This window comes from Amia ocellicauda, chromosome 9 (genome assembly GCF_036373705.1).
Source record: "Amia ocellicauda isolate fAmiCal2 chromosome 9, fAmiCal2.hap1, whole genome shotgun sequence".
Classification (NCBI taxonomy): Eukaryota; Metazoa; Chordata; class Actinopteri; order Amiiformes; family Amiidae; genus Amia; species Amia ocellicauda.
The window spans coordinates 23,013,738-23,302,095 of NC_089858.1; the positions used below are offsets into that span (position 1 = coordinate 23,013,738).

The window sequence follows — 288,358 nt, forward strand, 5'->3', positions numbered from 1 at the left end:
GACAGCGCTCTCCACCACCACCTTCTAAACACCAAATGAGGGAATATCTTTGGAAGAATGGTGTTCATCCCTCCAGTAGAGTCCAGAGACTCATAGAATCTGTGCCAAGAGCATTGACACTGTTCTGGCGGCTTGTGGTGCCCAACACCTTACGGAGACACTTTGTTGGTTTTTCCTTTAATTGTTCACCCATCTGTATATCTTTTCTGTAGCTCATGGCTCATGCTATTGCAGTGGGTGGAGGAAAAGCTGAGGATCCAATGGAACTCATTATTACTGTATCTGATCAGAATGATAACAAACCTGAATTTATAAAGGACACCTTCTTGGGCAATGCTACTGAAGGATCACAACCAGGTAGGATTGGTTTTCAGTGACCGCAAATATTGTATTCTATATACCACACAGAAGGAATTTAGTGACAGATGGTTAGTGATAAAGGTGTTGACTTAAGTAACCGCATTTTCTACCTGACCAGTATTTGTCAAGCACTTTGTAACCGCTTAATAAAACAAGTATTTACTGAATTGTATTGTATCTGGTGCATTGCTATGTTAATAAATGACAGTCTGTTTATTAAAGGATTGTGTATAATCTTGCTTCATTTAGAGCAGTGCTTCTCAAAGCGTGGTCCATGATGGTCTTCCATTTTGTGTGTAATTCGTTTGTGTATCGCTTTCCTAAAATTTGATATCGGTTAGACTTAAACTGTAACTGATAACCAGTTTTGTTTTAAGGTGCTCAGTTTATGAAAGTACTGGCAATTGATAAAGATGATCCAGAGACGTACAATGGTGAGGTCGTGTATAGCATTGTCAGCCAGGATCCTAAATTGCCCAACGACAACATGTTTATGATCAACTCTCAGACTGGTGCGATTAGTGTGGCTTCACCTGGACTCGACAGAGAGGTATGTCCTCAGTCTTGCATTCTTACTGTTCTATAAATTTGTTAATATGATTACATCTGTTAGTGACAGGAACTGTTCTGTGAAAAATAGACCCCTGTTCTACAGTGATCATGCCAGTGTAATTTTTCTCTACTTAAACAAACAAATTCCCCGATATTGACGGATATTTTTTATATTTCAGAAATACCCAGAGTATAAACTGATCATCCAGGCTGCTGACACACAAGGACAAGGTCTATCCACCACCTGCACTGCTGTCATCACTGTAACAGACAGCAATGACAATGCACCACAGTTTGTGAAGGACTCTGTAAGTTTGATATTTTGTGGATTTTTATATTCAGATCTTACAACTTGGATCGGTGCACTTAGATTTCTAACAATTTCTGGATTATTTTGCCCTATAATTGTTAAACTTGACTACAGCATTCAAATTATAGTATGGAAAAATGCCAAAATCAGGTCTCCATTATGTCAGTTTGATTTTTATATATAACTAATATCATGGCAGAATTAACATAATTGTGATTTTTGTATTAATATTTAAAGTGTCCACTTTAATGGTGACTCCACCACACACTATACGAACAACCTATAGCTTGCGACCAAATCCTCAGATTGCCCTGTGTAATGACCACTGACAACGTCCTAACAACTCAAGCAAACCTATTCCATATCCAGTCAGCACTTATGTCACATGACTGTCTGCTCTAGTGAAATGATGGTTAAATGGACACTGACAGCCACTATAGTTCCTGTACTGTCTTTCTTAATTGTAATTTGTTTTGTACCAGTTTGTTTAAATCCATTTAGTTATTCCCCATGCCAAGAAAATGTATACATGATCAACTTATGATGTAAATTATGACTCTAATTGAACTTTCTGTACACTACAACTGTATGGTGTAGTGTTAACATTTTTGTGGCTAATGTAGGCTTGTGTGATGTATAGAGATATACACTGCTGTGTAAAAAATTGAGACCACTCCAAGTTCAGAAATCAATGTTAAGTGGTCTAAATGTTTCCCAGAGCTGTATATATAATTTGCTTGTTAACTTGCTACTGAGAGCAGCAACAGTCTCTGGTCCAAACAGTCGGGTGTGGATATGCTATTTAAACTATCCTTGCTCTATGGGTTGAATTATTTAAAACGGATTACAAAATGCATTAAAATGCTGTTGATGTTGGCTCGTACAGCTCAACTAAAATGCAGTATACAGACACTGTAACAACCTATCACTATAACAGTTTTGATAACCTACAACAGTGAACACTAAACTTGAGTAAATGTACATATAATAGGAAATTATGCCAACAACTTCCTCATAATAAAGCCTAGCTAAAAGGCAAAAAACAATATTAAATGATTTTTACACTTGTTTTCATATTCACTTGCTAGATAGTCTAAAAGATGCATTTATTTATTTTTTAGAAAACCAGGTGTGGTTTATGTGGCTAGCTATATATTAAAAATAGAACCTAAGTCTTGAAAATATGGAATTATCCTAGACACAGGGTTTATACACTTTCAGCATGAAAATGTCTTTCACAGTATGGTTTGTCCTTTTGAAGTACTGAAATTACCAGTTTTATATATTGTAAGGTCAGAAAATAAGTTGGCAACTTAGTTTGGTGCACATACTTTGATTTAAACAGTGAACTATTTGTGTGATGGTTTTGCCCTATAATTGTAAAACATTGCTTAGGATGATGATTTCCTTTGCAGTATGCTGTATCAGTCCCTGAAAATGAAGTGGGCTATGAAGTGGTGAAATTACCAGTGACTGATGATGATGAGCCACATACACCAGCCTGGAACACCAAATACACAATCATCAAAGGGAACGAAGGAGGCTTCTTCAATGTCAGCACTGCGCCTAACAAATTGGAGGGCATTATTACAACCGCTAAGGTAAACCTGCATATCCTATTATGTAGTTTGAAAATGCCATTACTGTTTTGTGTGTGTGCACATGTATAAAATATAGGAAGTTATTAATGTGCATACAGTAAAATTAGATTGAATATATAAACGTTCAGACTAACTTAATGTATTTGCTTTAGATTGCCACTATCAAGTATTGCAAATGTAATTTGCAATTGACAGGTGGGTAAAAAATGGTCTGGTCCTTACCTTGTATGAAAGCTGTGAATAATCCTCAATTGTGCTTTCAATCTTAGTGTACTACCTTCATTAAGACCTGTTATGTAAAATTGTTAATCATGAGACTTCTCAACCATATTTTCCTGATCTCTTTCAAGGCCCTGGATTTTGAGGGAAATGACAAGTATACTCTACTGGTCACTGTGGAAAATGACGTGCCGTTTGCAACTCGCTTGCCAACAGCCACTGCTACAGTTATTGTAAATGTGGTTGATGTTAATGAGGCTCCAGTTTTTAATCCAAGAGAGAAATCAGTTGTCATATCAGAGAACATACCTGTTAATAGTGAATTGACTACATATGCAGCTAAGGATCCAGACACCGCAAGAATGCAGACTGTATGGTAAGAACTTTGCTTTTTGTTAATTGTTTTTAGCTTTTACAGTGTTCCCTGGTTTATTTGTTGGACATAGAACTAACATCTGTCTTTGAACAAAATACTAAAGATAACTTGCCCTAGGTTGCAGATGTGTCATTGTGTATTAATACATTTAAACACAATGAGCAAACTAAGGGATGTGTAGATAGATATTTGTGTATTTGACTGTGAATTGATGGCTAACACTCTAGTGAAAATGTAATCAAAGTTGTAAAGGTAGTTATGGAATGGTCTTCTCTTGTTCTATCAGGTATCGGGTAGGAAGTGACCCTGCAGGGTGGCTGAATGTCAGTAAAGACACTGGGCTCATCAGAGTGAAGAGCCCCATGGACCGAGAGTCTAAATTTATGAAGGATGGCGTATACAAAGCTCTCATTTTAGCCATTGATAACGGTAACATTTGTTTCTAAAACTACAAAATGTATTGCTTTGTTTATTCACTGTGCCTTTCAAGTTATCTCAACGTGCGTATTTCATGTTGGACCCACAGATGAAGTTCCTGCAACTGGAACAGGAACCCTTCTAATTCGCCTTGAAGATGTCAATGACAATGCTCCAGCAATTGACCAGAGAGACGCAAGATTCTGTAATGAAGAGTCCGAGCCTATACTGCTGTCCATTACTGATGAGGATGGTCCTTCATTTAGTGGACCATTTAGTGTGGAGCTCCAAGGGGATTCCCGGAATAACTGGACTGCCACAATGAATGAAACCAGTAAGTGTTTTTGTTAAGGCAGGGTGTTGGGTGCTGTGTTAAGGTGGAAAATTAGTTTTCCAGTATACATAGTTTAATTTCTAAAGTCTCTATACCTTTTAAGCATTTGTGATAACTTTGATCTGTTGAAAATATGGTATTGTGTAATTTTGTGTGTAAATGTTGGCACATACCTGCAAAATGTTTATTGAATATTACATTTCTTTAATCTGTATCTCCTAGTAAGAATGTGTGAAAGGATGCATATTTGTGGGCACACTGCCACTTGATGGTAATACAAAGCAACTGCAGACTTCTGGCATATTAGCAATGTGCTTTCAGCTGATATCACTCAAATTATTCAGAACTGATTAAGAATATAGGTTGGTAGTGTATACCTCTAGTTACCATGCCATTAAAACTGTTGAACTTCTAATTGAGCAGTCTGTTTTACCTGAAAGAAATGTAGAAGGTATACTGACTTTTACTCCTCCTCCCCCTTTAGAAACTGGTATTCGACTGATGCTCAAGACCAAGTTGGAACAGGATTTCTATAATGTTGTCTTAAGAGTCTATGATGCTGAAGATCTTTACCAAGACAATATTGTAAAAGCAGAAGTTTGTAACTGTAAAGGCGCAGACATCATGTGCCAAAACACTCGAGTTGCAGGTGTTGGCTTGACTGGAGTTCTGGGTATTTTGGGAGCCATTCTGGGACTACTGCGTAAGTCTTGTTTACAGACCTATATTGATTTTATAGGCTTGTTTTTGAAGTGGGAAGGTGCTTCTATATTTTATAATGCAAATTGTTAGTACAAGATAGGTTAAATACATGCAAAAAAATCTGTTTGAGTGCTTCTGGTTCTCTGCAATGGCTTATGTGTACCTGTAACCAACAGTTCTGGTCCTGCTGCTGCTGATGTTCCTCAAAAGAAGGAGCAGTGTGAAGAAGGAGCCTCTCATTCCAGAGGATGACATCCGTGACAATGTCTACTATTATGATGAAGAGGGTGGTGGTGAGGAAGACCAGGTAGGTGTTAATAAATAGGACCTTAAGGAAATCTTGCTGTACTACAACTATAGGCACCATGTGATGGTCGAAGTTTCCTCTTGCCCATAGTCTTTTTGACTTTTTTTTGTTTTTGGTGTTTGGTCTGAAAAGAACATTCTGCTTGTTGGGATTTTCTGCCTTTTTCCTCCAAGTACATATTATAGTTACCCGTTTTTAATTCTAGTTAGTTTTGGTCTGCACTCCATAAAGCAAAATATTCACCTTATCTGAACTCCTGCCATGGTTACTCACTACCTGTACAATCCCTTTGCTTATCGGGCCTGTAGTTTTCCGATCACAACTTTGCTTGACTGACAATCTCGTCTCAAGTAAATCTGTGTTCAGATTTCTAACCTAGTGAAGTGAACACTTAATGACTGAGAACTGAAAAGGCTTCAAATGCAAAAAGGTTAATTTGGAAGCTGTCTTTGCGAACAGGATTATGATCTGAGCCAGCTGCACAGAGGTCTGGATAACCGCCCTGAAGTCTTCCGTAATGATGTGGCTCCCCCACTGATGTCTGCTCCACAGTACCGACCACGGCCAGCCAACCCTGAGGAAATTGGAAATTTCATTGACGATGTATGTTTTTTTTTTTTCTCTTCTTGTAACTTGCCTTTCTGTATCATTAACTTTTTATATATACATAAGTGCAGAAAGTGTGATTTTTAATTTTGGTATCTTTCTCTTGCCCCATCTTACACAGAACTTGAAGGCTGCTGACAATGACCCTACTGCTCCTCCCTATGACTCCCTCCTAGTGTTTGATTATGAAGGAGGCGGCTCAGAGGCCGGCTCTCTAAGCTCCCTCAACTCTTCCAGTTCAGGAGGTGACCAGGATTATGACTGCCTTAACCAGTGGGGTCCGCGGTTCAAGAAACTGGCTGACATGTACGGTGGTGGAGAAGACTGAAAACCCAATTGTTCACGTCCCGATTTTGAACTGACTATTGTGCTCCCATGCGGTTTATACTACATATTTGGGATTTTAAATGTATATTAAAAAATATGAAATGGTATAAAGTTCTGATCAGCCCTCAACCTTGAAAGGTAAATGCGGGGGGGGGAACTCTTGCTAAGGCACTGACACGGGTCTCAAAGGTGACATGCAGAGCAATGTATGCTTATTACCCTGTGATGTCTAGGACAAGCCAGTTTCAGTAACTTGTAAATATTACATTTTTTTTCTTAAGCATTGCTATGAATACATGTTGCATTTAAAAGCCAAATATTTGATCGGCATGAGAACTTTTGATCTACTTTAATGCTATTGTGAACACCTTTCAATATTGTATTTTCTAATTTCATTTATGATGGTCATATGTTATCCTTTAACCTCCCTTCTGAACATTTAAAGGAAGTATCTTGACAAACCAAAGAACTACTGTAACTTTCAAAATGTTTTATTTTTTAAAATGTTTAGAACTACCAGTTTTTGTTAATGCCTGCCGTTTTATTTTGGTTCATTTGTTTTTAAGTAAGAAGCAACTTTTGTATGCATTTTAATTAATGTTGGGCAGGGGGAAGTGTAACTTAGTTTGTTGCCTGTTGAGGATGGAAGTCGGAAAGGTAATTCAAATATTTTATTAAAGAAATCCTAAAATCAACCATTGTCTTTATTTATCTAAAATGAAACTGATTTGGCCTGTCTGTGTGCAAGGTAGATGTTTGGCAATATTTAGTTTCATGTTCTCTGAGGAATTGCTAGCTATTCTTGGTTGTCGGCAATTATTGGTACAGATTCAACTTCAGACCCATTTCCTCCAGTTTTGCACCTTGCAATTGTGAAGTGAATTTGGCAGGTGTTCTTTCACATACTTGGTGCATGTTTTTTTTTGTCTGCTTTTAAGTTTGGTATACTGACATTTATCTGTGAAAATAAAAACTAAAACATTGTCATTTGCCCTTAATTTTTTGAAAGCTGCAATAACACATTTTGTTCTGGGTTATAGTAGTATGTAAAGTCATTTGACAATGCTTTTCATGCTTAATTTGTAAACTCATAAGTAATTGTAATTCCCTTTTGAGTACCTTTTTGTTCAGAATCTTCGCTTGATATATTGAAATAAGATGAGGGTCTATTCCCCCCCACTTTCTCTCACTAGGTGGCAGTGCTTCTATACACTTTCAGGTTTGCTTTGCTTGTCAATACAGAAGATTTGAAAGACCTCTCCAGCTTCACAACTGAGGCAGTAATTGAAAACCTGAAGGAGATCCTAATTATGGATTCCATGAAAACAACTATTTGTACTAATAAAAAGAGCCTGAGGACATTTTGCAAACTCCTCAATGAAAGTATAATATTTTCTTTCTTACATTAAGCCATCTAACTTATTTTTAGATTGACTTCATTATTTGTTTTTCATGGTGGCATTTTTTAAATCTTTTTACAACCCTGTATTCAAAGCTGAGGAAGTGCTCACTGCTGTTGCAGAAAATGGCCTAGGAATGACCTGAAAGATGGGCTGTATTTTATTTTAGAACTACACAATTGTGTGTAACAAAATATGTAGTCTATTAAATTAATTTTACTTGCCAGTAACCCTATCATGCAGGTCATCAAAAAAATACATTCTTGTAGTGGTCTGTTAATGGTAGTATGTAGACATGTACAATATGCAAAATGCTAAACCATTAATCTGTATAAGTGCATTACAATTGAGAATCCATGTGGTCGTACTTTTACATAAATACTGTGGTTTGTATTCTTCAGCGTTTTGTGCTCAATTCAACTTCTGATGAGCCTTATTGAGGATTTGAAAGATGGATGCTTGATCTTATACACCCTTTAAATGCCTTTTATTAAGGCATTGTGCCTTCTATTGGTGTTTTTGATGTGTTCTACCAAACATCTTGATGTGGGCTTTCTAAAGTGTAGATTGGTATGGCCCCCATACTGTTGAAATGGCTTTCCTACAGAACTCTCAAGTCCTACATCCCCCCAAAGATCACTTGTATCTTATTAACAAGTACAGAATCAGAAAAGTTTATTACCTGCATTGTTGATTTTCAACATCCAGAGAGATCAGAGATGGTGCAATTTTGTGAATAATGTGCTGAAGACTCTTAGTCTAAGGAAAGGGAGTTGAAATCCATTTGCCTTTAGGAAGTACCCCTTTACTGGTTTGGTAGGTGTGGTTTGGAAAACCATCCTGCAGGTTGTAAATCTCCCCAAAATATATCTAAATAATTAATGGATTACTATAGTGTAGCCCTCATAGGTTGGCTGGCAAATCAATAGCTTTGGAGGAAGAAAGTTACCATAAGAAGACAGTCGGTACACACAATGCACGAGAGATGGTGTAAAAATTAAGAATCATATTTAGGCCAAGGGCATTGTTTGGGGGGTTGCAATATAAAATCAAGATTTAAAATCTGTTTTGTATAAATGCCTGCTTTAATCACAGATGCAGTATTTGCAGTCAAATATTCCAATTGCACTTGAACCCTTTTTTGACCAATGCATTTCATTGCACTTCTATATGGTGTTTAAAAATATAAAAAGAACATTAATTTCATATCAACTGAATCTTTAAGGGGAAACCTAACTGTAATAGTAGAGGCCACTGTTCGGATTCAGTCTTGCCCATGAAGAAAAGGGATGTTGCCCAGCATTGTGAGGAAATCCTTTTTTTCAGGGCTTTCAGGTTGTGTATTCAGATGTTAATGTGTCCGGTCAGAGTTTCTTGTTTTCCTAACACCCCCCCACTACCACCTCCCAACACCCGGCTTTACTCCTCAGGATAAAGCTGTCCTCTTTGAGCTGGGCCTTCTCAAAGGAACCCTCTAGTGTGGGATGGAATTGACCTGGAATGCTGTTTGTTTTCAAAGCTCTAAATGGGAGACATATGGAAAGAAACTGAGAAAAATAGAAGTAGGCCTTCTTCAGGATAGCCATTTTGTAAGACAGACAAGAGCACAGTTAACAGAATAGATTATCTTTTCATTCAGTTGATTCATTTGAGGTTTTTTTTTTTTTTTTTTTTTTTTTACTTGTTCTGTACCATGGATGTCTCTTTTTGTAGGGCTGTTGGAGTTCTGCAAGTACTATAAGCTTTATAGTTGTTGCAGCGTGTATTGTATGGCTTGTAAATCAAATGTATCCCCCAAATACTTGGCTTGTTTTGTTAAATAGGGAAAGCAACATTCTGCATTATAGACAGCCCCATGAGGATATTAGCAAAGCGGAAGGCATTTAGGCTGGAAAAGTGCAAATATTAACAATACTCATACATCTGTTCTTAGGTCTTCTATAACTATACGTTATGTAATGAATGCACGTACAGAATAAGCTACTTTTTTGGGGGGTATATTCCCGGATAACTGACACCACCACTGCCGTATAATAAAGCGCGATGCACCTGTTTTGTTGGGGTATGCTGAGAGACGCCTGGCGCCCCTCCCCTTGCACTTGTCCGTCCATTGCGATTGGCCCGTTGGTGCGTCTATGCTAATGCGCATGACCGGTGCACCTGACTGCCAGCGCCGCTGAAGAGTGCGGGACACGCAGCCTGCAGCGCCGCTATATTAAGCGCCTGCGCCGCCCATGTGCGCCCACACCGCCGCATCAGTACCAGCGCAAATACAATGCCAAGATCTTTCCTGGTCAAGAAACACCTGACTTATAAGAAGCCAAACTATGGTCAACTGGAATCACAGAAAAAAGGTAACCCTTAAACCATAGCTCGTTTTTGATTGACCTTAATAGCGTCTTTCATTGCATGTAGTTAGTCAGTTGATTAACTTATTTTAGTTGATGTGTCCATTTATTCATTCTTTTATACTTATTTTCATTGCATTCGTTTAGGAAACTTTTTTTTGTACTTTTTGTTTGCACTGTTGAATGAAAGTAGTAGACTAGTTTTAATCTGATTTTTCGAGACGTTTTCAATTAAACTGAATACGTTTGAATTAAAAAGAGGCATGTCAGTCTATCCATTTATAAATATATTTAAAACATGGAATATAGTTGTTTAAAGTACTTATGTATGTATGTATGTATGTATATATATATATATATATATATATATATATATATATAAAGCAGAAAAAAAACTTTCTGCCACGGATACTGCAAACGCTGCTGGGGTTTAGCAGGTGCAAAATGTCCCATACAAAAGAGCGGCTCATTGTTAGTGCCTCCTTTTGGGATCTGAAGGGTCCTATTAAGCGTGTTGAAGAGGCTAATCTAGGGCCCTTCCAGGCTCCTTTTACTCATAAATCCGGCTGAAATGCGGTTTTGTTCAAGTTCTGTCATTTATGCGAACCAATTCTTTATGCTTCATCCTGGTCCTCTTATTATTAATAATAATACTAACACCACTGCTACTGCTGATTTTGCTACTACTACTACTACTACTACTACTACTACTAATAATAATAATAATATTAAGGGCAACTTTGTATTGTATAACTACAGAATCCAGTGAAAGTCTTTACAGAGAATAGTTTTGCTCAGTATCCCAGTGGCTTAACTCTCCTTGGTATGGGTTTAGTAGTGCTAATTCATGTTTGACTGGGTAAAGGGGAACTCTGTTTATTTAAGCACATGGTTTTCTCAACACACTCCTTTTCCAACAGTCATACACCAAGCCTACAATAAAATCTATTCGTTCTGCTCTGAATACCTCTGGGATAATTAAGTTTAATCTCACTATGATGAATATGTACAAAACGTTCAGAAATAAATTCATTCTGTAAAACTACAAAGCACTCTTGAATCTGCAAGTTGTTTTATGGCATTTCTTATACAAGTGAGAATACATTTTTGGGATTTGTTTTCAGTTCCTGTAAAGATCAGAATGCATATGCTGTAATACTGCACTAACACAATATTATCAGTTGGTATTATTGGTAGTGTTATTGGTGTAAAACACATTCCTGATATGACATTTTCTACATTCTGGAAATAATATAATATTAAGATACAATGCATACAAGTGTTTTCTGATCAATTGAGATCAGAAAAGACAAATTGCAGTACAGCTTGATTCCTTAGGGTATGGTATGGCGACTTACAATATAAGTGCAATAATACTTAACTGTATTTTTCCACTTATGTTGTAAGTTGCCCTGGATAAGGGCGTCTGCCAAGAAATAAAAATAAAAATAATAATAATAATAATAATGGTCATTTCGAAATATTCTTCAAATGCTGACGAAAACACCTCTAGCAATTTCCTTCTTAAATGTATTTTAATAATTTAATTATATTAATTGTTTTTAACCTTTTTCTAGTTCTGTGTTAAATAATTATTGTGCAGTAAAATAAGACCCATTATTAAACCTTAAGACTCCAGTGTGACATATATGTTAGGTTAGTTTGGATTCCTTTGCATGATGACACGGTTTCATGCTTGATTTCTGATTTCCACACACGAGAAAGTGAACAAAAACAAACAATCTCCCTCTCTGTATGTATATGTAAACTATTTCTGTGTGCCTTTGCAGAAGGAGAGAGCTCTTCTTACCCTTTAGAAGACTCCATGATTGCTCACATTTCACAGCCTGAGTGTCTGTCACCTGCCACCTGTGAGCAGTCCCTGGGAATGTGGGCATGTAGACCCCTTATTGCTGGGACAACCCAGACATCCAGTTTTGATGAAGCTGATATCAGCCCGATTCCTCTGACTGACACACGGCCACAGTACACAGAGGCATCACAGAACAGCCTGGTTCAACAGACTGAATTAGCCATGAAGCTGGCAACGGCTACTCACAGAGACGCCTTCAGCGACCTGGAAACAAGTGCCTTCAAGCTTTCCACAGACTCCAGACTCTTGAAGGAGAATAGCTGTCTCTCGGGAATCCATCTGGGCCTTGCCCCCAGCACCCAGGAGAAGTTTGAATGTTTCGACTGTCACAAGGCCTATTACACATTCTCAGGGCTAGCCAAGCACAGGCAATTGCACTGTGAGTGGCAGTGTCACAAATACTTTAATTGCAAGTACTGCGACAAGGAGTATGTTAGCCTGGGCGCACTGAAGATGCACATCCGTACCCACACTCTGCCCTGCGTCTGCAAACTCTGTGGCAAGGCCTTCTCCAGGCCCTGGCTGCTGCAGGGACACATCCGCACACACACAGGTACCAAATCATTTCACACCTTTACCCCTGTATAATAAGTTGTATTAATAAAGATATCGGTTGATATTATAACATTAGCCTTTCAATTTTATATGTACTGTAAGTAGTGAGTGTTTCTAAAGGAGCAGCAGCAGTGTGGTGAATGCCACCATGATATGATGTATGACTGCTATCAGTTATAGGTGGTGTTACATTCAACAGCTGGATGTCCTTAGTAGTGATCCAATACTATATTTTGATTATACCTCCTGCCACAAACCTGTTGATTCTACAGATGTGCATGAAAGGCAGCAGGTTAGCATAGGACAACTGTATTAAGCTGCTTCATTTTAATTTTGGTGGCACTCATCCTGAAGTCGTGAATGCACACCTGTATTATTCCCGTGCCTATTCTTGGAGGAATGCTTAGCTGATTTTCGTGTAGCTGTGCACAGATGTGGTGCAAGATTCCAGTGAGCATACAGTGGATGTGACAGGTCTACCGGACTTATCATGCACCTGGTAGAGGTTTCTTAGTGCAGGTCGTTGACACATACCCTCTGTGTGTTGTTACAGGAGAGAAGCCCTTTTCTTGTCCTCACTGCAGCCGAGCATTCGCAGACCGGTCCAACCTGCGGGCTCACCTGCAGACACACTCAGATGTGAAGAAGTACCAGTGTAAGAGGTGTTCCAAGACCTTCTCAAGGATATCCCTGCTGTCTAAACATGAGGAGGCTGGCTGCTGCCCCCTCTCCTGACACCCAGATCTCCTCAGCAGAGCCAAGGAGTCCCCAGGGAGTAATTTTCCTTTCAATTATGAACTAACTAAACCAAATCAGTTAGGGCAAAACGAAAATGGCATTCTTTTCTTCTAATTTGTGACAGTTGAATATTACAGCTGTACAAATGGAGACTGCACACTAACCCCCACACCTATCCGTGTGCCCTCACCGAAGGTCAAAGTGCATAAGCATAAGTTTGTGAATGTTTTAAACTAGATGCACACAAATGTAATTTTTGGCCTTTTGTAGGTTTCTGAGGGGATAATATATGATTAGCTTGATGGGGTTATGAAATCATATTTGATTTTGAAGTGTGTTAAAGAAAGAAAACTAAAATAAAAAAGTGTTTTCACGCAAGAATATATTGAAGGATGATGCTCATCTAAGGGAGAGGCAAACATGTCACCTGATTGTCACAGACCTGCCCACCACTTGTTAATGTGATTTTATTACAGCTTCAGTTCGGTTTCCATGCACTTGTATTTTGATGTTTTTGTATGTGACAATGTACAATAAGTAAATAAATATTTTCATATTTTGTATCTTTCAAGTCTGTTGGGTTATTTGTCTCAATAGAGAGCATTGTAATGCAATGTTGGTCCATACTGACATTCCTGTCTCAATGCTCATTAGTGCACCAGGTCAAGCACAGGTGAGAAGATGCACAGCTGTGAATGTACTGGTAAAATGATCATTCCTGTAATAGTTCTCTGAAACAGTACTGGTATTGTTTCATCCCTGAATACAAACAATAAGCTTTATTTAACATAGAAGTCCCATGTTGTGGCTATTAAACAGCATGAGGAGAGTAAATAATTAGTTCTGTTAAGATATTTTATAGTGGATCCAGGAGACGCTATTACTAACCTGACTCTGAGATTGAGCCCTGTCATCTTTAAAACACTGGAATTTCTACTGAATTCAGCGATGCTCGATCAGTCACAAATCTGTCCAGTCTCAGGGGCCTGTCCTCCCCAAAACCCACTGCAAGACCCAGACTTACGGACTCTCGAGAGCTATCATTAGATGCTAATAATTCCCTAAAACTAAATTAAAACAGTAATAGAGGGTCACACTCAGGCACTTGCCTTATGATTTTCCCCCTGGTCCTGTTAGGGTACACACAGTGCAAGCAGCCATAAATCATGCATATAATTTCTCTTCAGCTAATGAATATGTCTTTGGAGGACAGCTGTGGGGGAGCAGTGAGGAGAGTTTTACGAGGCTAAATACAACCACGATGTTTCCCATTTGTAATAGTGCATGGAAAATTCTTATTATATATATGTGTTTATTGGCAGGTGGAGGGTGGCCAGCTGCACACCAGGGTGGCGCTGTGCCAGCTCTCCAACAGGCAGGAGGGAGGAAGGGGAGGGGGACTTTGCAGTTTCCAGTTGCTCAGCACAAGTGCAGCAGCTGAAAATGCGTCTGCATCCTTGTCTTCTTGCGGCTTGTGACCATGCTGACAACAGCAAAGAATGTGTTGCTTTTAAATATATTGAGTGTCTGAGGTACTCCCGTGATGTCTGGAATATGTGTGTATTAAATTTAGCTAATTTGATGGGAGAGCGTGGTAATGAAACATTATTGTAATTATTGGTCTTAAATATCTAATTTTTCCACAGTGCAGGTAGAGCACCCACACAATCTGATTAGAACCATCATTACATGTTAATTTTGTGGGAAATCCTATAGAAGGTGCTGCACTCCCAATTACTGCCCTAGGTTCTCAGCATTGCAAATTCACACTTCACAGAGTGTATTGCTTTTGTGCTGTGGGCTGGTACAGTAAAAACTATGACCATATCTATCCTGAGTAGTTCAACAATAAAAGAGATGAGTAAGTTTTTGTATGTAGCCTTGTTCAACAATCCCCCATGTAACTAGAGTAGGACTTGTTACAGGTGTGTTGATCCAGGCAGTGACAGGAAGTGTCACTTAATTAATTATATTGGGAAACCAATCATTAAATTTCCCCTGTACATACAGAGGCCTGGGTTTAAATCACAGTCAAGTACTCAAGTAAAAGGTTAGTCCACATCACTAAAACATACATACCTCAGGTGATGCCTGGACACCATTCAGCTGCTTTGGCAGTGTCTGCATTGGAGAGGCCTAGTACTGCCCAGCAGGGCACGTCACTGGGGTCTGTATCGTTGAAAGGAATTGGCAGAGTTACATCAGGAAACTTACGTAACAATAATTCCAATTTATATCTGACTGGAGGCAGTGTTGCTAACACTTCACCTTCCTTTTAAAAAACAATAATAATAATAATAATAATTACAGTGATGATGGGTAGCACAGAGGCACAAGGCTTGGTGCTGCTGCTTCACAGCTCTGGGGAACACAGTTCGATACCAGCTTTGAGTGGCTTTTGCATGTTGTCCCCGTGTCCGTGTGGGATTTCTCCCAGTGCTCCGGTATCCTCCCACATCCCAGAGACATGCTGCAATCCCAGGTTGACTGGCTCCTCTAAGAATTGCCCGGTATTCATGTGTGTGTGTTGCCCTGTGAATGTCTGGCGTCCCATCCAGGTTGTACCCTGCCTTGTGCCCTGTGCCCGCAGTGTTAGCCTCTGAAGCAATTATAGATAATGCATGAATGAATGGTGATGATGATGATAACATTTTCAGGGGTCAAATATTACCTCTGTCGTTGTACTCAATGATGCTTGTGTCAGCTGACCTGCTGGACCCTAACTATAGCTGTTGTGACTCTACAAAAGCCCCTTCCCTCTATAAATATCCTGTAGCCAGGGTGAGGGAGTCATGCAATTGCTCAGTTTACTGCTGCAGACATGTCAAAAATAGCGACAGAGAATCTATTTTGGACACAACACACAACACACAAGCTGGCCAGGTTGGCTGGGGCTCCCAGTATAGCGCTGGCAGGGAGCAGTGGAACCTCACAAGTTTCCGATACTCTAGGAGTGCAGCTTAGAAACGGGGTCCGGTTCCACGGAGAACACCTGCGTGTCTTCGTTTCTTAAATAGCAGGGGGCTGATATTCGTAAAGAGCATATTCAGCTGCCAGGGATATCACTCTCGGTGCGCTCAAGTCTTCTTATGAAGTTGATTTAGCCGTGAATTAGAGAACAAACTCAAATTTCTCACAGGGAGGTGTTTCGCACCAGTTCTGTCTGGGTGAAAATATGAGCTTACCAACTTCTTCAGAAGACGAAAAGGAAGCCATTATCAGGTATCATTGTGGCTGAAAGCCGGTTGCAAAGCGGACCCCAGACCTGTGACTTCCTGACCTGTCGCCTTCTCTGCATTTGAGAAACAGACAGAAACCACACTCCAATGCTGTACATAACCACTCACTGAACTTAACTGAACAAAAGTGTATTAATACAATTAGAATAACTGATGTCCTCCCCAAGATTTCTCCACATCTTTGTATTTCCTCATCCAAATCCATCCAGTAAACATCTTAAGTTCACCAAACATTGTAGTCATTTTATATCCAGTTCATTGGCCCAATGATGGTTCAGTCTTTTTGCTATGAATAGCACATCAAATATTTAAGTCCATAAATAGGCTAACATCTTGAAAATGGGAGAGTTTTAGAAGCTGTGTTGAATTAGGTGCTGACTGAATAAGGAAGCTAGACTGCGGGGAATCCCTAGCCTTGATATACAGTATATACTATGCATAACCACATTTAAAAGGAAGCCAAAAAATGATATATCAGCTTTTTTTATAACACATTCTATACTTTTTCCATTTTTCCCAGTCCCATTTCCCAGTTATTATATTTATCTATGAGTTTCATTAATCCTGGTTAATGTTGCCAATATAAGCACAGTATTTCATTGCTTTGGCTGACATAAAGTTCCTGATGGAACTCTGTCTAAGCTGACAGCGCAGACACGATTGGAAGTATTTGGCAGTAAATGCCTATGCATGTATCATATAGGAAATATAACAAAAATCACAGGACAGAAATCACTGTCTTGACAGGAGCAGCAAGAAGGAACGTGTATTCATATAAAAATAAATATGATTAACGGCTTCAGCCAGGTTTCAGAGGATAACCATCGGTTACTGTATGGATATTTATACAAACGTTTGGGTCTATATATAGAGAGATAAACTTGTTTATATAAAGCACACTTACTACTCCATTGCGTAGCGGTACAGTAATACAATACCAGCTGCTGTTTTTAGCCATTGTGAAGACAAAGTGTGCCTATTTATACCTGGGCAGTGGAGGCTATCTTGCCCGGCGGGATATTTTTATGAACGACCTCCGCGCAGCCTTGCACTGACTGAGATTTGCTGAATATTTTCCACAGTGTGTGTTGGGTGTATAAAAATACTGCGCTCCTACCGCTCACTGACACACAGCGTATGAACACTATGTGTGCACTTGTTACTCAAACCCCACCACTATGCAAGTGCAGAGCAGACTCGATATATCCGTCCACTTGTTGTGGAAAAACAGTGTTCCAGCCTCATAACAGGTGCCGGCTCTTAACATTTCAAAGTCTTTAGAAATCCATCAGTAACCTCAGATCCTGGCTTCACCTCCCATTTCTGTCTTGTTTTCATCTAACAACAGTGGGCCGTTTTAGGCTGTTGACTATTTTGTTTTCCCCATTCTGGTCAGGACAGACAAGACAAAGAGGAACAGGCAATGCAAAAACACTACGGGCCTCGTTCGACGCTTTTAACATTTGTCTCTCTCTTCTGGGGAGAAACTGGTCTTCTGAGTCCAGCATACTGATTCATACTGAGAGTGCAATAGGAGAAAACCTATAAAACAGATGTGCATGTGATGTATGTCAAAAACAATTATCCAGCCAATTCACAATGATAAACCAATATCCTTTTCCATTTTATTTTGTTTTCCATTTTCTTTCCATTCTGAGATTATCCATGGAGCTATTGTGTGTGTTTGTGTGTGTATATGGTATATATATATAGATGAAAAACATGTTTTTTTCTTGATAGAATAGATAGATCTTCTAACACAACTGCAACTGTTGTACTGCTTAATAATCAGAGCGAGATATAATTCTTACTTAACAGCAGCAACTACACCATCTAACAGAAAAGGAGGCATATAAAATTAAGGAACAAAAAGTTTTCTTTCGCATTCATAATTTCCCATTCTTTTTTTCCCTTTCATTATTGTATGTGTTTTGTTTTTCCTTGGCAACACCTGCTCTCTTCTGCATTCCTCTGAATAACTCCATCCACACTCATGTCTCCCTCTGCCGCTCATCTCACCACTTTCCCCTGATAATAATAGCTGGTGCCTTGTGCAGTTTATCAATCGTCACTCGAGGCAGTGTCCTAGTCCACTTTCCCAGGCTTGCTGGGGATGTGGGGTGGCAGGGGGGTCTGACCATGAAAGTGGGAGGTCATGCTCAAGTGCAGAAGTGTCCAGCTCCTCAAACACACAAGCAAGAGATGGACCAAGCTGCATCCTAAAAAGAGACGCTGTGGTTCGTGTTTTCACACAACGATGATCTCTGTAACTAAATAGACAAACGATGGTCCTATTTAGAAAATATTTTGCTTGCATTCCCCACCCCCCCAAAATCACATACTTTGTGGCACCTCAAATGGTATGCCTTTTCTGTTTCCAACCAAAAAAATGACAGTATACTGATATCAGATTGGATTTTTGATGTTTTGATTTTCCGAAATGCCCTCTGGAAGGACAACACTGCTCATCATAACTGACCCCAACCCACACTCCCGTACAGTCCAGGGTAACGAGGTCAGAGCCCAAGTAGCTCTTCACTCACTCAATGTGTTTACAAAGACAGAATATCTCTGTCTTTGGTTTTCTCTCAGGCCCATTGCTGGCTAGTATGCAACTTCCCCGGTCTAGCAAAAAACCCACCCCCTACTCCATACAACAAATACTTTCAGAAATGGTCCTCCTGAACACAGACCCTCTTCAGAAAATTCTTTCAGATGGTTGCTTTTTTAAATTCTAATGGTCTTTCTGTTCCACTTCTACAGATCTGTTAAATTTGTTTCTTTATAAAACAACACACAAAAGTATGATTTCAGTGACATTAAATTATACATGCACATATACACTCACCTAAAGGATTATTAGGAACACCTGTTCAATTTCTTATTAATGCAATTATCTAACCAACCAATCACATGGCAGTTGCTTCAATGCATTTAGGGGTGTGGTCCTGGTCAAGACAATCTCCTGAACTCCAAACTGAATGTCTGAATGGGAAAGAAAGGCGATTTAAGCAATTTTGAGCGTGGCATGGTTGTTGGTGCCAGACGGGCCGGTCTGAGTATTTCACAATCTGCTCAGTTACTGGGATTTTCACGCACAACCATTTCTAGGGTTTACAAAGAATGGTGTGAAAAGGGAAAAACATCCAGTATGCGGCAGTCCTGTGGGCGAAAATGCCTTGTTGATGCTAGAGGTCAGAGGAGAATGGGCCGACTGATTCAAGCTGATAGAAGAGCAACTTTGACTGAAATAACCACTCGTTACAACCGAGGTATGCAGCAAAGCATTTGTGAAGCCGTACAACCTTGAGGCGGATGGGCTACAACAGCAGAAGACCCCACCGGGTACCACTCATCTCCACTACAAATAGGAAAAAGAGGCTACAATTTGCACAAGCTCACCAAAATTGGACAGTTGAAGACTGGAAAAATGTTGCCTGGTCTGATGAGTCTCGATTTCTGTTGAGACATTCAGATGGTAGAGTCAGAATTTGGCGTAAACAGAATGAGAACATGGATCCATCATGCCTTGTTACCACTGTGCAGGCTGGTGGTGGTGGTGTAATGGTGTGGGGGATGTTTTCTTGGCACACTTTAGGCCCCTTAGTGCCAATTGGGCATCGTTTAAATGCCACGGCCTACCTGAGCATTGTTTCTGACCATGTCCATCCCTTTATGACCACCATGTACCCATCCTCTGATGGCTACTTCCAGCAGGATAATGCACCATCTCACAAAGGTCGAATCATTTCAAATTGGTTTCTTGAACATGACAATGAGTTCACTGTACTAAACTGGCCCCCACAGTCACCAGATCTCAACCCAATAGAGCATCTTTGGGATGTGGTGGAACGGGAGCTTCGTGCCCTGGATGTGCATCCCACAAATCTCCATCAACTGCAAGATGCTATCCTATCAATATGGGCCAACATTTCTAAAGAATGCTTTCAGCACCTTGTTGAATCAATGCCACGTAGAATTAAGGCAGTTCTGAAGGCGAAAGGGGGTCAAACACAGTATTAGTATGGTGTTCCTAATAATCCTTTAAGTGAGTGTATACCAACAAATTACACCGAGAAATTAATTACGGTTTTATCCAACAGTGATGTAAAACTTTCAGCTGGTGTTTTCCGGCCTGAAGACAATTTAGAATTATCCACACAGTACATTTACCTAGGACTTCTTACCTGGAGATGCGTGGTTCTGCCTCTGTGATACCCCGTGTAACTTACTTCACGTTTTTGCATTCGGTCTTCTGGACGATGTCATGCTAAAAGAGTCCTGAAACGGGTGATGTTAATAATTTAATAAATTATTCACCCCCATAGTCTCTTGTCCATTGCCTTGCATGAGAGTCTTCAGTTATAAAACAAACCTAATCGCAATTTAACAGCACTACAGCAGGAGGATTGCAATAGCCACTGATGAAAGTGTGTTATAATTAATATAGATAAAAAAAACTAACTTTAACAACGAGACATAAAAGACTCAAATGGTCCAGTGCTACTCTATAGGACAGTTCAGGAACTGTCTTTACTCTCCTCCACCTACCAATATGGCCTTTTTAAACAACAACAGGATTTCTATACTTTGACTTTGCAGGGCGATGGAGTTGCTGCAGTCTCAGTGTGTGAGCATGCAGGTGCTCCCAGTCCTGACTCGGTACAGGTCCCAGAGACTCTGCATGCTTTTCCACTGCTTGGCGTCACTATGGCATCCCTGCCTTGTCACGCCGAGTCCAGTCGGCTTCCAAACAGAGCACCTCGAATGGGAAACATCACCTTGGCAACAAGTGTTTATTTACAGGCTTCTCTGTCCCACAGTGGGCCCTTGGCGCCCCCCATTCTCAAATGAAAAGAAGCTCCCTTCCAGAAGAGACTACTGGGAGTCTATTCAGATGTGGTAATTAAGCTGTGTGCGTCCCCCCCCTCCACCTCCCCACCTCTCCACCCCACCCCCTAAATACACACTTCCCTCCTTTTCTCATTGCCTCCATCCCACTGCTCACCCCTTCCCTCTGCTTCTGACACCCTCACAATACCCCAGTCAGGCTCAATAAAGTACACATTTCTGTTCAGGAAAAGTGTAAGGAGAATGGGAGTCCTGAGCCCATTGTCTTGTCTAACTGAAGTAAAATCCGGCCCCTTCAGACAACCACCTTGACATTAGAATGTTTTTAATTCCCTCGCTATAATAACACCATTACCTCTGATAGCATTATTGCATAGAGAAATGTTCTTTAATCTACGGTAGCTATTCCACTGTCAACAGCAATGGCAAGGAAATGTGATGTAATTTGTAAAACATTCTCTTACAAAGGAATTACCGTGTTTTTTTATTTAGATAATTAAGGGCAATGTCAATAGTACCTGTGTTTCTTGTAGCTGTTTAAGTGCAATGACATACAATATTGTTAATACATTTTATTGAGGTGTTTATTGAATAATTTCTGAACGGAGAGATTTCGGGTACAAGTTGTATTTTTCCTGATCTTTATAAAGTGACCACTGAATGCAGGGCTTTGCATATGCCTTTTTCTGCTAAACAAAGCAATCTGTTTTAATAATCTCCCTCATATGGCAATTTCCCTCACTGACATGCTGAATTGATAGCCCGGTATACATGCTGTCCTAGCTGGCTTTTGTTAATGTTTACGAGCACATTTAAAAAAACTAGAAATTGACGTTGAATCCTAATTTCAAGCAAAGTTTAAGCCAGTTTAAGCTCAAGGTTATGATTAGACTTTAAAGCAATTATTCATTGTAATGTTAAAATTGAAATATTTTTACGAAGACAACAAAAAAACAGGTGGGATGAATCAAGTGTTTATTGAGAAAAAACCCAAACTGCTACAAATACAGAATAAAGGTATTTTTATTAAACCTCAAACAGTGTAACAACTTCAAAATGTTTCATTTTTTATAATATTATTGTATGCATAAATCACAGATAATGCACAGTCCCTACATTTGGAACTGCAGCCAGTGCCGTTTTCTTGGCCTAGAGAGGTCACACTCGACTCTGCTGGTTAACCTGACTGATTGCTGCATGTGGCCCTTATTCTCCCAAACTATTTTTACATTGCTGTGAAGCACAGTGTTGTGTTAAAATGCAGCTTCTGTAAGGGCTTTCGCAACAGGCAAGATCTGAATTCATTATAAGGTGCAGTATGCAAGTTACAAAATAAATAAATAAATACAAGGGGATGGAAAGGCATGGTAATGAAGACAGGTCAGTGAACGAGAGCGCAACAGTTGCAGGCAGCTTCTTAAATACAACACTGGGCTATGCTTTTACAGTTTACATTGACATCACTTTAGTCAAAGCGAGTATAGTATAGCCCTGGGAATATCTTCAGTGGACATAAAAGTAATGTGTGGGCAGTGAAGGTGACTCTTGACCTGGCCATATGCTTTCTGATTCTTTCAATAAATCCTGTTCAATGCATAAGCTCAGAGCCACTGTATCGATATCTTTATAAAATTGTCATGCGAAATGGGGCTTCACTACAGTGTCAGTGGTCTCCGTTTCCAGTGAGGTCAGGAGACTAGCACAGCCTACAGCTCAACACAGAAATGCTGTGCCCCCTTGTGGACATTCAGCTGCTGTAATGGCTAGGATACAATGTGAGTGACAGAGCAAAAGAAACCAAACAAAAACAAATGCAGGATACAAAAAATTACTGATAATTCAGTAAGTCAAAAATAAATAATAAAGAGTTGTGCACACGTTACTGAAAACAAATGTATATACAGTACACACACATATATAGTATATACATACAAACATACATACTTATATATGTATATATACATACAAAGAAATATATATGTATATATACACACCTACACTCAAAGGTGATCATGACATTTGAAGAATCTAATCAGAGGGGCATACAGCAGGTTTACAAAGTGTGAGACTGGGGAAAGATGCTCACTCTTACTGGTTATAAACTGCCCCCCCCATTCAATTTTCTACCACTACCTTAATAAAACAGACAGAAATTAGCTGCTATAACAATGAAAAAAAAAAAAACTACAAAAATAATTATATATAAATAAATTGTTAATACACGATTGATTTCGTATGTATTTCTGAATGTTTACTTGTTTTATAAGTCAAAGATATTGTACATCAAAGTACAGAAAATGTCTCACTTTAACTATTTGCTTTTATCCCCCCAAAACTTACTTTCACAGCACAGCAATAAAAAGCCAACAAGTACAATTCTTTTGTTCAAAACAACATAGCCCGACCTAAAGAATCACTTTGCTGAAATTGTAAATTGAGTTACATTTTGGTTTCCAAGTCTTCCATCTGTTTATCTGATGAAGCAGAATAATAATACATTTACAAATGACCTCATGTTAGTGATCTCTGATACAATGATATCTACCCTGGTAATAAGCAGTTCAGAATCTATTTGAGAATATTACCAAGCCCCACAATATGATATTTAAAAAAATACTTTCACATAATACTCCATTAGCCCAAAAAATTGAGAAAGGAAAAAAAAAAATGTTGAAGCAAATCTTTGATTCTGGTTAGTAGAGACCATTATCATAGGTATGCGATTCCTAAATTTAGTAATGAAAAAACGTGTCAAAAAGCGTTTTGACATTCATGTCTCTCCAGTTTCCTTCTTTTCTTTGTATTCTAGATTTAATTTGCTTAACATTTGAACATTTATCCGAATTTTGTAATCTTTAACACTTACTGCCTTTCAGTGATAGCAAACACAGAAATGCTGGTGTACTGATAATAAATTCATTTCTTAGGATAAAAGTGTGAGGATAGTTCAGATTCTTATTAACCTTGCCAGTTTACAATTTGAAATGAGAAACACATTTAAAGCCCTCAGTTTATCCTAGCTATAAAATGTACCTAATGATTCATATGTCTGCTCAATTCTGTATGGAGTAAAACAATGCCCCTTTAAAGGTGTTTTTTGAGCAGGTAATGAATCACAGTGGCCATGAAAGCTGCAAGCTTGACAGAGGGGCAATTGTCTGCATATGTTTGGCCATATTAACTAGGAAGTTGATGAACAGACTGTTTGGTAAGAAGCCAACACTGTTCCATCCAATGGAATCCTGTCTAAACATAAAACCATTTTATTTTAGCTATTGTAATAAAAGTTAAGAGGAAGACTTTAAACACAAATATTAATCAGTAGACATATTTCTTCCCTTTCTGTTACTAGCACGGACAAACTCGTGCACAAAGTACTAATACAATTTCAAACTTCCCTCTTTCAGATGCAAATATATTAAAATATTTGCTTGTTTACTTGACAAGGTTATTCTTGAAGTAACTCAAAGCCATATATTCACATGGTTTGTAAGTCCTCTCGGTGACTTACTGCTTCTTTAAAATAAATATATTCTTACAGTTCAAGCAGAACAAACCACTCTTCTACACGTATGGTTGATCAGCAAATAAATCTCAGCAAACCCCAGAACTGACATTAATTGCAAGCTATTAATACATGTTTCAACAGCATTTGCATTCAAGTAAATGCTCTCACTGAACAACTGACAAATAGTTGAACAGCATGCTCTGCACAAATTCAGAAGTCACACATATTTCAATTCAGTATTGAAATAAAATAAATCAAAAATGACTAATAAAAACCAGCCTCCTGGTATTTCCTGATATACAGTGTAACTGCAAATAGGAAAGTTATGAACTAATTTTTCACCTTCTCCGTTTGTTTTGCCTAATTAAGGAAGCGATATATTACATATTTTATCAAGGACAACAGAACTTTATTGATCTGAACTGGCTGTCATAGTCACGGCTGCTTTACACGTATTACATGAAGAGGTAATGAAAGACGGCGAGGTTATTGCTGGTTGCTTGGCAGCTGACGTGTTTGAACTGTTGGGACAGGATTCCATAGGCACTGGATCGCTAATGAAGTTCAGAAATAAACATTGTATCTGTGTATTTATGTTTGCTTAGGTGTGGAGCACCAGACTCACTATTTCAAACTGAAGCACACACAGCCCACAGCCATGTGGAAAGAGGAATGAGGGCAGCCAAGAGCTCTCCAAGCTAAGCCACCATCCACATCATCATTTGACCCAGATAACCCAACTGACACGTTTCAGAGCTATTGACCCCAGGAAGACAGAGATTAGCTTGGGCGAGCCACCTGGTCACTGAGGGCCTGCTCAGTAAAGACAACTGCTGCCCAATTTAGGTGAACTCACTCCAGACAACTTTCCTTGATTGAACCCTCTAGGATTGCGAAGGCCATCACGACACTTCCTCTGGTCTTACAGACGTGTGGTTCAAATCACAAGAAAATAAATTCCCCAGCAAGGATCCCAATAGTAGTGATGCACCTTACTTAATAAAAGTCTTTAAAAAAAAAAAAAAAAAGAGAGACCTTAGCAAAACACAAATAGAAAAGTCCCAGGGCTTTATAACAATAAGTATGTGTGTGTATTTTTAAAATTTGCAAACTTAAATAAATGGATTTAGGACAGACCCTGGTGCATGTAACTATTTCAGAAATACAGTACATTTGAGAATCCTCAGTAAAAAAAGGATGTTTTTTCACTAAGGTGGCCCTCTAGTGCCCGAGCCCTGTCATTACACACCACCTTGCTTACATATTAAGTATTTTTTTTAGGTTCACAAAGGTCTCTTAGCCATCCCACCAGGTGGAAAACTGCTTGATTGAGCAATACATTACCCAAGGTTATGTAAAAAGAATGTGAAATGATCAACGCCCCCTATTTGTTAAAGGCGTATGACTTGTTATTAGTGCACCATTTGAAACTGAAATGTTTTCAAAAATATAGTTTATCTGATGCTTTGTAAAAAATAGTATTGTAGCAAGTTAAACAGGTAACAGCAGTATGAAGAATAAATGCTTTGCTATTCATTTTGTTAGTTATAAAACAAGAAAAGTACTACACTTTGCTCATGTAGAAAATGCAGTTAAGTGCAATTATTCACAAGAACCCTTATAAAAAAGGGAAAAAAGAAAAAGAACAACAGGGAAAGTGAGAAGCGTATATATATCTAGGGATATTGATTTTCCTAAGATTTTGTTTGTTATTCACAACAAATTCCAATATTTGGCTTCCCTCTCTGTGCTCAGTATTGAATCCTAACAGCAGGAAGGTACAGATGAAGGCTGGAGTTTGATCACCACTTTTAAAGCATGCTATGCCCAATTCATGGATTTCGTAAACTGCAGTTTGGTCCAATTAGAGAAAAATCAAAGCAATCTGAGAAAACACCACATTCTGCGGAGTCATCGCCCACATCCAAACACTCACTCACCCCCAACTCTCATCTGAAAGTCTGATTTTTCAGAATTCAATTTCTGTACGTGAAACCAAATTACTACCTACATTTTATTAATGACATGGTGAATGCACCTATTACAGCGGTATGTAAATTAAAATATTTGGTATGTAAATATCCTTATTTTCACTTTTTGGCCCAAAGATATTTTCTCAACTAATTTCTATTTAATAGAACGAAAATTAAACATCCATCTGTATTGATTATAGTAAGTGAACTTACTCTATGTTGTGAATTCACACTGGATACTTTTTTTTTTTTTTTTTTTTTAAGAAAAGCGGTCTTACTTTACATGCATTAATTATGTGAAGTGCTTTGGATTACTTAAGCTTCTGTCTGTGCTCTGTTGTAGCCATGACTTTTATGCATGCCATCTGCAATCAATATTCATGTACTGTTAAATAAACTACAGTAAAAGAGCCATCTCGGCCTTGTCGGAGTCAACACCCAGACCCTACCTGTGGCTCATCACCCAGTGGACGTTGGCTCGGCAGAATCTCATCAATCACAAAATAAAATGACAAACAAAACTACCTGCAGGAGTGCAAGACCGGGGTACTTCAGTTAATGTACTGGTTATCTCTATTTCCATATAAATGTTTCAGTCCATCTTTGCATTGCTATATAACCCAGCCTTTGTCAATGGCTGCCTCCACTTCTTAGAGAGAAGGAAATAACAGAACTAATAATAATTCTAACTTGATTCATGAAGCTTCAGGGATGGAGGGGACAGATGGCTGTCTGGCCAAGGTGCATGGTGTGGAATGCAAAGAGGTGCTTGGCAGCAGTAAACGGGGGAGGGAGGTGCCCAGTGCAAAGGATGATGGACTCGGAGGGGATCAGGGCGGAGGGATCAGTGTGTTCAGTTCTCAGACAGGGAGAGTGCCAGGGCTGCCTGCAACGCTGCCTCCTCATCAATACTGTAATCCTACAAACAAACAAAAGGGTGCAATCAGCAAACAGGGCTGGAAGCCATGGTTTCCACTGGGTGGTACAGATTAAATAACTCACTCCATGTAAATAGTTGACAAGATAAAAATCACTTTCTCTATGCATTTATGTTCTGTTCTCATAGCATTCCAATACAATTCATTTCTTCTTTCCCTTTGCAGCTCCCTTAAAACCCCCACTATGTATTTAGAAACAGGCTGCTATTGGCTAGGGACATACATACACATGCAGTTAATAAAGAACAGTAACACAATTATAACCTTGCCCACCTTGTCTTAGAAGAATGAATTAAGTACAATTTGTCTTGCCTTCTTTTACTTTACTAGGACACTTGTGGGTCCACCTGTACCCTTGAGGAGGTAATTAAGAAAGTGTAAGCAAACGGATACAGTCTTCTCTTCCCTCACCACAAATGTGTCGTAGGAGAATTTGTGCCGGTGTAGAAGATGCTGCAAGAAGTTGGAGCTCTTGTAGCTGGGATCTCCCCAGGGCATGGCTGAGCATACAGGGCACACCTAGCAAAGTACACACAGACACACGCCTGGTCAAACATCCGATATAAACTTGCCTTCACCCATATTCAAGAATTTCTTCATCACCAACCAACAAATCCATACTTTATATTGCATGTACGTCTTGATATTCAGAGTGGATTTAACCAAAGCAAAGCTGGAAAACAGAATTCAGCAAAGAGGTCAAAATAACTTGAGTAAAAATCAAATATTTGTCACTATGATCTGTGAGGGAGTGCTGGTGTGTGGGACTCACCACTTTGTTGGGGTCATTGCGATGGTTCTCCATGCAATGCTTCACTAGCTCTTGCTGGTCCAGGTTTCTGGCCCCACAGTATGGACATACGAAGGTGGAGCGGTTTGGAATATTGCTACAAATGAGATGGGCAGGTTATGAAGAAAAGAACCTTATAAAGAACAATAGAGGAGTCAAAATACAACCAAACACTGACAGGGATACATGATGTGTAGCCCCAACCAAATGTATTGAAATGAAATAGCTACTTTAAAGCTGGGGTGTCATGATTTTTCACTTCAGAATTCACTTTTAAAGTACTCCTGGTAAGTCAAAACAACTATCTGTGTAGTTTTTATGTGTAGGTAAGTCTGAAGTTAACACCTCTGTGAAAAGTCCAGCTCACTCGAAATTGCGACTAATTTATGCACACCAGGACAAGCTCACAAGCTCTGCCGTTTTGTTGCAACAAAAACCTGTTACCAAACAACCGAGGGGTGAAATTCGGGAAGAAAACCAGGGATTGAGATGATTATAACTCAATTTCTTAGAAGACACCCTTATCCAGGGTGACTTCCAATTGTTACAAGACATCACATTATTTTTTACATTTTACCCATTTATACAGCTGGGCATTTACCGGAACAATCTAGGTAAAGTACCTTGCTCAAGGGTACAACAGCAGTGCCCCCACCTGGGATTGAGCCCAGGCCCCTGTGCTCCAGAGTCCAGAGCCCTCACCACTACCCCACCCTACTACCCATAACAGATACTACTGTATTTTTTTTCATTTTATAAGCAATGAATATGAATGAAACTTTCAGGACATATTTTGAAAGCATAGGTACACTCCTTAATGTATACATATAAAACAAATAAAATGACACCCCAGCTTTAAGTTTAAAAAAATGACTTTCTGCACACACATAAAGAAGCTCAATACATCTTTCTCAGTTTGAATTAAAAAGTAAAAACTACAAGAGTTGACTATATCTGTAAAAACAAATCTGTTTGAACCTGCCTGAAGTGAGCTGCACTCCAAGTTTATTTATGTATTTATAAATACTGCATTTACTCAGAAATGAGCTCAGAACACATTTATCCGCACACATTATACTGAAGATGAAACAATCTTGCTGCCTCTGTAACTTTCTCCTCAGACACTCGAGAACCAGACTCGCTCATTCCACCCGAATCCTCTTGCCGTGCCAAAGTCCTCTCCCTTAATATAATAACTCTTATGGTTAAAGGCTCTTTTTCTTAAAATACACCCCTATTTGGAATATTCTTCAACTCCCCAGAAGAACATTAACCACATTAAAAGCATTCAAAAGAACCCATGAAGAATTTATACGTGTGTTCTATCTTTAGCAGACGTTTGTGCTTTTACATATTCCTGCTTTCTCTTAATTCTTTTCTTTTGTAATTGGATTCCCTGCAGGACAGGACCCCACAGTAAAATCACCAATCCAGGCTGTCGGGCAAGGGTACTGTTGCATGCTTAATACCTGTGACTCTGAGACCCTCTCCTCCTGTAGAAAAAAAAGAAAAAAAAGGAAAAGACAAATCCTAGAGAGCACTGTGCAGTCTAGACCTCAGACACCCATGGGTGTGTGCAGCCATTTCATTTCATTGTCATTTGTAACAGGGAGCGTACATTTCACATGGATCTTAAAAACTGCCTTCTGGTACATCTCATCGTTCCATACTGTGGCACAGCGATAATTGCTGAGTGTTAATAGACTGCTTATGGCTGGCTCAGCGGTGACAAGTTAACTGTCAAATTAAAACGCAGATCTGGTGACAGTTAGCGCTGCAGGAATTATTCAACTTCCTTCCCTTTTCTCAGCTGAATCAACAAGGTAAACAGAATTTGGATGCTCTGCTCTACAGCGAGTGTGAGGTTACAGACTCATTTCTGCCATTCCAGAAATTCCTGCTGCCCCTACATGCTATGGAAACATATAAATATTAAATGTGCAAATGCATTTGAGTCATCAACACATCATCAAACTCAGAGGTTGTTCAGTAGATAATTGTGTGAATTTAGACCCTTGAGGTTTAATTCCTTCAGAGGCTGTGATTTTCAGGGATGCTGACAACCTTACATTTGCGAATTCTACACAACTATGGGCATCAGGAAAGACAGTGTGAGCTGGCTGTCAGGGCTACTCTGCGCTACACTCACATCACCACAAAAAGCGTTTACATTTCATTCCAAGACCGCCCGAGTCTGCTGCAAAATAATAATTTACAATTAAAAATGAAGAAAATCATAATGGAATGAGACAATGAAATCCAGATGGCAATATTCCATCTGTGCCTAGCTTGGGTGAGACAAATGATTTTAATATTCATTATCATGTCCAACTGATTTGCATTTGCTAAGTTTTATTTGTAATCAAAATGCTACTACTGAAAACCTGGCTGATACATAAATACAATGCAGATATGACTTAATTAGGAGCACACTCATTAATTCATTAGCAAATGCCTTAGAGTTTCTGTTTTTATTCTGCAAAAACAGGTATTAGAGAAGTGAGTGTTACTTCACAGTTTACACAGAAGTGACCTTTACTTGTTCTGCGTTTATCCAAAATATTTATCACACTGCAGTAATAACTTTTTACTCTAACGATTTCTAAAAAGAATGACCTCAGCACTGCTTTGGCTCAAAACTAATTATAGTAATCAAATACTTAAATCTGATTAAATATACATATTTAGAATAAAAAGTAGTACAGCTCTTTAAAATATAAATTGGATGAAAGAGACTGTTAGGAAACCACTTACCTGGGAATGGGCTGTGAGGTGGGTACAACAGGTACGAATTTTGGGCAATTCGCCATCTGTTCCTGAACCTTTGTGCAAGAGGAAATGTGTGACCGCATTTTCACCAGGGTCACCTAGAGCCAATGACCAAAAGAGAAAGTCATGAGAATGTGTGATCACACAAAATCTTCTGCCGAACACAGTAACTGTACTGTAATCCAGATAATAAAAAGGATTTTTGTTTTATATTTGTAACGCAGTCAGAGTTTTTGAAAATAAAAATAAATATCTATATTTTGCTTAATCATCCAATTAGTACTTTCTTAAATGAAGTGCAATTCTGATGGCAGCAGTGGCCTAGTTAAAGCCACAGTGTCTGGATCTTTTTCTATTTAGTTTAGTATTAATTGATCATTGAGAGACCTTGTCATGAAAGGCACTATGTAATACAAATGAATGTTGTGTGTCCAGCGTGACACTAGGGGTTTTGTAGCAGTCCAGATAAAAATTGAGCAAGTATCAAAAAGTCTCCTTCTGTAACTGTCCCCAGTGGAAGTTAATTTACAAGCACTACATTTGGTAATACAGACTAATTTTTAGGATCATGGGCATGCTATACAAGACAAAATAGATCTTTATTGAGAACTCTTTGGGAAAGATCATCAAAGGAGATGTGGCTGTGACTGTGAGACAGGTTTTTCACCTTTTTACTGCAGCCACGGCAGGGAGCCTTGTAAGAGGAGAGCTGCTTCTCCACGTTGGAGGACTTGTCCACCTTCTTTGGGTCGAAAGGCATGCGGCAGAGAGGACAAAGGGGCGAGGGCACCTGGAGGCATGGCTGCAGACACTCTCCACAGAACCTGCAACAGCCAACCACCACTTTAGACACTCAGACATAAAATGTGTCATTAAATGGAAAAAATGTAATGCATCTCCGAGGATGCAGTAGAAACTTTGTATTGCATGTATGTTGTAAGTCGCCCTAGATAAGGGCGTCTGCCAAGACATAAAAATAATAATAATAATAATGACAGCAAATCACTTCAGGAGACAGAAGCTGATATTGATGGAGCACATTTCAGTAGTTATCATCATGACTTGTGTCTGTGACTCCACACCGTCGAACAAATGTTAATATTTTGCCTGGTGTCTTCAAAAATGAATTGCTTGTTTGCCAGTTCAATGAGAGTTCATCTCATCTGTTGAGAAACTGTTGAATAAATAATGGAAAGCAATTACATCTTGGAGTGCTTGACTTTCAAACTGCATGGATCCTAACTGAGTGCTCCCTCTCCTGCCCAACCATGAAAGTTTGCTGAGCATTATATATTGCTTATGTTAATTACTTTAAAACGAAAAAGAACATTAAAAGCCTGTAACTTACTTTGTCTTAAAAAAGATTTGGGAAACCTTAAAACCATTCTGTTCCTCTTTAAAAAAAAAGGTACATAGCCCTAAAGCACCAATTGTGTGTCTTGCTGACAGGGCCCAATCTTGGCTGACAATTGGCCGTGAGTGCCCAGTCAGCATAGGTAACCGACTGTGATATAGAGGTCTCCATTAAAAAACAGGTCATAAATCAAAATACTATTTAATGTTCCCCTCTGTGGGACACTCACAAACTGCTATATTACAAAGACAAACTATACCTTTTGATAGGAATGATTTATTTTCTCTTATTGTCTCCCAAGGTAGTGTCCAGCTATTCTAGAATCAGATTAAAAACAGAACAGAAAGAAAGGCAATATATAACTTTTTTTTTCTGTTTGGCATTTTGATACAAACAAATATTGCAGTACAGACCTGAGGTTCGTGCCTTTAATACGACAAGCTGAAAGGGAGAAGAGTGAAAATACCTGACTGCCTCGGGGCTAACTGTCACTACCAATTTTACTTCCTGTCTTTTGAAATTACACCACTGCTTTGAGCCCCCACTCCTGCCCTCATTATTGCATGACTACAATTTAATTTGCTTTGTTATTTGTTGGAAGGAGAAGAAACCTAGTTAAGGAGTAACAGCACAGGTTCCAAAGGCATAGAGTGGAAAAGTTCTTCAATGTCTTCTACAAGACAGTAAATGAGCCAGGGCTCAAATGTGTCAGCTGTGGGTCATGTCGTCTCTGTAAGGTTAATATAATGGTTTTGTCTTGGAAAACAATGTACTTGCTCTGATTCAAAATCATATGAGGTAAATAAGCTGCTCCTGCTCCTGACAAGTATTTTTTTTCATAACTAGTTGATTTTACTTTGCTTTAGTCAGGTGACTGCACTCAATTGTTGCCAAGCCAAACTTGTGGGACTTCTGAGTTGGCCTTCCACATGTGTCAAACACAGGGCACAGATTAAAATGTTAGGGATGGGCATGAAAGAGGTATGTTTCAAGTAAATCGTAGGAGGCAGGCTTGACATAAACAGATCTTTAATTGGAATAATATGCTTAGAAAATTGTGCACATAAAACAATTTTAGCTTAATGGAAACATTGGCACATCTATCACAGATTTATCACAAATAAGCCTGGAATACTGATGTCCATTGTAATAAAATTTAACAGAAAATAAAGTAGAAAGTTTGTATAATGCAGTTTATATGAATGCCTGCTTACAGTTTATTGGATTATGTTTTCACTGTTATCATAATATACATTATGTATGACAAAGTTTGAAATATTTATTTTTAAGAAATATTTTCTATTATTTTGTTAGTGTTATCAGTTACCATCATCATTTTAGAACCCCGTACCATCACCAGACAACAATGAAGAGAGGGGAAGTTTCTGTTGTAATACAGAAATGAGCTGCATGTTGATTTGAATCTATCTATACTGGCTAATGCAGGCACAGGCTATACTTAAAATCAGGCAGTGTGCACACCTATTCTTAATGCCGATGGCCAAGCTTAAAACAAATGTATGTCTGCAAGTTCTACCGCATGCAAATCCCGATGACATTTTTAAATCGTTTGAAGAGGCATATTCCTTCAATGGGATTAAATTGTTACTTTCAGTGCCAATTGTATTGTGCAACGACAGAGGTGCAGGCAAAATGTAATGACCAAATAAGCTGCATTAGATGTACAGTGAGGGAAAAAAGTATTTGATCCTCTGCTGATTTTGTACGTTTGCCCACTGACAAAGAAATGATCAGTCTATAATTTGAATGGTAGGTGTATTTTAACAGTGAGAGACAGAATAACATCAAAAAAATCCAGAAAAACGCATTTCAAAAAAGTTAAACATTGATTTGCATGTTAATGAGGGAAATAAGTATTTGAACCGTTCGACTTAGTACTTGGTGGCAAAACCCTTGTTGGCAATCACAGAGGTCAGACGTTTCTTGTAGTTGGCCACCAGGTTTGCACACATCTCAGGAGGGATTTTATCCCACTCCTCTTTGCAGATCCTTTCCAAGTCATTAAGGTTTCGAGGCTGACGTTTGGCAACTCGAACCTTCAGCTCCCTCCACAGATTTTCTATGGGATTAAGGTCTGGAGACTGGCTAGGCCTCTCCAGGACCTTGATGTGCTTCTTCTTGAGCCACTCCTTTGTTGCCTTGGCTGTGTGTTTTGGGTCATTATCATGCTGGAATACCCATCCACGACCCATTTTCAATGCCCTGGCTGAGTGAAGGAGGTTCTCACCCAAGATTTGACGGTACATGGCCCCGTCCATCGTCCCTTTGATGCGGTGCAGTTGTCCTGTCCCCTTAGCAGAAAAACACCCCCAAAGCATAATGTTTCCACCTCCATGTTTGACGGTGGGGATGGTGTTCTTGGGGTCATTCCTCCTCCTCCAAACACGGCGAGTTGAGTTGATGCCAAAGACCTTGATTTTGGTCTCATCTGACCACAACACTTTCACCCAGTTCTCCTCTGCTGAATCATTCAGATGTTCATTGGCAAACTTCAGACGGGCCTGTACATGTGCTTTCTTGAGTAGGGGGACCTTGCGGGCGCTGCAGGATTTCAGTCCTTCACGGCGTAGTGTGTTACCAATTGTTTTCTTGGTGACTATGGTCCCAGCTGCTTTGAGATCATTAACAAGATCCTCCTGTGTAGTTCTGGGCTGATTCATCACCGTTCTCATGATCATTGAAACTCCACGAGGTGAGATCTTGCATGGAGCCCCAGACCGAGGGACACTGACAGTTATTTTGTGTTTCTTCCATTTGCCAATAATCGCACCAACTGTTGTCACCTTCTCACCAAGCTGCTTGGCGATGGTCTTGTAGCCCATTCCAGCCTTGTGTAGATCTACAATCTTGTCCCTGACATCGTTGGACAGCTCTTTGGTCTTGGCCATGGTGGAGAGTTTGGAATCTGATTGATTGATTGCTTCTGTGCACAGGTGTCTTTTATACAGGTAACGAGCTGAGATTAGGACCATTCCCTTTAAGAGAGTGCTCCTAATCTCAGCTCGTTAACTGTATAAAAGACACCTGGGAGTCAGAAATCTTGCTGATTGATAGGGGATCAACTACTTATTTCCCTCATTAACATGCAAATCAATTTATAACTTTTCTGAAATGCATTTTTCTGGATTTTTTTGTTGTTATTCTGTCTCTCACTGTTAAAATACACCTACCATTAAAATGATAGACTGATCATTTCTTTGTCAGTGGGCAAACGTACAAAATCAGCAGGGGATCAAATACTTTTTTCCCTCACTGTATGCCCCACAGGCTTGAGTATTATTGAGTGTTTCAAGTGTAGTATTAAACGTTTTGTTTGGTTTTAATTGGGAGCACTTATTTTGTTTGGCTGTTGTGTTCCTTCTTGGGTTTATTATTGTTTTTCTCAGGTAACATTAATTACTGGTACCTCAAAAGTCTGGCCAAAGAATGTATTATTTTAAATTAAAGATAGGCTTAATACATAATTATAAATTAAATATGAATCTATAAATTACTTTTCCTGATGTCTTTCCAGCTTATCAGATACAAAAGTCAGGTCAATTAAAGAATTTTGTACATTTTATATGATTACATTAATTGTATCAGTTTATTTTAATATAAGTAAAACAATACATTATTGAGTTAAAGCAAATTATTTTTTTGCCCCTACATTTTCATTTGGCAATTAAATCCTGATGTCTAGGAGCCAAATGCTTTTGAGGATTTTGGCCAACTTTGAGTCCTGTGATGAGCAGAGAGGAAAAAAATGATCCAACTTGTGGTCTCACAATAAGCAGGATCTCCATAACCTACGATACTCATCACAGAAAATGAGTAGGATCATTAAAAAACTACCTCTAAGCAATGCAATAAAAGACAGACCATATCAGAAAGCACTGATCACCTTGATCAGCTCAAACACTCAGACACTGATGTGTTGTAAAGCTGCCAATGCAAGAACAATTCAACATTACATTTTGTGTGTTTATTTTGTGGAGTGCTGCAATTTCACCATTACAATATGCAGGGTATTCTTCTATGAGCTTCAAAAACATTGCAAGGTCTCTGCACTAAAACATCCCCTGCTACATTTGGTATGCAGGACATACAGCTCCTCTTGGCCATTAGCAGGAGCAGGAGCAGAGATTACTTCTTGTTGCATGCTAAACAATCACGAACCTCTCATCGCAATGTGACTCAGTGGTGCAAGCCAACGGAGAATAGTGGCAGAAAACAAAGGACAGCAAATAAGAGGACAGAGTGATGCCATCAACTGATAGATGTGATCTCCTTGTTTTTTCAAGAGATAACTCAGATAGGAGTTTACAAAGCCTCAATACTGGTGTGAAAGAGAAATGAACAAGGTGCCAGGTTATTTCAGGACTGTGCAATGCAAGGTTCTCCCTGAAAACTAGTGGCAGCGGCAGGGATCCTATATGAAAATTCCAGGTGTAAAGAAATAAAAGCGCTTATAAATAAGTAAAATAATCCTACCTGTGGCCAACCTGAAAAATGGGAGGGGTCTTATAATGTGTAGTTACAGTGGAGCAGAGTCTGTATACCTAGCTCCTCAGAATCCAGGACTTAATTACACCCTCCAGGAGCAGAACTACTACACAAATCCCACTGGGCAGCCAGTGGTGAACAACGCTGGCCAGAAGCACTTCTGGACCACGGCTGGCAGGAGAAGCCGGCAATGGAAAGTCTGCCAGAGCATCTCATCCCTGGGCTGCAGCAGAGAGCAGGCCAGGCATCCTGGCACACAACCAGAGCGTGCTCGGGGGCTCATAGCGCCCCAGTCACCTGGCTGTAAGCTATGAATAAAGTTGCGTTTTTGTTTCCAAATCTTCAGCAGATATCCAAAAAATATAGTCACACCTCCCTTCGAGTAACAATGCATAAGAACACCGTTTACTTTCAAATGCAAACTGCACATGGTTAAAAACAAAGAAAAGCCCTACAGTAGGTTGGATAAGGGCAAGTTTAATGCAAAGCTGGTGTTGTGTTAAAATTTAAAGGTGAAGTAGAAACAAGCTAGGTTTTATGACAATTCACTGACAGTTACAATGCTTAAAATAGACATTTGTGAGAGACAGAAGGGAAGCAAGAGCTGATCTATTTTGTGTTGATACACTCTCAAGTTCAGATTCTTCAACTGTTTTACATATTGTAATCTCCTTTGACTTCATTTTGGGATTAGTCTGACACCTTAAATAATCTGCGCCTGTAGACAAAGCAGGAGACAAAGACAACACTGCATTACAAAGCTGAAATTGCAGGAAGAAGAAAACATGTTTAAAATAGCACTGTAAAAGACAGTCATTTATTACACAAAAGAAATTAACTTCAGGCCCACACATCATGTGCCAGCACTGAAAGTCTAAGTTATTTTTTTGTTTAAAGTTCAACAGTCACTGCCCGCCCTCCTCCAACTCACCAAATAAAACAAAACAAAAATCCTTACAGATCAAAACCTTTTTTTTAATATTTATTTATTATTGTTTTCCCCAGAACCACGCATTTTGTACACAGAGAATTCCACATTGTAGGGAGAAATTAGATACATCTGCAATTATATGCGAGAGGTTTGAAATTCTCTGAAACTATATATCTTCACTATCACCATTATCTCCCAAAAAAAAAAAACTATTGTCTGTGTACCAGGCGAAGGGGAAAGCAGCAGCTGCGGATTGCAGTATAATTAAGCTGACTCCACTATTGTCTATGCATTTTCTGGTGCTTTCTGAATACTACTTTTAAACAATAAACATGGCTTTACCTTCAGTGAATGTGCTCATCAACACAGTTTACCTTACGTTAAAAGCAAGCTCAAAACATTCTGTTCCTTACAGAAAAAACTGGGTCAAACTTTGTACTTCTCCAGAAAACAATTTAAATCAACTACAGGTATCTAGTTTTGCAAAATTTCTGGGGATGCATGATATGATTAATGTATTACTGACTTCTTTCTGCACACTTAATTGCATTTAAGTACATTTCCACAAATAGAGCATAAGTAACCATACCCTAATTTCAAAAGTGTTTAGTGATTACCACTTAGACCCATTGGCTTAAAAACATTTTTTCACATTTTACACAAAAGTCTTAAATATCTTCATGGATAAATTAAAGCAAAACATGATTAAACTAAAAAATATATATTAATTTTGCCTTTTTTTATACTGATGTTTCTAATTAATTTGTTTTAATGGAAAGTATTCAGTACATATTTTACATTGCGTGAGTTATATTAAACTTAATTTTAGAACTGACATTTAGCTTTTTAAATACAAGGCCACAAGAATATAGTATGCTCAGCCCAATGCCAGCAAAAAACACAGTGCATTAAACTGTTAGTGTTTCAATTAAACAATTCTATAATCCATGTCTTGGGAGATTCCATTAAATTAAACGAAAACACATTATACTCTGCCTATTCCTTATAGTACACCACGCACAATGTTAATTTGAAAATGCAATGTCCTAATTTCCTTAATTTGAGATGAATAAATAAATAAACAAAATAAATAAAACACAGCAGGATCAAAAGCATGTCTGTCAAGCTTAACACACAGTGAGAAAGATGATTAGGCAAACAACAAATAATCGTCAGCCGTATCATTTTTATACATCCGAGAACCTATTTTAGACTTTCATCTAAACTTTTCACCCAGTTTCAAATGTGTTTACATATTTGGATTGGCTATTCACGCTTTGACTTGGTTTCTGCGGCTAGAAGAATTGGAGCTTGCATATCTTTGTCCAACACTGGAGTCTCAGACTTGGTATATTTCTCGTGAACCTTATGAAAAGCTGTAGGCTTTGAATGAGCTGGGATCTTGCCTCCTCAGCAATGATAACTTTACTGCAACTCCAAAAAGCCATCAATCAGAAAGACTTTCACTATGTGATAGTCTTGGAGATCTGAAGGTTGACCACAGAAAAAGCATATAAAAAAGCATGTTCTGCTGGAAAACAGATGATCTCATGAGAGTAAAATGACACAGTACTTCTTGGCACTAGTTGATATTCAGCCTGCAAATCTCACATTTTAGTGAAGGTCTCCTCTTATCAGCATGTCTGGAAGATCTCTACAAGGTTATCGCGGTATCCTGTCACTTTTCACTAAAAGATGCCCAAGTGTAATACTCCTCTATCAGACACTTCAATCAAAGTAAAATCATGAATTATGCATCAGACACCATGGCTCTCTCCACAGGCAATCCAATACAGTTGCAGGGGCCCTGCTGCTAATACTACCTAATCCAACAAGATAGCTACAAGACCCTCAGTTATAAATCTCATCTGCATAATGTCCGGGCTGAACAACGTAGTATGATTTACAAACCGTAATCCGGCTCAACAGAGATCGTTTCTTGTGCTTGAGCATCCGTCTGGCCTTACACGATCAGCAGACAGGCTCTTCGGTCGAAATCCAAATCATGGGGCTAGACGGGATTGTTATGCATGCTTACAGAGCACACTTCATGATTTGCGAAGGAGTCCTGTGGCTGTAACACATACTAACTTCAACCAGGTTTTCCAGTGTGGCCAGGGTATATATGGCCATTAGACCATATATCCCGGTAATGGTCACACAATTACGGTTTTCAAGGTAACCTGGTGAGGTGCTGATGGTAATAAGTAAACTATTTGGTCAAAAGCCATGTAGGGGCCAAATAAAACACAGACTATACTGAACACAATTGTGCTTTTCTTAGCCATCCCCTTACCTGAAAGCATCACCCAAGATCCAAATGAAAATCCGGTGTCTGCTGAATGCCAATACATTCCCATTGTGGCAGGGCTATTGGTGAGAAAAGGTGGATGAATGCAGAACAGAAAACCAGATGATAAGAACAGCTTTTGGCTCACTACCCTAGTCTGAGCCTTTTCTGAACTTTAATCATAAATAAGGCTCTGGGAGAGACTTCAGAAAGAGGCGCTTGATAGAGCCATTCTAAAATTAAACTAATCTAATCACCATCATCAACAAGATAGCCTTAAACCTCCAGACACTGGCTACCAGCTGTAGGGTTATAAGTACAAATTAAGGCAGGTGCTACAGAAATGAAAAGCCTTAAGGAGATGTGCATACCAGCTGCATGTTACTGTTATTTCATTTATCACCTGTTCCATATTAATCTGCACACAACCACCGCAAAGGGATGTGTATTACGTTTTTTTACTTTAAGTTTTTTTGTTTATAGCACTTATAAAACTGAACGCAAAAGCCTTTCCCTGCACACTCATTTGTAAACACCCCACAATACTACACCGTAAGCAGAGTGGGGCATGCAGCTTTAGCAGAGGTGGTACAGAAACAGCTATGCCATCTAGAAAGTACACTTCAGTTGTTATTCTTGTAGACAGTCCTGGGCTGCAAATGAATTACATAAGAAATCTATGGTCTGGAAAAACACAATCTCAGACCACATTAATTTGGACCTACTTTAAGGTCACAATAAGACGCATCTACTAAAAATCAAAAATACCTTATTATGCTATTCAATATTTTACACCCTACTCCTAGTACTTTTCTTTTTGTGCTTTCTTTTTGTCATTAATTTATTTATTCTTAACTTATGACTTTCTTATTTTTCTTATTTAACTAAGGTTAATTCCCATCTCATCTCTCACTCAGAAAAACAGAGATGAACAGATTATATCACCAAGTCATCACAGCATAGCCTCTGGTTTCTTTGTTAATGCGTAAGGTCAATCTCCCCCACTTCCCCCAGACTCATTTTCTGAAGTCAATTTAGCTTTTTAACAAGGGGATTCTCCTTACCCATACAATTACATGTATGTAAAATAAAAATGTAATTCCACTGTACATTTCTGGACATGTTTTGGATGTCTGTTCAATTCCAGTTTTCTGGTAATACTGCATTCAGAAAGGAGTGTGTTGATTATTGTTTATTGACCTCACAATAAAAATTTCATTACACCATGGCCACGTCTTTGCAAAATCTAGCCTAATGTTGCAATAGGTTGACAAAATAAACTGATTGTAACCCTGCTTAAGCTCACAGACAAAAAAAAATATGCCCAAAAAACTATCTATTTTTTGTTTTGGTTTTAAAGACAAACCATCATTGAAATACTAAATACCTTTTAACCAATTAAAAATGGTTATTCTCTTACCCACATCCTCAAAAAATAATAATTATGGCATTGCATTAAATATTAAACATCACACTTCTATTTGTGGCGAGATCATCAAGCAATGGTTGCCAAACCAGCTCCTGCGGTTTTAATTCTGTAGAAACTGCAGGGACTCAGCAATACTTCATTAAGTAATGCCTTTCTTTTTCATTTTTCGAAGGCCATGAAACTTTGCAATTTCATTTTGCAGGAATAAATAATTTAAGAAGCACTGTACAGTCTCAGTAGTCTGCCCCACTTTGCTAAAAAACACAGGAGCTCAACTTTGAAGGCTTTATGAAAAATGCATCTTTAAACTTCCCCAGATGTTATTAAAGAACTAGACATAATTACTTACTATGTGTTATACGAATAGTATGTCTTTTAATACTTCAAATAATATGATAGGAAATATCTCTAAATCTTTTGTAGTACTATTTCTTTATTTTCAAATAAGCCACAAAAGTCTTGTTTTTTCCCTATTGTAAAGTACCTAGACTGGGGATTGCAACATACAAAATATTAGAATAATAAAATAACCATACTGTAAGTTATAGCTAATACAAGGCCCTGCTAATTTTCTTGGAGCAAGCTCAGACTCATATCTGTAGGTTTGTGTGGCTGATCTCGGCCTCAGACAATTCGGGACACACCGTCAGTGCACACAGGTATACAATAACCAAGACACTACTGCTAAACCGTGAACTTAACTGTATAGTTTTAAACAGACATATTTCTTCAACAGTTATAATGTATTACTGTGCTCAGTATAGTTCAATGTGTAACTAAACTAGATCACAACTAAATGCTGTAAATATCTAGTCACAATTTTGTGTGAAACAAATCTAATCTGCTTGGATGGCAGACATTCTGAGTAAAAGAGCTTGAACATGAAGTTTGATCTGATCAAGATTGACAAGCCTCTGTATGATTTGTAACCAGGTACCCCTGAAGACATGGAGCTTTGGATTCTCAAGGTGGCTACCACACATCTTACCATTATAGAATGGGGGGAGCTGAACATGGAAGAGACCTGGAGTATAAAAGGACCAGCAGATGGGAGTTGAGCTCTGTAGGATTAGGATTTACAGGTTTCAAAGATTAAAAAACAACAACACAAACTCTTATCACCCACACATACACACAAACTAAGCCATCAGTACACGACAACAAATCGTCTCTCTTTGCAAGACAGTGACATATTAAAATTATTTTAGTCAATGTCTGTAACAGCCTTCCCATAACCACTTGATATGGATAAACTGTCTCAATTTTAAATTTTACTTCCTCGGGCCTGCTTTGCACTGTTAGCCCGGCATAATGGCAGTGCAGACAATTTGCCACAGGGTACACTGTAATATGGCAAGAACACATAAGTGCAAGTACGATCTGTAATTATATCTCTGCTCTGTGATGAGAAACAGTGTTCATCTCAATGCTCATCCTCCTGCCTTATAGTGACAAAAGTGATGAATCAGACGTCAAAGCCCTGCCTTATTCTTACTTGGGAGTTTATGGCACACTTGGTTTTTCAACATTATTCTATCAAACTGTATCTCACCTTTATTTCTGCTCGAAAATAATATTATAATAATAGTATATTTCTGGATGTGTGGGCAGGTGGGGTGTGTGGGTAGACTGGAAATATCAAACAAAACAAATAGGCTACAGCTACTAGAAAGGATGCTATGAAAAAAAGACAGGACATAAAGGAGATCTGCAACTGACACATTTTTACTGAGTGTCTGTTTGGTTTCCTAGAGGTACAAAACATATATTTTTGCATTTACGGTTCAATGTACGTTATACAGAATTCACTTTTTCATTCTTATTTTTAAACAATGTGGGGTGTATTGGGTATTGGCATAGTATTGTAAGGGGTAAAACCCTGACTCCTGTAGTGACTCATTCTGCTGGATACTGCTTCACCAAACAACGAGAAAGCTAAGAAAGGCTACTTCAGAGCAGTGAATACTAGGGCAAAAAGCAGTTAAATGTGATTGCATCTGAAGCACAAAAGGCTCGCTTTACTTTGAGATGGGAGTTACAAGTCTGCTTCTAAATTTAAATGCTGAAGCACCACAGACATTTCTGAGTGTGACTGAAATTCTTTGCATTACATTTTTTTCTACACTTTTGCTCATTACATTGAACATCTGGCTAGAATGAATGTAAGTTGATTTTAGCATTTTGGATTTGGTGTCAAAGTCTGTTATGTTCCGTTTATGGGTATAGAGAGCAAGTCAAATTTTTGGTGATTAAGGACTTACACACCTGTATCATATAGTTGTTGGATGAATACATTAAAGGTGCAGAATACTTTTTTGGAGTATATAAATGCTGATAACAATGTTTCTTTAAAGTGCTTAAAACTAAACTTCACAATTGTAACCTCAAATGGGGAAATGCAAAAAAGGAACAATTTTTAATCATGTGTTTGTCTCCCTACTTCTCTCCATGTATGCATCTTCAGCAACAAACAGCTTCATTTCACAGAGGCACAGTGTCTACGCTGAGTGACACTCACTATGGATATGTGATGTGTGTGCCAGGCAAAACACTGATATTTCAGGCTCTAGTTTCCTGACTGCTTTTCGTGTCAGGTGGAACTAACAAACTCAGAAGCCACCCAAGGGAAAGGCTAGATGAAACAGAAATGTGGAACAATGTAAAACATTCCTCTCAACGCTTGTATGCCAGAGGAAGGGGAAAAGACGACTCGAGCACAGCACTGTAAAGAGCTGCACACCCCCGCAGTGCTTTCAGGTAATTAATTGTCAAGGCAAGAGACTCTAACACCATCTCATCTACGCTGACATTAAACCATGTCATCTGCTCTCAACCTGTGCTGTTGAAGTTGTGAAATGCACTAACTTCAAACACCCTATCATCAGGTCTGTGAGAAAAACAATCACAGAAGATTTGCACATTAAAAATAGAATATCTTCTGGAAAAGGGAGCTTCAATTGCTTGAGATTCCACACAAGCAAAGTGGTGTTTTGAAATGTGACATGAAAGCATTTGGCCCATATTATTTTCTTGCTTCATTTCATTGTAGAAACTCAGAGGTGCTCCTATCCATCAGGAAAAAATGGTCCTCGATTTTAAGCAGTATAGAAATCCATCACACCAGTCGGATAATATTAGCAGACACGGTTCAAGTGTTTCTTCTAAATTATGTAGCAAAGACAGATTTTGAAGAAGAAGAAAATATACTCCCGTAGATAGGTGGACTGGCCATCTGTAGAGATCCAGATGGCATATCGCCAACACCCCGCCCCAAACCACCCCTGGACCGCACTTCGTCTGCACCCAGAAGCGCACATCGCCAACACAACAACCCCCCACACACTTTTTTGGGTCCCAGACTTCACCAGCCGTCGCACCTCTGGGTAAAAGTCCAGGGCCATTCCTGCTGCCATTATTGGCAAACTTGATTGAATTGCCAATTATACTACTGCCAAGCAAGCAATCTCAACCTCCGAAAAGGAGAAAATTGTTAATGGAACTGAAGAGCCGGTATTAATGTGTTGTATAAACCGTATCATGTTTTATATTAATGTTTGAAATACTAATATGTCAACAGAGCCAATTGTAGTAATTGTCAAGCAAGCAAATGTTAGCAAGGCTGTTTTTGCGCATGCTGACGCTGCCCTCCCATCATTTGCTTCAAGGTTTTCTGTGGCTTATCTTAAGGCTGAAGAGGTCACATCATGGTTATTGATTAACAGTTGCTATGATGACCATGGGACCGGACCTCTCCCAGTATATCAAAGTAAGCCATCTGGTTTCCGCATCCCACACCTCCCTCCAGGAAGACAACCACGAACATTACAAGGGCCAGGAACCTGACCTCGAGGCAACACTTGGAAACATGTGACTGACCCTGCCCACAGAACCACATGTCATGCTTTCTATAAAAGCTGTAAATATCTTGCTGTTCAGAGAGACTCCGCTCAGGTGGAGAGCTTTCATGTCAGGGCCTCCCAGGCCGGGCATGTTAAATAAATATATTATCCTCTGTGCTTGAAGACTTCAATTCTTTACCTGGTTTCTACAGGGATTCTATTTAAATTAATTTCTATATTGCAGCACATGCACTTTTAAAATACTTTAAGCGGTTAGATGGTCTTGCTGACTGTGTCCAGGGGCTCTGAACGAGAAGGGAACACCACAAGCATGTTAATCCCCACGTTTTTGAAGACTCCCATGCTGTGTGCAGAAAAGTACTATTGATCTTATCATCAAAACATGTTAGAATATCTTTTAAATGAAAAGAATGTGTGTTAATTAGTTGTTAGTTTCCAATTCAAAAAACAAAATATCACCCAATGAAGCACATCTGCCCAATTTAATACAAGCCAATATTCCCATTATACGGTATATATTTTTAACGATCAAACATGAATACCAACTTTCATGTACTCTGAAAGCTCACTGACTATGATGCTTGATTTTTAGATCTGCATGGATACTACAGTTTTACATGTGGTACCTGAACCTATGGGATATACCGCTATAAAAGCTCCACACAGAATGGTACACACTGGTGCATAAATATTTAAACACAACATAACTGGCTAAGGACAAACAAATTCTGTACCAATGAAAACCCTTGGGCTCATTGATTAAAGTCTTCTCTATGGTGAATTTTCAGTCTAAGCACAACCAAGGACTGCTGCAGATAGTGAAGCAATTGTATTTTAACACTGCCCTGCATATCCACTCACATGCAAAACCCCTGATCTTAAACTCCCCTTTCCATTCAGAGTCTAAAATCTCATCTTAAATGCACTCAGTAAGCATGCTGTCAGTCACGAGATCCATGTGAAATCTGCGATCCATTCCAAGCACCCTGCAGAAGGAAGATGACGCTCCGACACCCGCCATAACAAAACTGTCAAAATGCACTCGAGCTTGGGATGGAATTGAAGTTTTCAAAGAGTTCCCTTGATCAGAAGTGTGAGCAATTGCAGGCACAGTCTCTCTCTCAATTGCACCTGCTATTCAGCACAACAATCTTCTGAGGGACACAAGTTCAGTTTAACCTTTATGAGCTTTAACAGAAAACTGGTTAAACTTATACCATGTAGTTTATTTGTTCACGGTCTAATATTTGTGCATATTACTGTACATTAAACAATAAGCATGGGAATAGTAAACTGTGTCATCAAAATGGACATACAGTATGGAACAAAAGCCAATTCCCAATCTACATTCATCAACATTTTCAATTGCACTGGACGGCTTATTTTCCATTATTTACCATCTAAATGACAACAAATTGAATCTTCCCAATTAGACTGGGGTAGAAATGAGTTGATGGGGTGGGAAAATAGGAAAAACAAGCTGCAGTACTGTATTTGTTATATAAAATGTAAACTACATTTTTTTCTTTTACATCTGACCTGAACCAGCACTAAGCCTACTAGCCTGCAGACTTAACCTGTAAATGTCACTCAATAGTACTAGTGCTCGCTTCTCTAAAGGGCAGAATGTGGTACTAATCCCGTTCAATAGTTCAGGAGACTGAAGGTCCTCTCCTTTTCATTCATGCAATGTTGGATCAGCCTGATACGAAACAAACGGCTTGTGCACTTTGCAGCTTTCATATCCCAGTAGTAGTTGGATGTGCAAAGTTGAATTACCTCCGCTGTTTCAGTTGACCTAGTCCTTTCCGAAAACAGAGACCCGTGACGTGCGTTATCATCGTGTCGCATGAATGACATGTTTTACATAAAGAGCAAATGTCGTGGACTGGTTGTTTAATATTTAGTTTCCGTGTCTGTTAACGTACGTGCCTTGACAGACCAGTTATCCAAAACTGAACGTAAATAATACATGCACATGATATTTCTAGCCGTACAGCCTCGGGATATAACCCAAAGTCCGACACATCTCGTTTCAAACAACATCTGTAACAACGGAGGGCTACCAGATGTGGAGAATGAATCTGAATCATATACGTCCACAGAAACAAATAATGCAATCGGTCTAGTGCCCCTACCCTGCGCTATGGGTAGCCAGTTCCTCTTTGCTTTTATGCTCGTTCTTCCATTTTATGATTTTGCTTTTGTCTCCTTTGTGTCTTTTTTGAACATGAACAAGCACTGCAATGCACATTACTGTTGTTGTTCTGTCCTCGTTGTGCCCGTTACCTTCACCACCACGACCTCTGTCACCTTTCTCGCTTTGTCTTTTCCATTACATTTATTTCCACTTGTGCACTTCTTTGCTCGGCCCCTCTGGCTAGTGCTGTCTAGTAAGAGCGATGTCCTATTTCTATCAAATAAATAGCATGTAAATGCACGTTTTAAAGGTCTCGATGAAGGTTGTAAGTGTGCAATTCTCGGAAACTGAGGAACCCACGATAAGATAAGACAACTCAGTTAAATACACACAAAATGCATGAAGCAATAGTCTACAACCAGTGCTATTTTACGTGTTATTTTACGAAGAAAACACTACCGTTAGCTGCACAAAGGACTGCCAAAACATCCTGCAGATGCATATATTTGTGCACTGAAATCAATTGCATGTAGATCATGTTGTGAACCTGCAAATGCTAGCATGTACAAGATGAATATATCATCGTATTGTGGAGCATCAAAAGGTGTCACGTCTGTTATAAATTATTTGAGCATGAATCGTGCGATCTGTGGCATCCATAAAATAGGTGACCTGTGTTCCCCCCACCTGCATTCTCAGTTGTATATGTCTGAATTGGTTTTAGACAACTCCTTTGCTGTTTGCATCCTTTCTCTTGGTCAACACCAGCTCTCTCTCCACCCCCTGCCGCCGCGATCATGTTTTGCAGTGCTGCCCCGGACAGGCGACTCACGTGTGGCCACAGCTGGCGATGCTGACGGGCTTGTGGTAGACCTCCAGGCAGATGGGGCAAGAGTACTGGCTCTCCAGGCTCTCCCCGGGGGCGGCCACCGCTGCCCCACTCTGCGGCGGCTGCTGCGGGTGATGTTGCTTGTGCTGGGTCCCCGACACAAAGCTGCGGAACATCGCCATCATGAACGCGGATCTCAGACAACAACACTTCTTCTGTTTCGATGTGTGTGTATGTGCGGCGAGAGGTAGTGGGGGGTGGTTAACATCACACACGGCATCAACCCCGCGACACTAGTGTAATGGTGGCGTTAAAGAAGACACGCCGTACACGAAAGAAGTAAACATTACAAGGTAAACCAAAACCCGAGCCCAGTCGCTGTTGGTCGAAGGCGTTGCTGGGTATTGAAGTTCCGTGGTAGAGTTCAAACGCACGAAATAGGTCTGTTTGAACTACACTACCCAGAAGCCCACCCTCCTAGGATACACACATAAGCGCTTGCTAGATGGCGCTGTTCGGGTGGTTACAAATGTAATTAACTAAATGGGAAGTCCAGCTTTTAGCGATGCCCTGCTTTTAGTTAAATCTCATATTACGCTGTAATGGAACATTTTTTCCCCCACGGTTCTCTACTCGGTTGCAATGGCTGTCTCTAAAAACTTCACGAAACAGTGCGCTTTAGGATTGCTCTGACGTCATCAAAAAGCGCGCCGTTGTCCACAGATTACTTCAATTCCACAATATTGTGTAGATTTCAAGCATGCACATGAGGTTAGGATAGTGATTACACTGTATTTCTATCTGAAATCGAGTGATTCTTATTTTATAACACATGCATGAGTTCTGAGCCAAATATTGATTCTACGAACTGCCAAAGCAGTCAGGTCTGTCAGATAGCTTTTTACGTTACAGAACAGGGTCCCAAAAACAAATCAAGCCATGTGTCAAGTGGACGAGGAATATAAAGATGATCAATTGAAAAACAGAACCGTTCTAAGGTAAAGGCAATATAATACTCTGATCTGTAGTTCATTTTCGTAAGGTATATTTGGAAGACTATGAAGTGACGTTATTAATTCTATACCTGTTATTTTAATTCTAGTGTTTCCCAGAAATGCGTGAAATGTAACGAGGTCTCGGCGGTGCTGATCATCCGAGCGGGAGATGGTTTTTGCAGGTACAGTGCAAGACTTTTTCAGACAAATAAAGAACTCATATGGTACCTATAACTTTATTTTACATGAAGTATATCACCTTCATTTGCCGTATGTCATCTGCTTCGTTTGAGGTTCTTTTTAATTAAATGTGCACAATATCACTTTATTTACAGCTCAATTAACTGTATTCTTTGTAATCCAGGGATTGCTTTAAAGAGTACTTTGTGCATAAATTCCGGGCCATGCTGGGGAAAAACCGTCTTATTTTTCCTGGAGAGAAGGTGAGCGGACGATATGTTTATTTGTTTTCCATCCCTGAATGTTTTTTACAGACACTGTTACTGATGCTTTTTCTTTGTGGACTAGGTTCTCCTGGCTTTGTCAGGTGGTCCTGCCTCCAGCTCCATGCTCTTCCAGGTTCAACAGGTAATACACTAGTGTTTTTGTTTTCAGGAGATTTGCACAGTATTTTGTGGGTACAGTCAGAACACCCTTTGCTCCAAAATTCCTTAACACCACTGTTGAATTCAATCAACTATTTGGTTATATTAATATCAGAGGATGATGTGTATATATAGTCAAACTATTTGTGATATTTAGCTCTATTAAAGAATAATGCCATTTACAAAAAAAAAGCATGTACGTTTATTTTTATTGAAAGTTTCTTAAACTAAAACATTTTGTTTTGTCAGGGTCTGAGTCGTGATGCACCAAAGAAATTAAGATTTACACCTGGAATAGTCTACATAGATGGTAATGTAATTAAATTAGTGTGTTTTCTCTAATAATGTTTTTTTTTTCATCCACATTTAATAATAATTTTACAGTGGGTTTGATGTTTTAGAAATGCAACATAGCCAGTGGAATTCTTCCACATTTATGGTATACACTTAGCCCAGAATTAAATTACAACCTCATTGGCAGTATCTTGTAAATTCCCACTTGTTACCCCAGGAATTAGAAATCTAATGCTTGCTTTTGAGTTTTGATTGGAAAGCTTCTGGTAAAACACAAACAAACACAAAAAACAGCTGTTATATTTTTTTTAGTTGAACATTGGTAATTGTCTGGCAATTGTAAACCATGGGGGACATTTTCCAACTTTCCTTTTGTATTTTACAGAAGGAGCTGCTACAGGTCAGAGCCCAGAAGAGAGAATTGGAAAGATATCCCAGCTGGAGTCCATATTCTCAGCCACAGGGTACCCTTTCTACATTGTACACCTGGAGGAGGTGAGCAGAGATGCTGGACCGGTATTTTAGGAATGTGTTTCCTGATAGGAACAATTTGCAGCCCTTCCCCCCCCCTTGTAATAGCTGTTTTGATGTTAAAACATTTAATATCTTTAATAGTTATTATAATTCCATTATCTTCTTATGGAACATGCACTTGATTAACTGCCTTGATTACTGAAATATAATATTTTGATCATTGCAGGTGTTATTTACAATATCTTGCAGTAGATCCTTCCCCGTGGAGCACACAATCTTGTATGATTCAGGACACAATTAAAAAAGCTGATGTGCTCTCTTTGGTGTCTGCCTTGTTTTCGTTCTAAGGTTAATAACTTCTACTTCTAGCATTTAAAACATGTTTTGTAATATGCACATTTTGCTTTCTTTGCTAGGTGTTTGGTCTGCCCAATTCTGTCCTGCAGTGTGTGCCCTCTGTCCCGGAGAGGATAGAGGGGTGTTATAAGGCTGCTGTGGAGAGGTTCATCCAGCACAGTACAAGCACACAAAGGGAGATGAGATGTATTTCTGAGGCCGAGGATCCTTCACTGATGGGAGCCCAGACCAGACTCTCTGAGCTGTCAGTCCAGGATGGAAGAGTTTCCGGTGGGAGACTTCCTGTCACTCCTGAGCAGACCCAGGCTGTAGAGAGACTGCTGGCCTCTGTTAGGACTCTGACAGCAAAGGAGGAGCTGCTGCAGACATTGAGGTGATTCAAGTCAACCAGCAAGTTTAGGGTCTGGAGTTTATAACTTTTAATGAAATAAAAACATATATTTATCTGAAAGCCTCATTTTATTTAGCATTTTTATGTTGAGATCCACACTGCCAGTGAGTGATTGCAACAGTATTCCACATTTAATTGCACAAGACCACTCAGTAATTGTAGCATGATTCAGTAGGGTGTGTGGGAAAGAAAAATGCTGGCTTACCACACCACATCTAAAGATATCATCATAAAGGCTGAAGCTGTCCTCCAATTACTGTTTTAAACAAGCATAGCTTCATCCGTCAGCGAGAGAATTGAATAGCCCATTTTGCAAGAGCTGTATAGCACTGGATAGATTATTTAATCCGGTTTCTGATTGTTGAATTCATGAAATTACATTTGCTGTGTCTGAACTGTATAGTGGGAAAACAAGATTACAGATTATGATGGTGTTATTGGGTGAGAAGACCTCATAAGTGGGATTTTTCTTGTAACCAGAACTATTAACCTCAGATCGGATTTCTTTTTATATCAGGCACCACCTGATCGTGCACACGGCGAGGGCACACGGTTACGCCAAGGTCATGATGGGAGACAGCTGCTCTCGCCTGGCTGTGAAGCTCCTAAGCAACATCTCCCTAGGCCGAGGGGCGTCTCTGGCCATGGACACGGTGAGGAGTAGAAATGGCCACAAGGGGGTGCTCTGTCAAAAGAGGCAGTAGAAAGGCCAGAAATACAGACAAAGCCTTTCTGTGAAAATTTAGAATCAGTCTAGAATTTAGAACCTCCAGAATTGATATGTTTTCTAAAATTTAAAAGATATGTGGCAGGGGGTGAGAGAATTTTTATCTTTTGTCATGAGACATTTTAAATTGAAAGGTTTCGGTAGATATTAGACGATGGGTGTAATGAGTATATTAAAGACTGTTTTATTTAATCTCTTTAAAGGGTTTCTCAGATCCCCGATATGGAGACATAGCCATAGTCCGGCCCATGAGGGAGTACTCTTCTAAGGAGATTGCATTCTACAATAAAATGTTTAAGGTCCCATCTGTTTTCATTCCTGGCCTAGACACTAAGGTAAGATCTCAAGGTGGTCTCTAGAGTTTGATTTGATGTTTACAATAGCATCGTGAATTAGCTCAAACCTCAATGCGAGTGAGAAAACCTGAAAATTGTGAACCAAAGATATATTTTCATATCATTTTATATCATGCAGCTATTATGGGTACATTTTAGTTGGCTGATTTAACAGACATATTCAGTTTCACCATCTTAACGTGTATGAATATTTTTATGAAACTACATCCTGTGTATGAACTAAGAGAATAAAAGGTAAGTGCTTGGAGGTTTGTAAATTCTTTATATAAAACTGTTAATTACATATATCTGTTTGATAAAATGCTCCCATTTCATGTGTTATGTTGTTGTTATATTCTGCAGTTTTCTTAAATGTCATGCCTTTAAAGATAATTTATTTTTCACATAATTTGCTTTTTAATCGTCTTTTTAACCCTTTTGTCCTTTTTTCAATTGCCCACAAGAAGAATAATGCACATTAAGTAAAATATCAGTACATGATACATTTGGAACAAATAAACAATTTACTCATTTGTGTAATTCATAAAAGTCATATTAAACAAAATATTCAAGAATCTTATTTTATTGTAATGATGACAATAATTCATATTTGAAATTTATAGTCTCAGAAGTATTTGTTTTTCAAAACCATTATTTTGAAACCATTATTATACACACACACACACACACACACACACACACACACACAGACACACACACACTGGTTCTTCCGGTAGATGGTTTTGAAAACAAGACACGAATACTCTCCTGCCTTCTCCACAACTGCCCTGGAGAGGGGAACCACAGAGCTGCCAGCTTCTGTTACTGTCACTGGTGCTCTCGCCTTCACAAGGCTCCGGTCAGAGGTTTAGGCCCGTGGGGAAAATCGCACTTAATCTCGGAAAGACTAATCCTCCACAGTGCTGTGTTTTTGCTATCACTCTGTGTGGCTCTCTGCCTCTCTCTTCTTTGCTCTCTTGTGCTGTCAGACATTTAATTCCTCTGTTTTTTTATAAAGCACTAAAAATAGTTGCTTCTTTTAACAGAGAAAGATAAAGTAATAGATCGAGTGGTTCCCAGTGTACACATACACCGTATAATCAACCTAATGAACAGTGAACTCCAGACATTGGGGCAGATATAGTTAAGCACCATCCCTTTGTTAAGAGTTTCAAAACATGTCACGAATTTCTTTGAAGTGAAATTGTGCCGCCGGTCTAAAATCACACTCTGTTAAGATTAAGATCTGGTTTGACATGTTGCAGTTGCTCTTTTCCCAGGCTCCCGAGAAAGCCAGCATTCAACGCCTGACTGAGAGCTTCGTCAATAAACTTCAAGCCGAGTTCCCCTCCACTGTCAGCACCATTTACAGGTAATTGCAGAGAATGAAGCAACTTTATCAGAAGACAGTCACCTGGTGTCGTGGCATTAGGAAGTGTAAAGAGAAATGATTTGATGGTGGAAAATCCTGGAAATGTCTTGCAAGTGGATTGCATGCTAGTGTAATGTACTATTCCTGTTCCGGGGTTATGTGTGCTTATTAAATACAATACTAGAAAATGGACTTGAGCCAACGATAGTGATTCTTCCTTTGGAGCTGAATTGTACAGATGTGATTTGACACCTCTGCTCTGGACACCTCTGTTGTCAGGACTAGCGAGAAGCTGATCACGGCCTGCCCACGAACGAGTGCTGACAAGGAGCAGACTGAGAAGTGCTTGCTGTGTCTCTGTACTCTGGACACAAGTGGAGGTAGGCGAGAGACCCTGAAGGATCAGGTTTGAATGAAACAAACAACAACCATAAGGGACAGTACAAGTTGTGTGTTACTCTTGTATTTCAAAACAACAAATGGAACGCAATATGGAGGGGCACTATAGTTCAACAATGTTTATGTATAACATGCTAACAAAATTAAGACCACCCATAGACATAGGATTACATTTCCTACACTGTACACAGCTGGTTCAGCACTCCATCTTGTTCTTGTTTGTTTCTGTGGTTGGAATGAGATGATCAACTGTGATTTACACACTCAAAGACTTCTTAATGTTCAAATCATTCCAGTTGTGTCCAGGTTGGCAATGCAAAAAAAAAAAAAAAATGCTTTTGATCTGATAACTCGCAACTATGAAATTATTGATTTTGTTGCACAGTGGTTTCCTCATGAAAACGTCTCATGTCTTTGTTTTGCAGAAGAGGCCTCTGCCTTCCACGCTACCTTGATCTCAGAGAAGCTCTCTCAGAAGAAGCCCCCTGAGCTGGGCCAAAGCCCCGTGTTGCCAGGTCAGCAGTGCTGTTGCACTGGAGGAGGGCAGGCTGACATCTGTGGGGCCACAGGCGGTGGCTGCTGCTCTGTGGACAGGTACCTTTGAGCTCCATTAATGGCTGCTGTTGGTTCCATAAAACAGTTTTACTACGTATCTTTGTAGAATACTAGATTCCAGTCAGCTTTTGGGTAGTCATCTTACCCCAGCTCTGAACTGCAAGGAAGCTTTCTCAAAATAATGTTGTGGCTCTGTGTTGAGGTTTTTTATGGGGGATGTTTGAACATTTGACTCCGTATACACTGGATATTGTACAGTGAAACGTTTCTATTGTGAAAAGATTTGTTACAGTAACTGAATTTCACAGATTTTTCATATTCGTCTTGTTTATCTGCTGTCATATATCACTAATGAAATCTGTGCTCAATTTCAGGACCCCCGTCACCCATGACCTTCAAAGCCTGCTGTGTTACAGCTGCAGACTGATCATCAAAGACATGGTGAGGGAAGAACAGGTGGACAGAGGACCTCAGTTGCCTCTTTTGATTGTAACATTTCAGAGTCTCAACACTCTGAGTAATAACTGTCAGTTTTTTTCAATCAACACCGGCTTCTTTTTGTATTCAACAGAGCTCTGTAAACGAACTACCTCAGTACATTGTATCGGAAGCTGATCGCAGGAGGAGGAGGTACTTTAGTTTATTTTTGGATGGGGGGGTGAACACTGTAAAGGAATTCAACTATACCCATGATAATTATAACAGTATTAATGAAGAACTAAGTAGGTCCCCACTTGACGTGTGCAGTGGGGTGCGGTAGCGCGCTGAGCCTCATGTGTTTTTGTGTCTAGGGCTCAGATGAAAGAGGAGATCAGCGAGTTCCTTCTGGACCCTGACGAGGATTGTGATGCTGCCTGAGGATCTCCAGCCGGACCGCTGACCAGTGTATAGATGGCGCTTGTTTAGACATCTGGATGACCTCTGTATTAACCTGAACCAGTATTTTTGGTTTTGCAGAGAGAAGGAGCTTTATATAAGTGATGGAACCACTGGGATGCAGCAACATTTTATTTCTCATGTCAGATGGATGTCTTCAAGCTTACCTGAATATTTAAGATCACAATATGCTCCAGTTAATTATAATTGCAAATATGTGACTTTTTAAAATGTTTCAATTTTGTATTTCCCCCTAAACCATCCTGCAGATTTTATTAAAAAACCAAAGGTGGGAAGAGATGGAAAATAACTCCTCTCCTCCAAACTCATTGTTTTCTATATTGTTGAATTTAATAAACATGTTTTTATTATGTTAAATTGTCTTAATCAGGCTTTTAAACACATGTAATTAAATACTATTTTATTTCTGTATTGTCTGCTATGTAGTGGTTAGGGTTAAAATATGCTCTAATAAAATATTGCAGGTAGAAGAGGACAAATGTAATTTATTAGCAAGGTCACTTCATTATAACTTAACACATTCAGCAAATCTTAGTTTGAAAGCCAGAGATACAGATGTACATGGTTTTAATTTATTTCTGAAAATAAACTATATAGTCATTCACTGATCTGAGATGTGGTTATTGAGAAATTAGGAATACCCTTGCATTTGAAACTTCACGCAGCTACCCATGTCCTTCTGCTGAAGTTACTCTCATTTATCTGAACATAACATGATTATAAAAAATATTCATATGTATTTGACTAGGTAAAAGACGAGCCATGTTGCGGCATGGTAAAAAATATACAAAACAATGGTACCAATGTAGTGGTACTGTGCTATCTCAAAGTATTGCTTTCTTGTTTATTACAATTTAAATAAAACTATTCCAGCATGTAAACATCCAAGGCCCATTCCACTAATGTGTCAACATTTCAATACCTTTCACATCCAATTACTGCTCTCCCACTGTTACCAAGTCTCACATGACCAAGTCTTGTGACATTTAGTTTTGCACTAAGGAATGGAGTTAAAAATAACCAATAAAAAAAATATATTGGTATGAGAGTCAGAAAAAAAAACATGTTTCTTCTAGACAGTCTATGTGAGAGTCCAACATGTATGTTTTGCATAGGTCTTTACAACAATTCAAGTCTTAAAAATCTCACTTTTGAGTCTCAATATCCGACATGCAACATTTTAATTTGAAGCTTTGAAGCTTTTTTTTTTTTTCCAGGGTGAACATTTTTTTATATTATGATAATAGAAAAAGGTCTTTGATTATAGTGTTAGAATAGCGAATAGCTAAGATGCTACTCTGTCGTCTGTGATCAGAATCAATCTTTTCAATACTTGTCCATTGTTATTATGAGCAGGCCTAAGAAAGACATGTCCAGACTGAGCATCCTCCAGCCCTGCCCAGCCCTTATTTCACTGTTTCCTATTCCATTATGTCAACAGCCCTACTGAACTGCCATAACTCCCCGTCAATAGAGATCAGAGCTGCGTTCCTCTAGGTCAGAGGTAAATTCCACTCAGGGCCTAAAGGTCATGTTTCAGAAATGGAGAAAAAAGGAAACAAAAGTTGGTCTCAACCAAGGAAAGCACCAAGCTGTTCTTTGTTATCATTGCCATGAAGTGTGAATTCTTGTGATCCCCACTCACTAACTAGTGTTGAGTGGCAGTCATCAATGATTTCTTTATATAAAACAATGATATTAAGCTATCTGTTCTCCAGCTGTCAGTATTTGTGAGCAGCACAGCAGAAGGCAGAAGGAGCCACTTGCACTGCTTTTACAGTTCTTGGCAGGAAGTTCAGGCCACGGCTCTTTTTTTAACAAACTGTGAGTGTCACAGCCTGCAACACTCCTCTGGTGAGGTGGGGGCAATAGGTTGGTTGGCCTGGGGGTTGTCCCGGGCCTAGTCCTTTTCCCGGGTCCACTTGATCATGGTTTCAGGTGAGCGGTACAGGAAGATGAGTTTGGAGTACAGCTCCTCCTCCAGCTCCAGCTCCCCGGTTTCCCGAACCAGGAAGATATCTGTGCACAGTTTGAGGATGCGGTCCACACTAGGCAGCTCCTCAAACATGATGGAGTGTGAGATCTCACTGAAGAAGCCGCGCACGAACTTCCCGATAACCAGCACCACTGACACATATAGCCCCATGATCCTAGAAACAGAAGAAGGAGTGTGAGCCATCTGCAAAGCCAGATGATGATCAGACAGTAAACACTGAACAGCACACAATCATAGCACTTGAAATGTCCTGTGATAGCTGATTTAGATTTTTTTCCATTTGATTAGGATTTTAACCCAAGGGCCAATCTTCCAAGAGTCCTTAAAAATGTTAAAAACATACAGAAAAAGCAAGTGAAAACACAAACACAATCCAATATGTTATTATTGGAGGAGAACTGGAGTGAAGTAAAGAGTTGCGTACCCGTATCCGGCCAGGAAGCCCAGACTGGGAGGGCTGACCTTGTCATTGAAGATGATCATGGGCAGAACCCCACAGTTCTCCTCAGAGGGGTTACAGTCAGCAATGTGAATATCCCACCACTCCAGCACTGTGCTGCCATTCAGAGTCAGGTTCACATCCAAGTAGCTAGACTCATCATCTGGCATCAACACCAAGGTTAAACACAACATCAGAACAACAATTGTGTCAGAGAACAGCACCAGTGCTATTAGTGCTATTAATGCATCATAAATAATGTACTCACATTACATAGAAAAAGTAGCCTTCACCCATGCATTTCTAGTATAAACATACACATCTATCAAATCTATCAAATAATCCACAATTATAATCAGGTATAATTCAATTAATTTGTCCCCCCCTCACTCCAGCCTGAGACAAAGCGTAGAAGGTAAAGGCTATTCTGAAGTACTGTAACTTTCTCCTTCACCTGGATACAGCTGACTGACAGGTTTGGCTTCTGCTCCATTTGGTGCCCTGATGTACTTTGGAAACATGTGCTGGACACGCCTGTAATACAAAACAAGTCACAAAAGGAACAGTGTCTTTTGGTTGCTGTTATCAAGAGGTTCAAAGTAAGAGTCACTAATATCTGCAGTACTAGCCTAATACAGTAGTCTCTTTTGCATGATATATACATTTGCATTTTTGTCTAGACTCACAGAGCTGACTGATATTCCATTTGCAAAGTTCAATAAGCATTCCACGTCACACTTGTTGGCTACGATCAGTAGTTACAGAGTGTATGTCTAGTACATTCTGTACAGTGAGTTTTAGCAGTTATCTTCATATCAGACATAATTACAGTATTCTACGCATGCTACACAAGAGTACTATATCTTCTATATGCAGTGCTGTTGTTCCAAGGAAGGCAATGGTCTTGCATGACGTACACAGGTTTAGTGCTGTTGCCCTGCAGCAGGGAGGCTAGGCCTGCTCGCACAGGGTCGTTGGGTTTCAAGTAGATGGAGTGCTTGTCAGAGGTGTGCTCCACTGTGCCACCCTTTCCCAGGTCCCTGCAGAGACATCACAGACACACTGATCATCTGCACAAAGGATCATATAATGATGCTCTTCAACCGTTTTACTTCATAATTTTTTTAGATTTGTATATTTGGTCTATTGATTGTACACAACTGAAGATTGTCCCTGGATAAAGACGTTCTACTTTAGTTAGTCAATAAATACATCACAGCTATATCAGTAACAAATCAATAACAATAGCAAGAGAAAACGACCTATTATATTAATGAATTGCCAAAGCTTAAGATCATTTCAAAACATCTTAAAAAAATGTAACCTTGATAGTGCACAATATGTCACACACAGGAGCTTAAGGTGTCAAACTGTTGTATAAAACAAACAGGAGAGGAACAGCACCAGTGACCTTCTCCACAAAGACTGACCTCTGAAAGTTCCAGGTGAAACGCAATGTCATGTCAACCAGACTGCTCAGCAGCTCTTTGATCAATTCCTGTCGGCTTGGGGGACTGATGCGCCACACAGACCCTGAGCTGCCCTCGATATTGGCTTTGACGATGTCCTCGTAGTTGTACAGAGTAATGAACTGCATCGCTACCTGCAAGAAAAAGAGAAATCTGTATACTTCTACTAAAAAAAAAAAAGTTTTTGTTCACAAAAAAAAACAATAAAATGTGTTCACTTTCCAAAAGAAACCTGTGGTCCTGTTTCAGAGCAGTTTGGCAGTGTGTTTCTATTACACCTGTCATTTGTTTTGTGAAAATACACATTATATTTTGAGAAAAACTGTTTTTTTGTCCCAATTCTGAATATGTATTGATATATTACTACTCTTACACTTTATAAAGTGTTCCTGAGGCTAGGTCTGTGGAGGGTGTCTGTACACTCACTGGTTCACGGCTGAATTTCTCTGTGAGCCTGGTGTAGTTCTCCTCAGTGAATGGCTGGATAGACTGCTGCTGCACACTCATGGTGAACAGGGGCTGAGGAGCAAGACAGAAAGGACATGTGAGTATCTGGGAACCCCTATGTATTATCATGAAACCTCCATTTCACTTAAAGTAGAAAGCCTAACAAACATCTGAATATAATAAGGTCATGTTTTGACAAGCATTCTGGAGAAATAAATGATATATTTTATGAAAGGAGGTGTTCTATTGCAGTAAAGGTAGGAATTAACTTGAATGCTGAATATGATCATACTGTAAAATGCTCGCTGCATGGAAGCAGTAAGAAATGTACATGATTTACCTCATAGCCCCCCAACTTGACAGTCACTGTGACATCAACAGGATGGTTTACCACACCCACTACAGATCTGACCAATGAGATGAACAGCAATGGGAACCAGATGATGCAGATGAGGAAGACAATGATGAGTCCACCCATCCCATACTTCACAATCTTCTTCTTCTTCTGTCCCTTGGGCTGGGGGTATTTCTGAGCAGAATAATAAAATATGCATATTTTTCCACATTCTTCAAAATAAGCCCAATCTTAAAGGATTTTGGGGGTATCTGAATCAAGCTACCTAACCTAGAAATCATAACAGATACATTTGTGGCTTTAAATTTAAATTTAACCTGAGGATAAAGGTACACAAATGGGGTTTACAGCATGCAGACAGGTCTGGGGGAGATTCACAGTTCGGTGTACCTTCTCAGTCTCGCGGCTGCACTTGATGATGAAGATATTGGCGTAGATGTCCTCAACACACATCCAGTTGGAGAGGGACAGAGTGGTGTCTGTCCACACCCAGTCCATCACAGCTCGCAGTTCCACCAGGAACGGCACCAAACGGAACCTGCAGCCACATAAGGAATGATCCCAAAAGACCTACAATTTGGGCGGACTCATAGCAGAATCTATAAGAACCAGTTTTTTACCAATAAGGAAAAAACATTGGAATATTGGATTGAATAATCCACAGATTACCTAGATATTAACATCCCAACACTCCTCTGTCCCTCTGTCACTTACAACAAAGCATGTTGCTACATTTCTAAAACCAAATCTTATATTCTTCATATTTCTTCACATCTAACCAGACAAGAGATTCAGAAAAGTCTCACCCCTGGAAGAGGAAGAGATTGAGATGGTTGTATTTCTTGGTGAGGAAGTTCCCCAGAATGCGAGTTGGATAGCCACAGCGTATCTGATAGGCAGAGAGGAAGAAGTAGATACATTTCACAAAGTACCAGAGCTGGGCCACTGGGTTCTGACTGAACATCCTGTGAAGAGAAGAAAGGGAAATATCCATTAGTAGCTGAAAATATTTAGGTTAGCAGTTACACAGCCATGGTGTTAGGCCCTTAACCATCTCTCCACCTGCAGTTCCAAAAAAACAAGTTGCGTTATCCACACCATGTTCTCCAGAAGGAGTGAGATAGCAATGAAAGTAATCAGGTTTCTGCTTGTCTGATCAGTGTCTCTCCTCACCTCTCTGTGACAGCTGGCAGGATGAAGAACATCCAGAGATGGATGCCGAAAACCAGTATGACCTGAAACACCAGTTTGCCCAGCACCGTCTTGCGTAGGTAGAGGGCACGGTCAATGACCATAGTGGTGAACTGAATGAGCAGCATCACCAGGAAGGCCTCAGGGACTTGGTCCTCCGACAGTGTGGAGGCAATGTCTGCAGCTGCTGAATGTTTCTGTCGAAGACACCAAGTCAAGAGACACAGATAAGGCTCATCACTGGAGATTGATATGGGTAAACCTAGTACTAGTTCATGTCTGTTGGAAAAAAAATCAGATTACATTTCTTATAACTACACCCCAGGTAAGATACTGTTCTGTCTGTATGAGATCCAATGAGCTTTCTGTTTATAGTTGTGATGGTAACGACTGACCCTTCATACACCCTGTCCAACATATTTAATGAACAAAGCCTATGATGGTGAAAGAGAAACCCTTTAGAAGACATTGTTGACTAGTAGGGTTGGTATTAAACTGATCAACAGATATGGTACTCACTCCAAATGCCCAGAAGCCAAAGACAATGATGATGAAGTCAATTACGTCTGTCAGGAACATCAGCGCATAAACATCCGTGGCTGCGCGGTACTCTGTGTGCAGGATGTCACTGAAGAAGCCATAGACTGGTCTGTAAACACTGCGTGTCCTGAAAGAGATTAATTGAAATAAATGACTGCAATTAGTGTTGAGTCTGATAAAACCATAGTTGTAGTTAAATTAGGCAGTGGAAATGTTCAGTCATGAGTCATTACAGAACAGCAGAGTGGACTGTGGCTTCCACAGTAAGAGTATCATTGTGAGCAATGCACTAATTGCATGACTTAAAATGGTTCACGGGTAAAAAAAGGGCAGTGTTGAGGGATTCACACAGCATGTTAAAATGCAGTTTATTTAATGATTTAATGATGCCAGCTTTCCAAATGCCCTTGATGATGTCAGTACTCACATCCTGAGGAGAAGCAGCTTCACCTTCTCGCCAAACATTCTCAGCCTTTTGCTTGCCAACTCCTTGCGGTTTCCTTTCAACTTTTTCTTTGACTTTGAACTCTCCTTCGGTTCTTTGGTGTCTAAATTTGAAAAAGAGAAGCATGTAAGCCTTCCATAATACAATAATTGGGCCTGTTATTGGCAATATAGAAAACAAACATTACTGGGTTTCCTTGCAGTGTGTGTGAAATATGCTGCTCCCGCTCACCCTTGGCCTGCTGTCTCTTCCTGCGGAAGCGCAGCACACTGCTCCTCTTCTTCTCCCCTCGCTCTGGTGGGACGGGGGGTTCCGGCCTGGGGGACAGATCTTGGCTCTGCTCTGGTTCTATGTTCTCATCCTGTCCTGCTTTGGCTTCCTCTAATTGACTGTGGCCAGGATCAGGATCCTCAGGGGCTCTTTCAATTTCCCCACTTGTCTCCAGGGGTTTCTTTTTTTTATCCTGCAGATTCCCATCACCATCCCACAGACCATAACGCTACATAGACAACATAGACAGAGATGCAATGACTAACAACAGACTTACTGTGGGCTTTGTTAGTGCAATTTAATTCAGCTTCACTCATGAAAACCTACTATAATGTTTCATAAATATATTAATAACCATGAATTTCAATCACAATAAGACAATTAAATCATCTACGGTGGCTTTAAAGTCTTGAAAAGGAATGATACAATAGGAATACATTGAGAAATAAGGACATCTATTAAACACTGTGAAAACTAATTTCTCTTCACCACTTCACCCTGGGTTCCCTGCTTCCTGTAATGATTTTCTTTGAGGCACATACCCGCAGCAGGGAGCGGTGGAAAAACAGTGCGAAGAGCTGGATCAGGTCATAACGGATATAGTTGTCGGTCTTCTCCAGCCCCAGGATGCGTGGTGGGAAGAAAGGCTTTCCCTCATTGATCGTAGTCTCTAGGTTGCTGTTCCAGGGGAAGAACCCAAACTGGAACAAGTACTTCACCACCACCATTACCTGTGCAAAGGTGGCGAGAGAGAGAGAGAGAGAGAGAGAGAGAGAGAGCAAGCGTGCAAAAGGGAAGAACCGAGAAACACAGGATTGAGAACTCGATTCCAAGTTTTAATCAGAAGCAAACACTTTCATCTACATTTTTTTGATGCAGTTCTAGTACTGATGGCAACTGACCTCAGTGTAGATGATAGCCGTCATCCAGAATGTCTTCCCTGGCCGCGGAACAGCCAGCATGGCCCACAGGAAGATCAGGATGGGCAGGACTAGCGAAATGACAGAGGCGGTCACCATGTTGTTGAGCACGATGATGAAGTAACACACCAGCTCAGAATTGGCAGCCAGGAGGTTATAGAGAGCAAAAAGCAGCTTAAGCGCCCGGTTTTGAGAGGAGTAAAACTGCTCAGAGTCTTGCAGCTCCTCCAGAAAGAACTGCCTGAAACACAAGGAAGAGGACACTGCAGCACTACAGGTGTTTGGACTGACAGGTGTGCTTCACGGGAACACAATATCTCTGTGTGCAATTTGGAGGGAAGCTGAAATTGAAATTAAACTAGACTATGCTTACCAGAGGTGAAGCCTTACATGAACCCCTGTCTGAGAGAGACTGTTGCTCCCAATGCTCTCTCTAGACTGCACTGTCCACCTTCTGTAATGGTACCTGTCAGTGAGAAGCTCGCTGGCTGTCCTGGTCCTGTGAGGGGGCAGACTTGGCTGGGGGTCTGGCTCCGGCTTCAGGTCAAGGGTGGGCTCTGAGCTCATGGATGTGGTACAGTAGTCTATGTTCTGAAGGGTGGTCTGCTCTGTGTCCATCAGCTCCTCCAAATCCCCACTGTGGAGAAAGAGCTGATTAGCATTGTTTACAACCAAATGGGAGAAATCTGATGTTATTGTTTGAGGGTTAGAAATCAGATCAGTGTGTTGGTTTCAGGATATGTATGTGCTGGAGTAACAGGCTTTGTGGTGCTTGCCCTGTGGCGCTGCTGCTCAGGATGTGGTCAGTGTCCAGCTCATCCAGACGCGTCTCCACTGTGGGACTCTCGCTGTTCTGGGAGCTGTGATCGTCCTCCCCCTGTGGCATCTGTTTCAAAAACAGAAAGTGAGTCAGGGAGGAGCCAGAGACAGGGAGAGAGCAGCACCTTGAAAATACAGGTAAGTGCAGGGAAACTTGCACGCTGGAAGAATTAACTTATAAACAGAAACAATCGTAATCATTGAGAGATGTGTTACAGTGTAACAACAAACAACACACCTCACAAAAAACATCACACATCCATTGAAATTCTGTCTTACACACCAAACTTATCAAGATTTTTCAGAGTTCATGGTTATACACTGGGTCACCTGGCTGATGTTGCGATTCATCAGATAACGTTCAATCCACAGCACAGTAGAGGTGTCCACATACTGCTTGGTCAGGGCATTGAGCCACTGCGTCATCCCATCTACCATGGCCAGGAAGAGCACCCACAGGAACTTGAGGATGTCCAGGATCCTCTGCACAATGTCACTCCTCTCTGGGGGTGGCAGGACAAGCAAGGGAGATTTCACTAAAGTTGCACTAAATGTTAATTATAAGGAGTATCTTTTTAATTTTGAGATCAAAATCTTTTATCTTTTTTTAATTGGCCTATGATGTCATCAGCTAATCAATAATTATAAAAATGTAACGTATATTTTAGGACACTTTCAGTAGTTACCTTCTTCCTCCCCTGGCCCCACCCCTTCCTGCTCTGTGCTTTCCCCAGCATCTGCTTCGCTCTCATTTCCTTCACCTGTGACATAAATTGCCAGTGAACAATTACAGTAAAGCCAATGTATGCAAAGACCAAAAGATAAACCATTCACAGATTATTCCAAATTTTTTTGGTCACTTATAACATGAAAAAAAACAAGTCTTTTCCATAAAACAGATAATGTATTTCAGTATTAAGAAAGCATGTGGGAAACTCTGGTTAGGACAAGTTGTGGAGTGTGTGTGTGTGTATATGTGTGTGTGTGTGTGTGTGTGTGTGTGAGAGAGAGTATGGGAAAGTGCTAACACAGTGAGAGTGTCAGTGTGTCTGTCAGCTGACCTGAGGTCTGAGAGCTGGCCTGTCTGCTGCTGCCTCTCTCCAGTTTGCGCAGCTCCCTCTGGTGCCGCTGTCTCTCCTTCAGAGCTAACTTGGCATTGGTCACCCAGGCCTGGTATGCCAGCTGTGAGTACAAAGAGCAATAGGGGGCGACTTCAGCAAGGTCATACTACAGAGAGCATGTTGTGCTCAGCATGTAGCAACAGTTTCTAACCTTTAATGGAAGATTCCAAGTGATTCATGCAATAAAATATTTAATTGCTATATTTCCAGGAAGGTTTATTGTTATTGAGTTAATGTACTTATACTGTAAGGCCCTTGCTCTGGGAGGGAAGAGGATGTCTCACCTGGAAGGCACTCTGTCTAGGGGGCTTCTCATCTACCAGCTGGTCCTCCTCCTCCTCGCTGTCTGACTCAAACAGGTAATACTCCCCTGAATGCAGCACTGCAGCCCCAAGGACACACACAACACACACATAGACAAGCACAGCACTTTGTTAGTCTCCATTGGCTCTTAAACACCATTGCAGAACCTGTACTTCACAGATGCTTCATGATGAGAAATCAAACCGAGAAATCTAAGAAATCACCAAGAAAAATTAGATAAAAATAGCCAAAGGCAAGATATAATTTTGAAGTTGAATCTGCTTTAAGCCTGTCACACACATCGTCCCAAGGACAATGAAGCTTTGGTTTGGCATTCAAATATCACAGTAACACTTCCTTGGCAGGGCCCAAGGACAAAGCTTGTAGCTGCAAAGAAAATGTACTGACACATCATCTGAAGCTCTGAAGATTCGGGAAAACAAGAAAACACTTTTGTCTATCTGTGGTAAAAATAATAAGAGAATATGCCTGCAAATCTACAGACAGTTTTAAAGGTTATTAAAATGAACTAGAATTACATGATACATATTGTTACATATTTATAAAGACTGAATGAAAGAGAAACTTTGGTAGTTATGATAGTAATACAGTAAAACCTTAAAATAGTAAGAATTAGAGGAGGAAGAACTGAATTGTTTTAATGATAGTTATGCCCAGTTTCATGTAATTATTGTTCTTAATTACATTTTGGCATGAAATTTTTTTAATTTTCATTGAGTTAATTAAGGTCACAAATAAAAAAAATAAAAAACATCAGGGAAAGTCCAAACACTTCCATTAAAAAAAAAAAAGTTAATCAACAGGAATCTCATTTCAAATCATTTTCAGGGCTCCTCAGGTCATGGTCTTAGGAATATGTAATTAGGGTGAGTAACTCACAGTGTGGCCTAAAATTAAACTGGAATGGGAGTCTTCGGACAACCTTAAACACACTCACACATTCACACAGCAGGGACAGTAACTCAGAAAGGGCACAAACAGGTAAAGAGATGCACCAAAACAATACTGAATAACACACACACACACACACACACACACAGGGTTGGGGAGTAACGGAATACAAGTAGCAGCGTTACGTAGTCAGATTACAGAATTTTGATACTTGTATTCCGGTTACAGTTACTCCTGTCAGACGAGTATTCTGATTACCGATACTTTTAAAAGAGTAAGAGATTAAAGAGATTATGGATTACTTTTAGGTCATTTATATGAAAGTGTACAAGTGTAAGGGAATCTGAAGGGGCTCACGTGTATTATTTTTCCAACATTGTTTTTATGCGCGCGTCCCTAGACAGAGGCAGTTCTACAACATTGTGGCAACACTGTGTGTTAGCAAGGATTTAACTCGAAGTACAGGCAATTGTTCACATTCAAAGGAAGAAAATTGAACAAATATTAAAGTGCAAGATGTGCCTACCATGGGACAATTACTGTCTGTTCTAAAGTACTCAACTTCAAATCTAAAAAAAACATCTGGAGGTAAGATTTAATTTTTTTAATGTGTGCAACTGTAATACAGTTATGCTTGACATGCGAGTAGAAAATATGCATTTTAATAAAAATGATAATAAATACGATTTAATAATTACATTTTATGAAAGCATAATAAGCAAAATGGCAGCACAGGCATAGTATAACCAAAAACGTTATAGATAGTTTGTATTTGCAGTAATAAGTTATCCTATCCAAGTTTTAGATAAATCCATGTAAACAAATAGCCCCTGTGCATCCTAGCTGGCTGTGTGACCTTAACAATTAAATACTTATACAATAAATAAATAATACCAAAATAACAACATACAACGTGTTCATAGTATAAAACAAAACAAATGACAAAAACTGAATAAACTAGTCAGTGCGGTGCTTTTTAACCAACTTTGTGTTCAGGATCTCCACGTCAAACCTTTACACATTTAGACACCGATAGATATCACTTAAAATAAGGTAAGACATCAATATGCATAAACTACTACAAAATGGAAAGTATAAATATGCAAGAAATTAAACTGATGCAAATCTTAATTACTGTGGGTAAAAATAAACAATTTCAATATGTCATCCATATTAGAATGTATATTTTGTTTCACTTCTTGAACTCAACTGCTTTTGTTTTTTAATAAGGGGAAAAAAGTATTCCAAAAGTAATTAAAAGTATTCTGATTATGTTACTGACTTGGAGTAATGTATTGGATTAGGTTACATATTATTTTCAAAATCAGTATTCTGTAACAGAATACTTTTTAAAAGTAACCCAACCCTACATACACATACACATACACATACACATACACATACAGGTATGAAACAGGCTGGGGCAGGAGCATATGAGGTGAGATCGCTGTCTCCTCAGCACAGTATACCTGTGGCATGGTCTAGCCAGGGACGCCACCACTTCTTTTTCTGCTTGGAGGCCTTTCTGTCCGACTCTTGCTCTGTCAAACAGGAGACAGGCCAGCTGCTTGCTCAGTGGTGAAAAAACACTCTGTCCTCTCTGGACACTTTTATAACACAACACAGCATATCTTGGAAAAAGCCTAGAGCTTGGCGGAGATTTATAATTAATGCGCGTACAAAGTTTCAGCTCGTAAGTTATGCGGATCGCAATATATTTTAGGTATGAGGTTATGCCAGGGGATGCTGGTAAAAATTAGGCACTTAAGTCCAAAAGGGCTCCACTGTAACCCGGCTTTTAGTTCTTAGACTACAAGATTCAACTTCTTTAGCAAAAGCTCTTGTTTTACAAATCTGATCTTTGTTTCCCTTAAGGATTTTAGTGTCTTAGTTACAGAAGTTAAGAAAGCAAGGGGTAAAATACAAAGTTGGAGACCTGAAGTAAACTCTACTCCAAACTGCAACTGAAAGCTCAAAACACTGAAGTGTTGTACTCTATGCCAGTGTAGCACACAATCTGGCCAGCATAGCACGCAATCTGCCGAATTAAGCATGCTGCTCCCCTTGCATGGCTTTTATATCTGGCAAAGGAAACTCAGACCAAAGCTGAAGGCTGGGTGTTGATGACTTTCTGCCACACACAAGTGAGCTGGCTGTTTAACACTGAGAAGGAAAAGTCTGCAGGTCCTGCACACTAGGCACAGCAAAGCTTCTAAAGCAAGGGTCAGTGTTAGTGATTAAAAGCAGGGGAGCATGGCCATTAGAAAACAAAAACATTGATTTGGCTGCAATGAAAGAAGTCAGAGGAAAATCAAGACATTAAATATAATTATTTCACAATACACTGATATATTCAGTAGTTTCTGTTGTTCTGTATCTGACATTTTAGATTTGAATGATAATGTAACTAGAAATCAAGACATTAACACAGCATATGGGCCCTCCCACTCACCTTTCGGAAACCACAGAACATTGTGCTGAATTTATTACCCAGTAGGACACACATGCTGCAGCACATCTGTTCCCAGATTCAGCACCGTTTCTCAGAAATGTTATAGCCAAGGGGCACTTAGCCCCTGTGAGATAGTTAAAATCGGCCGCTCCTAATTCAAAGGGATTCAGTGTCTGTACCTGGAGGCAGCTCTGCCTTGGTATCTGAAGAATGACTACCCTCCTTGTATTTCTGTTGCTTGCTCCGAATACGTTCCATTCTGCAGATAAATAAGCATTTTAGTTAAATTATACATATATTGTGCCTTAAAAAAGTCAGTTCTTGTATACCTTTACAGGATCATTCTTCTGTAATTATTATATGAGAAGAACTACACAAAAAAGCATTCGTATCACTACTGGCTGCTATTCCACTTGTACTCAAGCGAACTCCATCCTCAATCACTAAAGGGCTGTCAAAGCATAGATACAAATAGTGTCAGTTCCCAGAACGACTATTATTTATTATTTTAATGCCCAACTTACCACCTCACTGTCATCTTCATGATTCTAAGCAATATGATTTTTCATGAAGACAAAATACAAAAATATTGACATAAGACTTGGCCTGTAAACACTGCTGGAATTATTTCGGGTGGCACTCACTGTCTCTTCAACTGAGAAAGGGACTTCTGCTCAGTCTGGCGGTGGAAGTTCATGCTCTTTACAATGCTGTTTCTAAACAGCTCAAAGCCCCTGTGAGGAAAAGATCACACAACAGGGCAGGGCCTTAGCACCACAGCTCTCACTGAGAACACACAGATGTTTGCATTGATTACATAATATGGTACTCTACTGAAGCAGGGTTAGTAAAATACTGGCCATTAAAATCAATTCATTTGCACGGTTTTACCACACCCATTGTTTAGTTAATTGATCATCAATCTAATCATATAACTAAGCAGTTGTACGAAAGCTGCGCTGGAAAGGCTTAGAGCAGGGGTTCTTAACCAGTGGTATGAGGCGCTCTTTCTGTGGGTACGAGACATGGCAGATGTTTTTATAGAACAGTGCTTCTTAAACAGGAGTGCCCATCCATTTTGGTAGCAGCACCCCACCATTCAACACCTCAGCAGCAAACCACCCCCCACCCCTTGCCTGTAGATACCTTGACCTGATAGGGGTGTGGCATTACCATGGATCACTACAGGGGGTGCAAGCCTGCAAAAATGTAAAGGCTTATAGGGGCTGCTATTGTTCTGCCACTGTTCTATGGTTACAACAGGATGATGCAAATGCTTTCTAATGTGGGTGGTACCAGATTCCCCAACTGTGTTGGGAAGGGGGTGGGCAATTCACTCACCTGGATGCCTGTTGTGCCAAGGCCTGCTGGTCTGCTGTGATGTGCAGGAAGTAGTAGCTGAGGAACACTCTCCGTTGCAGCAGGAGGAAGAAGAAGCAGATGCTATCCCAGATGATGCCAGCCTCCTCCACTGGCAGCACGCAATCATCGTTCTTCTGCTCCTTTGCTGAACATGACAAAGACAACACAAACTTTTTTCTTTTTTTTCTTTAAAAAAAGGAACAACTCAAAAGTAGCTATGCATTCTCAACATGATTTTCAAGCAAACCTTGCCTCACAGAAACCACAGGGATAATCAGTCCATGCTGCCTTGTCTCTTATGTACTCACGGTTGTAGTAGCCCTTGACAGTGCATACCAGGCTGAAGAGCTGGATGACCCAGCAGAAGTTAGCCTGCATCTGCTCCACAAACACACAGGCCAGGAGCTGCAAGGAGAACACACAGATGCTTCATTAATCATGAAGTGCCACTTGTGGAATGCTACAAGCTGCAGCACCAGAGAGCAATCAGTAAGTCTGTTCGGTCCACCATTGGCAGCTTGATTCACCTCATTCTACTCACTTCAGGAGGATGGCACTAATTATGCATAAAACGTGGTTGGAAATATGTTACAATAAAATCAGTCTTCTTTAGATAGCAGTGGAGGAAAAAAAAATACATTAATTTCCACAAACCATTCTCAGATTGCTACCATATATTACATTTAAAGGCGGTCTGGAGTACAACTTTACAGGATGTTTGATTGAATGAAGTATGAATACAGTACATTGGTACTTCCCTCCAAAATGTGAACTGAGGCAGCTTAATTAAGAAAAGGAATCTCATACACGTTAAAATATAATTCACCCCGCTAAGCATTTTATATAAGGCAGTGTGCAGTTTAAAAGTGTGGTCCAATGTACTCACAGAGAGCATGTTCTTGGAGATGATGACGGCAACGTTATACATGATGAGGCAGTCCCACAGCACCAACCGTGTCTTGTTAGTCTTGAGAAGCAAATCAGTGCCAGACAGCAGGAAGTAGAAGCAGGCCAGGAGGTAGCCCAGGCCAAACATGCTGATGCGTGTGGCACCTGTCACAAACACCACAGCCAGCACAAACCAGAACATGTGGCGGAAAACAGCTACCTTCAGCATGTCCAAGTAAGACCTGACAAGACACACAAAAAAACACAGAACCTGTAACTACAGCTTTGCAGCATATGGTGGACAAGGAAGCATGCAGTCTTTTTCACAACGAGAAAGAAAGCTTAAATGACAACAAGCCCAACTAGCTTGGGATGAATGATTTTGTGAAAAGGATGTCTGCACTAACTTGAGGAGAGGTGGCCAAAGCATACCTGCAGTTGATGAAGTTGGGGACAGGGTTGATGTCCTTTTCCTTCATGGGGTTGATCTCATCCCGGTTCTCCCCAGCCAAAACAATCCACTCTTCCACCCGTTCATCCTCAAACACCTTCCACTGCTGAGAGGCACACATGAGCAGTAGGAAATCATCTGCAGGGACAGGAAGTGGGGCTTCACAACTGGGAAGGAGGCTTTGGATGTTGCTGAATGTAATTGCAGTTACCTCCCTTACTCATTTAAACATTCATGTAAGCAGTTGTTTTTAAATATGAAAAGGAAAATTAAGAAGAGGGTACCACAGACTCACAGATGAGGTTCTTAGAGTTGGGGATAGTGAAGAAATCCGGCAGATAAAACCACTTGATCAGGGCAGAATTGATGGTGACAGCACCTTTCCAACGCCAGGGGTAATCTACAGGAATCACATTCAACACAGACTTATTTTAGGATGTTGTTCATTTGTGAAGCAGATTGACAATTACAACAGGCATAATCAGAACTGACTGTAAATGACTGTACTGTTCCTACCTATGCAGAGTGCTGGTGGGATGCCCACACACAGCATGTACTGGTAGATCATGAAGAAGACCAAGAAAAGGCAGTATTTGGGCCAGATGTGAGCAATGGAGGTCCGCCGGCGCCTCGTCAGGATCACCACCAGCCAACAGCCATGCAGGATAACCAGAAAGTTCATACGTTGACCAATCACATTCACGGTCATCAGGAAACAGATCTAGGGGGTGGGAACAGGGGCTTCAGAACCACAAACTCCATGGAAGCAATGAAACAGCCTCAATAGTAGAAAATATAGAACTTTTCTTAACTTGATTTGTTTTCTAACTTCCACAAAATCACTGAAATGTACAGTTATAAATCATTCGTTTGGAGATCTCAAATTGTTGTTCTTTGTCTTTCTGTAGATGAATAGCTAAGCTGTTATGTTCTTTGTAGATACAAATAAAGAAAGTAAGAAACCAAAAAAACAAAGAAACAAAAGAAAGAGAAAAAGAAACAGTAAGTGTAATCGTTAGTGCTCATTGTTGGTCAGGCTGGCGCACCTCCAGGCCAAATTTGTAGAAGCAGCAGTTGAGGAAGTACTTGAGGCAACTCAGCAGCCCCTGGTCCAGGTTTTCTCGGGTGGCAAGTGGAAAGATGGCCTGGATGGTCGGAGGAGTAATCTGCTGTTGCTTGTAGTGGTGAGTCTGATGGCGGTACACTGTGGCCTCGAACACCAGCAACATCAGTATCAGGAGGTGGTTCTGCAGGACAAACACATAAAAAACGGCATACCATATATGAGGATTTTTCTGCCCTTAAAATAAATCTTCATGTTACTTAATTTAGTATCTAGAAATAAAATCTGGTTAAGATTAGCCAAGCTGTCCTATAAAAGGGGAACTTTCAAGTGATAAAAACGATTAACCATTTCCTATCTTCAGTGTTTCTGCCTTTTATCTGCTCAGAAAATTTGAGTAGAGAGTTAACCAGGAACCAGGCACCAGTCTGCTGAGCACAGGTGTAGAGCTTACCTTGATGTATCCTAGGACAGGGGTGTCTTTCTTGAACCCAAACCAGTTAGCCGGATCCACTTGATCCTTGTAAAGGGTGGAGTTCAGCATCTCATTCTCCTCCAGACTGGTTTTGTTGACATAAGGCTACAGGAAGAGAGAAAAACTATGAGTCCAGATTGCAGATATTGGACGGTGTTCAATACAATACAGTAAACTGGAAAAGTTGGTCATTTAAAATGACAAAATATAATTTAAATTCTGAATGGAAAAGCTGGGTGCCATATAACAAGTAGGTTCAATTTAGTCAGTAAACATACAGGACCTTTGGAAAATGGGGAAGTGTCACAAACGTTTCAGAGTGGTTATTAAAATGTTAATGATTATGATATCTTATATCTCCTAATTTCTGGATGCATGAACAAATAGACAAACATTATGGATGCCTTATTTTATGAAAAGTGTGTACTGATCATGCATGTCTGAGTGCAGCCTCACCCTGGTGCAGTTGCTGGAGTACTCTATGGGGTTGACAATGCTCAGCTGGTAGAGCATCTTGCAGACGATGATGATGCAAGCCCACACAGTGGACAGACAGGAGGCCATGTGACGGAAGCGGGAGAAGGGCATGGCAAAGGACCACAGAACCACCAGCACCAGGTTCATCACAGAGGGCTGAGCACAGGGAAACAGTTACACACAACATAATTTCCATAGCAATTTTCAATCTTAGCAGAACACTTCAGCATTGTTTTCAGGTTATTATTTTTCAATCTCAGGATGATGTATATGATTTGTGAGGGATATTCTCTTTTAGGGGGAAATTATCTGTGAAGTAAATAGAGATACAAGAATGACATCACTGTTGTCTTTGACACAAGGACTTTGCTGCTGATCTGCCCTGGAGAATCCCAGTTCAGTCTCACCTCTCCCAGAGCCACCCAGATGATGAAAAAAGCCACAATCTTGAGGATGTGCAGCTCCAGTGTCCTCCATATGAACACCTGCACCTGTCTCAGGATCTCTGAAAACTTCCTGAACAGAACCATCAACCGGTCCATAACCAGGCCCCATTTACTGGGCAGATCTGCCATGGAGACAAAAATGCTGGTCAGGTAGTGACTCACAGAGCTCAATCAAGGCACAATCACCTGAACTACCATGACAGTACATATATCTCTAACTTGAACAACAAGTATATACCGTATGTCTTCACCAATACATGAGAACTGACTGTACGTCAACATGCTGAGGAAGGAGCAGTGTGTTTTCATTGTTTTCAAACATTTGAAGTCCATTTGAAAAAAATATTTTCTGTGACATACACTTAACACTAGAAGCACAGAGCTTATGTAATAAACATCTCTACTGCGTTTTAACTGCATAAACACAAAAATAAATAAGTTATAAACACATTTACCTAGAATAGTCAAAATCAGGTTATTTTCACCGGTCATTAAAATACATAATAACTCAATATAACCCATAATGCTGCCTGCCTTTTACAATAGAGTCTACCTGTCTACAGTTTTTCATGTGCTTGAAAAACACGCATTGTACAGCATTATAGATGTTTTCTTACAACTGTTGTCAGATTGAGTGGATACAGTGATTACCCCACAAATAAACATGGATTGGAGACAGAGATTGAAGAGAGCTCGTTTTGGAAATGCCGTGTATGTGAACATGACTGATTCAAGGGAATCGGTGATACTGCGAATGGCGGATCATTTATGGGTTTGTGCCAGTGTTGTGAAAACACTGCGAGTGAAACGCCAGGTCCAAATGGCAGCGAGTGCTTTTACTCTACTGATCAATACGCGATTGCTACTGCACGTAATACAGAGTGCAATAGCGCAGCACATCGCACACAAAATAATGATGCATGGACATTATCAGCGGAGGAGTATTTATTGCAATGCTATATATTTGTGGAGTAAAAGTGTTCACCTGGAGAGGGCTGTCAAAATGCAGTGTGAGGTATGAGCTCATGCAGGGAAAGTGCAGAAACGTGTCCTGTGTGGACTGTCCCGAGCTGTCAGATATGCAGGCTATATATATAGTAAATAGTTTATTGAAATACACTGATTTTATTGACTGTAGCTTTGTATGTTGAAAAAGTTTACAGTGTTGAAAATGTTTACTTTAGTTTACAGTTATGTTTTGATAAATGCAACAGTTATTTTTGAACTATAAAATATTGCTTTTGAGCATTATTCCAATATTTACATTTACACTTGTTTCATTATCTTATTGTATGCTGTTTTTGAGCTTTTTGCTTATTGTAGGCTATATAGCTATTTATGTTTTGACTGCAGTGTGTGCGTTTAGAAAAAAAGTGATTTGTTCTTGCATTAGAATGTAAGTTTCATCTGTATTAATGTTTTGATGTAGGTGTATTAATTAAGGTTGTGGCCCATGAACACATTTGTGAACACTCGAATGGCCCTTGATAGGAAAAAGGTTCCCCACCCCTGCCCTACGCTCAGGAATCCAGAGCCCTGACCACTACACCACACTGCGGCCCAACAACAACAACAACAACAACAACAACAACAATTTAGTTTCAAATCCTTCCTTTCTTTGAGTTTTGTGATTTACTTCACCTTCATCCTGTGACTGGTCATCTCCCAACTCAGTTTCGGGATTTCCCTCTGGAAGTCCCTCCCCATCTATTCCCTCCAAGAGTCTTGATTCGCTGCCAGGTTTTTTCCTGTGTAAGAAACCAACCAGAGGTCCTGTTAAATACGTGGTGGAGAAACATGCCAAGGCAGACAAAAAGCAAATGCCATTACCAATACCAAGATTGCCATTACTGTGTCGAATCGTACACTGGACCAGAGGGGCATGCAGACTTGTAGAAACGCAAACAGAGAAACAGATATAGGGGCACTAACTGCTGATAGATAGATAGATTTGAATTATCATCCCGGAAGGATGGACAGATAGAAAGATACACAGGCAGGAAGCCAAGGGGATCTGTACCTGCAGAGTGGGGTCACGTGCTCCAGGTCAGTGATCCTCATGAAGGGCCTGTGGAAGTAGTGCAGCTGCAAGATGCAGGCCAGCAGGAAGAAGCCAGGGATGAGAATGCTGGTGAAGAGCTCTGACAGTTCGAACGTCTCCAGACCGATGTCAGACAGCCTGGGGAGAGCACAGCAGAGAGCATCATCAAGACAGTTCTTTATTTTTGGAGGCATCAAATCCAATCTAACTGAAACTGTGCGATTTTGTTGTTTTACATGTCTTTGAAGCTAAATGATATATAATAAATTATCACTGAATCTATCGGTCTATGTAATACATTTCACATACTGGTTTTCTGTGAATCCAGTGAAGTTTTTCCAGTAAACAGGGAAGTCCTCAAATTGGAAGGTGTAGATAGCGATGAGCACTAGCATGGTGTAGGCCACAACCAACCACCAAAAGGCTTTTAGCAGTCGCCTCCAGAGTGTGTAGTATATCTGTGGAAGAGCTCAGAATTAGGGTAAAGCACAGAGCAGAAGTGCGGGATTCCTGAGGTTATTTGCCTAAGGAGTTACCTGGTAGACGCAGAGGCAGAGCAGGAAGAGGAGCATATAGATGATCTTGTAGCCCACCAATTTTCCAGCAAAGCTGACCATAATAAACATGCCCCCACACACGTAAATCCAGTATTTGGCATAGCAGTCCATCACCCCGCCACCCAGGACCTTCAGCATAGACTCATTCCGCCCACTGCTCTCCGCAGCCACTGCAAAAGGAAATTACAATCTTCAATAAAATCAAATATCACACGACTGAACATGTACATTACAAGAGCCATTAAAAAAAAAAAAAAATGAATCAACATCTACATTGAGAGCTCACCAGCAACTCCCGTAGTGACCTCCAGTAATGGTACGGAGGCAGTCTTCTTCCTGGTAAACTTGTCCTTCACAGACTGATGCAGGAGAAGCCAGAAGGTCAGCGTGTAGAGCAGCTGTGTAGAAATAAATGCTACGTTAGTGACTGGGCACTTAATAAACAATCCTGAGACTCATCTCAGAGTAATGTACATCAATTACACAAAGTACCTTCTGGGTAGTTGGATAAAATATTTGGCATTTATGGAAATATTATCTGGCAAGATCTATATTCACATAAATAAAAGTTACACTGATGACAATTTTGAAAAGAGATTAGAAACACAGACTTGATTTTTCCTAGAATGAAATACTGATCTGGTGGTTTATGTTTATGTATTTGTAATGGTCTATAGAGAGTTCCTTACTTAGTGCTGACTGGAATGTTTTCCTTTTTGAAAAACAGTTTGGGTTTCCCAGTCCCATTGGTATTTTACCATTTTAGAACACTTGAGTGTCTCTCTGAGACAGCAGCAATTCCCTTACCATCGCTCCCAGGGGCAGACAGGCATATTTGGAGCGGTTCAGTCCTAGCTGTTTGAGGCTCATAGTTCCTACATTCTGGGGCAGTTCGTGTTCCAGGTCCATGGCCCAGACGTACTGCAAGCTACAGAGGGAGAGGCCGTAGAGCAAGATGAAGGGGGAGCACAGCATGGCGAAATGTCGTCTGGCACGTAGGATCCATATGACACAGGCCCACAGCAGGAGCACGAAGGTCAGCCAGCTATGATAGGTGATACTCCACACCTGCAGACAGACACAGACACAGGGGGCCATTGTGGTGCTGTTTGCTAAGATGGCACTGGTTGTGTTTGCGATTTTTAAAAATATTTTTTAGACAAGATGAGTAGTTGGCACATACATTACATTATTTGTCATTTAGCAGATGCTCTTATCAGTTACAGACTTACAGTTGTACCCATTTATACAGCTGGGCATTTTACTGCAGCAATCTAAGTTATGTACCTTGCTCAAGTGTACAACAGCACTGATCCACCTAGGATTTGAACCCACAACCTTGAACCACTACTCCACAGTGCTGCCAATGCAGAGACCTTAAGGCCCAACAAGACTGAATGAAATACAGGTTTTATTTCGATGTGTTACACAATTAAATTAAATATCAATGTGTGGTCACATCAACCAAAGCTTCCAAAGTAAATATAACATTTATTTTTCTTCAGCAGTCCTGTCATTTGAAAGTGCTTAAAACAATATGTAATGAGAGTATTTGAAATTATATGAATTACCATCATTGCAATGAGGGCACAGATATAGCTCTGTCGCAGGACCATCCTCCCCACAACTTGGAGAGGATGATCCCCATTGTATCCACCAGGGACATCACTGGGCCCTGAGGTACAAAACAAGGTGATACAGCTGTGGAAGACATTGATCAAACACATCACCCATAAAATAACACACTGAAGGGCTCACCCAGGTCCTGATGACTAGAGCTGTTGACAACTTGAGCACCAGAATCCTCTGTATCAGATCCTGGTGTTTCATTGGCTGACAGAAGCATTCGCTGAAATGAGCATGAAAATAAGAACAACTTCACTTATGAAATTTGAGTTACGTTATATAATTAATGAATTTTATTAATATATTAACACATTCGATTTCATCCAGTATTATGATCTATTTCTTTGCTGTCCTTAAAATAGGCTAGCAGTCTGTACATCACATGAAATAGTTTTGCGCTGTCTGTGATCTTTATGCCAGGCCTTGACTGTCTGCCAAAACACTACAACTCATATGCAAGGGTAGTCTTGAGAAAGTTTAAATTTAATTATTCAGTATTCCCATCATTTTATGGGTAGTAATATTAACCTTGCTTATCAGTTCAGTCCGCACTATTAAAGGTGCTGCCAGTCTTCTTTGCAGGAAATCAAACTCACCTCAGTCTCGTCTTCACTGATCTGCCGCTTTGACCCCCTTGACTTCAGCTCCATCTCTTCCCCCCTAGCCAGCTGTGGCACCCTGGCAGTCTCTGCTTCCAAGTTGGCCTTCTGGAAATGACAACATCCTCCTCAGTTCGTGGAGTGCAGCCCAGGCTTCCTGCCAAACTGAGGCATACTAACCAGAGCCTGCAACTGGTGACTGGGATTCTGGTTACACAATCCTGTACTTTTCTCATATATACAATCTTAAATTACATTTTGAAAGGTCAAAACAAAGCAGCAAACTCACATAATGATAAACAAATTCAATAATACCTCCTGTGTTATAAAAACACAGAACCACAAGCCCAGATCTTGGCACTGGAGCCCCATTCATCAACTCAACTATTATAAGATAAACATGGCCTGGTTATAGTGCCAGGGAAGGCAGACGCTGGGATACCTGCAATAAGATTTAGCTTTATCACATTAATGAACCTATTCCATGTCAGTGTGTGGAAATTATGAATCTGCATCTGAAAACTCATCATCAGAAGTGTGTGCTTCAGCCCTGGCAGATACGAAGATGGAAAGGAAGGGAAGGGTGGGAGTACCTTCTCACTGGAAACATGGCTTCCCATCTTCAGAAGGGTCGCAACAGTGATGTACAGGAGGAAGAGAATCCCAGGGTTGACATAAACTGGCCAGTCATGATCTTTGTTCAAGATTAGGTCATTGGAGGATGAGCAGTTGGTATACTTTATCATTTCCTTCAGCCCAAAGAGTCTGAGGGAAGAGACATTGTACACTTAATAGAAAGACTAGTTTATTACCCATACATGCATGTAAGATTGGCTGTTTATACCTACCAAACAGTGACACATCTTACTCATGTTTTCAAACTTCAGAACAGAGTTATTTTATGATATGGTGTGTGTATCATTATTTCCATCTGGAATGAACGGTTCTAGCTGTCTCTCCAAAAGGCTGTGAGATTATAAATGGTCACATGCAGGGAGTATAAAGTTCTGTGCATGGAGACGGAGGCCCTTCTGTTGATCACATCTGCAGGCCACGTTATCTGCAGCATGAGCCTGCCATGTTGGCAACAGATCTGTCGGGGCTTCCAGTGGGACTGCCTGAGGACAGTGCTGTGCCAATGGCAATGTGACAGGTGCCAGCCTTCCCTGGCATTCTAAAAAATCTGTATTCCAGAACACATTAAGCCAATAACATTCCACACATAGCTCTGCTTTTACACCATTTCTCTGCTCTCAGTATGGGTATGAGAACTTTTACTTGGTGACTCTGCCACCAGGGTTCATATTCAAGTTTACTAATGCCCAGAGATAAGCTATTGTCACCTGAAAAAAAAAAAATATATATTACTAAAGTGATGAATCTGCAAGGAAGAGTGCCCACCCCTGACTGACCTGGCCCAAAGGCTGGCTGGGGGAAAGATGTCCTGGGCGAAGGGGCTCTGGTACAGGTACAGACAGACTAGGTGTCCTGACGTAAAGAAGGCCACCATCACACACACGGTGTTGAAGCCCAGGGGGCTTATGGGGAAGTGGCAGGCCCACCAGGTGCACACCCCAATGAACAGCAGGAAGTAGATGGCGGAGAAGGCAGAGGGCAGTGTGATGCCTGAGGAACATAAGATCATGGCACACCATTAGATAGACTCCACTTCTATTTGTTTTAATTTGAATTCATGTAACGCACAAACCTCTCTTTCATGTACAATTTCAATTGTCCTGGTTTCTTTCCCTGAAGCATTTTCCCACAGACTCCCCATTTGAATTGTAAGTAAAATGTTGAATAGAAAGTAGAATAGAACAGAATAGAAAGTAAAATGTTGACAATGGCTCATTTGTTTGTTTCTGTTGTGTTTGTATGTGTGTTTTATTTAAATCAAAAGCACCAAAACACAATGGCACTATGTACTCACTGAGATAAAACACATTTCGTTCTGGTATTGCCCTAAGTACTGTGGTACATCATGAAACACGCGGTGTGTGTGTGGCTCTGACCTGCAAGTGCCAGCAGGGTGATTGCCAGGGCCTTGCCGAGGTCTCTCAGGAAGCTGTGGGCAGCGGCGCGGAGCCGAGCAGCAAGCAGGGTGGCACGCGTTGGGGAGGGCGGCTCCTCATCAACAAAGTTTTCATCCATCTCACTGGAGGAGGTCCTGCCTTCCTCATCACCCTCATCAACCCTCTCTCCTCCCTCCTCCTCCTCCTCCTCCTCCTCCTCCTGCTCTCCTTCTCTCCCTTCCCCCTGAAATACAGGCAAAGTCAACCTGCTTAGGAGTCAGGCCTAAAATACTACTGTAGCTTAAAGAATACAACTACTAAAAATAAGCTACAAATAAATACTGGTCATTCCATTTATTAATTTATATTACAGGATGTATTCTTATTTTTCAACTGACCTGAAAACAATGTATGCACTTATACAGAGACAAGACTGTAGATATCCCTTCTTCCACTAGAGGGAATCAGATGTTCGTTAACACTGCAGGCAGAAGTTTGAATTTTACTGGAGAAACCCTCTGACATAGCCATACCAGGTAACACTATACCATTGTCATTCTGCATGAAACCTCAGTCAATACAATTGGAGACGGAGGTTGGCTGTACTCTGGAGGCTGTAACTACAGTAGGGTAGAACCGATTTCTGAAGCAGTTCTGTCCTATAGACTGGCGTAGAGCTGTTGTTCTCCTAAACCTATACACCTAATCCCAACACCCTGAAATTAAGACAGCATAACCCAACCTCTAACCCGGAACCAGAGTAATAAAGAATTTCGCCTTTTGAACAGTTGGTTCTTTATTTACCAGCGCCAGAGCTGGGGGAGGGTGGCACGTTAATAAAGCGGGATGTGAAACAGCAGTGTGCAGCTGGAACTGGAGCCAACACAGGCCTGCCAGCGTGAGAGCAGGGAGTCCGTAAGACTGGCAGGGCAGTGACAGGTGGTGCACTGGGCTAAAATATGACCCAGCTCTGCTCCAGTCCATCTGCACGATCATTTGCTTCTTCCACACACAAACATGGCAGGCTGCCCACAGATCCTGAAAACTCTCTGTGAGTGTATTCATAGGGGTTTCACTAATTTCCACTCGTCAGAGGACTTCGCAAGCCTGACACAGCAGAACGTTGTGTGACGTTGCTCTTTTCACAGCTGCCGTCTTTTCTATGATCTCAACATATCCTCAAAATGTCTTCCCTCTGACTTACAAAAGTGGTCTTTCAATGTGGTGATGAGAAACCGTTATTTATGTTCCAAGCTTCTGTCAAAATGTTAAAAAATATATATCTAAAAATAAAATCACTGAACTCCCTTTGTTTCTGAGGAAGTGTATGCAGATCAAAAAGGCCTCAAAGGAGAAGAAGGGCGTAATCCTGCAAAGGCTTTTGAATGGGTCACATGATCTTGTCCCAATGGCCTGCTGGCCCCTTCCCCTTTGGGCTACTGACTACACTCCCAGCGACATAACGGCCTTCCACTGTTTGTCTTGGCTCCCTCCAGCCGGCGGTTCTTGATGATTTTTCCAGTGTCTGTGTCGGGCTGCCGTGTGGAATAACACACAGAAGCCTGTTTTTTGACAACAGACTCAGACTTACAGAGCCTCTGCTTAAGATATGCTTAACCCTTCAGCTAGCACGGATACTGTAGGTTTGCCCAGTAAAAAGGAAGACAGATTGAGAGCAAAAATAAGTGAAGCAAGTTCTTCAGAGTACACTTTACATTCTTATCCACAACTACACTATGGCTTATTTGCAGGAGTTTTGAAGGAGATGGCTTTCCTAAGGAGAAATGGTTCAGTGCAGCCATGCCACCGACTGCCGCACCCAATTTAACACAGAACGGAATAACTGCTCTTGGAAAGGAATGCTTATAATCCTGTTTTATGTGCCTGTGAGTCAGAACTGTTAAACCTGCTGCATGAGGAAAAAATGGTCTGTAAAGTGGGAGTGGGAAAGAGATAGCTTTAGCCGGTCTTTACAAATATCTTCACTGAACACTCCTAGTACGTAAAGACATTTGATTCACAAAATAATGACGCGTTGATTGATTTGATCCACACAGTTAGGCTCTGTGATGTGGCATTCAGCCAGGCTCAGATATTTCATTTCTACACAGTTATATTCCATTCTGTGGCAATTATTTTATTGTTACCAGTAGTATTCCTATAAATTTGAAATATTATGCCCCAACAGAATCATTCAGTCAGGTTTGTTACTGCTCTTGTTATTAATGTGTCACTATGGCAAAATGACTATAGTGAGGGGTTTCCAATACAGAGAACAGTGAACCTTCGGTTTAGCTAGAGCAATTCCTTAACCATGGTTTAAATTGGAATTAATTAACTTCAACAGAGCCATGAATCAGGTGTAACTGATGCTGGCGTAACTCCAGCATCCAGGAGAATCAACGCCTGCTCTAGAAAAGAACACCATACCCAGCGACAAAACACTTTCCAGTCCTGTATTCCTCAGGTATGCAGCCAAATTATCTTCGTCCAAATTGTTCTCAAATTGTCTCCTGAGCGGCACAAAGATATTCTAGTCAATGCGTGCTTTAAATTCCTTCACACCAGAGAGCGACTCCCTCCCTGTGATAGTATCTTGCCTCTCTCCCCAGAGACGTGCATCTTAAAACTAGCCTCCCAAGTCTCAGCAGTAATGCAATATGACTGATTGCACCCCACCCCCCTGCCCCCGTCTTGCTATATTAATGTGTTCATGGTCTTCCTGATATATCAGCCGTTTGATCATATTGAGTGCTACTAATTGCTATCTGCAGGGTTCTCATTAATATTGATTCCAACATTAACCTTTGGACATTCAGAATATCCATCAGACACGTCCCTCTCACTGACCCCCCGGGGGGCCGCATTTAACTCTGGCGTGCATTGCCTGTTCTGAAGCCTGTTGCAAAAAGTTTAATACTTTTCAGACTGATATGATATTACATATTTTTTTTGTTTATTGTTTAAATTATTCTAATGAAAGGTACAGTATACAGTGATCTAAAATTGAACTAATCCTGCAAACGTCCACACAGAAAAGACATGACCTGTCAGAGAAAAATATTACTGAGCTTTAGTACATCAAGGAGCTGGCAAACCGTACAATAACAGGAATGTAAGGAAGGATTAAAGGAGGTGAATGTTATCCATATAAATATACACTATGCTCTCAGTACCGGGTACTTTAGATATTAAATCCTTGACTTTTTTTCACCTCCTGTTGGATGTCATACAAATGAATAAATCTTTCTGGCGTAAGTTATTGAAACCTTTGCACAAAAGTATATATATATACACTCACCTAAAGGATTATTAGGAACACCATACTAATACTGTGTTTGACCCCCTTTCGCCTTCAGAACTGCCTTAATTCTACGTGGCATTGATTCAACAAGGTGCTGAAAGCATTCTTTAGAAATGTTGGCCCATATTGATAGGATAGCATCTTGCAGTTGATGGAGATTTGTGGGATGCACATCCAGGGCACTAAGCTCCCGTTCCACCACATCCCAAAGATGCTCTATTGGGTTGAGATCTGGTGACTGTGGGGGCCAGTTTAGTACAGTGAACTCATTGTCATGTTCAAGAAACCAATTTGAAATGATTCGACCTTTGTGACATGGTGCATTATCCTGCTGGAAGTAGCCATCAGAGGATGGGTACATGGTGGTCATAAAGGGATGGACATGGTCAGAAACAATGCTCAGGAAGGCCGTGGCATTTAAACGATGCCCAATTGGCACTAAGGGGCCTAAAGTGTGCCAAGAAAACATCCCCCACACCATTACACCACCACCACCAGCCTGCACAGTGGTAACAAGGCATGATGGATCCATGTTCTCATTCTGTTTACGCCAAATTCTGACTCTACCATCTGAATGTCTCAACAGAAATCGAGACTCATCAGACCAGGCAACATTTTTCCAGTCTTCAACTGTCCAATTTTGGTGAGCTTGTGCAAATTGTAGCCTCTTTTTCCTATTTGTAGTGGAGATGAGTGGTACCCGGTGGGGTCTTCTGCTGTTGTAGCCCATCCGCCTCAAGGTTGTACGTGTTGTGGCTTCACAAATGCTTTGCTGCATACCTCGGTTGTAACGAGTGCTTATTTCAGTCAAAGTTGATCTTCTATCAGCTTGAATCAGTCGGCCCATTCTCCTCTGACCTCTAGCATCAACAAGGCATTTTCGCCCACAGGACTGCCGCATACTGGATGTTTTTCCCTTTTCACACCATTCTTTGTAAACCCTAGAAATGGTTGTGCATGAAAATCCCAGTAACTGAGCAGATTGTGAAATACACAGACCGGCCCGTCTGGCACCAACAACCATGCCAGGCTCAAAATTGCTTAAATCACCTTTCTTTCCCATTCAGACATTCAGTTTGGAGTTCAGGAGATTGTCTTGACCAGGACCGCACCCCTAAATGCATTGAAGCAACTGCCATGTGATTGGTTGTTTAGATAATTGCATTAATGAGAAATTGAACAGGTGTTCCTAATAATCCTTTAGGTGAGTGTATATATCCTCACTAATAAAAAATAGATTTGTTAACAGTGATAATAGATCTTTGGAATATATAGTGCAATAATCCACATCTATAGATAAAATATATACAGACTTCTCTTTCTATTTTTACATTATTAAAGACAGAATAAAGCACAAATCATAAAACAAAGTATATAATATCTATCTATAGGGGCTCCTTATAAATGCACTTGGCTTGTCAAAATCTCACAAAACAGCAAGATCTCCTATTATTCTCTGTATGTCTAACTCAAACCACATTGTGCACCACCAATTGTGACGAAAGTGAAGAATAATCCTACGTAGAAACCCCTTTGTTAACACTTCATATTGCACACATGTACTGCCAATTTCAGTACATAAGGGAGATAATCAGAAACAGATGCAGGCAGCAGCTTCCACCATAATGTGTTCCCAGCATTGCTTTGCTCAGTTACACACTATCAGGTATCCCACAGTGAACTGGCTAAAGAATGAGGTCCAAATCAAAGCCCATCTACTAATTTCTCCCCCCCCAGGCTTCCAAGAACTGAACTAAGTCTCACAAATCAGGTCTGAATGCAACATATGTGGGAATACTTATGGGGTACAGAATGATATTGGAGTTTGTTCATTCATCCATTCTCACATGTTCGCATGCAACAACAGTTGGTTACAGATGTACAGATGTATACAAGAAGGCACTGGAGCAGGAATAGTGCTTTGCAAGCATATTGTGTGAAGAAACCGATCCTGAGAAGTCTTGTGCATCATTTGTTAATTAATCTATGAAAGGCCTTCCTTTTTATCATTACTAAAAATAATTAGAGGTGTGAGTTTGTTGGTGTGGCTGCTGGTTGCTACAGTAACTAAAAAGGAAAGAGTTGCATTTCTCAGCAGCTGTGTGCCGAGTGTGGTCCAAGACAGGAAAGGGCAGAGTGAAGAGGAGGGAGGGAGCAGCCAGGTTCTCAGTTGTACAACCACTTTGTTTAGAAAAGCAGGACAGCAGTAGAGAGGAAGGTGGCTGTATTGTGAACAGGCCCTTAAGAAAGCCTGAATCTGACAGAGACTGGCTAATGCATGACTTTGGGTACATCTTCCCTGGGGCTGTAATCTCAGACAGACCCTGTGATGCAGAGGACATAATCAGCATGACCTAGCAGTCACAGTCAGCCACCTCAGACCCACACAGTTCCCCGGCTTACATCACGCTATGGTGATGGTGAAGAAAAGGACCAAGGGCTACTTCATTCAGCTGGGGAAACGGAAAGATCGTGAGAGGCGGGCGAGATATTCCCATCTAAACGCCCGCCTCCAGCGCCTGAGTCTTTTACAGCTCAGAGTCTTCGACCTAGCTGAGGAGGTGGCTCGGGTCAAACTGAGTCTCTCCGCCCTCTATCGGGAGGAGCAAGAGAAGATCAAGGTCCATTCCAGGGTCCGCATCATGGAGGACGATGAGAAATGCAGCCGCTTCTTCTTCAAGAAAACGAAGGAGAGGCGGCCTGCAATGTCCTCCATGATCGACTCCTCGGGGCAAGAGGTGGAGGGCAGAGAGGCTGTTGAGACAGTGGTGCGGGATTTCTACAGGGAGTTGTACGATCAGAAGGTGGTGGATCAAAATCTGATCCATCACTTTCTGTCCCTGTTGGAGTCCCGCAATGAGGGGGACGAGGAGGAGGAGGAGGATCCAGAGATCACCACCACTGAACTCTCCCAGGTGATAAAGAGTCTTAACCCTGGAAGGACACCGGGTCCCGACGGGATCCCTGCTGAGTTCTATAAGATCTTTTGGGAGGTGCTTAAAGAAGATCTGGCCCAGGTCTTGGGGTCGATGTACAGAGAGGGCAGATTGGCCCCTTCTATGAAGAAGAGTATCCTCTCCCTTCTTCACAAGAAGGGAGACCAAAAAGATCTGAGGAACTGGCGGCCGGTCAGCCTCCTGTGCACCGACTACAAGATACTGGCCAAAGCACTGATGCTCCGGCTGCAGCGGCCACTCCCTCAAGTCGTGGGTCCCGACCAGGTCTGTGGTGCCCGGGGGAGATCGGCGGCCGACAACGCCATGCTGCTCAGGGATGTCGTGGCCTACTCGAACGAGAGAGGGCTTCCCCTGGTCCTAATCAGCTTGGACCAGGAGAAAGCCTTCGACAGAGTGGGCCACGAATACCTGCAGCTCGTCATGGAGAGGATGGGTCTCGCTCTTGGCCTGAGGAAGTGGGTTAAGATCATCTACAGCGGTCTAAGCAGCAGGGTCCTTGTGAACCGCCACCTGACTGAACCATTTCCAGTCAGGACGGGGGTCCGGCAGGGTTGTCCCCTGTCGGCCCTGCTGTACGTCCTCTGCTTGGAGCCGTTCATGCAGGCGATCCGCCGGGACGTCCGGGTGACAGGTTTCCATCTCCCGGGTTCCGGCGGAGAGCAACTGAAGGCCCTGGCCTATATGGACGACGTGGCCATGGTTTGCACGGATGCTCCGTCCGTGGCCAGGGTCGAGGAACTGCTGGACGGCTTCTGCAGGGCGACGGGGGCCGCTGTCAATAGGGCCAAGAGCGAGGTCTACCTCTCCAGAGCATGGCCTGTCGGCCGGGGCCCGCCGACCGTGTTCCCTGTGAAGCCGTTTATCAAGGTTCTGGGGATCACGATCGACGGGACCAACACGGGCACCCGGAGCTGGGAGGAGGCCATATTGAAGGTCCAAAAGAAGATCCACGGCTGGAGCACAAGGACCTTGACGATGGCTGGTAAGGTGCTGGTCGTAAAGGCCATCCTCTTCCCGATACTCCTCTACATAGGAATGATCATCCCCCCAGACAAGGTCATCGCAAAATTAGTGACCCGAATTATATTTCGGTTTGTCTGGGGGAGTAAAATGGAGAGGCTGAAAAGAGTGCAGATGGTGAAGGGTACCCTGGATGGAGGCAGGGGGGTCCCGGACGTTGTGCGGCTGATAAAGGCGCAGGGGCTGGCCTATGTGGTCAAGAACATCCAGGCTGCTGGCAAGAAGGTGAGTTTTATGAACCGCTTTTATTTTGCCAGCAGCCTGAGACATTCGGCCTCTGCGCCATGGATAACACCAGGCCGCACTCGTGGGATCCCCCGCCGTTCTACAGGGCGCTCCGAGCCTTTGCGCTCGAAGTAGGCCTCCATAAAGTCGTGCTGGCCTCCTGGGATTATAAGACCATCTGTAGCCAGATGAGATCTACCCAGGAGACCAGCCGGATAGAAGATTTCCCTCCCGAAACCTGCCGGTTTATCTGGGCTAACGCTACGCACGTTTGCCTCACGAATACGCAGAAAGATGTCTCCTGGATTGCTGTGAGTCGGTGTCTCCCCACCCGAGTGTTCATGCACAGAAGGGGCATAGCTCCTTATGACACCTGCCCCTATAAGGGTTGCCTGGGGAAGGAGACGGAGGCTCACATCTTTAGTGAGTGCCCCTCCGCCTACAGGGTCTGGCTCCTGTTTTCTCCGTTCCTCCACAGGTTTGCCGTTCCTGCGCGGGCGACTGCCCAGCAGATCTTGTACGGTCCTGCCAGGGGACTAACATCTTCCACCCTGAGGTGCTGGTGGCGTGTCGTCTGCGCAGTGAAGCAGGCACTGTGGGAGGGACGGAACATCTGTCTATTCAATAAGCAGGAGCTGGACCCGATTGTCATCGCGCGGAGGGGCATGGTGCTCGTGAGGGACTACGTCAATCTGGAGGTCCATCAGAGGGGCAAGGAGGAAGCCTATAAGAACTGGCATATACAAGATCTGGGGGAGCTCAGGATCCCATGATGGGACCCACCTCCGGGGACGGTCAGTTCCCCCTGCTGGAGCCCGAGTCCAAGATCTTTTAACCATTTTATGGATGATTGTTTTTAAAATGACTTTTAAAATGTTTCTTAACTGTTTTTAAAGATTTAGTTGTTTTTAAATAACTAATTGTTTAGGGGTTTTTTGGTTTAGTTTTGTTATATTTTTTTGTCAAATACATTGTCCGTTTTGGATTTAATTTTAAATGCATTGGACCTTTTTTGTTTGTTTTTTATTTTTACCTTTTTAATTGTTTCTTTATTTTGTCCAATGCATTTTCAGTTATTTTCAATGTATTTGACTTTTATGTTGGTGAGCAGTTTTGCTTTAATCACGTTTGTTTTGTTGTTTTGTGCACGTTTATTTGAAGTTAATTATTTTGTTTTTCGTTAAAATCACAAAGATTTTAAAAATTTTAAGTGATTTTAAGAATTGTATTTTAAAAGTTTTTAATCACAAGTATTAAAAATTTGAATAGTTTTTTTTTTTGTCATGTAAAATACTATACACAATAAAACAGTATTTACATCACTCTATGGTGTCTAGATAACATGCTCAACAAGCACGTGAATATAGTACTGCAGAATGTGAATGTAAATATTCTTGAGACAGGGTTCTTTAAAACATGCTGCCCTCTATCTGAAAAAAGGGGGGGTAAGTGGAATTAAAAGGACTTCCTGTTGGCTGTAAGAAGCTTGGCCCACAAAAATGATCTCTCTGAACCACTGTATAGTTTGCAAGCTTTGTTGAAACAGGATCTCCACATTATTTAAGAAAGGCATACTTTGCAGCCACATAATGCCGTAACATAAAATGTTGTGGCTTATCACAGTCTACGTAAATCCTTTTTTCACATATCCAGAATGACCTGTATCACTGCAAGATACTGGGTAACTTATTTGCGTTGTGTCTTTTACCAACATAATTCAATTATGTTAAATTAACCAAATTTGAATGCAATAAAGAGCATGGCTTGTAGCCAACTTTTTAATTAACTTAACTGGTTACTAATTTGTCAAGATGCAATGCAATGGAATGAATGCCTTCTAATTACAGCAAGTATTAAGTAATTCAAAAGTAGTCCTTAGTCACATGGAAACACATTATTAACTTACAGCTAATTTCAATAAACAATAAGCATAACTGAAATAATGGTAGACTTTTCATAAAATGGCAACATTCTGATACCTCTCCAAACTGATTCCATAGTAACCAGCAGAGATTCTACTGACACTTAACTGCAAATGCCTTTATTTTAAAATATAATTACATAATATTCTTATACAGTACCCTCTGAATTGGGCCTGAAAAGCAAGACATGAAAAAAAAACCTGATTCAAGACTGCATGAGTCATTAGGCATCAATGCAGAATGCAGTCAAAATACTGAGACAGACGAAACACAGACTCATTGAGGCAATCTAGGCAATAATGTGGTACATCTTTTGAGCAGAAGTAAAACAGTCTATTACAGCATTTTATTGGACAATTAAAACATGCAAACTTATTTGCAAGTTAAAAACCTTCAAACTCCCTTGAAAAATAAAAAAGGGTTACTTTCTGGATCTGAAAGAAATATATATATCAACCATAATCTGATAACTCACAATAATTAAGATTGCCTTCCTCTATTAAAGGGGCCCTATGACATATTTAAGGCAATTAAATGTGTTTTTATTTGTATGTTCAAATGTCATATTTTCAAATATATCTGTACATTTTTAAGCAAAACGTTCTCTTAAAATCCAAATCCGACAGTAATACAGGACCACGAATTAAGCACTCCTCCAAATGGTCACTGATGTCACAGATCATTGTAATGTATTAGAGTTAGTGTAGTTGATGTGTTCATTACTTTATTAGCCTCCCGATTACTTTTATTAATGCAGACCGACTGATATCTTTTGGATTGCACATCAAGTGAGTCAGTCTTTTTGGTTGCCATATGAATTGTGCAGGGCCCTCTTCTTTCACAACAAGAACAATCACTGAACCATCCAGATAGGAAACTAGAACCACAGTGCTCAGCTCTACAGCCGTGAGAGACAGAATGTGTAACTGCTGCCCAGAGGCTGTGTTACCTGGGGGCTGGAGTCGGGGTCCACTTTCTGCACATTCCTCTTCTTGCTCAGCAGCCTGTTACAAATCACCAGAGTGACCAGCGACACTGTGAAGATGCCCACATCTGGGGCCAGCAGCCGTGAAATGCTCCACAAGTCATCATGTGGAAGCCTGTGACAACACACACACACATCAGCGCTAAACCCAACCCACAGTTTTTAATGTGAGGCTGTTCAAGTCTCACCAAATGTGCAAAATGTACAAAATACCATATCAAACTATTATTCTAGGGGAGGGGGTCGGGGAAGGACATCTATGAAATTGCTTCCTGCTTTGATTGATAGGACCAAAAGCTTTGTGTTTATATTGCTAGGCTTCGTCCTGCTTATTTCCTTCGACTCTCTTCCTAATGGGAGTTATGTGCACCATTCAGGTGATGCAATCTAAAAAACAAATTCTCTAAAGATGATCTAATCATCCCAGTTTAATAAACAACCGCAGCTTGTCTCTGACATTCCTGCCATACCTGGAAACTCCAATGTGCCTTGACAGAGTCTCCCACGAGCTGCCTGCAATACAAAAACAAGTCAAAACCTTTCTAGAAACCACAAGATCACATGACCACCAGAGCCACACCACTGTGAAGAAAGATTATCAGGGTTCACTAAAAAAGGTTTGTGCCTGGGATCATTGTGAATCTGGTAATTTTCTGATTTGATTGCAGCACTATAATCGTAGAGATTGTACTGTAACGAAACTCTAGTTTTTTTCTAACTTGTGTGACAAATTCCATCTATGCATAGTTAAATACATTTGAAATATCTGATTTGTTCTCTACTTATTGAATTTTCATCTAAAAACTAAACACATTTTAAATCCAGTCCATCCATTCAACATGCCACTTTATCCCTTTCTGCCTGTAGCAGAAAACCCTGTAAGACGGCACTCACAGTTCCGCCCCAACTCATCATCCAGGCTGGGAACAGTGTACAGGCAGATCTGAAAGGTGACGTGAACCAACAGGAAGAGGAGGCTGGTGCCAAACAGAGCCTTGATAAAACGACCAGTGTGGCCTGAAAGAGAGTTAAAGAAAGAGGATATAATCAAGCATTTCAAAGACAGTCATCGTGTTAGAACATGTTTTAAAAAGTCCACACCTCATGGAAGAATTACTTAAGTTTGGGAACTGGACAGAACACAGCTGGTTTTTTTTTCTTATTTTTGCCAGTTGCTGTTACTTAAGACACTAAATATAATCAGAGATTTATAGAACACATCTTTTCTCATATTGTGTCTAATTATTTTGACTGAAACATTTGGGCAGCTCATCAGTTAATGTAGTTAAAACTGACAGTCAAGGGGTCACTAAAAAGATGACAGTGTCAAAAGTAAGTAAAGCAATAATCACTAAAAGCATTGCAGCATGCCTGCTGCCAATTAAACAGCAACTCTCAGCCCTTAGTTAGGAGAGGTTGACACGACCGTTTATAAAACTGTCAACTCCCCTTGTTAGCAATTAAAAACCACTCTTGTAAAACCAGTGAAACAAACAGTGTTATAGATGGAGGGCAGTCAACACATGGGAACCCCCCGCCTGTCACAGCATACAACAGGTTTTCTTAGGACTTGGACAAGCTGGGGAAATTTAACACCAACAACAAGGCAGTGTTCTGCTGTGCTTTGATTAAATTTTATAAGAATATTTGTCCCTGTGGCCATGGCAAAGGCTTTTTTTAAATAATTATCTACAGCTATTCCAACAGCAAAAATGCAGCCTTGCCAGTCTGATTTGTGTAGTTTTCTTGGTTTTAAAACAAACGGGTATGAATTAAAATCAAGGGCTGCTAAACATGTTTTTTTTTTTTTTGACAAGTTTCAACATCTGCGGAAGACTGGAATTTTGTGTTGTGTTTTTCTTGGGCTGCCTATTACAAAAACATGGACAAAACATCAAAACGGATTTCACAATGTTCTTGTGTGAGTTTCCTTCACTTGGAGAGGTTACTTGCTCAAGGCATCAAACACAATTAAGAAATTCCCGAAATCTGCATTTCCCTGTAGTATAAAGGACACTATTAGGCATATGATAATATCATTAATCTTTTCATACTTGGGTTACATTTTGTGTGACTTTTCCACAAAGTGGAAAATGAAATCTAGTATTTACACTCATAGCATATAATGTTGTATGTTGGCATCCAGCACCAACTAGCCTACAGTTAAAACACTGAAGTTTTACTCATGCTAAACTGAAGCCTTAACATCTATTTACAAGTGTGAAGGAAAGTGGGTGACAGTCCAAGAAAAGTCTAAATGATACTTGGTACCTCACATTCAGCCAAAACTCCAGTCCACAGGAATGTCTCTTTACTTAAGACCCCAAATCTATCCCCTGTGATTTCACATGTAATTTAACCCAATCTAATGTAATTTTGTGTAATGCAATTTAATTTAAAGTAAAAGAGGTGGGTAATGTCAGAGAAATAAACATCTTGTTAGTGGGTATTAGCTGAAACCCTATGAAGTCTGAATGCTGCTCCAGTTTGAATATAGACAGGACCTAAGAAGCACTACTTGTTTCTTAGACAACACACAGGTGTAGAAGATACACATTTACACACAGATGATGGGAATGACCCAAGGGCTTTCAATTCAAATTTAAATTCAGTTTTTATAAAACAGTCCTGTCGTTGCGGATTACAAGTTATTTTAATTTAATTGTGAAGAGCAAGGAGTGAAGAATCTTGATTTTATGGCAGGTTATTACCCCCAAATCAAACCAGTAAATACTATCACAGGGAACTATCCCCCCCCCGTCAAATTCTGTTGCTGTTCATTAGTTTACAATTAATTTTTGAACACAGTTACAAATCTCCACAAACAATTCCTCATTCAGCTGCTCCACTGTTTGCTTGTTTTTGCTTCTGCATCTGTTCAGCAAACTGCTGCCAAAATGCAGCTCAGTCTATTGAGCTGCACATTCTCGTGATGAGGAGAGGCATCTGTTCGAGTATTTGCTCTCCTTGAAATGCTACCTGCTGCTTCCAGACACCCCTGAGCATGTTCTATTGGCCCACAATCCTGGCAACCAAGCGTGGCACAACCCTGATGCTTTTGTTCAGTATCGACCTTTACTGTCAATCAGTTAATCCCAGTGTCAACATAATCAAAAGCCAATTTATATTCTCTCAGATCTAATGACATGAAAGTGAAAAGGTAGCAGTCTAAATGGAAACACTTTATCTGTGTAGTTGTCACAACCACACAATAACACAGAGACAGATTAAATTAACACAGTATAAATACAGATACGCAATATTCCTAAATTAGTATTGTCTTGCCATTACAAAGTTAGATTTATTAATCTCTATGCTCATACATTTATTAAGATTATTATTTACATATTCGTGATAACTATAAACAGAACCGAGAGGAAAATCCTTGTGTGGTCTGTCTGTAAAGAGGTTTTAATCTAAGAGAGAACATAAGTTTGCCTTCTTTGAGGAGTTTATAATAGTCCACTCCACACTTACACAAGTTTTGATCAGTAAAAGGAGCTGGTCTCTTCTGGAACAAAATGCTCACCTATAGCCACTGATTACAGCATACAAAGACTCTTATTATTCTTCATGAATGCATTACTCTGTAGAGTCTCTAAGTACTGTAGTAATGATTTTCATGACTATGATGACTATGGACATTCCTGGTTTAGCTACACATCCTCATGCCAGTCCGGAAGATGGTGCGGTCAAGAGATGAGTCTAATCCAGGAACTCCTGGGTTCCAGTCCCTGAGGAGCAAGACCTTTCCTTTCATGGGGGTGTAAAAGGATGTGAAGGTTTCAAGGATGTATTCTTCAGCAGGGAAGAATTTTGACCAAACGGTCTTCCTACAGAGTTGTTTATGTTTACATTTTTTTTTCACCCAACAGAAAAAAATTATAAAATCAGATCCATGCCAATTATTCCGCGAATCCCAGGAGAATGCTAAAATCTGCAATTCAACATGGAAAAGAGGTTTCAATGTTCAGTGTGAACTGCTCTCCACTGAACTGAGTTACTGGCCCAGTTGATCCAAAGAAGACCTGATGATGTCTATGTGCATCTTTGTTTATTTTGGTTATTTTCTTTTTCAGTCTACAACCTGAAATACTAATCACTTACTATAACACTGACGGACTTCTTTCAAACACAACTGCACTAGACACAGCTGAAAGGATGGCACTCTGTTCTTTGGATTTTCTGAAGTTTACCAATCCATAGTAAAAGTAGTCAGAACACTTTTGTGAGAAGAACTGTCTAATGAGTAAATAATATGCCTTCTTAATATAGAATGATACAAGTGTCATATAGTGTGTAACTCTAAATAAATAAGAATCCAAGGGATATTACTTAAAGTTCTGTTTAAAACTGGTATATAGTAGGTTATGAACAGGGAAGGTTTTTTTATTTTTTATTTTAAATCAGCAAGCTAACAGTTCTTATAAATCGGATATCCACTAATACCCACGATCTATAGAAGGAAGAGGCTAATCCCATAACCTAGTAAAGGTCTCAGACTTCATAATGGAAAACAGACCATTCAAGAATAAATCACAGGCCTTAATATTTCACTTCTGCTCTTGCAACTATATGTTAAACCCTCTAGGGTTTTTCACAGCCGGAGCTAGAAATCAATTATAGATCTTTAAACAGTCCTGCTACCCTGTGTGGTGAGGAATACAGCATCTCCACAAGGGAGAAGGAATAAGAAAAAAAAAGAAGGGGAAAAAGGAGCCAGTTCACATGGAGAAGGATTAAGACACTCTTGTGCACTTTATACCAGGAATACTGTACACTGGTTATTTAATTTAAACGTACTGTATCATTTCTTTTCATCACTAGGTGAGCTTTCTAAAAACACACCATATTGTACCTAATGTGTTTATTATCATAGTGCCTAATGAATTGCTTATTTTACCCATTTAAATAAACACAGTGATTTATTATTTATTTCGTTTTGAAAGGGAGTCCCCAGCACTTCCAGGGCAGCCGGGTTGGGAATAGCGGCCAGTGTGGGTGGACACAGGCATGGGGCTGGCCCTTCCTCCTCTCCGGCCACAGGAAGCAGCCACACAGCACTGCGGACGGACGCATGACGCTTCAAAGTACAGTAGAGTATGGCAGCGTTCCAGCAAAATAAACTGTCAGCAGCATATGAGGACAAACACTTTAATGAAGAGCAAACTAGGGCAGCCGCAAAATTAAAAATGTATTTAAAAATTGATGTGTGCAATGTAAGATTGATGTAAGCAAACCTCCCGATTAAAATGTGTGATTCACGTTCTGCTTCCTCCTAACAAAGCATTACTGTATTCCCAATACAACTCCTGCCTTTAATTCTCCTTGTGGCATGTGGAAAAACAGTAATGATTGATTCTTGTTTGTTACTTTTCAAAATCTCATTCAAAACTGTTTTCACCAATGTATTTTTTCTATCTCAGTATACCTTTACATTTAAACAAAGAGCAATGTAACAGGAGTAACAATAACCTAGTGTTTCTATGTAGATTAAGGAGTTGACAATGTTCCCAGGTGTAATGACTGCTATTATTGTGCAGTGTGCATTCCTGTGGTCTTTCTGGGGCTTTCAAGATCTTCTGTTAAATTGAAGTTGTGGGGATGGAGTACCAACTGAAAGCACGATTGCAGAGTTGTGTGACAGGTTTAACTTATTTTGAATTTGCTAAATGTTCTTTACAAAAAGACTGTGGTACAATGTCAATACAATAAAAATACAACGGAATGTCATGAAGAGAACTAAAAGCAGAAAAATATATTTCAACACAGATTTAAACATACACAGTGCCTTGCGAAAGTATTCACCCCCCTTGGCATTTTTCCTATGTTGTTGCCTTACAACCTGGAATTAAAATTGATTTTTTTTGGGGGGTTGCATCATTTGATTTACACAACATGCCTACCACTTTGAAGACACAAAATATTTTTTAGTGTGAAACAAGAAACAGAAAACTTGAGTGTGCATAACTATTCACCCCCCCAAAGTCAATACTTTGTAGAGCCACCTTTTGCAGCAATTACAGCTGCAAGTCTCTTGGGGTACGTCTCTATAAGCTTTGCCCATCTAGCCACTGGGATTTTTGCCCATTCTTCAAGGCAAAACTGCTCCAGCTCCTTCAAGTTGGATGGGCTCCGCTGGTGTATAGCAATCTTTAAGTCATACCACAGATTCTCAATTGGATTGAGGTCTGGGTTTTGATTAGGCCATTCCAAGACATTTAAACCACTCAAGTGTTGCTTCAGCACTATGCTTAGGGTCATTGTCCTGCTGGAAGGTGAACCTCCGTTCCAGTCTCAAATCTCTGAAAGACTGAAACAGGTTTCCCCTCAAGAATTTCCCTGTATTTAGCGCCATCCATCATTCCTTCAATTCTGACCAGTTTCCCAGTCCCTGCCAATGAAAAAAATGGTGTTTTCGGGGTGATGAGAGGTGTTGGGTTTGTACCAGACATAGCGTTTTCCTTCATGGACAAAAAGCTAAATTTTACTCTCATCTGAACAGAGTACCTTCTTCCATATGTTTGAGGATTCACCCACATGCCTTATGGCGAACAGCAAACGTGTTTGCTTATTTTTTCTTTAAGCAATGCCTTTTTTCTGGCCACTCTTCCACAAAGCCCAGCTCTCCTATGTCCTATGTGGAGTAGTCCTATGGACAGATACTCCAATCTCTGCTGTGGGGCTTTGCAGCTCCTTCAGGGTTATCTTTGGTCTCTTTGTTGCCTCTCACAATTATTAGTCACAATTATTTAAAGTTTAAAATCTAATCAAACAATGACTCCCTGCTTTTGTATGTGGATGGTTGTTACCATGAAAGATCTGAAGACACTTTGACACAATTAGGACACAGTACTACAGTAATTCTCCTGTGATATTGGCCCCTAGGTGAAGATTTATGAACCATGAACTGAGACTGCCTCATGTTAAATTAGTAAACATTATGTTAGTGAAGGCAAATTTCCCGCATCAGTGAATACCATTTTCCTGTCTCTGTACTTCCTGAACGTCAAGGGCAAAAACCCTTTTAGACACCATACTTTACACCAAAATGCAAAATAACAGAAATCTGCTGAATTTCAATTCCTTTCACGTGCAGAGGGCACTCAACAGATCTAACCCAGGGATGGATCAGAGCTTATTTTCTCTCTTTCTTATGTAATTATAGAACAATAACTTTTTTTCAATAGAATTTGAAGGCTGGAATTCTATTGTTTTCAAACCAACAGCTGAGGGAATTAGATATCATTCAAATGTTTTAATCAGTAACAATGTCTGGGTAACAGACAACTATATTTTAAGCAAGCCAAACTGGGGAAGTACGAATATGGAAGTGGTGGAGTTTAAGCTTTTACATTATGATTTATGATGTATGCTTCTGGTTTATTTAAACTTTAAAATAATTTCCCCCATTTATAACACAAGGGGAGATTACTATTGTTCTACCCAAGGGCAATTTATTTAAAATAAGGTGATATTCAGTCTACAGACTTTGAAGATACATTCAATACCTTTTAAAAAGATACAATTCCACTTACTTACAATATCTGAAGAAAATACTATATGAAAGCAGTGCTGGGAGGATGAAATTCAATGTTAATGTGTGAGTCACTCACTCCTGCTACAGGTTACCCATGCCCTGCTGGTTAGAACATGGTAGGCTACAGAACTGAATTTCTCAGATTAGAGTCACTACTTTCTCCAGCTGTTATAGTGCTCAACAGGGGGTGAGTATTTTCCAGCTTCAGGCTGTTAATGGACAAATTTCAGTGAGTTGTGCAGGGCTGCAGGGCAATGAGGACGAGTGAGTCACATTTACAGAACATTACCTAATTAGGGTGGGGAAACGGTAGAATGATTCAAGTTTATCCTATTTTTTTTCTCTCTCTGCTGAAAAAGGTTTTTGGGCATACAGAACATTTGACAAAATAATAATAATTCAAACATCTACACTACAGGATGACAAAAGCATGGTTCAGGTTCTTTTCCACAAGGGTAAAACATGAAAGCAGACAGACAAGTCAAACAATCTCCTACAAAACGATTTGTTTTTCTTCCAATATAAAGCTTAAAAATAACTAACCTTGATTCCATCAAATGTTCTTCCACAATACAGGGGGGACTATTAGCAGTGCTCTGCCTTTCTGGTGTTCTTCACTTTGACAGACACTTCCAATATCCACAGTAGATTTGTTATAAATGTTCAGCTCTTTCCCTTGCGTTGCCTTATTAATCGTCATTGACAGTATCTGACAGCAAGTGTCAAAATGAGCCAGAGCTCAAGGGGACCTTCCTGTCCAATTAAGAAAACATTGTTTAACACAATGTACACAGTGGTTTATGTGTAGAACCTCCAGAGGGGTATTTTTTTAAGTGTGACAGAAAAGCACTGGAGGTGGAAATTTCAACTGCACATAATTGTATTTACCAATGGGGCACTGAGGAGTAAAACACAGCAGGTGTAATACCAGCTAAGAGTAGGATTTTAAAGGCAGTCCTGCAGCCAAGTTCTAGGACTTCACCCTGTCAAACGATTACACCGGTCTACCATTCATGACACGATTTCTGAATTGCCAGGATAATTCTGGAGGTATAAAAACTAGAGGTATCAAAGACTTGTACAACATTAATCCCTTTCTATTGTAGTGTACCTCCAAGAAACTGTGTTGTAACTGTGCAGATTAACAATTGCATTTCTTTATGAGAATAAGAGTTTGAGAATATACCCATAAAGAAGTGTCTTGCTGACATGTGCTCTATGTGGTTTACAGAATACTCCCCTTTATATCCACAGGCTCTTCTCTTTACATTTTAAACCCATTCACGGTACAAACCTTCCCTCAGTGCCTAGAAGGTATCAACCATAGAGCTTTTGGACTGAAACAGTAGGTAGTCCTGCAACCGATTATAATTTATGCGCACTGCCAAATTCTTTAATTAGATACAATTGTCCCGGCAAAAAAGGAATGAAACAGAAGGGGAATGCTGTGAGCTGAGACTAGAAATACAATTAAAATGAATTGGTCTGGAGAAAATCCTGAATGAACGTGAATAATCATTTATCATGAGAGCAGAATAATAAACTAGTTAATCAGATCTACCCTCTACAGCAGAGGTCTGCAAATGTGGCGAGCTAAGGAGAGCTATGTTCTTTAGACACAGATTGAAGGCATATATATCCTAAAGGAACAGGAATAGGGACCACAACACTTTAAAATCTCTTATCCACAAAGGAAATGGGAATCATTATGCGAGGAAGGGTCCATGGGATGATATTTTCTATCACCCAGTGTGCACTGAGAGACCAATGGCAGAAAAGACATTTAAGCTGGTCACTAGAAGAGTTTTACATTCTCATGGATTTACTAAATGAAAGAGTTCAAGAGAGTGAAGATGTGTTCAAGAACAGACTTAGGAAATTGGAGAAAACAGCTATGTTTGTGTTTCTATTGAATGACCACATATATCCTGCAAATAATAATATAAAATAAAAAGATTAATCTTGCAACAGTAATTAAGTTGCTTCAGATCCTTCCATTGCTTCCCAGTACAGCAGCCCATCACCCCACACACCCCCAGACTCCTAATTACACACATCTGGGCTTCTCTGTTTCAGTCCAAAATGGCAATAAATAAGTCAAGAGAAAACAAGATGGTTTTCATTAAACTGCTAATATTGTTTGCTGTCAGGTTTTATAGACTTGGCGACTCTGTAGTTTCCAAAGGGGAATTCTGGCTGCCAGTGATTGATCACTAAACAGATCTTTCACCCCTTACATTGATTCTCTCAGTGAGCAATTTCATATTTTACTGTACATCTTATTGTATACAAGACTCGGCTATGGTTGATTAGTGATTAGAAAAGAAACCAGCCATTAGGAAAATCAAATGGATGCTGATTACATTGACAAAGCCAGTGACAAAGACAAAAAAAAAAAAAGTTTTGCTGTAAAGAGGTCTGTAATTAGAGGCCTTCCTGGTCTCTGTTTATTTTTCAGAGCAGGAAAATACAATAGAGGGCAATTCATTTTCTGTCTTATCACAAACAGGAACTGATTTTGGGGCAGAATGTTTCAGAGTGTGAACGAGTTGATAACACAAATCTGAAGGTCCCTGTGGACAGACTGCAGAGTGCCCAAGACAGAGATGCACAGATAGAACTGATGTTGCAATTAACACTCTGCCATGTAATGACAGGATAAAGTTGTTCCATGGTAACTGGAGATACCCCCCTAATAGCGTGACGAAAATTGTACTGCTCACATCGCCAGGTGGCACTGATAATATTTACTAAGCGGCACATGTGCCAACACTTAGAAATCCCAAAACGAAACCAACTTTATAATCAACTGTGATTTATCTTGGAAGGGCCTGAGTTAGGCTCTAATCCCTAACAAACTGAAAGCTAAATCTCCTTCCTGTCATCGGCCCTTGCAGACCTCCTTGGCATTGCTTCCATGCCTCCTCCTAACAGCCACCCTCCTGCCAAACCAACTGCACAGGAGCTGAGCAAAACGGTGTGCACTAAAGATCTCCACTGTACTCAACCTAATCCTTAACTAAACAACCTATTCAGAAACAAACATCCTCACAACTGGGGTTTATTTTAGAAGTCGACAGATTTGTATTTCGGATATAATCAGTTAGCCGCAAGGCAGTCAACAACATTTTCCCTTTTGATTTTTAAGTATAGTAAGAGCGTTTATTGTTACAGGACTGTAACCAGTAGCTTTTCCCTGCTTATCCCATTTGTAAAAATGCTTGAAGAGGTCACTAGCTGTGATTCTGTAAAAATCCTTTCACCCGTTTATGGTGAAAGTTTCACAGCTCAGGTTGCGACAGACTGAGAAACTGCCAGAAAAAGCTTTGGAGTCACATGCTCAGTAGAGGGACGACAGCATGTGCAGGTTTGCAGGGAACATCATATCCATGTGCTCTATCAATGCTTTCCCATGGGATAAAAAATAATCCCATGAAGACAACTGATATGTTAAGCTTCCTCAGGTTATTTGTACATGGATCCTTTGATATGGATACAATAGGTATTGAAAAGGGCATGGTTTCCACAACAGGCATCCATTCTAATTTAACACAAATATATGACAAACTTTGGGATCTGTCTTAGATAAATTCACTTAAAACAGCAACATATTTCAGAGCTCTTAATCTGTGTGTATATTACTATTGTTACTGTTTTCAAGGGTGGTTAGACATTTGTAAATACCCACTATGTGAATTGCTCTTCTTTCTCACAGTTTCGCTGAACAGAAGGAAAACTGCTTAACGACAGTCAGTCAGCAATTGGAATTGAAGAAAGCTCCTACTGTTACTGCAACATCCCTTGTCCCCCAAGGGGACAGAAAAGTCTACCATAATGACAAGCAACAGGAAAAGCTTTCTTTTAAATAGTACTTCTACACTGTTGAATCCATAGTATAAAATTGTAAAAATATTTCAAAAGGGAAACTAATCGTACTATTGGGAGATTGGCATTAGTCTGTGTCCTCTTCCAGTCAGTCATATTAACAAGCTGGTATGCAACAAAGAATGAGGGAAAACAAAATCTAACAAAGACTGGTGAATATAGCACATCTGTAATAGAATGTTGTAAATACAACAGAATATATTATATTAGTAGTAGTTGTAGTAGTAGTCCTAATGATAATCTAGAGAATTCGAATAAGGACTTTATGGTTACATGAACTGACTCCACGGAGGATTCACTTACCTCGTATATTACGCTCATTGGGCCACAGAAACCAAGGTAACAGCAGCAGGTAAAGCAGGTACACTAACGACAGGGCATTGTACCGGAATAGGGAGGCTGGGGAGAGAGAGAGACAGTGTCAGAGTCGGCTACCTTCACAGCTGCAGGAGAGGTAAAGCAATTATTGTGATTTAAAAATAAAAATAAATAAAAAGGATAAAGACAATAGGCAACGTACCCCCACCCCATTGATGTACAGTCAGGAAGTATTTTATGTGAAAATACCAGTACTAGCAAGAGCTATTTATGTTTAAAAATATCAGTCTGGTTGGTTTATAAATATTTATAATTATAGCTCCTATATTAGGAATTTCTACCAAAGGGTTGCATATTTAAAAGCACTTGAGCTTCAGATTATTTATAATTAATATAAACGATCTTACATTTGCCAAACTGTTACGTATTTTTGGTCTGCTGATTGTTTTGTTCATACCAGTTCATTTTTAATTTTATTTTACTGAACCAAAAATCTTCAGTTGGAAAAGAGAGAGGTTGGTGTTCTATGCTACCTACAGCCATCTTTAGTAAACATCTTTAACCACAAAAAATATATTAACAAGCAGGGTAAAGAGAGCCAAGCAATTAATGTCAGTTCGCTCGGAACAGATTCCTTTTGATGATGATATAAAATCTACACAAGTGCAACAACTCTGAAGCTGGCTGTGCAGTGCGTTATCGCACTATTCAGGGATATCATGTGCTGCCAGGGTGGGGAGCTGCACTGTGGCCATGTCTCCTCTGTCCAACGGAAAGCAGGACCCCCGATCTCCCTGAAGGGGTAGGCTTTGATCACAGCGTGCTGGTTCTCCAACTGTGACCTTGGACTTTAGACACCACGACATAATCTGGAAGCCAACCTTATTCCATCCACTGTGCTTATTTGGCACAGGCTGGTAAAAGACAGAAGCTGGGAGGGTATTTTAAGGTTAGATAGACTTTGGTTTCCTAGGTACATTCTCAATAACTGACCTACAACTCTTTACAGTTATTGTATGAATTACATTGACGTAGCAAGGGGACAGAACAACATGGACATACTTTTCAAATGAAAGTAAAATGGACTGGCTCAGACATTTAAGCTATTGTACAATAGCTGATCTTGCCTTTAATCCTCCTGTTATGTTGTGGGTCAATTTGACCCATTTCAAAGTTTAAAAATACAGGAAAAATATTTTTAATAATAGGAGGAAGGGTCTGAAATTCGAAGACGATTCTGATCATGATGATAAATTGTCAGATGATGAGGGTATTGTCCCACAGCCATCAACTCCAAGAGAGACATTCATATCAAAAAATGGCCAAATAGAATGGTCCTCATCCTTGAACATGCGTCGGGGAACAATATCAGCTGCAAACATAATAAAGGCAGTGCCAGGGCCCACTAGGATGCCAGTGACTCCTGTCACAGATATAAAGTCTGCTTTTGAGCTGCTCATTCCTGATTCATTTCAAAAAAATGTTCTAGAAATGACTAATTTAGAAGGGAGGCGTATTTTGGGGCAGGAGTGGAGAGAACTGGACGAAACCCATTTACATGCTTATTTGGGGCTTCTCATCCAAAGACGAATCGACAGCCAGCCTGTGGGATGCAGAGACAGGCAGGGCCATATTCCGAGCCACCATGTCTTTGGAGACTTTTCATATTTTCTCAAGGGTCATCGGGTTTGATAATCGGGAGACAAGAGCTGGCAGAAAGGAGAGAGATAAGCTGGCAGCTATTAGGACAGTGTGGGACAAGTGGGTAGAGCGGCTGCCACTACTCTGGTGGCATTCAGAGGTTGCTGCCCCTTTAGGCAATACATGCCTTCAAAACCATGTCCAAGTCAAAATAAAATAAGAATAAATAAAACAAATGTGTTGAATGTCTAGTTTTTGCCAATATACAGAAAAAACTGTTTGAAAATGTTTTAATGAAAAACGAGTGACTTATCATAAGTAAACCATGATCTGTAAGGGGTGAAAACTTGATTACACTAAATATTGATGAAATTGATATTAATTGAGCTAAAGATAATGTTTATGGAGAAAAAATCTTTTTTTATCTACTTTCTACTTTTACATTATTGCTGTTCCTTACAGTCGAACATAACAGGAGGGTTCAATCCAAGTAAATACCCAGAGGAGGAAAAGGCTTAAATCTCAACTCTGTTTGCAGCTTTATGCATTTAAAAAAATATATAATTTTATAGTTTTTTCTGTTTATATATATATATATATATATACACTCACCTAAAGGATTATTAGGAACACCTGTTCAATTTCTCATTAATGCAATTATCTAACCAACCAATCACATGGTAGTTGCTTCAATGCATTTAGGGGTGTGGTCCTGGTCAAGACAATCTCCTGAACTCCAAACTGAATGTCTGAATGGGAAAGAAAGGTGATTTAAGCAATTTTGAGCGTGGCATGGTTGTTGGTGCCAGACGGGCCGGTCTGAGTATTTCACAATCTGCTCAGTTACTGGGATTTTCACGCACAACCATTTCTAGGGTTTACAAAGAATGGTGTGAAAAGGGAAAAACATCCAGTATGCGGCAGTCCTGTGGGCGAAAATGCCTTGTTGATGCTAGAGGTCAGAGGAGAATGGGCCGACTGATTCAAGCTGATAGAAGAGCAACTTTGACTGAAATAACCACTCGTTACAACCGAGGTATGCAGCAAAGCATTTGTGAAGCCACAACACGTACAACCTTGAAGCGGATGGGCTACAACAGCAGAAGACCCCACCGGGTACCACTCATCTCCACTACAAATAGGAAAAAGAGGCTACAATTTGCACAAGCTCACCAAAATTGGACAGTTGAAGACTGGAAAACTGTTGCCTGGTCTGATGAGTCTCGATTTCTGTTGAGACATTCAGATGGTAGAGTCAGAATTTGGCGTAAACAGAATGAGAACATGGATCCATCATGCCTTGTTACCACTGTGCAGGCTGGTGGTGGTGGTGTAATGGTGTGGGGGATGTTTTCTTGGCACACTTTAGGCCCCTTAGTGCCAATTGGGCATCGTTTAAATGCCACGGCCTACCTGAGCATTGTTTCTGACCATGTCCATCCCTTTATGACCACCATGTACCCATCCTCTGATGGCTACTTCCAGCAGGATAATGCACCATGTCACAAAGGTCGAATCATTTCAAATTGGTTTCTTGAACATGACAATGAGTTCACTGTACTAAACTGGCCCCCACAGTCACCAGATCTCAACCCAATAGAGCATCTTTGGGATGTGGTGGAACGGAAGCTTCGTGCCCTGGATGTGCATCCCACAAATCTCCATCAACTGCAAGATGCTATCCTATCAATATGGGCCAACATTTCTAAAGAATGCTTTCAGCACCTTGTTGAATCAATGCCACGTAGAATTAAGGCAGTTCTGAAGGCGAAAGGGGGTCAAACACAGTATTAGTATGGTGTTCCTAATAATCCTTTAGGTGAGTGTATATATATATATATATATATATATATATATTTAGCTTTGTTGCTTAACATCTATTAGTAAAACATTTGTTCTTAATATGTTGCCTAATATTTGCAAGGGGTAATTAAGTAGCTGTCTGGTAACCTTGGGAATTGTTCAACTTGACAAACAAGATTGCCTGGAGCTGGCTTTCTATTTTGACCGGATGTAAATATTCCCTTGGTAACCAGGAGTAGCTTTTATCATCTGGTGCACAGAAGAAACTCTGGAGAAACATGAAAGAAACACCCCAAATAAAATAAATACATTATCACCACCACACTGGATCAGTAGCAGTGCTTTCAGATACCATAAAAAGTTCCTTTTCAATCTTGCTGGAAATGAATAACACTGACATTCTCCTTATTTTGAACTATAGGGTAAATTGTCTACTTAGGTTTTATTAGATCTACTGTTTTACTGCAACTATGCCTCCCTTTTACACATACTTAGGACTTAACAATATTATGTCTGCATTTGTTACCTCATTGAACTAGGATGTGTGTTTATTGTATGATGTATTGGATTGTACTACGGTATTTTGTATTGACTGTATTACTACACTTATGTAATGTTTATTGTGTTAACTAAGTTGCCCTGCATAAGGACGTCTGCTAAGAAATAAATCATATTTTATATATATAAGTGTCGCATTCGGTAAATTGTGATTTAAGTTATCTACTGGTGCAGACTTGGATGAAAATATAAACATTATTGCTAAAATCAAATGCAAAAAACATTACGGCATAAATAATTATATACATTTTGTATTTTTTTATGGCTGGTTGAATCATCTTTTTAACCACATTTTAAGCTAATTCCATTTTCTCATTAAAGTGCAGTTCTCCAAGGACTGTGAAAAATGTAGCAGAATGAGGGTAAAATAAAGGTCAGGTGGAGGAGTCGTTTGTTCATTCCTTTTCAAATATGTTTCGCCAGTTTGTGGAAAACATTGATGTTTTGCCATGTTATTTGCAGTGAATATTCAGGTAATTATTACATCGGAACAGAGCAGAACAGTGTTCTGGGATATGGGGGAATGCAGCTCCACAAACAAACCACAATCAATCAGTCAATTCATTAGTCCCTCTGACAGTTAAATAAGCTCAAGTGTGTAGAGCACAACAATAAAGCGAAACATCAGAATAACCAAGAACCCATTAGTCAGACAGCAAGAGCAGGCAATTACTATAGTCGGGACACAACATGACTATTCTCCAGCATTCCTAATGAAATGAGGAGAATTATCGCTCTGCTTCATTTATGCATAGCAAATTGAAAAAGAACCAAAGCAACTGAAACTTTAGATACATTAGTGTATTCAGGAAATTATGGTAATTTCAAAAAGGAAAAACCAACAGCAAGCCACGGACCTGGGGCAGGGACTTGTAGCAAAACACAGTTTAGGTGTGTTCCAGCAATGCTAAAAAATGCTCTGTTATGTTGGGAGTGCTGATTTGTATACCAGGGTAAGAGCTGCCTGGAAATTGGCCAACCATTTAGCCAAGTGGTTAGCATAACAACTGGGGGCTCAATTCTGTATGGAAATAGTCTGACTGCAGCTTCAGTAAAATCTAACACTGATTTTCCATTAGGGTCATTAATAATAAGCTAAACTCAGCTGATGTTTTCACAGAAAGCAGCTGTTGCAGTGTCCAGGACATTAAAAAATAACTACCTGGATTTCTGCAGTAAAGCCCCAGAGTAATTTCCCAGCTGTTTTTGAATTTGAGATAAATGCATGCCATTCTTTTCCATTACACGATGAATACTAAAGGATTTCTTCCACTTTAATACTTCGGTGTATTCAAATTTAGCATACCACTAAATCACAATTGAAGGATACAATTTTAAACGTTCAAGAAAACAAAGTAGCTGTCACCAGAATACCCCCACTTGCTCAGTTGTATTTTCCATGTTAATTTAAAAATCACTGGAGCAGATGATGGGAACCCTGTGTGAATGCAGGTCAGTAGTATCACACTGCTGAAAATAATTGATCCACAGTAACTTGACCACCAGAGCCATTTGTGCTGCTCTTATTACAGGAAATGCATTTGCTACAAATCTGCATTGAGGACTTTTTCTTGAGTTTAAATAGGTTAAATATGTGTTAAACGGGATCACTGTTACTGACACACCAAATGTGCTACCTGCTTTTACTTCCTAAATCATATCCTCATTTGACTTTGATTTGCATCCCGATACGTGTAATGACAATGAGAAATTTACTGGAAGGGTCTGTCCCAAACTATTTTACATTGAAGAAGTCATAATCCAATGTCAATAAAAGCATCATCCACTGTTTTCACAGCAGGTGTAATAAATATTTCTCACCCTCCTTAAATGCAGTCAAGTGACTCAGTTTGAAAATTGCAGAATCTAAGGGCTCTTGTTCCAGGCCTTTGCTTAAGAACTTTTACAGGACATTTGACGTGGTTTCCTGTTCCAGAACACAATTTGTGCTGCTTCTCTGGAGGAATATAAACACCTCCTTTTAACTGAAGTAGAAACTGCAAATTGAGGAAATTAGTGGAAACTTCCTCCTTGACCTGTTCAAATTATTGGATACACTTTTTTCAATGAAATATTTATTCCTTTACCATAGACACAGTTTTGAAATGGATTCAATAATTAATTTTCAAATAGGAGCATTAACTACTTATGTAGAGGTAATTTCATATAGGATTTTAAAAGCACCCTGAATGGATTTAAAATAAATGTACATTTATCTTCACTTGCTTTAATAAAACCATTTATCTTTCAAAGAAAATAGCAGATGTAGACTGAAAAATCTAAGTTTCCATAAATAGATATAAAGTTCTGATAAAGACTTTATTAGGGGAAAAAAAGAGACTACTAGAATTACAGCTATAAACGCATGCTTCTAACACTCCATACTTATAACAGTAAGCATTAACAATAGCATCTAGATGACATAAGCGGCTATGCATTTACGTTCTCTGTCTTTTAGTTTACAAAGATTTAATTATAAATCCATCAGTTTGCCAATCTGAAATTAAGCCAATTTTCCATACCTCACTTTCCTTAGGTTATAATTGGATAAGGGCATATGTTAGAGTTGATTATTCTATACTATTATGTCTGTAATAGCTTACAGCTCTTTCCATTCCCACTGCAAGAGTTCAGTCCAGAACACCAGTTTGTGTTCAGAGAAGCGGGACAGAAGTACGGTTTTCTCACTGGTGTGCTTTCCTCCAGCAGTTTGTGGAGATCCTTTAGGGGAACATGAAGCTGCATTCAAGGGCAGGACAGTCACAGAAAATATATTTAATACATATGGGTTTTAATATGGGCATGTAACAAGGAAGGTGTTTGTGGATTGGAGGCAGTGAGTTAATGGTGGCATAAAACATTGGAAGACTCTACTTCTCACATAAAATTGAATGCCAGTTTTTTATTTTTTATTTTATTGCATATTATTGCTACTGCACCAGTAAGATTTCTACTGTTGTGTAAAGCAGGTCCACTAGCATTGTACATGCATCCTTACACAATCCAGATCTAGAGATAATCAGACAATACAGAACACAAACAAGTCTTACAAAAGTTGATCTCTAAAAACACAAAGCACAATGGTCAGATACCGAGAGCAAGATCACAATAACAAACTGAACCAGATGTTCAGTAGTCTCTTAACGGAATGAAAAGCCTCCTAATGAATCAATAAAACATATGAAAGTCAATTAGTGTTGTGTACAATTCATTAAGCATATATATCTTACTATGTCACAGATGCAGAATAGTGCTTTACATACCAGAAATGTAATAAGCCTAAATCAAAAAAGACTACAAAATAAAAGTATATAATTTCATAGGATTCTACCTGAATATATATGTTACAATGGGCACATCATTCTTTTTTTTTCATATGCCAAGCTGATCAAATGTGCCTATGCTATAAACACACCTTTTAATAATTATTCAATTAAGAAAAATACTTAATGGCAGAGCATTAAAGCTGAAACAAAATGCCCATTCAAACATAAAAAATATGAGAACTTTTTTTTCTTACTGTGTGTTAAAACTGAAGCTGGAAGAGTTTTTAGAAACACAAACTGTCTGGGTGGTGACTTAATTCTGGAAATATTCTCTCCAGAGAGGCCACAACAGTGGGAGGAAAGGGCTCAGAGACTGACGGGTATGTAAAACAAGGAGGTTAGGTTGCCTATTCTGATATATTAAAGTAGCTCCTCTCCTGCTAAATACATTAAAAGCAAATACAAAAGATGACAGGAGGATTTTCAAAAGCTTTCTGCTCCAGATCATTGCTCAGCCTTTTCCTGGAAGTCAGGTTTCAGTGCAAGAAAAGAAACAACAAAGATATGGAAAATAAGTTTTTATTTTCCTACTTAAAGATAACTTTGGAAAATTAGCAGGGAGGTAATTTGAAGATAGAAGAAGGGGAGATATTTTTTTTTTGTTTAAGTTGTCCTACGAATGGCCAAAATCAATTAATAAAATATAAAAAAAGAAAGAAAAAAAAGAAGAAAAACATGGAGTTACTGAAGACCAGATACAAACATGAAGAACTCCATAGATTCTGTCTTTTTCAACAGCCTTTTGAAATATAATTTCAGGCAATTTAGCACTTGCCAATATCTATGATTTAAAGCAGAGAATGCTTTTTGATTGCAGAGGAATTTTCCTGGGCTTCAGGCTACACTGTCTGAACTAATTTCACTGTAATGTGGGTCACACATCTAATGAACATAAAGTAAATAGGCTACTTAATGGTGTTTTCTTAAAACATGCATATTGGAACTCTAGGATCAATTTTTAGTTTTGAAGAACCAGTAGATGTCTGAAAAAATAATCAGGAAAAGCCTGGGCAGATGGTGAACTCTCTGAGCAGTGACACAGATCTTGAAAGAGCCGAGGACAACAATCCCAGCATAGAGCATGGGGCCTTGGCTCTTGATTCTGGTAGAAATGAGTCACAGATGCCGAACACTGGAGCTGTACTCAATCTGCCATTTTCAAGATGTCTCCAGTTCTCACTAGTCCCCTCTGGCCCGAGCCACATCCATAGATCCATTTATTCTGCTTATAGACAGAGAACAAGGGGAGAGTTCAAAAGTATTTTGCACAAATGTACAATTTGAGAAAAAAGAAAATATAATTAATTTAATTTAGGAGGTATATAATTTAAGACTATTATTACTACAATTATGATAATTGTATGATGAAATGATGCATGGTGATGTAATAACAGTGAAGAGTAGATGCGCATGGTGTGGATATCTAGTGCTGTGGGGTGGAGGGGGGGCAGGGGTGTGTTCCATTTCATCAACTGAAAAAGCTAAATTAAATGATAAGTCGGTCAAATTTAGGTTAGTGCTGATCTAGATTAAAAACACTAGGCAATCAGTTAATGGACAATTAAATAAATGATCAGTTTGGAGCATTCAAATGCTTGTGCAAGACTCTCTTATGGGTTTCCAAAATGCACTACCCGGAGAAAGCGAGTAGGAGTCAGAGTCCTTTTCAGAATTTTTTTTTCACTTGTTAAAGGTTGGCAAGAACTCCCCCCCCACCTACAGACAGATAAAAATAATAACAACTAATCAATGGAGATACTACTTGTCTATGCTAAATCCCTCCAATCAAATTCATCCTAAATCCTCTCGAAGATCTCAATCCCAATAATGTAAATATTGGTGCAGGCGGCGCTACACTATCCTACAGCTGTGTGAAGGAACTTGCCAAGTTCTCAAACCCTACAGAGGAGATCTAAGTGAGAGCTGGGCCTGTTGCCAACACAGGACCAGTCACAGCCCAGTTTCTTCAGTTGTGAAACAGATTAAAGGAAGAAGAGAAACTCAGAAATAAATTCCCCATTTGCATGCTGGAAACACTGGCATGGGAAATCTTTGAGCGCAAACACCCGTCTCACTTTCGTGGCAGGCGATTCTACTTAACGGCAGAATCTACTCACCTATTCTTCTCTTTATATCTGTGAACTGTTGGAACTACCTGTACAAATACAACATTACACATTCTAACAAAAAGCATTTGCAGATAATCTTGCAAAAAGAAACTAGAGCTAAACCTGACAGACTCTTCTAAAAGATAGTTTATAAAGTGTGGATTCTAGGGTTCTAACAAATCTCTCTTGCGTTAATGTAGATGGACCTATAATTTAGTGAGTATCTGTCAATTCATTTTAAGTTGTCCTTTCTTTACATTTAAAAACTCCCTAGTGTAGCGGGGGAAAAAAGACAACAAAAATACATCAAACACAAACACATTTCTGCCTCAACCTGCGCAGCAAGAACAGGGACATGTGGTCTGTGATGATAACAAAGCCATACATTAGCCACTGAACATTTCCACAAAACCACAAGAACACAAAGTGGGCTAGTTACATGGATGGGTGTTTTTCTTAGCTGCTTCTGGCCGTTATGTTACAGTATATTTGAATAAATACATACTTAAATGAACTGGAGATTGTCTGTAATTAACCAAACACAAACAGAATTCTGTGAAATATAATTGTACTTTGTATTGATTATACTACTACACTTTTGTAATACTAAAATTGAATTTTGTATGGATTTGCACTTTTGTAATGCTGTATAAACTATAAGTGACCCTGGATAAGGGCATCTGTCAATAAATAAATACCATACCAAAAGTAGAATTCCACATGAATAACATTATAAAGCTTACTGTAAAATTATGTAACATCAGCATCAACATTCAATTATTGCAATTTCTTTACAACACTTTTCTATGTTGCCATTTTCTGATAATATTCGCGGTCTTCTATAAAAAACAAATATTAATATCGCTGTTAGACCTTTCTATTATTATCCCAAAGCAAGTCATTCTTGATTCATCAGAAAGATTATGAAAGAAATTAGTGAGGTTCACTTTAAAGTAACACAGCTTTCTCACTACAGCCAAGTTTTAATGTCTAATGGAATAAACCATTCCTTGAGATAAAACACATGAGTAATATAAAATTCTCAGCATTTCCGAAAACTTTCCTTTTTATAAATGTATTTACCAAAGGAAATCTAATTCATCTAGCACTGTATTCTTTTCAAGTCACAAAACATGTTCAAAACAATGTACTTTCCTATTGGCTACTCCTGGGCGTGTAGGCCAGGTCTGGGGCTCTTACTCTGGATTTATCTCTCTCTCTCAGATGTCACCCTACCCAGGAAGGCAGTTCATACAGCACTGAGAAATACTACAAATTCAGCAATACTCAAAACTAACTACAATACTCCAAGGAAAGGCACTGACCCATCTAGGGTCTCATTCACAAAGACAGCTCACACTTAAAATATTATTTTGTGAAAACTAATGGGAAAAGTATTCAAAGGTTCTGCCCAATTCAATATTTTTAACATTTAATCAAATATATTTAATAGTATGCAATGCTAACTGACTTGGATGATGATGTTCAGTTTTGACACTTGGCAATGAAGTGTATGATGACATCTCACTTTGTCCTTAGTCTATATTTAACAACACATGCAAACCATATGGAATAAGAAGAACTGGTGAATGTCGAATGTAGTGTTATTCAAAGTGTAATAATAATCCTGTAGAAGTGTCAGCACATCAAAAATGATATCCGTATGGTCATCACAGGTGTCAAGTCCACCTTTTAAATGAAAACGCTTGACTGTCACAAGTTTCAGGGCTGTGTGGCATACACTTCCTGGTATTGTCTGCTGGCCATGTCATTCCCAAACTACATACAATAGAAATTAAAAATAAACATACTTTTGTTAACAAATAAGTCACTTTCATTACAAGGCTTAGGCTATTTCCCAAACATTTTACACCTTCACTTCTTTCCTTATTCAAAAGAAATTTGGTTCCCGAGATAACACTAAGGAAACAAAAGGCTTTGATAAACTGGAAAAACGTCACCCTAAGTCACCCACAGGCAATAACAGTCACATGAAACCAAAAACACAGGGTCAAGCCATGTTTACTGCATGAAGGAACCTATTGTAATATGAGAGTATCGCCACTCCTCTTGTGCTCTTGAGACTTGAACAGTGGTGAGGGATCCTGTCAGGACAGAGTCACCAGCTACTGTGCAATCAACTTTGGATCTCCCTCTGCAAATCTGAAATCAATGGGTGTGTTCTGAGCCAATCTGTTATGATAACGTTAACTGGCAGTATTACTAAAGACTGCACACTCCCCTGTGAGGTAACCCAGATTAAGACAGAGAGCAACTGTTTCAAAAGGCTACTGACTGAATTAGATGTTAAGTCTTTTTAAGTTCAGTTCACTGCTACAGCTCCATCCTGGCTATGTCTCTTTTTAAGTTCACAGAGAAGACAATCACCCAAGTCCACAAAGAACCAATACACATTGTGTACCAGTGAGCCCACCTGTACCAACTAGCAACAGTTTGTTTTGGCAGGTAGAGGGCTGGAGAATGCAAAGGGAAACTGGCCTCGGGGAGAATATTATCACACTTCATCTTACACCATTCCAGAGTTCAAACATCAACAAGCTTCAGAACAGGTGTGATTCAGAACACTGGCTGCAGTCCGACCAATGTCACCAAGAAAGACTAAATACTTTTCTTTAATTGCCCTACATCTTGCTTTCCTTATAACATTGGCACATCTACTCTGCTGGTGTGGTTCTATTGGTGATAAAGAGAAGCAAAAAAGCATAGCTGATACAGGATCCTTCCGTTTCAGTGGTCATGCAATTTTCTCTTTTCTCTGTGGATCATCCGAACCTTGTGAGAGATCTGTGCTGACCACAGAATAAATAATGTATTAGACAAAAACAAAATTAACAATAACTAGAACTACCATTCTAGATTTTAAACTGATAGGCAAAGTTAGTTTCCTCTCAGTGCTGATGAGAAGTATGCTTTAACTATGTAAATGAACCCCTTGTTATGCATCCCTCAGGTATGGCTTAGTTTAGATTAGAAAATCTTGATAAAAGATCCTGTAGGCCGAGACAAAAGTGCACTATTATCCCACTGACTGCAAATTCTTTTTATTACACTTAACAATAGGAACTCAAGTTTTATACTAATTAGTTTTATCCAAATTAAGGCTTTCATTGTTTTTGTTTTTTTACAGCTTTTTTATCGATGTGACACTGAAAAAATTCTTGAGAACTTTTGTGTCTATCACTTTGTTACCTTATCAAATACTGAACCAATTACAAATACAGAGGCCTCTTATTTTCTGCTCAGCTCATGTCCCAGTTCTGCTAAGGGGTGACATTGTACATAGTTGCATACAAAAAGTAAAAAAGTATTAGTTTGATTTTAAGAAAGGAAAGTAGTTACAAAAAATTTGAAAAGGGGCTTGTATCCTAATAAAGGTAAAGGTCTTTATTTAGAGAGTTTTATTACCACTCTGCAAGACTTAACTCCTGTTCAGAGCTCCAGGGCTCACTTTGAACATCAATGGAGTTCATCTCTATGCTAACTCACGTCCATCTGTATATGTAATTTGCAATCAAAGCATTCTTTTCTGTCTTCTGAAAATGATCAGAAATTGCATCAGTTCTTCAAAGTTCACATGATGTTTACAAATGCCACAAAGGCATTTCAGCCTTAATGAAAGACAACACATAAAACCTACATTTTATTTTCATAGCTGGGTCTCACATTTCAGTTGTCTGTGTCTGGCCAAGCAGGCTGAGGCAGTGCTGAGCTTACTGCTTTCCAGCAACATTCCCAGTAAGTAAATAATTCTTCCCTGCTGTCAGTGACAGGGAAACACACTCATATCAATATTCCTGAATGACAGACAACAGCAGTCTTTCCTGTCACAGTCTGTGTTGCCAGAAGGACTGTGTCCAGCAAAGACTCAGGCCTGAGCAGGTGTAGAGGAGCCCAGAGGAACGATTATCCCTTTTATAATGTCTGCTGATTCATTTTTACCAGACAGTAAAGCAGACTGATTTTAAAGACATTCTACATAGCTTAATTATAGGATGATAACCCTAACAGGATAGGAATGCAGAGGGACAATTTGTTTCAATAAACAGCACAGTATCTCTTTCTAGAAAGCATAAGTATTGATTTTTCTATCTCATAGACGTGTATAGGAATACCCCTTGAGAAACAACTACATTTTGAAGATACTGCATTGACACTGGCTGAGAGGGACAGATGATGCCCTATATAGCTCTCATTTAAAGCAATTATCCTTGGTATTGTTCTCACAGCTTAGCCTACGCTTTATTTGCTGGCAATTGTAATGCAGATCCTAAAAATGTAAGTTTTTAAATATGTATAAACTTATCTGTTACAATTGCACTACAGGCAGTTGGATGACAGGATATGAGTCATCATGCTCAAGAAGTGTCACAACAATCATAACTATAAGATCTGAAGGACCGAGTGGTAGGACAAACCATGCTTTTAACACAGAATGTTAGTAATGCAGAAATTAAATGAAGGGTATCCTAAAAAGTACATTTACAGAAAACAATGATCTTCCGCAAAAGGAACTTGAAAAAGATTTTCCAAAGCCTACTTCAAAGAGATATTAGTCTTTGACCCATCCGACCCATCCACTAACAGCAAACTGCAAACTTGTACTTCACAGTTGTTACATTTATGGGTAGAAGAAAGAAACAGCTAACAAAAAATCAATCTGCCACTGATTACATTTTAGTAGTTTTGTATTATTGGGTGGGTCAATGGTTTGATTTAATTCTAGTAATTGTTAGTTAAAAAATAATCTATACAAGAATGCGTCTTCTTCTCAATTAAGTCTTTAATAGAAAAGTAATATATTGGTCCATTGGATGATATTCCTTTCACCATAGCTACAAAGAACAATACACACAACAGCTTTCAGGGACTACCCTGGGCCTACGCAAGTAGCTGACATAACTCCAAAAAGTGAGTCAGACCACCCTGGCTTTCCCATTATTGTCAGATCGAAGAAAAAAAGTCAGTGACCAATCTCTCCCGCTATATACTATATCATCTGAAACCTTCCCAACGGCTCCTGTGTCAAGGAATGGAAAACACATTTGGACAGAGGTCCTTATACTCTATGGAATCCAATTCATGGAATATATTACTCTTTGTATTAGAAACTGGAGCCTACTGTCTCTCCTAATTGATGAAGTGTGTGATCTCTGAGGCACAATTCTCCAATATTATGGAATTTTGGCACATTGTAATCAATATCAATTGCTTTTGCCTCTAATGTAACTGTTGTCAATGATAGATGATTATTGCTTGCTGTTTGTGCAAGTGGAACGTACAATATGGAACTTGTTTGTTCAAGGCTGTCATGGGGAATGTATGTATCCCTTCACATTTTCCTGGAAATGCTCCGGTATGTAATAAAAATAAAAACAGCTGTATATATTGACAGTAATTTTATGTTTCAATTGCTCTTTTCAAAGTCACCAGATGTTAATTTTCAAAGCATCCTAGTAACCCTCAGAATGTATCTGTGTGTGTAAGTAAGTGCTGCAGGTGGTTACAGCTTTGAGAGACCATCTTACCTTATAATTTAACTTATGCTTCTAAAGACCCCTTCAGTATCCTTATCTCAAGGACTTTGTTCCATTGAGAACCTTACTAAACTGGTTAACATCTATTAGTAGGAAATGGAAACAATACCTTTTTTTTCATCCATTTACCACTAGGACTTCATTCTATCCTTGTCCAAAGTTGTGTTCAGCCTGTGTTACTTTATCATGTACATGTGTGGCATCTGATATCTTTGAAATATTGAGAGAAAAGGTTGTTGGATGTCTATCTATGCATTTACTGAATAATTTAAACTGAGAGCATTTCCATAGTTATTTGGGCTGCTCTGGATGTCTTAGGATGTGCTAAAGTGGAATCTTGTGGCTTTAAGACAAATAACTGACGGAAGCATGTCCGGCCTGCTAATTTCAATGGCTAGAAGAACTTTTTCCATCCTAACCATGAAAACTACTTCCTAGCTGACCCAGGATAAAATTAGAGCATGGTTAGCAGGAAAAACATGTTGAGGTAATAAGGTAACTACAGAAAAATGTTTCAAGATGGAAAAAATCCATCATTCCATCGTTCAAACAATGAAGCGAAGACTAAGAAATGCTTTTTTATATGGGAATACAGTTTAAAATATATACTCAAACATTGTGATACTAGCTGATTTAAGTTATGATGTTACCATATTCATCCCCACTAAAACAAATAATCTCTTTTAAGGCCATACCCTATTTATTAACTTTCACTCTTTATCCTTCCTAATGAAAACACATTGGTGATTTTAAGAAGTGGCATTTAAACATGTGATTAACAATTGCAACAATTATCCAGTTAAAAAAGGAACTTTTATATTCTATTGTTGGTGGAACATCGGTCGGCTCACCCACTACATCCTGTTTTTATGGAAAAATGAATGTGATTCCAAAGAACACAGAGCCCTACAGCCATACCTAATGTCCCTGACATGTAAAATAAACACTGCCCTGACATGTGCAATCAGAAGCACAAAATATAATTTACAACCAACAATTCCTCTGGCTAGGTTACATACACTGCCCTCTTCTTACACTGTTCGTGGCTGACACTGTGCATTCCACCAAAGTAATTAACATGCACAGAACACATTTCTACGGCCAATGTGATAATGTGATAAGATGAGCATTTCGGAAAACACTGAACGATAACTTTATGTGGCTCAGTAGATACAATCTCGGCAGCAGAGGCTATTCAAAGGGACTTAGATAATATTCAGTTGTGGGCCGACACCTGGCAGATGAAATTCAATGTGGACAAGTGCAAGGTATTACATGCAGGTAACAAAAATGTCCACTATAATTACACTATGGGAGGAATAGAACTAGATGAAGTAATGCATGAGAAAGACCTAGGAGTCTATGTGGACTCCTCACTTTCTCCATTCAAGCAATGTGGGGAAGCAATAAAAAAGGCAAACAGAGTGTTAGGGTATATTGTCAAAAGTGTAGAATTGAGAACAAGGGCAGTAATGTTCAGACTGTACAATGCACTAGTTAGAGCTCATCTGGATACTGTGGACAGTTCTGGGCTCCACACTTCAAGAAAGATATCGCTGCTCTAGAGGCAGTTCAGAGGAGAGCAACCAGACTTATTCCAGGTCTGAAGGGAATGTCCTACTGAGAGACTGAGGGAACTGAACCTTTTCACCCTGGAACAGAGGAGACTACGTGGGGACTTGATTCAGGTCTTCAAAATCATGAAAGGTAATCGACCACATCAAACCAGAGGAGCTTTTCCAGATCTGCAGGGAGACACGCATTTGAAGCTCAAATGGAAATTGAGCTTCAAGACATTCAAGACAGAAAACAGGAGACACTTCTTCACACAGAGAGTCGTCACAATCTGAACAAACTCCCCAGCGATGTGGTTGAAGCTGAAAATCTGGGAACATTTTAAAATAGACTGGATAGGATCCTTAGATCAGTTAGTTATTAATGGACACCAAACGAGCACAATGGGTCGAATGGCCTCCTCTCATTTGTAAACTTTCTTATGTTCTTATGTTCTCAACTGCATACTTTATTATATAAGCCTACTTCAATACTCAACATCAATTAATCCTTGGTCAAGTCTCCCTGTTTCACTGCCGAACCTTTTACCATTATGAAAAGCCAAACCCCAGCTCATATTATATATTACATATAGAATGAAGAACTACAACAGTTTACTAGGTGATGGAACACAGAGGAAATACAGTCATCCTAAGCATGCTCAGATGGGAGGTAGCCAGCTAGATTAACAGATTAACTGTTAGTCATTGCTTACTAACAGTCTTGGATTCACTTTATTTATGTACTGTTTTTCTAAGTTTTCTAACTCACTTTGTTCTGATGTTAAGACAATAACAGGCCACCCACTTTATACCTTGTTCTGTCACTTGTATTGAATGGAGTCAAACATTAACTTAATTTGACAAATCCCTCATAGTAAAGAAAAGTGGTTTAAATAAAGACCAGCAATGCAATCATTATTTATCATAATTCTTGAATACTGATGAACACAAGCCACAATGCTGGTTACCAAAATCTAGATCCCTTAACGAGCATCAATAACACAATCGATTTTCTCAATGCAAACCAAAAAATGGTCAGGTTCATAAATACAGAAGCAAAAATTACAGATACGCTATTTAAACAGCTGTGGCAATGTAGGAACATTTTATAAAAAAAAAAAAAAAAAAACCTGCTACTTGCACTTTAAGGTTATTTAGTATTCAATACATTAGTCTGAATAATGGGTACCAATAACCAGATATAAAGTGTGTGGCCTCTAACATGGATGGGTGCTTAACAATACAGCTAAGCAGAACATGCACTGAATGATATGGAGGATATGATTTATCTTCCACACTCGGCCTCGAGACAGTTTTGATGTTTATTTCATGAAGTTCAGACAATTGCACTTGCTCATACAATAAATGGTCTGCCAATTCCATTTCATTTCTCTTCTCAGCAATCGTTCCATGTTTATGTGTGCAGTTATAAATTAACTACTAATTACTTCAAGATAACTGGATTGCTTCTAAGTCCAGAAATAAACATTAAATCAAGGATAATGGAAGACACAATTGCTTAAAAAAAAAAAAAAAAATCAATAAGTATTATAGTAGCTTGTTATTTTTTTCTCTATTAATTGTAAAGGCAGGCCTTTTGCTAGGAGATTGACCAAAACATGCTACATTGCTTAAAACAGGGGAAGAAAACATAAAAAGGTAAAATAATGCACACAAAGAAAGTGGATGAAGCAGTTATAATAATGAATTACATTGTAATTATTATTAACCCCAATTTCTATGGACTAGTGCTATGATTTCCATCAGTACAGAGACCCACTTGAAAGCACTTTTTGACAGGTAAATCTTTACTCTCTCATAGTGCAAGCTTGTTTCATAAAGCAGTGGCACGATGGCTTGGAGGAGCCATATGAAACTTATTAATTCATATATAAAAAGAGGCCTACCTGTGTTGTGTTAGAGGGAGCTGATCTGTTAGCTCTTTGTTTCAACACCATGAATGCTAACTAAAGCAAATTTTCTTATAAATGTTACACACATAACAGTATAAAATACAGTGTCACATGTCAGGAGAAAACAATATAATAATGAGCCTGTAAAAAAATCACCCTCAAATGAATATTTCCACTGAAAAGGTATCCACATTACCAGTATATGAGAAAAAATAACTAATTCTCAATAAACCCCAACTGCAGTGTTTCTACCCCGCATAAGCCACCCTGATATACAATAGGCCAGGGGCAGGGAAAACTGGTCCTACAACACTCCACCAAGTCAAATTTTTCCACATAATCAAACATGATTAACTTCAGTAGAGCTTTTTCTCCCAGCTGGTATCTCTGCTTCCAATTTTATTTTTCAGTGTCTAGAATTATTGTTATTTTACAGTTGACCACTTCTGGGTGGCCTATTGCCTTGTTTTTCAGCAGAAAGGATTAATAGACGCTATGCAAAAGGTAAACCTTCAGATTGAAAAAGAAATCAGACAAGATTCATCCATTTGCTCAGTGATGTGTGTGTCTAGCCAACCATTTTCCTGCCAATAGAGCAAAATACAAGCTTAATACATTTTCTAAACATCAGAGGATGACGTTAAAACTGTTAATCCTTCCAAGATTGTCTTGCAGGAATGAGACATTAATCTTATTAGGATCTTTTTAAGACTATTTTCAGGAATATGCCAAAAAAAAATATAATAGATTAAACAGGTTTACAATTTTGATACATTGAGATAGTAGGCATCATCTTTCAATTAATTACAGCACACATGTATGCAAGACAATATTAAAACCAATGGGGGGGGCAGTGGCTGAAGTCCCATTTAACATCATATACAATGCAGCAGTAATACGTTTTCAACTAAATGAATACACTAATTAAAGACATCCTGTGACAGGAAATTATGCCTGGCAGAAGATGTACAAAAATGATCAAATAATAGCTGAATATAGTGGTTTCTGGACAAGGACTCACAGAGGAACTGAGAATTGACTGGGGTTTCACAATTACATCAGACTAACATGCCAAATATCATTATAGCTGCACTTGTTAGGTTATCACGAATGCGGATTTAAGCAAGCCCTTGAACTGGCCTGCATTCTGAAATGTGCATAAAACAAGTAAGCATAACGTCTCACTGCAGAAAAATCCAAAGTGTAAACCAACACCGAGACATGGTAGACCACAAGTAAGGCACTGTGTAAAGATACTAAAGAGAGAAGCAGTCTCAGTTTCCTGCACAGCAGAAAAGTCCCATGTGACACTTGCCACATCTGCCAATTACACCCTGCAGACTTTGCATGTGATTGCCCTATAATACAGTTTTTAGATTAAGCTTTACATAACTATAGACTATGAATGGAAGAAGTTGTTGCTGGGTGGAACTGAATGGCACATTTTCACAGTATCACACACATAGAAGGTGCTTCCTCATTAATAGGAACGCCACACATTTTACAAACACTTTCTGCTGGGGTTGAAAATACGCATGCAGCTGAAAGGAAGACATCTGGCCTGGATAAGACTTATCCTGTCTCTTCAGGAAGGGCAGACACTCACGACGAGCAAGACAATCAATTTGGAGCTGCCCAATTTGCAGCTGCCCTTCAGTTTCATTTTCCGTTCATATTGGAATTGTACAAAGAAAAATGATAAAGCACTGCTCCTGAATACTGGTGGTTGCCTGCTGTGCTTTTAAAACCCAATTGTTAACATTAGCATTAGTTAAGCAGGTTATAAGAGGTCTTTCAAAGCTTTTTGCTCCAGTACAAAATTATAGCCCCACATAACAGCAGACGATATCAAACCTTTACAGTCAAAAAAGCAAATAAAAAATTCCAAACCACTGTGTTTCTTGCAACTTTAAATTATTGAGATTTCTCTTTACAATATGGGGTTTAAAACCTCTGGAGCCATGAAAACTGAAAATATGGCAGACACTTACAGTGAGGGAAAAAAGTATTTGATCCCCTGTTGATTTTGTTCGTTTGCCCACTGACGAAGAAATGATCAGTCTATAATTTTAATGGTAGGTGTATTTTAACAGCGAGAGACAGAATAACAACAACAAAATTCAGAAAAACGCATTTAAAAAAAGTTATAAATTGATTTGCATGTTAATGAGGGAAATAAGTATTTGATCCCCTATCAATCAGCAAGATTTCTGGCTCCCAGGTGTCTTTTATACAGGTAACGAGCTGAGATTAGGAGCACTCTCTTAAAGGGAGTGCTCCTAATCTCAGCTCGTTACCTGTATAAAAGACACCTGTCCACAGAAGCAATCAATCAATCAGATTCCAAACTCTCCACCATGGCCAAGACCAAAGAGCTGTCCAAGGATGTCAGGGACAAGATTGTAGACCTACACAAGGCTGGAATGGGCTACAAGACCATCGCCAAGCATCTTGGTGAGAAGGTGACAACAGTTGGTGCGATTATTCACAAATGGAAGAAACACAAAATAACTGACAGTCTCCCTTGGTCTGGGGCTCCATGCAAGATCTCACCTCGTGGAGTTTCAATGATCATGAGAACGGTGAGGAATCAGCCCAGAACTACACGGGAGAATCTTGTTAATGATCTCAAGGCAGCTGGGACCATAGTCACCAAGAAAACAATTGGTAACAGACTACGCCGTGAAGGACTGAAATCCTGCAGCGCCCGCAAGGTCCCCCTGCTCAAGAAAGCACATGTAAAGGCCCGTCTGAAGTTTGCCAATGAACATCTGAATAAATCAGAGGAGAACTGGGTGAAAGTGTTGTGGTCAGATGAGACCAAAATCGAGCTCTTTGGCATCAACTCAACTCGCCGTGTTTGGAGGAGGAGGAATGACCCCAAGAACACCATCCCCACCATCAAACATGGAGGTGGAAACATTATGCTTTGGGGGTGTTTTTCTGCTAAGGGGACAGGACAACTGCACCGCATCAAAGGGACGATGGACGGGGCCATGTACCATCAAATCTTGGGTGAGAACCTCCCTCCCTCAGCCAGGGCATTGAAAATGGGTCGTGGATGGGTATTCCAGCATGACAATGACCCAAAACACACAGCCAAGGCAACAAAGGAGTGGCTCAAGAAGAAGCACATTAAGGTCCTGGAGTGGCCTAGCCAGTCTCCAGACCTTAATCCCATAGAAAATCTGTGGAGGGAGCTGAAGGTTCGAGTTGCCAAACGTCAGCCTCGAAACCTTAATGACTTGGAGAGGATCTGCAAAGAGGAGTGGGACAAAATCCCTCCTGAGATGTGTGCAAACCTGGTGGCCAACTACAAGAAACGTCTGACCTCTGTGATTGCCAACAAGGGTTTTGCCACCAAGTACTAAGTCGAAGGGGTCAAATACTTATTTCCCTCATTAACATGCAAATCAATTTGTAAATTTTTTGAAATGTGTTTTTCTGGATTTTTTTGTTGTTATTCTGTCTCTCACTGTTAAAATACACCTACCATTAAAATGATAGACTGATCATTTCTTTGTCAGTGGGCAAACGTACAAAATCAGCAGGGGATCAAATACTTTTTTCCCTCACTGTATAAAAGCCTATAAATCCCTTCAGAGAGTTTCTAGTTTTAATCCCACTTGTGTGTTGGCCAGTGACCCATATGGGACTCTGCATTGGACCAAAAGCATTGGCAGGCTGACACACAGCACATTATAACTCACCATACTTTCAATAAGTCCAAATCAAGGAAGATGCTTGGTTTCTGGAACTCAGAAACGATTACTGATTAGATCTAGAAGTTTGGAAAGTATCAGACTAAAACATGTTCGATTCCTCGTAATATGATCATATTGTATCAACCCACCTGGGTCACAATTTGAAACTAGCTTTTCGAAATTTTGGGGAAAATAGCGGGATCTTTCTGTGAACACATATTCTCGTTTTCTAATTGAGCAAAACGTTCAAGTCTGGAGACCTCAATCGTACAAAATTGGGACCTTTTCAATTATTTCTGACGCTTTGCCAGGGAGTTTCTCTGGACACTAACCACACTGCCTGTACACGTGTACACAGACTGAATAAACAGATCTTGAATGAAAACTACGTCAGCTAACGTGAACAATTAAGCTCATCTCAATTGGTTTATTAATACATTATAACGGATTAAAAAAAACTCTACTTTCACTTTTCAGAGATGCTGGAAACTGAACGGTTACATTACAGCAATTTGTGAAACTATTTGATTTGGCCCGGTAATGTGTTTATACAGAAAGTGTGAAGTGCATATAATAACATGTATCAAATATTTTAAATATAAAATATGTAATAAGAAAGTGTATAAACCAAATGCAGATGTAGGCTATACATATCTATGCAACTAAAATAATTTCCTTATATCAGATAAAGTCTCAGAAGGCTGGGTGCAGGTAAATATTACTACAAACTTTCAAATGTGTTGCTGACAAACTGCAGTTTTGTTTAACAAGCTAATTACCAGGAACATGATTCACTGTTTCAAAGTGAGTATTTTCTAAAAACATCGGTTGGGAATATTGACAAAACATTGACAGTCTGGCTAAAGAGTCTACTACCCCAACAAAACAAGCCTGACAAGTAAATGTTCAACAGGCACTGGCAACATTCATTGTAATATCTCAGTTACACACACTGTCTGTTAAACTACTCTCTATGGATACTAATAAACTGTATTGCTATTTAGAAATGCATGTATTTGTCACTGTGTCCTCCACTATGCCTATACTGCACTATGAAATTCAACTCTGCAATTTAAAAATGTACTTCCGTAAGACTGGCATCTTCTTAAGACTTCAGCTAAATGATGATAATAATATCCTGGCAGCCACTTACCTGCTAGTAGAGAGAGGGGCAGCAGAAAGCAGTAGAGCAATGCGCACAGCACTTGGAGCTCCATAGGCGCTTCCCCAAAGCCTGGCTTAGACCAGCAGCCAGGGTCCCACTAGCACTCCTGGACGGGACATCAAAATCAACTATATAATCCCATTCAAAAAGTCACCTCTAAAAACACTTTAGATATTAGTTTAACGGAAGGAAATGGGGTGGGGGGGGGGGTGGGGGGATCTGACAGTCATTACATGTTAGAGGCTGCGTTACCCAAAAGTTGATCTTTGGCAAAACAATAAGCACATCCTCTTATATATCCCGTTGGCATTTCTTCCCGCTCACGATTGTGGTCGTACTCTTTACGCAAGCGATCACAACCCTTCCAAGATCCCCCCCTCCAAAAAAAGTCTCCTTTCCCTCCTTCCAGAAGCCGCTGCTTGGATAGTATGTATTCCCCGTAAAGTAATATCTTCATGGAAAAAGTGAATCAGCCAGCGTCAGTGCGTCTGTCTCCCCAAGTTCACATTTCCACTTTCAAACCAAGAGGGGCTTCGCTTCTCTGCGCCAACACTGCCCTGTACGCACTGCTCGCTTCAATTTGAGCTCCTCGTCTTGCAGATGTGCCAGGCAGTCCGTTTTTCTACCTAGCTGAACAACTTTGATGCGATTGAACTACACCCAGCGCGGCTGGAAGCGCCCACTTCTTCTGATTTCCTTTTCCAAAGCCAACCCAGCGCTGCGTGATATAGGAGGCGCGCCGCTCCAGCGCACACTCCTTTGAAAAGTGTCAGACATTGAGTTCAGGTTAGATTTGGTTGGTTGCTCACTGTTTAGACCAAACTGGATTCATGTGAATGTATATTGCATTTATAATTGCAATAAATACATGGTTTATTCACTGGTTGTTCCAATAACCCTTACCGCACTCAATGATCTACAAAGCCGCGCACAGTTGTTCGCAATGGACACCGCGTGAATTGCTGGCTTTTTAAAGTGTAGTTTCAAAATGAAAACGGTCAGAAAGTAAATGCGACGAACTGGACGTCCTTTCTTCGACTATCTATGCGTGTTCCCGTTTTTCTTTTAAAACCTCGTTTCATTGTAGGGTGTGTCATGAACTATATCACCTGCACTTTATTTCTCTTCACTGTGCGTCTGTACGTGCCTGCGCCGAGACACTTCGCTCTTACCCCCCGCAGCGCGTTTCTTCTGGCGCTCGTGTGAACTTACACTCCTTAAAATGCCAGCCATTTCGACCGGGGGGGGGCTGCCACCTTTCTAAATACTCTGGACTTTAACCCCTCCTCCCATCTAACCAACACAGTGCAACACCCTGTTTCAGAATACTGCACATTGCAGAAGGTGACATCCATGTGTCGCCAACCCCGCACCGACACTCTCTGACGTCACGGCTGGCGTGTCAGCCTTCACATTGTCGCCTGCAGGCCCCGCTCACAGCCCGCAACCTGTTCCTTTCGTGGTTGGAGACCTCCAGCGCGTTGATAAAGCGACATCTTCTGGTTTGCACTGGAATAGAACCACATTTTTCAGGATCGCATTCTGTTCTGGCCTGTTTGATGTGTATTATGATTCTAGTGTCAAAACACCAGTGAAAAGTTGTAATACAGTAAACATCCTTATTCTTCCTATATGTGCTGTACAATACAAATCAACGCATTTATTCAAGTCTATGCCACCCTGATTCACCAGTTGAAAGGCTGTAGCAAAAGCAACGTGTCATGCATAGTTGTTTTACTGGAAAACTTTTGTATTGAAATGTTATGATTAGGTTAAGTGCTAGCAATGGCAAACGCATGCCTCGAATACAATTACATCCTCAGACCTCAGCAAAGGCAGATATAGATATATATATATATATATATATATATATATATATATATATTCACACTGTCAGTCCGCAGTGAAACCCGGTTCCGGCTGCAGGCGGGGCCGCGTGGACACGTGACTGCGATGGTCACGTGGGTGGGTTTCGCGGGAAAGTTTGTTATATTTTCGTGCAGCAGCTTCCGGTTAGGAGAAAATAACAAGCAGGAAGAGAGGAGTGGGGGAAGCGATCGGCTGCAGCGGGGGAGAGAAACGGCACCGCGCTATTGCACACACTTTCTGTGGGCAGACGTGAATTGTGAAAGAACGACTGAGAAGGAAGAGAGGAGGGCAGCAGATAGTACCTGTTTGGGAAGCTGTGTAAAAAAGTAAAACTGCGGTCCAGAGGTCGCTGATGCTTGGGGAATGTCTGCATAATCCATTTTTTCATACGTGTGCAATTAAGTGTTTTATTTAGGGGAAGTACATTCGATTTGAAAGAAATCAACCATAATGTCTCAGCTTCGAGTTACCGATTACTTTGCGCAGAGTAAGAAAGCAGGGGGCGAGGGGGCGCTGAGGACCAAGCGAGGAGTCCATCCGCTGGAGGAAGAGAGCGCGGCGCTGCGAGGCACGCGAGACAGTGTTCGATGCACACGTTCTAGAATTAAGAACCGGGACGCCGCGGGAGCGGGAGCGGGGGGGGCAGAGCGTGCCGTGCACTCGCCCCCGAAAGCCAGAGCCACGCGATCCCGAGCAGGTGCCGAGGAGCAATCGAAGGACGCCGGAGAAGCGAAGCAGGACCCCTCGGATGACATTGCCGTCCCTGCTGAGCTGGCACCCCCGAGTCCGGAGCAGAGCGCCGCCGCCCGGCCCCCGCGCACCCCGAAGCGCAGCTCCCGCCCCGCGGAGCTCGACCTCAGTTTAGACGTGTTCTGCACCAAGACCGGCCACAGCACGGCCAAGAAACGGGCTCGGCTCGATCAGGCGGCCAGCCGGGGCTCTGCCACTGAAACTGTTAAGAAATCGGCCAGGAAGAAGCTAGTCCTGCACAAAGATGAGGAAACACGAGGAAAGGTAACTTTTTGGGGGGTCAGATGTTGAACATGTTGACACCCCTAACACCACCAGAAGCAATAGAAAATGACTTTTTGCACTACACGCAATATGCATTTCTACAGTTATCTTTATCCAAATATTGGGGGTTTGCTTTGTCCAGAGGGGCAATTGGTAAAGGTGTGATTGTTTGCCTGTGGTCCAGTGCACTGTGAGTCTTTGTTTTGTCCAGTTGCACCCCAGGGGGGCTAGCTAGGGTAAATCTGGGCTGAATGGGTGCAGAATCTGGATCAGATTCTGTTTTCCATTGCTGGGGGAAAAAAAAAAAAAAACACGGACTTTATTGCACATTTTCCTCTTATATACTGCATTACAATTCCAGACCAATGCCTCCATTTCGTGCTCAGATTGTTAATCACGTTTGATTGTCTAGAACATTGACCTATCTACACTCTTCATTAAACTTCTGTTGAAATGTTATCTACGAGGAAAGATTGATGGCACTCAGAAGTTTAGTGAAGAAGGAAGTAGTAGTAATTGGACATCTTTATAGATGGTCAAACTTGTTTTTATAGATTTAAGGACAAGGTGAATTTCGTTTTTATGCACTGTCCGTAAATTTCTGGACGTTTGGCAACTCTGCCTGAGATGGCAGTGAGCATCAAACAAAACCTGATCTGTAGTATATTCCATTGATTTATTTATAGTGAATACTGCTCTGAGTATTGTCTTATCTTTGTCAATGCTTTCCAGGTGTCCAGCCCTGTATCTAAGGCAATCCTCCAGCCATCCAGTCCGCTGTCCGTCGAGAAGAAGGTGAAGAACTTGGCGAACTGCAGTGCCACCTCCTCCCCAGTGAGCAGCCAGGATGGCAGCAGCACCAACCTACAGGCACCTGACGAGCGCAAGGTAACACAAGGCCAGGGCTTCTCTACATTTTTTTTAAAACAATGTAGCCTAGATGATCTTGGGCCCCTCAGATACCTCTAGTTTGCAAACCTTATAAGAATGCTGCCAAGGTTTGAACTATGGGGAACTGTACGAAACTTAGAACAGTGTTGGTAATGCTGTTGCTGTCTTCCCTGCACCTCTCCCAGGAAGGCATTGCGTCTCTCAAGTCACGTCTGCAGAAGATTCAGGAGCAGAGCCAGCAGGTCTCCCTGGCCCCCTCTGCCTCACGCCAAGTCCAAGCACACCTAAAGGCCAGGCTGGACCGAGCCCGGGAGCTGGCAGCCAAGGCCCAGCGCAGGAAGGAGGACAAGGCTGCAGAGGCTGAGAGAGTGGAGAAGCCCAAGGAAAGGTGAGAGCTGCTGCATTGCCAAGTGTTTTACGATGACCTCAGAATACAGAAACCTTGTCCGACCTGGACTTCACCGCTCTCTTTGAAATGGTTGGGATTGACTGGTTTTCTTTGCCTTCACAACAATTTCCCTGTATGTGGTAATTTTTAAGCTTTACCTTAACACCTAAGTATGTTCTTAAACCAAGCTCTTCTAAGGGAGATGTGATCAGTACTCAGTGTTCTCACAGTCATGGAAAATCCTGGAAAAGTCATGGAAAATTACCAAACAATTTTAAGTAATGGGAAATAGCTACACACACACAGTCAAACCCATTTACAGCATACATGGGATATAATGTACACTGATACAAAGTAAGAGTTTCATGGTGCAGAATAAAATTGTATTATCCTGTTTAAATGTTCCTTTTAGTAAGTATTCTGTAATATATGTGGTTATTATGAACGTCATGGCACACAGTGGTCTGTGCCAGATGTTATGTACACAGTATTCCAAGTCTTGGGAGAGTCTGTGTGAAGCACGTATACGCTAAGCACAACTCCTATAACCATACAGCTACACAAAGAAGCTCAGTGCGTTCATAATACGCAGACTTTCGTCATTCTGCAGATTCTCAAGATCATTGGTTGCGTTCTTGTACTACAAATCTACATAATTCTGAACAGAATCTGATCATTCAGCCAGTAAATTCACAGTATTCGTGTAGATTCTGAGCAGAATGACATAAATCGGTGTACGCGATCGTGACAAAATTTGTCAGGATCTGCCAGGATGATTGCCTAATCCAATTTACTTAGTAGGTGCTGGGTATAAAAAAAATAATAATAATCCATATAAAGTAAATATAAATACCTGCACACTTACCACTGCTCCAATGCACAAATAAAAAGTGCTTATGTAACCGATGCCCCACAGGTTTTTACCAAAAACGATTTGATCTAGACAAGATCTCTTCATCAGGATATGGATCCTGATGAAGAGGTCTTGTAGAATGAAATGTGATTTCACAAAAACAATTAAAACAGCATTTCAAATTTCTCTATCATACCTTGTTCCATGTTTTTGTTTTTTATTTTGAAAAACAAAACAAACACTAAAACCAGGTGAAGAATCAGTGGAGGGGAAACAAAGTTTTACTAGCCTACATCAGTGTTTCTCAACCCAGGTCCTGACAAACCACTGTCTCTTCTAATGTTCGCTCACCTGCGCTTTCAGCTCTGTTATTTAAGCAAACCTGTAAGTGAACAAATTAAGTGATTTAATTTGAAATGTCCTGTTATTTTCAGCCATCATGTTGGTTGATAATTCCATTTAAGGTTTCAATTAAACAAGTGAGCGTTCTGTTAGAACAAAAAACAGCAGACACAGGAGTTCACCAGGACCAGTGTTGAGAACCCCTGCCTTAACTTTATTAATTGTTTGTTGCATTTAAATAATGTAGCCAAATGTATGATATACACATTTAAAATCAAGTAAATAATACGTATTGTTCTATTCAACACATTTATTTCAAAACCATAGTTCTACAAAAGTTACCAGTATACGCCGTTTGTCCCAAAGCTCACTTTTGCTGAGTTTCTTGTGCCGTTTGCATTGTCCACAATGTGTGAGCCAATCATACAGCACGATATTAAACGCATGACCTCCAGCAAGCATCTGTGCGAGTTGTACACTGCAGAACAGCTTCGATGTTGACAATGTTGTAATATCAAACAAGCTTGTGAAGTAGTGTTTTATAACAAATAATTACCGATAAGAAACAAACTTTTCAGTGCGATTAAAATGGGTATAAATCGGTAAAATCCAAACTCCTCAAATACAAAAATTCTACAATTTATTAGTAAAAATCTCTTGTATATGTATATTTTTTAAAGGAAGTATAATAATCAAAAGCTTTCAAGTTTAAAACAAAGCAGTAGTCTAAAATACTACTTTAGCTGCGTACAGGAAAGTGTTACTGTAGGCCGCTACTGATTTTATACTAAATTTGTATATCATGTTTGAATGTATGTTTATTAATTTAGCTGATTTATAGTAGTTTATATTCAAGGTAATTCAGAATTACTGCTAAAATCATTTGAAATATACTTAGTTTTGTATAGTTTAGACTGTAACATTTATTCTACATATACATTGATGAGATAGTACTAGGTTTAATTTGCATTTACATCTTTGTGTACTCTTTATTAGTTAATGGTAGCTTGTTTTATGTGGGTAGATTGGATGGCTGTAAGGGGAGGAGGAGGCTGTCATGACAGGCTGATTTATGTAGTTCTTTCCTATTGTTTATCAATATCCACATTATTTTCTTTCCAGCATTTTGTAGTAAACTAATACATTTAGTCATAGAAAATCAGAAAATTATCATGGTAAGTCATGGGGGTGGGGGTGGGGGTGGGGGGGAAATCTGATTTGTGTGGGAACCCTCAGTACTTCATTGACAAGTAATAGGCTTTACACTGTGGTGAAGGTGTCTGATTTTTTTTTTTTTTTGTTCTGCAGTGAGGAAGTGCCGGCTTACCAGCGATACCACACTCTTGCCCAGGACGTACCACCAGGCCTGACCTTGCCCTACAAGTTCAAGGTGTTGGCGCAGATGTTTCATAGCATGGACACTATTGTTAGCATGCTCTTCAACCGCTTGGAGACTGTCACCTTCGCCAAGGTCAAGCAGGGTGTCCAAGACATGATGCGCAAGTAAGTAACTGCACTAGGTGCTCTGGGTACAGGCATCACTGGGATCAAGACGGTGTGAAGTCTTTAAATGTGTGTGTTATGATAGGCAGTCATTGGTTGTAATGGTGATGATTTGTAGAATGTATGAGTGAGATGTCAAGGTAGGAATCGGCAATGGAGGGGTTCTGAATATAATTTAGTTTTACTCCACTGCGTCCTCTCATTGTTGTCTCCTGTTATGTAGGCAGTTTGAGGAGAGCCATGTTGGCCAGATCAAGGCCGTCTACCCCATGGCCTACAAGTTCCGCCAGGAGAAGAACATCCCCACCTTCAGTAACACGGTGAAGAAGTCCAGCTACCAGCTGACTGTGGAGCCAGTCATTGACATAGGTGAGCTTACTCATTTCATTTAATCTTGAAAATATTTTGTTCCTCACAAGTGTGCAGGCTATATTTCACAAAGGCAGTATTATTTTTTGCCATTCACTGCATGTGTGTTAAACTCTTGAATACTGTGTAGCTGTTCAAGTCTGAAATGTTTTCAACTGCCCAATCCTGTCTCGAGCTGTTTGTTGTCACCGGTCTTAAAGTGGCATCTCATGTTTCAGAGAAGAGTGATGCTCGCCCACAGCTGTCTGCTTCACACCTGCTGGAGCGAAGACGCACCTTCACCCGGAACCTGGTGAACATTGTGAAGGAGCACCACAAGGTGAGGGGTTGAATAATCTCGGTTCCCTTCAATCAATGTGGAATATTATTAAAATATACACCGATCAGCCATAACATTATGAGCACTGACAGGGGAAGTGAATAACACTGATAATCTTGTTATCATGGCACCTGTCAGTGGGTGGGATATATTAGGCAGCAAGTGAACATTGTGTCCTCAAAGTTGATGTGTTAAAAGCAGGAAAAATGGGCAAGTGTAAGGATCTGAGCGACTTTGACAAGGGCCAAATTGTAATGGCTAGACGACTGGGTCAGAGCATCTCCAAAACTGCAGCTCTTGTGGGATGTTCCCGGTCTGCGGTGGTCAGTACCTATCAAAAGTGGTCCAAGGAAGGAAAAGCGGTGAACCGGCGACAGGGTCATGTGCGGCCAAGTCTCATTGATGCACGTGGGGAGCGAAGGCTGGCACGTGTGGTCCGACCCAACAGACGAGCTACTGTAGCTCAAATTGCTGATAAAGTGAATGCTGGTTCTGATGGAAAGGTGTCAGAACACACAGTGCATCGCAGTTTGTTGCATATGGGGCTGTGTAGCCGCAGACCAGTCAGGGTGCCCATGCTGACCCCTGTCCACTGCCAAAAGTGCCTACAATGGCCACGTGAGTATCAGAACTGGACCACAGAGCAATGGAAGAAGGTGGCCTGGTCTGATGAATTATGAGTTCAAGGTGTTGACTTGGCCTCTAAATTCCCCAGATCTCAATCCAGTCGAGAATCTGTGGGATGTGCTGGACAAGCAAGTCCAATCCATGGAGGCCCCACCTCGCAACTTACAGAACTTAAAGGATCTGCTGCGAATGTCTTGGTGCCAGATACCACAGCACACCTTCAGAGGTCTAGTGGAGTCCATGCCTCGACGGGTCAGGGCTGCTTTGGCGGCAAAAGGGGGACCTACACAATATTAGGCAGGTGGTCATAATGTTATGGCTGATCGGTGTGTATATATAAGGTCTGGAGAGATGAGACATAGCTAATAGGAATGGAGGTTGAGGCATGTTTTATTTTCTTACTACACGTATTAGGTACAAAACTCTTAAATATGCTCCTTCCCCTCAGATGTTCATTAGTGACTTTTGTTTTTATCTTTCAGGTGTTCCTTGCTTCAATGACTCCTCCTCTCAGTGTCCCAGATGACAAGCTTACCCGCTGGCACCCCCGCTTTAATGTGGATGAGGTTCACAGTATTCTGCCTGCTGACCTGCCACAGCCCCCCCAGGTGGACAGATTGACCACTGCCCAGGAAGTGCTGGACAAAGCCCGCAGCCTGATGACACCCAAGGTGACCACTCCTCTGCACTGCTCTGTACGGCATGCATCGCACCATAAGCCTCTTATTTTTTTTAAATATTGTATTACATATTTAAATCTGTCAAACTGCCAGCTAGTGACTTTGTTCAGTCAGTTTTTTTTTTTTTTTTCTGAGCAAATGTAGAAACTGAATGATTTGTCTTGACCAGTCTCTTGAATCCTGAACTTTATTCTTAAATACTTGTATGCGTTTCACTGCTCTGAGGATGGGAGATGCTTCTGTTGGTGGTTGACTGTTGTGCGGTGACATTGGTTCTCGTGTAGATGGAGAAAGCCTTGGCTAATATGGCTTTGAAGACGGCGGAGAGCACAAGCAGTACAGCTGGACAGAAATCCCCTGCGAAGGCGATGCCTCTCCCCCCTGCCACCCCCAGCGCTCTCAAAGGCGTGTCCCAGTCGCTGCTGGAGAGGGTAAAAGACCTGCTGAAATGGTTTAAGTGTTTAGATTAGTGCTGTAGTACTGACACTACATAAAACTTGGGACATTAGGGCTCTTGTGAAGGTTAGGCCTGTTAGTTACTGTTTGAGTTGCAGAATATCAGAACAGTCTTTTAACAGTGTGTATAGGAATGTGTTTGCAAGTCAGTACCAAGAGCAGCATGAACACGTGAGACTTGCTGAGTGCCTGTCCCGTCTGGCCTTAGATACGAGCGAAGGAGGCTCAGAAGATCCAGGCCATGATGACGCGCAACCCTCAGCAGGAGGAGCGATTGCTGATGATGTCACGGCTGGGGGAACTGGCGAGGATCCTGCGTAATGTCTTTGTGGCCGAGAAGAAACCAGCGCTTATTATGGAGGTGGCCTGCAGCCGTGTCATTGCCAGCTATCGTACCGTATTGACATCAGGTGAGGACAGAACGCACTTTGTGTGGAGAGGAATGTTTTGCAGTCACACATCTAATAGAATTGCATTTTAAGGCATGTTGCTGTATTTTCTAGGAGGGGTATTAAAATACTTTTAAGGGCTGTCTCACCTCGGGAGTTGCATCTTAAAAATATGATCAATATTAAAATTGAAAATCTGGTACAATATTCCTGCTTTTAATGTTTTTCCTTTTATTTTCAATTTAATCTTCCGACTTCAGCCGAGATGGAGAAGCATCTGAGACTCCTGTCAGAGCTGACTCCGGATTGGCTGACAATTCTCCCAATCAGAAAAGACTTCTACCTGAAGCTAAACAAGACCATGGACCTTAATATGGTGGTGGAGAAACTCAATCAGAAGACCAGAGTAGAGGAGAGACTCTGAATCTCTGGAAATCAAAACTGTTTACAAAAGTGCAATTTTAAAATGTTTAATTGTTCCAATTTAAACACCCAAGAAGTTTTCTGGTTTTCATTCCACTAGAATTAGCTTAATCTCTTACTGATTGAAATGATGGCTTTTTAGTTAGCAGCAGGGATTAGTGAAGGATATTTTGTCTAGTGTCATATTTGTCTGTTGTGTGGAATATGAAACTTAGTTTAAATTTATTGAGGGTGTTTTTTTTTTTAAGCAGTATGTAATTTGTTTTTTATTAACAATGAAACGGATACTCTACATTGTTTCATTTACAACACTACCTTGATGAATGTTTTAATGTTTTTAATTCAACATCCTGGGTACAATTGTTTAGGTATGAAAGTGTTGTGTATCTTGAGATTCATTTTCACTTCCTACATAAGGACAAGAAAACTTCTCAACTTTTCTGTGGGGAATAAAAAGCATAACCTTCATTAATCTAGTGGTCATTGTGGAGAATAGATTAGTTATATTCCTTAAATGGTGCAATCTCCACTGAAGGATCCTGCATCATATTAAGATGAAAAATGTGTGAAGGATTGGAAGTATTTTTAAGATGGGGTTAGTTTTCTCCCTGCAAAAGACCAGGCTGTTGAACATGTAAGTAGTATGCTGCTTACAAAAACTATTTAAATTGTATATTTACATGGGTTTGTCAAAAGAGGGAGAAATAAGTAATCGATAACTGGACAAAACAATTTATAGTATTATACTTTGAATATACCAACTGCTGTTCAGTAGGGACACGAGTGTTGCCACTTCTGCTAGAGGTGGGTTGGTAGCAGTTTTATCAGTGCCCTTCTAGATTTAGTACACCGGATTCACAAAACTGCATATTCCAAAGATAGAGAAACCTGTAGTACCTGCTCATTATTCTACTTGTCAAGAATTTGTGAATGTGATTTTTTTTTTTTTTTTTTTTACTTTATTGCTTTTAAATAAATGTACACAAATATCATTTGGACTAACATACATTTACTTTTTTTAAGACTTCAATAGTCCAAAAACAAGTTTTAAGAGTAGTGGACACTGAACAAAATTACCCAGATTACAATTTTCATTTATTAAAAAATAAAAAATTAACCCTACAACTGAGTTCCTCCAGCCAGGACTTTATCATTGCACTGGTTAAATAATGGATTAAATCCAAGAGTTGAGGGAAAGGCACTTTTTTTTTTTTTTTTTTTCCCCTTTTATTGGGCATTTCCCCATCTTTTCCCCATCAGGTTTCTAGAGTAAGATTTTCATTTAATTTATCACATAAGGTGGTGTGAAAATGACAGCACTTTCTGAATCAAATGATACCAAAAGAAATAAAAGTATACCACTAAATTATCCATGTGTTAAGTGCCTTATTTCAAAGGTAATTTACAATATTGTAATTTTGTTCATATCATGAAGAATCACAATACACAAGTAAACAAAACACAAAAAAATGACATTCTGAACATAAGCATTGCAAAATGTGCTTAGGTAATTGGCAATTGTATATCAGTTGCACATGTTCATGGAATAAAATCTGGAGTTTAGAACTGTGCCACAGAGAACAATGGATTTGGTTTGAGTCGTTCTGCCCCATTCAAATCAGTCATCTCGATCAACACCATGCAGCCCAAAACTTCGGCTTTCAGTTTCTTCAGCAGTTCGCAAGCTGCGCACAGAGTCCCTGGAAAGAGGACGAGTAAGGTTAGAACAACTGATCTACCCCAGTCTTGAAATGGGGGATATCATGAGGAAAAAAACTAATGTTAGAAATGCAGAGGGGAATGGTGTCATTATCTGCATTTACTATGCAGATTAAGAAAGCCCCTCTCACAGTCTATCTAGTAGATAAAAGCCTAGGTTAAATGTATTTAAAGTTTTTCTTGTGTGCTTTCCCTATAAAAAAAAATGACAAAACATCCTTCTGTATTGAACTGTTTGTAGAATTCTAGCATGCTTATGTTTCTGAGCTGTTGAGTTAAACCATTGTTTTTTGTTTTTTTTCTTTACCTCCAGTAGCAAGTAAATCATCAATGACCACCACCTTCTGTCCTGCTTTGACTGCATCCTCCTGGATCTCCACTTCTGCCTGATTAACAATCCACATACAGCAAGACGGTGTGAGTTACCAGAGCAAGAAAGATATGCACATTGACCACGAAGACTACATCTACAAAACATCCTCAACATAAGTGGACTTGAAGGGCACAGTCTTCAATGTCAAAAAATTACGAAAAAGCAAAGGGCATTGTTCCATAACCTTACCTGTCCATACTCCAGGGTATAGGCTACAGACACTGTGGGGCCGGGCAATTTGCCCTTTTTGCGGACCAGTACAAAACCCACCCCCAATCTCTGGGCAAGGAGAGGGCCAAACAAGAAGCCACGGGCATCCATACCTATACAGCAGGGAAAACATCAAAGAGTTTATTTAGTTTATCCTTTTGTTTAATAAGAGCCTCTCACTCATAGCTTTTCACAGCACTGTACAATTACAATGAAATAAATTGGTATAATATGAAATAAATATAAGTAAGCACTCATGAGCGTGAAATACAAATAAATCCCAAACAAATACAAATTAATGAAACATCTTAACTGACAGAACGCAAAGATTAAATGAATGGATCCCAAGAGATTAAAAATAGACCTAAAAGACGACTACATAAAAGATGGGAAACATTAAATAATAAACTATGCAGGTGTGACATGGAAAAGCTGTAGATGGAAGCAAGTGGAAATATCTTGTGGAGGCCAGCAATGGATCAATAGACATCGATCATGATGTGATAATGGTGACATATTTATATATTATATTTATATACAATACTAATTGCAATAGAAGCTTCCCCAGCAGCTTGGAGGATTCAAGATGTAAGCAGTGCTGTTGTATTTCATTTTGAGGAAGTTAATGACTTTTCAGGTCTTTAGAACACTTGATTAACCACAATTAAACTGTAATTATTAAAAGGTAAAGGTTACCAAAGAACTTACCCACAATCAATTCGACATGAGGGTAGGTCTGCCTCACATGCTCCTCAAACAAGTCAATAGCAGCATTTAGTACTTTGGGGTCTTTCAGGACTGGACAGATATCTCTGAAGAAAGAAACATACAGATTGAGCATACACATGATGACGCACATAACGGGTCATCAGCATATTTACACCTGCTTAAAGAATCTATTTGTCTACAGGGTTTTTACTTCTAAATTTAGTTTCGTTTTGAAAACACAGCAAAATGGCATTTTACCTTCCGGTCACTGGCAGCTACATGGTCTGCTCATGACAGACACTAGCGCTATTGTTTTTTTTACATAAAAAAGCTGCACGATTCAAAGAACTGCGTGGCCGATCATCACCAAACCACACACCCAAACAGCAATCGTATAATCTCAAACGTACATATATACATTAAATATATATATATATATATGAACTGAATCTGCAACGTACTACACTGCACGCACATGGGAAGCGGCGTACATCGCCCTCCCAGCAAGCGCATCACAGTGGAATAAACTCACACGTTTCAGCTGTAGTTCCTACCTGAAAAGAATTCCTTTGGTCGGAAAGTCAGGAAAAGATCTTATATTCTGAATGATGCATTGCAACTTGTCTTCTCTTTTTTCCCCCATTATTACCATTCGCTTGTTATAAATTAATGACTACAATAAAACGCCGCCTCTGGGAAAAACTACCAGACTACAGATCACGTGAAAGAGGACTTCCGCTTTGGTGCTTTCGTCACTTCCTTAGAGATTGTTGCCGTCCGTTTCTCCAGCTTTTCTATCGGGGAGTTGACGAAAACTTAAAAGAGTATTAAAAATATATATATGTACAGAAATATGTATGTATTGCTATTTGTTGAATGTTTAAAATCCATGCCTGCTATGATTTAATGGATTCGGGACACTGTTCTGTTTAAATACCACAATATCATTTAAATTAACCAATCTGTTTAATTATATTGAAGTTAAAAAATAAATGATATAATTCCTCAGATTCTGGATTTAAAGAGAAAGAAAAGTCACATTCATTTTAAAATTGGTTAAAATGAACAAAGTTGTTTTATTTACAAAAGACTGTGTACCATTACAAAAACAACATCACTCCCTTTCTGTCAGAAGGCAAGGGGCGTCCATGTAAATCATTTTGATTTTATTTCAGATGAAGATGACACAAAGCTACAAAAACATCATTTTACAGGAAAGAAGAAGAAACAAAGTTTAAAATACATAAAGAAACATGGCATCTGGAGACATACACTTATGAAGGATAAAACATCCACAACACAAATAATAAATGAAATTATTGGAATACAGGATCTCTTTTCCATGCCTCAGCAAGCAATGGCAAGATATTCATATTATGGTACACACTTTTAAACATGTGTCATTGCCTATGTGCTTATACTAGTTTAAGTGCAGTCAAGGCAGAAACATTTGAAACAGCAGGTTGTATCTGCAGGAGCACCACATGGACTTAGATAATTCCTCTAATTAAAAGCAGCACACTCCAGGCATTGCTTCTTATATGCATCCTGAAAGACATACAGTTAATATGTCCACATTCCCCATTGCACATGAATCAAACCTGCCATTAAAAAACATGTTTTCACATTGTAAGACGTATACAGTAATTGCCCTTCTTGATTGTGACAGTATTGGAGAATTAACTTGCAAAAAGATCCTGTTATCAATACCATTTTAATCTGTGCTTGGCATGTCAGTTCTGGGCAATGGCATCCCTAAGGGTGCGCTGATCAGTGTGGCCACTCGCACTTCCACGGCGCAGACTCCGGGGGCTTGAGACACTTGCCCAGCTGCTGACAGCCTTCAGGAGCCCAGTTCTGTCAGGAGAAAGACACTGATTTCAAACGTCTGGCTTCAAATTCTTAGAGAAATTACATTAAGACATCCTGAAATAGTTTGAAATTCTTTTTAAACATGAACCTGTAGTTATTAAATCTGAAAGCATTTACTAATGCCTAATCTACATAGGGTATATACAACCAGTACAATAAAGTGCCTGCAATAGTGTATGTATATAGTGTGTAGTTTATCCAGTTTAGAACAATATATATATATATATATATGAAAAAGGAAGTTTTTTGTATAACTTTGTTTATTCTGGTTTTGTTTCTTGTCAAATGTAAACATATATATGATTAATCACAAGACGACACTTGGGGGCACTGTTGTTGTACTACTACAACATGATTTTAATGTGCATAGAAAAAAATAATTTCATTTTCGCCAAGCACCGCTGTTGAAACGTGCCTCAAATTCATTTAAGATATCTTCATTTGAACAAGTACACATTTTAGTAACAAAGGTTCCTAAGCTCAGGCTCCCAACATAAAAGCTAAGGTAATTTTAAAAATTCAATAATTTATTCTTTAGCAGTGTTGAAAAGAAAATAGAGCAAATCTCAAAATGAATAGCATTCAAACTAGAACTTTTGTGCAGCTCCTTGGATGAACATATTGGCTTCTAATAACAATGGGGAAATGCTTTTCCAATAGGAAATTGAGTTTCAGCAATTACACTTGGTGTGAATAGAGCTTTTAGCATAAAAAAACAAAACAAAAAAAACTCACGCTAGTCACTCCATATTATAACCATTAGGTTCATCTCAGTCATTTCTTAACCAGGAATTATAGTCAGACAGTTTGTGCAATTCAGTTTAATGTCGGTACCTTTCATAAAAGCAAGGCACTTAAACTGCACACGTCCTCCGCACAATTATAAAACAAAACAAAAAAATCTTATCAGTATACCTAATACAGCATACGTTTTTGCTTTGACACAACTTCTGAGAGCTCCAATTAGATTTTTTTATGATTAGGGATTTCAAATGCTAACTGATAGCATTACCAAGGTAAGCAGTGCAGGTGAAAATAACTAGAACAAGGTGCAGAATTATACACATCTTCCAGCCTTGGTGAATGAACCATTCCTGTCCTGTTCAATTTGAAGAACTGAATTCTAGACCCGACTCTATCACACTCATATATAAACTATAAAATACTGTAAACCTTCAAAAGACGTATAATAAATAAATTATTAAAAAATATCTGGCAAGAATGAGCATGAGCCCAAAGCTACAAACCAGCTGAACACATGTTTGATGTGTCATGGGGTTAACTTTTTGCATGCCTCTACTGGGAAATATTATTGCTAAAACAATCTCACCCATTCCATTCTGTTTTCACAGTTTGTGTTGGGATTATAACTATTTTGGGGGAATTATTAATGCCAGTATGGTGAAAGAATGAAATATTGTAGAGCACAATTTTTTTTGTTGCAGCCAATCCATTTTCAGCCCTCATTGCAGTTGACACAAACATGATTGAGATCTGGCAGTCTCACCATTACAGCCAGGTCACACATGTTGAGTTGTGGGACTCCAGGCACCAGGGCTTTCCTGTGCTCGTTCACCAGAGCAGTCACGTGCCGTAACACTGCCTGGTACTCCTCACTCAGGACACTGCAGGGACAAAGACAGACCACACTGTCAGAGCAGTGCACTGCACACACACAATCCTAGTGCAGCCAGACACACATACACACACAGGCAAATACACTAAGGATTGAGCCCCATGAATATTTAAGGATAGGAATGAAAGCAATAGGTTTTATTTGATTTTTCGCAAGACATTCTCAGAAAAGATAGAACTTGCAGGGAAATTTCAAGCATCCTTCCAAAATACCTGCCAATTTTCTTTCCCCCATGTAGTCCCCATTACTTTCAAAGCAATTCTTCCACCAGGATCTATAGCCCTCCATAGGAAACATCCATATATTCACTTTGTTTTTTTTAGTTACACAATGTTGGATCATCTGAAACAGCCAGGAATTAAGTCGTTTAGCGTGGATTCTGCAATTGTTCATCTCTGACTTCATGGCCACATTTCAAAGATGCACTTTAACAAAATGATCTCTCAGGAGAATCCCCCACTTCGTGCTCGACACACTATGCAGCTCTCGGGTTTATTGATCACCTGCTGTAAAATGGTCCATCAAGTTCTGTTATAAGCGGTTTTATTATAATCACACCAGACAATATATTTTAATGTACACAACTTACTTATTCATCAAATAGATATCTTGCTGTGGTACCCTCATATCAAATCAAATAAAACAAAACAAACAAATAAATGAATAAATAAATAAATAAATAAATAAATAAAAAAAAAAAAAATAGCAACAACAAAAACACTACAATATCAGACACACAGGAAAAAAAAAAAAAAAAAAATCCCAGGTGATCACAGCAGCAGATGTGCTGGTGATTCTCTCCCCACTCGCACTTATTTGTTAAAGACGCTAGCGAGCACCCCTGAGCTTTATTAGATTTAGTCTGTGAAACGCTGAGCTGCTGTGCGATTCAATGGATCAGGCTCTCAATAGGACCTGTAGGGTTAATGGGCACAGGGCGGGGGAGCACACACACACGGAGAAATCTCACCAGTGCAATTACAGCACATAATATGAGCGCAGGCAGCACCTGTGCCAGCCCCCCCACCCCACCCCTCTCACACTCTGCACTCTGATTGGCCCCTGGGGAGGGGTGTGTGTGTGTGTGTGAGGTGAAGTGTCAATTAGTGTAATAACCCCAGGCCCTGTCCACCTCACACCTCCTCTCCGAAGCCCTGAATGCACCCCATTACCCCAGAGAGCCATTGCGCTTACACCACACAAAAGCACCTGCTAACTCTCCTTCTCTCGTCCATTTACTCCTCCTGCACACGGCTTTCCAATTGATCCCTTTCGGTCTGTTTTTAACCCTTTGCTACCACTTCCTGTACCAGCCATGTACGTTCCATGATGCAGCATATGTTCAATCAATTATCCAAATGCCAATAATAAGCAAGTATGAAGATATTATTAATGAAATAACTAAAAATGTCAATAAAAAGAAACTCATGTAGTTGAAAATTCATAAGGATAATCACCATATTAAACTAAAATGACTAATTTCCTGCAATTTATTTTTATCACGACCATCATCTCACTTAATCCCCTTGGCTTAGATAAGGAGTATTATCTGTGTCTGAAAGTTTACTGTGAAGTGGTCTCATGAAAGTCACAGGCAGAGAAGTTATCAGGATTTGCCCAAATAAAAAATAAATTACTCATAAATTATAACAATAATATTAACACTTTTTTTTTACAGCTGTAAAAATATATAATAAAATGAAAGTTGAATAAAAAGCCCTCAGTCAGCATAGCATATTACAACCCCCAGCTCTGTCTCAAAAATGCAAAGAAGGGAATAATAATAAAAAATAAATGCAAATGAGATCTTTTGATTTATAATACATAACACCCAAGGGGAAGGGGGCACAGCTCAGGTGTAAGACTGTACTGATTAGTCATTCATACCCCCCACTGGTATAACTAACACACACACGCGCGCGCGCACACACATGCACACACACACACTAACACTAACACATACACGCTAACACACGGTTTGCAGGCAGGGAGAATGGAGCTGAAGAGACAATCAAATACCTCTGCCCTTTCGCTCTCTCTCTTTCTCTTTCCTGTGGAAATTGAGCAATTCAGTGAAGGCTATCGATTGTGAGCTCAAGTGCTTGTCGGCAGCAGATGAGGCCTGAGCGTGCGGGGCTGGCGGCCGCATTAGCCAGCGGTGGAGTGTGACTCGAGTGCTCACTATACCAAGACACTCGCCTGTGCAGAGCTGACCTGCAGGGCGAGGAAAACGTTTCCGTCAGTCACGCTGTGGCTCAGACTTGCTGATGGGTGTGCGTGGCTGCCCCTTTTCAACAGCCTTTTTCCTCTCAATCGCCACAATCCTACAAATCCCTCTTCTGGCGTGAGCACCCATAAATGAGTGTGCGCTGTAATCTGCAAACACTGGTGGAGAGAACTCTGGGTCAAGTGGGCAAAAAAGAAAAAAAACAGGGAATGTTCAGTATTCATTTGAAGACAAATAAATCCATTCTCGGATGTTTCAGATGTGCTTTAGAGTTTTACTGTACGTTTCACCATTGAGTCCTATGCTAGGATGGGGTTTACTTGCTGCATTGGCACTCAAACACAGATCACTTCATGTCTCTCATATCTCCCAAAATATCTACTCCATTATCTGCTTTGGAAATTTCCCAAAACGTCTATCTTAACATTTCCTGAATAGACATTAAGAGGAAATGGGGGCCTTGGATTGTGTGGTGTGATTAAACAAGAATTGCACAACATTCATATAGACCATATTAAAATATTTTCCAGTCACATACTTTGGACACACCTTACTCATCTTCAACATGAACAAAATAAACATGATATAATCCGTCATCCATACCGACAAAGGTCCAATCCAATCTAACATCGAATCTGTTGATCTACCATCTTGATTCGGAAACAAAACACTGGTGGCACATCTTGTTCACTGTTATGAGAGGGTGCTTCAAAACTGAAGGTATGTGGAAAGCCGGCATTATATCATCTAAAGTACCTCTTTAAGTGAAGACAGTGAGTAATGACTCCCACGCCCTCCAGCAGGGCTGCCTAGTGCTGGGCCTTGTCCCCATTAGGAGCAGAGTGAGAGCAGCGAGACAGCAGCCAGGCTAATGGACGACACACCAGGGGCCTGCAGTAAATTAGCTCAGGTTGGGCTCCGAAAACAGGCCTGGAGAAACGTGACCTCCCAGTCAACCCCTCCCCTGCACACAAAGAGCCAGCTAAACAGACACACATACCTCCACCACACTCTGGGGACACAGGAAATTGAACACTTCACCCAAAATATTGATTCTTTTTCCCCATGCTATAATAATGGAGGCAGAGAGGATGGGAAGATTTAAAACACAAAAGTAAATAAATGTTTTATGATGTGCATCTTCCTTCTTGTTTTCAGAAATGCATTTTGGCAAAGTGTGTGTAAATGGGAGGTGTGTGTGTGTGCGCATGCGTGCGCAGAGATGGCTGACCTTGTGGATGGAGAGTGTCACAGCTTTTAACAAAATGGCCTTCGTTTATTATTTTGTGCTGTGGTGGAGATAAAAAGCAGCAGCACAGGGCTGCCTTTAGGCTGTGTGGGGTCCTAGGCTGTGATGAAGTTCAGCGCCCACAACCTCAGATGTTTGAAGCTGCATCTTACCTTGCCACTATATTATACAAGACAGAGAATCTCACATTTGGAATAATTAAGCACCTTTTTTATTATTATTATATTCCTTAGCAGTAATTTTCTGTCATTCCTTTTAAGCATGCTCATATTGATACTATATTGAGAGAGGAGTATAGTTTTAAATATATTCCTCATGACGTGATGTTTTTTAGCATTTCTTATATTTGAAGGCCAGGGTTTGCGTTTCTTGTCTCCCTATCTAAAAATATATTTTGATTCAATCTGTGTGTACTTAATGACGGGGAGATGCATGAAATTCAGTTTCCTATTGGCCTTGTGTTGCTGCGATTAATCTCCCAGTTCTAGCCTATGGTGGTTAAATCTGTAGCCGATCTATAAAATGCTGTTCACAATCATACTGAGCTGCATTTAATCAGCCTGGCACTGATTGTGCAAATCGATCACAGCTCTTCAGATGAGCTCTTCCAGGGAAGTAGATCAGTATTGATCTCATAGATTCTCCCAACCACACTTCAGAGCTTCAAAGTTCAGGAAAAAAAAAAAAAATATATATATATATATATATATATATATATATATTTTTTTTTTTTTTTTTTTTTAAAGCAGCACTATAAATCAGTAAATGGGGGCAGGTTGGCAGAGTGCAGTCTGTTTATGTCTTTAGGCTGGGATTTAAAGTCCTGTTTATCCCACACAGCATAAACACTGAACTTCTCCTGGGCAGGTGGGAGGCCAGGCTGTGTCCACTACCCTTGGTGGATAAATAGAGGAGCAAATGCATTCCTATCTGGATTTCTGAAGAGGGCACATAGTCACTATTCAAAATATAGAATATTTGTATATTCTAAAATTCTAAATGTATATGCTAAATTCTAAATACAAGGTCAAGTTTTTACATTTACATGATTCAATATTATTTAATGCATCAGTTTTAAGAAACAAACCACAGAAAACACACTACTTTATGGAAATGTGCCTTCTCTCTCCACGGTTGTGTTAATCAGATCGCTAGCCCTTAATTAATGAGATTAGATCATCTATCTAATGCGGTTTTCTTCAACATGATGATACAATCCTCTTTTAATAGAGTGAAGATTAAGACTTTTGTCATGGCATCTGATTTCCAACAGTTTCTTAGCCTGGATCACCTCACCTGATTGGGTATTTCTCTCCAGGGTCCTGGCCCAGGTGGAAGATGAGTGGTTGCATTGTGTGCTCCTGCTGGGTGTGAGTAGTCACTCCAGTCACATGCTGCCCAGGACAGAAGTTAATCCCCTGCAGAACAGATAGAAACGCAATTCAGGAGCTGTAGCTTTTGATCGTTTGGCTTTTGTCAAGACACCAGATTCCACATGTATTAGAATATGCCGATTCTTCTATAATGCTCATTTGTTGTGCATGTGAAACCAAAACACTGTCTGCAATGGACAATGGTGAAAAAGTCTCACTATGCAATTACTGATTGTCATTTTAAATATGATAAAATACATGGTATTTTAAGAAATTTGGTGGTGATCTTTTTCACAAAACATTGTATTGTAGTCCCTTGTGTTATTCTATCTGCAAGGAACTTACAAAATTTCTTCCAAGAAACTTCAAGTTGTGTTTTACGGGTTGAAATATTTCCATCAGTAACAGAATATGTCTCAGATCATAAAAAACATTGAGGATTTCTAATAAACGTGCATTCTGCTGTATAACAACACTGAGGTTTCAGCCAGCCATCAATCATCCCACTCCTGCTGCTATTCTGTCAGCCCTGTGCCATGATCTCTGCCCCTGCAGTCTGCCCTCGTCGGCTCGACCTGCACAGCTGCCTGCACATCTGGCACCCCCTCTGCTGCATCTTCTGTATGCAGCACAGCTCCTCTGTGGACAGCAAAGTCCCCAGCCTCCCATCTCCCAGGGCTGGGGGATGAGCTTTGATCAGAGAGACTGATTAAACTCCAGCCATCATCAGTGTGTCCTTGTGGAGAACACAGCAAATATTAACTGAGTGCTCATCTGTGGTGCACTCAGCCTGCTCCTCTGGGACAGACAACTCACAAAGGATAATCGGGACATTTGAGCAAACACTTGCCTACAGATTACATAGGCTGCACACGCACACTTGGAAAGAAAACACTTAGGAGTGTGATTGGGACTCGCCCTAATATGCAAAGTCTTTACATATGGGTCTCTGTTCTTATCTCAGATTGCACAAAACACCTTGATCCCATCGGAACAGGGTATATGACTGGCATTAATTCGCTCTAATGCAGGAAAGATGAGCAGTAGGGAAATTAAATATTTGTAGAAGACTGCATGCATCAGAAGTGATGGCAAAGATAACCACGTTATGGGACTATTTTGCTAAAATGGAAATCTTATCAATATTAAATAAAACTGAATCATGCTGTCTTCTGCACAAATGTAACATAACTTCTTAATAGAAAATGTATTGTACAAGCAGTGAGGAATCCTACTGAACAACTCAATACATACCTTGTTTTATGTATCCTTTTATCCTACTATAAACATTTCAATATACATTTAAAAACCTATAGAGTTTCCTATCTGGTTATACTAAAACAACTTCCATTTGTACCAATACAGAATACTACTAAATGGGTGAAGTGTAGAAGCCATATTGGTGTGCTTACTGAGAACAGAAAAAACACTGTAGCTGTTTTTGTTGTTGTTGTTTGTTTTTTATGGATATTGCGTTCTAATTTAAAAGTCATTAAAAAAAACTTAAGAATGAAATTAGGTGCTACATATAACATCTGATTGATTTTAACATTCACAAAATACTTGTACATGCTTGGTTTTGTTGGGTACAAGAAATCTACTGGTTGACAGGGAATCACTCTACAGATTAATTATTTTCAGTTTCTTATTGAGAGACAGTCTGAATAAGTACTGTGATGGCATTGCTACTTGATGCAAAGCATTTATCACTGTGAAATTTCTAATTTTACAGATCACTGAATCACATGGTTTTTTTTTTTTCTCTTCCAAAGGCAAATCACAATAGTTTCCAAAGCCATTAAGTAATCATTTCAAGTAAGTTCAGAAACATTTAGAGATTCCTTTTCCCCTTGTTTAAAAAAAATAAAGAAAAAAATAGTAAGAATAAGGGAGGGGGACAGTGTGGGTCAAGTCTTTGGATCAGTGTAAGCTTTGCAATCCTGGCCCATTCAGTAATCGTTCACAGGAACAATTCAAGCGCTGTCATGCTTTTTATAAGTGACACGATAGGCTGAAAAGAAGAGTTCAAAGGTGAATGATGGAAACTGAATAGCCCCCTGCTTTTCTCCAGAGCTGCACACCAATCGACCTCTAATGTGTTAACTGTCTGGAAACAGTGGAGTGAAGAAGCTGCGACTTTTATTTCCCCCTCCCCTTCTAAAAGCCTCTTTCAAACCATCCAGCACAGTGCCAATCGATAGGTAACTCACAGGCAATCAAACGTCATTATTTGTGAAGTTCCACTCCAGTTCACATCGCCAGATAAAGAAGCCTGGTATTGATTCAGGAGCCCTCCAGGAGAGAGCAATTTAAGCGACCGATGGGGCATAAAACACAAACCCTCATTTGAAAAAGAAAGGCATCACCTTTTATTCTGAATAGCAGGGCCAGAGCAGAGTATGTATTTTCAGGCATGGACATGTGAAGCAGGGCTCATTTACGGGGAAACTTTCCATTAAACTAGCGCCTGATAAGAGCAAAGAGCACAGCTTGAAAGAGTGGATTTATCAATTGTTTCCCCCTAGATTATTTTTTTCCCTCCAATTTCCCCACCCCTGTTTTCCTTCATATTTTTTTCTTTTAGATTTTTCTTCTTACTCAGCTGAACTAAATTGCCTAGGCTTTGTTTCTCAGCCACAATTTAAAACACTAATTTACAGACGTCCAGCCTATTCTAAAGACTCATAATGATGTGCCGATAGCATCTCATTTCCGTCAGCAAAAGCTATTAAAAAAATAAAAATAAATAAAAAACAGTAACCATTTTCTCTGGGTTGGACACAGACAGCATTAGTACTGGTCCCTAAAGGTCTCTAAAGCTTCCCTGTCACTATGAAAGTCAACCTTACCTTCATAAGCTCCTCCCATGAGTTGCTCCACGTCCAATAGTGTGCCTTGTACAGACCCACCCTCACTGCCATCATCTCGTTGCCCCGGTAATAGAAGATGGGCCTGTTGGGTGTGAAATGGGATTGGTGACTGGATTCCACAGATAAGGAGACTCAGCTTTTCTGACAATAAGCCTGACCAGGTTCTCCTGCTTCATCCCATTACGTGCTCAGCAGAACACCTTATCTTCAGGGGTGGTCGTTCACTGAGGGCCTCCTGTCAACACTTCCCAGGGAATAGCATCACTTACAACTGTTAGAGCATCTTGGGAGCTCTCTCAAAAGGGGGTGTTTGAACCTTTTGCAAATAAAATTCAGAAACAACCAACGCAAATTCCTCCCAGTTGCATAATGCAAGCTGAGAATGAGGTTTCAAGCACCACACTCCACTCTGAGAGGCTGGATCTCGGAGGCAGACCCATTCTGCAGGGGATGGGGCCTACCAATGACACCTGTGCGGGAGACCTGATCTGTTCATCAAATTCTTCTTCGCGTGACATTTTTACTCTCAGTCAAAAGGCTGACCTCTTGTTATAACGGTTAAGACCCAAATGGATTTTTGAGTCAATTTGAAAAAAATAGTTATACAGTTAAAGGTTGCATCATTTTGGGGACAAGGTCACTGACAATGTGGTAAACTAATAAAATATATAAACTTCCCTCCTCAAGTTCTAATTTTTAAAAATAATAATTTCAGTCTGATTTCATAAAGCATTCTTTCTTTCATTATTTATTTCATTGCTTACAATGATGCATCTATCTAAGAGCAAAGGAGTAGGACTTAGCGGACAAGATCTCATCTCCGGGTTAAGATTAAACTTTCATCTTTAAATCGGTGATGTCATGTGAATGTGACCCACTAAAGATACTGCACAGAGGTGCGGGAGATCTTACCGGTCGATGACAGTGTTCTGCAGGAGGACTGGGGACAGGTCCAGGCCATCAATGACCCTGTCGCTGAGGGGAGGCAGCCCTGCTAGAGACAGGCTGGTCGTGAAAAGGTCCATCACACTGCCCAGCTGGTAACTCACCTAGAGAGGAAGGTTTAATTTTTAAGGGGAACTCGGAAAGACAACAGAGAATATGGTCCCCAGGTAAACAGTGGGAAAACAGCTAAATCATGAATTAGGTGTACAATGCAACTTGCCAAACTATGATGATGTATACATTCCTGGAGATTTAACTGTTTTTGTAATAAATACAATATTTCATTTTTTAAGACTTACACTTTTAAAACACAGGTGGCTACAATGCAATTTGTCAGCAGACACTTACACATTAAGTTCAAATCCTTTTGTGTGTGTGTTTAATACTATGTGCTTAATTAGGCGTGCTAAATGTGCACATAGATCAATTAAACAGGTGCATCTTGGAGGAGCGGGAGGGGGCAAACAAGATGTTGGCTTTGTAAAAACTGTTTCACTTCAAGGTTTCCCATTCATTCTGAATTTGCAAATGTATGAGAAACTGTGACCCAGAACCAAACTCATACTTCATATCAAGTTCTATCACTGAAAGAGACTAAAAAAAAAAAATATATATATATATATATATATATATAAAGTCAGACAAAAACTGATTTGTGTCAGGAGATACACAGGCGTGTAAACTGCGATATGTTGTGCTAGAGAGACTCCAAGGAATCCCACTCGGAGCATGAAACTCAACACGACAGCAGAATACCACAACTTTAAAACGCTCTCGTACAAAAGGATCCCTTTTTTGGGGGGGCTCTGTGTCTTGATTATGTTTTTACCCAGTCTTCTCTATAATCTGCGCTCCCAGGTTTATTATAAACCACACAAACGTCTCTGTAAATTAGAAAAAAAGAAATGGGACTGGAGCTGTAGTTGGGTTTTATCTCGGTTTCCCAGCCTCGCGAAAAGCTTTATTTTATTTATAAACTTTGAACTATTTTCAGATAAAATGCCATTTTTTCGCTGTCATCCTTGATCTTTCATTCCATTCTCTCCTGAGCAGTCCTTTGAGGGAAGCGCCGCTCTCACAATCAGATAGCGCTATCTGCACTCAGCAGCTGCTGCCGCCACGCGCCGCCACGCTTCTATCGGCAGCCCGCACACTGCCAGCCTGATGAAAATGAATTCCTTTTCTCCTCCAGCCATTGCACAAGTAAGAAAGGCCCGGCAACACATTCCATTATCAGTACTTTCAGGCATTAATAAAAAAATAAAATAAAATAAAATAAAAAAATACTGAAAAAAAAACAAAAAACTGGGAAATCAAAGAGGACAATTAATAAAGCTGACAACTAGTTAGAACCTAAGAACCTATCCCCAGACAAAAATAACTACACATATTTTAAAATAATAATAATAATAATAATGTTGAAATATTTGAAACTGAAGAACAAATGTCAGGATGTACATTGAAAAAAATATTCATGAGTTGTTGCTGTCTTTTTCTTTTCTCTTTCTTTCTTTCTTTCCTTAATAAACCCTTGTGGTAGTTATCACAAGGCGCAGACCTGCTATCCCTGTCTAATTCACTTGAGCTCTGTGTCTCACAGCAGATAAACACAACAAAAGGGATTGTGACGGAAGCTTTTGGCGATAGCTCCCTCTACCCCCACTGTAGCCTTTCTTGCTACCAGGGGAATGCAAACTGCATTCCTATTCTTTGGTAACCTTTGTGATTGTTGGCTTTTCTGGACTCTTAAAAGGGTCTGGATATTTAACCCCTTCGTTAGACTACATCAGACTGTGAAAAAGGCAGAGGAGTTCATTTAAAGGAAACAAGCTGATTTTTCCATTTGTTCATCCTAAAAGCCAGGGATATCAGTTGTGTGGAGACAATATTGCCTCTGCTTCTCCAGACATGTTTCGTCCAGATTATGGAACTGTCTTCAGTTCGTTACGGTTAGTTGGAATAGTGTTTGCTGTTAGTGCTTAGAGATCATAATTGCACAAGACATTCAATATCAAAGTTTGTTTGTACTGTTCTGTGAGACACCAGAGCAGAACAGGACAGACACCTCAAAACTTGAGACCTGTTATCCCAAAAATAGTCTGTTTTAGAGTCTCAACAATAAGTTAAAAGTCTTACTGACAGCTTAAATGGAGTCAAAGCCAGTGTTTTTACCTTGATTAGTGTTGTGCATATGGGCTTATAATTATATAACAAGAAAAAACACATGATATATCCCAGAATGCAAAAATAACCTTGAAGAGCCTTGTTTACAGAGTGCAGGTTGCAAATGTATCAAATGGTTTTCTTCTTTGATAACAACACATGGATTTCAACAACAAATTCTCCTTCTGAACTGCAATGTCGATTACATGTTTTTGTCACCCCAGGTGGGGAAAAAGGCACACGGGTCACACCAAAATAAAACATTTGACAGAACACAAACCAGCAACAATCACAATCAATCGGTTCTGTGTTAACAGAGTTAGAATCATGGTGTGTCATTGTCACCAGTTCCTTTCTTTGGCAAAGTCCATTTTGCTTGCTTCAATACTGGGATTGATGGTACAATAAAAATGCAAGGGATGCCACAGGCTATTTAAGAATGGCAACCAAAACCTTAGGGCTCAATGGCACTGCCAGTACTTAGAAGATGCTTCTCCCCACCCCCCCTCATATTATTCTATATGTCTGGCATATTCAGATACAGAAGCCCTCATTACAGCTCTATCCAACCTCAGCAAACACACAAACAGATTAGCTGCTTAAGACTTTCGCAATCCCCCCTTCCCCTTGCCATTCTGCAGCGCTATCAGCGCAGCACACACCCGAAAGATATCAGCCTGGGGCAGGGCTTAATTCACCCACAGACTCATTCTGCTGCTCACTCCTCGAAAATCCTCCAGCAGCACAGCCTGGTGTCAGAGCTGCCGATAATACAATTAAAAGTCATTTGCAGAACGCACTGGCTTAGCGGATCAGAAAAATATTTTGTACAGGCCAACAGCAGAAAAAAAGAGGGAACCTTACTACTTGAAAATGTTCTAACGGAGAACATACAAACACAAGGCACCTGTGACATGATTATCTGGGTGTGCTGTGGAGCTACTTTACATGATTCCACACCATTAGAGCATCAAAAGGGAGATCCTTAACATACACATCCTATATGTGTAACCCCTGTTAAGAAAATATAGGAGGGGGAAAAAAACATAGAGGAAGAGAAAGAAATTGCAGAACTAAATCGTGAAGAGTGCCTTTAAATATTTCACTCCCCCAGATCCGTGACAATTCCATAAACCGCACTGGAAACTAACCTCCAATGCAGTTTTCACAGTCAAATGAAATCAAAAGGACGTCCACATAAAATTGTCTTGAAACTTGAAGATCCACCACAACAAAACAATTGCTTGGAAATATGGTCCATAAAAGGACTTGTCTATATTTTGAAATGGGTATGAAAAAATGCATTTCATAAGACCTAAGAGAAACCAATGGTAGGAAACGTTTTTGAGCTCCTAAAAATGCACATTCCCCAGGCATCAGTCAGTCACCTTTAATAAATGTAAAAACATAATGAAACACCCTATGTCTTTTTTATCATTGGGATTAATAGACTTCAAGCAGCAAAGGAACGTGTATTTTTGAAGGTTGATAATAATACTGCCGCTACCTTAACTGCAATTGTATTTTCATATACTCATTCAAATTTCTGTGTATTTGTAGTTGATGTAATTAAAGGAATTTGAAAGAAAGACTGAATCACCTGCCCAGCCTTTATGTGTCCTGGCCACCATGCAATCGCTGGCTCTCTCATTCCCCCTTCGAACGTCGTCTCTTTCCCACAGAGAAATGGGCCATTGCTGCCCCCTTGGAGAACACATTACAACCTTTTAGGAAATACAAATCTGTAACGTGTGTGCAGAATTTTAAAATAAAATAATTCTGAGCCACTTCAATAGAATTGTCCCAATAGTAACCACCCACTTGGAGGCAGGAGAGATTTGTAGTTGCCTGTTAATGAAAATAAATTAACACGTAAGCCAAGCGTGATGGAACCTTGTGGTTTGCTCACTTTTATTGCCAACAAAAGCTGTCAGGACTCCTTTCACCCCACAGAGCAGGTGAGCAGCTGATGCACATTAGTGCTTATTGTTAGAAAAGAGCCTGTACCAACAATGGTGACATATTTTTAACTGATTTTTGTTTTCATAACTGCTAAATAACTGCAAAAACTAAAAGACCTACAGAACAGTGCTGACAATGATAAAACATGACATATGTGTTTTTAACATGTATTTCATAGCAGATTATTGAATCTCAACACCATCCCCTTGTAACTAGGCAAAATCGTCAAGTTAGATCATTTATATTCAGAGACAATTGTAAAAATCTCAAATTGTCCAATTATTACAGGTCCTGTTGTCAGCTGTAAAGCACAATCGAGAACTAGCAGTATTTTATAATGCGAATCACTGTTCATGGAACAAGTCTCTTCACTATCATTCAAAGCTAAAGGGATTTCTTGTTTCACATACAGTAAGTTCAGTGATGCGCAGTCTAATAGGTCATTACAAAGTACTGTAAACGTGTGCAGAATTCCAGCCGCAGTAGCAGTCACACAACAAGGGGCTGGAAGGCTTAGACTTCCAGTCCAGCAAACATGTGGCCCTGAGGTGAATACCTTGCTTAGGGCCCGACATCAAAGCAGCTCCATTATCTGAGGTGAAAAACACAAAGGTGTTCTCTGCTATTCCCAGCGTCCGCAGCTCCTTCAGAATGAGTCCCACGCTGTGATCCAATTCTATCACTGCATCACCGTAACTGCACACATTAGAGAGGCCACTCAGCAACACACAACTCCTCATCTATCACACTGTTGATCTTTCTGCAGCTAAACCTGGCCTATGTTGACAATCTTGCAGGGAACCCGCTCCCTTACAAATGGGAGGAATCGAATCCAATCGATTTCTTGAAATAAAAAATAAATAATAAATAAAATCAATGACTTTCAGCCAATAAAAGGTTGTAATTTGTTTCTAAAACACCACAGCATTGGTTCCAAAATCTCAGATTTACTAGAAAACATCCCTGAATTATTTCTATTCACACAAGTTGAATAAAAATTGCCTATATTTTCATGTGCTTCACACTCTGAACACCTGAATAATAGTTTTCCCACTATTAAATAATTCTCTGTCAACGGGCATCCACTTAAGTATTCTGAGAACTGTCTAGTTAGTGAGATTGAGTACTGAGTATGATGAATGCAAAGAATACTGAATGCCCAGACTACTGGAAGCTGAGCCCAGCAATTCAATTGTTCCCTGACAGCTACAACATAAAAACAAGCATGCCAAGAATTTAAAATTTGCAATATAATTAGACAGTATTCCCATTACTTAGCACAACGCCATGAACATTTCTTGAATAGAATACTCAGATTCTTAATTCTGAGAATAGATTTGAGTTATGTCCTTCATAGGGAATGTCAGTTTGAACTAATTCTTGTAAATATACCACAGGGGTACAAGACATCTGTATTTTGGTCAAGGCAGGGATTTCTGAAGTCACTTAAAAAAACATGAGTTTACAGTTTATGTCACAAGCTAACCAACATCTATAACTTGACAAATATAGCATTTTTAAAGTCCCTGCTAAATATTATTGGTGTTGGCCTTAGGTATGGCATACAACTCTGGCAAAAATGAAGAGACCACTGCAAAAGTATCAATTTCTCTGGTTTTACTATTTATAGGTATGCGTTTGGGTAAAATGAACATTTTTGTTTTATTCTATAAACTACTGACAACATTTCTCCCAAATTCAAAATAAAAATATGAATGGAATGGAATGGCTACCATACATGTCAAGATGCTAATTTAAGAAAAATGTGCAGTGGTCTCTTAATTTTTTCCAGAGCTGTATTACTGATGAAAAAAATATGATCATCAAGGGCCATAGTGTGATACTAACTGCCAACCTTATCTAATTATTTAGCTAATTGGTCACAAATGTATATTTTCTAGGTTTCTGTAGATGAAGGCATAAAAGAAAGCTACAAAACCTGCAGGGTCCAGCATACCAGAACCTGTAGCCCCCCCTGGCACAGATTGCATTTCATACTTACCGTCCCCTCTGGCTTTTCCCCAGGAAAGGTTTGGAGGCATAGACTGGCGCGTGAGTGGCATCCATTGCCCAAAACAGGAAGAATGGAGCACCAGAGACGGACTGGCGCCGAAGAAACTGGAGAGTCTCCTGCCAGGGAAAAAACAACTGTAATGTACAAAGCCTTTACAATTCCAGTACACGTTGATATAAAAATGTTTTAAAGTTCCCTTGAATACAACAATATGAAGTACTATTTATTTATTAAAATTAGTTTGTTCTTTTTGCAGTTACCCATACTTTTGTATTTGCTCATTAACAATATAAATCCCTGTCATTTACACAGCCTCAAGTGATAGCGATTGCTATTTTTGCCACGGATCAGACTGAACGAACAGCACACCGGTGTTACTTATTTAATCACTTAGATTACAAATCTGTACAAATTAGGGCCAAATATAAAATGAAAGGAGGGAAAGGAAAATTAAAATGTCAGTACTGCAAAAGATTGAATAGTAATAAAAATAAATGATGACATTTTATGTATTTATTTTTATTTCAACTTAGCATCCATCTTTTACACTCTTACCTCAAGATAAATCTGTGTGAGATTCGACTCCCCAGTTTTTACATTTATCCCAAATTCTTCATAATACCTAGGAAATAAAGTGAAAACCCACGAATGACATTTTATATATAGGAAATTGCAAAACAACTGTGTGTCATACTGTAAGCCTGAAGCCAAATGGTAGTTCTGAAACATAAAGAAGAGAGAGAGAAAACAATTTGCATTTGTGTGCAGAGTTAGTAATGTAGACGACAGGTTTTCCTGCCCTCGCTTTTCCAGGTGTCACCATGAATCTGAAACACAGCAACCTGTCGTCTCCAGGGTATGTCCGACCAGGCTCAGGTATGGTAATTAAACTCGCAGTTAAGCACGAAATGGCTTTCCTGCCATTGTCAGTGACCCTGAATACACAGATGGTTTGGGAAAACAAATAAGCGGAAAATAAAATACACAATCACAGCTGGTACTGACTAGACCAAAATGTTCATCCAGGGAAGTAGAGAGCTGAACACTGAGCTGGAAATACTCTGTTTAGTGGAATTATTTTTGTCTGTCTCTTATTTTCCTTTTTTGTTTTTTTTGTTTCTGGTTTTAAATGCGAGTCGTACCTTCCCACCATCTGGGAGTTGTTGTAGACAGGGATGTTGGGCCTGTAGGTGTTGTTGTAGGGCCCGAAGTGGCAGTTGGGGGCTCCGAACCATTCGTCAAAGCCATGCTTCAAGGGCAGAAACTGCGGCCTGTGGCCAAGGTGCCTGAGAACAATAGAAAAGCCACGATACACATATTTTTACTACTACTGATAATAATAATAATTTGATAATAAAATAAGGCTGCATAGAACTGTATTGTTTATAATTGATTCATAATAAATAATAATAATAATAATTAAAAGTTTCCAAGTATTGGCAATGTCAGTTGAGTTTTAGCTTTTGGAAAACTATCAGGAAATCCTTTTCTATTAAGGTTTGTGTGGCAACATGTCTCGCAACAAAAGAAATGTAAAAAAACAATTTGAAACAAGCTTACCACTTCCCAATGATCTTATTGACATAGCCCTTCTTCTTCAAGATCTCTGGGAGGAGAATCTCGTCCAAGTCGATCCCCCCCACTATCTCCTGGGGGGTGTAAGCTACAATAGACAGAGCCGTGTTACAGTGTGGTAATGTGGGGACAGGCTGGCGTTTCGGTTTACAGTCCCATCCCCTGGGACACCCCATAATGGAGGCTCAGAGCCTTCGGATTTCTATGCCCTCAATTCCGAGTTCGCAGGAACAGACAGAAAAGAAAAAAGTTGCTCAAATTTTAAACCCAGTCCAACTCAAGACAATCAAGGAAAAATACGGGGGGGGAAATAAATCAAACTGGAAGACAGGCAACAGATATCCGTAGAGATAGTGGAGTCACTTTCAATGTATATTTACTCTAAGGTTCTCAAAGTATGTGTTGAAGATGCGTCATTCTTAATAATATTTTAATAATAATGTTGCTTTACAGCGATTTTAGCCCCTGAACATTTGAATTTTACATTTTTAAAGTTCTAAATGTCACATATCCCATCAGACACCCCTGAGTGATGGAATCATCGCTTGGCTCCCAAACAAGGACGCGTCTGAGCACAAGCCTGTACTGCTGTTCTAGGCCTCACCATTCCTGGCATGTGCGTTGGTTGTGTAGAACCCGTTCCTGACAGGCAGCCGGCCGGTCAGCAGGGCAGCTCTGGCTGAGAAGTGAAGGACATCCATTAGATCTTCATACAGACCCCAATACATTTATAATAAACTGTGAGCAGTTAAGTAAGCCCTACGTGGGAAGAACATACTGTATTTAACAAAAGAGTTTTACAGTGTTCTTCTGAAACAATTAACAAATAGGCCTGTTTTTACTTAATTACCTGGTTACAGGTACAGGAGGTTACATTTCTCATGAGGTAAGTGTACAGACACAGGGCAGTGGGTAAGATTTGTCCAAATTAATGTCCATGTCCAATCGAAAGGGGTTAACTGGCCGGCAGATCCCAGAAGGCAGCGCACAGTGGGTTGAATGCTGAGGTTGCCTGGGATCAGGGCCAGGAGGGTGGGATAGATTCTACTGAACCTGTGTCCATCCTCCAGCCAACAACAAAGCCGTGCTGTCTGAGCTCCAGGCTCACACAGAGGAAGGATGCTGCCGACTTGGTGCTGCACATGATGTGCGTATTGTCTTAATCTCTCTCAGGCTAGAGCTGGGGTCATAAATCAAGTTCAATTATAATTCGCTCTTCCTAGTTGTTGGAGTGGAGTGAGGCAAAAGGGCAAAAAGTAATTTCTAATTTTAGGGCCTAGAGGTAACAATAATTTTAAAAAATATATAATTCAGTCAATAGATAATACAGCAAAGTTACACTTAAAAGCAAACTGTGTTTTAAAAATATATAGGCTATCTATAGAGATTTTTTTTAAGAAAAAGGAAGTTCAAGTATAAAATTCAGATTATTGAGCCGTCCAATATCTCACTGAGCAATGCAATTTTAAAATTAAACCACAGTAGCAAGGAATTTTTAATACCTTTTAATAATGCTAATATAAGTTCCAGGTATCAGCTTTCATGAACTGTCATGCTTTAGGACTTCTTCAAGGCATACATCAAACATATATGAGATTAATAATTGATTAAGTCTTATTTGCTTAAATATTAATTAGAAAAAAAAAAAAACTTAGCAAGCCCTGATGGCAGATCTCATTTGCATAGCAAGTTTATTCAAATTCCCAAATTAGGTCTAATTAGCATATTTCAAGAGTGCATTATCCCTATTACCATAATGAGTCTTTCCACTATCATCCATGCAGATACGGCTTAGTTATCTGAATTATTCATTAAAATGGGAGAATAGGCTTTAAAAGGATTCCAGTACCTACCACCAATCCCCACCCCAAATAAATTCTCCTTCTTAATCACAGCTCCAGTTTAATTACTGTAACTAGTCCTTCTCTTGAGCTTGCTGGCCTGCAATTACCCATATTGTTAGGACCTTTCAAAAACACAGGAAGTTGTTACTCAATAAACTGGCCTCTTCTGCAAATAATTTGTCAAAACATCTCCAGTGGTCGTATGCATTAGCAAGCATGGTTTCCCAGCGCAATGAGACAACAGGCTAACTCTGACACTGTTCTGCATTACAATAGCACCATTCTATCTATGTTTCCCCTTCTGCATCCTTGCCTTTAAACTGAAAAAGATGATAAGAACTTAATTTCCGTCTGCTGGAGTTTTCATTATTCAGGTTTTGCATGGTGATTTCAGAGCACGTACCCATAATATTTTAACATGTTGAAGCCAATTCTTATTGCTAACTTTGAATGTGTTGCAAATAATGTTGCTCACTCTGAACTGACTTTAAAAGGGGCCTATAAAATCAAATATATTAATTCATGTATTTGTATTTCAATGTTTACTATTTTCAATTAATAATTCATAACTTAATTCATATATTAATTAATATATTTGATGTATAGGCCCCTTTTAAAGGGTTGTATGATTAATTAACCCAAAGAAAATGTGGTCACTATGGTAAAATGAAACAGCACTCCACAGAACCATTGTATTAGACCAGGGATTCCCAAATTGATCCTGGAGGATTTGCCCTGCTGATTTGTATTCCAACTGAGCTCTTAATTACATAATTGAGCCTTATATTGCATTGTTAGTTCAATTAAGGATCCAATTAAGCAATTAAAATCCTTCTCCAGGATCAGTTTGGGAATCCCTGCATTAGACCAATAAGGTCCCTGCCAACCCCATTATTAGCCCTTACAGGAGACAGAACACCAATCAACAGCACAATCTTAAAGGACCTACACCCAATATTAAAAGCAACTTAAACCATAAAGAAAATCCATTCTCCCAGCCCCTGCCAAAACAAATGTTCCAACCCAAATCTGAACACTTAATGGGGAAGACTTTAGTTACAGCAGTTATTGCCAATACTGTAAAACAACCTAAATGCAACTACTACTAGACCATTCCTACATTGACCTGACACAGGTTTTGGGTCCATGCTACTATATTCATGTGAGTCATGTTGGGAAGAAATTTAACTACTTATAGCAAGAACCCCATCCCTAGCCAAACCATGGCCATACCCCATCTGGAATAAATAAGAAACCCTAATCCTAAACTTAATCCTTGTAAAAAAAAAAAAAACATAGCATACTCACATGGAGAACAGAGGGGATTAGCTGTGTAGAAATTGGGGAACAGCATTCCCTCTGCAGCCATGCGGTCTATATTTGGAGTCTCCTTCGAGGGATGGCCAAATACCCCCAGATCACCCCATCCCATCTAAAAACGAGCAATAAAACAAGTCACAGATTACATTTTATTTTTCTGATACTTGTGCTCACTTCTTAATGACACCTCCAAATAAGTGTTTTCTATGTTTCCTATTAACTTCCTTGTTGGAGACTGGACAGAACTGTATTGAAAAATGTAGTTTATTTCCTTTTGATAGACTCACTGAACAATCCTGCATTATAACCCTTGAGCCAACTCACAATACTTTAGTTCAGGCATCTATGGCATCTTTTACTTTTAGTTCAGGCATCTTTTGGTGAGTGAAAAGCTGAGGAAGAAGAGTGCTAAAGAGTCCTAGGATTAAATAACTCACATTTTCAGAATGGAGTTATAATATGTCTTATTGTACCTATATAAAAGAAAACTACTCGTATATCATTGAAACTATTTTTGTATATATAATATAGCCTATATATAGCCTAAAAAACGTCACTTGATTGAATACAAAGTTCTCAACTATTTCCCCCCACAAACCAAAACGATAAAATAGTCGCTTACGTCATCCATAAGCATGATGATAATGTTTGGCGCTGGAGCATCTTGGAGCGCCTCTGCCCAGCAGCATCGGGTAATTAGCGCAATTAAAAAACTTTCTCTGACTTTGCAACCCATTACATTGGTGAAGTGAACACGGAAAAGAGTCACATGACAGCCGGGCTGGGCAGGCGGGTGGCGATGTCATGTGAACACGTGTGTTTTCACTGTGTAGCCTACGTTATTCAAATGTTACCATTTAAAATGCCAATCTCTTATCACACATTCAATCTAGAAAGAAAACGGCGGAACAAAAACAGGTCTAAAACTATCTATAACTTGAGTAGCCTAGTATAAGGTAAGTTACACTATGAAGAACAGAAGAGATCACATGATCGTTTACAGCGGTGTCATCACGTGATCTTGGAGCGCTCTTATTTTCCAACATGGCGGTGTGTATCGCTGTCATCGCGAAAGAGGTGAGCGAAGATGTCTTTCCTTAACAAAGGTCTTTTCCCTTCATTATATCTTTACATTAGAATATGCGTAGTTTTATGCATATGTTTCAAACGTATAGAATCGTTCTCTGTGTAATATGGTACGAAATCTGGATGATTTATTTAGGTATTGTCAGCTGGGTGTGTTGCATTTGTATCATAACATAACATTGGCCAAGTGATTTGTCTGTGTAAAAATGTAGAATGGATTTTTAAATCGATTAGCTACACACCCTTTATATATAGTTATGTTATTTCATTTAGACAACCTAGTGTTAGGAAGACGCATATATAGATATAGATATAGATATATTTCGAATGGTGTGGTATGCTGCTATACAATAATACAGAAACCAATTTCCTGACTGTAAAACCTAATGGATAGTATTGATCTCCCACTTTTTAACACAATTAGACAACCTATTCATTACACAACGTGATTTTGAATAGTTTAATTTGGAAAATGTGGGAAGATTGACGTGCTGTCTGTTTTGAATCCTATACATCATCTTGGTGAAATGCTATGCTCAATAAATACAGAATAATGGACATCTCCACCTTATGTGGCATGTTTATTGCAGAACTATCCTCTGTATATCCGGAGTGTGCCTTCAGAGAGTGAGCTGAAGTTTCACTACACGGTGCACACCTCGCTGGACGTGGTGGAGGAGAAGATCTCGGCCGTTGGCAAGGCTTTGGTGGACCAGAGAGAACTCTATCTGGGTCTGCTCTACCCAACTGAGGACTACAAAGTGTATCCTTCATCACTAATGATCCTCTGATAAGTCACTTCGTTATACCTGTAGAAATCACTGTGGTACTGCTTGGTACCCGTCCTCAGTGATTTAACACAGACACAAATGGTAAAGTATGTTACTTAGAGTGGTTGACCTTTATTCCTTGCAAACTTGAGGAAGTGAGTGTGATGTAATAAATCTTTACTTGTAAATTGTTAATTACATATTTTTCTAAGATTTGTGATCTTAATCTTAACAAAAAGTAACAAATCTAGCAGGAGACAATGCAGGTGTGGAAAAGATGGGTAAAATGTTAATTATTGTCAGTTAAATGTTTTTATTTTATCAGTGGTAAAAAGTTATGCAATGTGAAATGTTGTTAGGCTCTTTACCTTAGTCCTCAGATATGGGTATGTCACAAACTCCAAGGTGAAGTTTGTCATTGTAGTGGATTCTTCAAACACAGCCCTCAGAGACAATGAGATCCGCAGTGTAAGTCCTACAAGTTAGACTTTTGCCAATACTGACATGGAAGGGTTTTCTTTCAAAATGAGTAAAGATGACATACATACTATGTACTATTTTCCCCAATTTGAATGATCCACGGTGCTCAAGCTGTAAAAGCTATTGTTTGATGAGACTTCCAAGGTTGGGAATATAAGGGAATGTACACAGGATGGACAGAGCTGTAATCCTCTGTTAACTCCTCAGTAAATTCTTGACAGTTTCTGCTGTGATTTCTCTCTATTCAGGACAGCACACAGCTAGTGCAATTTGTTCTGTCATTAGCAGCTCTAACGCAGCATTAAGTCAGCGTGATCCTTGTTACTTGTTTATGAGTCTCCTTATTTCAGATGTTCCGAAAATTGCACAACTCCTACACTGACGTGATGTGTAACCCCTTCTACAACCCTGGTGACCCCATTCAGTCGAAGTAAGAAACAAACTTGAGGCAGATTTAAATCTATATTCCCTTTTTAATTTTCAGCATTGGTTTTCTAATATTTCCATTTTTATTGCAGGTCCTTTGATAGCATGGTTGCAGCGATGATGGTAGTTTGATGACAAGTTAATCTGTATTCATCATATGTTCTTGTTCCATTTTGTACATAAAACAATGCATTTTTTTTGTATGTATAGAGGTCAAATTCCTTTCCTATACAGGGTGAAATAAATATAGATCTGCAGCCTTCCTGACATATTAAAATCTTATAGAATATATTGAAGAGTACTTCAGAATTGTAGGTTTTCATTCTTGAAAAATAATGTGTAACAAAGGACACACCTTCACATATTTATTTTATTCACCATGTTATGGAAAAATGACATACACCCTCTTAAATTGTGAATATTTTATTACAGATTTTTTTTTTAATTAAAGAAATTCTTTAATATGCTTTATATACAACAAAGATACAAAGACGTCACAATACAAAAATCAAATTTCTGGAGCCCACCCCCATTGACAGTTTTCCCTGCACACTGCCCCTTCCCATTCCTTAGCTCATTTTGTTCTTAAAGAATATGCTGTAAATTGATGCTAAATAAATAAATAAAACAAATGCAAAACTTCAAGTCTTTGATTTGGCATAGTTTTTGTGTCTTGCTTGTAAGTGTTAGAGGACACTGTGCTGCAGATTAAATGCTCACGCTTTAGCCATCTCATACTGGCATGAGGGAGCAATGCCCACACCAGACATCTCAAAAGGAGATAACATGTTAGTAGACTTGCTCAACAAGATAGCATTTCGGATTTTGAAACCTACCAACAACTTTAGGCAGCTCAGCGAGTTCTTGTACCACAGAGTGCTTGAGAAATTGCAACACACAGCAAAATAAATAAAAATGAATAACCTGCTACCCATGTTATCTTCACATCCACATTTCTCTTTTTATTTTTTAGTAAGGAGAATACCAAGATTGTGCTCTTCCACCTCCCCTAAAATGAGGGAAAAAAATAACATTTAGGGTTGATTTACCTCAGTCCAACTAATGCCATTTTTCTAGAGAGGCAGAATGTGTGGCAGTCTCAAACGGTTTAAATCATGAACACCAACCCATCATTAACATCATAAAAATATTTAACACCACATTTCCATTGCAAAACTAATTACACACCAGGAATCTACCAGTCGCCTGTAATTATTTTAAGAACAGTTTTGATACATATTGAGGTCAGCTATGCAGTAGTGTACAATTAAGTTGTATAGACAAACATGATAAAATGTATAAGAGAGGTAGGAATGAGGCTCCAGCTGGCCAGAAAGCCAAGTTAAATCCAATAGTTTCACATGCCTTTTTGCTTGAAATTACAACAATGCATTTGTACTTTAAAAACAATATTTCTGCTCCAACAGGCAGAAACCAACCACACAGATTTCCAATTCAGGTATCCATATGCCAATTTAGTATAAATTCACATAACTATATTAAGCATGAATACTATCACTATAATTAGCCTGTTATAACCTAAAACTTTAAAAACAAGCATTTCATACTGTACACGATAAACCTGAAGATTTTTTAGATTCAGTTTAATCCCTACAGTGAACGAACATTTCACATCACTAATATTGATGCAAGTGTCTCTTTGGTGTTAAAGTCAAATAGCATGGTACTAGGTCATTCTGTATGAATTTTTCAGAAGCACCTCAGATGGGTTAAATCAGATTAATATTGTTCTATTTTTAGTTTATTTATCTTACATGGGAGGAAAAAAGTAAAAAAAAAAAAAAAAAAAAAACTTAATATAGCTGTGTGTCCTAGTTTCCACTTTTACTTTTGCTTGAAAGTGAATGGGAGTCATCGGTGAGTGGATTTATCAGTAGAAGACATGAGTGCCTTTTTGCAGCTTGGTCACAGCTTTCCAGATTGCCCCAGGACCTCTTTCCTGCATGGCAGCCCCCTGCTGGAGAGAGTGTGGGGGGCTGCAGTACTGACCTGGACGAGCGGCCACGGTACCTGGCCTGAAAACCACTGTTGTACCTGGAGGAGCGGAAGCCTCGTCCCCGAGGGCGGCTGCCACGGTGACTGCCACGGTCGGTGCTGCTGATCCCTGGCATGTTTGTCCTTTTTGGGAGCACCTGCCAATCAAAAGCCACACATCTAGCTCATTACCTCAGCAAGAATATGTACAAATCACAAGGGAGCATAGAACATAGTTCCAGTAAAATCAAAGAATCACTTTGAGCCATGTGCATTACCTCCAATTTGTAGTTAAGATTTTTTTTGGATCATGATGCATCCATGCTGGACAAAACTATACACTAAACCTTAACCAATCTTCACTGCTTAGATTTTAGGCTAAACATTTAGGCTAAACTTTCCTTGACTACGAAACAGCCTGCGTTTCTGCAACTCACCTTTATGATTCTCCCCCGGAATAAAGTTTCATCAAGAGCCATAGCCGTCTTCACCGAATCCCTGTCTGAAAACTCAATGTATGCAAACCTGAAACAAATATATAAACGTATACATAGACACACTGTTGACCTAGAACTAGGCTCTCACCTTCAAGTGCAGAGATGACTAACCAAATGCACACCTTTTAAGTGCATAATTTTGTTCAAGCAGAAATCTGACAACTGTCAACTGTGATACTGCTCTGGCTTGGAGCTTATCTGTTCAATGTGATCTTTCAATTAATTACCTAGTTCTTCTTTCGATTAATTAAACTGTCGATCATAAAAGGAATATGGCTTCACAAATTTAAATTAATCCGATATGCATTTTCAGATTCCCTCTTAGTTATATATTAGTACAAAAAGGAATAGATATGAGAATACCTCATTTACTGTTCACCTATCACAATTATACTTTTAGCATAAAACATTTAAATTAAACATATGTTCGAAGTTTAGAACACAGTCACAAAGGTCAGAGTTTCATTATAGTTAAATTCTAAAATATCAAGAACAACCTCCTTATTTAGAACAAATGCCATTTTGCTGCCATAACAAGAATTTCTCATGAAAACAATGAGTGCACATTTTAGGTACTGCTCAAAGATTCAGATTGTGCTTCAAATAATAGGGCCTCACTCATTAAAAATGCATTTCACTGTAAGCACAAGAAACTACTATATGAAATTAAGAGAGAGGTGCATATGGAGACAGGTAAACCACAGATAAGAGGTGAATGGTAAGAAACCCTGACAAATAAGCTGTTATAGGCAAAACATACCCTTTGGGATGACCAGTGAATTTGTCACAAAGGATGGTCACTCGATTAACTGGACCACAGCCATTGAAATGAATTTCCAGCTCATCTGCTGTTGCACCATAGTCCACCTATTTAAAATAAACATAAAACGGCAAAATATATGAACTGTTCTGATGTGAAATACTTGTTCAGGTATAACAAAAAAATATAGCATTTAGCTAAATATAGATGCTGCGGGTTCTAATAAAAGCATTAGTTTAAGTTGCATCCAAGGTTAATTGTATTTTATTGTTTTAAATGACTTAAATGATCAAAGGTCTGTCCTTACATTTCCCACGTAGACGGATCGATTATCTGCATCAATCTTTTCTTCATGCGTCATTGGGTAGAAGAAACCTAGGGATTGAAACAGGAATAGAACAGTAAGAGGTTTGATTGTCCATATACAACACAGAACTGTCTTACAATAAATCATAAAATGGTAATCAAAATTATAAACAAGTGTTACATCATAGTCTACAAATAAGGATTTGTCAATAACAACTTTGCTTCACTGTCTAATTAGGCACTTATACACTGATCAGCCATAACATTATGACCACCTGCCTAATATTGTGTAGGTCCCCCTTTTGCCGCCAAAGCAGCCCTGACCCGTCGAGGCATGGACTCCACTAGACCTCTGAAGGTGTGCTGTGGTATCTGGCACCAAGACATTAGCAGCAGATCCTTTAAGTCCTGCAAGTTGCGAGGTGGGGCCTCCATGGATCGGACTCGTTTGTCCAGCACATCCCACAGATGCTCGATTGGATTTAGATCCGAGGAATTTGGAGGCCAAGTCAACACCTTGAATTTGTGATTCATCAGACCAGGCCACCTTCTTCCATTGCTCCGTGGTCCAGTTCTGATGCTCACGTGGCCATTGTAGGCGCTTTCGGCAGTGAACAGGGGTAAGCGTGGGCACCCTGACTGGTCTGCGGCTACGCAGCCCCATACGCAACAAACTGCGATGCACTGTGTGTTCTGACACCTTTCTATCAGAACCAGCATTCACTTTTTCAGCAATTTGAGCTACAGTAGCTCGTCTGTTGGATCGGACCACACAGGCCAGCCTTCGCTCCCCACGTGCATCAATGAGCCTTGGCCGCCCATGACCCTGTCGCCGGTTCACCGCTTTTCCTTCCTTGGACCACTTTTGATAGGTACTGACCACCGCAGACCGGGAACATCCCACAAGAGCTGCAGTTTTGGAGATGCTCTGACCCAGTCATCTAGCCATCACAATTTGGCCCTTGTCAAAGTCGCTCAGATCCTTACTCTTGCCCATTTTTCCTGCTTCTAACACATCAACTTTGAGGACAAAATGTCCACTTGCTGCCTAATATATCCCACCCACTGACAGGTGCCATGATAACGAGATTATCAGTGTTATTCACTTCACCTGTCAGGGGTCATAATGTTATGGCTGATCGGTGTATACTATACAACAAAGGATACTACATATTCTCATCCTTTGGTGGAATTTTCTCCTAGGTTCACGTTAGCTATACCACAGTAAGCACTAGTTCAATATTGGTCTAGTGTATGTGGTTTTGTCACTCAGTTCTGCTTACTTGTCTGTGGGCTCATGATGAGCTGTTTCTCAGCCTCATACTGCACCTCCTTTAGTTTCTCAGCTTCCTGTTCCATTTCAAGAACCCTGGCTTTGATAGCCTCCAACTCCTATGGGGCAATTCAATAAAAAGTTTTTAAAAAAAGGACAGAAACAATGAAAAATCATATGGAAGTTAGGACCTGTTCACTTTTCAGGCACAAAATATTATTAATAATAATAATATTATTATTATTATTATTACTTTATGCTTCTCTTAAGCTTTTTTTTGTCGTCGTTTCATTATGATGGTTGAATAGCAGGCCTATTCTAGCTGGACTGTCGCTGCACAAGCATTGTGGGTTGACAATTCAAGATGCACTCACAATGAACAACCCGATGATTTGTACTGTAATGTTTTGGCCACATACTATCTTTATACGGGAGCAGAATCCAAAACACCTCTCGATTGCAATTTATTTTTCATAAGAAGAAATAACAGGAGATCTAAATCCCCCCACAATATTACTATTATTGATCTTCGCTGGTAATACTGAACAGGAGAAAACACAGTGAGTGGCTTGCACAAATACATGCTTTTTAGCTCCTGCAACATTCAAATACATTCACACTGATCAGCTGACGTTAATGCAAGTGTACCGTTTGCTACCAAGGAGGTACCATTTACGTCGTAGTCATGTTAAAATGCAAATACATATATTTATATATTTTCATCCGTTTGAGAACATGTCCGGCTATTTGCAAAACATACAGCTGCACCACGTAATTCCGATAAATTAAATCATCTCTCTTTTTTTTTTTTATCATTCGGAGCATAAACGAAAATGGGTGTCTGTGCAAATGCGAGTGCTGCCAAAAGTGTGATTTTAATATCGAATGAATCGGTTTCGCCCACATGGTTCAAACAACGAATTCAATGCATTTACAATATTCAAATCGCGGAAAACGGCATCCTGTGCTGTAACGTGTTTGTCATGCAATGTTACACCTCGCTAGCATGTGAACTTTGTTTTAATCAGAGACACAAGCCCACACTTACAGGGTCCTCCACGCTGTGGTCCCCCGGATACTCCCCGTCCAGAAGACCCAGACCTTCGTCAGTGTCGTGTTTCTCCTCCGCCATCTCAGCACAGCGGCTTAAAGCGCATTCCCACACAACCCTCTCCTTCTCACATCCACTGTCATATAACAACGACCCTGCACGCCAGGGAACCGGGATAAATGTTTGATAACGACCGATTGTTCTTTCTTTTCTTCTCTTCTCTTCTTGTACTTGGCTTTATTATTATTGTTGTTGTTGTTGTTGTTATTATCATTTATGTGTGCATGCATTTATTTTTGTTAAATGTATATGTTAATTTCTTCAGTTGCACATAAGGGATTTCACATAATTCAAGTCAAACCCCAGTAATCAATTAACCTCCTGATTAGAATGAAGCTATACATCTGTCAATCAGGTTGCCGGTCCGGGCAGGACGTGTTCATCAGTGGTCACTGCGGGTCACATGTGCGGTGACAGGTGCGGCTGCTGAGGCGAGCCTGGCTGCGCTTGTGCACTTTTATTTACTGCTCTCCATCCTTTCCTCGGTGCATGTAGTAACCATGGGAATTCGTTCATTGTAATCAAATAATTAGTCTTGCCAAACGAATATGAAGTTTCCATCTACATGTTTGTTCATTCACCTAATAACGATGTTAGTACTATATATATATATATATATATATATATATATATATATATATATATATATATATATATTAATCTGACCCGAAACCAAAACTGTTTTTTGCAACACAGCACAATCTATGTACTTTATGCATTCTTCCTATGTGTTCTCCCTTGCAGAATCTTTACTAGTAGTTGTACTTGTAGTGGTGGTGGTGGTCTGCATAAAATGAACACTAATTTTAATGATAGTAATACATTATTGTTATTATTTAGAAACGAATTGTCTTCCCCTTGCTCCCCTTAAAAGAGAGGGTTGAATTAAAGCAACTGCTTTGAATTTGTATCTATATAGGCCTACCCCACGTGTCAATTAATTAATTAAGTAAGGTGAATGCATATGTAGAGAGCATTGTGATTCTCTGTCTGTTGACGATATTGAAAATGTAAGTACATTATAAGATTATATTAAACTGTACGAGCTTCAAGGAATGTTGTGACTTGATATTGAATGGACGTGGATACACGCTGATTGATTCTATTGATCTTTTCAGGTGTATTATGAGAAGCACTCCAGCTTTGGGTAATACTTTTCTGTAATGGGCACTAATTAATTCATGTAGGAATCCCACAAAAACTACATATGAATGTCTCCTGCACTTCCACTGACTTCTGATATGGTTCACATGTATAAGCCCTTACCCCAAAACAGTAGGTAACCCAGTCCCTAACCTTGTTATACATGTAATTAACAGCAGAATTCCCATTAAAGTGCATAAGGTACTCATGTGTTATTCCTGTGGTATGCATACATGAATTCCTTAAAAGTTGGTGCCAATTCATATAAAGTGTGACCCAACTTTTGAAATATGTGTAATAGCTCTTAAATTATACTTTTTCCTTATTCTGTTCCACTTTCAACATTATAAAACTGGTACATTTTACACTGGGTTGTCTAATTCTGGCTATTGAAAAGCATTACGATGGTAACTTCCTGTCAGACAGAGATGACATTTTGCAGTGTATTACAGAAGAACAATTGTGCCTTTAAAGTTACAGTAATATGGACAAAGCTCTTTTCCTGCCCACTATACTCACTATTCTGGCAAAGTGTAGAAGAAGTTGGCATAGAGGTCAAATAAGTGGGTATACTATATTGGCCAAAGATGAACCTGTGACACTATTATCCCATACAACACTATTTTGGCCTCCTATGACACTTTTTTAGTCCTGTATGACATTGTGTGATGGTACATGTTTTGTCTCATGACATTTTCTGGTCCTGTGTGCTACTTTTTTTGTCCTTTATATCATTTTGTGCTCACATCTTTATTGCTTTGGGTAGATATGATATTTTTGCTCCAGTATGATATTTTGTGGTAAATACAGTATGTATATGGTAAAAGTATGATCAATAATAGAGTTAAATGGTAAAAACATAGTATACTGTACTGTAGTGTACCATGGTAAGAACTGTAAAAATATGGTAAACTGTAGTGCACCATGATCAACAATATGGTAAAGTGTAATGTAGCATGTTCAACAACATGATAAAATATGGTGTTGTGTGGTTACCATGGTAAAACAGTTTTTTTAATGGTAAAGTGTACTGTGTCATTAGTGTGGTGTAGTCTGGGGAGGTGGAGTGTCTATTTGCAAAGCACATGCCAGTACACACACAGACTAGAGGCATAGTCAATGGCAGACTGGCCACCAGGAAATGCGGGAGAATCCCCCGTGGGCCGTGGGCCTATGGAGGCTGCTGGTCTTCGATTGATTTATATTCATTATTCATATGTTTCCCATCACATGCTGTATGGCAAGCCAAATTGTCATTTAGAGATATCTCAAAATACAATTCAAGATATCTTAAATTAAATTGCAGATATCTCAAATTGCATTTGAGGTATCTCAAATTAACTGTATTTGAAGATATCTCAAATTAAATTTGAGATATCTTGAATTCGAGATATCTCGAATTACATTCAAGATATCTCAAATTGACTTCCTGTGAAAATGCTGTATGTTTTGTATGAACTTCCTGTCTATTTTAAGATATCTGAAATAGAACAGGAAGTCAATTTGAGATATCTTGAATTGAATTTGAGATATCACAAATAGGACAGGAAGTGAATTTAAGATATCTTTAAGATATCTTGAAATTTAGTTAGTTTGAGATATCTGCAATTTAATTTAAGATATCTTGAATTGTATTTTGAGATATCTCTAAATGACAATTTGGCTTGTCATACACATATTGGTCGAACCAATATCACAATATCTAAGGGGGAGGAGTGGCCTCTCCCTGATTGGACTTGCCCGGATCTTCTAGGACGTGATTGGTCAGTTCGTCCTTCGTTGGAAACTTGTATCGAGTGGAGTGGATTGAGAGTCAGTCAAAGATCTTATACTAGTATAGCATTAATTACACATGAAAAACATACATATTAGTGCATATCTGTGCACTTTTTGTAGCGCATGTGGAGATAATCCTGACAAAAGCAACAGGTTTAACCAAAATTCAGGATTTTAATATTTTACAATATAAAAATACAAATAACAAACCACAATAATACATTATACACAACTGAACTGTATTAATATTATTGGATATTTCGGGGACTGGTGCCAGAAGGAGAAAACCCGCTCAGATTGTTGCGTGTGTGTGTGTGTTCTGTGCTCGGGTAAGTTCGATTTTAATTAGAATGATGTGCTGTCATGAGATATATATATATATATATATATAAACGTTTGCTTTCTTAACAACACCCTAAGCTTATCTGAAAAATAACTAAAAAATGTATTGGCTACAGCTTTGAACCCTGCAAAAAGTGTATTGGAATGATGTAATTTACTTGTTGTATGGAAATCTCTCTCGTACTCAACGTGGTGGTTTCTTTGGAAAAAAACCCGCAGAGTGCAGTATCTTGCTGATGGGCCTGTAAAAATATTTCGCAGATGAAAAAATGTCGTGGCTGCTTCTGAAGGACTGTCCACCAGGGGGGACATCCAGGAGTGGCAGGGCAGGCAGGGGTCTTCGCACCCTTGGCCTCCTGTGCACGTGCCTGCTTCATCATGAGGGAACTCTGTTTGCACACACTTCTTCATTATTATTTTGATATGTTGGTTTTTAGTCCCAGTCTGCCCCTAGGTGTAGTGGTAAAATAATAAGTGTATAATATGAGCCAAATATGAAGCTGAACTTTCATATCCTATGACATGTTATTTGTCCCAACAACAGCCTTTGTCCCCAACAATATGCTATTGTCCTCTACCACACTTTTGTGAGTTACCGATTTGAGCGCTTTAGACAGTTTTAGAGCTTCACAAGTGAAAATCATAAAATATGGTTATGCAATAGGGATTTACTACATTCTGTAGTATTACTGATTTTAACATACACATACTTACACAAACTTGTACTACCTTACCCTATATTAAACTACCAGTACAGTACCACACACCATAGGCGGACTGGCCATCAGGCAATTCTGGCAAATGCCAGAAGGGCCTGTCCATTTTATAGTTTGGTGGGCCAGTTGATTCCCACATGGGCCTGTTGCCCCGTGTAGACATCTGGACCGCACATCGCCAACCCCCCCCCCCCCCCGACTGCACTTTATTGGGACCCAGACACCAGCCTTCGCCCCCCTGGGTTAAAGTCCAGGGTTGTTATTTGGTCCCAGTCCACCCCTGCCACATACTATCACTGAGGTATTTTGCGGCTAACCCATAGGCTTACTACTACTGCTTAGACTAACCTACACACTATCATTGATACTATTGTGCATAATCCTACACAAATGTTACATATTCAGTAATATATTATGCAAAAAGTACTGTCATGTGGAGACAAAGTATCTTGAGATACTTTACATTCTAGACACTTATCTGGGATATTGAATTTAGTCTGTGTTATTGTGCACATTTAATATTTGAAGATGCAGTCTGCCACAGTAAACAAGCATTGCACTAATAGACATTCAAACCATAGTTACAACATTAAATAATGTAAGTAGTTCTTGATAGTTTTTATTTACAACTGCTTAATGTCTGTAGCTATATATTTAATACCTTATGTGGTCTTTGTGGTTTTTAAGTGTCTGCATCTTTTATTAGTATTAACCATTAGAGTTAATGCATGAGTAACACAGTTTCCGGAAGTTTCATCTGACGTTATTTATTGTCACAATTAGAAAACTATATATTTTCCGAGAAGAGATCTAATGTTTAATTTATTTTATTTGATCTATTACTATGCAAATGCCTTCACATTTAAGAAAAAATGTTCCCTCCAGAAATGAATTAATATTACAGGAATATATTTATTGTATCAGAACCACATGCATAATGTAGACTGTGTGTAGATGTAGACCTAAGTATATAACATGGATCACAATGGATTTGAAAGGAAACAATCAAGATGTGCTAGACTTTCATCTTTAATTTGAAGGTAAAAGAACCTAAAAAAAGAAGATAAAAAAGATAACAATACCATGTTGAATAGGGCTTTTATATATACTTTATACTTATTATATATTTACACTTATTATGCTTTTGTTTGACCTGGAGATAACTAGACTATCCTATAAGCTTTATTAATTTTCAGTGTGTGTAATGATTTCTCTACTTTTCCCCAGAATGAATATTGTTTTTCATTACCAATGTTTGTAACCATTGGAATTTTCCATTTCATAAGAATGGATGGCACAGACAGGTAACTCCTTTGAGTCCTGGCTGTGACATCATTCTGCATTAGAAAGCCACCAAGGAATTCTCCCCAAACTGCCGGGGTATAATTGGTATTGTCGGCTTGGAGGACTATAGAGACACAGTAATATGACTAAAGATCAAATGTATAACTCAATATAAGGTGGAAAAACAAAACACAATCCGAAGGTATTATCTCAGAGAGTTCAGAATAAGGCAAGAGGCACAAGGAAAGCTCATATTCAATTTTCTTTTTTTTAATTACACAGATACGGAGCTCAACACAGACAATAACCTGAATTAGAATGTTTACAGCTTCACATGTCCAACATAGCGCACAATTAGAAAGGGAAATAGCAAAAAGGGGGAAGCATGCAAAAAAATCAATAGAAAAAAATCAATTCTCCTGGCACAGTTCACTTTTCTATAGAATGATCACAGAACCCTTAAAAAGAACAGAAAAGAACATTTTCTTCAACACACCAACCTTCCTATATAAAGTCATTATTTTTTTCTGTAATTAGGTATTGCACGATACAGTATATAATGCTTCCCTACACATAGCAACTCAAACCTTCAATTTTTAGAATCAAAATAAGAAATATTCCCTAAAATGGCTTGTAAGAAACCAAGTGCCGGCAGCCACCTTTACGATAGCTTCTTCAGAACTCCATCAGTGCCCAACTGTGAAACCGTTTATGTTATTAAACCAGATGAATTTTTAGACTAATAAAGTAAATGCAATCTGCTGTACTGGTGGCTTGGGGTAAAACTAAATTGGCAATGAGCTAACCTGTTGCATGAATATGTTTTCCCATAAAAACTATGGTAATGTGCATACCCCTTATCTGTAAAATCAAATTAATTTAACAGGAGTTCATTGCCGAGAAGGATGGGTTTGATTTCCTGCACCTGTTAGCACAAAGAACAGGTCGATCTATTTATAGCAGCAAAGGAAAGCTGTTCTTAAACAAGACATTTCCTTGTTGCAGATTTTTTAAGCATTAAGGTAATCCTTGAACACTCATTACTAAATGATGAGTGAGGCCAAATAATGGGCGTGAACACATACAAAATAACAACGTTTAAAAAGATATTGTAGGGCTGCAGTATTCATCTCAGATTTGTAAAAATAAATAGATGATAGAATTTCCCCTCCCCTTTAAACCAGAATTTGAAACCATCCTTCACTATGTATGCATCTTGCCTATAGTCTCAAAGCAGAATATTTCAATCCTTCACTCTCCCTTGGCAAACAGTAATACGCAGGCCGGTTCTCCCCTTTTCTCTAGCTCTAGTTAGTCTTCGTTCCACAGTTTGAAATGGGTACAAGACTCACTGACTCAGCCTCTGGCACCTGAACACCTGAAACAAAATTCCAGAGAGATGCACAAGAGATTATATTGGTCTAAAAGAAATCCCCTTTTAACGGAAATACAACAAAGTATAGTCGAGGTCAGCAAAGAGACCCCCCATATTACATTTCTCTCAATTCATTTTGGTTTGATTTTGGTTTTCTTTGTAGACAGAATTGTGACAAATAAATAATACCTTGGGTTAACATGTGTTAGCAGACATACAAAGCCTTCTGGAAGCTGTCTCTTCATCTCGCAGCTGATCGATAGCACTGGATAATGTGCACTGTGCTCACCCTAGCTACCTAGGTCAGGGTGTCTGTCGGTGCCCCCTTTAACTTCATGAAATGAATCCTGCGCTGTCCGAAAGCATTTCCCCTTCTCTGCCCATTTCCGTCAACGCAGTGGGGTCAAGCTGCAGCTTACTATGCGGCGGCTGTTGATTTGCTCATTTTCCTTTTATATTTCTGCCTTTGAAGTTTAATTAAAGCTCAGGTGGCTCAAGAGGCTTTGCACAGTGAAACATTCTCCAATCAAGAAAAAGAAAAAGAAAAATGCGTGCTGATGTATTTAACCCTGCCTATTCCAAGGCTTTGTAAGAGTGTAAACAGCAATCGTTTTCAACATCCCAGATTAAGAGCTATTCTTAGCTGAGGCATTCTGTTAAAAAGACAAGCAATTATGTGCTTTGATTGCTTAACTGGATAGGCTCAAACTCTTTCAATCCCCACCCTTACATTGAAGGTTGTTGTTTAGTTTCTTTCTTGTGCTTTGAGCATGTGTGTCTGTTTCAGGTACTTTGGTTTACAAATAGAGTTGGTATAGAGCCTCATTTTCTCTGGTTTGTCTACAGCATGCCAAAACTGATTACTGGTCTGATCTAAAGCCATGTAGAAATGCTTTGGTCTGTGCTTTTAATTATTTTGGATGATAAATGGCAAGGGTTTAAATACAAATAGCCTTAAATAAAACAAAAAATAAAAATGTCCAAAATACAATCTGCGTATATAATGCATCCTTGGAGCCTGGTTTATCTCATAGAGGCAAAAACAAACAGGCTTACATCTCCTTTACAAAGCAATACAATTCACTTTTCTGTAAGAGAAGGCCTATTTTTTTTCTTAGTTGTTCCCAGTATGTTACAATGAGATGCCACAAGCAAAAGTGGAATTCTGTTTTGAAGTGCAGTGTTAAGTAAGAAATTAAGTGCTTGAAAAAACATACAGTCATTGAGAGCTATGGTGGTGTTCCATTTTGCAATCTGGTGAAAAGCCTGTCATTTTGATATTGCAGTTAAGATCTGATTAAAGAGTTTCTGTTATCATTGGAAGAGCCATCACAAAAGTAAATATGGAGTAGAGGGGAAAAAAAACAAAAATCGTGTGACACCTTTGCAGAATTTTAGATTCCATTTTTGTCATTATTAAACTAGAAGTGCTTCTGTTGTCACCAGACAAAAATAGCTTGTATTTTAGTCCGTCCCAGAGCTCATCTATGAAAAGGACTCAAAATTTTGTCTCTTTAAGTGCTTGAGTAATTCTCAAGTGCAGTAGTTACAGTCTCAGGAGTTTGAAACCACAGGAAACATGCAGCTATTATTCCAATTACACTGAGGAAGTTCTAAAAAATATTTGACATATGCCAGTTAACTGAAAGGGCTTTTTTTAGATTAAACCAGTAAAGCACGATATCCTTATAACTACACTTGGGCTCCACTACTGTCAGGCAGATAATACTGATGGATCGCTAATGTAGATTTAGGATGAGTGGGAATGTGTTTCTGTCCATTCTCTCTAGGCTACAAAGAATTTTCCCTTCCAGTCAAAACTGGAGCTCCGGTTCATATCTGAAGTATTTTATTGTACATTCTCTTGCTTAGTGTTAGCTTTGAATTGCTGATGGAGGATGCCTTTTTTTGCAGTCACTTTGTTTTGATGGTATAGAAGTGCTATAAAATGTTTTAGTATTTGTCTCTCTGTCTGACTTTTGACTTTAAGAAAAAAAAAAGTGATTCCAAAAGAAAACCATTAGAGCTTTTTCGCCTGCGAGTTTTAGTGGGTTTGCATGTCTGCTAGCAGCACACTGCTCTCAGAACCCCCGTGATTTGGTTTTTATTTGCTACTCTTTTACAGGAATTGCTACCCACGCGGTTCACAAAGCACTCAGAGGTAGAGTGATCAATAACAGCTAGAGAGGGGGGCTGAGAGAGGGGAGGGCAGGGGAGTGGGGTGGGAAAAATAACACTGGAGAGGTTGAGACACATAGCGACAACATAAAGAGGAACCCATGTCTTATCTTATGCAATTCATATATATATATATATATCATATGTATATATATGTATACATACATACACACATACATACATATATATTCAGGGTACCTTGCAGTTCATCACATTTGAAATGTTTTATATATTACTTTTGTTTATGAAATATGAAAATAGACAATGTACATATTTAACATGATAAATAATTATAAACAACTGTGAGTACTAAAGAAAGCCTACCCTTTGTATCTGCCAGATTATTTCCTTTCCCCCTATCTAACTGGCAGACAAAAGCACAAGAATACTGCAAAGGAAATTAGCTGGAACAAAGACATTCAAGTTTGGTCCATTTCAGAGGTATTTGGCCAAATCATATTCTCACTTTTTCTTTTACAACATAAAAGTCATTAGATTATTTATGTATGTATTTGTTTATGTATTTATTGGCTGGGGAGAGAGGAGCACACTTTAAGGCTGATTCTTAAACTGTTAGACTGATGCTCAGAACCAATATTGCAGGCGGTTTGTTTAAGAATCTGTTTGGTAGCAATAGTCTGTCTTAAACATCTTAATGGTTCATAACCAAAGATGCACTTTCCAATTAGGTTCTGCATTATCTGACTTCTGTAACAGATATTACACAGCATAAGCACAATTGGCTGTCTTTGGTGGCCCACACAAATCAGCTTGCTGCAGTTAGCTACTTAAGTCAATGATAATTTATTTTCTATTTAATTGCTCTCAAGTCCAAAACAAAATCAATCCAGAAGAGAGAGTTGACCTATGGAAATCACACACACTAGGAAAACTGAGAAAGTGTGGCATGCCAAACTGGGTAGGATTCTATATTTACTATGATTCTTACAATGCTTTCCCCCCCTTTCTTTCTTTTTTTTTCATTTATTTGTTTGTTTTTCTACACATCTTCTTCTTAAAAAGCCCAGTAGCCCCCCTTCTCCAGCCAAAGTCTCGTTTATAATAGTGAACAAGGATGATCATGAAAACATCTCTGCCAAAAGCCTTACATTTATGCACTGACCAAAACTCCTCAAAAACAACAACATGACATAGTAAATCCCAAAATTTGCTAAGAGAATCATACAGTTTTTCCACTAAATTAATCGTCAATCACGCCCCCCCCCCCCCAATTCCAAAGCTACACCACTTTCCCTTAGTTTAACACACGTTTATTATCTTGTGTTTATTTGGTATATGACAGCAAGTGATTAATTGCCTCATTGCAAAATCCTTAGTACCACACAAATAAATCTTCTATTGTATGTATTTTAACAACGTGTCAGGAAATGAGTGAAAAATACACACAGGAGGGATTATTTAGTCTTGTTTCCATAGAAACATCTGGTTTATACTCTTATACTTATAGTGTAAATATGGATTGAAAATGGAAAAAAGTGAAGGTTTTCAAGGCAGTTTAAAATTAGGTTGATGTTACACTTTGATGTTTTGAATCTGTTTATGTGTGTAATACTGGTAAGGAATGTGTGAAGTAATGCCTGATGATGAAATCACTTCTATGCTGGATTTTCCAGAAATAGTCTTTGAGGAAATAAACTACATTACTATCTGCAGACACCTTTGTACCAGGTACAGCTAAATACTCTGGCCACCAAGAAGACCTCCTCAGGGAAAGTGGAGCAGTTCAAAAATGAAAATAACAACACATAACTGGATTTTTATGTCAGAATAAAACTATATATAGATATATAGCTGGAAGGATTTTAGAAACTAGTCACCAGATAACAATTGTAAATATATTCTTAAATTAGTTTTTTTTAATATAGTTTACTTGTTACATCATTTATTAATTTAAGGTCAGTAATAATTTTATAATGGTGGTTTAGAGCTGATACTTCAGTTCTTCAGCACTCTAAAATGAATTAATCTGTACTTTTCACTTATTGTGGCTTTTTAAAACTCACTGCAGTGACGTTTTGCACCAATGGATGGCAATATTTCACACATTTGAAATGCCTGTTTGAGTAAATCCTCGTGGTTGAAACCCGAGAGTTGAATAGAAACATCTATTCTTAACCCAACTGGTTGTTGCGTTTGAGCTACAGCTGAGTCAGTGCATAGAACCCGGGCTTGCAGAGCAATTTTTTACATCAGAGCCAAACCTCTCCAGTCAAGGGGAAACGATCATGTAATGAAAAAGACAACACAAAATTCTGGGATGTGCACATATGATCAAGCATGCAGTGTTTGCTTAATTTCACAAAGGGAAGGGGGATACTCCAACATAGCAACAGATCTTTTTTCTGCTGGAACAGAACTGGCTACAGTTTAATGCTTACAGTGACTACATATGATAATCATTTGATTTTGATTTTTCTTCAGCTTTTTCATCTAATTTACACACGACGGATTTTGCAAATCTGGAAAAACAAAGCTTCTGAATGAGTAACTACAATTCCTTCAATAAAAAAAAATTAAAAAATGTTCTATTCTAAACTTTATACTTTAAAGGTTTCTCTTATTTGGCAAACACATTTTTGGACCTCTTTAAATACTATATACATTCACATTAAGTTATTGTTATTATTATTTTTTTAAATATATTTATATGTATATATATATATATTGCCCTATGGGCGGTAGCTGAGGTTCCATTCAGTAGCTGAATTTTTTTTTCCATATTGCACCTCCGTCCTCTCACTGTCTTACAATGCGAGCAATATAAAATATTCTACATAAGGATTTTCTTATCATCGCTTACTATAGATACAAGAGGGACTCTTTTTTTCTTCTGCTACAAAGTTCAGCCCAAACCTAAAACATAAAGTCCCTTTTTTTTTTAGTTTTTTTTAGTTTTTTAGTTTTTTTTTTTTTAGTTTTTTGTTAACGTGTTTTGAAAACTTACTCGGGCAGCACAGGCGAGCATCATTGACGGGACATTTTGAAAAAAAATAATAATAACAATAATAATATCTACAAACAAGTTTGATTCCTTCCCAGATATCTGCCCAGAGGTCTTGTCAAGGAGGAAGGACGTCAATTTGGAAGGATGAGACGAAGGGAGGAACACGCAGGAGGAAGGGGGAGGTAGAGAGAGAGAAGAGAACGAAGTATACACAGCGTACTAGTCGCTTTTTACTCTTTCATGCTTTGGAAAAGAAGGGGAAATGAGAAGGTAACACCCGTTGAAATGTCTCCGCTTCAAAGCTACAAAAAAAAAGTATAATAACAGAGTAGTTATCCTATTGTACAATGCTTGCTTGGATTCTCTTTTAATCCTTTGAGGTTCTTGGCAGCTTATGTCACCATTTTTGGGCCAAGTATCTTTTTTCTCTTTCCAATCCATTGCCATTCACAAAAGTCACTGTCTTATTCAACATTTCATCCTTTTCATTTTTCGTATGCTTCTTTTTGTTTGTTTGTTTGAAAACTCTTGACACAGAATTTCTCCATTTCCTTCATTGTGGAATCACATGGGAGCTTGAGTAATCTGTCAAGCAATAATCCGCAATCACAGTATTGTGTTGATTTTTTCTTTTCTTTTTGTTGTGAGTTAGTTTGTTTTTCTGCTTGTGTATCTTGCGTGTATTCTGGAGCCTATTTCTCTCTGGGCTGACTTTGCTGCTGAGAAGTCGAAGTAGCTGTGTTTGGTAACAAGATGAGTGCTTCTCCTTGTCTCTTAGTAACTTTGGCAGTGTAATAAAAATAGTAAGGTTTGGATTGTGTATTTAAAATTCATTTGGGTTCACATCAGAGCAGAGAGGTGAGTCCGGTATAGATTTTCTTGGCTAGCTAGCAAGGTAGTTAACGGGTGATTTTTTTTTTTCCTTTAGAATTTTTTGGACTATTCTTCTTTTTTTTAAAGCCAAAAAAATGAAACATTTAAAGTAATCCTTTAATCCTTTTATATATAAACAGTTAGCCTTCATTCGGAAGAGTTCCCAAGAAACAAAATGCACCATATGTGGCGATTCCATTGCTCTCCTTTAGAAACAGGTTGTGAGGATATTTCCAAGTCTGTTGTGTTCTAAAGGGCAGCAGGAAGCCACTGAGGACTCTACCAAGGCCTGACACATTGAGGAACCTGTTCTTCTTTGAACTCCAATAGATCTATATATGTATATTATGGGGGAGCACAATTTTCCATAAACCCATAAAGGGAATCCCTTCGCTTAATGGAAATGATCAGTTACAGTAAGCTGTCAAGTCTGTAGTATTATGTGCCGTGCAGGGAACAGTGGAAAGATGTTGTGGATTTTATGCACACCCCATATATACCATATATACAGGGCTTATTTTACAGAAGCCATATGTGCAGCACGCCAGGAATAGAAACAGCTGATATTCCTCAAAGCTGCCTTTTCATTATGTGTTTTAATCTGTCGAAATACTGGGTTAAACCTAACAGTAAGTGTCCATTGAAAACAGAACTGTGTTATTAACGACTTAAGTAGTATCTTAACAGAAATAAATGTGTAACATTTACAAAATAACAGCTATGTTTACTGTTTCTTGGAGATCTTGTGGTATCTTATATTAAGTAATTTATAAAAACACAACCCAATTATGAAATGGATTGGAACATATTTTAGAAAAGCAGCCAATATATTAAATTATATTTATATTTCTTTCTTTCATTTTTGGCTACGTGTAAAATAAGCCCTGGCTATGCACTACTGCAGACACGTACACATGTGTATGTGTATTTGTGTGACTGAGAGACAGAGAGGTCATTTTGGAGGTTGAAAAGTTGAAAAAAATGAGATCTTCAGGTAGCTAAGAAGTAGACGCAGTATTAATCGTAGCACTAGTTACAGCCCGGAAGGTTGCGACGGAGATTCCTCAGTCTCTTTTGGAAAGCGTGAGTTGTAGCAGCAGTGGGGCAGCGGGCACAGCGCAGGGGCCTGGAGGGGTCAGCGGGAGGCGCTGTCCAGCAGGGCAGGGGTGGCTGGGGTTGTGGATCGCGAGGCACTGCTGGAGCTGGCTTCCTTGGGGCTGCCGGCCACACTGCTGCTGCTGCCCCCGCTGGCCTGGCTGGGCACGGACAGTGGGGCGGGAGGAGTGCTCTCTGAGTGGGTGGGAGGCGCCGAGGAGGAGGAGGTGGGGGTGCCCAGGGGTACGCTGCTGCTCCCTGGCAGCCCCTGCAGACCTTGCCCACAAACATGGTGGTGTTTCTCCCAGTCCTTGTGCTGGCAGAAAGAGCCGCAGTACCTCGCTGTGTTGCAGCCGCTGCAGGTCTCGCTCGCCTTCCGCCCACAGTTCCAACAGCTCTGGGAAGACAAGGGTCAGCATTAACCTTATTAACACCCAGTAAGAGCCCAGTATTAACCTCCCCAACAACTGGCTACAGGCTTCGTTTGTTTTTTTGTTTTTTTAATCTCTTAAAACAAGAAACAGAAGCAAAGTGTTAACCTTTTTAATTTAGGAATGCACTGCTCCCGTTAAATATAGAAACGCCTTCAGCAGTCAGCTACACAAACATTGGTGTAAAGATAACCTCAATGGCATACTCCTTGTTATCGCAATGTGTTGTGGAGACTACAGATTCCAGTTAGCGTGGAGCAGATTTGTTCGCGTTGCCACTGAGCTTAGTTTGCCCCATGTAAAAAAACTAGGTGGATATTTTTGAGAATTGTAATGGCCCAAGTCAGCCTGTAGAAGAAATCAGCAGCATGTTGTTTAATGTATATACGTCTATGTATGTCCTGTCTTCAGTCTTGTGTACAGGTCTGTCAGTGGGACGCATTCAAACAACTTTAATGACATTTTTAAGGAAAACCGACAATGAAAACAAACATTTACCATTGATAAAAGCACCCTGAAAGATTTATGTCACACTTGCCCACAATTTATTTTGTTGTTGTCTCATGAGGAAAAATTAGACAGCTGAGCACAATGATAATGAACAATGAAGTTTATGAACGTAGACCAGAGGGTTGGTCGTTGGGGGGCTCACCTCGCTGGAATCTTCCTGCTGGTTGATGACGGTCAGTGCATCTTCGGAGGCCTGTCTCTTGGCCTCAGCCAGTGCCCGCTCCATCTTGGACCGCTCAGCGGAGATCATCTCATGGGCCTTGCGCTCGGCGTCGGACACGGCCTTCTGCAGCTCTGACATCGCTTGCCTCTTCACCTCATTCACCGCCTCCTCTGTGGAGAGAGCAGGGCCGGGTTACCCCAACACTGCCTGCTGCTCCAAATACCCCCGACACCTCTTCACCATACGTTACTGAAGTACACTAAGCTCTTAGCCTGCTTCGTGTCAGCCAACATATGTACTTCATTCAAGATTTAAAACCACTCTGTCATAAAATTTTGAATAATTAAATCAAATTATTCTGGTAAGAATCGTCAACAAAGTCGGCCGTCCTGAAACTTTGTTTAGCAGATTTGGACTTTTCTGTTATTGCTAGGATTCTTTTGGGTTTTGCTTTTACCCTTCTGTTCTAAAGGAATCAAAATGACATTCAAAGTAAGGAAAGAGAAGTAATGACTTTGATACTAAAGTCTGATCCCATGAATTATTCTTTAATAATAATTTAAAAATTGGTTACAAATTGCAAATGAAGTGGAATTCCTAGCCATTTTGCTGATCTCATAGGTACAATAAAGTATATAAAGCATACTATTCACTACATGCAAAAGTAGCTGTTCCCATTGAACTAGATGACACAAGTATAAGTCAGTCTTAGTTGCCCCCACTGAGAGCCCAATCCAATCCCCCCCCCACTCTTCAGCACTGAGACACAATCCACCCTGTAAGCACAGCTTTCTACAGGCAGGCACTCAAAGCTCTCTAATTATATAGGCTGATTATTATAGTCATTTTCAATCTGGGGAAAAGATCACTGGCATAAATTACCGTCATATTTTAAAGCCTGCTCCAGTCCTGTAAGTACCACCATAGCCACCCTTAGGGCAGGGCAGTGAATGGGAAATGATAGAGTCTCCCAGTATACATGGATCCCAGCACTACTGGGACCCTAGCTGTGGAAGCAGTTAATGCACTCTACAGCACTGTCCTCTGGAGGACTCCCACATGTCTTATGATTTAGTCCCCCCCTTTCCCTACCTTTTCTCTCTCTCTCTCTCTCTCTCTCTCTCTCTCTCTTTCTCTTTCTCTGCGCACTTGCTTTTTCTGTATCTATACAAACCTTGGCTGCTCAATTATCAGAATTAATGCATGCACTACTAAGATTACTTTGCAAATTTAATTAATGTTATCAAGGAGGCTCTGGAGCAGATGCTGGAGCAATTAGCGCTTAATGGAAAACATAGGGGCAGCTATATTAAAGTTTTAATTTCGTGAGGGATTTGGCAGTTTTTTGCTCCCCCCCACCCTCACTTCAGATCTTGTTTTTCAAAAGCACAGGTTCAAACCTCAGTAGACCTCTGAAAATGTGATGTTTTTTTTTTTAATTAAAAATAACTCATTTCTCCAGTGTTCTTTAGTTACCCTGCTTAGAGACAGCAGTTAGGCAGAAATTGTGTATCTCAGAGAAACTCAATTTATAATCCAACAGACACTTGATTAAAATAGATAGGAGCATTTACTCACCCTGTTTGCTTTGTAGTTGCTTTAGTGCTGGCGATAGCGGGATACTTGTAGTACCTGTATGAAAAACAACTGCAATTAAAATTGCATTACTGCCAGTGAAAATGCAGCCGAGGTTTGCAGACAACAGCAGAATTGAATATGACTGCAACTTAACTGCACTTTGACAACAGTTCTGCTGGACTGTGCAATACTCTGAAATTTCAATTCAGGAACATTGCTGTAAAGTGAAAATTATAGGTCTCCTTTAACAAAGATATTAAGATATTGCCAGATATTCAGACAGGAATGCCAGTGCATCAATTTCAACCAGAATGCACTTATCAGTCACATGTAAATAGATTTAGTTTTTGTCAGATTTCTGTACAATCTTTCATTATAAATTTAGATTACTGAAAAGCTGTTATATTAGATTTGTTTTTAAATAGTTTATCTTTTTCCAATTGCACTTGCTGCCATGACACTTTGAATAGGAAACATTTGAATATATCAAAACAGTGGATTCTTAGATTTTTTGCTTTTTTCAGAACACATATTTCCAGTCACTAAAAGGAGCAGGTACTTTAACAGACTGGACTTTCAGTGTTGTTGAGCAATTAGGAACCTTTTTGAAGACGAAAGTAGGCAACAATTTTCGAAACAAGGACACCTATATACCTTCACTTTAGGTCTAATACTACCCCCAAAAAAGTGGTGTGCAGTTAAGCCGCATTTTACCTACACTGCACTGCTGTTGACTGCGCCCGTTTACTGCATTTTCACTGCACTTTTAACTGCAGTCATTTTTCATAGCGGTGACAGATGGAAAGCACTTATCACTAATAACACATGGGAATCCAATCTATGCCCTTATGTAACTAGGCTATCCCCTCAGCTATCTAGCATAACAAGCCTGCCAAGACACACAGTTCTTACCAGCCTTCCTCCAGATTTCTTCAGGCATATATCCTGAGGGGGGTCTGTGCAAAAAATCCCGGTGAATTTCTACAACGTGAATAGAAAAACAGAATTTTCTTAATTTAAAAGCGAAAGGACTTCACTAACACAATTTTAGTATTTTTGATGATGTTGACATTATTCACTATTTATTGACTCTGAAGATGAAGTTAAGTTATAAATTCTTTAATACACCGTAGAAACGTATCCAACATTTCAGCCCAAACCCAGGCCTTAAATTACATGTATTCCTAAAGTGGAATAAAGTCTCAGTTTAACAGTCCAAAAACGACTAGCGGCTGCATTTTCAATTTGAGTTGAATTGACTTAAGGCTGCAGCTCTTTTCATAAATTGTTAATAGGGTGGCACTCGCTTATTTTTTTACTTCACTTTCAGCCATAAAAAAGCCCTCTCTGAAATGTGATCTCCATTCACAGAAATGGCATCGTATAATGGATTTTCTGTGCAGCACAGAGCACATCAAGTGGCCAGAGATACACGCAACAATTCTTTGATAAAGACACTTACACAGCAAAGAGTGCAAGTCAACGGTCATAAACTACAACTGCAGTTTACTGTAATACTTGTGCTTCATTAAACCAACACTGAGATTTCCGTCATTTTTGTTTTTTAAGAAGACAACATTCTGATAATCAAGGTGCTATTTTATGGTATGGAGTGATTGCCTGGGAGAGGGCAGACTCTCGCAACCCGGTCTTGGCAGTAATACCTAGCGGCTGTGTCTCGGAGCTGTTAGCAGTGTTGGAGGTGGAGGAAGAGGAGGAGTTGTGAGGAGGAGGAGGAGGAGGAGGAGGAGGAGGAGGGCGCTGGGCGGAGCTCCCACCTTTTTTCATATCTTCGGCATCGCTGTAGCGGCGGATCCAGTGGTTCATCTCCTCACGGTCGGCCTCCTGGCAGCGGCGCAGCACCGTCAGAGACCGCCGAGTTTTCTCCACCATGTCCATGATGCAGTTCAGCAGCTGCAGGGAGGAGAGAGAAACTGAGGTCAGACCAAAAGTGCACCACTGCTTTTAAATGCACGCCGATGCCATTTGCAGTTAGCGATACAATTTGGTATCTTCACACAAGGAGGTACTGATAAGCAAGAGATTGCTCTTAGACGTATTAAGCCAATCCATGGTGCTACAGTCCACAGTATATCTGGACACAGTTTTCAGAGCTCCACTTTACTCCCTAGTCTCACAGCAGGAGAACATAAAGCGAGTTCAAATACATTATTTCTAATAATGTTTTTTGAACATTTGTTTTACATTAATAATATTCCTGATTATGGAAGAATTCCTTTCCCTTGCTTAATATGCTGACATCAGGAAACAAGTTCAAGAGCTGTAAAAATGCAGCAGGCTAGAGCTGCAATGCAGTTGAACAGCAGTTCAGAGAACTGCAAGGCACTGTATTGCAAATATTGCCGTGTTTCTCTTCATTGTGTTTCATGTATGCAATGCCTCTTCGTTGATAACCAAGGAAGCAGTGTGTGCCTGCTGACTGTACGTGTCTCCAGCTCTCCTCCCACTTCATAAGCGAGTGAAGCTGTAACTGTGGATGAATTATTAAAGAGAACAACAATGGGATTGGGACAGCTGTGCTGCTGATGTGAGAAGTCTAACTGACTCATCTTCCCATTCGCCCCCCCCACAAACACACACACACACACACACACACACACACACACACACACATACACAACCCCCAGTCTGCTAAACTGTTGTGACCTCTCTCTCAGCTATATTTATTTTCAGTGGAGTGTTTCTAATCTGGCTGAGGCCCAGCGGAGGCTGGCTCTCTCCATGACTGCAGTCCTTGTCTCAGCTGCTCAACCCAGCTGGAGCTTCTCTCCACTGGGGACTTCACTCCATCTGTGGCCCTTTTTTGGTGTTTGTGAAATGCAGTATTAAAGAAAGGTGAAGGACTAACAGCACTTGCTATAGCTGTGGTAGAACTGCTTTACCTTCTCTGCCATTTATCCCAGGGAGCTTTTTCTACAGAGACTATAAGCAAACAGCTAGGATAGATCTGTGAAGAAATGTCCACATAAATAATCTGAGTTAAATTTGATCTTCAAAGACTCTACAACCACTTGTCTCTAGCTTACACTGTGGTTTGGATGAATGGTTGGTTAATGTATACATTGTGTCCTGGAAGTACGTACACCATGGTAGGTATTAAAACTGGGGAGCCGTACCCCAGCAACACGTACATTATCGAGGTGTTTCCACTCCTCTGCCCATTCTCTGTCCGTCAGGCGGTGATCGATGACTTCTTCCTGACGGGCTCCATGCACGGCTGCAATACAAACACTCTCTGGTAAGCACTCAGACTGCAGGACTGCTTTATATAAACCTGTCAAGTTATGAGGAGACTGTTTTGTGGCCCCTTTCCAGGGATAGTTATGAGACAAATGCAACCCAAATCAAAACATTCCAAAGCCATACACCAAAGTCATGTTTTTTTCCATGATGATGATAATATGATTAGTAATATTTTTTTTGCTTTTACATATGTTTTTTTAACCAAATTGACAAATTAAGTTCTTCTTATTTCATCTTCTAACCTTTATTTTTGTTAGTCATAAAACCTCCACAAAAGTCACAGCCCTGAGTTAATGGCAGAGAAGTGCTTTTCATATCAGTGGCATTAGGTTTGTGCAGTGTTTCATGAAAATAAAGTATTTCAAATTGTTTTCCTTTCTTGTTGGCAATGCATAGACAGAAATAGCTTTGGGAAAATAAATAGTAGAGTAGTGCTGTGAGATCACAGTTCTGCAGGATTCACAGACCACTAAACAGGCAGATTGTACATTGGAGCCCTAGGTACTTAATGGCTTGGTACAGCTTTATATTGTTAGCCCTTTGAAAGGTGTGTGCTCACCTGCTGGCCAGGCACACTCCCTGGCTCTGCGAAGCCCTGAGTGACAATGTGTGCATGTTTGTGCTGTTTGGAAAATCTATATCTTGTATAAGCAAGCTGTGTGTGTGCTGTACCCTCACAGGCAAGCTATTGTTCATCCTGTCCTGATTGTCCTGTGAGTGATGGAGTATGCTGTGTGCAGTCAGTGCAGCAGAACACCAGCAGAAACTATTCAGCTCGCAAACTGTTTGACATTTGTCTCCTGGAGTAGGACGTGAAAAAGATGTACTTACCGTATTGGTTTTATCTGAGTGTTCTACAGGTTTGACGAGGGAGTGATTAGGTGTGTGTCTTTGTGCACATCTGTCTGTGTCTGTGTGAGTATTTACACCAGGGCGGGCCAAACATGGGTCCGCAAAAGCCACAATCCAACAGTTTTATCAGTTACCTTTGACACATAGGCATCTGATGACTTAGAACAGTTTAATTATGACTAATTATGTGATTTGTTAAGTTTAGTAATACCTGCTGGTTTGTGGCTCTCTACAGTAGTGTAATGTGGTGCTGGTATACAAGAGTGCTTCTCTGGACATATATGTTGGTGGGAGTGTAAGAGTATGTGTTGGCGTCAGTGTGGGTGTGTGTGTTTGGCGCCTCTCCATTCACCTGGCTGGCGGTGGCGATCTCGGGACTCTCGGTGCTCAGAGTGCCGGTAGGCGTCCCGGTAGTGGTGGGCCAGTGCCATGTCCTCCAGGCGGTAGTGCTGGGGGGGCGGAGGGGTGGGGTGGGTGAGGCCGTTGGGGGGATGCGGGGGCAGGCCGTTGGGCGGCGGGTGTGGGGGCAGGCCGTTACTGGGGCTGTAGCGCTGGCTGGGGCTCACTGTGCACGGCCTCTTGGCGAGGTGTTCAGCGTGAAGGGGGTCTCTCTCAGCACCGTTCTCTTTGGTCCTGAAGAAGAGACAAGGGTACAAGTGAGTGGCGGGAAATCACTCCCCAAACATGTGAATTGCTGTACAGAGTTGCTACTTTAATACATTGTTTGGCGTTGTTATTTTCCATAGTTAGCTAAACATCCTCTGCTTGAAAAGAACCCCAAAACAAATAAGGAGTTTAAACTGTAGGTCTTATGTAACAAAACACTGGATGCCATTAACCTGTACAATTAACCTCTTTATAGTGATGCATTATTAATATATTTAGTTAATCTGCCTAAGCACTAAAGCATTCTTTTTGTTCCCATAAGTAAACTAATGGCATTATCCAAGAATCCAAACAGCACTTAAAAGACCATCGCCGCTGAATTGAGGTGGAGACGAGACATGGCTCTATGATGCCGTTTGAAGCCTTAAGTGCTTTGGCTGAGTTTTAGCCGCAGCCTGTTCTCACGCAGTGCTCTGCCTGTGGCCTCACCACAGAGAATCTCTCTGTCTAAAGCGCAGCCCTGGCCGTCGCGTTGTCTCACAAATCACAGCAACAGCTGGAACATCCAGCGCTGACACAGTAAGCCAGTGGTGTGGAGGCGGAGGTGTGCAGATTACAGGGGGATTGCCCATTCCTCCATTCCATCCCATCCCCTCCCCATCCCCATCCCCATCACCCTGCATGGATCAGCTAAAGCAGGGGTTCAGCGTATAACCATCTGGACACATCCCTGACATATGGGCAGCTACCGAGCGATTCGGGGGGGAGAGAGGGGCGGGGGGGACTCTATGATAATATGCATCTGAAATGCCAATTATTTTTCTGAAATACGAAGTATACAGCGGACATGGATAGAATACAAAAGCACATGTGGACGTGTATTGTTCTAAGTACCAACAGGAACATTCCAAGTATGAGTATTTTGCAAATTGCTGGAGCAGTAATACATCTGTAACATCTGGAATTGTCTCTTTACCTTCATCCAGAATGCTGCTAGGATTTGTGTCTTTGTGTCTTGGCTAAGCACGGGGCAGTAAAGTTGTTAGTTTTTACGTCTCAGTTTGAGATATTTATGCAGTTTGTATTTTGAAATACCTTAAGCTGATTTCATTCTCAAATAGTAGAAAAAAACTGTTTTTTTACTGTACGTAATGCAAAAACAACCTTTTTTGGTTGCTGCTTATAGTGGGTAATTGTGTTTCTGATTTTAAAAATATAAATATATATTTTATTGTGAATGAAGCTGCAAATGTTTTGTTAAGGAGTAATCTCTGAACAGTGTGCTTTTTCAGTTTAGAACGAATAAATATCTACAGTTAAGATCAAGTATATGCAATGCAGATAAACACTTTCAACCCTGAAAAAAAAAAGTCTTCTAACAGAGAATGCGAGCTGCACTGTACTGTGAAAAAGTGAAAAAGGTGCCTGATTGCAGCGTGTGTGTGTGTGTGTGTGTGTGTGTGTGTGTGTGTGTGTGTGAGAGAGAGAGAGAGTGGGGGTGGGTGAGTGGGTGCGTGGAATGCTGGGAGGATGGGGGATGGGGAGCAAGCTTAGTTCTGGGAGAGTGGGGGTGGCTGCAGTTACCTGTCAGGTGTCCTCCTCTTGCCGTGCTCATTAATCTCCAGGAGAATCTCGGAGGAGTCGAGGGGAGAGCTGGCGTTGGCGTCCAGTAGCAGCTGTTCGTGCTGTGCCAGGTACTGAGCAGGCGTCTGCTTGGCCAGCCGTGCACAGTGCAGCAGCTCTCGCTGGAGCAGGGGCAAGTTGGCCTGGGCAGAGAGACACACACACAACACACACAGAGACACAGTCAAATTAGGCTCCACTGCAGCCTGCTGGAATGACCCCCTGTAATGTAGGTCAGTTTGGTGAATTATGTTATGGCAAGCAGAGTGTAGGTTAGTATAACTCTAGGATATGACATAATACATTTTTTGTGTAAAATGGCTTCACCTGGTGCCGAACAGAGTGTCAAAAAAAGATTACTTCATCACTTTGAATACCAGTGAGTGTGCACCTATATATGTATTTTAGCTGAATTAAAAATAAATAAGACCGAAGAACAGCCGAAAGCCTCAAGCAATAGTTGAACAGTTTAGTGTTTTTTTTTGTAATTCAGCTTCATATTTTAATATAATTTATAGTTTTTTAACACTGCAACAATCTGGTCTACATAATATGACTTACTATGTATGTGAGCCTAAGGGGTGATGTCAGTCTTTTGAGTCTTCAGGAGGGTATGAAGCTTGGCAACATATGCAACATTTAACTACATAGTTATGCATAGAACTGAAAGGCTGTTTTTTAGTTTTTTAAACTTTCAGATTGCATTTGCAAAACTTTTAACTTGCAGCTTATTTTACAAGAGGCATCCATGACTGATGTTTCCGTTCCTGTTCAGATAACAGAGGTTTTCTAATTAAGGCACGGCACTGGCGCTGGCAGTTAAATATTGTGTGTCTAGGAAATGTGCAGCAGTACAGCAGGGTTGAATTATCAGATGCCGCCCAGGCTGCTTCTATCTGTTGTTTAATATGCTCCTTCTGTAGCTGTTACTGCTTAACGCCTTGCCAGCTCCCCATGTGCGAAGCGTGCATCTCCCAGGAACGGAGCTCTCCTGAAATGTGTTTCGTTCTCATCAGGGCTACCCCCATATTGCGAGCGTGGGTGTGTGTTTGAAGAAGAGACACACTGCATCTGTTCAAGGAAGGAAACAGCCAGGCTTCTCATGTCTCCAATTCATTCTGATTGAGGAGCAATACAGCCTGGAATGGGTTGACTGGCCAACCTTACAGCCCCCCGAGCCCTGAGTAGCCTGTACTACAATATTTTGTTTAATTGTTATTTTTTTTCAATCCACCACTGATAATTATTATTAGTATAATTGCAAGTGATGATATAGTATTATTGCGTGCTAATATTGACGATGTTGGTGATATAAAGTGCATGATCATCCCACATATTATTTTTTCATACATTAGGCAAATGCAATTAAGGGTTAAACAGTCCCGAAGAGGAACCAAAGCAAATGGTCTTTCTGATAAGAAACTGTTGACACTTTGATCCAGGGCTGTCGATTGGGACTGTGGGCTGGGATCAGCAGATCTGCATCAGCACTGCAAAAAGCCCCTGGTCTGAGCGGGCCGTGAACATCTGTCATGCAATCTTCTTTTTCCCGCTAAACACCACTGCTCAGCTTCCCCCAAGATTGCACACAGACAGATTTAGAGTAAACACAAGTGTGCCAATTTTAATGAATTGCAAATGATTGCCATATGGACCACAGCTCGTCATTTCGCTTGCAGACGGGGCATGAATCAGGGATGTGTGTTTATCTGTTTGCATTATTGCAAGAAATCCATGACCTGTGAAAAGGCTGGTGTGGAGTTACTATGTTGCCACCACCATGTTGTGCTCTTACCTTGCTCTTGTACTCATTTAATTGCTTGTTGATGTAGAGCAGGACAGTAACTCAAGTAGTTGTCAAAAAATGTGTTATTGGAGGCATTTTATGGATAAGAGTTCTTGTCACATTAAAATGAATTGAATCTGTCTTGTTTTCTTTTACCATAAGGAACTTAAGATTTGACTGCATGGATGAGGTCTTTACAGTACAAAATTGGGGGCACATTGGGAAAGGATTGGCAAAGGCCAAGGTGACAGTCTAAAGGTTGAGCAGTACAGCGTGATAAAGGCTTCAGTTTTGAAGGTGTAGGTTTCAAGCTGTGTGAAGGTCCTTACCTTTAGAAAAGGAATGACAAAGGGCCGCAGAGGGAAATTGGTGGCTTCTTGGAGCTTGGAGTGGAACTCCTCAATAGTCAGAGTGGAATTCTGGGAGAAAATAAAGCAATGTTTCTAGAGGTTGGACAATAGCAACAAAATAACAAAACACATATTGACACAAAGAGGATGTTTAACTTTAATCTGTATAGAGAAGTGATGATCATAAATCTGGACTAATTGGGACAACAGCTGGTTCGATTAAGTAAAAGATAGCATGATCGGTATGAGAGCCAGCAGATCCTGGAGCTCTTGAGGACCAGGGTTGACGTGAGAGGGACAGAGAGGAAAAGACAGCATGACCAGCTCACAAATGAAATGATCTGACATGAGCAAGAGCGCAAATGGTTGTTGCACATATGAGCCGAACTTGCATTATAGCCCAATAGTCCGGGATAATGTTAAGAAGAGGAGCGGAAAAGCTTCAAGGACTGTGCTCAGCTGAGGAAGGGAAAAACAGACAGACAGGCGGACTCACCACGAGGCCGAGCACCAGGCTGCGCACACGCTCCCCGATCTCGGGTGAGATGTCGTTGCCGAACTGCTGCAGTGTGGTGAGGAAGCGCTTCAGCTTGCAGAGCTGGCGGGCCCCGCAGGCTGGGGGGAGCTGCTGGTTGGACAGGGAGGCGGTGGAGGACATGGCAGGCCCGTTGCTGAAGCCGTTGGGGGTGGAAGGGGCCCCGTTGAGTGCCGTGGGGGAGTGGCTGCTCCCATTCAGCACTGCAGAGAGAGAGAGCAGGCTACCGTCAGACACTCCACAAGAATCATGTATGCCACCCTCCAGTGTCCTTGCTTTCAGTCTCTTGGTAAGGTCCATTCTGAAACTCAATCCATGCAGGCCGACTTCAGTCCAATTCATCCCAGGGCTTGGATGTATGCCGGCAGGCACATCTGAATTTGCAGGAGGTACATGCATACCTTGATCTGATAATATGTTGATCCTAAGCTACTTACTAAACACATATTTCGATTGCAAAATATATGTTTTGCATATATACTCATATTTGCCCCTAACTCCGCTTGTTGCTCCCTCTACTGAGGTTCATTCCAGTTTGACTGAGGTTCCTCTGTGCATTAACTTCAGCTGTTTTTGAAAGTAGAAGCATCTGACTGCCCCTCCTCCCCCCCCGAGTCTGTTTCCCTGTGTCTCTCACTCACTCAGTAGAACAGAACTATAAGAGGAACTTGTTAAAGAGGTGCCAAAAATAGGTCCGTGGCCTGTGTTACTTTTATTCCAATAGCAGGTGTGTTGCTAAGTTAAACTCTGCACATGTCTGCCAGCTGAAAGTAGATTTGCAGCTTTCAGGTTCAGCACAACCCCTCCCCCCATTTTGCCTCTAATGCATTCTGACACAGAAGCCTATTAAAGACTATTTACGCCTATAAAATGTTGTTGTCTTAAAATGCATATTAAATTAGCTATTTGTAGTATTTTATACATATATGTGTATATATATATGTGTGTGTGTGTATGTGTGTAAAAGAGCAACAGATAGTAATAATATTATTAATATACAAAAAAGCAAAAGCTTTAATTGTGTAGACTTGTTTTGGTAACTAGTGTTTAGTGTAGTTTTTATTTGAATGGACCTGTCCCTTATCAGCGGAAGCATATTTATATAGCCAGTGTGAAAAAAAGGCTGACATTAATCAACACTAGCATGTCAGTTGTTTAATGTACAGTTTTAAAATGCTTGCTCGCATTGAAGAAAAATGTGATGGCCAGCTGTGTGTTTTAAATGTACACTTCATTACTCTTATTGTTTGTGTCCCCCACCCATTAAATCTGCGCACATGAATATTAGTGCTACCCCCCCAACCACATGTGTGCTAACCATGTGACGGGCCACTTGCGTTCTGGTTATGGAGTGGAGAGCAGGCTGCACTGGTGGCTGAGACAACAGGTGAAACAACACGGACTATCATTGCTATATAGGGAAGAAACCAGTCCGGAGTCCTCAGGAGTGCACTAGTGCCCTCTGCCTCGCTAGGTAAACAAACACGCTATGCCTGACACAGACCCACTCGGACTCCGCAGCAGTGCAGGGCACACAGGTTCAGAATCCAGGACACGGCTGTCCAGTAGCATTTAGACTGCAGTCTGTAACATACTGGGACATAGCGTTCAGTCATTCAACAGCCCCCACTGTTTTGGCACAGGGTTTGAGCAGGCTTAAAGCAAGTACTGTTGGGTCAGTGTCATTCACTTGAAATTGCAATTATTCTGAAAATCTCCTGGTAAAGTTAAGGGTAGAGATGAGTGCTTTTTTCTGAAAGCAGCTTGGAAGGAAACTGAGGCCTGTCAATCATAAGCCAACCTATTCTGCCTGCTTAGGTACTGAGGTGTATTGCAGTATAGCAGCAGCAGAGACAGTGTCTGTCCATTTGGGGTATTGATTTACGTACCAATGTACGGTATGTGTTTACAGCCTCACCATTTTTGGTGTATTGAGACATACACTCAGACATTTGGCAACATCATTGTTTAAAAGCCACAAACAGATTGAAAAATGAAACGTATAATTACTAGGCAAGAAAATGCATCCCCACTTGGTCACACCAGGAAGTCAGCCAGTTTGCATCACCATGAGTAGCTTGAAATGGCTGTGGTGGTGCTCTGAAAAGCATTGGGGGCAGGGGTGGGGTGACGGGTGGGAAGGGGTGACTGGGGCCCTCGCTGGGAAGTGATCATCAAGGGAATGACTTACTGGTGGTGGGCGTGAAGGAAGCGTTACGATTGGCTGCCTGGGTGACAGCTGGGGGAGGTGGTGGCATGGTGGGTGGAGTTGATCTGGGTTGGGTTTTGACATCAGCAGGTGAATCTGGCATCGTTCCAACCTTCTGTTCTGTGCTACCTAGAGACAAAGACCACAGATCATTACACATATGACATAAGTAAATGTAATTCAAAGTACAAAGTAGATTTATTAAGTGTTTTGGTCAAAATATAATTGTCTTTTATATGATTTTCTTATTAGCATGTTTCCATTTATAAGAGACCAAAAACTTGATAAACCATTGGAAATCAGACTGAAGATATATCATCAACTGAATGTGTCTTGATGTATTTTTTTATCATTTACTAAAACACACTGATGTTGGCTGTGATATCAAAATCCCAACGAATTAGATCTTATGCTGTATTCATATTCATGTGCGATCATAGAACATCTACAAGTGTTGCCGTGCATTTAGAAGTATACAAGAGTATGCTATTAAGCATAACTATGTATCATATTACATACTGTATGTTGCAATGGGAGTCCCACTGATAAGCAGAATTGCTGAGAGCTATATGCAGCAGACTGAAGAGCTGTCAGAACAATTTTTAAAGCAAGGTTTCATTGTGCTTCTTTAATAAATTGCTCTACTTATTTACATGAGACTGAAGTGACCCTGATCCCTGATGAACACGCTGTAGTGTTTGAGAGTGGTATCAATTCAGAACTGTAGAGGACTACGCCCTGGGAGCGAGGCCGAGTCCGCAGACAGGCGAGTGAGGTGAGAGATGCAGAGAGTCAGGCGGGAGGTGGCAAGCCGAAGGTAAATAGAAATGTCTGTGCTCTTGGAAACATCGAGTAACACCTGCTCTCCTGCTCAGCTGCTGTGGCACCCCCCCCTGAAACTCCCCACCCCCCATCACTCTGCTCCCACCCCCCCTGGACAGACACATGATGGCCGGTGACAAGTGCAGTAGTATCTGCCACTGTCCATCAGGAGGGCCACTTCCATGAACCTGCACAGGCCTAAGGCAGGGACCAAACAAGGCAACTTTCCTGGCCACAGTCAGGGGGGGCATTGCCTTTACAGGATCACAGCCTGTCATATTGCTGCCCCAGAGAGAAAGAGAGAGAGACAGGATGTGTGTGTAACCCTCTTAATCTAGGCTGTATGAGGTATTTATTATTTGTCTTTAGAAATGTTTAAACAGAGAGTATAGATGGAATATTCTATGTAGATCTATATTTTTGGCTTAAAATCTATATTCACAAAACTAAGCCGCATTGCTGTGTTTGTTTGCCTCTGACCACACGCATCTATCCTACTGGATACAAATCTGTTGACATCTGTCACACAGGACATAGGTGTTAAATGTGGTGCCTTGACTAAATGAATGTAAAAAGCATCAAAACTGGGATTTGGCTAAAAGAAACATCCACTTCCCAACCTGTTAATATTTACCATCTCCAAAGCAAAGGCTAACATAAAACAATCTCCACTGTAAACACATCTAAGCAGACATATCCTGAAACTTTTTTGATAACTTTTTTAATGCGTTTTTTTTTCCACATTCTGTAATTACTCTGAATTGTGTAAAGGTCTATCTTCGGCAGCATTACTTTTCAAGTTTTGTTTGCCAGGCAATATATTGTGCTAAGTATACCTCAGGTATATACCTATGATGTGCACAGAAAATTTGAAAGCAATCCTGGGAAAGAAACCTGTGATTACGTTGTTCTCATGTAATAAAAAATAAATTAAAATGAGGCTTTAAGGCTAACAGGGGCATTCCTGGCGCAGCTTGGAAATTGGTAGTGGAAAATATTGTTCATTTACAAATACACTGTAAATATGCATTCAACTAAAAAATGTAAAAGTGTGGCTAATAAGGGATACAAATATTTTTTTAATAAGTCAAGTGCATATTAATGCCAATGCAGTATGAAAAGTAAGCATAACTGCATGACTTTGAAATGACTGGGACCATAACATCAGTGCCCTGTGGGTCCGGTCCCGGACTTGTTAGAGTTAAAGAAAAAAGTGGTGAAGGGCCTGAATCACCCTGACAGGGGAAATGAATGTGGAAGTAGATCCCTCAGCTCAATGCACCTACACAAACATCAGCAGAGAAATGTGATGGCTTTCACAGGGGCAGCACAGATAGCTTTACAGTGTGTGTGACCTTGCTGGAAGAGTCAATCTCTCTCCGTTGACACAGAATAGGGGGGAGTAGTGGTGGTAGTGGGGGAGCCTCCAAGTCAGTTACACAGAAAAGCTAGCCAAACCACACCAGCTCCCAGCTGGTACTCAGTCCACACCAGCGGAAAACCCAGGGGAAATCTACGAGTCCATCTGCAGTAGCCTATAAATTGGAACATCTCAATTTTTAAAGCCAGCTTGGAGAACACATGGCCCTTCTGAAAGTTTTACCATGGGGATGTCACAGTGCATCCTCTGTCATTCCTTGAGATGCATTTATCTATGCTTTAGTGGCTCAAAATGTGCGCAACTGCCGGCCTTCAACACTGTAGTCTGACATTGAAAAGTTCCCCGCCCCCCGTACATTTTATGACCAGTCTGAGCAGTAGCGTTTGAGACTGGTGCTGCTCCGTAGTGAAGGACAAAAATAACTAAGTGCACAGCGTTTGTGCCAAAACCACGAATAGGCTTGTAATTAGTCCCTGACCTAGAGGGACAGCAGCTGCAGCCATTTCCAGAGAGAGAAGAGTTAATTTGCTGAGGACTCGTGGCCAGCAGTGATGTTGCACGGTGTAGTTCATCAGCGTACCCAGACTGAGAATTTCTCACTGCAACCATCAGGTGCCAAGCCACCGATCTGGACAGAAGACCAGCTGCTATGCAGGGCCTGATGTCTGATGCAGCTCACTTTTTGCCTCTTGAGATTTCAGTTAATTTCAATTTACAAATTATTCTGGACTCTGCATTTCTAGAATAATATTATGTTTGCTATATAAAAAGCAAAACAAAACAAATTATTCCAAATTTCTTCTTTTACGTAAACTCCAAAAAGACTTAACAGCTAGCATTATACAAGTTCTAGTTTTGTGAAACAAGCAAAAATCTAATTTGTATGTTTTATTTACATCTGTGATTATTAAAAACTACTGCTGAAATACAAAGTATTTTCTGGTGGCTTGTACTAATTAAGTTTTTTTGTGTGTGTTGCATTAGTCTGTATGTGTGTCTTATGTAAACTTACATGTTTCTGTTACTGTATGCACATGATAGTTGTGGATTTCCTTATGTTTGCTCTTGCATTTTGTGTGTTTGTGTGTTTTCTGCAGTATTTTTAAATGTAATGCAGAGCAATCAAACAGCTGTGTTCTCCCTTAAGCTTGGAATTTTGTAGTCTGTGGCCATCTTTAGCACTGGGCTCTTAAAACATAGTAAGCACATGTCATTTTTATCACTGCTACAAAACAACACACTTCTACCCATAAACATAAGTTGTTAGTCTTAATACCATGCATACGAAAATAGCTGCTTATCCTAATACTCTCAAACTCGCAAGCTATGCTCTATATCTACTCTGTGGCCACCTGTGGCCCACTGCTCTCCTTTCCCATGTCATGCATGTTTCCTGACTGGCTGGAGGACATCAAGGGTTATCTAATGTGCCACTAGGTCAACTGAGTATTCAGGTTTAGGGACTATCAATATTAATTAAGTGTATTTCAGCAAGTAAAATAAATTACGTAGTAATTAGATCAATGTCCTTTAGCATACACCCTATAGCCACCCGTCTTGTCACATCAAACAGGCGTTATTATGTTTGCATGTAATGTTAATAATTCAAAATGATGGCATGTTAACATTGGAACTTCCACAACAGTCTATGTTATTTTACACAACTTTTAGTTTTTGTATTGTTTTTAAAAGTATTTTCCATTACTTCAGGGAAAAAAAAGAAAACAAATGTTGTCAGTGAAAATGTATCTTGATGTCATAACTATCAAGTAGTGTTTTAGATTTGACGGACAGGGGGTTCTGCACAAAACAATTCCCATGAAGGCTTCAATTTGCTCCCAAAAATATTCCTCTCTGCATAGCAACTGCTGTGAAATCCCTAGTTTGGCAGTTTTGTGTTTTTTTGTGTGTGTGTGTGTCTCTCTCTCCTGGAAATGTTGCGAAGGAGAGGATGGGACTCTTGTGTGGCTGCTGCCTGTGCCTGGGCTGAGATTATAGACAGCTGCTTAATCTGACCAGCTAAAGGACAGGGCAGGACACAGCGCTGGATTTCACTTTAATACATTAGAAAGTATGTGGCGTCCACACCATCTGTGCTCCCATTGCGCTGAAGGACAGCAAGACAAGGGCTGAGAGGTATTAAACGCAGCTGAGGCACTTTCCCAGGCCACAGATCTCACTCACTGATCCTGTGTGCTGAGCACCCGAGTGTGATGTATCAACGAGCAATTATGCTATCAAATGTTTGTAAACATTTGTCCGTTCCTGAAGCTTGTGCACTGTGTTCACACGGTCACACACACATACTGACTTAGTGAGCTAACCGACACACATATGAGTCCCCGAAGAGACGATCGGACAGGGCTTTCTCTTTCTCTGTGTCTCTCACAAGACTGGCGCTTGTGATGTGCAGCGATCTCACTCTCTCTCCCTTTCTCTCTCTTTCCACTCTCTCTCTCTCTCTCTCTCTCTCTCTCTCTCTCTCTCTCTCTCTGTAATTCCCCCCAGTCTCCAGGAATGCTGTTGTTTTTAATTTCTCCCAGCTGCTCTGGCACAGCGCCCGCCTGCCTGCCTGCCCACATCTGCTTTCCATCAGCCCGCCGAGGAGTCCACACAAACACAGGCCTCGCATCAAAACACGGGGATTACTGCTCCCTGCCTCGCCTCTGGGACCAGCAGGCTTTGTCCCAGACACCCCACCACCCTCCACACCCCCCACCAGTCTCCCTCCCCCGCCTCTCCATACCTGAACATTAACACTGAAAGATAAGGCAACTGAGGACAGACGAGGCTGACAGGACAAGTGAATGCCCATTGCGAGTCATGTGTCTTTGATCACTTGCAGGCGCTCATGTTATTCTGTCATTATATATGGATCTCAACTGGGGAGATAGGAAATGACCTCTTTGATCATGAGTTGGGTTCTGTACACCTGAAGCAACAAAACAGCCATTGTTACTGATGAAGAAAAATAGATGTCAGATGGATTAATAGGATTTAATAATCTGAGTCAGAATCCCAGATTGTTTGGGGTAATGAAAGTAAGATTGGTTGTGTTGGTACTGCTTAATTTCGCACTCGCTTTTCCAAACTACGCTGGGGGTCACTGGGTACTTTGAATCCTGCGTCTCACTAGGATAACACCTATAAGAATTCTGTCACAAAGCAGACCTCTGATCGTCCACAGCTGTTTACATTGCAAAGCCTATAACGTCGGAAATGACAGTAGAGGAGAGCGCGGGATAAATGAGGGGTCTACGTTTCAAAGGCTCCTGGACCTTTTAAAGGAATCTCACATTCTGATGTAAGCAGTGCGCCTGATGTCTGGCTCAGGCATGCGGCCACATTCCAAGGAAATTAATGTGAAACATTTTCAGTGATACTGGGAAATAACAATCTTCTGAGGGAATAATTTGAAGAGAATAAGCACTGGACAAGGTTTTATTTTCATTAGAAGTGGATCAGACAAGTCAAGCAGTTAATACTAAACCGCACGATTTCAGTACAAACTCTCACTGTAATTAGGAGAAATTACTTGAACATAGGTGACTGCCTGTTTGTGCTTGTGTGAAGTGGTCATAGGCGAAACAGTGCAGACGCTATGCTGAGGCAGGCCAGCTGTGTTAAGGTACATAGCTGCTGTTCCAGATGCTTCTTCGATCACATTCGCCCAGACAGATTTCTAGCCCAGTGTCCGACTCTGACCTACTTTGAAGGATTTGGGAGTTTCTCCTGTCCTTCTGTTGTTTGATTAACATTGCAGAAGAAAAAGAGGACTGGACTCCAGTCATTTCTGACTCAACTGTGGCTCCCACCCATAATAGCGCCTTTGCCAGCCATGCATATGTCTGCTCTGTCTGAGGGTGGAGAGACAGTAGTCTGACAGAGGCATGAAGAGACAGTAAAATAAAAAATTAAGGACAACAGTTGAACACAAGATTACTTTATGTAGGATAGACAGCAAAAGGATGAGATTAGTCTGCTTTTTATTGCTACATTTTCTTTCTTGCTTACTCAAAAGACCATAAATTAATTTAGAGAAGTCTGTTCTCCAGATCAACAGCACCCAGAGCTTAATGTAGTTACACTTGTGACAACATGATTTCGTCTGTATATTATCAACTATCCTATCTAATAATCTTCAGCATGATGAAAAGAAACAGTAAAGTGTAGGCACAAAATAATGGATATTTGATACCTATCAAAGTTTTTTTGGTCTGATTTGCTTTATTGTTATTTATTTATGATCGAGCGGTGTTTGGGGTTTTTGAATATTAAAACTATTTTGCATTTTGCTTTGTTTTTTAAGATCATTTGTCTGAGCCTCTTTGCTTGGGTGGTGGCAGTGAAATGGTTACATTTTCAATGTCATTTTTTAAGGGAAAAAAAAACAAAAACTTCCTTTTCAAATTCTCCCAATGGCTGCTAATGAAATCCAGATGCTTGGAGAGATGTTTCTCTCTCATTCCCTTTCTTTCTCTCCCTCCCTCCCTCACTCTCTCTCCCCAGTCCCTAACCCCAAGCCATTCCTAAATAAAGGAAAGTATTTGTGACATTCTGCTGCAGCAGCCGGTGCCAAGAACAACTCCCCTGTCTGGCCCATCTGGACTGTGTTAGAACAGCACTGGGCACTGGCAGAGGCAGAAACACAGAGCAGAGTGTGAGAGAATGAGGGGGGCTGAGGAAAAGCAGGCATCCAGGAGGACATAGAGCTCGGAGACCAGTACAGGAATGATGGTAAACAATCAGGGCTAAGACAACATACTATATATACACTGGACTGTTGTTTTCATTACTGCAGAGGAACTCAAATACCTGGTGCTACCAATTCCCTGCTAAGCACGATTTTGGGTACAAGCAGCTGTTAATTATCAATTAACCGAACAATTTGCAAGCTGCTTGTGTCAAAAAATCCTGCAATTGGAATGATTAGGAAAGGCTGGTATTTGCTTACCCTGCATAATTGGGTGCAACTGTCAAGATTTGTTGTCTTTTGTATCCTCTTTATACTTTGAAATCACACCTTTTTAAAATCAAAAATATAGTTTAGATAGAATTCATAAAATCACATGACTACCCCCCCAACCACCCTTCCAGGAAAATAAGAACAAAGCTGTTTACTGAATGATTTAATTCCAGGACTATTAGGCCTGATTAACAGATGTCTAATTATTTAATCTTTTGTTGTGTCAAAATGCGCGCACACACACACACACAGGCACCCACCATATAGGCACTGGCACACACACACACACACGCACACACATACATACACACACACACACACACAATCGTTCTGTCATGTCCTTTACTCCGCTTGCTTTGCTGCTGGAGCGTAGAAAAGTAAGCATTTAGAAGAGCTTCTCAGAGTCTCAGCCCATTTGGAGCCTCCTGTGAAGTGCTCACACCTGAACATCAATAACTGTCATCTCTGCCACCTGGGGACTGGCATCATCGTGGGCATAGTGCAGCCAGAAGCACATCTGCCATCTCACAGAGGGGGAAGGGGAAGGAGGAGGAGGGATGGGGGAGGGGGAGAGCAAGTAGAAGAAGAAAAAGAGACGGGCTGAAATAAAAATAGGGGGCTAAAAGCGACCAGTAGAGAAAGAGAAAAATATGACTTTTCGATATCCCTGTTAAATTCCACTTTCGCACTCTTAAGATAATGCGATCATTCACCAGCCAGCTGAGAATATCGCCTCAGGGCACAATAAAATAGGATTTCAGCAGGGGGAAAAAGTCATTTCTGTACAAATAAAAGTCATTGTGGATTTTCTCCTTCTCTTTTGATTTGACAAAGAAGATGTCACAGTTCAAGCTTCATAAAGCAAGACTTCACATTCTTTTTCTTTATTGTAAGGATTCATGTTTTCACAAATTGTACCTCTGCACAGGTAGAGTAGTATTCAATTCCCATTTACTGTTAATGTATTTAAGTGGATTATAAACAAAGGTAGGGTCATTTGCCTCTTGAAGACTTGGTTTGGAGAATAGAAATAAATCCAAAGATAAATTGTGATCAGACTTTGTTTACATCCTGCACTTACACAAACAAACTCCCCTTTCAAAACACCTGCAGCTCCACCGAACACCAATTAGCTCATCAAGCTTTTAATTACTCTGTTAATTGCACACAGGCAGTGTGAGGGGCGGCTTGGGAATAAGGAGCAGGGCCCTCACGAGGACCCGCCTTGACAGTTCTGACAAACAAAGAGGAGTGCATGCCAACGACAACACTGCACAGGCTGCTGGGAGAGAACGGCCTCGCCACATCGCCCACTATCTGCTGATGCACTCTTTGACATTAAAACTCCTCAATCAGACTGAGGAATACAATCGCAGCTCTTCAATAAACATACATTAGCCATGATCTCTGCTCAGTTTACGAACAGTGCCTACCCCCCCCCCTCCACACACCACTGATTATGCTTGAATAGTCGCATGCATGCTGACTGGCTATAAATAGGCTATGCTTTTTGTGTGCATTTATGCTCTCATTAGGTCTGTCTGAAGGCTACCAAGAAGCACTGAAGACCTTATTTACAAAGCCTCTGGCACTGCTTTGTGTGTGGCCTGTTTTTCCCATGAAAGGTCAATTTCTAATGACAAGCATAAGATATATTTTCTGTATAGGAGCTTTTGATTAATCCTGTTGATTATCATTCTTTTTATATACAAACCCTCAAATATTGTTAGAAAATCTTAGACTTATTATAAAGGATGTTATTTTTCTTTTTTCTTTTTTAAATATGAAGGCAAACATCTATTCAAAAGGAAAAAAATATATTTATTTTGCTCGGCTGTATTTACTTTGCTTTGCAGCAGTGAAAGGTACATATAATCCCACCTCTCTCCCTCTCTCTCTTTTCCTCTCCTCTCCACCTCCCAGATGTTCCTCTTTCCTCTCCCTGTCTCTGCTGTCGCTTTAGGAGCTGCAGGAGTGTTTGGTTGAGGAGTAACCAGGAAACAGTAGCAGAACTTGACTTCCTGTGTGACAGGTGTGGAAGGGGTAGACAGTCCTCCCCCTGCCAGCTGCTTTCCCCGAGCTGCCACAACTACACGGTACTACTAGGACAGGCCAGCTGCAGGCTGGGGATCTTCTTGTTTGTTTTGTTCAGTAAGTATTGCTTGTTAATTTATTGCTCACGAAAGACGAGGGGGCAGTGACACCGACTGCAGCCTGTCACGATACCTGCCCAGCTGCACAAGAGCCCCTGACGGCTAGTGATATTTTTTAGTTTACATCTTTCAACAGTGCTGCCAAACTCTCCCAAATAGTGTTTCTGTCTTGTGGTGGGGTCCAGCTGTTTCTTTAGAGTAAACCAAGTCTTCTCCTAGCTAATGAAAGTCCCGACCAGACGGAACCCTTCAAACACTCAATATCACTCTGTATCCCTCTTAAATATGTCTTTATAAAGCCCCGCATTGTGAATTTAGAACTCACACATGTAATAGTCACTGCAGGTCTCGGAGAGTCATGTGCCTGGGGGTTTATGGGTAACTTATACTCCTCAGTGGGTGAAGACTGAAAAATGTTGGTAATTTAGATCAATTAAATACAAGATTGATTCATTTAAGTCATTAAGAACCCAGTTGGAGCAAAAACCAGAAGACCCCATAGCTTTCCGAGACCAGGAGTAAACATCATTGACTTGCACAATTATTCATTTGTCACAGTGGTTGGTAGTATATAGGCCATTACCTAGGTAGATAATTTGCTCACGGGTGCATAATGATTTCTGCTTTTTACAAAACGGACCCTCCCTCCATTATGGTCCTATAGTCCTATAGCTTTTTTCTTAATGTGTTCCCCATAGGCAGCTTTCCTCTCCGTTCGGGTTCTCGGCTGAGTTTAGAGAACTGTACCCTGTGACAAGTTAAACAGAAGCTTGACAGGTTTCCCCCGCAGACCTGTATTTAAGCAAAAGCCAGTGACAGAAAATAGAAAAGGATCTCTCTGGAATTTAAAACAGCCCCTCAAAGCCCAAATTAATAATAACGCAAAAGGAAAAATAAAAGGAGACAAGGATGCAAATAACATCCCTAGAAAAATAATCTTTTGGTAATAATTAACTTGCAGGGAGGAGAGTTACTACAGTTTCTTACCTATTTCTGGACTTTTTCCTACATACAGAACGAGGCAGTGTGCTAGGATAGTTCCCCACATGAACCAGACCTTTGTGTTGTTACAATAATACACATTTTTCTATGTGCCTTGTAACCCTATAGAGGTTTATGAATTTGTTGCAGTTGCCGTTTTACGCCAACCCAACCTCTCCCTCCCTCTGCACTGCATCTTTTGTTTTGCTTTCTCTGCCTATCTGCATATCTGATTAGCACCCTCCCCACCACACATTCCCTCTACTAATGTTCTCTTCACCTTGTTGTATATCACCCTCGCTTCCTGGCCGTACCTGAAGCAGCCCTCCTTCTCCCCCCAAGGATAATATTCATCCCCCTGCCCCATAGGATAGTCATGAGTTGCACAGGAATGTGTTACAAAGAAAATTATATGTAGTGAGGTTGGCCTGCGAAAAGAGAGAACAGAAATCATTTCCATCTTTGTTTGAGGGCGAGATGAGGAGTAAAATACCACAGCACACTGTCTTTTCGTCTCTCTCCCATGCCTTTGCCACAGTTTTTATAAAGTTGCAAACGCTGCACTAGCAATATCCCCTTTGGTTATTGCCTTATTGTTTTTTTTATTATTTCTTTCTTTCCAACACCATGCCTAAACTGAACATCATGCACAACTTTGCACAATCAAACACAGAACTCGCGAAACACTAAAAGAAATGTATTCCAAGAACAGATGTTTCCTCAGTATAAGCTTTGTGACTACTCTAATTAGAACCAGCTATGTGATCTTGCCTTATGTAATTTATATAATATTTAGTACTTTGCAAGCAAAAGGATCTGTCCTCTTCATCAAGTTGCAGTTTAAGAACAATTCCTTTCCTGTCGACAGGGTGAAGTAGACATGGGCCTTAAATTAAGGTCTATGCCACTGACTCAAGGGCTACATTGCTTCTCTGGAACCCATTTATACAGCACAATAGCCTGTGCAGCACTTCTGTTTCCAGGAGATAACAGCTCTAATTCAACATATATGTAGTAACACTGTCCTTTCGTTCTGATTGGGAATCCCTCACTCTGCTCAGAGCTTTTTAGATGCTGTTAAACTCATCACTAAGCCCACTGTACTTAATAATTTTAACTTAATCATAGTCACTGTCCCTTTTCTCTGATACTACGATGCCAGGGAGACAAAGCAAGGGAGCCTGTTTGTACAGGGGTTGAGTTATGGAAACAGAAAATCCATTATATCAATATGAAATGCTGCGATATGAACTTCCCCTGCTTTTGATAAAACCTACCACCGGCAGGGATTATTTCAGTTGCGTTCAGTGTGCTGATTCCAAGACTGAATTAGACTCTGATTGCTACTTTAAAGGTCCTGTGCTCCGTGCAAGGACATTTTTGATAGTTTTTGTATTTTGGGCTGTTTATTTTTTCTTTCCCTGAACAGAAACATTCAGTTGATATGTCAGAAAGTGAAGATTCTTTCATAAATAGCGGGAAAAGCTATACTTTTTTGTAATTTTCTTTCTTTCTTTTAGAAGCTTTTTTTTCAAGCGTTACAGATTCTCAAACACACTATGCTGGGGAAAACTCCGATTTTTCTTCTGCTTCCTGAGTCATGTAAGAGTTTTAATGACTGTTTTGCAAGCAGTGATGTATTGAAAGGAAAGCATCCAAAATTACAAGGACCAATGTGTTTTGTGTTATAAAAAAGAATTGACTATCTATGTGTGTATTCCCTCTGATTGGCGCACCGCTGTGCCAAGTAATGCTTTTGAATTCTGTTTTTTCCCTTGTACAAAACGTGAAGCAAAGGTTTACAAATCTGATCTGTGTACCAGGTGACCAATCGCTTGCCTGCTTTTCTGCTTTCCTAATAGAAAACGTTCCCATACTAAAAATTGAGCCATTACACAAAGAGACGGAACATGTTATTCCAGGTTTAAGTCTAATCTATTGCATGAGTAAAATGCTGCAGTAAATGGCGAGACGCACAGATGACCCTCTCTACAGACATATGATTCCAGATAGTATGATTTTTCGTTTTCTTTTTTTTTCTGCGGCTTTGCACCAAGTTAACTCCCAGCTCCCACACTGCACTCACAATGTGTTTCTCATTCGGCCAGATGTTTGGGAGCTGGACGGCTTGCTCTCCTAGCTGACATTCTCCTTCTCCCCTGGGAGCTGCCCATGTCACAGTAATGTCAAACACATGTGGAGGAAACTGAAGCTCACGGGTTTCTGAAACAGGGGGAGCCTTCACAGTGTTTAGAGGAATAAACAGGGTGAAACCATAGCAATCGACCACTCATCTGCAGCAGAACCAAGGTTTTAGGTTACTGGCGACTCTGAAACCTTGTCACAGCAGACTTGATTTACCACGTCGAGATCACTGTCCTGTTGGTCTGGGGCTTTTCTGAGTGTGGGGTATTTGTGTGTACGTGTGCCTTAATGTATGATACTGGTCCGTGTGTTATGTACCTGCACACCTGTTCCTACTTAGATGAAAGCCCCTCAGTGAAAGTCCTAAACAACACTTTTCTTTGCTGTTGTAAAGAGACTGCTGCATAAACAGCAGGAGCTATAGAAAAATGGGAGAATGTGATGAAAACACAAATCTAATGTAAAGAAAAGGGAATCCACCCGACAGGATTTCTCAATCCTTTTCAATGTCCCGGAATCTTAGAATCTAGCATTTGGGAAGCCTCTACCCCAGGATAAGACTAAATGTCATATTCCAGGCATAGCATCATAGCAGATCATTGTGAATTGCACTGTATACCAGGTATGTTAATGTGTATACAGACTTGCACAGTAAAATATATACAAAATATATAACAAGCTTAAAACAGCTGTCTTTGAGTCTATATTCACATTCTGTATTTCATTCACCTCTTCTCTCGGAGCCGTGTTTGCCTCTTTGTGATTTTCATATTCCTCTCTCACACTGCTCTCCTGTTCCCCCAGCGCACTGCCTTTTTTTTTTCTACTGCTGCTGTTGGAGTTTGTCTTTCTAACGTCATTTTCAGCAGCTCGAATATGAACAAAAAGCCCTTTAACTCTCACCTTGCAGCTCAGAAAATCATTTTCACAGCCTGAAATTAATTTCCTCACACCAGGAATTTAACTCGAGTGCTTTTTTTGGCAGCCAGTGTCCTAACTACCTCAGCATCCTGACTCCAGCATCTCTTTAAAAAATATACAATTACAAAATTACAAAATAAAAATAAAACAACTGCAACTTCCACACCCACAAAACAAAGGCAGCACTGGACACTAACACAGGGTTGAGTACGGCCCATTCATGTAATTGTACAATGGCATTAATGTAAAGGGAATTAGGTTCAGTTGCTAATCTCCAGGCTGCTTACAGGTTTGGATCCCAGGACTGCGAAGCCCTCTTGTCTCATGTTGCAGATACATTGAGCTTACATTGCAGCTCCACTGCAGCACAGCCAGCGCTGCACTGTGTACTGTAGTCTACCTACACTCGCTCTGCCTCTGTTAACAGTCATGGCACATTCTTCCTCACAGTTCGAAGGCTTTGCAATCTGTCTGCCATATCAGTATTAACCCTTTTGTCAAAAATGCACCAGGCATCATTTTTAAGGCATTCATACACAGACAGTATATTAAACAGACTGATAATACTACTATGGTGATACAATACCATATAAATAATAATATAAAATATCATGAAAATGAAGTGGGGTGCATTATTATAATTTGTATGATTATTACTATTATTATTATTATTATTATTGTTGTTGGTGGTGTTATTGTTAGTAGTAGTAGTAGTAGTAGTAGTAGTAGTAGTAGTAGTAGTAGTGTAAAGAGCAGAAAAGGTATCTCACATTAAAGAAAACATTGACAGTTGCATCAATAAAACAGGGAAGTTACATCACACTTACAACCTTAAAAACGGATTGCTAAAGATCAAAATTACTTCTGCTAATACTACTATATCTTATATAACTATTATGATTGTTATTATTAATACTAATAATGTGAACAGTGTGGCCGAGAGGACTGTGTTTCAGTGTTCTGTGAGCCCCCGTGTCGTCCACTTGGCCTGCAGTCTCATTCAGGGGCTAACAAGCCTGCCGTCCGCCAGTCCAGCCCACTGCCGGAGCTCCATCCTCCGCCCCCTGCCATCTGCTCATCGCATTAATTAGGTGACAGCAAACTTCATCTGCCCGCCAGCGCTCAAATTACAATAATTACATCTCCAACACTACACCGCGGCGGCCTGCTGCAGGCTGCTCCGCTCAGCCCTGGTAGGGCTCTCGACAGCATTTATTACAGTTATTACTATTAGGAGATATACTTGCAGTCCTATGAATAGTAGAAGGAAAGGATGTAGTTACTGATATATTCTGCAGTTGTAAGTTGCCAATTTGAATTATAATCTTATCTTGACTTGAACAAAGCAGTACAAATAATATTCCAGAAAAGCTGTGTACAGTGTAACCATTATCATTTGGGGGAGGGGGGGGGGTCAACAAAGTGAACATGCAGTAATCTCCCTAATGTAGAATAAACCTATAGCTTGGTTTAGCACAGGCTGAGCTTTAACCTCCACCCTGGTAACTGTGCTCCTTCCAACATTCCTGCTCGGCATGTCAAACACTTTGATGGACAGTAGCTTTTCTTTGGCTCTGTGAAATCAGTAACTGTCCTCAGGGTGCTGGAGAACTTGCCATTCCTTATTATTAGCCTCCCTTTGGCCTCTGGTCTTGGCACACAGGCTGTCTCTTAGGCTCATATTATATCTCCTGTCTGTATCTTAAGAAAGACAAATCTACACCAGTCTGGTCCCAGAGATTAAGAAAACTGAACCAATCGTAGTGTAAGATTAATTGTTTCCTTTAAAGAGGAGCATCCTAATGAGGAAATGGGACGTATTCCTTAGAAAACAATTCTACTGCCTGCTGGCAATGGGGTACATCGCTGAGTTACAGTACAGCAGGGTGACCTTTAGACCTCCAATCCATTCAGATGGCTATTACTAGGCCTTTAATTATTTAGTGGATCTTTACCAGGGTCAATTAAATAATGAATTTAAGTCCAGCAGTGGAGTGGATTGGAGTGCTTTATTGCTGAATTTCAAAAGCAACAATAAAAAACAAAGTCTATGCCTTAAACATAGAACCCAAAGGTGCTTGTTTTAGGACTAGATATAGTTCCTTTTCTTCAAATGTAATCACCAAATACCTGGCAGCGTGATCTCAATACAGCTCCCTGCACACTGAATCCCTTGGCTTTAATACCCCAATACAGTTATGTACTCATTCATTATCCTGGCTGGCTCCATATTCTGGCTGTAACTGGCTGAGGTTCTGGCTGTAACTCTGAAGTGTTCAGTTTTGTGAATTGAATTTCTGGCACAATTAACCCACTGCAGAGTTCAATCATTAGACTCGTGAGAGAAAGGATAACGGGACTCTATGTGTTGCCCTTCCAGGTTTTGCCTCTGGAATGGATTCTGATTTCTGTGTGTGGTAGTCTTATGGTTCTGTGGTGTTTTTTGCCAGGTTGTCATTGTAAATGAGAATTGTGGCTCAATTGACTTATCCGGTTAAATAAAGCAATTGATTGATTGATTCACTGATTGATTTTTAACTGTAACCACATCATCTCATCAGTCTTGCACTTGCTTTCCGGTCACTCTGGTATTCTCCTAGGAAACATTCTAGGTTATTTCACTTCCTAGGTATAAACTTCCTGGATATTTCACAGTGGATGATGTGTCAAAGCGTTCCGGAACTTTGTATGGACAAAATCATGCTGTGCAATCTGATAATTACATACTGAATTACACACCTGACCCAGCACATAAGAGTTTTTGCTTGGCTATATGTTAGTAACTAGGATTTAATTTTGGTTTACAAGCAAGCACGATGAATTCCCTCATTTTAAAGTATCTGTAAATGTATCTAGACTGTCCTTAATCAGATCTCCAACCTTTGCAGTCTACACAAATTAATTACCTTCATAAGATAATATGTAAGTGCTTGCCAATCAAGTATGTTTTGGGACCAGCGGTTGACATAGCGGTCGGCAACATCAGGCACTGCCTAGCAAAGAATTGTACTTCATGATTACATTTCAGATTAATTTACAGTCATAATCCACTCATGTGTCCGTACCTAGACTTGCTCCAATAACCAGACCAGCTATAATGATAACTGCAATACAGTAACAGAAGGCAGCCAGATTTCTGGGTCAAAATACAGTGCAGTACACCTTGCTTGGTTAAAACCCTCTGGGCCCCCAGCTGTTATTTGCCTTCTTCATCATTTTAGTTGTCTGCTGTTCTTATCCGCCCGTGTCTGCCATCGGATGGGACCAGTGCAGAGTTGCAGTCGTTGAGCTAACCATCACCCAGAAGAAGGGCTTTAATCTGGTGAGCCATCAGAGACCCTACCATTGCAAACCCTGTATAATGATCGTAGTACCAAGCTCCCCTCTCCTGAACTTCTTTGGCTCTCTGATCTCCTCTACTGAGACCTCGATATTGAATTCCCTGCTGAAAGCAAGAATCCATTGATCGACATGAAAGGTTTCTCTAGGAGGGTTTATCAGCAGGGGGTTCCGAAAAAAACGCCTTTAAAGACAACCACTGCAAACAGATAGCAAAATGAAAAAGACATCTAAGCCGAAAAGTGATATTGTTCTTACTTAAAAGCATGTACAAAGATTTGCAAAATAATAATAATAATAATAATAATAATAATAATAATAATAATAATAATAATAATAACAAAATGCGTCCTTTTCTTCAGTTTTACATATTGCATCATCGCAATGCATGCCGAGTCTAACTTCACTTATGCGGGTACTCAAGTCACTGAATTGCTATTTTGATTTGCCCTCCCCTGTAACACACAAAAACGTGTTGGTTTACTCTAATATACGTCTGGCAGGTTCAAACGCTTTCAGAAGCAGTTGAAAAAATCGGTGAAGCTGCTTACTTTTGGTTACCATCTAATATTCATTCAGCACTAATACGATTATTGATCTCTCACCCAACAACTCGTTTTTATTAATGGACGATAATACAAACCAGGGTTTATGAATACACAATGCAATCATAATTCCAGTCCAAGCTGAGGTCTTTATTTAGAAATGAGATTGTCTCCGCAGAAATAAACACTCACTCAATGTATAAGGATAAGTAGCTATAATAATAATAATAATAATAATAATAATAATAATAATAATAATAATAATAATAATAATAATAATGTGCTTGTCATAGTCCCCTTCCATGCATGGTTGTATGTAACATAGCATAAAAAATGAAATCACACAGAAATAAAACAATGAACACAGGTGTGGACAGGTGTGAATCATTTTAGACCAGGACATCTATTCATTTAGGCTGAAGGAGTGCGCTATACACAGGTTACATCCTGTACGATGCCATGGAGTGGGAGACTTGATTTAATCACAGCAATTTCAGACCACGAATACCTACATCATGTAAATTAAACCGCCCAAAAAAGGAAGACATGTTTAAAACATGACTGGATTACTCATATATAGCAATATATTCAATATACATAATTAAACGAGGCTACATTCCTTTATTTTAAGTGCTGCTCTTCTGGAGCCAAACGTGAACTTCTTGCAGAATGGTTGCCTTTAAGTTGTAAATATAGCACAGTGCATGTATATATAGAGAGATAGAGAGATAGAGAGATAGATAGTAGATATTAGTGCACGCTTCCCAAGCAAGTAAACAACACCAATTCTTCACAAGTTCATTTAGAAATAGCTGACAATGCTAGAAACGTGACAGCCTGGACGAGGGTGGCATGCTCGTCCGCATATAGCCTAGCATTGTCTAAACATACATAAGTAATAGTATGTAAACATGCCAGCTGGTAGGCTGTATAAGGGCTGGAATACGTATATGATATTAAAAAAATAAGATTTATTTTAATTTATATATATATATATATATATATATATATATATATATATATATATGTGTGTGTGTGTGTGTGTGTGTGTGTGTGTGTGTGTGTGTGTATGAATGATGAATGCAACACTGTGTTTTGAATAAACTGATCAGAAATAGACAGCGTGGATACACCGATGTCTGGGTGCCAATAGCAGGTTTATGTAACACTGAGCTGAAAGGGAGATTTTAAATGCATCAAAGTAATGGCTTAGTAATGTGTCATATTTGAAGAAAATAAAGTCAGTGGAAATGTTTATATTAAACAGGTTTTATATTATAGACCATATAACTTAACAGTGGTGCACCGTTCTCAATTGGATCCAAAATAGTTGGTGATAGGATTGAGTGTTTTTTATTTTATTTTATTATTTAATATAAATCAGATATTGTACTGGACATGTGGTGTGTCTAGGTAAGATAGGAAAGGAAGGAAAAGAAAGAAAGTTGCATCATAATGAATAAATGTAGGATAACTAAAAAATATACTTTGCACGTATTGTACTACTGTTAAACATTTGTACAATTATATTAATATGATGACATTGTTTTAAATAAAGGCAATGGCAAAAGCATTTGGGGAGCAGTATCTCTAGCCCTAACAGCAGCAAACAGAATTTTACAGCGCTTTTCATAATGCTGAGATACACATAGGCTATAACACTTACTTTGTGAAGGTCGAGGTCAAGCTGAGGTAATTGCAGCAACGATAATCCACATTAAATGGACGAAACAGTGACAATAACGCACCAATCCTCAATATTTGGAAGAGAGAAAATTAAGATACAGCCACCGATTCTTGGCCACTCTTTTTATTGTTATTTCTACTCCTCTTGGTCGGATGAAAATCACTGAAAAACGCTCTCTTGTTTTTTTTTTGTTTTTTTTTTAAATCCTTCCACAGGTCGAAACTGTATACAATAAAATGATTTTTAAAAAAGCATTCGACTCCTTTGGATTTAAAGCGGTGTTGACATTTCAGTTAAATAAAATATGAGGTAATTCACTTCCCAGCTTTTTTAGATGATATTTTCGTCTTGCAAAGCTAGAAACTCTGAGATGGGATCCTTTTTTTTTTTAATTATTATTATTATTAATCTGTCTTTGGTTTACCTTCCCTTGTCGATACTGAAATAAAAAAAAAACAAGTTGTGGAGTGTGTTTAAAACATCAGATGCATGTTTTCTTGCTTGCTTTCCCTAGATTTTGTCTTTTTCTTTATGCCTCATCTTCTGTGCATCCTATTCCAGCATTGAACCGTTTCCACCAAAAAGAGGTGAAGAACAGACACAAAAAAACAGACAGTACCGAGTAATGCGAATACAGATGATACATTTAATGTGAGCGCATATTGGAAAGTCAGTCGCAGATGTCGGCGTTTCTTTTATTGAGTTGAATTTGTTTTAAAAGAATCCCGAAAGGCTTAAAATCCCAGCTCGGTGTTTGCGCGCTACTTCTTCCCCGCTATAGAAAAATGTGATTAATTTTGGCATAGCATCCTTTTGCCGGTCCCAATTCAGATGTGACTAGTACGGGTGTTTTCACCCCAAAACGCAATGAAAATCAAACAATGTTCATACATCCATACACCGGATTTCACGTCATCCGCCGTCTCTCTCTCTCTCTCTCTCTCTCTCTCTCTGTCTCTCTGTCTCTCTCTCTCTCTCGCCTGATCGATGTCTTTCGTCGCCCCGGCTCCGGAGACTGGCCCCCAATGCGTAAACTGTAGAAGGCAGGAGTCGCTCCTTCCACTGTAAACAAGTTCAGTTCATAAATAAGACGAAACACGGATGCATCTTTAGCCGGAGTTGTGTATCTCTGCCGCTTTGTCTCCTTCCCTTTCTTGCGTATCGCTGCGGGTTTTGGTTTGAAGCCCTCAATGGTGTTGCGCGTATAGATCTTATATACAGTCTCTCCCTTCTGCAGCCTCCTGTGCGCGTTTAAATGACCATCTGGAGCGGAGATGCGTCCTCCAGCTCTCCTAACCTCCCTCCTCTCTCTGACAGCCCCTCTCAGACCCACGAGTTGACAGCCTCCCTTGCTCCGCGCTTCTGCTATTGCACTGGCTACTGGCTCCCCACAGCCAAACTCCACCTCTTAAAGCTTTCGTCCCCTGGTAGCAGCAGCAAACCTACTCTGGAGTGAGTTTACATCTGGTACTCTCCCATACACACACCCAGACACATCCACCCCCCAGCCCGACACACACATCACACAAGGCACTCTTTCAGATGCTGCTATTCAGATGATACAAAAACATCCTGTTTGTTCTTTTTTTTTTAATTGTAATAACCCGTCCCTTTGTTCTGGTGTCGGATTGACAGTGCCTTGATCGATATCGATATTGACACAATAACTGAACACATTGTGCTATACACAGCCGATATCTTTTATCAGATGTGCGTTATCATTGTGCTGGTATGCTACTGACACTACAGCACAGTGTGTTATTTTCTCCTCTTAAAGTGTGTGAACTGTATAGTTCAGAGGTAAAGAAATGAGCATAACAGCGTGAGAGTTTCTCCTTTTAAATGGTCACAGCTCGGTCTCCCTACCACTGAATTTGAAGAGGCTAATATTTTGTCTACAGACGCAACCTTTGCTTATCTGACAGATTAAATAATAATAATAATAATAATAATAATAATAATAATAATAATATAGGTGTTCTGTACCACCTTACTGCTCACATTTCTGCTCCTATTTCTTGTGTCCCACTGTCTGCCCGTGGGGGCCGCTGTTTCCTCGCATCAACAGACAGCGATTTTCAGGCTCAGCTGGTCGCTGGTGAATTCATGCCAATACAGCACATACATTAACCATGTGATCACCAGCTGTCTCCTATATGTACCGCCAGGCAGAGGACTGAAAATTAATGAACACGCTGTCAGAGGAAAAGAAACCTGCAGGTCTGAGTCAAAAGGGTTCATTCCGGCAATATGCTTTGTTTCTGGTTCACATGGTGATGCTCTAGCAGAACCTTTGCAAGAGAAATTCTCAAAACCAACATCAGTGAGACTTAAAAATGCACTGTATGGCCAGCAGTCAACCGTAAAAGATAATAGGTGGAAATCAGGAAAAAAATATGACTAACTGTTTGAGTATCATATGCTTTAATGACAAAATGAAATTGATTCCCTCAAATGGAGTCTTAAGGAGTCATTTAGAAACATATTTTAACTATCCAAAATTGAGCTATGAATATGTGAATTATTCACATATTTCCTTGGTTTCTATGTTTCTATGTTATAAAATTGAGTTATTGTCAATAAATAAGTAAATCACTCCTACCATTTACCCTATCTTTGGTTTGTGAAGGGAAGTAGTCCTAATGTTTTCTTTACTAAAGGGATGTCTTAACATGAAGAGCACTCCAGACAAGGACGATGATAAGATAAGGATAGGAATAGACCAGACAACTGCACATTCAGAAGGTAGACCCTTTGCTGTTGACCTTTGACCCCGAATGAAATAGTACAATTCACCGAAGGACACGGAGCCTAGTTTGTCAAATTGCACCACCAGTGAAGATGGTTTTAATGATCTCAGTGTTATAATGCGGCAATAACTGTAATTAATGAATTAGGATTAAAGTGCTATTTATGTATATATAGCATTGATGTTTATTAATTGATGGTTCTTGCTCATTATGTGCAAGGCTGATGTAACCAGAAGTGTGCATATGCAGTAATACCACGTTGCAAATCAGCAGGTTGAGGTTTTATAGTGAGAATCCCACATCTGCCTCAGGCGGCTGAGATGGTAGAAGATAATGCACGAGACCCAGCAAACAAAACTCCCTGTGCCTGTAAAAACAAGTCTGTTTAATTTGCACCACTGCAGCTGCTTCTCAATACACACTGTCCCACAATCAGGTCTGAGACCTGTTTGATGTGTCCTTCTATCATTCATTAGAAACACGCTTATTCATATTTTAATAGACACCAGCACCCGTACTGGGGAACAATGATAACGAGGAGAAGAAAAGGAAAACGTAAGAGTGGTTTGAGGAGACCATTCGTGGTCTTCTATTAATTCAAACTGTTAGACACAGGATAATGGCATTATCTTCAAACAGTCAATCATAAAATCTATTAAGCACTAAAAGAAACTCACTAAGTTTTAAAACACTGTAGTCTGCAGTGCTGAGTTAAAGGCAGGTGGCAGGCTGGATTATTTCCCTCCCTAGCCTGGTTTCTTCTTGGGTTGTAAGGAAGCAGGGTATAGCTTTATTTTCTCCTGCCATGTGTTACATGTGTTAAGGATGTATGGACCCCCTATGGGTCACATTGTGAGGAGAGCTCTTGTCAGCAGCAGCGAGGGTCTAAAGTGTTAGGATTTAGCTTCAGTGCTGTGACTCATGCTCCCTATAGATACTGTAGAAGCTTGACTGCTGAGTTAAGGAGGAGAAGAAAAAAAAAGATTATCCCCCCTCCAGAGATGACCTATAAGATGAATCAGAAATGTTATGTGACATTGTATATGATAATCTGTATCTGCACGGTACCTACAATTGTGGGATTTTGCAGCCAAGTTCATCACTAGGTGTGTTCAAATGAGTAGCCTTTAATTGACTTACAAATACTGGGCCACACTCCTATTTGAGAAGACATCACAATTAAGTTCCAGATCAAAAGTGCTTCAGGATGCTAATTTAAGAGTCCCTATAAGCAGTTCTAATATTTCTAATGTTTGGGTTTGAGTTTATTAGACTTTGTTCTCGCTTTTCAAAATAAATGTGCAACAAACTTGGAGGAAAATGCTTGAGCGTAGCAGGGAGTTAGGAAAAATCGATACAGCCCGGAGAAGAGAGTGGTTTGATCTGAGGGCTTGGTGTTATTGGGCCGCCTCACTGCCAATGTTTAAAATTCTGAGTGAAAACAAGGGTGTCCAGATTGCATATGCATTATACATATTGTGTCCCTGGTCAATGGGGTCAGAGAAGCAATATACATATAGTGTCTCTGTTAACAAGGTCGGGTATGCAATACTGTATAGGTATGGTGTCTAACAAGGTTGGGTATACAGTACAATATGCCACAATACACAATATGTTATAACAGTTGATAAGGCTGAATTACTCAAATTTATTGTTGTCTGCAAACGGGCAGTAAATGTAATATGTAAACCCAAGTTTGGAGGCTGGGAAACATGTTGTCATACAATTATATGGTCATTAATGGGTTTTCCTGTCTCCTTTCTATTTGAGTGGACCATTTTAATATATTTATGAGTTTTAACTTTTATTGAGAAAATGTTATAAATAATGATATTCCGATTGCAATACAATGGTCTGTACAAACTTGATGTCTGAAAGTTACCGTCAGAAAATACTCTGCAACATCTGTAAGCATAGATAATGAAGTTGAACAGAACTTCAGTCTTGGCAGGGTGCATAGTTGAATACTAAAAAAAGCAGCTGAATGCGGTGCTGCCTCACACGGCTGTACAAGTGGAGGAGAGCTAGGTGTAGAATGAACCTGCCGGAGATGTCAGTTCATAGCTGGCTGAGTGCATGGTCCTGAGAGGGGGCAGTAATTGGAGTCAGAGGATGGCGGTTTAATAAAGCCCCTTTGACCTCTGTCCCCCCACCAATCAGAGCCTTATCAGAAGGGCCATTCAGCACGCTGTGATTCGATTGTTACAGAGATGGATGGTGGAGCCGCTCTGGGCTTGATGGAGCGTTTATGGGTGATCCCTGAGGGGAGTTATTACCCCGTCCTGCTCCTGGAGGTCCCTGCTGAGAGTCACACTGCCTCAGCACACAGCCAGACACAGAGGCAGGCTGGGAATACGCTTGTGTTGTGTAGTACAGTTGCCGTTCCCCTTAGAGGCTTTTATCAAAAACGAAAAATGCAATCCAAACTGTTTGTTTGTGAGTTTTTAATAATTGATGCTTTATGTGATGTTACCAGGTTTCTACTGTCATGCAGATTTATTTTACAAAGTTTCAGTCCAGCCTGTCTACACTGAATTACAAAGCATCATTGGCCCCTGTCCTGTACAAGTGGCTGTCCTGCAACATACCTAATCCTGCATGTTATTTTCCTGTCCACCAGCTCTTCAAGATGATCACCATGGGAAGTCTGATGTTTATTTCTTATTCCTGGACACTCAGGTTCCATGGCTTGGTCAGAGGAAGTACCACACCTCGGCTCTCTGTATTGGTTATAGAAGTCCTGCTATGCCCGCATAGTCTCCATGGTTGTGGAGAAATTAAGATGTTCTAACCTGTACACCTCTCAAATGGACTTGGACAGGAGATATGGACAGGATGACCATGAGTGACAGCCAGGGGAGGAGGGAGGTGGCAGGAACGAATTTCTGTCAGACTGATGAGTATCTGATTGACAGCTCCCTGCTCTCTCCCCCAGCACTTGGGATTAGCGGTGGACGGCTTGTCAATTTTTAAAGTGAGGGCATTCCATTCTTCTCTTAATTTGTCCTTTTGTTGCAGGATTTACAGTGCAGAAACACCATCCATGAGCTAAACTGATAAATGGATAAAACACAGCACTGTGTCCGCCAGGACTGCACCACCCTTCTTTTTCAATGGCTTCCAGATGCACAGAGATGCATCTAATTGTGCTGCTCGAGATAGGCAACCACAGAAGCCCTGTGGGGTTGTATAGCATTTAAACAATCAGACCCCATGAAGGGAATTTTCAGGTACTGTAGATTGGTAAACAGTACCCAGAGCCATGGTTACTGAAATCAAACTTGCATCATATGTTCAAGCGCTTCACAATGTGAGGGGGTCTTTTAGATGTTGCTATAGCATTTCGCCAGCTCACACATTGCAAATCCTTTCCTATTGCACCAGCTAAGCTCATGTGTTCAAAGGAGATAAGGGTTCCCCTGGCTGAAAGAACTGTGTCCCCTTTGTGCTTCTCTGCTTCCTTCCACTCTCAGACTCTGTTATTATTGTGTCACAATTAAAGGTTACAATTTATATTTAGGTGGTATAGATGGGCAGGTAACATTAGTTTCTAAGAAGCACAGGGTTGTACTGAATGGCACCTGTGTGGCTAGCAGCAGGATTCACTTCTAGAGCAGCCTATCAATGAGAGATTGATCAACATTACTTTCACTGTAATGTTACATGCTGTAGTGGTTCTTTGAATCACCTCATTTTTTACACATTTGATGCTGTTTTTTGTTTTTTCTAATTATATCCAAACACCTACTGACATCTCATTTGTAATTAACCAGAAAAACATTCACAAGGGCTTTGTTTGCAAGAGTAATCAACTGAATTGACGGTAATGTTCTCAGCTTGTTGGTCATCTGTTGTGTTTAAATCTTACAAAACATCCGGAGTTACACAACAGCTATTTAACAAAAAAATGTAAAGAACAATGCCCTCTCTTTTATAAAAAAATAATAATAATGAAGATCTGAGGAAGATTCGAAAGGCAAGACAGGAGATCATTGGAAACCGATCTTCAAGTATTGTACCATTGGAATACACCTGAGTTTGTTGGTGGGCAATATTTTCATTTCAGTGCAAGAAGCAGTTGGGTGGGAGTGTGAAAGAGACAGAAACTGCCTTTTAGTGTGTGTGTGTGTGTGTGTGTGTGTGTGTGTGTGTGTGTGCGTGTGTATGTCTGTGTGTACTTAGTTAGCAGAACTGCAGCTGAAGATAGCATAGAGAGGGGATGTATCGAGTCGTGAACATCTGTTCCTAAGAGAAACCACAAGACCGGTGCTGTGGGAGAAGGAAAGATAGGCTCTCACACACATACACACACACGTTACTCAGACCTGCGTTTTACTGGAACTGGTGGTGATGTAACACAAAGAAGAGTTAAAGATGCCAGTTACGAAACTCTTCTGAGTGTGAGACTGCACAAGGTGACCAGACAGCTGTCCACTATCAAGGGATTATGGATGCACCTGCTGCTCACTGGTTCATTCTGTTAGGGTTGATCAGCAATCAGTGATTTCTCTGAGATAAGCTTTCAACCTCGAACATCTGGGGTCTTTTAGGCTCAACACTGTGCTAAACAAAAGGAGTAACCATTTTAAATGGTTTATGAAGCACGTGCAGTCAAATGAATGCAAATTGGACAAATGGCAGCTGTAGACTGTGGTCCATTAGGGTAAACCCATCCTTTCCTGCACTAGAATTAGAAGTAAAGCAATGTCTAATCAGCTGACTTATTTTCTAAGAATTGGAATTCAGCATATGCACTATGGTCTCATATTATACTTTGTAGAGGTGTGTGCAGTATTACACCCAAAAGTGGTGCAATGCGCTTCCTAAAATTCAAGAAAAGCTAACAAGTACAAGTTAGTCACATGCCAAATCTGAATAGTGTGTCAAATTATGCATTTCTATAAAAGCATGTAGGACTCAGGTGTTCTTTTGTAGGTCTTCTCCATGTGTGGGTGAAGTGGCTTGACCCAGGGGTAGAGACAATAGACAGTGCTATGCAAAGAACAGATTCTAACTATAAGAAGCTTATAGAAGTGTCCAGAAAATGAATTCAATCATTCAGTTGAACCCTCGTGGGTGTCTGAAAACCTACAAAATATAGAAAATGAGACCTTGAAACCAAAATAACTGTAAATATGTTAAAATAAGTTATATTAAATTATAAATGCAATGGTTAATTGTTGGAGAGGAATGAAAGATATTTGCAGCATCCAACCCTAAATTGTTCACTGTGGGATTGAGGGAGGATGAACTGAGCTTTGCTGTATAAGAGAGGGAGTGTAATCCAGTGATGGGAGAAAGCTGGAGGCTTTTGTTTTAATTTGTCATTTTCTTTCCTTTTTTTCAGGGACCTCATGAGCTGGCCTGCAGGCGGTGTGTGCCGTGGGGAGGGGGTCTAGCGGTGTTGCGGGTGGCAGTTTCCTCAGTGCCGTGTGTGCTGTGTGCCTGATGATAAGAGCTGGGGAATGAGCCAGTACACCGCCATCTCCCTGCCACTCCGGTTATCACCCTGCGCAGCTGTGCCTAAGCCCTCCAACATCTGCTCCCGAACAGGAAGCCTCTGCAGCTTCTTACACACAGAAACAAAAACAAAACAAAACTAACCCCCCCCCCCAGAAAAGAAAAAAAAACAAGAAGATAACAACAAAGACCCAAGACGAGGACTGACTCAGAGTCAACTGCAGGGAAACGTCCACTGCACACAAAAAGTCTGCCATTTTTTCACAAGAATGGAGCTTCCCGTGAAAAGGTGCCCCATACAATAAAAAAGCATTTACTTTATTTATTTATTTTTATCGTAGAATTACGACTAAACCTGTTTATGGAGTGCTTATCACCAAAATGTTCACAAAGCTCATTACTGGCAAGAAATGGAGCAGTGTCTCTGGTAATTTACTATGTGCTGAGTATTAATGCTAAAATAAGGTAGATAATTCTTCACATTTTTTAAATGTATTTTCTATCGATGGTTGTGTATATTAAGTTGTCTGACTGTTTATTACTATTTGTGACATACCAATATAGTAAACAGTATGGAACACCTGTACTATGCAGCTGAGGAAACATTCACCAAAGAAATCTCTCTCTAATTGTATTTTTCTAATAGAAGAAACCTCCATCCTATGGAAAAACATTGTAGGCCTTACATCCAAATTCAGTACTAATAAATGATCTTTCACTAATTGAAATGATCTTCTCTATGGAAAAAAAATAATGCCAGCAAAACTGTAAACACACTTAACCATAATAAATAAGAGAGACCATTAATCAATCTATTAATACTTTTTTTCCCCATATAAAATCAAGGAGTTTCAAAACTTCAGTTTTTCCCTTTTTATGATGCATTCCTATGTTATTAATTTGAAAAGTCTCGTAATATGTACAGATATAATAATATTCTTCAAGAGTAATCCTGTTAGAGACACTTTTTTCCTCCCAAGAAGAAAAACTCTGCTGAAATATTGCCAATCAGAATTTAATACACTGCCAGAATTCAGGCTTGCCCTTCAGTGGTTCATTCCAGGCAAAGACTGGTTTATCTCCGCGAGAAGGGACACTGCAGCTCTAATCTGCACCCAGCCAGCCTCCTGACACAGTGATAGCAGCAGTCTGCTAATGGTGGGAGTGTTTCTCTGCCTGTCGTGACAACAGTGCAGAAGCATGGCAATCGAAAAACTCTCTCCGTCACTGTCTTTTTCTCTCTGTCCCCTCAGCCCCTGGGAAATCTTTCCTCTGTTCACCCACTAGCTCTCATCAGGGGGATCTCCATTAGACAGTTGAGACAGAGGAGATCACAATAGTCCAAGTCTCACATTGTTACGAATTGAACCCAATTCACCGCAAGTAATAAGGGATGCCTTGATTTTTTTTTCTTCTGTTGTTATTTCCAATGGAGGGGGGGAGGGATGTTTTCATTTATATGGTTTTACACACTTTCACAGCATAGGAAGCTAAAAAGAGCTAGAGAGAAATACCTTACACTTTACATATTTATTTTGGAATCCAATTATACAATCCTGCACCTTAGTTACCATTACACAAAATATAGATCACAGAGAAATATTCCTCAGTATATGATAGATTCCTCTTCTTTTTTTACTGGTAATATAAACTCAACAGGAGTTGTTTATTATAATGCCCCTTAATAATTGATGAGTCAGGATAGTGAATAATGTATATAAGCTAATAACGGAAGGAACTGTGGCTCAGGACCATACTTTGTTCTTCCCAAGGAAAGTGCACCTACCTGAAGGGGTTTTCCTGGAGCCCCGAGTCACAGAGGAAGAGCTGGAGGAGACAATATGCACGGAGCGTTTCTCTAGCATGGTTGTGTGATTCGTTAAGAGCACTGCTGGGATTCTGGGAATTTCAGCCTTTACACAAGGTGGGGGCTTCCCAGGGTCTGTCCTCCTGGGCCTTTTCAGGTGGGCCTCTGTAACCAACTTTTGCATTCCAGGCCCCAGTTCTTGAAAGGGTTCCAGACTTGGTCTTGATAACGATAAAGATAACAACAGTTGTCCTTTATATCTCAGTCTGCAGGTCACATGTATATCAGAGGATGTATCTGTTTTTTCATATTTTTTTGTGAAGCAGTGCTGAATGAATTGTTTTGTTCTAGACTGCGTCCTGAGCTGTAGTAAGCCTTTCTTTTTCTCTCAGATTTTCTTTTGTCCAAGAAAGTCCTCTAAAGATGAACCCTCAGCTAGGAACTCAACAGAGTTCTGTTGACAGCCTTCAAGTACGCAGTTGAAACGTGTGTCTTACCTTGTCCCCATTCACTTTGCTGTTGTAAATTTTACTCCCTTTTTCATTTAACCCTTCCTTCCATCCTTTTCCTTATGTGGCATCCAAAGTTGCAAACAGCAGCAAGACCTCCAAGACCGTGCCGACACTCTTAATTAGAAGCACTCTCCTTCACACACCCACCCTGATCTTCGTTCGAAATCCATCAAACAGCCAGACGCACTCTGAAAAAGTTCTGGGTAGGTGCTCAAGTGGCAAAGTTAAGATTCCCTGCCTGTGCCATTACATTCCCGCTGTGAGCTGTGCGCTGAACCTTTGCGAAACACCAGCGTGTTCCCATGTGCTGAGCAGCGCGGTGCCTGAGTGTGTGTTTGTGACTGTGTGTGTGTGTGTGTGTGTGTGTGTGTGTGAGAGAGAGAGTGTGTGGGTTTGTCCCTATATAAAAGGGGTGGGGATGGTCTGTGGAGCCCAAGGGGAAGGTAAACACTGCTGTGCTGTGGTGATAGCGCTGAGAGACCACGACACAGCCCCTGTCTCAGCTTCCTCTCTCAGGAACCAGCTGTGGCTGCGGGCAGCACATTCTTCCCTTTCCCTCCGGACACAAGCGGCTACCCCTGTCCAATGACTTCCTTCCAGCCCTCTTGGTCTCAGCCACCCACCCACCCCATGCTCCCCCTGCCACACTGTCTGCTTGCATGAGGAACCTGCCTGTGCCTGTGTCAATGTGCACCACATAGGCATAAGCAACCAATAGTTTGCAGAATTATCTCTTTACTCCCATGTCCCTGTTACTTAATGCAGCCATGAACCTTTATTCATATCCACAGATACAGGAACAAAGACTGTCCGGAAGGTGCAGAGCACGGCACACAGAGCAGGAACCTACCCGAATAAGACAGGAACCTGTTTTACTTGGCCTCTCAAATCAAACACTGTGACTAATGGACAAACTGCACAACCACACAGTGTACAGCAAGCCAGTGTCAAACATGAACCAGGCCCTAGAGGTCAAAGAAAGTGAAGATTTAATAGAGCCAGAGTAGAGTTCAGATTGTGCGCCCCCCCACCCTGCTAACCCCATTGTTACAGAAGCTTAACTGAGAGGAGACAGGGGATGATGTGGAAGGAAGTGGAGGCCTGGCTTGCATTGACATGCCCTCTTGCTCCCCCCCACACCCTCTCATAGTGAAACTGCAGCACAGATGTTGGTCAGTGGAGTGGATGTGAGAGTAGTGGAGGCGTCATGTGAGCAAGCAGGGACTTTCTGAGCGAGGGGCAGAGTCCCGAGAATGAGTGCAAAACAATTATAGAAGCAGCGCTAAAGCAGTGTATCTGTACGGGCTGATATCACACTCATCCTGAGCCCTCCAGGGCTTTCTGCACTCGCATCTTTGATCTGGTTCCAGATAAATAAAAAATCAAAAGCTAGGGAAAGCAAGGGTTTTTAAGTAAGAAAGAAAACATTCTTTATTGATTGAACTGAAGCTCCAGTGAGATAAAGACAGTGGTGTTAATCAAGACTCATTAACCTACACTATTTATTAATATCTATTTTTATTTTGTATTTTTTTTAGCATTGAAAACAAACACCACTGTGTTTACATCGACTCGTTAACCTATACTATATTAACATTTTTTTTTTCCCCTTGGTGATGAACTACTTTTAATGCATTAATTTTTCAGTTGAGTAAAAGTCTGACACCATTACACAGTGAACATTAATGTGTTCCCCTTTGAGCCATCTTGTCAGTTAGGAATCATTAGACGGATTTTCATTGGGAGCTCAGCACATGTCAGACTGGATCACCAGTGCACCTTGCTAAGCTGCCAAATTGAGTGGGAGGTAAGATGAGGCCTGTGCTGATTTGAGTCCTGCTTGCAATTTCTTGGAGATCATTCCTGAGTCCTGAGGAAGAGAACAAGCTTAAACTTGGGCCAGAGGACAGAATCAATTGAGGTAACCTGGGCGCCCTGTGGAGTCAGCTGACCAAGCAGCCATTCAGTGTCCAACCCATATTTCCACATACTGATGTTGGAGATCATAATATTCCACTAACCCAGAAGATAATAATAATAATAATAATAATAATAATAATAATAATAATAATAATAATAATAATAATAGCATATAATGATGGCCGCCTCGCTGCATGTGACGCGCAGGTGTGTCAAGTTTATGCTTTTTTTTTAAAGTTTTTAATATAATTTGTTTAACTCAATTTTAACCAATTATGTGCTAGCCGCAAGCTAACACATATAAAACATTTGCTTAAACCGACTGCAAAGCACCGGCCAAAGTTTATTTTTCTGTGGCCAACATTTATGGTAAGATTTTTTATACTGTAGTAGTATTCATCATATGTTGTAGGTTTTGCACAAACTAAATCAATAGGTAAAAACACCTGAAATCTTAATTTAACATGTTAGTATTAGTATTTGGAGGATGGTATTATCAAATCAGAATCCTGGGTATTGTAAATGTTTTATTTTATTTGTATGTGTCTTGTTCATGTTGATAATAATAATAGCATTGATAATAATACGATTTAACGGCAGTTTATTTAATCTGTCCCCCATCGCAGCATAATAAAACACAGCCGCTTTAAACAACGAAGGGCAAAGCTGTCCTATCCTTTTCTCCATACAGATGGTCCAGCCGGATGACTGTATCTAACTTCAGAGATTGGTTGCTTTCTTTCCCACTCCGATGCTGGCAGGTATTAAATTAGTTTGTGGAGGGTGAGATAATGATTCCTACATCATCACTTTACCCCAGTTCTAGTCCATTCTATTATCATGTCGACACTGTGACCTGCAGTAGTTTTTCACCCAGATAAGGTCACCAGCAGACAGAGGGGAGCGGAACTGAGCTGCGACGGCCACAGAGCGGTGCCTCAGCGGCCCGCCTGCGCTTATCTCCCGCAGCGGCCTGTGAGCGGCGCGGCGACTGAGCCGGAGGAGCCGGCAGGCGCAACCAACTGCATCACAGAGATTCCTCTATCAGCCTGGCGCAGATGCCTCTGACTAAATAAACACAACAGTGAGGCGGACAAAAGGTTAATTATCAATTTAACTTGGGATAAAAAAAAGGAACCTGGAATTTATAATCAAAAGACAAAGAGAAATAGCCTTTGTGTTTGTTTGTTTATTTATTTATTCTGTTTAGATGTGAAATCTATTGTTAGTGTTTTTATGTTGAGCCCTTTCTTATGCATGTGAAGAATTGTATGGCCTGAATTGGGTTACCAAGGTAAAGAGCATTTTTAGTGTGCAGTGAAACAAATGTGTGCAGAAGTTCTAATGAGCCCCATTGCTACCGAGAAAACCGATTTGCCATATGGCTGTAGACTCTGTGGTGTACCTTGGGACAAACCGTCTCCTCGTTTGTTGACTACTTAAATTGCTTTTCATTAGATTCATTCCTTTATAAAGGTAAAAAAAATAAACTAAACGCAATAGTCGGTGAACTAGGTGGGTCCCTTGCACGTGTGGCATCAGTTATTTGGTTCTGTGTGTCATTCGTAGAATTGACAATGATATCAGTAAAGTGCACACTAACAAAAATGTCTTGGCTTGGTAGTATAACCACATGGTATTGTGTATCACATTGCTGAATGGAGAAAAGGGAACTACAGCGAACTGGCAGTTCTGCAAATTGCTGGAGCTGCATCGTAAATTCAAAGCTCTCTCTTACTGTCTGCATGTGCTGTTTGTCTGCCAGCTCAATTTCAACCTCTTTGGGATGGCTCCGGACTTTCCTAAATAACCCCTCAACGCAGCTGTGGCATCTCTCTACCCTCTTCCAGGTATCTTTTTTGCACACCTGCTCAGCACAGGCATTCCCTCTAAACCTCCAGATCTAACCGAACTCTATATGTTAAACCGTCCCCATCTGTCACACGGTAAGACTCTCACAGATGCGCACTGGGGTTTTCAGAAGAAACTTGGCGCAATTTCAAAAACTGTCAAATCACACCTGCTAAATTAAGTGCGCTCACACACACACACACACACACACAAATGCGCATGCACACACACACACATTGTGCAGTATGCTCACAGAGATAATGTAACCAAAAAAAAAAAAAAAGAAGTACTGGAAAAGAACCTATCTTTCTCGGTCACATTGAAAGACAGAAAAAAAAGACAGGAGTATGGATGATACTGTTTGTAAATACAGCTCTTATATGTGTATGATAATGATGAATGCTTTGTTTATCAGAATGGCAAGGCACACTTTCTGTAAGTGAGGCTGTGGAAAAATGCCAAAGCAACAACATTAATTGTAAAACACTGTCTGGTATTTTGGAAGTACTATATTATATAATGGCATATTGGTTATTGTAAAATGTTGAAGATGTCTTTTACACATGTGAGAGTGAAACATTGTTTTCCTTGTTTACTTGCAGTTCTGTTGAATCACAATGGTCCTCCTGGTAGTACTATTATTACTTTAAGTCATGCAGCAGTTCACAGGTTATTCACTGTTTTTTTTAAGTGTTTTAATTGCTGTGCTCTTGTTCTTACCTCTCTCTAAAAAAAAAAAAAAAGATCTTACTTCAGTGAATCCTAATGATTAAGTCTTTAGAAGACTATAGTAATGTAAATTAGTTTGAAGGAAAAAAAAAAACTGTGGAAATAAAAACATTCTACCGGAAACACCCACAGGTGCGCACAGCAAACAAACACTGTCTCCCACACACCCACATTTTACCAACGTGTGTGCCGACTGCAGCCGCTCTTCTCTCTAAATCGGTGCCACCCTGAATAGGAGACAGATGGAAACGAAGGTGCCCCGCTGAGCAGTTCCCCCACAGCTGTGTGCACCCGGTGCCAGGGAGCACAGCAATAGCAGCCAAGTGTTCAGAGCACATGACACAGAGCCATGGAAATTAACCCTTCATACCAAGCACTCCATCTCCACCATTGATTGAAAACTGGCACCCATTAGTGAAACCCCAGTCAATCCTTTTGATTTAGGGGTCTAAGCCAGTTCTATGAACAGTCAGTTCTTAGCTACCTTTTGAAATGAACACAAAGTAGATATAGTAAAGAAGATTAAGACAAATCCTTATACAAGTAGTCAGGTAGCCTAAGGAATGAATTACCAAGACAATATGGAAAACGATTCCAGACTGAATGTGTTCTTCGTCATTCCCTAGGGATCCTGTAAGAAACATCTCCATGTGGTTCCTGGATTGATAAATTACAAGCTGCCAAGCAAGCTTAAAGGGCCGATTGGCCTCCTGTCTTTTCTACCTTTTATAATGTGATCTATGTATGCAAAGCATATTCAAACTATGATACATTTATTTTTATGAAATCAAGAGTCCTATTCACAGGTCATTGATTTATGAGTAATTTATATGAAGAAATACATTTTTTACAGAATCTGAAAAGCTTTATATTCGATAGGACAATTCCATAGTATATATCTGTGATAAGAATTAGTTTACATTTTGAAATAATCATTGAGTTGGATCTTATTACAAAAATTAGGAAGTATGTATGTTTTCTATTTGAAAGCAATTTGAACAATGTCCAGCTTATTGCTTCTGAAATATCAATGGTATTTGTATATACTGTATGGCAATGTAGTAATTCAAGTAGTGACATGAGCTGTAATGAGGAACCGATGTATTTTGTTTTTTTTGTCAATCAGAAATGAGGCCTGAACGCTGCACTAGACTGGAGGGCTGGAGAGACCCAGTGAAAGAGGAAAGAAGCCAGATTTTGTTACCACACAGTAGTTTTCAGACAGTGCCCACAAAATTAAAGAAGTCTGCCTCTTCAGATGAGAGGTAAGAGTGATTTCTTCCTGTTTGGAAACTTGAAATTGACTCCAGCAGCATTGATAGCACACTGACATGTTCTGGAGGAGCAGACTTAAAAAAATGAAACACTGAAACAAATATCCCAATAGAGTTTGTTCAGACTCTGCGGAGCACTCAGTGCCAGGTTGTTTGCCAAAATGTTGTCCTGTTGAATGCTATGATTCTCATGCTAGCACAGGAGAGATGAAGACTTTGTACAAACATCCTCTGAAATGTGCACTTTCAGACCATCAGCTCCTTTTCATGGTGCAAACACACAGAAGAAGGTCTGAGGTGTTTCAGGGAGGATTAAAGGAGACAATTGTGTGTTTTGTCTTTGGCAACTCTTGTGGCAATATGATATACCCCTGATTCAGTCTGAACTGAGCTGTGCTTCGAGTGGAGGCTTGTACCCCTTAAGCCACTTGGAATCCACCCACATAACACTTGAATATAAAAATGACTCTTAAGATATGAACTTCTTACATTTCAAATTCGGCCTTTGGAATGCAGAAAACACCCTTCCCAGATCTTCTTACCTGGATCTTGGTGTGGACAAAAGCTTTCATAAAAAATAACATAGAACTCTGACACACTTCTCACAGTCACTTCATGTGTCTCCAAAGATGCTGGTTGAGATAAAGGGAACGAAGGGAATTTTTTCAGTTTGATCACTGCTCATGTTCTAATGAGCGTAATCGGGTCCTCTCTGCAGCATCTTTTGGAACCTGTTGACCCCACCATTGGTCCTCTATAAAGCAACAGAAAAACATTTTGGCAACACCGAGTGGGCCCGGGCTTTCGATATCAGTTAATGAGGCCAGGGCGACAGCTGCAAGTGAACACTGGTCCGTAATGCCTTTAGAGAGGGAAAACAAACAGAATTAACACAGCAGCTCTCATGGCCTCCCACATCAAAGACAAAGCTCCCATTCAGTTCTGAAATTCTCTCATTAGCTAATGAAAACGCCCTGGTGCTGAGCTTCATTTGGTAATAATTATCCACCAGATACCTCAATTAAAGTCTCATCCAAAATTCCAAACTCTTCCCTTTTATTGTGATTTTATTGTTTTTAAAAAGAAGTATCTATATTTTTTTTGCTGATGCGATTAGAGGCAAGTAAACTTAAATTAACCTTCTGATGCGCTTTTTAAAAGGGTGCAGGAACAAGTAGGATGTAGAGCTTTGTGTACAATGAGAAAATACACCCCCAGAATTGAACTAGAACCAATTAGCCCAATAGCTTTCATGACATATTGTGCAGTGGGAACCATGAATTATTTATGACCAGGAGACACTTTAAAAAGGTCATTGTAGAAAAACCAAACAGAAAGACACCTGTTTTATTTTATTTAAACTGCTGAATAAATTATCTTTTTTAGTGGTATTAACTCTTCCATGCTTGTGTTTATTACTATTAAGTTTACATTCTTATTTATTATATGATTAGATTAGTAACCCTTACTAATGCTCTGCTATGTTCTTAAATCTGTAATACCTATGAAAACCTATTGTTAATACTTAAAAAGTTAATACTTTAGTAAAAAATATAAATAATACTTATCATTTATATTATATTGAATTGCAGTTTTATTCCCAATAGTATATTTTTTAATCTGCAAAGGTCCCAAACACTTATGAGTAGTTGTGAGAAAAATTATTGTACTGTTGGAAAGCAGCCAAATTTTATCTATTTTTCACATCCCATTTTCATCAGTCGTTTCCACATAATCAATTAATGCTATCTTGGATTGGCTTGACATCACATTTATTGTTACAACTGTGATCAATACTGACATGAAAGGGAAAGCAAAGGCCATCTAATCAGATTGATTTTTGAATTAAGTTCAAACACTGAAATAAAAGAACAGAAGTGACTTGCTCACAAAAGGCAATGGCAGTTTTCACTGAAACCATCAAGGCAGTATCATGGGAGTCTTCTTCAAGACTAGTATACACGCTATAATTTAACATCTTTACATCTAAAACTGATAACATAGAACCCAAAGAGTTAAAACGAATTACCTCGTCTATAGTCAGGGTTAATGTGGATTTCGCAACCTTGTCAGTCAAGGCAGCGAGTTAATGAAGGGGTGGTTCTCTGTGTATTCTGTCTACGTGTATTCAACAGAAGTGTGATCTAGTTAGGTGGTTAACCCACTTGCCGTTATTTTTACCCACACGTACAAACCATAACTAAAACTGTGTTATATTAGTGGTTTAAAGCAAAGATTGGGGTTGTGTCTGTATGTTTCATAATCAAATAATACAAGAGGCTAGCCTGAAATGGTAGTTTTAAGATAATATAAAAGGCTGCAAGAATAGAGAACTGAGAGGAACATGTTGATCATGATGGGTCAGGTTTTACTGCCCGCTGTTTTGTCCTAGACATTTTATGTATTGAGCTCTGTAGTAATGTAAACTCAAGCTTGTTCCTCAGTAGGTTTACCCTCATCAATGGAAATATCTTGCCCAGAATGTATTTAGCATTCATGTCCTTCTTCTGCCATTAATATAAATAAATGTTAAACCCTATGATGATCACGTTGCAATTGTTGCTGTGCTCTGCCAGGCCGAATTGTTTTTTTTAGCCCCAGTATCTAATGCTTCTCTCAGAAAGAGTTGTGGTAGAATGGATGAGAGTTCAGGAGGCTGACACCTTGGCCGAATAAACTGGTCGCAAGCGGGAGATGAAGCAGTCGTTCCTCTTGCTCAAAGCAATAAAATGTGCCACCTGTTTGGACAGGCTCCCTTCCCATTGCCAGAAGCAGCTGTGCCTCAGGAGTCAGGGCCCTGCCTGTCGACCAGGAGACCTGCTGTGATCAACCCCTACCTGCAGCTAAACGGGCAGCATCAGAATAGATCTTTATGACTGTTCTGAACGGAAGGATAATCACCAGCCAGCTTTGGGACCCCATTAGTATTGGCAAATGGTTGGCTGACGTCAAGAAGTTCCTCGGAGCTGCTAGCAAAGTTTTTACAATTTGTACTTGCGCTTTATTTCTGCTTTGAATACATTTGCACACCCATGTGAATACAATGTTATTCCTTCCGTGTACCGTGCGCTGAGCTCGCAGGGGTTGCTGCTCACCAGAGCTACCCTGCATGCAACATTTACGCAACGTTCATCCAAGAGAAATATGAACTCTCATTTCCTGTGAAGGTTATCACTGTGTTCCACTGTGTCCTGCTGGTTTTGACGAAAGTGGGTGACCACAAAATAAGACTTGGTGATCAGTTGTAGAAATATGCAGCACTAAGACACATCTCGTGTTGTGGATGTAAACGTGACCGTTTAAAAATCTGGTGCTGTGCTTCCCAAACAGGCTTTTGCCCACACTAGTCTAAGTCAGTGACACAAATCTTGGCATTGGAACTGCAACTCCACAGTAGATCAGGCAGTGAATCACTCAGCTGCTACGTGTACTTTAGCCGCTATGTATTGCTGTCCTGTTTTCTGAGGCGGTACCCCTGTGTCAGCGCTGCCCTCTCGGTGCCAACGGGCAGCCCACTCAGCCCTGCCTGGTTATCAGCTCTCTTGCAGGCACACTGATCTGCGTTGCTAAGCACTGACTCCGTGTTTGTCTCCCTTATCCCTCTGCTGTTCACCCTGAGCCAATCTCCGTGTGAAGGAAGCTGATAAAACAACAGCTATCGAGCTAGCAGGAAGGGGAATGAGTTGCCAGAAGAATTTGATTCCCCTAGTTTGAAGACACTCCTGTACCGAGGCTGTAGTCAAAGTGGTAGAGCTGGAAGTTCATGAATAATGGGTGCCATACTTTTACTAGTAGTTTTGTATCCCAAAGACACACAACAGAATTTGCTTTGTAGAGATTTTTTCAAAACCAAATAAGCCAAGGTGCTTCTTTACATACAACAGTTCCAAGTACAGTACATGTGGTGAAGAAAGTAATCTTCCATCACCACTTTCTGATGTTTTTATGTAAACTAGTTTTCTTTAAACCAGTGCTGTTCATTGGAGTGTTTTATGCCATACAGAATATATTGTCTTTATTAAGGGTCAATTAGCCTGACATTGAAAAACTTCCAGCGCATCCTGGAGTCAGTGTTCAAGCCGGTCTCCCTGGATACTACTTCTCAGGTGGAAAGACCAATTCAATAGTTGGGTGATTATTAGGAGTTAATTTTCCGTTGTCTCCTTTGTAGCCTGATCTTACTTTAGATTGCAGATTTGCTGATTTATTAGTATTGAAATCCTCAGTCAGCAGTGTACTATATCTAAGTTGGAATTCGTCGAATATGCACTAAAAATTTGAAGTTTAGCTATATAAGAATTGTGGATGTAATATCCTGGGTGTTTCACGGATTGAGTCTAAAGCTAAAAAACACACAGCACTGAGAGAGAGAGAGAGAGAGAGAGAGAGAGAGAGAGAGAGAGAGAGGTGGCTGGGAAGGACTAAGGGTTAGTGATGGGTTTGAAGTTGTTTTACTGGACAATCGCATACTAGTCCAGTGGCAAGGAAAGGCCAAAAAAAAATGAACTTGGTGTCTGCAAAGGGAGCTAAACAAACACCCTAGCTGTGAATGCGAGATGGAAGGTCAGAGAGAGAGATGAGAGACTGCACATGGCAGAAAGGAAACAAGTAAATATAAGCAGCTCTAATAGGAATATCAAGCCAGTGAAAGGTAAACAGGCTTCTCCAGGCTGATACAAAGGGAATGTCGTGGCTTTAAGAGCTGTGGAGTGTTGGCACGCTCCTGCGCCGACTTGATAACGCGCCTCTGCCCGCCTGCATCCCTGAGATAAGAACGCGCGCTGGCATGTGTCGCCCCTGATCCCAATTTCACAGTCAATATTCATCCAGCCTGACAAACAAGCACCATTTAAGATAAAAAGTAAATATAGACTCCTTCTGCTATTACCTCCTGTTTATTAATCTCCTATCCACTGCCTTTTAAACACTACTAACCCCCCCCTCCCCCCTCCCCCCCTCCTGCTCGCACATCAATGGATTTAAATCACAGGCCGTTCCTCTTGTCTTATACGGGATCTGCTGTCTCAGGCCAGCCCAGATCCCCTTCTCTCCTCTCTCGGTTCAGGGGTCTGAGAGTGTGGGCTGGCCACAGCTGTTCACCTGATTCCCACTGGCTCACCTGGCCCTGAGCCTTCACATCCTCTCATACCGCTCAGCTGCATATTGGCTCAGGGCTGATATAAAGCTTCAATCCACGGAAAGACGATCCATCCCAGAATTTCTTCCTTAATTAATAGTAATGACTTATTTCAAGAAGAACTTACACTCACTACATAGCCTGGTATTTAATGATGGCATTTAGGGTGAGACTCATTATATGAAGCATTTAGCAGTAAGGCAAAAACAGTAAGATTGCCAATCCCCTGCCTAACCCGTACCGTGACAGGATGATGACCTTGGTAAAAGCTTTCTTGGCAATACATTCACTGCACTTGCAGCAGTGAAGCCTGAAGGGTATTGTCCGAGCAAGATCTTATTTTGTTTCTCTGATTTTCCTCCTCATTGTGTGCTTTTCTGCTGTTGTTGTTATGTATAAAAAAAAGAGCAATGATCACAATTTTAATGTGCTTGGGAAGGAAAGAAAGACTCCCAGCCCTGGCCCTTTGCTTTAAAAATAACAACAACCTACAGGCGTGTGAGTGATTGTGAGAAATGAACACTCTGTATCTGAGGCTTCGGTGGATGTTTTAGACATCATTTCTGATAATCACACATGAACCAGTTGGAGAAAATAGCAAGGTGGAAGGTTTGGGAAGTGACGGTTTGAGATTTGGGCTTTCTGCGGGTAAATCCCAAGCGAGCCGGCAGTATCCCTTTAAATGTGGCCTAAGCTCAGCCTTCGTCTTATGAAGATTACTGCACACTCTCTGCACCTCCGCAGATGGGCGATGCATGGTGCCAGCTGGCATGGAGACACCCACAATCCCGCCTGGTACACTGCCAGAGGCACAATCACACCGCGTCTCATTCACACTTCTGCTTTCCTCCCCACCCAACACACACACACACACACACACACACACACACACCACCACCACCATCCCACCCCCCCAAAAAAAAACAGACACTCACACAATGCGACCTGTCTTTTCTGATAAGAAACTGTAAATGCGGAAGTCAGAAAGAGTGTGAGTGACGGGGAGATGTTCCTCAGTAGGGCCATGCTCTTGTGCAGATGTACGGCTGTGACTACTGTCTGGTCAAGATAAACTGTGCCCTCAGTGGAAATTCAGAAAAAAAAATATCACAAGGCTGTGTTCAATATTTATTTATTTATATCTTTTTTATTTTTATGGAAAGCCTGTTTTACCATTTTCATGGTATCACATTATACAGTATTTTACCTATACCTAAAAGGAAGCAAATGACATTTTTGAATGAAAAGAGACCACTGTTTTTGCACATGGACACAACTGGTGAATCATGGTCGGTGTAATGGAATCTCTTTAATAGATAATAATAATAATAATAATAATAATAATAATAATAATAATAATAATAATAATAATAATAAGTGGAAACTATTTAAAATAATTAGTATATGTAAAGGCATTGACCAAGTTTACTATCCCTCGTTTTGAATTGAGGAAACACTTACAAACAAGAATTAACCATGCATCTTGATATTTTCAGTACTTTCAGCAATTTATTCAGTTCAGGCACTGGAAATTTGAATTCAACATATTCAATCATACAATTATATATTATTTCTTGTATACAAAACAACATGTTTTAATTAAAATCAGTTTAACTTGCACCTTTTCAAGAGTGTTGTGTGAGAATGAAGCAACTGTTGCTGTCTTAAATGCCTTTATTACTTTTTTACTTATTCATGCGCAGTTCATTCCAGTTTTTTAGTTGCCACACCTGATACTGTTCCAAGGGGAACCTGGCGTTCTGGCACAGCACTAGGTTAAACGGTGGCAGGAAAGCATTTTACTGGACAGACTGTCGAAGAGGATTATTTAAAAGCACAAACGTTTATTTATTTTGCTTTAAAGAGAGATCATTAGGTTAGGAATCGTCTCTGCCAGATTACTGTGACCCAACAGACCCCTCCAGATGGACGGTGGGCCCCAGCTGGTGTCTCGGTGAAGACAGATCATCACACTCCTTGTCCGCACTGGCGCTCACACACTTGCACACAAACAAGCAGACGCTCCGCGCGGCCCCGAAGGAAATTCAGATACAGCGGTCTCCTCCTGTAGCTCCCCAAGGTGTTTGTTCTTCTCCTTAAACATCTTTGGTAAGAGGGGGAAGGAGAAGTCTAGCACGGCTGTGAAGTACGTTTGCTTTCCTTCCAATATTTTTTCACAGTGTATAAAGAAACAACAACTCCCAAACATACACACATATGCACAGTCACGGAGAAACACATGCTGGTGCCCATTTCCCACCCTGATTGGCAAGGATGCATATAAATAACACACACTCACTGAAAACATTCCAGAAGATAGCTCACAAATATGCATTAAGGCACAGAAGACATGCCCAGGCACAAGTAAATAAACTAATTATCAAATTAATAATTCTAATACTAAACAAAGACCATCGTCATCTAGGCAGCTTTGCATGCTAATACTGATTTTTAAAGAAAACAAATTATGTATTTTTGTTTCACTGCTGTTATTTCTGTAGCAGCCTGAACCTTCAGATTGTGCTATTCTTTACAATCCAAAAGTGGTGCTGGAAATGAATTTATAATTTATTTGTATCCGTATCTGAACATTATACTGTAATGGTATGATGTGGAGCAGAACGCCTTTGTTTTTATTACAGTAACAGTGCTTTTGGGCCTCTTTACTCTGTAGTTATGACTCGCTTCTTCTGATCTCCTACATCACAGGTATCTGTGTTTGAAGAACAACACAGGAACAAGGCAGAGGGAGGACCTTGCATTAGGGGAGCTTCTTTATATGCTTTTACCCAAGTAATGTAGCCGTCCCCCCTTTGCAAGTGTAGAATGTATTTTTTAAGCAGGCACTGGGAGGCATGGGTTAACTGTTAGTGGAGGAATGTGTGCACCAGCACCGCTGGAATATGGCAGATGTCAAGGGAGTCAATCCCCCCCCCCCCCCCCCAAATCTGCATACAGAATATATGGCAACTTAAAGAGGCAGGCAGCTTTATTGATGCTAATGTCCTGTGTAATTAAAATAGTAATATTTTTGCTGTAATGGTACAGAGGCTGACACAGGCTTGCTCTGCCCACACAATCTGTCACAGTGAAAAAGATAGAGTGCGAGGGGGGTGTTTGTGTGTGTGTGTGTGGGGTTGTTGTGTTGGTGGTGGTGGTGGGGGGGGGGGACGTCTTTATAAGCATTTTATCTTTTTTAACTCTTCCTCTGCAGGGAAGTGAACAGATTTCAGTGTACCTTGTGTGGCATTGAATCATTTCTCCTTGGGACTTTTCTTTTCTTTCCTTAAAATAATTTTCAGACAAAGAAGGCTTTCTAGATCTACAAATGCAGAATGGTTCTGGCTTACTGCAGGAAGTATTGATACTAACAATTTCCTCCACAATCCAAAGGATCTTATCTTTGTTCAGTCATACCCGGTGTTTATTTCAGTTGATAGGAAGGGGTAATTTCATTGAGTGTCATTGCTGAAGTGTTTGTTGTGTTGTTTTGTTTTTGTTTTACCTTTTTAAATTGTGGTCTGCTTTAGCAAATTGAATAAACCTGTAACAAAGCTGCTTAATAGTCTACATCTTGAAAAGTGGCACATTCAGTTTGCTAACAGAAATGTGAGCAGAGCAGCAAACCAGGGATGCATGTGCCTATTGACAGCCTATATAGCTTTCAAGTAACATCTATAATACAACCTTTTTAATGTTGTTAATGGTGTTTGCTGTTTGTCTCCATTCTGTCCAACAATTTACAGCAGGTTTTTGCTATATGAAACCTCGTACAATAAAGGACAACATTAAGCTGAAGGCCACTCTTTATTGATAAGTGAATTTGTGTCTGTAAACTCCTATAAAGGAGCATACTAATGGCTGGTATTTCATTTTGAATAAACTGCCAAACATACATTAGAAAACTTGTCAGAAGCTGAGTACCAGCAAGTCCCGCAAGCAGTAACTGTGAACATTGATTGCCTGCTGAAAGAGTGCACTAATAATGGAATTCTTGCAAATAAGGTATTTAATTTTTCAGGCCTAAATTACTGACCTAAAAATTCCTTGGTTTGTCACACAGAGGGCTACTATAGAAGCAAGCCAGAGCCTATGTGAGATTCATTCTTATCTGCTGAGACAGCCATCTGAAATTGAACTCTACCGCAGTCTAGGTTTCTAACTGAAACTTAAAAAACAAATAAAAGTAAGTTGTTTTGTTTTGGAGGGGGGGGTGTAGTTACCCCCCCCCCCCCATTGTGTTTATCTAATGCCACTTGGAAATTGTTAAGCTGACTGAAAGCATTTTTAATATATTTTTTTTGTTACCTCGCTGAAGCTCTCGCTCTGAAGGCTGGCAGTCGGTGGCGTGTATCCAGATGGCAGCCACAAGGCAGGCGGCACGGCGCAGCACGGGAGGGGGAACACACTCCGCTTAATGAACACTCATACATTATTCATCACACACACGCGCTCGCACACACACACACACACACACACACACACACACACACACACACACACACACGCATACACACGCGCACACACACACACACACACACACACTCACACACAAACACACTGTACAGGCACATCTCTTGTCAAGAACAGAAGGCCAAAAAAGCGTACACTGTTTTTCATATTTTATTTTTAAATCAGTTGTAACTCGTACCAGGTGGAACCCTCCCCTTCAGCTTAAAAATAGAGTAAATAGATTGCCTTTAGGAGAACCTGCCACTATTAGTATGGAATTTGCATAGTGAGACTGCAGGATGTGTTTGCTCTTTTTATATCAAAAAAAGGTCTTCTCGGTTCCTATCAGATCTAACAAATGTCTTGATTTTTATTTTTGTGCGGTTTTTGAGGGGGGTTTTGTTTTTTAAAGCTGAGAAAATGAATCAGTGGGAAAGCTGACAGTGGGATAGGTGCACCTGGCCCTTTTAGGAGATTATAAATTCCTAGCACGGTATCAGTCAAAGACACTAAATATGTACCAACCGTACATCGTCTAACAGCTGACAAAACAGCACTCTAGCCACCAGTGCACAGATGCGGCAGAACTGGACAAGGGAATCGGTGAAAATGACTTATTTTTTCTGCTGTAGATCCTGGATAAAGGGCCATTGTTTGTAATCATCAGTTTGAGGGATATGGTACTGCATGCATTCCTGCTGGACAGGCATGAGGGCAGATCAGGGGTCCAGTGTACCTGCCTGCTGAGCCAGGGCACCACCCTGTCCCTGGCATCGCCACCTTGTAGGACAGCATGTGCAAACTGACAATGTGTTTAATTGCCTGTAGCTGAATGCTAACACCTTCAGAATCAGGTGCCAGCAGTGTGACAGATTTTAAAAAGCAGGGTTGCAGAATAATGTAATACATCTTCAACAACAGCAACACAAATACAGACAATAAATCCAGACGGGGATAAAATGGCAAACGCGAAAATAAGTGCAGTTGGATGAATGAATACCTCGAGTCCCACTGCCAGTCATGTGTGCGTCTGCTGAGGCTGTCCTGTGGCCGGGGCGGGTCATTTCCTATTGATCTAAATGTAGCACAATGGCACAGCCTCTCTAAAAGCACTCTAATCTTACATTTATTATAGTCCCTTTGCGGAACATGTGTGAGTTTTTCACGTATTCATATCTTATCAGGTCTGGCAGTTACAAGCAAATGCTTTTGTTGCAATTTAGGTCATGTGCATTGGTGCCAACACTGAAATATTTCTTTCTGAGCCCCAAGTACACTATCCCCTGGGATACGCATCTAATATATACGTCTTTCAGCAGTGGACATCCTCCTTGTTACAATCCTACAGTATGTGCAAATATTTTCAATTATGGCGATTTAGTAATAATTATAATATAACTATATTATAATAAGGGTTAATAGTAATCGTCTTATTCTTGTTTGGGAGCTAGCCTATGGTCCATCTCTGCTTTATAAACTGTTATCATCAGCATAGCGCCACCAAACACTACTCACTATGTACAATGTGATCGTATGCACCTTTGATTTAACTAGTGGTTTGTAACGTATTACTTCAAATCATTATCCTTCGTGTCAATGGCTGTAGTCGCAATATCTTTTATTTTATTTTTTCTTGCTTGGATGTGCATTTTTTGTGAAACCACTACACCACACTGTGTACATTTCCATGCATTTTTGATACATCAGAAGTGTTATTGTCAGACATTTGCCTTAGATGAAGGCGTCAGCACACAATATACATATACATTCATAGACAGAGACTACTAGGATGTGAACTAGGAGACCTTGCTTTTACATTTCATTCAATGGGAAGTTAACTGGGACAGGGTTTGAAACAGAAACCCCCTTAACCTTAACCTTTGGTTGACTGAGCCTTAATGAAAGGAAATCCTACATTGAAAGTAGTGAGAAATGATGACTATAACATTTAACAGTTCCATGCACAGATATGGTCCCTGCCTGCTGCAGTGACTGAAGCTGACTCACCTCTTTGAGAATCCTGAAGACATGAATGAAAAGGCATGTTATTCATAGCAAAAAGAGTTTGTTTTCATCTTTTACCCCAAGATGTAAATAACATAAGAAAAATAGAATCAAAGGACAAATAGTGACAAACGTCAAGTCTATTGAGATACGAGGATAAACAGCGAGGAGTTTGAAGATTTATATCCACTATGATTTCATTTGGAGTCCAGTCAGTAGCCAGTCATTATCACCTGGTTTAGTTGTTACAGACCAGTTGCATTCAAAGTCACTGCATCAGACATTGCTTACACCACCGATTCATGCAGATCAATAGATCTTTTGTGCTGCTGATCTGATTGAGTCATCAGTGCCATGCAGAATTAGTCCAGATCTAGTGCTGCTTCATGTGGTCTTTGTTAGTTGGGTGAATGGGTCTCCTCTTTCTTTCCCTACATTTTCTCTCCTGCTGAAAGATAAATCAAAGTAGTCTTCAGGGTGTTCTGACCAAGTACAAACCCTGACCAAGCCCTGTTTAGTTTCTAAGACGAGAGTGCCTTGCAGTAACCGGCTTGTTATTCTTTGCTGCAGTCGATTCTTTTATCTTTCTTCAGAGGGATTAATTATGCTGTGTTCTTCGCAGGCAGGAGGGCCTCTGCACATCCAGAAACCCCCGCTGTGTACTGAAACTTATTTACAGATATCCCACTGACGACCAGCTCCTCAGCAATCGTGGTTTCCCAATTACTTTTGCTGCTTCTAGCTAACATCACAACATCAAATCGCTGTACTTTAATACTCATGGGCCAGAAAACAAAGAAGAAAATATAAAGGCTTGTCCCCTTTATTTTTTATTGTTTTTAATTTTAAGGACATTTGCTTTGATGATCACATTGTGCACAGTGCCATTGCTGGCCAAAAGCTGTAATTGCACTTTTATTGCGGCTTTTCAAGGTAATGGAATGGAACTGGTTTCCAGCAGGGAGACTGTAGACTGCAGACATTTGCCCCACAGCAGTAAAGACACGCAGAGAGGAGTTAGTTGGAAACTGTGTGACACTGAAGATGGATATTAAATTGTATTTATTTTGTGATTGCAATCAGTGTTAGAATTTTTTTTCTGAGATTTAGTTTGGAATTGGCTTTTTTTTAGGTGGCTACACACAAATTGAAAAGACTTCTTGATGCTTTCACACCTTCAACAGAGACATGACTATCATCAACTATCATGACTATTGTGGTCTCACTGTTTTAAGAACACAGACTGACACTGACCACTGAGGAATCAGTATAGGCAATGGAAAACAATCACTGTTTAGTATTTTTCCATTTTTATGTATGTTTATTTATTTATTCATCCCAATCGCACTGATATCTTCCTTATGTTGGTGGGGCACAAAATAAAGACACAGACTGATCCACTAATACCACTTCAGCCAGCAAGCTTTCATGTCTCCCCTGCAAGTATAACCAGGCCCAGTTTGGGTAGTTTCTGAGATATGACAAGAACAGGCTTTAAGATGGCATTGCTACTGACCAAAGCTTCAGCAGTAGGCAAGAGTTGTAAGTATAGATGCTTTACCATTGTAAAATTTTTCAAACCCTGATTTAAACCCTTATGTGTTTGTTGAGTGCTGACATGCAAGAAAAAAAAGAAACTTGAAACTGCCAAGCAATACTTAAAAGCTGATCAAAGCTGTTGCCTGACTTGACAAATCTTGAACATTATACAAGATAACATATTCATCAGCTCTTATTCAGTGGCATCATATTGTTATATTGCCAATGAAATTTGATTCTGCTGTTTCACTGTATTCGTTTAGATCATTGTGGGTTATAGGATTAAAAATATCCTTTATTTTTATAACCATGGAGTGGAGCTTTTAAAAATATATTTAAGTTTTGTAATATTTGTGTACTTTTTATCACTGTTTATGTGTGTGTGTGTGTGGCTATGTGTATGTTTGTGCATGTATACCAATATAATGACCCAGAAAAAGGTGGAGGCTGTCTGAGTTTTAGTTATGGCATTTCTCAAGTCTGAGCAGGTATACCAGCATAGGAAACCTGCTAACCTGCCTGACCCAAGGGGCATTGTTCTGGTATCTTCTCCTCCTACAAATCCTGTTTTGCTAAGTAAAAAAAATCATCCCACAAAGCTTTTTTCTTTTTTTTCTTTTTTTAAAGTTCAGAGCAAATTCAAAAAAAAAAAAGTTATTAAAATTCATGTGCACAGCTTGGCTTTGCAGCAGATGTTGGCATAATTAAAGAGGGAAAAAATTATGAAATTAATTTCAGGTTTAATGTAAATTTCAGTGATTGGCAGTGCTGTTCTAATCACTGCTCATGTACAAAGAAAACACGCACCCCCAAGCATATAAACATGCACACACACACGCACGCACACCCACCCACACACACACACACACATATATATATGCACCATACAGAGGTACATGCACATACAGACACATACAGACACACAACCACACTAAAACAAGAATACACGAACGATAAGGGCTTAAAGGACAAAAACTAAATCAACAAAATATTCACATTTCACCTGTGTGTATGTGTTTTATAATCCTTTCAATTGGTAATGCTGCTGTTTATTTTCTTAAGTCACTCAATATGGATGGCTTTGTTTTTCACAGCCTCCTAGTTCTCTTATACACACACACACACACACACACACACACACAATTGGAAATATTTCGATTTTTTAAACATACTTGCACACATATTTGCAGAGAAAGCCCCCCCGCACATGCACACGGTCACATATAAACACACGCGCACACACTCACTTGCTCACACACACCAGCTGCTCAGGATGCAATTATGAAGGGGATGGGTACCCAGGGAACAGGCAGTTTTAAAATAAAACAGAGCGTGTGTGATACATAATTCATACATGGTGGAGATGCGATCACAGAACGATTTCATCAAGCAGGGCACTTGGAAACATACGGGCGCAATGGTGGACTCATGAGACGAATGCCAGATTAATACAGTCCGAAGAAATAAGTGACCTTACCTACTTACCTTCCAGGCATGCACTGTGCACTGCTGCTATTTAACAATACATATATTCAAAAATATCTGCTGTAGTCACACCCTGTAGAAATGGAAAGGTCCATCTGTATTATTATTCGAGGACCATCATCCATTAGTGCATCTAATCTGGCTCTAACACCTTCCTTAAATCAAAGTCAGATTTGTTATGATTTTATTAAAAAAAATATGTACTTTGATATGGCAAAGCCATACTCATATCCATATGAAATATTCAATATTTTTAAAAAGTACAGTTAATCTGTTTCTAGCTTGGAGCAATTAGATGAACATCATTTGGGTTTCCTTACATGGTACAAATTATACTTTGAGGATGAAGTCTTCTCCTAAAACCTGTTGCCTGATAAGATTACATAATTTCGCTTGAGTTTATTTTAGACATGGAAAATGACATATAATTATGACTAAATATGCTTTTCTAAAGCAATATCTAAAATCTCAGTTGACTGTATAATGCAGATGTGAATATTAAAGTACACATATGCCCTCTTGAGATTTTATATATGCATATATATATATATATATATATATATATATATATATATATATATATATATATATCCATACATGCAACCATACATTTAAAAATGCCTTTGTCTGTAGTTGTGTGTGTGTGTGTGTGTGTGTGTGTGTAAACAGGGATGGAGGTTTCTGCGTATAATTGACTGTAGCCCTGCCTGGCCATTTGAGCCAGATCGTGCGACCCATGTGCCGAGACGCAAGGCTAGCTCCTGTCAGTGCGTGGCCAGCGATATTCACGGCTGCCAGCTCTCCCACAGTCCACGGTGAAGCCAAAGCTCGTTCAAGCAAAAGAGAGCAGTGAGCTGCTGGAATGGTGTAGTCTGTGTCTGTCGACTGACTCTGAAATGAGGGTGGGGGTGTGTGTGGGGGGGCAGCGGGGGAGGATATAGCAGCAGAATAATAGCTGCACAATACACTGCCTTCTGGCTCCACGCTCCAAACACTGCAACCCCCTCATCATAACCGTGTATTCTCTTTGTCAGGCTTATTGCTGCATATTTAAGGTCAACTTGGGATTGCTCCTCTGAGATGGTGCATTGTCCTTAAAGGTTAAATTGTCAGAGTTTGAGAGATAGTTTGAAAATAATTGAGAGAGGTGCACAAGAACGCAGAGAGGACTGAGACGATGGAGTTTGCGAAGATTTGACTGATAGATGGACTGGTTGTCTTGTTTTTATAAGATTGTGTTAAGGATATTTTGAATTTATCAGTGAGGGTCCACTAGTGGCGAACAGGTTGCATGGATTTGACCATAACTATCCCAGTCCTTTTTTTTTTTTTTTTTACTCTGCAACAATCTAAGCTTGAAATCTTGTTTATCCTGATTCTATTTGTTTCACTAATGACCACTACTTAACCACAGTTAATACTAAAACTCTTCTTAGCTGTACCAGGTTTTGTAGTGTCTTGTCAGTGAAGCTACAGCTGGTGCTGCCCAGCCGGGAAACAAAATTAAAACAAGGAGGGCAAAAAGGGATAGAGAGCCAGAGAGAGAGAGAGAGAAATAGGAAGACATCTTCCAATTCAGCAGATGTGAGTCATCTCATCTTCTGATTCAAATGAGTTTGTGTTGTGTGAACAGATGTCTCTACCCCGCCTCCTTTATCAACATTAGCTGATTGGGTTTTAGCATTCAGCTCTTGGTATCTCTGCCTCTCAGGTAAACCATGATAATCTCAATTTCAGCAGCTGCAGGAATGTGGTGCCTGTCTCTGCACAGCAGTGAGACAGGACCCATGGCTGTAGCCTTGAAACCTGCAGGTCTGCTGTCCTGTTCTGTGTTGTGAACCTGTCGGGTCAGTGCTTACATGTAGAGTCCTCAAGTAAAAGGCAGCCCTGTCAGAAGTGATGCTAATGAATAAATAATGGTAACTCTTCCTTTTGAAATGACACAATCTGTGCCTGGACCCAAGTGCACTATTGGCAATAAATGCAAAGGTGATAATGGTGCTTCTTCTCGAAAGAGGCATTATGATTATTCCTTATACATGGACATTCAAAAATAGACTATAGGCTCATCCAGTTATTTAATAAACAATGCCAAACAGTAAAACAATAGCACATAATAACAAATACAGGAGCTTGGTCACGCACTTTTAATATTTATTATATTTCTCTTTGGTTATGACAGTGTTGACTGTTATATGCATTTTCTGAAATTTGCTGTCATCAGTGTTTGCCCAGGAATTAACAATGGAAAACTTGCCTATAAGCTAAATCAAATATACAAAGCCTCTGGTGTCATGTGATATTTGTGTTATTATTTTGTGCGTCCCTAATAAATAAGCTAAGTAAGTAAATAAATAAATAAATAAATAGCTAAATAGCTAAATGCAATACACAAATACAGCAGAAATTGTAACAGCGACAGAGCAGGCATTCTTTTTAATAATCTGAGTGGTACAGATGTTTTTGATTGGACATGGTGTATTTGTCATCATGGCTGGCATGGCACATATTTGCATGCATTATTGTGGAAGCTCGGCATTTCATCTTGAAGTATTAGTTATAAGAGTGTAGGTTTCTCTGCAGTACATCACAGCTTCAGTGTAGCACCTGTGTTTACTAAGCATTGCAGCACTCGCCCTAGCAAGGGAAGGAAAAATGTAAAATGTTGCAACAAAAACAAACAACAACAACAGCAAAAAAGAGACTCCCACACAAGACTGTGTTATAACTCTAAACACTCATCACCTTGGCATGATGATGGTTACATAAACTTTAACAATGTTTTCTCCTAGTGGATTTCTTTTAGCAAAGTAAGGAACAATTTACAACCGAAGGCAAGAAAGTTTTTGTTGTTGTCTTCTTTCCATTTTTGTAAATAGGATACCAGAGCTTGCTTTATGTTACTGTAACAATACGTCTGGCTTTGCTAACCTCAATTAGTCAAAAACCTGACAATTTCAGCTTCAGGCCAGCAGTATTTGTTTATGCACGCATTCACACAACAGGCCCTTTCTGTCTGTGCACCTGTTCGGAGCCCATGATATCATTTGCACACAGAAACAAAGGCCACCTCTGGCCCTTGAAGTAGAGGAGAACCGAGAGAGCAAATACAGCTCCTGACAGCCTCCCCGGCCTCCGCGCCTCCATTTCTGGGAGTTTATCGGATGCGCTCAGCTTCTGAGCTCATTAAAACGCACCCATTATCCCGACATTTGCACGCATCACATGCAAAACTAATTTACTTGTAAGAAATTAAAAGTTCATTTTAATTGAGCTCGCGCTGCAGTATGCAAATGAGGAGTACATAATGTACATTGATGCGAAGACAACACTGGAGGAACACTTAACCCTTTGCTGGAATGAAAAGGGGACAAAAACAATAGGGAAAACAGGTAGAATTAGGCTGTATGTCTGTTTGTATGAAGGAGGGCAAAGGACTGTCACAAACAGCAGCAATCTGCACACTTTTAGATTCAAAATGACCTTGAAGCGTAATACCCACAGGATCCTTTCAAACGCCCACACCATTCTCTTCTGCCATGCTATTAATTATCTATACTTCTGAATTTAAAAATTATATATATATATATAGTAAATATATAAGGTTGATACTGGCTTGAATATCCTTTAGCCCTGGAATACATTGAGCAATGAGAAAACGTGTCATTGAATATGTACACTTCAATTAATACATTTACATGAAATGAAATTATTTAACTAGATCCTTTCTCTATTTTTTATGTTTTTTATTTAGCAGAAATACTGTTTGCATTATTTTGTCCCATTAGAATAAATGCATTTTTTTCTAAACAAAAAATACTTTTTTAGTAATAGCTTTTTAATAATTCAGCAGTGACATCCTCTGTAGGATTGTACAGTTGTGAACAAAACTCCAACACCTCTCTGCAAAACATGTGGTGTGTGAAATATGTCATTGTCAAACCTGAAGACTTGTGTAATGTAACTTTGTTCATTTCATATGCAAAAACCTGTTGTGCTGATTTATATTTTATTATATTTTCGTTGCAGGTATTTTGTGTGAACAAGGTTAGTTAAGTGTGTGCAATGGTTTACCGCTATGGTTGAAAGAAATTAGAATTGTTATAGCCATTTACAGTACATATGATCTTAATTATCTTATTATCATTACCAAAGCAAGGTAACTTCTTTGTGCATGAACTAGTAATTTAATGTTTTGTGTCCATTAATTCTATATATATTAAATTATGGACTGTATCTCTCTCTCTCTCTATATTTCATGTATATGAGCATGTGTATGTGTTACTGAAATAAGATATGCTTAAAGGTATGAGGGAAATCAAGTGCTCTGGTGTAAGCAATATTACAGGTAGGCAGAATATTTCTTCCTGTGCTTCTAAAATCCATACCATTTCCCCAGCCTGGTGACAGAGGTCAGTGGAATGGAAGAGACACTGTGCCGTAAGTAAGATAGAACTGAAGCCTTTTCTCTCTGTGTATATTAAAGATCCGATGAGATTCCTCAGAATAAACAAGGGGGCTAGCCCTGGTGTCATGTCAATATTCAGTGCAGGTCAATACTATCAAATTTGCCTGAATTCCCCTCGCTAGAGTCTCAAATCTCTTGCTCTGCCTCATATGGAGGAGAACCCCAGCATTGCAGTTTAGTGTTGTTTTTGCTCATTGATATTTCCTCTTTTCATAGGAAGACTTTTAAATACTTTTAGTTAACTCCTTTTACCCAGACTTCTTCAGTATCCTTCGCTAACAATTCTCATCACTTGTAGTGAACAAATACCAACATTTGGGAACATTCAAAAATAGACAGGACCTGATCCTTGGATCACATAGTTATTAATGGAGACCAACCAAGCACGATGGGTTGAATGGCCTCCTCATGTAAACTTTCTTATGTTCTTATTAAGTATTTTTATTGGGCGACATCATAATGTGGTTTTGCAGAGTGCCTGCCTGTTGTAGTCTGGACCTCAAGGGGAATAAACTGTTCTATTATAATAAGGTTCAATATAAGGAGCTAAGTGTTACACTAATATGGCCATTAAGTGTATCCAAGTGTTCTATTAACATAGATTTCTAAATTGAACAGTGTTCTCATGAAACAGTGCTCGTTAACAATTGTGTTCCTTGGGCATTGACTTTTAAAGCATTTGAATTATATGCTACTGATATGAACAACAATGGAAATAAAGTGATTTGATGCCATGGACTTCAGTCTGGAATATTTTATTGGAACTGGGCCTGACTGACAGTAGTGATCAATTAGAACAAGGCTGAATGAGAACAGTGTTCTCTTGGCATGGGCCTTAATGATACTAGTGTTCAGTTGGCACACATATGAAAGAGAATAGTGTTCAATTGGCACAGGCTTTAATGAGAAAAGTGTTGATTTGGCACAGGTCCTAATAGGATCAAAGTGTCCATTTGGCAGGCTTATCATAGAGAGTGGTGCTCAGTTGGCTTGGAACTCAATGAGAGTTGTGCTGTGTTGGCACAGAGGTCTATGAAAATAGTGCTCTTTAGACAGTTAGAGAATGTTGTTTCCACTGGTACTAGGAATAGGATACTATGCCTAATGTGGCATAGGGGAAGCCTGAAGGGGGAGTGGCAAGAATGAAACTCAGTGGAAACAGTAGCACATTAACAAAGACCTCAACAAGCTTTGTTCTATTCTCATTTATATCTTTGGTATTTTGGGGACATCCAGAATCGATCCTAATGTAAAACAAATACAGTTTGAAGGACACAGAAAATAATGACATTGGAGACTGATATCAGAAGGGTGATAGCGGTTACGACCCTTCTCTGAAATGGTTAACTCGGCAAAAATAAGAGACACACAACCTGCTTGTCGAAAACATTTTGTACCCTCTGCTAAATTCAAATGCAAATGTGTTTTTTTCCTCTCTCTCACTCTCTCTCTCTCTCTCTATCTCTCTCTCTCCCTCTCTCTCCCTTTCTCTCTCTCTCTCTCTCTCTCTCTCTCTCTTCCTCTCTCTCCCTTTCCTTTTGTCTCGAAATTAGCGAAGCAGAGTGCTCGGGCGGCTAATTATGTATTCAAATGAAAGAGGCTCGTTAATGTTGCACAGGGGAGAGTGGAGATGATTGGGAGAAGATGATGGAATTGAAATGAGCGCTCCGGTGTTGGCGGCGGTGCATCTGGAACCAGTGGAGCGTGTCCCGGCAGATGTCACCTCCCGGGGGGGTGCGGCATGGAGGGGGGGGGAGTTGGGGGAGGTTGGGGGTACATGAGCTGTGGGGGGGTGGCTGGCTGGGGGGTGGACAGGAGACATACCTCCCATTTGACAGTGGCCCGAAATTCACCACATTGTTTCAGCCGAGAAGACAAAAGAATAACTCACACAATAGATCACTTCAGATTTCAAAGGAGGAGAGAAGCAGATGAAGGATAATGAACAGGGAGAGCTAGAAATATTAGCTATTGCAGTGCTGTTCATACTCGCCTAATATCTGATTTTGAAAACACAGTCTATTCCCTGAGCAGAAATGCTTTACTACACTACAGTAAGCCAGATATGGGGATGCTATGTTGGAAGTCAGCATCTTGCAATTTGTACTCAATAATGAGAAAAGGGGCGTGCTTCAGTTATCTATATAACTTTGCCAACCCACAGTCATTGTTCCTTTATTGAGCACTTGCCTTTGTTCTCCCGTGTTGAAATGGCTCGAATTCCAAAGTATACATTTACCGCACACCTACCCCTTTACTGAAGAATGCTGAAAAACTGATGTGTGCTCTTTGTGTGGGCCTAAGATCTATAGCAGCTGACTGTTTCCATTTGGTTGCTGGGGTGCAATATGTTTGCAAAGTTCTCGGTGCATACAAGGTAAGATAGAATTTGTGTAATACATGCAGCTATTCCCAGCTGTAAAAGATCTTTAGAAGGGAGAATACGCTACTGTGTTCACACTGTGTTCACGTCAGCAAGCTCCTGGTAAGGATTAACAATACAGGGAGTCAATGACATTCCCTGCTGGATGTCTTCTTGTGGTCCTCCTTCTCCTCACGCCTTTGCCTCTGCCCTTCTTTATTCTCCATCATCCTTTTTTTTTAACAACAAACACCACCCTCTGATCTGTCCCGGGTGCCCTTGTCCCTTGTCTCCTGTACTCCATGAATCTCGATTTCTCTCCTGCTATGTGCCTTCTCTTCGTCTCCAAACCTCCCTCTCTCTCTGAGCAAGAAACAATGAGACCGTGCCCTTCTGGATGAGTAAACCAGTGCAATCCCAGCTCAGCCTCAACTAGCCTGGATTCCAACAATCACTCTGAGCCGTGACACCGCGGAGCTCTGCAGACAAGAAGAATGCTCATTTTATATTCATTATAAACATGCTGTCAGCACCTGGCCCTCAGGCTCCTAACCTACTGCCCTGTAGGTATCATTAGAATCAGACTGTACAGTAATTATTGATCATCTTGCTGAAAATGGTATGCAAGATTATCCCACTGGAAGAACACTTTAAATGGGTGGCCTTTTACCTTTTTATTGCAGATGTTTCATTACACTGCAATAGCTTTGAGTATCAGCAATAGTCCATTGTCTTGTATGGTCACACAGCAGATACACTTGAGGAAGAGACCTTTGATTGTTCTCAGAATAAATACGTAGAGCATGCTGGGGGCTAAAGTAATTTGTTATAGGTATTAAAACAGGGAACATGCAATTGTGTCCAGGCTGTTCTTGCAGTGGTATCTATAGGAATCTATAGCTGTATCCAAGTCCCATGGTATCGGTTCTTTCTGTGATGAGATGGATTCATTGTACCGTGGTATTTGGAAGCAGTCCCGCAGTACTGTTTTCTGCAAGTTGTTTTGCATCTTTATTAAAAGGGTGCGAAGTGCAGTGCGGTGAATGAATGGACCATGTCGACACTCATTAACCTTGAGCTGCACCTATCTCTTGAAGACATGGCCGAGGCATGTTTTTTTGCTGGTGCACTGTTTTTGTGAGACAGAGAAGCAGTAAAAGCTGTGATCCTGGGCTCTGGTATTTTCGCTTTGTGTTTTTTTTTTTTTTTTTTTTTTTTTTTTTTTGTTCTGACGGAGATGCATGGTGTTTCTAATTTGGCATGCAGACATTAATTCCAGCACAGCTGCTGTTTCCTCTCTCTCCCTGAAGGCATCTCTCTAATGTGCAGCTTCAGAGAGGCGCTGCAAATTAACACCATTTGTTCTGCAAAGCATGCCTTCTTCTCAACACTACATGCATATCTTATTACTTGATGTTTGTCTAAATCTGAAAAAAAGGGGAAAAATTGCTCAACTGAAAATTAAAGATGCTAACTCTAACGTCAGCCCGTCGTAAGATCAGAAAGCTAATTTAAATGTCCTTTGGTAGGGATTTGTGATTGAAATTTGCTCCTTTATATTAGCACAAGCCCCATTCTCTTTGTGTTTCCAAGGTCTTGTGATACACAGAGCTGTAAACTTCCCCAAAACATCGCTCATCCCTGTATTGAACAAATGTGCAGCATATACCTTATCCTTAGTGAGGGTGTCATCAACATTTTCTCCAGGATGTATTTGGGTTAATAAATTGCCACTTGACTTCTTGAATACACTCAAAATGTGCAACAATAACTTGGATAAGCTACCACTACTCACGGTAATTGCACAGTGAATGAAGAGACATTGACTACAGCAGATTGGACCCTTCTGTGGTTCTGTGAGAGTGAGTGAAATGTCAACAGTTCTGTAGTTGTAATTTTTTTCTATTTGTGGTGCCTGTATTCAAGTACTTCCCTTAAAAGGTATACTACAAATTGACTACAATGCACTAGTGAGCTATCAGTCCCAGAATTCTCTTCCAGAAACCTTTGCTGGCATTCAGATGGAAGAAACAACGGAAGAAGCACTTATTGTAAGAATGTAAAAATTTTGAGGACAAGATTGTAAAGCTAGGCATAAAAAAAATCAAAATAAGTCTGGCTACAAAAAAAACATGACTTTCAATTACCCATAAATGTGAAGAGTAGTGGCCTATTAAACTCTTAACAGTAACACTAGTCTAACAGTATTTCAAAGTTAATGTGTATTAAAAGCGGATATAGCCATAGTTAATCGGTCGCTTTTCAGTTGGAATTTTTAAGATATTTCGTAGTGAACATATGTCTGGCATAGAAGCACTTAAAATGAATCTTTCAAGATGTTAAAAAGAACGAAAGCAAGAATGAAAATCCAACAATAACAACAACACTAGTGATAAAGTGGGAGGGGAATGCTTTGTTGAGAAACACCTTAAGAGCAGTGCCATGTGCTCCAGACTTGGCAGAGAGGGTGCAGTGAAGGAGATGGCTGGGCTTGGAAAGCTGCCGATACATCTGCTCATCCACACTGACTACATGATGTCACTGTTGCTGCCATCAGCTGTTGGCTTGGACTCCATTCAAGTTCTGCAGAGAGGCGCGTGGCTCTCTGCCTTGTTGCGAAACAGCAAGGCGGGCGTCAGTGGCATTGTATTTGTTTTATTTATTTTTTCCCTTCAGTTTTACACAATCCTGCCTCATTCAGGAAATCCAGTCCTGGATGGCATCTGAGCCGGGACTAGGCAACAGTACACATGGGATTCATATTTAAACCAGGCACAAATGGCATAGTATGATCTAACTCTTAATGTTGACCAGAAATCAAATTTCATACTTATGCAAATGTTTACAGCTATTTTGCAAAAGGAATACATTTGAGTATTGACATTTTAATTCAGGCAGAGATTCAAAATTTTTCCACCCACTCGTCCTTTTGCGAGGCTCATCTTGTCTTCTGCAGTGTTTGAACAACTCCTGCAGCCCCTGTTGTGCTGCACAGATACAGTTCATCCCATCTTCAGCAGTCTGCCTCTGGCTCTGCAGAGGAACCTTTACGAGTGTTATTTCCCAGCAAATAGAGGCAGAATTGTTGCACATTGATGTGTTTTCACACAGTTTACAATTCAAGGAGATATTGCTAAATACAAATGATATATGTATCATTATTGCTGCTAATGTTTTAAAAGTACATGTTACAAGGTTATGTTATACATGCTTTAATTTGATATACAAGAGCTATTTGAGGTGTTCCAGGTTCTTAAGGTCCTGGTCCTCAAACAAATATGAAATTAAATACATAATTAATAATATGTCTATGGCTGTTGATAGACTGTTCATTGGCATATGTGTTATTTGGTTTTGTTTTCTATCAAGAGAACTTGAGTGTTCACTATAATTCTTCAATCCAAGTTATTTTGGTTTGCAACTCCTATCTCTCACAGCTGCTGCCATATGTTAAACATCAGATGAAATCTGTTGATTTTCAAATGCATGGCAGAGTGGAGCAGAGGGGATATGAAACAGTACTGCCTGCTTATAAAAAAAGTGGAATGGAAAATAAAGCATTCTTCAGATTATGACCAAACTATTTCTGCATGGAACACATCATACATATAGCAGTGTGAGGGACATCTGCTTTCAGACAGAAAACCAAATGGAAAAATACAGAGCAAGCAAAATTACCTACTATCCTTCTTCAGTTGGGGCATTTGAATGTTCGGGTGCCTGCTCACAATACAGTACTGGGGTCAGTGTGGTTCTCCGCACATCAAAGTACACCAGTGCAGCTCGAGAGTCTGGCCAGAGAACTCAGCTGATTTCAGACCTAATCACACAGAACACTAGAGCAGGGGCTAGATTTCTTTACAAAGAAATAAAATAATTGTGAAGCGGGCAGAACAAAATCTGACTCAGACAGAATGCCAATGTCTCCAGTCACAATGATGAGAATGAAAATTCCTTTGGTTACTTCCAGTCAGGCCTCTGCTAAAGAGTTAAGGAAAGTCATAGCAGTCTGAAGTCTTTGTACTGTGTGACTGAACCAGTATAGTTCCTCTCATGATATCAGTAGGGCAAAGCTAGGCAAATGCATTACCAGTAATGCATTAGACTTACAGAATCTCTTTGAGGTTTCCCCCTTCCTGCTTTCCTCTCCAGACTTGTTCTTTGGGGTAAAGGCTGTGGATGGTAGTGTGCAGGCTGCCGCCCAGGGCTGCTGTCTCCTGACACCTACTAATTAAAGCAGTCTGATTCACCTTTAATTACCTCAAAGCTACAAGAAACCAAGAAGTGTCGGCTTAAACAAAAGCCAATTAGGCAAACTCCAGAAAGCCAGCAATTCATTGTCTCTGGGGCTCTCGGCAGGAGTGCCAGCAAGGTTACTTTGCTCACATTACAGCACATGCACCGCATAGGCTGTTGGGCATGCAAACACCGCAGTACCGATCTGAACTGACTACAAGATCATCAGCATTCATTATTTCTCAACAAATATTACTCCAGCTCCTCGGGATTAAGGCAGCTTTCGCTTTTGATTTTTTTCTCTGTTCGTCTTCCTCCCTTGTCTTTCTTCCTGTCTTTGTTTTTCCTCCACCCCCCCCTCCTAATTAGCAGAGAAACACAAAAAGAAAACCTTACTTGAGATGTTTTGTTTACCAGACTCTTGTTTGTTTGGCAGTGCTGAACTTCGCAGTCAGGCCCTTACTGGAGATGAGAATCACAGGAGAGCTGAAGGCTTCTCTTGCTGTCTGTCTCATTGGAATTCCACCAGAGCTGTGAGCGAGTGAGAAAGCTGATTCTGGATCAATGCCTTGTAAATACTGCTGCAATTTATTTCAACACAATGGTACAGTGTACACTATATTACCAAAAGTATTTGGACAAAAGGCAAATACTGAAGGGCAGCACTTCACAGTGTATTTAATAGTGTATAGGCCCACTCATGGCCATATTGAGTACTGCATCTTTTTTACAGTTAGCCAGAGGAATATTGTGTGTGGTTGATCTGTGTGGTATATTTCTGATTGGACATTCCAGTTCATCCCAGAGGTGTTTGTGTGTGATTGGGGTCAGGACTCTGAACAGGGGATGAAATGTTTTCAGTGCTATATTCTCCTTCAGCAACTGTGTTCCGCTCCCAGCATTGAATATGGTGTGTTATTGTGTTGGTGAACGAATGGGCCCTTACCGTAAAATCACATCAATGCTGGCAGAACATTGTTACCAAGAATGTCACAGTGTGTGTACCGGCAGCTGTGACGGCCTTAAAATATGCTGCTGGTTATATAGTGTAAGATATGATATGCAAGTAAATTATGGTATATCACAGTATTCCATAGTAAAGCATAGTATAGGCATGTTGGACCAAAGGAAGCCACTGTAAAACTACAGTAAAACTGCAGGAAAAAGTGCATAAATGCTTTGTTAAATGTAGCAAGGTATACTTGCAGAAGCGACATCACAGTACATGGTTTAAACAGTGTAGAAAGCATGCTCCGTCTTCCAGCACAAATGCCACATTGTTCCATGCTTCAACACTGCAGAGCAAATGTGTTATCCAGTGAATATCTTATAGATCGCAAGTAAAAGAGTCAGCTGGGGGTCTCCCTGATCTGTCCCTTCAAATGAATTTCTCCTGGATTGAGTTTGGACTGTGTGTGAAGCACCAAAGCTCAGTCTTGACCCACAACTGCTATCATAAGGAAGGGCACAGTTCCATGGACGTTTTTAGTGCAGGATGATGAAATAAATATATAACCGCAAGGCTGCCGATGAATATTGTATTAGCCGGGGAGCAGGGATCTGTGCTACTGAAACATCTGGCTCGTTCCACAGGGACCCTCGTGGCTAGAAAGCTGCAACTTGGAAGAGAAAAAAAAAGAGGAAAGAAAGTGGTAATAAAAAAGAACAGGATGGTCTCACATCATATGGCTGATTTGTCTTTCTAATTTGATTTAAACACCAGTAGCCACAAGTACCAATAACACATGAAAGGCAACCAAGCTTAATTAGAAAAAGCATTTTTTGCATCGTTAGTGGAAGATACAAATTGGGCTTTGTTGTTATTGTTGTTTTTTGTTTGTTTTAATACAAAGTGCATCAGCAGCACATTTGTGGTTATCAGATGTGATTCTAATGTGGGGGAGATTTGAATAAGACATAAAGCTGAACAAACTGTTCTCATAACTGCATTTCATCCACCTCAGAGGGGAAGGTTTCTGTTCATTTTGGTTCTTCCCCGTTATAGTAATAGTTTCGTGAACCAATGCACACGTTGTAATTTGTTTAGCAGAGGTGATTTTTTTTTAAAGCAAATCAACAACAACAGCACTGTCTAAACAGGTTGAATATTGCTTAATTACCGTAAATGTAGGCCTTGACATTGGTGGGCAAAGCAGAATAGGAGGGGGTCTTCTTCTTCAACACAATACTTTGAGAAGACCTTTCCTACTTCATTAACAAACTCCATAAAGGTAAACAGAGACAAAGACTCGTGCTCAGAAATCCAATTGAGTTCCCATGGCCTTGTGCTTTCTCTTTTCAAAAGCTGCCTATTGTACCTGGCAATGTTACTGTGTGTTCAGGGAGATATTTGTTTGTGGTTCTGCGTGGGTGTGATGGAAAAACAAACAAACAAACAAACAAACAAACATACTGATTGCTTAGGATAATGAAAGTTACACCTTGGGATCCATTTGCTTTAATTTGTTCTGTCCATAAATATTTTAAGGCTTTGTACAATGCATGTTGTTTTTTTTGCTGGCTTCACCAAAGGCATAAGTCACCAAAACAGTTGATTTTGATGCATGTTATAGGCTATGTCTTCTAGTGCAGTTAAGGATGCATTTAACTAAATAGTCTACCAATTAATACGGTTTATATTCAGTCATGGAATTTCTGGATCTGAGTATGTGTGTGTTTAGTTTGGGATTTTGATTCCAAAAAATAGTCTGACAACAGAATTTTAAGCATGTATTTACAAAAAAAAATGCCACTGGTTGTCTGCAGTGGCGGTTTCTGTCATATGACTTCACTTGACAAAGACCTACAATAAAGTAATGAAGACAGATTAGTTTATTATCAACAATATACAAAAAACATATTTCTTGCTCTTGTTTTGTCCAGAGCTAAAATGTAAACCCCATCTAACTGCTGCCAGATCAGAGTAACAGTTGAAGGTGCTGTAGCTGCAGGAAGTTGTTTCTCTGTGGTTAATACCTCCTGGAATAGGGCACAAGCTTTCTGAAATCCACTTAGAGCCTTTTGAAGGGTAAAATTAGCTAAATAAAATAGCCGAAAAACCTTGGATCTCCTGCTTGCTGTTTGTATTTTTTTTTCTTTTTTCTATTAGCCTCCTCTGATTCTCATTTGAAATCTCAGAAACGCAAAGCAATAAAGCAGCACTGTAGCCCCCGTGTCCCTCAATGGCTGTAGGTTATTGACAGATCGGAAGAGGCAGGATTAATTGGGCACTGGAGCGAGGAGTAATGTTCCGACTGCTGTCCTCTCACACTGGGGGCTGCGCAGGGAAGGGGAAGGCTCTTAATTACAGCCTGAATAAAATACATTTAATGACTGAAGTGGATGAGGAGAGCAGTGCAGAGGCAAGTCTCCAGACAGTGGCTGGCGTACAGAGGTATGAGTCAGTCGGATTTAATTTCTCAGCTGACTGCAACAAATTCCAGTGATTACTAACTTCAAAGGCATAACCAAATGCAAGGGCAGTGCATTTAAGAAAATAGTTAAATAAATATATACAAGTATAACATGTACTTGCATTTACATATTTCTGTGCTTTACCAGCAATGCTTTCCTTGTGTATTCCTGACCCCCCAGAGATTTATGATGCAAACACAATAGCCACAGAATTGTAGAAATGAGACAATGTCTTTGCTGGTAATTGCACAGAGGTAACAGCAGCTGACGCTGGCTATACAGTACATAGGGGATTACACTTCTCCCAGTGCTCTGCACAGCAGCTAGAAAAATGTATATATGGCTAAAACAGCCTGCCTGCTTGATACGGAGCTAAAATTGCTTATAACCCCTTTCTGATGAGTGGTGTCATCTGTAACAGTGTGTTGTAAAAAAACAAACAAAAAACACAAAAAACATGGTTCTGTTTTGGAAGCATCTCTCACACTGATAGATTTTCAGCTTTGACACATTTTCCAGATGCCAAACTGCACACTGAATGCATGCATTGATCAAATTGCATTGGATTGGTGCATCTCTGTTGTTTTGCAGATTGGATGCCATTAAAAAAAAAAGAAAAAAACATGTTTTGCAAAGATTCAGCTGTGCTTTTTTATTAACTAATACAGAGGTCATTTAAAACTATTGCAGGTCAAATGTCACATCCAGCACTCCAAAATAAATACCCACAATGTTGCAAACCCCCCAAAAAACCTTTCAGGGGTTATGAAGTGGACCAGTTGTGAGTTTGTGGTTATGAATATGTACAGTTTCAAAATGTAGAAGAAAATGGACCCCCACTGCTCCCCTCTCTCACTGTCTCTCCCTGTGGCACATCACCCACCCCCCTTCCTCTCTCTGTCACTCCCTCCCTCTCTCTCTCCCTCTCTCTCTCTGTTACTCACTCTCTCTGGAGGACAGTAGTACCACAGGTGTGGAGAGCTTGATACCGACACGCAGACGTGAATCAAATAAAGTAGCTCCCTGGTCACCTCTTAATCATATCCCCCAACGCAGGCAGCCGACCTTCTGTTGTCAAGAGCCGGGGGAAAATAATCAAACAGCCTCCCGCCTGGCCTACTGTGGAATTGCTCACTCCTGCTCTCTTTCTTTCTCTTTCTTTCTCTCTCTCTCTCTGTCTCTCTCTCTCTCTCTCTCTCTCTCTCTCTCTCAAATTTCAAATTCAAATTCAAATTCAAAAAGAGCTTTATTGGCATGACAAGGTTACACCCGTTTTGCCAAAGCAAGTACAGGGGGTTCTACTGCAAAACATAGAACAGTGCAGTGGGCTCTCTCTCTCTCTCTCTCTCTCTCTCTCTCTCTCTCTCTCTCTCTCTCTCTCTCTCTCTCTCTCTCTCTCCATTCAGTCAATGAGATGAAACAATGAGGAGTGGCACTGTGTTTTTATAGCATGGACAACACAAGCTACTCCTGCCTCCTCTTTTACTGACACCAAGACCCTGATTCTGATGCATGGTCTCATGGATGAATTTAATTTGCATTCAGGTAAATCATTGACAGGAGATAAGTTACCTGTAGATGTGTGCCTTATTCATTTGGCTTGGTCCACCTCCCTCAGATGGAAAATATAGTTTGCTAGTGGTCAGACACCTGTATAAGGACTCCTGTCTGGAATTTGCCGGGTACAGTTGTGTTTTTGTGCAAGTCTGTGAAGGCACCTGCATAAAAAGTGGGAATCTTGTGAAGCAATCCCGTGCCCCTGAGAACCTGAGTGCCTTGTGCAAGCATCATTATAAAGTCAGATTGTTTATAGAGCCTTTATTTCTTCACTATTAAAAAAAAAAAAAAAATGTCAACAGGCACATGAAATTAGCTTGACTTCCTGAAATGTTTATTTGAAATGTTTCTCACTTGGGGAATTGCTTCTGTCTACTTCCATTCAACAGTGTGTTGCTTTTCCATTCAGCTCAGCCTAGAAAGTTCTTTCCCAGCAGTACAACTTCTGTACTCTGGTGCTTTGAATCCTAAGGATGATGCTGTAAGTCCTAGCTATCACACAAATTGGTATTCATTATCCATGTGTTTATTTATGAATTACCTTCAAAATAAAACAAAAAAGGAGCATGGAATTTTAATTTGTTTTAGACACTTCAGAGTTGTTGAATTTGGCAACCCAAGGCCTTCTACACCCACTGTGGCTAGTTAAAACATATTCTCCTCTGTGGCGTACAAAAACACAAACCCTATTGAGAGGAGACTTCACATGAAAATGGGTTTATGCTGAAACCTTGTATTTCACTATGAGAGGGAAAACAATTATTACAAACAACTTTTGTTTTTCATTCACCATCAGCCAATTACACGCTGTTTTCTTCAGTCTCCTCAAATCAAGGCTCTCTTTTTGTTTTGTTGTGTGCTTTGCTTTTTTATTTTTTATTTGTGTGTTTATTTGTTTTCTCTTTTGACTTTTATAAGTGGTAAATGTGCTTAAATTGGTTTGGCAGAGTGCTAGCTTTCAAGGTTGTTTGCAGGGAGCTGTGGCTCCATCATTGTTTATAGGATCGGTGTGTCTGACCTCTCGTTGTCATGCTGGGAACCTTTTCTCCTTCATCTCCTCACAGTGAGGTGAGCCCGACGCAGCATTCCCCTGCAGGTCACCTGGCCTGGAGGTGTGGATTCTCGGAGCTCGGAGGTCAGGCCGTGTCGTCCGTGAGCAAGCCAAGCCATGGCTGCCTTTGAGCTCAAGGCTGTCCCTTCATTAATGAGGCCCAGCGGTGTGATTAGAAACTCCAGCTCTGAGCCACCTGAGCATCTTCTTGTACAGCTGCTCATCTCCGCCTCTGTAACTCACTCCCTCCCAGGGGCACACTCCCAGCCCACACACACACACACACACACACACACACACACACACATGGACATATCCATACACTTACACGCTGGCTGCAAATGCTAGTATTTTTGATTTTTCAACACAGCGGAAAAGTGACTTTGAGGTAGCTTCTCTGTCTGCTTCTCTGCGTAGATGTGCATGTGTCTGGAAGCGTGTGTGTGTCTCTCTCTCTCTTTCTGAATTCTAATGTGTGCTCATGGAAGTGTGACCTAGCCTCATCTATCAGTGTTTTCTAGCACTTAGCCAGTGTGTCCGTCTCTGTCAGTGTGCGTCTTTCTTGACAAAAATGAATAAAGCGATCTCATGATTGCGTCCCTTTGGAGGGGCGACATGAAAATAAAATTAAATCTTGATGTGTAGCTCTCTTTTCAGTATAAGGTTGTGCCAGTGTACATCTTGAAATAGTAATGCATAGATAAGGAGTGGAAACAGTTGCTGTGTGTTTGTGTTTGTGTATTTGTGTGCTTCCCTCAGCAGTTTCTGCTCTGTTTGAGGATGTGTGAGGACAGTGAATATGCATGCGCAGGGTTAGACATGAATATAATGTATCCGCGATTTTGCTTGTGTTTATAATGCATTTAAGAGTCTCTCATTCGGCATGCCGCATTACTTAGGGTTAAGGTCTGAAAAGAGGGCACGTGTATATGTGCGTTTGTCTTACCATTGTCGTGCACTGCTGGAGCTCAGTGGGTGATATGTTTACCAGTCCATTAACGCAGATGTGTGCCTATGTATCTAGCATTCCATTTTAGGTACGAATTTTGACCAAAAGGCAGAACAATGTGTTAAAGTATGTGTATGTGTGTATCTGTGTTGGATCCCTGTGAATATCATTGTCTGCTATGATGAACAATGAACTGTATCGAAATGAATGTATGTGTTTATGAGTGTGTATGTGTGCGAGTGTATAAGAATCTTGTGGTTTCGACCGCAGTGATGAACGATGCGTTTGTTCACAGAGCCAGCAGGGAGGCGACCCCAGGCATCCCAGCAGAGCCCAACCAATTAATCAATTCTGTACACCTCCACGACCCCCACCACCCCTTGGCCCCAAGGCCCATATAGGTCCCCCACACTGATACCAGAAAACAGGTCTTCCTTTGCCCTGATTGGACACTTTCAATGCCAAGGCTGTCATCCACACATTGCAATGTGAACCCCTGCTCCACGATTGTATTCAAGATGGCCTACAAAACTGACGAAGCTCACATTGCTTCTCTTTAGGGAGATTATCGCATAACAGTACGGCCAAGTGTATGTAGCACATTTCATCCTCTCCTTAATCAGAGTTGAAGTTAAATACTCCTAAATGTTTATTTTCCTTGTTGTTTAACAAAACATGTCTTTCCCTTCACTGTTGCTGCACAGGTTTAGTATTGTGTTCGTCATGTCACCAAACTATGTCTATAGCCCAATTTGCCACACTATTACACAGCTGTAATCTCCTGTCAGGAAAGATGGTCACAGTTGCCATGGGAAGCTTCACTATATAGACTATAAATATCCCTAGGAATTAGCCCTATATTACAACCTTATGTCAAAAATGTAAGCTTGATGTTCACATGAACTCATGTGAAGATACCTAACTTATTTATCTTCTTCACTCTTCTTTTCTTTTGAAAAAGCTGACAGTTTCAATGTTATGTAAACACTTCAGCCTGCCTGAGTATTTTGACAGATCAGAGTAATATTGTATGAATATAGTAGTGAATATGGTTGCCTTGCAATCCTGGGCATTTTCTTAATGAGCTAATACTTAAAGTAAATGAATCACATTTCTGTCTGTCTGTCTATATGCTTCCAGGAACTCTGTGATGCTACGTATTTCAGGATTGTGTTGACTGTGTGTGGAGAGAGAGAGAGAGAGAGAGAGAGAGAGAGGGGGGGGGGAGGGAGAGGGAGAGGGAGTCTGTATGAGTGCTGCTCTCCACCACTGCTTCTCGCTCTCCTGATTAAATCAGCAATTCAGATAAATTGTTGGTCTGTTTTCGCAGCAGACACAACGAGTAAATTAAAAGCAGGAGCTGACAGAGAACCATATGGTGCAAGTCTCTGCAAGAGAAAAAAAAAAGCAAAGATTAATTGATAATAGCTGGCTCCTTCACCACCTCCAACAGGGGTTTGTATATGCTGCTGGAATTTTAAAAGGGAGCTGATTTTCTAAAACTCGGGGAAGGAACAAGTAGATGAGAGATGCATACGCTTTGCAAATTTGAAAACAAAATACTGCAGTTTTAAAGTGACATTTGCAGTATGTTCAGAATACTCCTATCTGAAATATCCCCGCATGCATTCTGTGTTCAGTTCACATCTTCATTTTCAGTCTTTGTTCCAGGCCGTATATTCCAGATATAGCTAAACACAGTAGTGTTTGTCTTTAACATGCAGTTTCTTCCAGGCACGGTTTATGATTATGCATGGTATATTGTGTTATGTCAAAATACCTGGTGTCTTTTGCACAGAAGAAAAGATGCTTCATCATGACTCATCTGTGACTTTCCCACGTGTCTTTCTTACAGAACAAGGATCTAGTTTTTACCTTTCTTACAAATCTTCAGGTTTCCCAATGCATACCACAAAGCATGTGTGACGCAGATAGCAGCTCGGTAGAGGGGGTTAAGACCCTTTCCAAAAATGCCTGAAGCACAATGGCAGGGAAGGACACGGCGGCATGCCGATGTGCATCTGCAATAGGAAATCCTGAATTTCACAAGCAGCATGTAGTGGCAGTGTTGCAAAGTGGTCGCACTACCGCGCATTGCCATGCACCCTGAGAGGATAAAAAACAGCCTTAGGTCCTTAGGTTGCTGCTTGGAGTTATAGCTTTTTACTCATATTATTGCAGCTTAAATTAAATGGCTGGGGTAGGGGGGTGGGGGGGGATAAAATATTGCTGCTTAGATATATCCATTTTTAATTTTCAGTCATGATGGAGAGATGTTGTTCGCTCCCAGAAGCGAGTCAGAAGGAAACTGCCACTGGAACGATTCCTGACTCAAGGAGGGGAGTGTGTCAGTGTTAAAGTGCCGTTCCCCAGCGGACTGCCAGAGAGCACACACTCGAGGGAAATCAGTGCTCTCTGCTCATAAACAGATTCATCATCAGGCCTGACAAGCACCGTGCTGCATAAAGATGAGCGTAATTGCAGAGAGGAGGGAATATTCCAGACACACTAAGAGCTCCTTCAGCACAGACTGGCACAGTCACACAGAGCGCCTGGCAATCAGGGCCGGGGCCGGCTCTCAACAATCACCCCGGCTCCCTGGCTCGTGTCACCGCGGGCTCTGTGGGGAACCAGCAGATGCCCTGGGGACCGATGCAAACTAGAACTCAGCATGTTCCCTTCCTACTTTATTTTCAAATAATTCCAGGACACACCACACAAAAAAACGACTTTCTGTGGATGGTTAGTGAAACATTGCATTAACTTTTCAACTGTGTTTCTTATGAGGGGCGGCAAAGTCAGCGCTCGATATCATCTTCCTCAGTTCCACCCACACTCACGCTTGACAGTGGCAACAGATCGCTGCAATCTGGTTAGACACTGACACTAATGAGCATCCTCCCGTTTGTGTATGCGACAGATCCCCCATACTTTTTAAAGAATAGAAACCCTGTTGCCAGATGTACTCGGCACACAGGCTGCCACGGACAGACGTCGCAAACCTGAAGCCAAAGGGAAGTTGAAAGTGAGCTTTGTTAGAGAGGTCTGTCGGTTGAGGAGATGGGAAGCTCATTGTGAATGTGTGAGGCGTCTGTTCAGCCCATCCAAAGTGAAGGCTTCCTGAAGAGCAGCTCTCTCAGCCTGAGAAAGTGTTGACACGGACCCCCGATTGCTGGAGTGGAGGGGGGCCGTCGGCCTGACAGCCTGTAATTACTGCTCATTTTCAGTCATTAGGCAAAAGAGAGGGAGCGCGTTGCCGGGAATACAGAGTAGGGCACTGATTAATAATGCAAACCCCCCCCCCCCCAAAAAAAAATATGGAAAAAACACAAGCCAAAAAGCTCATTTTCACATCACACCCAGGCATTGCAATTAGGCTGCAGAGAAGGAGGCACTTAAGATTTAGAGAAAGCTTGGTAAGAGAGGTTAGCCACCCTTCTAAAGCACCCAAACAGCGAGGGGGGTTAATAATAGATTGTCGTTACAAAAGCAATTTTCAATTCTAGTACGATTTATTCTTTACTGCTTGGTCAAGTAGGAACAGCTTAAGGCCACAGCTGTTATCATAGTTTTGTGAGCACATCTCTGTGTGGTGAGCAGTGCTGCTGTATGGCTTCCTGTTCCTGGCAGATCATGTGACTAACACCTTCAGTGTCTCTTTGTCCTGGAGTCCTTCAGATTCTATATCTTTACACCATCAATGGATAAATAAATAGAATATTTTAATCTTGACAGCTTTAGCTAATTAAAAAATAAATAAATGGTTTTCACCAACAGGCTCTGTGACTGGCTATGATCATGGATTGAGACCCATTTTCTACATGAAACAGAGGATTTACAAGACTACTGGAATGTGTTCTGAGTCTAGTGTCAGTGGCCAAGAATGGTGGTGTGCGCCGTGGACAATGCAGATACGCAAGAGGTTTGAGGTTATTGTGGAGAAACCAAATCTATAAGGGAATGGTCCTGTATTTCCGAAAATCACTTTAAAGTTTCTGCTTTTCTTCTTGTATGGCACATTGGGATTCAGCATCAGTTTGCAATCACTGAAACATCACCATAGTAAAGAGCAATGAACCCTGCATTTCTCCCAGTATCTTTTAGATCATATGTGAATACAGTTCTTTCTCTTGGTATCTGTCTCTCTTTCTCTGTCTCTCTCTCTCTCTCTCTCTCTCTCTGTCTGTCTCTCTTTAAAAGCAAATATTTTAATAACTCTTTATTCTGTTGCTCAGTGATGGGCATTTGGAGACGGAACCGTGTGGCGTGACAGCCCTGCAGTAGAGAATGGGCTTCAGAGTGAATAGCATGATAATGAAGTTTCCGCCTGACCTGCCTCTCCCAAACTGAAGATGTAATTAAAGAGGAGCCCTGGACTCATCCACAGCCTAGTGCTTCCCCCACGGCAGGGACTGGAGTAGAGCCTCCAAGCACCCCAGCAAACAGCACAGCTTCGTCATCATGCACACTGCCTTGCCTTACGTTTAGAGGGCAAGAATAACTGAGGCATGCTGGGAAGTACTTTTAAGGTGACAGCTTTGTTTATTACATCGAGTCACCTCAAAATATTGTCAAGGCTTTACCAGAAAGTCTCCCTTTTTTAACAAGTCATAGGAGCAGCTCTATCTCTGCTTTGCTCCTGGTAACAAAGCTCTGTTCATTGAATCTCTGGTGCTAGTGTTCTAATTCTGATTACACAGATACATTTTTTCATGAAGTTGTCAGGTTCTTTACTTCTATCATGTTTCTCAAACAGAGACTTGATCACAAAACACAACAAACACACTGTCTCCATGTATATTTGTTGTACCTCTGGGCTTTTGCGTATCGAATTCCTGTGTGATAAATGTGGCGTCGGGCATGAATATACTAATACATGTCTGCCCAGGGAGCACAGGTCATTAGAGATGGACCAAGTTTTTGGTTTCCACTGCACCTCAGTCATTGACTGAAACGTCAAACGTTCCTTAGTTTTTTTCTCTTTCATAAAATATTCCCTTTTAGCAATATGCTATGGTGTGACTGTGGCTGTTTTCATAATGCATCTGTTTTGTATATTGCGCTGTGTCTGTATGTGTGTGTGTAATCACCATTAAAGGATTTTCTAAAGATGATATAAAACAACAGTAACCCCCCCCCTCCCAAGTGGTGCAACAATTTATGTGTTTAATCATAGACAGCCCAAAAGGGAACCCCCCCAGGTCAAATTTGCCACTCTGAATTATGAGGGTCTCGGTGTTATTTAAAGAAATGCCTCAGTCTGTCAGGTTTCTCAGGCCAAAGAGGAGACAGATTGCTCCAAGGCAGCCTGTACAGAAAATAAATAAATAATGCACACAGCTGCATACGTAAGTGTGTCTGTATACATAAATTCATCCCTGATTATATACTTTCCAACTTTGAAAACTGGAACTAAACCTTGAAGGTCCCTTGATCTCTCCCTGTCAAGTGTAAACTTCACTCAATGCTTGCTTTGAAGTTCAATCCTAAAATATCATCTATACCCCACAAAAAAAGGAAGTTTTTTTTTTTTCCAGGATGACTTTCAAAGGTTTTTTCTTCCATCACTCTATTTTTTTCTATCTCCAAATGGAGTCGGGCTAAAATTACAATACTGCATTTAAAAAGGAAGAGATATATTCACTTTATTTTTATTTTCCAAAGTTTGGCTCTTGGTAGATTTGTACCGTTCAACTTTTATAATGACATGCAGGAAATCGGGAACCAATCTACTTAGTAAGGGTTGCTGTGTGGTGGAATTTGCAGCCGTGTTATTCAATGCTTGCCCTACGTAACGTTTCACAGCTCCTTTTGTGTTTGTAATGCAGTTGTGTTACATAAATACATAAATAATAATTATATTGTCGTTGTATATTTAATGCCCAGCATCTTCATCCTGCTGCAGGTGAAGTGACAGGAGGCTACAGTTTTTATAGCAAATTTAGGCTGAGCTTTTAGTCAGGCAGACAGTGGAGCTTGTTTTCGATATTTCACCACACTGAGTCCTGGAGTGAATGTCTGTCTGCAAGCTGTGTCATCATGTCACTGCCTCCCTGTTCCTGGAGATATTGCACTATTACAAGCACAACCCTGGGCCAGGCACAGCTGGGTGTAAATAAACACCTCAGAAAGTAGGACTCTCTCACTCTCTTTTTTTGGGGGGAGGATCATGTTTTTCCTCAAGCCAACATTGCTACATTATCCCTCTTCATGTTATTCTTTAAGGTCACTTTGATTCATTACAAGACGTATTGTGCTTTTGACTTATTCGGGGGTTGCCGAACAGAGGCACAGCATTTATGTTTTTCTCATATATTGCCCAGTGTTGTGAGTCCTATAGGTGGCCTTTTACAAAGAAATTATTGTATCAGCGATCTCCACTTTTTAAAGTATAGGACAATGATCCTAACTGGTCAAATGCCCATCACTTATTGTCCTGTGTGTAGGTAGGTTAAGGAAACAACTGCACTTTTTTTTTTAGCCTTTTTGAGCACAACTCTGAGCAGTGAACACAGGAGGCAGGTACAGAGTAAGTCTGGGCTGAGGTACTGTCAAAGCCTTTTGATGACTGCCACCCACCCAACCCCCCCATCCTCACCCTTCAAGAGCGAGGCATCTGATCCTCTTTGAACTTCACACTGGCGTCCCGTGACGATCAAGCATGGAGCCGCTTCAATAAAATATTAAAAACACTGCATAAATATTTCCAGCTGATAGTTTGCTTGGGGGAAGGCTGAGGCGGCACATACACAGTAAACAAAGGATGAAGGGGTGGCCCTGGTTCAGCAGGTTACATTTTACTGGCCAGCTTGCCGGTGCACTTACCCTGACACAACTGCATTGGCAGTTTCTCTTTCAACTTTTTCAGTCGTTCTTATAAGGCAGACAAAAGCAACTGTAAAAAAAGAAAAACTCATATCCCAATATCTGGAAGTCATCAGCCACCTACCTACTTTTTAAAGCTCTGCTCTGTATGTTGCCAGAACCTAAATAATCACAGAGAAGTGAGTAAACCATGCTTAAGTCGTAAACAGGCTGTACTGCAAGGAAGGCTGGGACTCAATTGGCAGTCATTGTGCCTGTCTATCTATCTATCTATCTATCTATCTATCTATCTATCTATCTATCTATCTATCTGTCTATCTGTCTATCTGTCTGTCTGTCAGTCTCTTTATCTCTATCTGTCTATCTGATCTGTCTTTAATCTTTTATCTCTTAATCTATAGAAATGTATTGATATATCTGTCTGTCTGTCTGTCCATTAGATGTGTTCACTTTATCTGATCTTCTCTCACTGAGCCATCATTCTTAATTGTGGCCTTTACTCTCTATAAACATTTTTGGCCAGCCATCCCGGATGTAAAATACGTTTCATGCCCAGTAACTCTCACCAGGTATTTTATTTCTCCTTTCTCCTTCGGTCCTCTCTTTCTCTCTCTCTAACATGGACAGCCCAGCACCCCCCTTTTCCCTTTCCCCCCTCATCCCAGATAGACTGAGTGCAGGTGCCCCTTTCTCACTCAGTGCTCCCCTGTGTGTGGCTGCAGCAGAGTCCCAGCTGGCTACACACACACATTCCACTGCAGACTAATGACTGCGGGGACCTGGGGCCAGGCTGACCTGGGTCTTACCCCCTCCCCATCACCCTCCCGGGAGGTGGGGGCTGCCACAGATAAGGGAACACACTCCAGGTGGCAGGATTGTGGAGGGAATTGTTGGGGGGGGCGGGGGGGGGATAGTCATGAATACATTAAATGATGAGAGTAATAAATTCAAATTAAATTACACATGCTGAGCTGTGGCTTGCTGCAGCTCTGTGTGGAGAGGAAGATGCGTGCATTTAGGAGGCTCATAATTATACCTTTCGCTCGCAGGAAAAAACTAGGGGAAAAAACACACACAAAAAAAACAAAAAACTGTCCAGCTCGGGCAAGATAGCGCCAGTGATACAGGATACAGTGAGGACAGCGCACAATGGTAGGGTACCACTGTGCTATTTGTTCTAAATTGGCACATGCGGTGGGTTGCTGCATTATCATTTTCGCAGCTTGTTAAGTAGGCAAAATGATGTAGAAGTGCACAGGTAGGGGAATTAGAAGCGAGAGAGCGAGCAGCTGTTTGTCTGCCCTTTGTATATCAGCGTTTCTTTTAATTGAGGGCAGTGGCACAGAGAGCAGCCGCGAGCAGTCCCAGAGCTGAGTGCCCACACTGCCGCCTCCAAGCAGGGCCCCCCCCCACCTGCCTCGTTCCCTCTGGACGTGGGGGTGGACGCTGAAGGGGGGGACGGGACGGATTTAGGTTTGATTTACCGTGTGTGAGTGGGGGTGGGGGGCTGTTCCCCTCACTTCCCCATCACTGGGGGATTGATCCTTCATAGCCTGAAGCAATAATGAAAAATATTCCGCTGCCGTTGTTGAACTGATTCATTAGACAGTTGTACTGGGACCCGGGCTAAAGTTCTAGGCTGTGCTACACAAATCAATCCAGACAAGCACTGTTGCTGTAACTTCCTCCTGCCACATCCACAAAAGGAGATGGAAAACACACACATTCGAAATGTAAGATTGATATGTTTTTGCATATTTGAAGAGCGAGTAATACACACTTGCTGTCGTTTAGTTTCTTTTTCCGTCTTTCTGCCTCTTTTCCAGCTATAGTGTTCTGTAGGTACTAGCCAGCATGCTAAATAACAATCTAATCAGGCATAACAGTCACGTAGAACTCACATCCACTGGCCCTGTAACCCTCTGTTGCGCTGCATCATGCATAAAAAGTGTGAAATATAACAGAAGACAATATACAGTACATGCTGAAATACAGTCTTAATTATACAGCATACTTTTACTGCTTCACAACAGGGAAATAACTTTAAATTAAACAGAAGAGCTTAATCTGCCTGAAGGGATTTTTCTCAAGGCCTTTCAGTCTATGGCTCTCATTTCAACAGATATATTGATAGATGAATAGATAATAAATCAATTCATTAGATAGACAGATAGATAGATGGAGAGATGGATAGATAGAATAGATAGTATTTAATCACTGTCCCCTGCTTCTCCCTCGCCTTCTGCCTTGCTCTCCAGCCCTTTCAGTTCTCTCTGTGTGATATCTTGTTAGCCTGCTCCTACCCTTCTCTTCCCTGCCTTTCTCACTGTGGGATTACAGGGATTAGTGCAGTTTCTATGCTGGCCCGCAGTCCTGTGTGTGGAGAGGGCATAGCCAGGTCACACACGGCCCTGATTTAGAGCACACAGCCGCAGGGGCCGTGCCAACACAACGGTGCCTCACCCTCTGTCTCTCATTGTGTGGAACTTCCCTCTCCTCTCTCCCTTGTGTCATTTTTTATTTTTTCTTTCTCTCCCTTACACACACCGCTCCTACCTTACAACACGACTCTGGTTGGTGAGCAACAGACTCAAGCTCTAGTAAAATAAAATGAAAATATACAGACCTTTCCGTTCTGTTTCTCCCATGGAAAAGCAGGTATGTGATTCAGGAGGAAAACAAACAACAAAACACAACCAAAAGCAAATGCATTTGCAATCTGTAAAGTTTGGAGGGGTAAGGATAAACAGCATTGATTTTTTTAAGCATTTGGGAGTGGTAGTAGCTTGTCAGGGACCCCTTTAATTCAATTCAGCAGGTTAGCCTGTGCAGCCGGAATCATACTACCCACCACACTGCCCCAGCTACACTCTGGTGGAAAATCAATGGACTGTTGCTGTGCAGTGAAGCAGTCCACTGAACTCAGTATGCCAGGGGCAGGCTGTGCTCAAGGTCTCTGACTTTCTGCCCAGCCCTATGTGTTACCACATTGCCATTCACTTCCAAGCTGTGTGTTTTGTCTTTCTGTTCATGTCAGGCATAAACTCCTGAAGCGTCATCTTGCACTTCATTCCAAGACAAGAAAATCACAACAGAGCGATGCTTCTATAACTATGTATTTTGCCCAGCGGTTCTATCTCCCAGTTGGGAGGGTGCTGCGTCGGTTTAACACAGGCCCAGATTGGTTACAGCGAACCTCAGAAGTTAAAGAATCAAGATTCAAGTCAGATTCTGTGAGGTAGCAGCAATGCACAGCAGATTCACATTTCAGGAACCCGTTCTACCGATGAGGATGAGCGAACCACTTTGTGCAGCATTTATAATTCCAAATATTCATTTATTAAACAATGTTTTTTTCTTTTTTTTTTTTTTTTTTCTTAAACGTGATTGACTCCCAATGGGTTTTTGTGATTAACACCAATTAACAAAGCAGGTTTCTACTTTACCAAAAAAAAAAAAAAAATGGACACAAATTAAAATGAGATCATGCTGTTCTGCTCAGTCTCAGTGGTGGATTTTTGATTAAATCTTCGGTGAAGTGATTGCCTCTCAGTAAAGTGCATTTGAACATATATCTGAAGTAGTTACGTAAGTAGGTCTCAGCATATTGAAATACATTTTTAATTAACAGATAGTTGTATTCTAGTGGCTAGTTGCACAAAAGTTGTTTTTTTATTCTCTTTGGTATTGCAAAAAAAAAAAAGACTGTAGTCAAACATTCATTTAACTACTTATTATTATGAATGAGAATATTAAAGTATAACCCAAAACTGGATAACGAGAGCAGCTGAGTGAAATCTGGTGCAGATTGAAGAGCCAAATGTTGACTTCCAGATGACAGTTGGTCTTGATATGACAGGTGATAGATGGGGGAACATGACAAAGCCATTTTCCTAATAGTAAATTTACATGCTGAGCTGTGCAGGTTCACAGTGTTTTTCCTGTTGTCTTGTCATGAAAAGCAGCAGTATTGGCTTTGAATTAACCACAGGGAAAGGAGAGAGAGATTATAATTTAAAGGAAACTCTGTGAGGCAGTTAGAAGAGGGAAGATAGGGGTCAAGTGAAGGAATTGTCTAGAGAAAAGGAAGTCGGAATATCGAAATGTGGCCTTTTCCTTGCAGGGATTAGAATGTGAGTTCATTGATTTAACAACTTCAGTTAACTTTTTAGTTTCTTTGCTTTTTTCCACTTTTAAAGTGCATTGTTAAGTCCCAGTGTGTGCAGTCTCATAGGACATAATATCGTCCAGGGCTGTGATTGCAATTCAATAAAGAATCTAACAAATGCCTCTTTGCCATTGGGTAAAAATTACAGTTTGTTAAAATGTAACAGTCAAGTCTTTAAACCAAAACCTCAGCCATGTATAATATGTAGTAGTGTAAATACCTCATGCAGTCTGACCTGCACTTTTTTGTGTGTGTCACTGACAGCCCTGAGAGTCAATGAAGCAACGGGTATTAATGTGAGGGGGACAGGCTGACAGTGCAGGGGGCTGGGGGGGAGCAGACTAGGAGGTGCGAGACAGCAGATGGGAGAGACTAAAAAAGCCTCATCTCTACATATTCTAGAAATGGGACTAAAAGGGGGTGGGGGGGTAAATATAGAAACAAATAATAAAATTAAATCAAGAATCATATGACATGGGGGCTTATGCTTATCATCTTACTTTCTTAATATAAGAACATAAGAAGGCAGGGTATTTTGTGAAGAGGATTGGAGCAAACAACCCTCCTGTTCTCCTGTCCCAATCAACGACCCCCCACCCCCCCACCAACACAACCACTAAATCCCCTGGTAGTCGGGATGTAAACGAGTATTTCCCATTACAGTGTTGGGAAGGCTTAGAATGACAGATTGGGAGGATGATCTTTCAAAAATATATTGTAATGTAGCAGTAATAATCATGTTTTATTAATTCCTTCTCTTGTCTTTTGATTATAATGTAGTATCTTTAGGCTGTGCTGAGAGAAACTGTATCTTATCCTGTCAAAAGGAAAGCCACGCAGAAGCAACATAGGCTTTTACTGTAGTGCATATATTTGTCACAGATGGACTTTAGAGAGGTATATCGTAATAATAATGATAATAATAAGAACTACAATACAAGATACATATATCGATTTATATCAGATATAACATCTGGAGTTTAATTTGAAATAGTAACTGAAAATGTTTTAATATATTGTGTGATACCTAAAACAATACACCATTATTCACTGTAAATGATTATTTTACATTCATTTAAAGTAATAAAATCAATATTATATAATAAGTCATGAATAGGCTCTTCATAGGTATTCTGTCTGAACTCAGTACAAAATCATGTAGAATTACACTGTAATTACATACACATTACACATTTTGAAGTGTTACTCAAGAAGTAACAAGAAGAGAACAGAAAAGAAAGGAACTCTACTGTCCTACTTTTCAGCTGGTGTCCAGAAGGGATGTTTCCTGAGAGAAAGTACCCAGTCCCATCATTAACGCAGTAATTTACGCATAATTATGTCTCCAGTTTACAGACTGACTGCCATTGGCCTGGGCCTGCTCAATGTGGCCTGTGACCTGGTTTTGCCAGGCTGATGGCTCATCACCCCACATCACTCAGGGTCTCATCAGCTCTGACCCCGGACAGACAAGCCCTCCTTCATCTGAGTGGGGAGTCTTGTGCCATGTTCCCCTCTACCCCTCCCCCTCAATCTCTCACTCTGGCTTCAAGCACTTGCGATACCGATCATTGCTCAAGGGCAACAGTATTTTTTGACAGCACTTCTCAAAATGTAATTGCACAACAACAGCAGATTACTTCAGTACTGGCCTCCCTCCATAGGCACCCAGAATGTTATCAGGGTTTATCTCGAGGTTGAGTCATTGACCTAAGATGACCTCGGTGCAGATCTTGACTCTGTCCTGCACTCTTTGGTCAGTCAACCTGCTAGGACTAAAACAGTGAGTTTGCATACTTTGGCATCTCAAATAACTGCACTGTGTTTTGAAAGCCAGAGCTGGGATTATGATTATTGTTGTTGTTAGTATTATTCATAATATGATAATGATAGTAAGGAAGGTCAGTTCCGTTAACAAAATGCTTCAGATTCAGATACAGAATTATATAACTGGATTTCAAGGTAACACCTTTGGTAATTTTCTATTAAACTTTTGTGTAACCTCACCTCAAGGCTTCTTTGCTGTAATTACCGTGCATAGAGATCCAAGTTGCACTAATACATATTTATGTATTTATTGATCAGGAAAAGGATATCAAGGTTAAACATCTCAATTTTCATGGGGTCCTTGAGTTTTTTGCCTTTCAAGCAAACTTTCTTTATCACCTATATTTTCTGAACATACATATTTTTACCTCTCTTATGGTCATACGTTTTGAAAAGTGGGGCTGAAATTGGGCTTTGGTTATCAGAGTGCACGCAGCTGTGGAGAGAGATAGCAGATACTGGGAGTGTGTTTGTGGTCCTGATGCATGATAAATTAATTTGACATTCACAGCCCTGAGGCACGCCTCGCCACAGCACCCCTAGTGGTACCTAGTCTAGCTCAAGAGCTCTTCGAAACCAAGCTGAGCATACACCCACGCGATGAGACTGTGTCAAAGAATCCAAGTGCTTATGCTAATAACCTACTGTAGCGACGGCAGGGAAATTTCAAGTCGTCCATTTGACACGATCATACGATAATATTAATTGTTACCCTTTTTGTCCGTCTTTCTCCTGTTACGCAGCTCACTGTATTATTATTTTTTCTTCTGTGTGTTACACCATTCTTGTTGTTTCTCTGCACATTTCTCAGTGCTCTGACAGTGCTCACTGCACATCTGGACGACGGGAGGGAAGAACAATAAGGAGAAGAGTTGCCGCTTTGTCTGACTAGCCCTGCTCAGTATGGAGGCAGAAAATTATGCGCTGTGGCTTAAACTAAACCCCCAATATATATATATATATATATATATATATATATATATATATATATATATAGAGAGAGAGAGATAGAGAGATAGATAGATAGATAGATAGATAGATAGATAGATAGATAGATAGATAGATAGATAGATATAGTGTCTTTGAGGCACTATGAAATATATTAGTGGTGAATTTACTTTGACTCTTTCCATATTTGTTGCATTTCCAAGAATCAATCCATCCCAAACAGCTTGACACCAGTAAAGGGTTTACATCTCTCTCACATCCTAAACCCTATTCCTTTTTTCTTAATTGATAATAAGGCTCACAGGAGAGCATCGTCACTTGACTGCAATCCCCAGTCAGTGAGCCGTCAGGGGATGAGGAGCGAGTGCGTCAGGGGTGGGGCTGCGGGCGAGTGCACTGTGCACAATAATGTGTCAGCCTCCAGATGGCCACAGTCCAACAGGTGCTCTTAGGGGCGGGGGAGGGGTGAGAGGTCTGACATCTGCTGCCCGCACACGAACCCCCCCTCCTCTCTCACACACACGCTGACATGCTAACACCCTCACTCACAGGCACAGAGCAGAGACACACTGACACATTTACTCTGGTGCACACATACACTGACTCCCTGACTTACACACACACACGCACACACAAACACACACGGCTTGGCTCGCTCTGTGTTTGTTTTATTTTCGTTGCTGTTGTTGTTTTTCTCTCCAAGTATTGAAATAAGAAAGCTTTCATTGACTAGCCACATAATTTATCAGATAAAAACAATATATCACACACACAAACACCACAACACTACAACACCACAACACCACCACTACCACTGTTTAAAAACGTTTTTATTTTAATGTGGCAACATTTGAATAAAGTTCTACTCCTTGAGAAGAGAAACAAAACAGCTGTTCTGCGCTAAAACAAGGGTGCAGCATGAGCTGTGCATAGACTAGCACTACAAACACAAAGACATGCACACACAGACACTGTAAGTGTAAATTAACGGCTGTAAATTCCTTTGATACACAGATAATTATGAACATGGAGATGAAAGACGTATTCTTTACAACTAGCGTATGAAAAGCAGTACTTCTTCTTTTCTGTCTCGAGAAAAGCCAAGGGGGGAACTGTGCACGTGAAGACAATATTCATACACATACAAGCACATATGCACACAAACACACACACAGCTGAGGAGCCACTGACAGGCAGCCTTAGCTGTTGTTTGAGCCTTTTTTCCCCATAAGGGAGGTTATAGAAAGAAGCAAAACAAAACACACTTCAGCTTATGTTTTGTTCTGGTGTTTTCCCAGTGCCGAAGACAGAAAGTGTTCAATCATTTGTACCTGATGGCCACTAAGACACTGGCGTTACACAGGCAGAATAAAATTATGTTTTCTTGCATCTTTTCTCTACCACTTTGCCAGTTGGGCTGGTTTGTTTGTTTTCAAATTAGCTTTCACACAGTTATGTGTTCTGCTTTATAGCTTAAGTACTAGATTGTTTAATTGCTTGTTCAAGTGTGTTATTTAAGAAGCATGCTTCATTGGCTAATACACCGCTATGGACAAAAGTTTGCACACCCCCTGCTGTTTTCAAACAAAAATCACTGATATTATTAGGATAAAAAAGGTAAATTCTTCTCAACATCCTGCTAGTTTCCATATAAAATATGAACAGTTGACAGACTGTTTTTATTAGCAGTCATGTAGTAAAATATACAAAGAACAATAACTAATTTTTGTAACTGAACTATTTGATTTGAAGTATAATTTCATAAATATATATATACACTCACCTAAAGGATTATTAGGAACACCATACTAATACTGTGTTTGACCCCCTTTCGCCTTCAGAACTGCCTTAATTCTACGTGGCATTGATTCAACAAGGTGCTGAAAGCATTCTTTAGAAATGTTGGCCCATATTGATAGGATAGCATCTTGCAGTTGATGGAGATTTGTGGGATGCACATCCAGGGCACGAAGCTCCCGTTCCACCACATCCCAAAGATGCTCTATTGGGTTGAGATCTGGTGACTGTGGGGGAAAGTTTAGTACAGTGAACTCATTGTCATGTTCAAGAAACCAATTTGAAATGATTCGACCTTTGTGACATGGTGCATTATCCTGCTGGAAGTAGCCATCAGAGGATGGGTACATGGTGGTCATAAAGGGATGGACATGGTCAGAAACAATGCTCAGGTAGGCCGTGGCATTTAAACGATGCCCAATTGGCACTAAGGGGCCTAAAGTGTGCCAAGAAAACATCCCCCACACCATTACACCACCACCACCAGCCTGCACAGTGGTAACAAGGCATGATGGATCCATGTTCTCATTCTGTTTACGCCAAATTCTGACTCTACCATCTGAATGTCTCAACAGAAATCGAGACTCATCAGACCAGGCAACATTTTTTCAGTCTTCAACTGTCCAATTTTGGTGAGCTTGTGTAAATTGTAGCCTCTTTTTCCTATTTGTAGTGGAGATGAGTGGTACCCAGTGGGGTCTTCTGCTGTTGTAGCCCATCCGCCTCAAGGTTGTACGTGTTGTGGCTTCACAAATGCTTTGCTGCATACCTCGGTTGTAACGAGTGGTTATTTCAGTCAAAGTTGCTCTTCTATCAGCTTGAATCAGTCGGCCCATTCTCCTCTGACCTCTAGCATCAACAAGGCATTTTCGCCCACAGGACTGCCGCATACTGGATGTTTTTCCCTTTTCACACCATTCTTTGTAAACCCTAGAAATGGTTGTGCGTGAAAATCCCAGTAACTGAGCAGATTGTGAAATTCTCAGACCGGCCCGTCTGGCACCAACAACCATGCCACGCTCAAAATTGCTTAAATCACCTTTCTTTCCCATTCAGACATTCAGTTTGGAGTTCAGGAGATTGTCTTGACCAGGACCACACCCCTAAATGCATTGAAGCAACTGCCATGTGATTGGTTGGTTAGATAATTGCATTAATGAGAAATTGAACAGGTGTTCCTAATAATCCTTTAGGTGAGTGTATATATATATATATATATATATATATATCCTACTTTGTAGCAGTTTTTTGCATTGATATATTAAGAGGGATAGAGAACATTTGTCCATTAAGTGAAATTATTTCCAGAAGTGAAACCATTAAGTCATTATGCATTATGCATTAATGTAGGCATTTTGACCTGCTATATTTTTACATGAAAATAAATAGTTTCTGTGTAGTGGGCACAATAATAAGATATAAATCATGACTATTCTTCATTGATAAAAATGACAGTCCCTCTTACGTTTATACTACTTTTCCAGTCATATTAATTCCACTCTCTGTACAGTTGCTCAGTTCTGTATACATTATATGCATACATAGATCCACAGATACATTTGAAGCATGAAAAAGATAGACAATATGTATGTGTATATACATACAGTACTGTGCAAAAGTTTTAGGCAGGTGTGAAAAAATGCTGTAAAGTAAGAATGCTTTCAAAAATAGACATGGTAATAGATTATATTAATCAATTAACTAAATGCAAAGTGAGTGAACAGAAGAAAATTCTAGATCAAATCCATATTTGGTGTGACCACTCTTTGCCTTCAAAACAGCATCAATTCTTCTAGCTACACTTGCACAAAGTCAGGGATTTTGTAGGCATATAGTCAGGTGTATGATTAAACAATTATACCAAACAGGTGCTAATGATCATCAATTCAATATGTAGGTTGGAACACAATCACTAACTGAAACAGAAACAGCTGTGTAGGAGGAATAAAACTGGGTGAGGAACAGCCAGACTCAGCTAGCAAGGTGAGGCTGCTGAAGACAGTTTACTGTCAAAAGTCATACACCATGGCAAGACTGAGCACAGCAACAAGACACAAGGTAGTTATACTGCATCAGCAAGGTCTCTCCCAGACAGACATTTCAAGGCAGACGGGGGTTTCCAGATGTGCTGTCCAAGCTCTTTTGAAGAAGCACAAAGAAACTGGCTACATTGAGGACCGTAGACGCAGTGGTCAGCCAAGGAAACTTACTGCAGCAGATGAAAGACACATCATGCTTCCTTCCCTTCACAATCCGAAGATGTCCAGCAGTGCTATCAGCTCAGAATTGGCAGAAAACATGGGACCCAGTCTATCTGGGATTACATGAAGAGAGAGAAGCAACTGAGACTGCCTAAATCCACAGAAGAACTATAGTTAGTTCTCCAAGGTCTTTGGGCCAACCTACCTGCTGAGTTTCTTCAAATAGTGTGTGCAAGTGTACCTAGAAGAATTGATGCCGTTTTGAAGGCAAAGTGTGGTCACACCAAATATGGATTTGATGTAGATTTTTCTTCTGTTCACTCATTTGCATTTAGTTAATTGATAAATAGTCTATTAACATGTCTATTGTTGAAAGCATTCTTAAAATCTTAACTTTTGCACGTGTGTGTGTGTGTGTGTGTGTGTGTGTGTGTGTGTGTGTGTGTGTGTGTGTGTGTGTGTGTGTGTGTGTGTGTGTGTGTGTGTGTGTGTGTGTGTGTGTGTGTGTGTGTGTGTGTGTGTGTGTGTGTGTGTGTGTGTGTGTGTGTGTGTGTGTGTGTGTGTGTGTGTGTGTGTGTGTGTGTGTTTCTTGTTTCTACCAGAAGTGATTAACTAATTGTGTGTTCTCCTATATGGTCGCATCTGCTTAAAGCTTAGCTGAGGAAGCAGATGTCATTCAGAAGAGTACATGAGACGGGGAACAATGACTTGGGCATCGCTAACAGACTTCTGAATGCATATTGTTATGACTGTGAGCTGCCTGCCTGCCACACTGCCTGTTCTCCTCTGTGACCTGATTGCTGTATCTGCACTCTCCAGAACACAAACAGTTAATCCCCTCATTATGGCTGTACGGCACTGGTTGGGGGGGGTCGGGGTGGTGTGGGGGATTGACAGATGGCATATGGAGCACGTGTAGGGGCAGCAGAGAGAGGGTTGCTTTTAAATAGACCATATTCCTTCTTGGGCAATTTGACTGGGATTACATTAACTAACTAGATCAATACCACAGTGACCATGGGAAATTAGTCCAAACTTAGGACTTGGGACCATCTCCAGCCTTCACTCTTAATGCTTTCAATGCTGATCACTTCTGTGTCTAATGTTTTCTATGTCTGCTCACCATACTGCCCATAGAGCATACAAGCACCTATATACTGTATTGTGAGTATGTGTGTGTGTGTGTGTGTGTGTGTGTGTGTGTAGTAGAGTATCTATTATCAAATGATTTGTATTCTTGTTTAACTTGTGCCACATGTCACTTACTTTCCTGTGGTTTTGCTTTAGTTGCATTAGTCATGCACACAATGCAAGAGACACTCAGAGATAGAGGGGAGAGAGAGAGAGGAGAGTGATGGGGAAGACTCCTGTTCGAGGTCATGACCCCTCCTGCTAGGAAAACTGTGGCGAGTCCCTGTGGCCCCGCCCCCCCAATACAAGCTGCTCAAACCAACTAATCCCTGGGCTTAATAAACATGAGCAGCACACACCTGGGGCAAGGACAGAGAGACCTGGACTCCCATCAACATGACGACATTCAGCACGGTGCAGCAACATGCCGTCTGCTCTCTGTTTAAACTGGTATACACTCACACACACACACACATACATATATATATATATATATATATATATATATATATATATATATACCCAAAGCGACCTGAACCCATACACATCATCTCCTTTGTTAGACGCACAGATCCCCTGCAAAATATTGCTTTTGAACAAGCTCCAATAAACAAACAATTACCAGGGCAGGACTTATCAGTCTGAATTGCTCCAAGATGGTGAAGCGTTTAATTTAAGATTTCACAGTCCCCAGAACAGAAGAGAGACAGGGCCAAGCCAAACATGCTTCCACTTTCCCAGGCTTAGGGAGAATCATCTGTGAGAAAAAGACTGTGCCGTAACCCAGCAGGGGAAGCGGGTGGCGTATAGATGGGCTGTGGGAGATGCATCATTCTCTCTGCAGCACAGATAACAACACACTCTCTTACGGGTTAATTGTAACAGGAGTAAGACTTCCTTGTGATTTCGTAGGTCATTCCTAATTTCTTCCTTGGACATCAGTGGATGTAACAGGCTGTACCATTCGTGGTTTATTTTTGCTGTAGGCATCACATGCATTTCTGTAAAGCAAGCCTTATCAAATGATTTCATTGTTTTTTTTATATAATTCTACGTCAATTCAGTGTAAAGAGAAAAAATTAGATTCTGGAGGTTTTTTTTTTCTTTCATAGGTAAAATACTAACTGTTTATATTTACACCGAAGCATTGAAAGACTTTTTCATTCATTTTGTTTATGTACTCACATGCACTGTGTTTTCTGCACAGATGGACTAGGTGTAGAAATTACCTGTGCGTTACTTAAACAGCAGTACTTATAAGGTGGGAATTATAATGCTATATTTTTCAGAATACGACTACAAGCTTTTCCACATAAAAAAATAGATACAAAAATATTGCCGTTTAATCAACATGCTTTTTGACATGATGATGGACGATTTAATCAATTATAGATGTTGACAATCAGTATAATCCTTGACGTGAATTGCAAGTTGCTATTACTATGTGTACTGAGGCGCTGACACTTAGAAACTGTACATAACGGGTCATTTTGCAAGCCCTCCACCACAAAGCCACCATTAAAGCATGATCAATACACACCCATCAGTTCAAGTGTGTAAATGCAAATAAGGAAGAATAATGTTAACATCTCAGTGTGTAGCAAAATGCATTTGCATGACCCTACACACAATACTGTGTTTCATTCAGCTTGCCTAATTACAGAACAGAAAAGAACAGCAGAAACACATTTTCTGTGGTACAGGAAGGGCAGTTGGGTTAATCCAAGCACTATGTAATTATGCTGGAAATTTATAACTCTGCAATGACTATGTCCGACTGTAATCATGTGTTGCTGCTCTCTTAAAAAAAATATATAGCACATTGGAATCAGATGCTTACTGTTCCCCTGAAAGGGAAAAGTGATGTTAGCCACAAATTTCCTGAGTATCAGAAATCCAAAACTGGCCTGCTAGTGCTTTCCGCCTGTCCTGCCCCTGTAATCTCAAATTTAAGGCCAACTGCAAGCATGCCAGTCCTGCATTCGCTATTAGAAATCAGCCATTAATCGTCATAACTTGGTGATAATCA

The 288,358-nt window shown here is 40.2% G+C and overlaps 11 protein-coding genes across 16 annotated transcripts in view; 5 read left to right on the top strand and 6 right to left on the bottom strand.

Moving 5' to 3' along the window:
• The window catches only part of LOC136758969 (B-cadherin), a 19,203-nt gene extending 12,105 nt beyond the window's left edge, over positions 1-7,098 (top strand). The window contains exons 8-18 of the mRNA XM_066713743.1: positions 213-357; positions 738-910; positions 1,092-1,220; positions 2,638-2,823; positions 3,174-3,418; positions 3,705-3,847; positions 3,945-4,169; positions 4,654-4,872; positions 5,048-5,178; positions 5,638-5,781; positions 5,906-7,098. Coding sequence (XP_066569840.1) covers positions 213-357; positions 738-910; positions 1,092-1,220; positions 2,638-2,823; positions 3,174-3,418; positions 3,705-3,847; positions 3,945-4,169; positions 4,654-4,872; positions 5,048-5,178; positions 5,638-5,781; positions 5,906-6,112 — 1,947 coding nt within the window. The 3' untranslated portion in view covers positions 6,113-7,098. The remainder of the gene's footprint in view (positions 1-212; positions 358-737; positions 911-1,091; positions 1,221-2,637; positions 2,824-3,173; positions 3,419-3,704; positions 3,848-3,944; positions 4,170-4,653; positions 4,873-5,047; positions 5,179-5,637; positions 5,782-5,905) is intronic.
• Positions 7,099-9,749: 2,651 nt separating this feature from the next.
• Positions 9,750-13,588, top strand: snai3 (snail family zinc finger 3). Its single transcript, XM_066713758.1, has 3 exons — positions 9,750-9,865; positions 11,650-12,285; positions 12,841-13,588. Exons 1-3 carry the CDS (start codon positions 9,787-9,789, stop codon positions 13,020-13,022), a joined length of 897 nt encoding a protein of 298 aa, XP_066569855.1. The 5' UTR covers positions 9,750-9,786; the 3' UTR covers positions 13,023-13,588.
• Positions 13,589-22,122: 8,534 nt separating this feature from the next.
• rnf166 (ring finger protein 166) lies at positions 22,123-48,810 on the bottom strand. Of its 2 annotated transcripts, XM_066713759.1 has the most exons (7): positions 48,436-48,810; positions 31,761-31,917; positions 31,079-31,191; positions 29,794-29,817; positions 28,307-28,421; positions 27,946-28,053; positions 22,123-27,515 (listed from the first exon to the last, which is right to left on the bottom strand). In XM_066713759.1, exons 1-7 carry the CDS (start codon positions 48,615-48,617, stop codon positions 27,450-27,452), a joined length of 765 nt encoding a protein of 254 aa, XP_066569856.1. In that variant the 5' UTR covers positions 48,618-48,810; the 3' UTR covers positions 22,123-27,449. The 2 variants fall into 2 exon arrangements, with proteins under 2 accessions (XP_066569856.1, XP_066569857.1); XM_066713760.1 differs by lacking the exon at positions 29,794-29,817.
• A 186-nt stretch (positions 48,811-48,996) lies between these two features.
• Positions 48,997-56,441, top strand: ctu2 (cytosolic thiouridylase subunit 2 homolog (S. pombe)). 2 transcript variants are annotated; one of them, XM_066713755.1, is made up of 15 exons: positions 48,997-49,430; positions 49,535-49,609; positions 49,792-49,870; positions 49,956-50,015; positions 50,282-50,342; positions 50,712-50,821; positions 51,217-51,530; positions 52,066-52,201; positions 52,479-52,610; positions 53,891-53,982; positions 54,262-54,362; positions 54,807-54,975; positions 55,311-55,377; positions 55,508-55,566; positions 55,728-56,441. In XM_066713755.1, the coding sequence occupies exons 1-15, from the start codon at positions 49,372-49,374 to the stop codon at positions 55,792-55,794; spliced, it is 1,581 nt and encodes a 526-aa protein (XP_066569852.1). In that variant the 5' UTR covers positions 48,997-49,371; the 3' UTR covers positions 55,795-56,441. The 2 variants fall into 2 exon arrangements, with proteins under 2 accessions (XP_066569852.1, XP_066569853.1); XM_066713756.1 differs by having other exon boundaries at positions 50,715-50,821.
• piezo1 (piezo type mechanosensitive ion channel component 1 (Er blood group)) lies at positions 56,301-128,219 on the bottom strand. Its single transcript, XM_066713742.1, has 51 exons — positions 126,983-128,219; positions 103,651-103,746; positions 92,817-92,939; positions 92,393-92,435; positions 91,887-92,037; positions 81,510-81,753; positions 80,910-81,123; positions 80,091-80,262; positions 79,495-79,605; positions 79,031-79,121; positions 78,844-78,947; positions 78,080-78,340; positions 77,559-77,670; positions 77,252-77,442; positions 77,025-77,173; positions 76,695-76,853; positions 76,316-76,422; positions 74,636-74,796; positions 74,208-74,384; positions 73,731-73,856; positions 73,260-73,460; positions 72,730-72,934; positions 72,509-72,613; positions 72,195-72,351; positions 71,761-72,004; positions 71,183-71,279; positions 70,854-71,019; positions 70,157-70,246; positions 69,692-69,771; positions 68,530-68,601; positions 66,130-66,227; positions 65,786-65,906; positions 65,411-65,485; positions 65,055-65,227; positions 64,682-64,791; positions 64,372-64,542; positions 63,888-64,146; positions 63,528-63,716; positions 62,947-63,214; positions 62,698-62,818; positions 62,250-62,397; positions 61,713-61,927; positions 61,346-61,504; positions 60,930-61,077; positions 60,525-60,713; positions 60,164-60,256; positions 59,699-59,871; positions 59,186-59,308; positions 58,723-58,802; positions 58,254-58,431; positions 56,301-57,983 (listed from the first exon to the last, which is right to left on the bottom strand). Exons 1-51 carry the CDS (start codon positions 127,044-127,046, stop codon positions 57,734-57,736), a joined length of 7,614 nt encoding a protein of 2,537 aa, XP_066569839.1. The 5' UTR covers positions 127,047-128,219; the 3' UTR covers positions 56,301-57,733.
• A 787-nt stretch (positions 128,220-129,006) lies between these two features.
• On the top strand, positions 129,007-138,337 carry cdt1 (chromatin licensing and DNA replication factor 1). The gene is made up of 10 exons (XM_066713751.1): positions 129,007-129,877; positions 130,610-130,765; positions 130,954-131,156; positions 133,660-133,854; positions 134,078-134,223; positions 134,442-134,542; positions 135,652-135,840; positions 136,134-136,280; positions 136,514-136,715; positions 136,955-138,337. Exons 1-10 carry the CDS (start codon positions 129,314-129,316, stop codon positions 137,116-137,118), a joined length of 2,067 nt encoding a protein of 688 aa, XP_066569848.1. The 5' UTR covers positions 129,007-129,313; the 3' UTR covers positions 137,119-138,337.
• On the bottom strand, positions 138,320-140,857 carry aprt (adenine phosphoribosyltransferase). Its single transcript, XM_066713763.1, has 5 exons — positions 140,682-140,857; positions 140,128-140,231; positions 139,399-139,532; positions 139,144-139,222; positions 138,320-138,817 (listed from the first exon to the last, which is right to left on the bottom strand). Exons 1-5 carry the CDS (start codon positions 140,777-140,779, stop codon positions 138,678-138,680), a joined length of 555 nt encoding a protein of 184 aa, XP_066569860.1. The 5' UTR covers positions 140,780-140,857; the 3' UTR covers positions 138,320-138,677.
• Positions 140,858-141,179: 322 nt separating this feature from the next.
• galns (galactosamine (N-acetyl)-6-sulfatase) lies at positions 141,180-164,085 on the bottom strand. Its single transcript, XM_066713757.1, has 14 exons — positions 163,800-164,085; positions 163,166-163,289; positions 160,618-160,692; positions 159,999-160,101; positions 159,581-159,724; positions 158,994-159,060; positions 158,427-158,554; positions 156,981-157,120; positions 156,063-156,166; positions 152,267-152,403; positions 151,334-151,436; positions 148,408-148,529; positions 143,507-143,624; positions 141,180-141,984 (listed from the first exon to the last, which is right to left on the bottom strand). Exons 1-14 carry the CDS (start codon positions 163,911-163,913, stop codon positions 141,898-141,900), a joined length of 1,566 nt encoding a protein of 521 aa, XP_066569854.1. The 5' UTR covers positions 163,914-164,085; the 3' UTR covers positions 141,180-141,897.
• Positions 164,086-164,146: 61 nt separating this feature from the next.
• Positions 164,147-166,584, top strand: trappc2l (trafficking protein particle complex subunit 2L). Its single transcript, XM_066713766.1, has 5 exons — positions 164,147-164,254; positions 164,854-165,026; positions 165,414-165,501; positions 165,864-165,943; positions 166,032-166,584. Exons 1-5 carry the CDS (start codon positions 164,222-164,224, stop codon positions 166,069-166,071), a joined length of 414 nt encoding a protein of 137 aa, XP_066569863.1. The 5' UTR covers positions 164,147-164,221; the 3' UTR covers positions 166,072-166,584.
• On the bottom strand, positions 166,578-172,249 carry pabpn1l (PABPN1 like, cytoplasmic). Of its 2 annotated transcripts, none has more exons than XM_066713762.1 (7): positions 171,819-172,249; positions 170,781-170,889; positions 169,499-169,566; positions 169,192-169,298; positions 168,372-168,459; positions 167,995-168,092; positions 166,578-166,948 (listed from the first exon to the last, which is right to left on the bottom strand). In XM_066713762.1, the coding sequence occupies exons 1-7, from the start codon at positions 171,900-171,902 to the stop codon at positions 166,909-166,911; spliced, it is 594 nt and encodes a 197-aa protein (XP_066569859.1). In that variant the 5' UTR covers positions 171,903-172,249; the 3' UTR covers positions 166,578-166,908. The 2 variants fall into 2 exon arrangements, with proteins under 2 accessions (XP_066569859.1, XP_066569858.1); XM_066713761.1 differs by having other exon boundaries at positions 167,950-168,092; positions 171,819-172,248.
• Positions 172,250-177,391: 5,142 nt separating this feature from the next.
• On the bottom strand, positions 177,392-229,348 carry cbfa2t3 (CBFA2/RUNX1 partner transcriptional co-repressor 3). Of its 3 annotated transcripts, none has more exons than XM_066713746.1 (12): positions 228,468-229,348; positions 199,518-199,660; positions 197,288-197,529; positions 196,771-196,860; positions 194,617-194,798; positions 192,779-193,059; positions 191,463-191,548; positions 190,089-190,224; positions 189,223-189,291; positions 188,311-188,364; positions 186,712-186,902; positions 177,392-186,025 (listed from the first exon to the last, which is right to left on the bottom strand). In XM_066713746.1, exons 1-12 carry the CDS (start codon positions 228,674-228,676, stop codon positions 185,669-185,671), a joined length of 2,040 nt encoding a protein of 679 aa, XP_066569843.1. In that variant the 5' UTR covers positions 228,677-229,348; the 3' UTR covers positions 177,392-185,668. The 3 variants fall into 3 exon arrangements, with proteins under 3 accessions (XP_066569843.1, XP_066569842.1, XP_066569844.1); XM_066713745.1 differs by having other exon boundaries at positions 189,975-190,224; XM_066713747.1 differs by lacking the exon at positions 228,468-229,348 and adding an exon at positions 218,455-219,861 and having other exon boundaries at positions 189,975-190,224; positions 199,518-199,664.
• Positions 229,349-288,358: the final 59,010 nt, after the last annotated feature.

Bases quoted from the DNA above. Each gene is read 5' to 3' on its own strand.
- pabpn1l (XM_066713761.1), bottom strand. From the start codon at position 171,902: ATGGCGGAGGAGAAACACGACACTGACGAAGGTCTGGGTCTTCTGGAC. The intron at 170,890-171,818 runs GTAAGTGTGGGC...ATTGCCCCATAG, and splicing joins ACCACAGCGTGGAGGACCCT to GAGTTGGAGGCTATCAAAGC. The intron at 169,299-169,498 runs GTAAGGACAGAC...TATTTTAAATAG, and splicing joins GATCCGTCTACGTGGGAAAT to GTGGACTATGGTGCAACAGC.
- trappc2l (XM_066713766.1), top strand. From the start codon at position 164,222: ATGGCGGTGTGTATCGCTGTCATCGCGAAAGAG. The intron at 164,255-164,853 runs GTGAGCGAAGAT...TGTTTATTGCAG, and splicing joins TCGCTGTCATCGCGAAAGAG to AACTATCCTCTGTATATCCG. The intron at 165,027-165,413 runs GTATCCTTCATC...CTTAGTCCTCAG, and splicing joins CCAACTGAGGACTACAAAGT to ATATGGGTATGTCACAAACT.
- galns (XM_066713757.1), bottom strand. From the start codon at position 163,913: ATGGGTTGCAAAGTCAGAGAAAGTTTTTTAATTGCGCTAATTACCCGA. The intron at 160,693-163,165 runs GTGAGTATGCTA...TTCACTTCTCAG, and splicing joins TAATCCCCTCTGTTCTCCAT to CCAGAGCTGCCCTGCTGACC. The intron at 141,985-143,506 runs GTGAGACTGCCA...TTCTCCTGACAG, and splicing joins TGTGTGACCTGGCTGTAATG to AACTGGGCTCCTGAAGGCTG.
- ctu2 (XM_066713755.1), top strand. From the start codon at position 49,372: ATGTGTCAAGTGGACGAGGAATATAAAGATGATCAATTGAAAAACAGA. The intron at 49,431-49,534 runs GTAAAGGCAATA...TTTTAATTCTAG, and splicing joins AAAAACAGAACCGTTCTAAG to TGTTTCCCAGAAATGCGTGA. The intron at 52,202-52,478 runs GTGAGGAGTAGA...ATCTCTTTAAAG, and splicing joins CGTCTCTGGCCATGGACACG to GGTTTCTCAGATCCCCGATA.
- cbfa2t3 (XM_066713745.1), bottom strand. From the start codon at position 228,676: ATGCAAAAGTTGGTTACAGAGGCCCACCTGAAAAGGCCCAGGAGGACA. The intron at 193,060-194,616 runs GTAACTGCAGCC...TCTCTTCTTCAG, and splicing joins AAGAGGAGGACACCTGACAG to GACCAAAGAGAACGGTGCTG. The intron at 186,026-186,711 runs GTGAGCCCCCCA...TTGTCTTCCCAG, and splicing joins AGCAGGAAGATTCCAGCGAG to AGCTGTTGGAACTGTGGGCG.
- rnf166 (XM_066713759.1), bottom strand. From the start codon at position 48,617: ATGATGGCGATGTTCCGCAGCTTTGTGTCGGGGACCCAGCACAAGCAA. The intron at 31,192-31,760 runs GTGAAAAACCTG...CATTGGCTCTAG, and splicing joins GCCGTGGCTGCAGTAAAAAG to GTGACCCTGGTGAAAATGCG. The intron at 28,422-29,793 runs GTATTAAGCATG...TCTCATTTGTAG, and splicing joins AGAGGGTCTCAGAGTCACAG to CAATATTCCAAACCGCTCCA.
- snai3 (XM_066713758.1), top strand. From the start codon at position 9,787: ATGCCAAGATCTTTCCTGGTCAAGAAACACCTGACTTATAAGAAGCCA. The intron at 9,866-11,649 runs GTAACCCTTAAA...GTGCCTTTGCAG, and splicing joins ACTGGAATCACAGAAAAAAG to AAGGAGAGAGCTCTTCTTAC. The intron at 12,286-12,840 runs GTACCAAATCAT...GTGTTGTTACAG, and splicing joins ACACATCCGCACACACACAG to GAGAGAAGCCCTTTTCTTGT.
- piezo1 (XM_066713742.1), bottom strand. From the start codon at position 127,046: ATGGAGCTCCAAGTGCTGTGCGCATTGCTCTACTGCTTTCTGCTGCCC. The intron at 66,228-68,529 runs GTATACTGTGCT...TTGGGGCTGCAG, and splicing joins CTGGCTAGACCATGCCACAG to TGCTGCATTCAGGGGAGTAT. The intron at 59,309-59,698 runs GTCAGTCTTTGT...ATGTCTCTGCAG, and splicing joins TTCACCTGGAACTTTCAGAG to GGACCTGGGAAAGGGTGGCA.
- aprt (XM_066713763.1), bottom strand. From the start codon at position 140,779: ATGGTAATAATGGGGGAAAAAAGAGAAGACAAGTTGCAATGCATCATT. The intron at 140,232-140,681 runs GTAGGAACTACA...TTCTTTCTTCAG, and splicing joins ACCAAAGGAATTCTTTTCAG to AGATATCTGTCCAGTCCTGA. The intron at 139,533-140,127 runs GTAAGTTCTTTG...CCTGCTGTATAG, and splicing joins TCATGTCGAATTGATTGTGG to GTATGGATGCCCGTGGCTTC.
- cdt1 (XM_066713751.1), top strand. From the start codon at position 129,314: ATGTCTCAGCTTCGAGTTACCGATTACTTTGCGCAGAGTAAGAAAGCA. The intron at 136,281-136,513 runs GTAAAAGACCTG...GTCTGGCCTTAG, and splicing joins CCCAGTCGCTGCTGGAGAGG to ATACGAGCGAAGGAGGCTCA. The intron at 136,716-136,954 runs GTGAGGACAGAA...TTCCGACTTCAG, and splicing joins TCGTACCGTATTGACATCAG to CCGAGATGGAGAAGCATCTG.